Source organism: Echiichthys vipera (assembly GCF_963691815.1).
Source record: "Echiichthys vipera genome assembly, chromosome: 5".
NCBI lineage: Eukaryota > Metazoa > Chordata > Actinopteri > Perciformes > Trachinidae > Echiichthys > Echiichthys vipera.
The window spans coordinates 9197684-9486041 of NC_139830.1; the positions used below are offsets into that span (position 1 = coordinate 9197684).

Sequence of the window (288358 nt, forward strand, 5' to 3'; positions counted from 1 at the left end):
AGGGAGAGAGAGAGAGAGAGAGAGAGAGAGAGAGAGAGAGAGAGAGAGAGAGAGAGAGAGAGAGAGAGAGAGAGAGAGAGAGAGAGAGAGAGAGAGAGAGAGAGAGAGAGAGAGAGAGAGAGAGAGAGAGAGAGAGAGAGAGAGAGAGAGAAAAAAGGGAGGAGTCTAGTCTGTGGAGCTTATTCCCTGACCGTGTCTGCTCTGTGAGTGGTGGAGCGAGAGAGAGAGAGACAGAGAGCAGGAGATAGAACGAGAAGGAGGGGGGCAAGTGAGGGCTAAAGAGACTGAGAATGGATGAGCAACGAGAAACCGTGCGAGCAAGAGAGAAAGAGTGAGCATGTTTATCCTCAGTCAGCAGCGAAGACACAGAAAGTCTACAAGCTCACATCAACAAGAGAGCATGCGAGGCAGAGCGGACCACTGGCAACTCTGAAGAGTGACACAGACGGGGAAAAGAGACGCACAGAGAAGAGGAAGAATCAGCAAAAGAAGAGAAGGACTGAAGAAGTACCAGCCTTCCACTGGTAAAAGGAGACACCACTGAGGGACTGTAGCATCCGTCCCCGTACCCCCCTCTCAGCAGCACAGAGGAGCACTGTCTCTTCTTGTGCATGTGTTTGTGCTTGCCAACTTCAATTTCACACTCGCCCACTGTTTTCCGTAGGTTTTGCCCGCTCCGCTCGACAGTCATGATCCCTTTGGTCCTTCTGCTCCTTTGGATCTCCGGACATGGTAAGTTTTCCAGTTGAAGTTGCTTATTCATCACATTGTGTGTGCTTGTGACTGCTGTGTGACTTGCTGGCTGGGAACGATGTCTCTGAATTCATCTTGCTGTAATATTTGAGCTTGTCCGACCATCTGTGTATTTAAATGCTAATAACGAAACACTTCCATGTGAACTGTTATGTCCGATGCAAAAAGAGAAAAAGAGGAAATTGGAGAAAAACATATACGTGGCTGTCCTGAAGTTAAAGAGCCATTGACAGTTGTACCCTGCACTTTTCTTCATCAGTAGTTTGTGGTAGCCTTCGGAGACAAGACAAGTTAAATACTTCCTTTGCAGGCTTGATATTCCTGTCACAAACATAGACGCACGAGTAAAGCCCCCTAACCCCAGTCCAGTTCAGTCAAGCGTTCACTCCGGAGTCACATTGTTTTGAACTGACAGCCCTTCCCCATTGACTTCAACTATGGGGGGTCTGGACAAAAGAAAAAAAAGAGAGAAAAAGTTAACGGCAAAGTGCCTTAGAAGGCAGACTCATGAGGAAAGCTTGGCAACTCCAGCCCTTTGGACAGTATTTGCTGTTATTTTTACTCCTAGACAGTCTGTTTGTGGACAGATTTAGGATGGAGAAGTTGTTTCCCCAGCTTGCCACCAGGTGGTTGTCTTTGGAAAACAATAGAGGTGAGTCAAGTACAGCAGAACACTACCTCTGTGGTGTTTGTGTGATATATGGATCCACGCAGGGCTGAATCAGACAGTAGATGTTTGTCAGCTCCTAGCGCCATGGCCGGCCCACAGTGAGCATCCTGGTTAACACTCGGCAGGGTCAGGGTCAATGTCACAGCTGCTTCCTCTTTACAAAGTATGACCCCATCATGTTGGACTACATTTCTAAGGAGGGCACTGTTTGAATGAATGTGTCTGTGTGGGTATATTTATGCATGCGTGCGTCCGTGCATCCATGCGTGTGTGTGTGTAGTTGTTTCCCAGAGGAAGTTGTAACATTTTGTACAAAACCGTCAAAATCTCCACTGTGAGATCTCAATTTGTTGACACCTTGTGTTAAAATTGACAGCTTCAAGTCGTTAACACAACAACAAAAGAAACTTGGTGAACAAGAACATTTTCTACAGCACTGACTCCAGCTGTTTCACATGTTGATTTGTAGCTTACACAAAAATAAAGAAAAACAAAAAAAAATGCTGCTCATCACATGAAACAATTTTATGTTATTAGACTTTTCTGCTTGTTCATTTTGCATGTAGAAATTGGGAATTAATAATAATAATATCAGGAGAGGTCAAATTGAACCTGGCTTATGTGATGAAGCTTCTAAAACCGTGTCTCCATCTCCCATGCACACTTTACCGGGTGTAGAGCCCTTTCCGGAGTGGGTGTCAGCTGGGCTTTTCTTTATGACTGTATGTGACCTGGGACAGCATCAGGAGTTGTGTAAGACGACCCAGAGATTGGACAGAGTCAAGGCAATGGGAGCTTTCTCTCTAGGTCGCGGCCTTCATTAAGGAGCAGTTATAGTGCAACAGACACAGCACTGTAGATAGTGTAACCGTTCCCGGAGCTTGTTGTTGCTCTATGCTCTCCCCTTGATTTTCATTGTCAAGTCGTTCTCTACCATCTGTGCTTAATGCGATGCAGAAATACATTATCAGTCATTCCTCTCCTTCACTCTGTTAAGCATCTGCTAAGAACTTACTTCTGCTGTATCTTTACTGCCCTTTTTTTCATTACTTGCAAGTTCATAGCATGAATAACGCCCTAGTTATATTAGACACTAAAACTGCAGAGGGGGTTTGATTTATTGGCAGACTGTGTTTTGTACTTCTGTGGCCATCACATTTTCCTTCACATACCATCACAGGCTTAGCCCTAGTTCTAGGAATAACTAACACCCTATCTGAGATAGTACCAGCTGGAATGAGGCGATTGCTACAACTGGAATGAGATGGGATTGCTGTGTATTTCAGCGCTGTTGGTTATAACCATAGTATAAAATACTTATTTCCCTGCCAGGTAAGCAGGGGATAACAACTTAACTTCTGTATGCATGTCTCTGGGAAGAAAAAAAGTGCTTCCCCGTAGCTTACTGTTGTTGTACAAATTACGGCTCTGTTTATGTGCCGAGCCGGTGTCAGCAGAAAGCTGCAGAAAACAATCTTGTTTTTATGAACAGGGGGACAGAGGGGAGTTGTGGCCATAGCAGTCATATACTTAGACGCAGCTATCCTGCGAGAGAGCGAGAAAGAAAGAGAGCATGAAAATGAGCAAGACAGAAGAGTCGGTCCAAATGCAGAGGCACTGAGCACTTTTTTTTCTCTCAACTTTGAGAAATAAATGGTCCGGGGCATAATAGAAAGAGAGCATTAGGAGAAGGAAAGCTGCCGCACAATGCTCCTGACTATCTCGTTGCCACATCTAGTACCTTTTCTTTCACTGTCACCTCTCCTGCCATTGACAGATGACACAGCACCAGTCGGAAGGGTCTGGGAGATAGTCTCCAGGAACTCATTCACTTCAGGCCAAACTGGTCCAGGACCTTGTCCATCTCCTCGCACCACCTCTTCCCCATTCCTCCCCCCATCCAATCTATACAGTGTTCATCTCTCACATTTTTCACTTGGCTCTTGATTTCGCTCCTCACCTCACAGTGGCATCTCTCTCTCTCTTTCTCTCTCTCTCTCTCTGACTCTCTCCCTCCCTCTCTCTCTCCCTCTCGTTCTCTTCCATTCAATAACCGTCCCTTTCTCTTTATATGCATTATTTTGCTGCTAGATGCAGTGCGATTGAGAACCCTTGCCTCTGTCTGGGAAAGGGTGAAATATAAGAGCATGATGTCCCTGTGGAGGAGGGGCAGTTTAAGAATATTCTTGTACTGGATGTGCCAGGATCTGAAGAAAATTCACTAGAGAATAATCACACATTGTCCATGTCAAGTCTCACACCTTGTGAAATGTCCACTGGGTTTTGGGTCCACTTTCTCAGGGGAAATTAAATCTCGACGGGCTATCCTAGACTCAATGTTTGCCCACTAGGGGCAGTGCTGCTGCACCAGAATGAAATCCCAATCTTCTTAAAAATCTCCTGTCCTTTTCCTCCCCCCAATGGTCATTATCTCCAACCCCCTCATATATCGTGTCAGAACTCCCGATTTTACCACCCAGCCAGACTAAGCTGTTTCTTAGTCCTGGAAAGCATGTCTTAGCACCCCCCGACAGCCCCTGTTTCATTTACTGCTGTCTATTAACTGCTGACTGACGACTCTAAATCCGCTTTCCATGGGCGGCAGGCTTTGATACATATTTCTCAACCAAAGTATAATTAAATGTCTTCCCAATGTCATGTCTAGATGTGTGGGCTTCTTTATAGAGAGAGAGAAAGCATTCTCACTTGTCCAAAGGGAAAGAGAAATAAATACATCCCATTACGTTGCACACTACTCAAACATAAATACCAATTTTCGAACACATTATTATGACTAGTTTGTGAGCCAGACACACTGCTGTCTTATGCATGGATTATGACCATTATGACTCAGAGGTACTTAACTGATTCATCCCGTTCCTATCAGAATGCTAAAATCAATAAACATTTTTCTTACATGCTGTCATATACCTTGCTAAATAACCACAGACTAATGGGAGTCTGGTACAGGAAATTAAAATGCCTGGTAAGACACACAAAAGTGTCCTTGTCCTGTTCGTATGATTTACCCTCACCATACATGACAGTCGGTTTGACTAATGCTACCCCTGTCTGGATTATGCTATCCAAACTAAGTGAGTGACAGATGACGCCATCTTAATGGGGCCCAGTGGAATGCAGTTTGTTTTCTTGTTTGTGCTGCATGTTCCATCAAGGCTAGCCAGCTTAAGTCACCTCAGCTGCTGTGACCCCTGCTCATTTCTGTGCCACGATAGATTAAGGCCCCTGTAATCCCTCTGAGCCGAGTGCCCTGTTGGATATTTATGGTAATAAGTAAACATATGAATAAATAATCTAAGAGGCTGCCACTGGACAGCTGGAATGTGTAAGTCCTAGTGTTTGGCAGTGGTTGTGGAATTAACCAGAGATGCTGTTTCCAAGAAAAATCTGTTTTGGCAAGTATTTATTTGATTGATGAAACAAATATGGAATTAATACACATATCAAAATGAATCAATAAACATAGAGATAGAGATTGGCACGTGTTCATGTAAGAACACAACCTTCAAAATGTGTGGGCAGTACCCAGATAAAAAAGCAGAGTGTAAGTATAGTATATCCGGTAACTGCAGTTTGGATGAAAGCCTCATTTCGAGTCTGTCAGGATTCAGGTCAGCCAGGGAGGGGAATATGATTAGTTTGGAGTGTTCTTGGAAAACCAGGCAATGATCTGCTTCCTCTCATGCAGTCAGTCAGCCAGTCAACAAAATCAAGCTGTTTACTGTTGGGCTTCATTATCCATCGAGAAGACTCTCTTCTCAGCCCCAACAGTTTTCTTTAGTACCAACCAATCAACCCCAAGCCCCTCATCTCCTTTCTCTCCCTGAGACTCTGCTGCTGGATCTCATTCCTCAGGGATGAATTTATCCAGATTGGAGCACTCCGCAAAAGGGCATTATCCCGGATTACATGTCTGTTGGGTGGCGATGTTAAGTAATTCAAACAGATGCTGTTGTGATCACTGGGTCACCTTTGAAGGCAGGGTTAGCAGCTGCACTTCTTCATTCTTTACTGTCCCATCTCCATCCATCTGAGACTTTATCCTTTGATGACAGTAATAGTGATAGTTGGAGATTTTTAAAAAGAGCTGCATGTACTGATGCTAAATGTAGGAGAGTTATGTGGAAGCCCTGTGTTGCCCTAGTCAGGATTTTATTTGGTGACAGATTATGGGATGGATTAATGGCTTCTAAATTGCATTTTAATGCACATGAAACAACAAGTAAAGCAACTAAAGTCGACTCTGCAGGGCTGTGTGTGTTCAGGGGTGGGGGTGCTGCTGTGAGGTGGATAATACTGTGTTTCTCCCTGGAGAGGACAAAGCATTGACACAGCAAGGCCAAAAGAAAAAAAAATCGGTGGTGTTTTTAGCCAGACTGTCTTTTCTCGGATAATCCTGTCTATACCAAGCCGAGGTTTTGATAGATAGACATTTTAAAGTTGCTATCGGGATCTGTGATTGCTTGTAGAACACGTGATCTACTAGGTGGGTTCAAACAGCGTTACAATACAAACCATTTTTATTCACCCTGAGAAAATGTACGACTTAAATGTTAATTCCGTCTAACATTTAGCCTTCATATATCATCCCCGTCCCGAGCCCTTTTTTAACTGAATAAAAGTTCTCACCACAGGGATATTTTTTTTCAAATTTAGTAGTTCCAGGAGTTATACTGTATCTAAGAATAGAGCTGAGAAAAAGGCTCTCATACCCCGTATTAGAAACAGGAAAAAAGATCCATAAACACTCAGTTCTGCTATTGTTAGATGTGTTTTTGCGAAATACAGAGCAGCTTGTTTACCATGTATGGGTGAAACCACTGAGCTTGAGTCAACATATGTCATGGTAACAGGTGAGCCAAACAAGAACACAAAGCTATGCAGGTGAAAATGTAAAATGTGTGAACAGAAGGTGAAAAAAGAAATCAAACAAAATAGAAAAAAAATGATGTGTTGCTGTTATGCAAATAACATGTTATTGTTATTCCTTGAAATATGTTCTATTTATTTTTAGAAATACATTATATCGATGCAGTCAATTGAGTAAAACCAAGTTTAGCTCAGGCTAAAATATGAAATAAAGCTAAGATTATTAATGTTTGCCATAACTATAACTATATATGTTAGCTTGTTAATGCCAACTGGACAGGTTAGGATTAGATTCATTGTCATTCACTAAATTGCTTGGTCATTTTTACTGCATAGCACTTACAGGCTGCACCATCTCTGCCGTGTGTGCAGAATGTTTCAGATTGCAACTTAAAGTGGATGAAATATACAGTTTTGACAATAATTACAATATTTTGTTGAATTATTCAGTGTGTTATTCACACAACATATATTGAAAAGATGCTTCATATTTAAACTCAACAATATACTTAATACTTAAACTTGACACCTGAGTTGACACCTGAGTTGACACCTGTGCGTAATTGGTGTTGTTGCTTTAGCGGAATAGTATGGTGAGTACATGTGGGGTACATCTGTCTTATTTTGAAATGCAGACATTTATGTATGTTGTTATATCTCCTAAGAGGCTAATGCATGTTCAGAAATGTGCATGTAACCGATGCAGTTCTGCAACCTGTGCCATGTTATGTGCCCCGCAATTGCTCAAAACATTTGTGAGTAAACCAGCCAGACAATGCACCGACATAATTGTGAAAGACTGTTAGGAAGGAGCCCAGAAGATGCATGTGGTCTTTCAACACAGGAGGCACTTGAAGAATTGGGTTGCTGATCTGATAACAACTTCCCAGTGTTTGGCGGGAAGCTTTTGGGACGGCTCAATATTACACCTGGATGAACTCACCCCTCTCTCCTCAACCCATTTTCTCCCCATCTCTTCCTCTGCTTCTTACTGCCCGAATGTTCTCATGTCAAAGCTTCATTACAATGGACTCATGGGAAAGGTTTTCCTACTTTCCTACTACATTTCATGTGCATCTCTGTGTGCATGCATGTGAGTATATGTGCATTTGCTTCTGTGCCATTACAATTACAGCTGCAAGCCTTGAATGGCAATATAAATGCAAATTAGCCTTTTAACTTGTACAAGCTGAATCTGGGAAGGGAGAAGCTTCTCACCTGTGGATGATTACGGATGTGTCTCTTTCTGACTTTAGATTTTGTCGCTCATGTTATTAGAGCTACACTGGTTATAGCAACTGCCGTACTTCGTTTGGTTTGTTAGCAAACCTTGGGGCTGTTGCTTGTGTCTGAACTCCAAACTAATAAAGTTCACTCTTGGGAACAGTTGTAAAACACCATGGTGTGGGACAGTCAAATGTATTGATGCGCCTCTGGCAATACCTCCCTACTTGTGTGCTTCCATTTCAGTAGATACATCTAAATTGTGCTCAGCAGTGCTAAATGGAAGGCTCGGTAGCTAACGGATAGGAAAACAGTTCTCTCTATGGTACCCGACACCAATGGTGAGAGGCATGGGTTTTTGAAAGGCTATTTGATCTGGCACTGATATCAAACAATGTTTTATTCAGGGAAGCACATCAGACACAATAGCAGCACAAACTTGCTCTTGATCCAAGCCAAGACTTTTGAAATCTGCCAAGGGGGGATGTGTAGCTTTGAGAATGAAACATTTATAATGCTGTCACCCTCCCCCAACACTCCCATACCCTACACTATGTAGATGTGCATGTTTTCTTTTTTTCACCAGATGCCAAATGAGGCTTTGAGCCACCTGCCTGTCCCACTAAGACAATTAAGCAATTGGGAAGAAAGGGCCTTTCACTAGTGAGAATTGCAATGTTAGCATAGGAGCCATTAACTGCCCTGCATACCACCCTGCCCCCCTAAAACGCTCTTTCAGCACCACAAACGTAGGCACTTTGCCAACTCCATTCCTATTTGTGTATTTGTTGAGGGAAAGAAGTTTCACAGGTCTTAGGAAATCTGTGACACAGGGTACTTGGTTTGCATATTGATAGAAAAGCCCTCTATTGGTCTCCAGATGAATTCAGTGTGAGGCCTGTGGCTTTGTGTCATTATAGTTGTTTACGAGGTAAAGCTTCATCTGGCACACACTTCACGCAGAAAGACATGTATTGAAAGACATACACACACATACATTCCATACCCTCAGTCGCTTGCATTACCAAAGAGCACTGCCGGAATAAAATATAAAATGATGAACCCTGCATGTATGTATTGAACCTCAATAGCTGTATTGATTATAAGCCCATGTGTTTATTTAATATGGTACTGCTTGGATTGACACTGCCCACTGTAATACACAGCCTATTTTATACGCAATAATACTGTGGTATCACAAGCAGGATCAACTAAAGGCAAGCCCTAGATATTCATGATTTCACTACTCTGTGTCTCTGCCACACAACACCTTTCAATGTCTTCTATCTTAAATCCTTTCTCTATCACCTGACTCCTCGAAAGAATGACAGGATGAGACGGATAGAGTAAACAAAGTGGATTGAAGTATAATTATTTTTATAGGACCCTCCAATATTCACTTTGCTGATTTGGAGGTTGAAGAGCACTTGTCACACTCTCTGATTTTTATTTTATTTTATCAAGTGCAATTTAATATTGTGGAGGCTGTCTGAGGTACTGAAAAATGCTAATGCACATTGGGGAGTTTAAATGATTTGCTATCCTTTCAAAGCTGTTTGCAGTGGTTTCAATCTGGCTGGCATCCTGGGGGAATACACAGTGGTCATTGCTCAATCCCTGTGGGACATTAGTGGAGCACACAAAGGAGCACAGAAGTCATTCCAGTTTTCCACTTTCCTTTGGCCACTACCCAATGCTAAATGGCACAGGACCTGCTTGTAATACTGGGCAGGACTACCCCCTTGCCTCCTTCCTTCTCTAACCTTTTAAACCTGATTTAATCAAATTAAAATTCTACAGTGCAGACCCATTTGTGACAACCTGAAGACAAACAGTTGAGGAACCAGAAGGCCTTGGGGTGAACCAAGGGCGAGGCCATCCATTACTTCCTGTGCAACCAAGAGCACAGGGACACAGAAAATGCCTGCGGTGCGCGATGATGGACACACTCCACATCAGAGATTGGATTAGAGTGGCGAGAGAGAGCCCTAAAAGCCATGCTCAGTTTATTGAAGCCTTTTCTAAAGCGATAATGTTACTAGAGAATGTGTGCCCATGTAATGACCGATGAGTGGACAGCACCCTGAAAATAACTAACATCAGGCGAAATGATGTATAGGCAGGTCCACCATGGTCAACTCATATAATTTTGAAAGCAGGAAGTAGGACCAGTTGATAATTACAACAAATATTCTGTCAATCGCCAGCACCCTGGTCACTGTGGTGTATCCAGTACCAGGTATATCTAGTTTAGAGAGACTCAGTGCTCAGGTTCACTGCAATTTATGTCCCATTTCATTTACAGTAGCCATGAGGCATTTTGGGGAAAATGGTAGCAGTGTTATTGCCGAGATTTGTAGTCTCCCTGAAAGCACTGATCTGTGCTGGGGTTGGGTTTGTGATTTGAAATCTATGTCTGGCCATGCACTGTCTATTATATGTCACATTATTTTTCCAAGGGGAATATGATGGTCACTACTGATGCACAGAAAATAGAGTGAGTATTAAGATTCAATTAGAAATAGCATTTTAGGAATTCCATTAGGGTGGTAAGCAAAGTAGCATTTAGGTAGAAGTCTTCATCTCATTTTTTCCGGGTGACTGGATAATTGTCTTCCTCATGAAAGGCAATGTTATCTTATGGTAGACGGATAGTGGTAATATCAACACAATGCCTTCCACGGTATACAAATATATCTAGCGCTTGGGCAAAAAAGTGAGAGGAAAAGAAAGAACAACAAAGAAAGAACAAAAAATATCAAAAGGAAGAGCATTCTTGTCACAAATTAAAACATATCTGCGTCTTGCAGCCCTAATCCTTAAAGCCAGTGTATTTGTTGTCTGAGTAGAGTATTTGTGTGTATGTGCAAACAAGCAAAAATGTGATTATTCCTCACTTTCGTGGTATGCTAATTTTATTACTTCACATTGTTTGCCTATCTTACTCTAAACAGCTTTGGTTCAAACTACTTCTCATTGGTTTTTCTAAGGATGTCATTATGTTTGTTTTCAGCAGAGTAATAGAGTAACAGGAGATTTATATTATTTTTATTTAAAATACCCTTGTGTGACTTTTAGCCTACATTTCTCTGTGATCTTGTTGAGAAAAGTCAACACCGCTGTCCCATTGCTGTGTGACACAGGCACAACGGGACATTAAAAATGCAGAAGGGCATCTAAAGATGATTGTGGCAGCACACAGTGGGATGTTCAAGGGAGTCACCAACCCCCCGCCATCACCTCCAGTGCATGGCCCCTAAACATTCCCCATGTTATGAGAGTGAATTATTAGCAAGGCTTTCATTATAAAAAATACAATTTACTCAGACCGAGCAGAAACTCCCAACACAGTCCTGATCTCATCATGGAAATCTCATAAATTAAAGGTGGATCTCCTGCAGCCCGAAGAGTCCCCTCCAGATGGTTGCGTTCCACATCGAGTCGAGAGTTAATGGCTTGGAGTCTACTGTCAGTCTTCATCTGCAGGTTCTCTGTAAAGACTTGACATTTCTTCCGTTTTTGCCCTTTTAGATGTGTAGAATATGTTTATCAGATTAATTAAACACAGTGCATGATACATTGAACACCAAAACTGTCCACAGTAATTTAAAACATAGCAAAGAATACAGCTAAAAGTAATATGTGGAGAGACCCTTTAGATTCATCAACACCAAAGACATTTTTCAAATACAAAAATAGTGATCGTCCACTTCCTGGCATTAGGTGAAGGAGGATCCTTAAAAGAGAGCCTTGTGTGGATCTGGGGATTGGTATTGTTGTTTTTTACTCCAAAGCAGACATCTTTTAGCTTCTCCCTCAGCTCTGATCTGTTTGATCGTCACTTCCATATTGGATATAAAATGGAGAATGAACAGCTCTACAATACAAGTGACTTTCCGAGTTCTGTGACTCTTTGAAGGCTGCCAAACAAGTGTCTTTCATCTTAAAAAACGGCAGTTGTCTTGTACAAAAAGAGAACAGGACAAAATGAGAGAGAAAGGCAGTATCCAGGGCTTGGAGAGGAATTAGTGAAGATTGTGAGGTCTCTTTGTGATCGCTTTTTCCTCTAAGGCCTCCACTGAGGGAAATTACATGTGCTTCATGGAGCATTGATGGGTGGGCATCTGCCAAACATCCTGCACCTGAAGACGGTTGAGGACAAACAAAAAAGGGCAATTTAGCAATCTAATCTGACTGTTTGCTTTCTGAAAAGTAATGCTAATTCCTTCCATTGTTAATGAGGTGACAAACCAAAAATGTGTTGCCTGAATGGGCCTCAACAGGTAATCTCTAATTTGATCGATCTCCCTTTTTAGCTTTGACAATTCTGGTATTATTGGGTTACTAAAGCATGACATGCATCAGGTTGATTTGATCACTAAAGCTCCTGACCATTTTGCAGGTATGGAGAGAGTGGGGCTGGGAGTGAATTTAAAAGAAACAACTCTCAACAATAGGGCGAAAATAAGAGGCTCATACTCCCAGAATCTGTTATCCTTGAAATAATGATAGAACAGGAGCAATCGCATTCCCCCACAGAGACATGAACCAGATTTCAACCCAGAGCTCCCTGGAGGTGAGGGCCGGCATCTCTCTTACAGGACATCTGGTCCCTGAGCATGGCCACCAGGGGGTCGATGTTGCCACCTTAATTGTAATGTCTCCCTCTTCCTCCCTGTAAAAAACTAGGCCAGCTTTCCATATAAGGAAAAGGGGAAGGAGGGGAGCCACTATTTGCTGGGCCGTGTCGGCATGCCACATCATTTAAGCTGACAGCTCTAATAAATTACAGCAACAGATCGCTGTGAACAAACAAAGCTTAATGGAAATAAAGTGAGAATTATCAACCAAGAAATAAAAGGAAAAAAGAATTAGATTAGTGCAAAGAGGTCGGATGAAAGGCTTGCATAACACAAGCATTAAATGGGCAAATTGCCACTTTGAGAGATAGGAAATGTTTCGTTCTCATCATTGCTTCTGTTGAAAATGGAGAATAATGAGAGAATCTTTGAACAGACGGAACACATGTCCCTTATCTGAGTCCTTAAAACTAACCCCCTCTGTTGCTTTTTTTTCTCCCTCTCTTCTTGTTTGCCTTCCAAAATAAAGAATATTTAGCTCTGTAGGACCCTTGCTCCATCAATTCCAAATTCCAAAGCCAGACCATGGAAAGCCTGGAAGCCTATGTCGTTAAAATGTTTAGGCATGTGGAAAAGGACGACAAGAGATGGGAAAAGGGGGCAATGGTATGTCGGGGAAGCGTTTGTCAGGTGCTATCAGTATGAAAGCCGTCCACTGTCTGAAATAAAAGCAGCTCAGAGAGAGCCCAAATGGACCACTCCAACTTGGTGACTTTGTCTTTTGGGGGGGAGGGGGCAGAAAGAAGTACAATATGTACATATATAGTACAGCCAATATGTAAAAGACCTCCAAAATGCATCAACCCCATCAGAAAATGAGCTGCCAGGTGCTTAGTAAGTGTTGGACTTAAATGGAAAAAATTAAAGTTCCCAGCTTGGCAAAGACAACACATTGCCTCTGAGGAAAGACAGGGATCAGAGTCTGAGTCATATGTATCAAATAGAATACAGCTAAAGCACAGGTTAAGCTCTCGCTGTGGTATTTGATAACTTGGCACAATGGGAGTAAAGGTGAATCAAGGAGGTTTTGCTTTATCTGGTGCAACTTTCTTTTTTCATCTGCCATGTATGTCATTCAATCCCTGATGTTAGATTCAGTTGTGACATGAAATACAGGCTACCTAAATCCAGTCTCATTTCACTTGTATATATTATTTTATAAAGAAATAGTTGTAAATGCACTACTTGCATTTAAATTGGTTCATAGTTTTTATTAAAAGCTCTCCTCAGCTTTGTTAGCACTGATAGCTGGCCTTTTAAAAAAGGCTTTCTGTCCAGGTTTAATCAGGTCCCAAAAGAAAAGAGGCCAAGGTAGTGGGATTGCCATTTGGTTTTCCAGAAAATAAAAATGTTTTTTAGTTATCCGATTAACTGGACTGGTTGAAGATGCCACAGGGGTGCTGTTGTGTTGCAGAATTAAATAGTGAAGCATCTGAGCCTTGAGGGGTGGTCCTCATCCATGGGCTGAAGTTTTCTGCAGCCCACTTTGTTAGCCAGAATCTATTGGGCCGGAGCCAAGGTTTGCCAGCAACACAGACGTAGAATCCCATTATTTTTATAATGAGCTCTCAAAAAGAACTCAAGAGGTCAGACACCACGAGACTCTGATGAAAACTAATTGAGAATGTCACTCAATAACAATAAACCAATAACTAGACCTATGTTTTTGTTATGCATGGGAACTGTTTGAGTAAGCACTTAGTGGAACAAGGGTATGTAAGGGAGAAGGGTGTGAGCCATAATGTGTCTGGCCCGGGGATCACTGTACACCCTGCTTTGTAGCCACATTTTGTGTGTATTTATATATATACATATACTTGTGTTTGTGTGTGTGTCCATGCATGCACCTGTGTGTCTACATGCCTTGTGTGTGGCATGTATTCTATAGAGTTTGTGCACTTAGTCTTTGTGTGAATGCATGTGTGTGAGTGTGAATAGACCACAGAGGGCCGTCCAACAGAGAGTACTGCATTTGGAAAGGTGCCACAATGAGTTTGTCACAGAGAGCGTAAACTTGAGGAGAAAGGGACTGCGGAGATAGAGAGATTTTCCCCAGGCACCCAGAGTCTGTCAGACTGATTAAGTCATATGACTGGAGTGAGGGTTGGGAAACGGAACCAGAGCATGCTAGGGGAGCATGGTATGACAGCAAGGAAATAAAGAAATACATAGCAACATGTAAGTATTAACATGAATGCATGTCACATGTGCACTTTCTTATACCTGACCCTAGAGACTGATGCTGGGACGCTGCACACCAGCCTGCATCCCATCATTCAACCCCGCAGCTTCCTCACCCTCCGGCGACATAAAGCAGGTCAGGGGCATCTTAAAGTTCATGAAATGCAACATGACAGGACAACTCTAACATATGCCTGTGTGACAGTGAAGCAAAAAAGATGACTGATGGCGGAGCACCGTGTTTAAAGGGAAAGAGAGAATATGCAGTGTAACTAAGGCTGATTGCATATTTTTCTCCCTTACCTTACTTTTGCTTTAAGTTTATTCCCAGACACAAAAAATTGGTCAAAGCTTCAACTTAAAATGTATGGATATATACAGATTTCAGAAATTTAAACACATACAAAACACCAGCCCACATGCAGGCCTGTCACTGCTGCAGTATGTGTCAGAAATGCCAAAGACCTTGGAGCCCTCTAGAAAGAATGGTAGACTATCATGCCATGTGGTCACATCATCCAACAGACTAAAAGATGAACCCTTATTCTTTGTTCAGGGTACCCTGGCTGCTCTGAGAAGCTATACTTGATTTCAATCGCTATCTCTCTCTCTGCCATGCTAAGGACGGCTGCAGACTTGTTGGTATGTAGCAGAAGGGCAGAATCATTAACGATACTGACGGCTACCCATATATAAAAGTTTTGGCATAAAGTGCAAATGAGACAAGAGATAGAGAATTGCTTCTGGTAATGCCTTTAGTAAAGCCAGGTACATGGTTTATATTGCTCACTAGCTGGAAATGTAAAAAAAAGTCTGCCATCTCTACTTTGTCCTCCCACGACTGGCCACCCCCATACTGAAATTAACATCACTCGTCCTCTCCTCCACAGTCTCTACAGTCCCACTGCTATGCCAAAGCACAATCTATAGCACCTCTAGCATCAAATGCTAATTGCTCAGTATTCAGAGAGAGAAGGGGCTCCCTGAATTAAGAGTCATTTAGGAAGACACTGAGTTCAGAACAGCACTGTGATGCCTACAAGCCAATTTCTCTGCTTTCTTGCATAAAGCTCTAAAAGTGTAGTGCAGAGTAAAAACATGGTCTCTCCACATAATAGAAATTTAAACTGGTGCTTAGCTCTGCGAGTAGTTGTTATATTTATTGCAGAACAAAACAGCACAGTTAATAGGTTCAAAGTACTCCGTCAAACAAGAAACAAGAAACTACCTTTGTGAGAAAAATATGGCTTTTGTCTGTGTTCAGGGCCCTAAATCAATGTGTACTAAACAGCGCTTTGGTCTTTGCACATAATATAATTTGTCAGACAAGAACTTGATTCAGCTGTGTTACTTTCAAAGGGAATTGAAACAAACTGATTCCTCAGTATTCAGGAGCAACACATGAAGTACCCCCAACCCCATCACCACCTTACACTGGTACGAACAATGGGGGCAGTTTGTACTTTTCATCAAGGGCATGTCTATGTTGATGACAATAAGAAATCTGCAGGCTGTCCCAAGAGTGTTGTAACCCTACCTTCAAAGTGCATTTGTTTGTCTTCCCAACATCCTCTTTCTCTGCCCCTTCCTTCACTCTGTTGACTGAAGCTTGTATTTGTAAAAATCTGTCAGCAACACCAACAAAGCACCACAGAACTGAAACCGCTGATTATTCATTTTGTTGACATTTTAGTCCAACATGAAATACAAATAGTAAAAAATAAGCAAGTGAATGAATTATGTATTAAAATGTGTAAATGCTCTTTACAGAGTCAATTATGTATCCCAAATATTGTACTTTAACTTCATTGCTAAGATATGGCCGCTCCGTCTACTTAGTGCCATTTTGAATATTTCACAGTGATTGCATGTGTACATGCGTGGGTGTGTTTTTGGAGGAAATGTGATCAGTTGAAGAGGCCATTTTCTCTTTTTGGTCTAGCTCCAGTTTTCTTAAGGCCATCTACTGACACTTCATTGTGCCCTCTGTCTGAGCTGTATCAGCAAGATGGGTGTAAAGAGCAATCCTCTATGACTGGGACCGACCCCAGTGCTGTGGCTGGGTCAAGGTCTAGGCCAGTGACACCAGCTGGGTCCCTCTGCCACTTGCAATACATACTTGGATAGCGTCATACAACTGCAGACAGCATGTGGGGGTAAGAGTGACAGATACTTGAAAACCACTGTGATGGTTTCACAGAATTCTATGATCTGTCCATCTATCTCTTTCTCTCTGACTTCATTTTAATGTGAAATCACCTCTAACTGACGATAGCCTGATCACACTAATGAGGCAGTTAATGTGTATCAGGGCGCACTCACACTGTCCTTCCGCACCGGGCCAAAACCGTTTTTTCGGCTAAAGCCTAGTGCGTTTGACCAGTGTGAGTGCACCCGCTCCGCGCATAACTGCGGCCAGCGGGCCGTCCACGGCCCGCCTGAGAGAGGTGGGCTTTTGTAGAGCGTGTTTGCACATGTACGAGCACGGGCGCGTGCACGTGTACAAGCACTAGCACGATGCCTACGGCAGTTCTGACGACATTAATGTGTGCCTGTTCGGACATAGTAAATAGAAGAACAGACCATGCGCGGACATTTACAACAACAAAATGGCGGCGAAAGGTTTGCGTTGGTGTGATGCAGAAGTGGAGTGTTTACTGCAGATTTGGTCGGATGAAAATATTCAAAAACTGTTGGACAAGACGCACAAAAACTCAGAGGTCTATGGAAAGATTTGTAAACAAAGAGACGAATTGTGATGACGTCAATCATTGCGTGTGACGTGTTACAGCGTGATGACGTATGGACAGCAAGAAGCATTTGCGCGAGGCCCAGGCAGTGTGAGTACAAACGGGCCTGGGGCGCGGGGGGAGAGGGAGGGGGGACAAGTACCCTAAAGCCCGGGGCGCGGTGCGGAAGGACAGTGTGAGTGCGCCCTCAGTGTCTTAGCAGAGCATTGTGCAGTGTTTTTAACATATAGAGGCTTAATAAGCAACCTTTCCAATGTGCCTGCCTCAAATAAGGCTTCAATGTAATTAAGACTAATCTCATTAGACTCTTAAAAACGTGCAAATTAGTAGATCCTCAAATATAAAGACATATGTATTTGGACACTCAACCTTGGTTATGTGGGGCAAATATCAACTAATGTAAGTTGTTTATCGCACTGCAGATTCTTACCAAGAGAGCCACAAAAAACTTGAACACACTTGACACCTAAATTTCCCACAGACACATAATTGAAAGGGTCTGATCATTAAAAGCTCTAATTTGTTTACTATACAGTTAGTCTTAGCCTGCAGAAGCTGCAATGTACCTTGTTAGACTGATTGGGATCTGAAGTATTTCTAATGAAACGAGTCTAAATGTTTTTTATGGCCATTACTCATTGCATACATTTTGTATTTTTATATTTAAATCACAATTATGTTACTTGGCAATTTATTGTAGCGTGTTAAAATATGTTTTTTGAAACCTTTGATAGGCACTGTATTGTATATTTACATGTTAAGTCTCACTGTCAGCTGGTCAATAAAACAATAAAACACAGCGGTGTAATGAAAAGAATATACTCACTGAGCCAGACACAGAGCCACAGAGCCAGCTCGACTCCTTAATCCAGGCACCCTTTTTTCTTTCGCTTCTCCTTGCAGAGTGCTCTGAACCTGCTGCGAAATTGAATTTTCCACCCCTGTGTGTACGTGAACCAGCCAAGCACTGCATTGTCAGAGTACTCAATTAGCTCCCAAGGCAGAAGCCAAAATGTTTTCCAACAGCAAATGTATTCTTCACAGGGCAAGCTCTCATTAGCATAATGCTTCTATTCCTATAGCACAGAGATAGAGTGTCTTCCCAAGGTTGAAAACAAAACCGTCAAAAACAGCCTGAAGCTTTAATATCCGTGTCCCTCCATGCCATATCATATCACACTTAGGGTTAGTGTAGCCTCCAATGAAGAGAAATGTTAACCTTGGCTTAAAACATCTCATTAGCATTAGTAAATACTCTTCTTGTTGTGTTTAGCACCTAGGTGAAATATTCTTTAAGGGCCTGCATCCCTTCCTGTTCTTCACATCTGAATTCACATAATACAGAGAGCACTCATCAGAGTCTCAAGTAACTCATGAAAACATGTTGAAACACTTTTGTCCTATGTTATCATAGCTCCCCCGGTCCGCATGTCGATGTGTCCTTGAGCAAGACACTGAACCCTGAATTGCTCCCTGTGCTGCACATGTGTGTGTTAATGTGGTGTGAATGGTTAGATTAGATGGTATGTAGATGTCCACCGCCATCTGTGTGAATGTCAGTGTGAATGGGTGAATGTGACAAGTAGTGTGAAAGCGCCTTGAGTAGTCAGAAGACTAGAAAGGCGCTATATCAGTACAAATCCATTTACCATTGGAAAAACTGAACATACAGAATACAGGAATCCTGTAGTAAATCTAGAAAACAACAGAGACGCCAGCTTTTAAGAATTTATAATGCTTTCTGAAAGTTGTTGTAAGTTTACAGAAAATGAATCATGTTTGCTGAATGTGCTGGCATTGAAACAGTTGGCTGAAGCATTAGAAATAATCAGCACTGACAAGTAGCTAAACAGTTCTCTGACAAAGTGACATTGAATCAAACAGCTAGAAAAACTTTTTCTTCTTTTTTTCAGCTGAATGGCTGAAAGGAGACACTAGCAAAGAGAAAGACAAAAGCAAGCATCAACAACTGCAGACACTCAGTAGCAACGGCAACTACTCTTACTTGTAACCCACACACTTACTTTTGTTTCACCAAAGTGGCACTGTGGCAGCAATACAGTGGATGTAGCACAGGCAGCCTTATAGTCAGGGGGTTGTAATCTTGCCTGCCAGAGCCCTATAGTGCCCGCTCATTCTCATTATTAAGGTGCCACCGACTCCAAATTTAGAGCTCCTCTGTTTGTCACCTGCCCAGGGCGTATATCAGCCCCAACACACATACACACACGGCCATGACAGCTCCCATCACACAGACAGGGCATGGATATGAAATGGGATGGGGGGGTTTGTTAATGGTTTGTGTTGGTAGGAGTCTCACTCACACCACACACTGGTGTAAATTTGGCCGACAGCCTTTTCTCGCGGAGGTTTCTGTCACAAAGATTGGGCACAGATCAAAAGTAAGACTGTCACTCTGCCAAAGCATCTCAATGTAAGTGGGACTACAGGCAAGACAAGGTGCATGGATAATGAAGTTTTGTGTGATTTCCCCAACCTAATTTTCCTCTTTTTAATTGAACTTTATCTTTCACTGACAATTTTCTCATAATTATTATTTCTTTCGCTGAGTGAATTATCTGATGTGCTTACCATGAAGTGGGAAAAATGACGAGTGAAAAAACATAGTTTATGAGTTAAATTAATTTACTCCATACTCCTATAGCTATTTAGTTCGAAGCTTAAGTAATTAAAGGGAAGAAAGGGTGGAAATTAATGGAACTGGCTTCTTTTTTTCTCAGTGGAAATCAGAATTGCAAGAACATACCTCAGCTCTGAGATGCGGAACATAGAGAATGCCATTTGAAAAAATATTCCCATTGTCCAATCTTTGTTTGTATCCCTGAAGGGGGGACATGTCTTTCAAAGTGGGCATTTGTGTCTGCTGTACAGCTTCTGAGTTAACCTTTCTGAGGCTTTTAATGGAGCACTCAGATTAGTGCGCCCTTTATAAATTAGAGACAGTGCCAGGATTAACCTTGTTTTAATGTGCCGTTTGAGAAAGATTGGTTGACCTTACTGTGACCTAGGCTTTGGACAAACCATCACACTTGATAGAAACTGGCTGTTAATGGACTTCACAGTGCCAAGAAACACCCTGGCGGCATATGCTTATGTTTGAGATTAATATTGTTTGCCTTCAACAACGCTACTTGCTATAGCTTCAAATTAATTCCCTTCTTTGGCCAGTCATTTTGGCCCCTGTCCCTTGGCAGACCTTCTCTGAAGCTGTTTTTTTTCTTCTCAGAATTACTATGATCTAATTTTGTAATTTGCTCTGATCTCACCTGCACTAGCCAGGAACAGTCATAATGCCTATAGCCGGGAGTCAATACTTCCCTAACCACTTGTGTCAAGGCTTTTACATTCTATTTAAAAAAGTGATAAATGGAGGTCAATCCAACAAAAAGAATTAGTTCAATCAAGAGGCTCGTACAATAAATGCTTCATAACTTTGGCCTTAATAATGACGTTTGGACCTAAGACGATCCTCATAAGTTTAAGAGAGAAACAGAGGCACTGCAGAAACAGCGGAAGAGGTACCCATTATTAATACTCCCCATTAACAGAGTCCATTGCCTGGGATTGGGGCAGTTGGATTCTTTGCTGAGATGAGCTGTACTTCCTGAGAAAATGAAACAGGATGATGGGGATCAGTGACAATACCGGCTGGATAATCATGCCCAAATCACAGCAATCTGCTCTCAATCTCCACCCTGATATACACGCACTATCGTCAATCCCTCCTCACCAAATCCCTAAATCCTGACAATCTGTAGCACTCAGCTTAGTTCCTCTGTTAATCCACCTAGCAAGCCCACATTACTGGACAGGAAGGTGCAAGATCCCTTGGGCCCTCCGTCCCTCTTGAAACCAAATTTGGTCTTTTATGTCCTATTTTTATACTCTGCTAAACTACTCCTGATGTTTGATGGCCTCCTCCTAAAGCAAGTAGGTGTGAAGTCACTTGTTTTTTGTTTTATACATAATATGCAGGAAGAAAATATGAAATGTAGAGTTAGTTTTAGTCTTCAGCATCTATGTTATTTAACAACAACTGGAATATAAATATAAATACCAGCACTGCAGCGTGGAAATGCAAAATGAGAGGATTTACTGATTAAGAGGAGATGCCTTGACAGCAAGCCGGATGTGGGTGGAATATGTTGGGGTGGGGGGGGGGGGTTAAATACATACTGCCACCAGAGGGAAGGAATGCACTGTATTGCTACAACATGATCTATTTTTTTTTTTATCAGTAAGTACCACCAAAAAGTATTACACCAAAAGAGCGAATGTGTTGCTTATGCCCTTATACTAAACAAAGGGTCCCAGCCTTGTAGCTTAAGGGCAATTTCAGGGAACTGAAATACCAATTGTCCCCCTGTTGAGTTTGATAGGATGAGAATTTTGATAAACAAAATGTACCTTGACTCTTCCTGATGAATTCACTGCTGAAAACCTCAAACCCAGCACCAATTATTGTCTGGAATCCCGTTGTGCGATAGGTGTGACCATCAGAGAGGTCAGCAAGCAATTTTTTTTTTCTCTTGAGCATTGATACAGAAAGTGTTCAAAAGCAAACAACGTACTCAAAACCCCTAAAAATAGGAAGAATGAAGAAGTGTATCCTTGATACCCAGTCAGCATTCTCATGTATGAGCATCTTGATTTTCCTAAGAATAGCCTTTTGCACATCATCTATCAAGAAAATAATTCTTAAGTATTCTGTAAGTATAATATTAATCTCTGCAATTTGACTGATTTGCCAACCTTTCTTATGATTCTTTTTGTTAATGATTCTACTGCTATCTGTTAAGGTTGTAAATCTGTGCAGCGTTCTGTAGCTTTATCTTTACTCCTGGGGCCATGTGAAGGTCTTTCTGGCCGTATACATGCCATGGCAAGGGAGGGATTTCTTACCCCTCTCTCAATATATATTCCTTCAGAGGAACATCAAGCAACATGGAGAAGGAACACTTTAATACTCTCACTTTCAGAATGGTAGCACTAATCTTTGCGCTATGCCATAAACGCTTAAAGTCAGTATTTTTGTGTACAGTACCTAGATCATCTTTTTTGCTCTCCGTTGTGTAGCGATTGTTGTATTCTAGATATCTAGTTATTTTGAAAATGAACAGGTTGTCATATGACTAGTTATGAATTTTTCTTTCTGTCTCCAAATGATCTTGCCTCAGTCATTAAAAAATCATCACAGTTGGTTAAAAGTAGCACTACTAGATATACTGGGGAAAAAAAAAAAAAAAAAAAAGTGGACTGTGATAGCCTCCACACAGATCTCACAGACTGCTCCCTAAAACGTAGAATACCAATTTTTTTTTCTTTTACGGCAACATGCACTTGCTATCAAAATAATCAACAGAGAAACTCAGATTACAGCACACACAGAGGGAGAGTGGCTTCCTTCTTTGATCATGACGCCATTACTCCACTATGGCTTCACATAGAAAATAATTGTTGCTACTGCATTAATGTTAAGATGTTTGAGTACAGCTCCTTTAAATAGTATTTCATTTTTTTTTTAATTCCCTTTAAAAAGTGTTGATTTTAAGGATTTAAAATGGATGCATGGTCATCCACAAGAAAATAATTAGTAACCTCTTAAAAAAAAGTTTTTAATCTGCATCCACAACTTCCTTCTCTCTTTTTGGGGTTCTGTATTTTATTTACACAGATAAACAGTTGTGCACAGCATCATTTATTGCCTTGTTTAGTCAGCTTAACTTCAAATACACATGGCTAAGCTTAAGTGCCTATAGATAGACAAGCTCCCGTCCTTGCCTAACAAAGGGACTGACCGTCTCATTGAGGGGAGCTTATATTCTTCACATCTTCTTTTGAAGCAGTGGAGTCTCAAGGTAACTGGCAAGTACCTCTGGTTTCCATTCCAACAAAAGTAGCCCAAGAGCATTGAACTTAAGTAGGATTAGACTGCAGAACAGTCACATTTGTTTACACAAGTCCTGGAGAAAGCACACTTTCTAGAGTCAAGGAAAGAGCTCCAAGGTCCCTTTTGTTGACTTGTCGTTGAAGTTATGTATTACCCACCTCATTGCTCATTTGTTAAAATTCATCAAATGAGCAAAAATATTACTACAATAATACAACAACATTATGTGAAACGTTTGATTTGTCATATATTTTGCAAAATCTGAATTAAGACTACTTTAAAATAACTGATTAATGTTAAGTCGACTAGCCGTCATATTAATGCTTTCTTTAATTGAGTAGTTGATTTATTAGAAGCATTTTTAAAATTGTTCCTTCTGTATGAGTCCTGCAACAAAGGAACACCGTCTTCCAGAGTGACTCCTCGAAATCTAGAGATTTTTCAGTTATGATAAATGCATTATCTAGTATTACATAAAAACAAAAAAAAACAGACATATGTTTTTTTGTCATTGAAGAAGGGCCCTGATCAAGAAAAACTGGGCAACCCTAGAAGTGACACTCACGGAAAAGATTCTGAGGGTTGATATTTATACATTCATAAGTAGGCTGTAAAGAGCATCAATGGTGGCAGGAATGAATCAGTGATAGCTCAGGCAAAATTACATTTAATGTGTCTGCCCTAAGACAAGGCTTTTTCACAATGCTTATAACCAGTCTCTGTCTTGTCTAGTTGCAGTGTGTTACTTAATTAGAAATCTGGAAAGCTGCCATTTAACAAGAACAAAAACACCACCCACATCACCCTTTTGGATTCGCCCAACTTTATCTTGTTTACTCTACAGCTGTGAGTTTGGCAGTGCTGACCCGAGATGACAACCAAAGTTTGTCCCAGTTCTTCTTCTTCAATGTGCATATTTTAGTTGACATGTAGCCAAAAAAAAAAATCCATCTGAAACATCAGCTCCTCATGTAAACAAACAACCGGCAGACTAACCCTTGAAACAAATAAATGCCTAAATGCTTTTTCATAATTGTTTTCAGAAAAATGGCAGCACATGGAGTATTTGATCTAACTCTGTGACGTGAATGAGCAAATATTTTCTTCAACATTAAGTTATGAAACATTTTGTAGTTGCGAGCGTCAGTTTTATGTGGTTTGATTTTTGTCATGCAGCTTGAGGCTTGACTTCTTCGTATCTTCATCTGCAGTATATTGTCATATGCTTGTAGAGAGGATATGGAGCAAAAAAGCATGGACTTGGACTTAACTGTGTAGACACCAAATCTTCACTGTGAGTTGAGAGTACTTAGTGTAAGTTGCTATGGCAATAAGCGAAGCAGGCGTGTTCGGGGAATTCAATGTGGGGCATGATATGGATGAATAATATGTGCTGTGCTCAACTAGCTTTGTAGATGCAGAGATGATATCTTTATGCAAGATTGTGCCTCCCTTCATAAGCTTCAGCTGTATTATAGGGGTGCATATACTGTACATAGCCCTCTTCATTTAATGGTACTCAGGGGATGTTGCGCAGAACACACTTGAAACCCTATGCAGAACTATCTAATTTTGTTGTTAATAGTTAGGGTTATTTGTTTCACTGCAATTAAAAAAAAACAAACATAAAAAAACCACAAGACTGAAAGCTTGTTTTCCTTCGTCAGCAAATAACCACATCTGCTGACACTCAAACAAATATTGATTATTTCCACCATTTTTAAACAAGCCACATTTGTAGTTAGTGGACGTACTGTTCTAATCCTTGCTTACAACTGCAGCTAAGGTAAAAGCTGCATTTGATCACATTTCCATCTCAATGAAACATACAAACATGTCATTGTCTTATCATGTTCTTCACCAGACAAGCCGAAGTATTTCTAATCTATGCTCAGAGATGCAGAGTACAATAAAGCACTTGTTTAATTAAATGTCGTTCATGCTTACTTTTCTGAGCAATATGCTTTACAGGATAGTTACTAAGTCAAGGTGAGCATTTGAAGTAGTGGAACACCTATGACTATTCTTCGGTGAAGATTATCTACAGCCAGCCCAAGAGCCATCCATTTAAGTGACTCTGTCGTTACCAGGCACAGAGTATGGATCCACAGAGCGAAATGTAATAGCTGGGAAACTAATGGCACTTGACAGATACTGGCGTGAGATAGCATGCTTATCTTTGTATTATGTGAAAAGAAGGCCTTTTCCCTGATCGCAGTGTGTGTGGTGGAAAGTGAGGGAGGTGGGTGATTGCAGGGTGGTAAGGAGAAAGATGTACCATAACAGAGCAACCCACTTCATCACTTTCAAAACAGTAATTTGTAATGGTTGGTAAAATTTTACATTGTATCCATTGCTATCCAAGGGAACATGAAATGTACCAAAAATGTGAGGTTTTGCTTCAGAAAATTGCAATAAATAATCTATGTTACATTACTGATTCTTTTTTTCCACCTCTTTACTTGAAAGCAATCGAAGCACCACTGCGGAACTCTCCAGAGCAATGGATTTGTCTTTACAGTGTTGTGAACATGGCAGACTAGCTTTCAAAAATGGACAAAAAATATTGGAGGTAGATTCCAGTTTGAAGGAAAAGCAGACACTGCACTGTCTTACAAATGGGCTTCTACAGTAACATATTGCAGTTGATTTAGTGAGATGTGTCTTTGTTCAGAGAGCAATATGTTACTGTATGCCTTATTAATTCTGCTATATGCATATAGTGATTGATTCATATTGTATCTGAGACTGGGTGTCTCGATTGGCAAGCAGTAAAAGTGACAGCAGGGTTGTACGCCTCCGGTAGACATACTGCTCTCTACAAGGTGGGTGGTTCCACCCTCTGAGTGCTAATTACAATTAGTTGCGATTAAATTACACAAGGTCAGTGACTAAATCAATCTTTGACAGACACACTACTGTGTCAGGCTATTGACAGAGGGATACCTCTCATCATGCACAGAGATATAATTGTAATATTTCTATAGCATCTGAATCACCATATGAAAAAAAATGCATTCAACCCTCATAAATAGAAGTAGGAAGAAGGCTGTAATATATAGGCTCTCAACATCACATCGTGGGGTAGCCACTTTGCCATGAGTGATGGACTCGGGGACTGGGGGATAACCCCCCCCCCCCCCCCCCCCTCTCTCTCTCTCTCTCACTGATCTGAGACTTGAGTGAGCAGCACCGGAGATTGCATTACCTCCCCATTGGCTGTTTACAAAGCCTAAGTGATAAGAGAAATGACTTAGTAAATAACTGTGACGTTCCTGCAAGCTATCTTCCTGAGTTTGGGTGTGCGTTTGATACACTCATCTACTAAACTGCTCTCAATTAACTGGGTGATTGTTTTCACCAGATTGGCCCCTGTGATTAGACAGTGTGTCCCGAGCTTGAGTGTATCTGTTTGTTTGTTTGTTTGTGTGTGTGTGTGTGTGTGTGTGTGTGTATGTGTGTGTGTGTGTGTGTGTGTATGTGTGTGTGTGTGTGTGTGTGTGTGTGTGTGTGTGTGTGTGTGTGTGTGTGTGTGTGTGTGTGTGTGTGTGTGTGTGTGTGTGTGTGTGTGTGTGTGTGTGTGTGTGTGTGTGTGTGTGTGTGTGTGTGTGTGTGTGTGTGTGTGTGTGTGTAATAGTTTGAAGGCTGCTCTGATCAAGGTCGTGCTGAAGGAGAGCTCGATTAGACTTGTATAAGACGATATGTAACATATCCGTATCTCTCCCACTGATGCTCTCACTGTTGCCTACTGAACACTGTCATTATGGAGAAACCTGCTTGTTTTTATTCAATAAACTGTTTACTGAGGCATGCTGATCTAACTTGGATATTGCTGATTATACACTGAAAAAGCTCATAAATCTTACATCGGTCTAGGAGATGAGGTCATTTAAATGCATGGTGGGACCTCCTGCTAAACATGCCTATAGAAAATGATTTCCAGGCTCTCACTGTGTGCAGTGCATAATGCAATTTCCACAACTACTTCAACCACGTTGTTAGTTCTCTAATTCAAAGCTACCAAGACTAGCCTTGGGTTTGAACCCGATATGCTCCTTTTCCTCTGCAGTAACCGGCATCGACTGATTTTCAATATTATAACTTCTATAGCCATATGGTTGAAGCTTTGTTTATACCTGGATGGGAAAGAGTCCTGTCCATCATTTTCCAGTTCCACTACCTCTGTGCCTTTTGCATTTGACAAGCAGTGTGGTAACACAGCCCAAAATCAAAGTTCCCCCACTGCTCTTTGCTGCGCAGATTAATCTGAGGCACTCAGCATGAAATTAAGAATTGATTATTGTAAGACGATTCTGCTTGGTTAACTCGATTCAGTGGCATTCGCTCATACAGACTGACGCACCATCCTATCCCCTGGGCCTTGGCATTAATTCTCTTAAATCTGTGCAGGTGACCTGACTGTTTAAAGATTTACACTGATGAGACTTTGCTCCCAGTGTCCTTGCCAATGAGAGCCTCGGAGCTCATGTGTGACAGCCGCAGCTAGTTGTAACATACTGTATGAAACTAAAGGAATCAGCCATGCATTCTCTCATATGCCTCTTCTGCAATTGTGTATGCTGAGATGCACTGCAGTGTTGTGGCAGACCGCCAGTCAGTGACAGGTATGACAGCATTGTGCTCACAAGTAAAAATTTCAGGACAAAGCTGTTGTATCTTTGATGAGTTGTGGTTCCTCCTCCACTGTTGTAGCTTGAGCTCAGAGTTTCTCAATATAGCAGATGCCTCTGCTGTGATGAATGACTGCAATCACTCCAATTTTTTTTTTCCCCCAGAAGTACAGGGAAACTTTGCCCAGCTAAAGTATGCATGTCAGTGTGTGTCTGCATTGGAACATCTCTGACACTGCTGCCCAAAAGTTCCTAAACAGAAATACATAAAAAAATGTCTCATGGATAAGCCACTCAGGCATGACTGTGTATGTGTGAGACTCCAAATCTGTCTAACTGCCTGCCTGTATCCCTCACTTTATATGTCTATTGGCAACAGATCATCCTCACACCTTTGCCGTAATCCTACACAACATGTGGTCCAGACAGGGGCTAAAGTCTTGAGATAAATCTTTGGGTTTTACGGACACACACAGAGATCCAGACGGGGAGCCTAACTGGTATCCCTCTCCTGCCTTGTCCCCGTTTCCTTATCGAACAGCCTTCCCTTAAATAGCTGTCTTTGAACTAATCTGAAGAAAATCTTTCCCGTAGATTATAATAATCACGTTCAACTCTTTAATAAGGCAAAGCTGATAAACACTGTCATGTTGCTAAGCATTGGCATAAGAGCCAAGAGGGAAGAGGGTGCAAAGGGAAAAAGACTACACTCACAGCTAACTTTGTTTGTTTCTTAATTGTGCTTCATTTCAGTTCCATCTTCCATCCTTGTTTATATTGTTTTTAACATTCTGATTGAATACTATGCTAGAAAACAAACAGGTTTCATAACAAAGAGTCATATCTAGTGAGGGATAGAACAGACTAACACTGATGAGGTGATTTTACCTCAAAGCACTTAAAGTTTGCTGTAGGTACACTTACTTTGCACACTTTCCACACCTACATGCTGTCAAACAATTGGATTTATTTTCTAACATAAAGGATTTCTTGCATGGTCTAAGAAGAATTCATCCCACATTCTTTTTGTGTGTGTCTTTTGTTTCTTGTGTTTTTTTTGTAAGGTGCATAGTGGGTGAGGGGTTTAGGCGGTATCCCAGAGGATTCAGAGATAATCAATAGCAGCTACAAGTGGGTAACTCATTGATGCATTGTCTGCTCTTTAACTCTCTCCTGCACCACATGATGGAAATATGTGCTGATGCTTTTTTATTTCTATTCTGACTGCCTTTTGCTCTATCCATCCTTGTGTCTCAGTATTCCTGACATGTTGCTGCTGGTTTGCTTGTGTCCACATGGCCGCCTGCTCCATATTCTTCCTGATACAATAATTCCACCCCATATACTGGCCTGATATTTGTCAGCTTAAGGGCTATGAAGGGGGCTCTGTCTGTCATTTAGCAAGCCAGCAGTGCATAGCTATTCACCATTCTATTTTAAGGCTTGATTGACGGGTCGACAGCGTCGACATTCTTGCAAGCGTTGTGGAGCCTGTTATTATACATACATTAACATTCTGATAAACACATGGTCTACCATTGAGGAAATAATTACATGCCATCCTTTTACTGTCGGGAAAGAGTGTGCTTTGTTGTGCGTGTATGCATGCACACACATTCATCTGCGTGTTTCATTCCATAACTATGATCTCTGTCCTTTTTGTTCCTCCCCATCCATTAATGATTTCAACAGCAGCACCTCTCTTCTGGAAAGCACTCTGATGATCACCGTCTACTTCAACTTCAGAACCCACGCAGAAACTTTAATCTTTTTTTTTTTTCTTTTGTTGCATGGTAAACATACTTTGCAGCAAAATTTAAGATTTTAGCTTTGCGAATCACTCACTCCCTTGTGTCTGATGCCCTTTGTATCTTGAACAGAACTGTGGGAAAAATTGCAGGCAAGCTTGTTTATGACATTTTATGTCTCCAAAAAATGGGTGAAAATAAAAAAACATCCCCATTGAAGATTATTAAAATATTGCTTCTAGAGTAACAGTTGCCATAACAGTTTATGAATCCAGTCCTTATAAGTTAAGCCAATTATGTTTTTTTTTTCATGGCTTAGAAAATGCAACATTTTCAAAAGAAATGTGTTGTAACAATAACAATGACTATAACAGCTGTGCCACATGATGTAATATTTTATATTGTCACCAAGTAGAATATGTTCTCATCTGTAACATATAATACGCTGCGACACCATCAAACCATCACTTTTCAAAACTGACATTCATATTAAAGTTGACAATTGGCTCACAATGTTACCTTGCCCCAGCACAAAGGACCCACTGGGCTAATTATAGTTTGGCAAGCAACATATTGACTAACTTCCCAGAGGCTCTCAGTCACCACCTAAATCGAATTCTGTTCACAGCACAATGACACACAGTATCAATCAAGCAGCCTGTATCTCTCGACATCTCAAATCTGATTGATGGATCATGGCAGTGAATGATCATCGGAGTGTCAGTGGGTTGTCCTGCCTAATCTGCAGGACTTTGACATTAACTTCTTAAAATGATTATGTTAACTAATTTCATATACTGTAAATAAGCAAAGCACTGCAGTTTTTTTTGCAGTGCATTAGTCATAAGAATAATATTTGGTGTTGCGGTTATTACAAATCCCCTCCTCCACTCCTCTCACACCTTGATCTGCAGCCCTGACACTTTGTGAAATATACATTTGTCAGCAAATGCAGTATATGCATCCCGGAGCACTCCTAAAATACCTTTTATAAAACCATGAAGCAAACAATAAAAAAAAAGACTAAGAGTTGCAAGTCTGGCAGAAGGTGTCAGTTTATGCTATAGTCAGCCAAGTTAATTTAATGGTAACTCCTGAATTTTTTTATGCACTTGCACCTGGTTACATGCATGTGTGTGTACATGTGGGTGTTTACACAGATAGGGACGTGAGTTGTGTGTGCAGTTAGTGTGTTTAAGAGTTGGGGTAAGTTGACCCTTTGGTCCAGCAATTGTACTCCCATGAAACCTGCAACACTCATGATTTCTTACTCCATCATGCTTCAGTCTAAGACGAGAGCCCTCTAGAGGCTCCACAGGGAGGAAAAAAACCCTTGGTAAAAGTGCAAATGGCAACATGAAGTATGTCAAGCTGACAAGTAGGACCTGCAGGTCCGGAGGGAGCCTTGTCTGTAACTGCTGTCTACTAAGCCCAGTATTTGGTGCAGTTTGACTCTCAAGCTCCTTTTATCTTATGGGGCCCCCATCGGTAAATCAAAGACCGCAAACACTATCTCCCCTTTGTATCTTGAATAGAGCTCAGGCCCTCATGGGAGGAACAGAGCTTACGTGAAAGAATACCTAATGCCTGTGTGCCAACGGGGGCTGCCCAGCACTAGAGCGGAAACCAAGTGGAAAAGTGAAAGCAATGCGATGTGAACGTCAGGCTCTCTTAACACGTAGTCCTAGCGAGAATGGGGCTTTCAATTATTTAACCATTTTTCTTTGCCCTTGAAGTGTACATTAGTCTTGTTTTATTCTCCGTGTGTTAACAAGCAATGTCTGGTCTTCTCCGGCAAGGATGTGCCTGTCACCACCATTTCACTTCATTGCTTTTCTTAAGGGATGGGTGGATAAAAGGCTGGAGTAGAACATTGTTGTCAGACATTAGCTAATACAGTAACCATCACAATCAAAATTATGTTTATAAAGGCTAAAGTGTAGAGCTTGCTGACAAGACAGTACTTGAACTTGATATCTTCACCACAAGCTTGTAGAGCTAATTTCGGCTCATCAAATCAGAAGAATGTGGTCAAAACACTGCTAGCGTTTTCATGATTTCATTCAAGAAACATGCTGGTCACCTTGAAAAGTAATGCTATGCAACTTGCTAGGGAAAAATCTACATCTGTGTTTATTTAGCATACATTTTTATGCACACATCAAATACCATACAGCAGTAGCATACAATGTTAACTAGTACTACAAACATTTTAATAGATTACAGTACAGCAAAGCTATCTCCTCCTGACCTGGATTTCAACATTGTCTCAGGACTGGGTCTTCAACATGTGCCAGCCAGCACAGCTTGAACACTTATATTTAGACAAGACTGCCGTCTGCCCCAAAATTACTCATGCTGTGGCTCCCCTGGGATTCCTGTGAGCTCATCCACTGCTCTTTTCTTCAAAAAGCCAAAGAGGCTGTGACCTTTCCTCACTGCCTGTGGTGTTTGTCCTTTGCATGGTGCCATACCTTGACCTTTTCAGTCCTTTTCGATTCCAGCAGGTAATCAATTAGCTGGTACTTAGATTATCACAGTCAAAGATGAATAATACTGAGGTTGGATGAATTGTATGAAATATATATTTTTTTTATAGATTTCTCAGCTCTCCTAGTCCTTTGGGTATGTGAGGTGTATTGAGGTATGATGTGTTATTCTGTAACTTTATGGCTGTGTGCGGGGAATGGGTACGGTGTTGTGATGGGATGGGATTTGTCCTTGAAGACAATGGAAGGACAGGATAATGCCCAGGGTAGTTTTATTTTTGTCAATGCACAAACTTCTGTCTGTCTTTGGTAAGGGTTGAGGGAATGCAGAAAACAGGCAAAAGGGTCGGGACAATTATGAACATTTCTTAATATCTGCTGTGTTAATTGACTAACTACACTATCAAAGTCTGATAATTCGGTGTGTCAAGCCTTAACCAATGGGCCCAGTTTTCCGACTTGTGTATAAACTCTTGATTTGGTCTTTTTTTTTAAAAACCCTTGATTTGGGTTGTTTTTTGTTTATTTGTTTTCTCGCCCTGACAGTCTCTCTCTTAATGAGTGTGTGGTGCATCTCTAAAAAGATTTTAGAGTAAGAACTTCAGCTTTTCTGCAGGATTAAAGCATGCCCTCTGATAGAGGAAGTGGGCCTCCCAGGTGACCACAAAGCCTGTTTGGTGGAGCATCGACCTTCAGCCCAGTACTCTGTTGGGATGATAAAGCAGATGCTCATGGCTGCCTCCTCTTGAGTGGGTGGGCTAGCTTAAGGATTTGCCAGTGTTTATAGTCAGGTATGAAAGTTAGTTGGCATGAATAATAGTGCATGTGCACTTGATACAAAGCTTAGAGGAGGAGGAAACTCAGTGTGAGTCATAAAGATTCAGGTTTGGCAGGAGGTAAAACAAAAGCCCTGCTGGAGTCGATCTGAGATGACAGGGAGGTGGAGACTTCAAGAGGGAACCAGCCTGTTGCTGTCTGAAATCATACAGATAAAGTGGTGAGCCTGTTCAGCTGGAGCCTGTTGAGAGGTGTAAGAACAGCAGGGGTGATGGGGTAATGGCATGGACCATTCAGTCCGGTTTTTCACAAATTGACCTTGTGGCCAAAAACAAACAAATTGTTTAAACATTGAAATGTGTAGTTTAAAGTATGAGTGAGATTTTCCTAAAATGAATATACAGTATACTGTATATGTAAAAATAAATATGTCTCACTCATTGTTTATGGCCACACAGGTATTTTTTGATGTCTTTAACTGCAGACACCCTGCCATATAGTTGTTATAATAGTTCATTTGTTTTTAGCCCCACTAGTAGCAGTGATGATAATGTGTGGTGATATGTTTGACATTTTATACAGACACCAATGGTTCCCAAAGAATGAACCCTACTGTACCACCAGTAGGTTAAAGTTTTTATGCATCCATTGAAATATGTTATTCAGGGAAATGTCCCAAAGAACATTGGTTGGACTGCCACAAAGTCATGTCCCTGTCAGAAGGATTTCTTCTGATTCTGGTGATCCCCTGACTTATCTAACTATTTTGTTTATGACCAACCTAAAAAAATGTAAGACATTCCCATCAAACTTAGCTTTACCTTCTACCATGGAACATGGTAAACCTTACCTGCATAACATGAGCCTATTAGCATTTAGCTCAAGGCACCACTGCACCTTGGTTGCATGGTTGTGCATGCTTAGTTTTGTTTTTGTACACATTTTATGCATTAGGTATTAAAACTTGAACACAGGAGGTCACATGAAACCGGCCCAGTGTATCAAACAGAATGTAGTTGCATTTTTTTTTCAATGAATGAAATCAATGTGACAATGTATTACTTGTTTTTGTGTTTTTTGCACGAAGCACAAGGCTGAGTTTACACTAACACTCTCTAACACAACTGCACACCATTAATGATAGGATACTCCCTGTAAGCACAAGCTTTAATTTTCAAGGTTTCAATACAAACAAGAACACACTCCCTCACATGCATTCACCACTAGAGATGTGTGCTCTTTCCCTCCCATTTCAGTTTTTTTGTCTGTCTCACTCCTTCTGTCTCTGACTATATTCTTCCACTCTCCTTTCCAAGGCTTCCTTTAAGGAGTACACACACCGCTTTATCACACTGATGAATCTGGTGGGCTTCTCAAGGAGAGGCTGTCCGCTTGTAATGCAAAGACAAATGCCCCCTGTCCCCCGTCAGCCGCTTCTTATGTTTAAGGTGATGCAGAGGGACAGTTTGATTAAAAGAAGGTTAAGAGATGCGCTGGGGCCGTCACTCAGCCTTCATGACGGATTGGTGACAAGCGGGTCAAGGGTGTTGCAGCTCAGAGGTGGTGCGAGAAGAATGAAAATGGTCCCCCAAGAACACCCCCTCACCTACACACACACACAAGCCTCCCTCTCCTCCTCCTTTACCTCTTCCTCTCACCACACCGGGCCACCACAGTTCAAGTGGATTTACGAGCCTACAGGTGTTAACAGAGAGACATGTTTTAATTAAGCCAGACATTTACTCAGGAACAGTAGTAAAGTCACATAGAGGGGAATGAGACCTGAGGGGAAGAGGATGTTGACCTTTTCTCAGTTTGTCTTACTTAATGATTCAAATTTACTGCGCTCCATAATTTCCTGCTAAATAATGTAGTATTTTGCGCAGCCTTTTCTTGTGAGTCAAGGATTAATGTATACATGTTTTACCAGAATTTATTTTAGCCTAACAAAGTTGTTTTTGTTTGTACAAGGTTTAGGATTTGGAGCACAGATATTAAGAATATAGTAAAGGAAAATAAAAAAAATACTATCGAATTGTAAATAGATTTGATGCTATATTGTAGGAATCAATGACTTCTTTCTCAGGTAGTTTGTTTGACCTTGTATATGCCATAGCTGTGAAAAATAGCCTTGAGAAAGGGAGGGGGAATAATTCCCCCTGCAGCCATTCAACCATATCTGGACTAGAGATCCACAGTGTCACTGCAGTATGCGAAGAGTCACACATGTGCTCACAAACTTGGGAATATACTGTATAAGCATTCACATTCATACACATTACAGATCAGCTGCAGTGACAAAATTTAGAGGGTGACTGTATGCTGAAGTGCCATATTTCATATAGGCATATTCTAAAAGTTTGAGGAAAGTATGCAATTATTTTAGGGCAAGTCATTCAATAGCAGGTTCATTAATGCTCAACTTAAGTAAAACCAGACAATGTAAAGCCATAGCCCAAATTTATTTTATCCCCCCAAACAGCTTCATAAATCCCTTTGCATATTAAACAGCTTAACTTTACCTAACTATTGAAGAGCATAGGGATAACTGTAAGACTAGTACATCAAGACATTCTCATGGTAAATGGCGCCTTTCTAGTCTTCTGATTACTCAAGGCGCTTTCACACTACTTGTCACATTCACCCATTCACTCATACTGATGGTAGTGGATATCTACATACCATCTAATCTAACCATTCACACCACATTTACACAACCATGCGTAGCACGGGGAGCGATTTGGGGTTCAGTGTCTTACCCAAGGACACTTCGACATGCGAACCAGAGGGACTGGGGATCGAACCGCCGATTTCTCAAATGGAGGACGACCCATTCTGACACTGAGCCAGGGGTCTGTCATCCTGGCCTTTAATCAAACAATGCGTATGACGTAGTACTGCCTCACTTACATACAGATGTAACTGGCTGAGATGTGGTGGGCTGATGCTGATTTTTCTTGCAGGGGCAAATATTGTTGCTTATGTTCTGCAGCTGTATCTTTCCTGTCTTCATAATGCATGAGCTAGACAGTGGGCTTGTTATTATTTTGGAAGTGTTGGCCTTGCAACATCAAACAGAGCAACTTAAGGGAGGAAGCAGGCAGCAGATCCAACTAGTATAATCTCAGAAGCCATCTGTCTGTCACACGGCCTAGGGAGGGAAGAATCAAACATGGATTGTTACTTCTCTGGATTCCAGATCTGTGCGAGTATGCACACTCGCATCCGTGTTTAGCACCTGAGAGATAAACTTTGTTGACTGAGGAGAGTTTCTTGAATGTCAATTTTTTCCCAGTCTAATTTTATTTGCTAGCGAGATTTGCTCAGGGATGACTTTTTTTTTTATACAAACACACACACAAACTCACACACATACTGTACATACCTACATTCAGCGCTAGCCACTTTCTACAAAACACTTCAAAAACTGCTGGTAATTACTTCACCTGTGGATGGCATGTTACCTGCACATCTTTTTATATTCTATTTGCACTATCAATTGTCTTTGCACTACACTTGTTGATTATTGCCGTTTGTTGTTGTTATTCTTATTCTGTCCATTGCCATTACTCCCCCTGACCCCTATCTTTACCTAAAATGTTTTGAGTATTTGGTTTTTATTCTGGGATTTTTAAGACAATGTTGTTTTTTCTATACATGTTTAACACTGTGGTCTGAGAGAAACATCATTGTTGACCCTCTATATCAGAATCAGAATCAGAATCAGAATACTTTATTGATCCCCGGGGGGAAATTCTTTCGTTCCAATGCTCCGTGCACAGTAGAAACAAGCCATAAAGATGAATAAAGTAGAAATAAAATAAAGTAAAGACTCAAATAAAATACAATTAAAATAAATCTAAGTAGCTAATAAATAGCCAATAAAATACAGTACAAATAAATAATAAACAATCAAGTAAACAATCTGAAGTGGGTGTGAAAATACAATCTGAGATATATACACTGTACAATTAGGTTGTTATGGCAAATGAAATGAAATGAGAACAGATATTTATATTTTGTTTTGTTTTGTTTTGTTTTTAAGTAGTCAAGAGTGTAGTATATGTCCTGAACATATGGTAGAATTGACAATAAAGTCGATTGACAGATTTGATTTTGATGTTGACTTTGACTTGATAATTAGTGGGGTTAAAGAAGCTTCAGTCTTGCTCTCTCCGCCCTGTCTCAAACAACCACAACATCATGCCCTCCATGTGCCTGGCTCTAGCACCCGTAACATGGAACAGACTGTCTGTGGATTTCCATGTCTTACTCTGGGAGAAATGCTCTCTTCATTTCATTCTGAAATAGGGAAAGATGAGAAGATCCCCCCGCCGCCCCTACCTTTCCCAGTGGCATCTTATCTGAAACAGCAGATGCACAGAGCTCATGGGACCTCATCAGAAAGGCTCTACGAAGGCATACCTGCTGCCGGTGAACCGTTACTTCCGTTGCTTCTCCATCCTTTTGAGCCCCCTAACCCCTAGCCTTCAGGGCTGAGGGACAGGCACACCAATTACTTAAACCAGGAAGAAGCTAATGCCATATGTAGTGGAGTGACAACTTACCTCGCATGGGAAAGGTCCCATCTAGCCTCAATAAGTTTTTCCTCAGGAGCAAATGCATAGCAAGTGGTGTCTTGAGAGCAGGGAGGGAATACTGGGTAGAGGAAGCAATGGAGATATTCAATGGTGCTGTGGAGCACTGCTTCAGGAAGTGATTGCTCATATGCCACCCACTTGTATACAACCCAAAACTACAAATTAGCAGGAGTCTATTTTGGGGGTTTGAGGCTGGTAATTACTTTGTCCTTTGAGTCTACTAATCCTATGTCTTTTTGTCTCGCAATGCAAACCACTTGGATCAGGGTTTGCGTCAGGGGGTGACACCTGCGTTGCCAAAGTACTCATTGTACCCATGCAGTTCATCAAAAATGTGAAGGGGAATTTCTAATGCATTAAGAACCACAATTATTTTAAAATGCATATTTGTCCGTCATATCGTATTAGGCTTAAACTAAATCCCAAATATGGGTTAAAATGGTCTGGTAGGCATGTTTCTGTATCCTTACGGGTTCCCCTGCTAGGGAGGTCATGACCATATTAGAGCACCAGTCTGCTCAAAAAACCCAGCTATTAGGGGAATACTCAGACTTTAGAGCATTCATCAAATACAATATATGCACTATAGCCCGAGATTCATTATGTGCATTTTTATACTAATGGCCTCGAAATGCTATTAACAATGTACCCTTCTTATCAGGGTTAAGAGAAAGAGAAATTTTGATTTTTAAAAACTCCTTTATTTAAACTGGCTTAACAAATACTTTCCATAAATTTCCATTGAAAGCCATCAATAATAATAATCTTTTTAAAACAAACACTATAAAATTTCCCACAAAGACAGGACTGAAACATTATATATCATCCATTACTGAACAAATTATTTTATCTTAACACCACATTGGACTAAATCATTTGAACAGTTCATGGCCATGTGAAAACTGAAATCCATCCATGCTATATTAAAGATGTCCAAAAGCTCTCCACAGACATATAGTTTCACTTCACTTCACCTGCCTTTGCCATCGGTACCCTCCTGTCTATTGTTCTTATTTGAGGTTGCACTTATAATTATCAAATCAAACCAGATTTCCAGATTATGACGCAGCTTATATCATTCCCAGCCTTTGTTGTGATAGGTAAACAGTAGCATTTTCCTCTTAACTACCATTATCTCTCTGGGGCCTGTTGTGTTTGGTACATTTCTGATATCTCTCTGCCCTTTATCAGGAAACTGCAGGTATACAGCTCATGCTGTATGTCAAAACAGGATAGAGTCTATAAAGGCTCAGGGGTGAAAATAATGTGTTTTCTGCAATTATGCAGTGTTTCTTCAGGACTTGTTCACTCTCAACCCACATCTACTATAGGCACAGTGTGATAGCTATTGTTTAAAGGCAACTAGCCTTCCCATTACTTTGAACAAAAGTGTTTTATAACAAAATCTGCCACATGTGACCAGAGATAATGTATCTGAAAAGCAATGATTAAAGAATAAGCTGCAAGATCATACATTTTTTTATGATGATCATGTCACATAAAGTTACCATCGTCAACTACTTAACCACTGCACATAACAGTGTTCCAATACTTACATTTATAATGCAAAATTAGGTTAAAGGTTTTTTGTTTGTACTGCTCTGGCTTTTGGCTTGTTTTGATTGACAAAGTTGTAATCATTTTTTTACACAGTAAGTTCAGTGTTTTCTAAGTATCGCTGTTTCACATTCACTGCCCAGTTTTCCCCATTGTTCCACTTATAGAATCTGAACCAGTGATCTTTACAAAATCAAAACCAGATCGCCTTATCTTTTAGGCTACCGCTGAACCAAAATGAAAATTCAATGCACATGCAGAGTGAGAGTTTGTGTGTGTGTGTGTGTGTGTGTGTGTGTGTGTGTGTGTGTGTGTGTGTGTGTGTGTGTGTGTGTGTGTGTGTGTGTGTGTGTGTGTGTGTGTGTGTGTGTGTGTGTGTGTGTGTGTGTGTGTGTGTGTGTGTGTGTGTGTGTGTGTGTGTGTGTGTGTGTGTGTGTGTGTGTGTGTGTGTGTGTGTGTGTGTTAAAAAGCTAACAAAGACTGTTTTATTGGAACCAGAAGATGAAGTGAAAACAAGGGAATGCCAATGCTGATTTTCAATCTTTACACTCTTGATTAGAATTGATCCCAGCAAGGTCTACAGTGGAAACGTCTGCACTAGTAATTGTTTCCCTCCTTTGTGTATGTGTTTGTGTAACCGTTCCCTGAAGAGCCCTCTCCACTTAGTACAACCAAGACTCTTAATTGCTGAAAATGTTGTACTGCACTGCACAGGACTTGTTTAGACATTCTGTTTTTCTGGCAGGTAATAATTGATCACTCTTTGAAAGATTTTGGACTTGATAAAAAAAAGAAAGAAAGAAAAACCTTTTACTGTTGGAAGCACAAACTTCTTTTAATTAAAATGTAACTTTTCTGGAGCTCTGCCTTCATTAAAAAACAAATGGTGCTGAATTACAATTGTTCAATAATGGCATCCGATCCATTTGTTGAGCTGACGCATCAGTGGCTTTAAACTTACTCTGAAACCGGCAATTTGACTTGCATACATTGACCCCTTTTGGAGTAAAGGCAGGGGGACATAAGAATAGAAAGTCAAGCCATAGAAATTCTTAGACTCACTCCTTAATGCAATTCCATGGTGCTGTAATATGTCAATTAGGGGAAAAAGTGGACTAAATTCATTGTCACATACTTCCCTGTCATTATGGTAAATGACATCCATTGGGTAAAATGTAGAAACCCTCACATATATTGCATTCTACCTTGGGTAATAAAAGACAAGCTTCGAAATACCATTTTGCCACTTGGCTGCCCAGCATCCAAATGGGAGAAGTCCACTTTGCAGTGATTTGCCCAACCTTACAGGTCAAATGATTAAACAACATTTTTGACCCAAACTTTTTAACCCTCTGACTGTCACTCCCACTGTTTAATTGGATACATATTTTTGGAAACAATCAGGGGAATAACAACACCAGTGCTTGTAAACAATGGAAACAGTGACACACAGAAACACAATGAAACTACCTTGGAAGGTGGGCAGTGGTGAAGCTGGTATCCACAGAAGGTGAAGCTTAATGGAAGCTGGGGAAGGGGAAGTAGGAAAGCTGTACTTGAGATAGGGCCAAGGAGGAGTTGTCAGCTTTGATTTATTAAGTGCAGCTCCTGCTCTGACTGCTGGTAACTTGTCAGTCCCCATATAATGGATGGGGCTCACAGCCCACTGCTCCATGATTGGCTTTTTTTCCCTGGACCCTGTCCGCCGGGCCTCTCATCCATCGCTATCTTACTCCCATTTCTAATTAATTTGTTATTCACAACCTCCGCTACTTTTCCTGTTTGCCTGAGTACAGAGGACCCAGCTTGCTGCTCTTTTTCTCACTTTCTCTCTCCACTACACATCCCTCATTCAGTATTCTTACCCGTGTTTAACAATGCTTCCCTGTGGTGTCAAAGTTGGCAAATGACTACTTCCCTCCCAATCCCATTCTTCTAACACAGTGTCGGTCCACAGCAATACAAACTTGCTCATCATTCACTCACCGGAGATGCTTGGAAGCTTTTGTCCCTATCCTTCATCAGGGAGTCAGTAACATCACAGGCTTAGAGCCACGCAGAGAACTCTTACCAACTTTATCCTGTATAGGTATGTTATTCCAAATAAATGTGACAAGTTTCTGTAGCTCTTTTCTGTGCTAAATAGGCTGGGAGTGAATCAAATCCTTTACCATTATCCCAAGAGCCCCCTATAATTTCAAACATGAAATGAGAAATGAAAAGCATATTGATATTGAAGTACAAGAGAAGCATGGTGGCGGAAAAAAGCAGATGAAAAAGACATGATTGCTTTAAAATAGCATGGGTCATTTCCAATTTCAGAGCCCTGCAATTCAGACAAGCCTCATTGGAAGCTCGAGTTTAGCCTCCCATACCAAATACAGTGTGTGATGAACTAGTCATTGGTATGCTCATGCCAACAACTCTTGCCCATCATGTAACGAAAAGCAATGTAAACTAATACAAGTTGTATTAAAAAGATGGGACAATGCTGGCCACTTAATTCAGAATAGCATTAAATTTGAGTGCAACTGTCAAGAATGACAAAGGCTGTTTGTCTTATAAACAGCCAGGCACAGGAAATGGGCAAAAGTATAGTACTGCAAACACAAACGCATGCTTCCACATACATAACAACAGGGGGAAAAAAGGCCACACATACAAGATGCAGTTTGAGGTAAGAGTCTGTGATGTTTGTGCTATGACCCCCGCACTGAGCTCATGATTGAAACTGCACGCACACACATTCAAACATCACACCCAGCGTGAGCATAGCTACCCTGCGGTGGGCCTATCCACCGCAATCCCTCACATAGCCGTCCTTCGCGATTAGCTTTGTCTTTGGCCAGATGCAGTGCAACGGGCCTGGAGGATCTAACACAGTGTGTGGAGCTATTACTCAAAAACAATCAGTCACAACCCACTCTGATTTTTGTTCTCTAGTCTTTGTAGTTCAACTGCTTCGCCAGATCTGAGCACAGTAGGATGGCTCTCTTTGGACAAATGTGTTATTCTAAATATCATGCTTTTGCCCACATAGCAACTCCTCCAAAACAATTAAGTTAAGATAACAAGGCTATTGCAATGGTCAGCATCTTTGCCACTTTTGCATTCAGCGATTTCTTGGTATTTTTCATTGAGATAACCAGATTAACACTGCAATGACTGGTCACAAATTACATATTAAGATCACAATTCAAGTGTTCAGCCTCAATGTTAGGCATCTACTGCATCAGCTTTACCTTATGCTACACTACAACCATAACTTGACATCTGTAACTCATTTAAGTAGTATTGTCTTATTAAATAAGGGCTGAAATATGAAAGGTCAGAAAATAATCAACAATTGCGTACAGCAGTCAATATATGAAAAGAGAAACAAAGTGGCAAATGCTCATGACTTAAAACCAGAGAATGTTTTGCTTTTTCCTGAGTAAATTGCTTAAATGCGTAATAGATTTTTGTTTAATTGTTGTTCAAATTATGTCAGTCAACTAAATGAATTACTTCAGCAAAAATACCAAGGCTGATTAAGGAAAATGAATATAGAACTAATGAAATGCTTTATACTTCAGCATTTGGTGGTGCTTTCAAAGACAAAACAGCAGCCTCAAAGGGTCACACACTTGAAGTCACTTACTGTATAGCGCTGTGCAGTCAAGGGTTCATTACAAACATATGGAAAACATGGAAAAGTGTGATTAGAAAGTGACATGGTAAACAAATAGAGGTGTCATTAGCTGACAGGTCTGGACCTCAAGGGAAGGAGGTGGATTCTTTTTACAAGACAGAGTTATTGATTTGAATAACTCTACCCTACACCTAATGGGGTGCGTTGTTTGGCGCTACCCCTGCGGCATCCATAATCCATCTCTTATCTGTCAAGTGTGGCATAGAGTTGCACACGGTTGTTTGTGTGATTTATGAAGAATTCCATTGAAGGGGCAGTTTGTCATTCATAAGCGTCCAGGCTTTGGTACGTTAATGGACCCATGGTAGCCTAAGTGAAGGAGGATGGGAGACAAAAGAGAGAATAGGAATGAGGGTTGTTGGTAGAAAAAAATAAATCTGTATTGCCAACAAGGAAGCGAAAATCAATACTTTTTAATTCTGTCGGAGATGGACAAGTGAAAATGTACTGATTTAAGTAAGCCCAATAATGACCCAATCCACATCACTGTTTTATCACTCAGCTCAAAAATAAACACTCTCCCTTATTGAAATGGCAAAAACAGTTGTATTTCCTGCCCTCGCTCTTCGATCAGACTCTGTTTTTGTCAGCAAATATTTAATAGTCAATGACAGCTGCAACCTAAGAAAAATAAACAATAGCACACCATAAATTGTGTCTTTCTCTCACAAACACACACACACACACACACACACATACACACACACACACACACACACACACACACACACACACACACACACACACACACACACACACACACACACACACACACACACACACACACACACACACACACACACACACACACACACACACACACACAAACACACACACACAGGAAGACCGGTGGAATGTTATTCTCTCTGATGTTGGCCTATTTGACATGTGAAGGTCAACACACGAATTGCAAATCACATTTTGGTTAGCAGCTTTTGTGTGCTGCCAGTAACTTTTTTCTTTGCTTTCTTTTATCCTCTGCAAAAACTTATTGTGAGCAAACACAGAAACACACATTCCAGCGTGACAAAAATATTGTTGTGTTTGTAGGCGTCACATGAAACAGGTTGAACCGAAGTTTTTATCCTCTCTCACACCATTTATACCATTCAACTTGACATAATTATAGTCACTGGGGTTAGGTTTGCTTTTGACACCATTAAGCCCCTTATATTCATGCTTCTTGCATCTTGGATTTGGCATTTCACCGCAGTTTACTAATAACCCCCATGTGTAGATAATGTACAGAATGCATGTTGGATATGCTGGACACAGCACTTGTTATACTCCAAATAATTAAGCATGTCAGTTTGCATTCTATAGTACTATGTAATATGTCTCCGTGGTGATGTGTTGTGTTTAAATCTGCAACTGTGCAACCATTTCACAATGTTTAATAAGAACAGTCATTTATGCCGATTTAGTATTTGGTGGCATACGACATACTCTTTTGTTTAGGTATGAGGACATGCTGTCCAAAGCAAACAAGAAAGACTCAATATGGCATGAAAGTGGACTTGAATGATCCCTTAAGTAATCATTGAAATCCCCTGACATACATTTATTTTTATTTATTTTTTAATCTTTATTTAATCAAGCAGTTTCATTGAGACTAACATCTCTTTTTTGAAAAGAGACCTGAGAACCAGAAACATACAAAATGATAATAATAACAACAACAACAACAATAATAATAATAATAATGATAATAATAATAATAAAAATAAGCAAAGCACTCATATAGCAACAAGGAATTATATACAGTTACAAGAATCATAAAAAAAAACATCGCTATATAAAATAGCGAGCCTCTACAGAGGCTGTAGAGAGCCATTATACAAATCAGATGTTTTTACCAGTTAATTTATCATCAAGTATGACCAGGTGATATTGAGGGGCTAGCATGACTCATTGTAAGTTTTGGGGGGATATTGCCAATTAGGCAAATATAGTAGGCTAACTGATGTTGCACCATGCCTTAATGCATTTTTGAGAGACAGTTTGAAAATCCTAAGTAACGATTTCCTCAAAATGCAGTGCTTGGCCATCTCTTGGGGTTATTTGTAAGTGATGACTTTCCTGTTTAAGATGAAGATCTGATGAAATAGTTGGGTCCAAGTGAAAGTTTGTGTGATTAAAAATAGAAAATATTGACATATCGTGAGCAGTACCTGCTGATCATTGGGCAAAACTTGAGTACTTCAGACATATGAGTAATTGCTTTGGGTCTTATACGCACACAGGTGCCAAGCTTCGTAATGCAACATGATGCCATTTAGATCTAAATTTTTTTTTTCCATGGTGTTATAAATATCTTCTGCCTTAAAACGCCTCTTCATTTGCTCAGGGGCCCTGTGATTTGATCAACACATGCCACACAAATTATTTCATAGCATTGAATAAAGCGTCCACTGACCATCTATGTGACACTGCTTCATTAGGGGACCAGCTGAAGTACGTTCTCAGTTCTGTTTCACTCACTTTTACATTAAAGAATAACATAGCTTACCAAAACTAGCTCTATACCTGTTAATGCACAATCCAAGGATTGCGGAGTGCCATATATGCAATATGTTCAGCAGAATGAAGGATGAAAAACAGTAAACAAATGCCTTCGATGGCCAATTGTTTAATCTCTTTGCACTTCAATGGCTCTCTAGAGGCCAGATAACTGCAACCCTGGTGAAAGTCCTATTAACATAGAGGTTGATGATGACACTGTATGCAGTGTACAGCAAACAGGACCTGGAATTAATCAGAGGGGGATAAAAGATTGTTCCATGTGTTATCACTCACCACTTGTCCTTGACAAGACTTTCTGTTCTCTGTGATTGCCTTGTGTTTTCATCAGGCCACTTTTTTATCACAGTAATTCAGCTGCATTTCCCCTTGTACAACAGTCAGCAACTATCAGCACCTTAGTGGTGCACAGCAAATTATGCCCAAGTCCTTAACCCGAGTTAAGGTTTTGTCATGTGTTGTTGTTATCTCCCATATTTTTATCCTAGTCTTTGGAATTTATGCTGAAATGCTAGGAACAAATATGTGCCTTGTAAACCATCTCTAACATTAGTAAGATGGTTTTAGAAGCAAACATTTTGGAAAACATTTTTGTCTTTTTTACAAATCTATAATTAGAAGTTAACAGAAAACTTCAGAATTATAGAAAGTATAGACATGTTTTGAGGAGTCAAAGTCACACTATTGATGTAGAGGTGGTAGTAAATTGAATCAATTTGCCCACAGTCAACACAAAAATGGGTTAACAAGCTCAACAATTATTACTTATTTTGTCATGACCAGGGAGCTAGATTTAGGTAAAATGTGAGAATCTGAGAAGGAACTGTTACGGCTATTTCTGCAGCATTTTCTTCTTTCATACATGCTTCATCCTTGAACCCCTTCTCATCTCTCTCCTTCTCTTACTCACTTATTTTCCCGTCCTCGTTTATCTTGACAATCCAATAATTTATACTTAGAAGCGACTGGGCCAAGGGAAGCAGCAGCGGGTGAGCCAAAAGAGCTAGCGATAGTGGCTAATTAGCTACAGCTGCTGATGGGACTGCTCCTCGCCGGCTGCCAGAGAAGCCCTGACAAAATTGTTATCAAATGCAATCAGAAAAGACGAGCCATTTTTCACGGCATTAAGATCCAGGCAAATTGGAGATAGTGGGTGGAAGAGGGATAGGATGACAAAAGGGTGTTCTGTGAGAACAAATTTGTGTATAGGTATGTGTGAGTGAGTGCCTGCTAAGGAAACAAGCTCATGAAATGAAGCATTGAGACATGGGGAGACACATGGGACCTATCAGTGTGTGAGCATGTATATATGTTACTTGTTTCACTGAGCAGGTGAGCCATTTCTCACTAAATGAGGCTACATAGTAGGGCAGCAAAAAGCTCCCAGGAGAACACTTTTCATCTTAGCTTCCTCACACTTTGGTTGCTTTTACATTCACCAGTGTTCCCAGCCATGCTTGCATCATGTCTCCGTGTTACCATAGCAGACTAGTACATGGTATTTGTGTACAGTTGCAGAGAAATATTTTTGTCACAGCATTATGATGCTTTGTGCTTAACACTGTGTCCTAACTGAACGCATTAATTGCATTGTTTTGTATTTGTATGTCCTACAAGTGAAGTGGCATAGTTGATTCTCAAAGTTGAAATGAAGAGTTATCTATACGATACCTCCTCACTTTACTATAGAAACCTAAATAAGGTGGCAGCAGGTCAGAGAGAGATTGTCAGGGAGCTGAACGTTTCTTGTAAACAAGGGAAATGAACATAACCAATAACCTTCTTGCTGTTTGCTATATTGGATGTAATTTTCAGTACAAATCTAGGAAGGGATCAAGTAGGCTACTTATCCATCTTTTAAGTGGTTATGCCTCCAGTCTGGTCCGAGTGCACAGCTGATAGGTAGATTACATGTGGTTTGTTTAAAAAATTTTAAATCAAAAAACTAGGACAAAGATTCAGGGCTTAATGTGAAAATCTCACTATAGGCTCTGAATGTAAAAATGTGCCATTCTGTATGTCTGCATCAGGGAGACATCAGGAGCTCAGTCCATTTTGTCCTGTGATTTGGCTTTAATGATGCCTTGTTGTGGAAGAGGACCACGAACCTGTCGGCTGCAATGACAGCAAGGTTGATTCCTCCTCAGACCTGGCTATAAATATACTCTTTGCATACAGAGACACAGACAGTGAAGTGAAACACAGCAAGATATTATTGATAGTGGCACAAACAGCATGTCGCTACAGTATGTTGTGTTCTGAGGTATAACGAGGTAACATTGCAAGTGACAAAATGTATTGAGTAATTTATGCAACCACAGACAGTAGGCGTATCGCCACTCATTTGTTTTTTGTGGTTTCATTTTATGTTAACTGTGGTCAAATGGATTCAGTTAACTCCCGCCTCCGCATCAGTCTCTTACGACCTCTGCTATTCTAATTTCAAACGCAGACTTTTTGGTAGAGCAGAGATCATATTCAAATGGCTATTTTCAGGAATATGTGCATGTGTGTGTGTGTGTGTGTGTGTGTGTGTGTGTGTGTGTGTGTGTGTGTGTGTGTGTGTGTGTGTGTGTGTGTGTGTGTGTGTGTGTGTGTGTGTGTGTGTGTGTGTGTGTGTGTGTGTGTGTGTGTGTGTGTGTGTGTGTGTGTGTGTGTGTGTGTGGTCTCTTTCCCAGGTGTTTACCCTGGCGTTGGGTCTTGGTCTAGGGAGGCCTGCGAAGGCCAGCCTGTTGGCAGCAGCTGGAGAGTGTCAGCAGATGTGAATTGTCAAGCGTTGTGTTTGGTTCATTAGCTGCTCTTCCACTTGTACCAAACACAGCTGTTGCCTGGCCCACAGAGCAAAGGGGAATGTGTCTGTGTTTTTGGGTGGGTGAGTGAGTGAGTGAGTGAATTCCATACATATTCTTGTGTGTTGTGGTACATGCAAATGTGGTTCCCAAGTCCGTCTGAATAGATGAACAAGTTCAGGGCAGTGACATGACTGTCATTCCTTCTTTTTATTGCTTCCACGTTCCCCTGCCAACTGTCCAGTGAAGTAAAGTAAAGATTCTTAGAGTTAGATCCTATGGAGTTGTTTTTTTTTGTTTTGTTTTATTATTATTGCTTTGATTTATATAGCGCCTTTCTCAGTGCTCACGGCGCTTTACAGAGTCCAGACATACATACAGCAGTCATACACATTCACACGAGGTAAGGTGGGTGAAGTGTCTTGCCCAAGGACACAGCAACCATGACACAAGTAGGGCAGGGCAGTGATCAAACCGCCGACCCTTCGGACATTGGCCGACTTGCTCTACCAACTGAGCCACAGTTGCCCCAGTTTTGTTTTTTCATATGCCAAAAAAAACCCTGTATCTTGTCTGTGTGACGGCCATGGGCGATAAAAGAGGTAATATACACATATTTTCCCCCAATGTGTTATTTTCATATAATTATCACATTTGTCCACATTATCACATTTTCGTTTCAAGTTGAAGGAGTATATGCCAATTTACCTTATACTATTGTATATGTGTAAGTGTTATTGCTTCCATTTTTAGCATGTGTGGCAAAACACTGCACTGCTCTACCCACACATCTTTGTCTACAAAACTATCATTACTTTTGTTATTTTTTATTGATGTTGTTTACTCGCAGCATACACATCCAACCATTGTTCTGGCTGTCCAGGGCTTGCTTGTGTACAATATGCATGCAGATTGCTGTACCCTCTGAATAAATATTTATTCAGAGCCAAGGTCTGTAGTAATTAACAGGGAGGCGGCTGGAGAAATTCTATTATCCTTCTCCCTGGAGTCACCAGCAGCTCTGCAAGTCTCAGGTCAGCTGGTCCGGTTATGGAGATGTCTCGTTCACACATGTCTACACAGCGTGTATAAGGCGTGCTCATGGATATGTGCGTATCTGCATGTGTATGTGTGGAAATGTTGGCAGAAACCAGATACAGAGCAAGTCATTTAACAAATGTTTTAACTGCATCAGGCTAGTATTTTCTCTGCCAGGAGTCTAATTGGATGGTAAATTGTTGTTGCATTTAGAAGATGATGCTTGAGATATGAAATCAATTATTAACATGAAGACTGGCAATGTTTGTATGTATAAGGGAAACATAGAATAGAATACGATGTACACAGTAAACACGGTAAATCTCAGTAAATGTCACTGCTATGTTTGGTTTTCATGGCACTGATGAAAGCCAATCATATGTAATTCACAAAAGATTGCAAAGATTGTTTTGAAAGATACACAGTTTTAGCACATTGGCCCCCAAGGACCTCTAACCACAAACACTTACCGTAACTTTGAAATGTTACAATCCATGCATCTGACATAAAAATAAATAAATAAAAGTAAAGACGTGACAGTACACTGAGAAAAAAAAAAAAAAAAAAAGGGGGGGGGGGGTACTGGGGTATGGCCTTGGTGGAATTTCTAGCAGTAGGTTCCTCAATACTGACGATGCAAGTAGAAAGCCCTGCTTGCCTATGTTTTAAATTAAATCCCTCCAGTCTAATTAGGTGAAAAAGCACAAGATGTTTATGAAGCATTCTAGGCAGCCAATGACAGCCACTAAAGAGCCATTCACTACAAAAGTGGTGACAGCGTGGATCGACGTGCCCACAGAAGAATATGCCACGAGGGTATTTACCCTAAACCTGCAGAGCTTGCACAGATGACATCTTAATAAGCTGAGCACTATGATACATTTTTAACGGAGCCAGTCGGTCTCTCTGGAGGACTGTGCACCAGTGCCCACATGTAATTGGGTTTTCCCTTCCTCCAGCATCATTGTAGCGTTACATTGTTGTTGTATAAAGTTATATCCCTATTCCCAAGTACTTTACTGAGGATTGTCCAGCTGTGACACCTTTTTTTGTTTCTCTCTCTACCTTATATATTTATTTTGCATTACTTTTCTGTCAAGTTTGGATGACATCACCTACCAACTGTACCATATGCACACAGGTTTTGTAAAGTGTTAAATACCAAAGATATTGATGTAATGTATAATAATAACCTCTTATTTCGGAAAACTCTTAGATCTTAGACCTATTGAAATTACATTACAATCAGAGATATTTGAGATACTATTTTTAATGCACTAGACTGCCATGTAACTCTAGTGATGAATGTGCTCCGAGAATGCAGGCTTGCTGCATTTCCCGAGCAAACAAAAAATGTTGTGATAAATGTTGAAGGGCTGCTATTTACAAAATCTTGTCCTGCCTTCAAATACCAATTCAGTGTGACTTTGACTAAAAGTATTTAGCAGCAAATGAGGATCTGGTCAGTATGTGGGAACGGATAAATAACTGTTTCTTGCTGTAGACATGAAATACATATTTACATGTTTGGAAGACATCAGCTGGGATTCAGTCCATTTCACTTGTGAGAAATATTTGTGTTGAGGTGGACTTTCAGAGAGTAAGCCTCGGTACCACTAGGCACTATTCAAGTGTTTCAGACATGTGCCAGACCTGACGCTGCTGCCACTGCCTCTCACCAAGTGAACCACAATGAGGAAGAACACAGTTTTGATGTTTTTATTCACATGACTTTTGTTTACATGTTTTACTGTTTCTGGGCATGCACATCATGTCAAAAGCCACTTCTGCAACAGTCGGCAACAAACGCAGCCTAAGTCAGGTAGTGCAGTCAACCAATAAAACAGTTATTATAGTTATTCTATATCTTCTATGAGGCTGAGCAGCATAATGGTATTTTCCCAGCCTTCCCACAAATTGCCCACCTTTCAAGTCAGTGGCGTGGGAGCTGGATCTCCAGAGGTTTTAGCAGAGGGGGGGTATGTTCAGCTTGCATGAGCTGCCAGAAAATCTGTTAATTAAGCATGCTAATTGTTGTAATTGTAGCCGGTGGTGAACCCAGCTGCTGAGGTAAACGCTGGTTTTGCCCACTCGTTGTCAAGGTTTAACTGTGTGTGTGTGTGTGTGTGTGTGTGTGTGTGTGTGTGTGTGTGTGTGTGTGTGTGTGTGTGTGTGTGTGTGTGTGTGTGTGTGTGTGTGTGTGTGTGTGTGTGTGTGTGTGTGTGTGTGTGTGTGTGTGTGTGTGTGTGTGTGTGCGCGTGTGTGTGTATTAAGTGCAAGCACACATATTTTTATGCATGAGCAAAGGAGAAAGCAGGCAGAGGGCCAGAACCTGGCTTCAGAGTGGTAAAGAGGTAAGAGGTGAGCAAAAGGCAGGAAGGGGTATGATAGAAAGTCGAAGGAGAAAGATAGGATTTTTAACCTCATGACTTTTACTCTTCTTCCCTGCATCAAGCATAATTTCTGCAGCTGCTCCCACCAAAATACCCAATTGTTGTTTGCCCTCTGCCCAGGGATTAGGGCGCGGAGGCTGGGCTAATGTCAGGCTAATGCTGATCCCACCCAAGTTGGCAGCAGGTGTGTTAAGGCAACGTCACAGAGGAGTGTGACCCTCAGCTTGTCAATGTCATTTTTTTTCTAATAATCCAGCTTTCGTGGTGTTTTATTTTCATTGATTGAAGTTTCTTACTTAGTATGCTCAAGTACGACGGCCGGATGTCACTACAGTTTTTCTGAAGAAATCACAATATGAATTCTACTGATGCTAAAAAGGATTGTTGGCTTTAAAAGTTGAATAATACCAATAATGTGTTAAAATATGTGGAATATTTTGAAGTTTGTTGAAAAGCTAAACTGTATTTCTGGTTTTAAATATGAATAATGTATGAAAAATGTGGAATATTGTTAGGTATAAATTGAGTTTATAGCTGAAAGAATGAATAAGTAGAGAAGACATGACAAATACTTAATAAAGTGTGAAAATGTCCAGTGTGTGTGTGTGTGTGTGTGTGTGTGTGTGTGTGTGTGTGTGTGTGTGTGTGTGTGTGTGTGTGTGTGTGTGTGTGTGTGTGTGTGTGTGTGTGTGTGTGTGTGTGTGTGTGTGTGTGTGTGTGTGTGTGTGTGTGTGTGTGTGTGTGTGTGTGTGTGTGCGTGCGTGCGTGCGTGCGTGCGTGCGTGCGTGCGTCAAACTACATCCATTAGCTCATCTCAATCATCTGTGTGTTTCCAGCGGCAATCAAAGGTTGCCATGGTGATGATAACTGCAAAGTGACTCCAGGGTCAGACAGTTAATTGCATAGAAATTAAGATGAGGCGCACCTCTCAAACCCCTGCTTCTTAGTCAGAAACCAATGGCCAAAATATTAGCTTAGTTAGAAAACTGGCACTGTCTTCTTTCCTCCAGAAATTGGCACTCCATAGCTTGCAGGCTCTCAGGGCTGTGAAAGTATGTTTGCTTCCATAGCATTGTATAAAAGAGCTAAAATTGTGGGAATAAGAGCAAATTTAAGAAATTATTTTTAAGATATTCAAGCTCTATCCCACACAAACTAAGGCAAAATCTAAGGTCAGAAACATTCAATGAACTTTGAATAAGCTATTTATTTTTTAAGTTGAATACCCAGAATGTATTAAAAATGTGGAACATTTTACAGTTTGAACTGAGTTTCTAGCCAAAAGTATAAATGAAAAAATTGAAGTTCAAAATGCATGCAAATTAGTGTGATTGTTTCAATTCTGAACATTCAGTCCAGTCATTTGAATGCAGAAAACATGGAACATTTTTGAAGGTATGAAAGGTATGAATGATAAAAAGCATCAGTGAACATGTGGTTACTATGCATGTTCAATGTTCTCTATATCTTTGACATTTTATAAAATGTCAGGAGACTTTATGTGTCTGTTGGAGTATACATTCAATAAAAAGAGAGATAATAGGGGAACCAAGTTCAGACACTCGTCTCTTGACAGAGGAGTCCTCTTTCATAAAATAAGGGTACAACAGGGCCGTTTGATGGGGCAGAGAGTGCAATGCTCACAGTATAATCAGACTTGGAAAACAGTTGCATTTCATCATTCTGGACTGGATGCAAGCCTTGGTACTTCTACATTCTATTTGAGTGTGTTAACAGCAATTATGTTCATGTTCTAGGGGATTTGATCCTACAATTTGTATTTAGTTAACACAACATTTTAGATTTTTAGGGCACCTGGTCAAGTTTTGTTGGACGCACATTTATCATGGTGGTATTTGTTGCCAATCAAGTCTTTCTGCTTTTGCTACCTTTCTAGCCACAGCTACAATAAACTTTGAAATCAAAAACATATCTTCAGCTATCAATTAAGACCACTTAACAGAAGTAGCAATGATGTATTAAAGTCATAGGAGAGCCATTGCTCATTTCAGACTGCGGCATGACATTTTCACACCCAGCGCCCACGTTGCATAAGTTGTGCCCATCTGTGCACCCATGGATGTGTTGGTCTTAAAATGAGGTGTGTTCAGGTGCAATTTTGGCGCATTGCTATCTTGAGGCAGGAGAAAGTAATTGTGTCATTGACCAACAAATGCATTATTCAGATTGTTAGATCAGTGGTTTACTCACTCTTATATCCACAGCCCCACTGTTAATACCTGCATCGGGACGGCCGGGTCCTGAAAAATAGCATTCTGCATACTATTTAATAATAATCATTTAAAATAATAATTCTTAACTTATTTTACTTACGTTGGATGCATGCATAGTTTAAATGCTTTACAAATGAAAATGTAAATGCACCCTGTTGCATGTAATAAAAATGCATGCTCTTATTGGCACACTATTGTGAACAGCACACTTTGCATATCCTACATATGAAATAATAAAAACCAGGCATGGGGTGGAAAATGCTTTCTTTTGTTGCTAAAACATGTGCACCAGCTGAAGCAAAACCTGTCACCAAGATGTAGCATGTGGAGGCCTGAGGGGAATTAGACATTGATGTAAAAATAACCTGTGTTCAAGTCAATAAGCAATTTTACGTTACTCGTCTGTTAATCACAGAGAAGTGATCGAGGAAGGGGAGGAGGCAAAAGCTGTGTGTTCAGCAGGGAGATAGGGGACTGTGTGTGTCGTGCAGGTTTGTGTACATAAGACAGACATAATCTAGCACACAGATAGATAGAGAGACAGAGAGAGGAAGAGAAAGAGAGAGATGTGTAGTTCACTAATACACTCACACACAGAGCATGTCCTCCCTCTGTCCTGTTGTCTACTGGCCTGTTAGACCCTAATCCTTTTAATCTGTCTGAACTGTGTTTGCCAGTCTTTGTGTTTGTTCAGGCATTTGTGTGTGTCTGTACGTGTGCGACCACGTGTGTTTGCGTATGCTGTTTGTGATGAAGATGTCAGACGGAGCTGATTAGCCGCCTGCTACCTTCCCTCCCAGGAGATGGGGTCTTGCCATGGGCAGAGAATGACAGATGCACACCCATATCATTATTGTAGGAGAGAACACTGGGTGGAATGTCTTTATCGAAAGATTTTTTTTTTAAGGATAAATTCTTAAAATACTAACCAAAATACTTTTCTAAAATGTTTTTGGTATATTAACTATATGTATGTCTTTATGTATAAGATAATATCTGTTTTTGTGTATGTATGTGATTTGTAATCCAGGGACTATTGTACGATTCACAAATATTTAGAGGGCAAGTGTGTAGAATGAGATGTGCAAAATATCCTTGTGAACTTGTGACCTTGACAGTGCTATAAACCGAAGGTGGTTTATGCGCTGGAGACTCTCAAAGGTGCTTAGACCGCTGCAGAGAGCCGGAGGACACAGCAGCAGTATGAGATTAGAATCTGTTTTCTTGGCTTTGGGATAGTTTCTGATATTGAGCTTGGAATTACTTTCATGTAATCCATTCATTCTCATAACTGATTCCTGGAGGAACCACATTCTGATGATTACTCTGGTAATCTCTTCCGAAGGCTTTGGTCTTCAGATCAGTCAGTAGTGTATAGTAGTTCGGACATTTCTTAGAGGTGTTGAGGAGATAGATGATAACACCTGTGTCATCCTTTCATCAGCTCTTTCTGTACGTACAGTATGCTGCTTATAGTTCATTATTTGTTTCAGGCTATTCCAGAATGCCATTATATTGACATTATGTTACTGTATTATATTGTTCTGGTGAGGAAATAGATTTCATGACAAAATCTTTCCAATTTAACTGAGCTCTAAATGAGATGCAATCGACATCCTGTGTTTGAAGAGGGCCATGGCTACAGATTGCCTGAAACCTAGCCACAGCCAAACCTACATGTTCTTGATGTATCTTCTGCCTGGAGGTCGTGAGACGGGCACATTAAAACAAGGAGAATGTTTTTGCATGTCACCCCACTGACCCCTCAGTACTCCTCACCATCGCCAGCTCGCAAAGCCAACAATTACCTTTCTGTGTTTTTCGATTCGGTGGGAAAGAAAAAAAAGTGGGAGAAAAAACGTCCCCGTCGCTATTGCATCCTTTGACATTGATCCGTGCTATGACTCCTTTTGACACCTGGTTCCTTGTGACTAGATGGCCTACAGGCTGAACAGCTAAGACAAGGAACAAGCACAACAGATACAAATGACCTCCCTCAGGCCATTCCTTTCATCCTGTAGACGAGGGTTGGTGGGGGGGGGGGGCATTTTTGTACATGCACACCATATGGAGGCACTCTAGCAGAGGTGGAGATGTGCTGAGCTCTCTGCCTCATAATGATGGACATGAGTAGTCAAGAATGGTGGTTAAACTAAGAGCTCTACCTACATAGGAATGCAATGATTATAGGATACATCTGGCAGTAGATTCTTTGTTTGGTATTCTTTGCAGCTAGTTCACTTCTCTTAGTCCACCAAATCACTAACAGCGTTAGCAGATTGCTCGCAGTGCATTTCTCCATGCGAGAAGACCAAATGTCGGTGCAAAATTTTGCCTTCATTCTTTTGAATCTACCATGTAGAAGAAAACAGCAAGGCATCAGGTTGTGTGTGGGCCCATTAGTGGAAAAAGCTTTGCTTCGGATATTTTGTTTGTTTGTTTATTTGTTTGTTTGTTTTGTCTTTTTTAATGTTAATTACAGTGCCATGCTATAGTGGGCAAGAGGCATTATTGATAAGGTTGAAATACCTAGGGTCTTTCATCGAGGGCTGTTTTGTTTCCCTGCAAGCCTATAGTGAACATCATTAGCAAGCTGCAGAGGGAAAACAACCAGCACTGAAAACCTGAGTGCAGACAAACCTGTGCAACAAGCACAGGTGGTAGCATTAAGAGTAGAGGGCTTTCAAGTACTAGCAATGGCTGGGCTATCATCTTGTCGCCTCTGTCTGTACCTTAAAAAAAACGGAATGGCCAATCTGTTTTTTCACTCCACCCACGGCAGGTCATTTGCAGAGGGATAGTGCTTTCAAACTAAATGTGGCAGGCTTTTCTCTTAGGAAACCTTGGTTGAAGTACAGATGCTTCCTCATAGGTCAAATATTTATCTTGCAATTTATATTCTCCGGTTGGTTTTTTATTTCCATGAAGAAAAATTCTAGCCAGCTTGTATAACACTTTAAACATAACATCATTGGGACGTCATGTGTATGTATTGTCAGGTATTCTTGTGCTGAAAACACTTCATCCAGCTCTACAGTCCAGCAAGGGAGGGTGAGGGGTTTGTGGGAGTGAGGAGAATTTTGTTTTGGTCTTCGCTATCCTGAATGGGATGATTCTGCAAGGATAACCTGGAAATGAATAAACAAAAATGTCAACTTCATGCAGCACAACAGGAGGTATAATTCCACTAACTAAATTATAGTCATTCTAATTTATATCTCCTTTCTCATTATTTTTTGGTTCACAAAATGTACTGTCCCACCTGCACCGTATTCATATCTGACCTCCAAATGATGATAGAAAAAACTTCAGACAGTGTGTTATCGCAGATCAAAGTTGATTGAGGTGAGACAAAAGCTTTCATTGTACTGAGTACTGGGCTCACTCTTTACAGTATAATGCCTATGATGAGGCTTTATGATGACCATTAGTTGATTTGTCAATTAAGTATTCATTAGAGCACTCTGATCTCTTCTAAGACAGCCCCTCTATCTATATGTGAGAAACCTGATTTTACTTTGTTTCACACTGTTAGCCTATCAGAGAAAGTATGTGATAGGTACAGTATTATAATTCTGATCACTGTTGTGCCATCCATTAGAGAGGCACAAACGTAACACATAACTGTGTTGGGATGACTACTATAATCACTGCCCTTTATGTTGTCCATTTATATGAGCAACTTGCGTCATGCTATCCTAGGGCTCTTCTGGTGTTACTCTGCTGTGTGTGCATGAGTGAAATAAGCGGATGCAAATGACTGAATGTCTGTTAAACACATATTTAGTGGTGAACTGCAGCATAGACATATTTCATGGGTCCAAGTCTTAAAAAATACACAAGAATAAGGAGAGAAGAGGATTTTTGTGGATAGCAGGGATGAGTGATTCAGAGAAAGATGGGGGCGTTTTTAATCCGGTATGTCGCTACTTAAATTCCGTCACTTAATTTAACCTTCTTTTGTTTAATTAACCTCAGATTTCAGAGCTAATTAGGTTCAGGTATTAGAGACAGATTATTATTTCTCACTCTAGCTGCTGGCAAAAGTGTGGATGTGGTCTCGTATTGCGTCAGATGAGATCTGATCTGGCGTTGGATTGAGCCTTCAGGGAAGATGGAATCCAGTGATGAGGAACGTGTGTGTGTGTGTGTGTGTGTGTGTGTGTGTGTGTGTGTGTGTGTGTGTGTGTGTGTGTGTGTGTGTGTGTGTGTGTGTGTGTGTGTGTGTGTGTGTGTGTGTGTGTGTGTGTGTGTGTGTGTGTGTGTGTGTGTCTGTGTGTGTCTGTGTGTGTCTGTGTGTGAATGAGTACGATTGTGAGGGGGTTCAAGTGTTGTGACGATTCATCATGTTGAAATGAAAGTTTTTGTGTGCATGCAGCAACATTTATTATATCTTGAGATCTGCTAAACAATGGACACTATCACAGTTCAGAACAATGGTGAGTCAAACAGTACAAAGGCTTATTTTTCACGTGCAGAAAAACTAATTAAGAACAGTAAAAAGGATCAAGGCTTTCTATCCTGTTTACTTTCAGTTCTTTTCTTCCTGGCATTGTGCCCGTAGATTCTTGAAAAGGCAGTTTCCAATTGAATCTGACAGAATGCATTTCCATTCATGTGACCACCCCCCCCCCCCCCCCCAATACACACACACACACACACACACACACACACACACACACGCACACACACAAAGTCAGTTCTTTGGTCTCAAGGGCCTGATCTCATAATTGGGGTCCACAAACATCATACCCCGCTGTGAATGAAGGCCTCTGCTCTTTACTGGAACACAAACATTGAAATGTTAATCAGAACAGGTTTTTGATTGACCCCTGTTTTTAATAAGACCCTGGACAGCACTGCTCTGAGGGGAAATTGCAGCATCCCCTGTTGACCCAATAACCAAAGCTGTCACATCGTGTCTCATTAGCATGATGGGAGATCCATGGCAAGCGGACCCCACACTAACCTCTCTGTGGCCCACAAATCATTTTGCTCAGAGCAGGGTGTGGAAGGGAGGGGCAACAAGACCATACATCCTATCTTATGGTCCACAATACTTTGGGTTAATTATTGAAGCGGTGATTGCAAATGGCTTGGCCACTTATGCGAATGGAGCATAAACAAAAGCAAATTGGAAACAGGTATTACACAGCTTCCATATTAGGCCTCCCAGAGGGCTTTGTCTGATTACAACAATCACTGCATGTGCTTCTGGGCAAGAGAAGTGAGGCACATGAAGTGGTTTTTAAGCACAGGCATGCACATCTATCCCTTCAACCATGTATTCATCCTTGATCCTCTACTGCCACTTATCCATATTTGAAATTACAAAAGCCTCTCTTACGGGTGGCTTATCGCCCATGAAACGACAAAGTTCAAATGTGAATCCATCCACACAGCTCAGAAAGCCATTGAAATCCTCTCTAAAATGCGCTGGTGTCCACAGCACCTACTACAAAGTACCTGGCGTCTAAAAACCAGATTGAAATTTTGTGGCTGTAGATCGAAAATGAGTTTAACACTCTTGCGAACATGAGAGCTAAATCCATTGTATAACATGCATTTTTGAGAGGACAGACTGATATTGTCACTTTTTTAATAACAGCACATTGAGGTCTAGCATGCTCAGTTAGCACAACAGTCTGTGAAGGTGTCCTTGTGAGGCTACTACAGGTGGGAATCTCTAGGCACCTCACGGATCTTGATGCATCTTTTTTTTCCATATGGAATTTATTTTTGCACACGGTGACTACTTAGTGCTTTTTTATGAAAATTAATTAACATCCATTATATTTTTATATAAAAACAAATCGAAGTGATGTGACAATTCAACTGGAAGGTTACAAGATGTATTGATTCCCATGATTCTCATTTGCACAGCATATCCATCTGGGAACTCTGGTTTGTAGATCTTTTGGGAAGAGGCTGAGTCGCTAATTGGATAAACCATCCATCTATCTACCACAATAATAGAAAATAGTTCTGCAGAGGTAATTAAAGTTCAATATGGGAAACACTTAAACACCTAGAACTATTCATATAAAGGGGATGTGTTACAGAAACATGCCATGTGAGTATCAATGCACTATGTGTTTAGGCTGCATTAATCTATACTCAAACATTTAAACATTCAAAAGAAACTAAAGGTACTTTCGCAATATCGACAAATCTCATTTTCAGCTTCTTTGGTTCCTGTTTGAAAAGGGTCAGGATCACAAGTCTGTGTACATCAATACTAAGACCTGAGTGAAAATACCAAAGCCTGTGAATCATTTAGTTTGTAGCTCAGCACATGTGACTTTTTCTTGAAAGCAACTCTTTTGATTTCTCCGACTTTGCCTCCTCTCATCACAGCAGTACCTTGCATTTCCCACATGCACATAAGGGCCCCAAACATTCCCTTAAACCCAAGAAGAAAAGAGATTGGTGCATATTTTTGATCGAAGGTGTTTATAGTTTCATGTAGTTTACTTTCATGCCCTGCTGCAAACAGAAAAGTGCATCCACACGCACCCACAGGTACCTTCATCTCTCTCACAGCCTGAAACCTTGAATAAATAAATCATTGGAATTGTCAAAGCTTTGCAGTTATCTTACCAGCTGAATAATATTTAGCATTTGGTGATTCTCACTGTAGGATACCGCTGTGATATTGATGTTTCTTTTCTGAGTCAAAACCACCAGGCAAACCAGGCACACACATAAACTTAACACAGCACAACAACAACAACAACAACAACAACAGAAACACAATGAAGGGCTTCTCATCCAGTGCCTTAGTATAATTAACTGGAGAGGCTGAGTTTAGGGATTACTCCAGGAGGGGTGGTGAATTAAAGCTCAGCTAATGAGTTGAAGTTTCTTAATTTGTTCTCCCCCGTAATTCCAGAATGGATTAGCAGTAGCTTTAGTCGCCTCTTCCCACCGATTAGCATGGCTCGCTTGGTTTAGCATTTAACGGCAGGGAGGAGAGAGAGGAGAGGGGAGCAGTAGGGATGGTTACACAGCTTATGAGTCAACTTGTTCAGTGGTAAATGCGCAGCAGTGTTTAACAGACAAAGGCGTTCACCCACTTGAGAGTCAGACAATGAAAAAGAGTTCATTGTTCCAATTAAATCAGCGTGATAAGGAGAAAAAAAGGAATATTTAACCTTGCTTGGCTAAGGTGTTGCATTTTTCATAGAATGTGGTTATTCGCTGAACTGAGATTTGTGATGTTGTTAACTTATTGCAAAAATGCTGGAACGTATTAGTCAGGAGAAAGTCTTGAATTTCATGGGGTTACACATTCTCATGTCTATTAGTATCTCTATTTTTATTCTCCCTTAGTCTCCCCCTTTCCTTCCCCTCCCGTCCTGTCTGTTCCTCAGCAGCACCAGGATAGTGGACTTAAGACTGTCAATTAGGGTTAAAAGGCTCAGAGGGTGGTGGAGAGCAGCCAAGCATGACTGCTGGACCTGGCACAGCACCTGATGCCTAATAATGAAAATTGACAGGGCTTGTTTTTAATTCTCCTGCTACTCTGGGCCATATTGCTCAGGAGCACAATACAGCCGGAGGGTGGAAAGCCACACCTTCAGGCAGGTTTCTTCATTAGCCTTCTGCTCCTTTTCACTTGCATGCTGGAGTGCAAGTGTGTCAATAATATACCTAGAGTGCCAGTTGAAGCAAATTAATGGAAAATACCCCATTCTGTGTTGGATAAGCAGCACCAACACATTGTGTTGTAATTCATTTTCCTTAAAAATAGATGAATGAGATGTTATCTCCTATCTTATATGACCTTACTGTAAGAAATCAATTTTAAAAATGCAGTCCCCTTCAGTTCATTGGTTTTTATATTATAATTATGATATAATATATATATATTTATTTATTTTATCTATAGTAGAGTCGCTGATGATATACTCAGCAGATAATTTATTATCAGTCTTCCATGATCATAGTCCTCGGTCAGTATCACTTACTGTTAGTAAACACACAGCATCAAGAGTCGACCCCTCCTCTCCTCCCTCAACTCAACAGCCAAAGACAAAGAGAGAGAGAGATAGCGTGCAGGTAGCGATGGCAAAGCAAGCTAGACAGTGAGTGAACAGAGTGATTGCCATGCAGTGAGAACAAAGCAGTAAATCAGTGGGATTGCAACATAAAGATTTTTTTTGCACCATTTTAGAACAAAATGGGGCTCAATGATAAATCTGGCAGTATTTTGGCTCCAACACTGTCAACACATCCAACCAAGTAGGTGAAAAGGTCCTGTAGCCAATTCCAGAATAGTAAAAGATTGACGCTCAGGAGAGCTTTTATTGTGAAATAGCTTCACTGCAACATGAGCAGAGTATTTGTAGCCTCTACTTTGGGGCAGAGGCCTGTGAAAGGTGTGTGAATATGCCTGGGAAATGTCACACCCGCACCGCAACATAAAGTGTTGAATTCAGTCCTAGCTTAAGGTATAAAGTCAAAACCCCTCTCGGTCTAGAGCTGAACATGTGCACTCTCATTAGGATCTCTTGTACGTGTAGTGGAGAGAAAAAAAGAAAGGAAATGTGCAGATTCTAAAGCCTACGGCTGACAAATTAGTGGGTAGATGCGCCGCTGTAAGCATGAACAGGCTGTCTGACCGATTAGAGTGACGTCGGTATCTCATTGGTGGATTGCTTTCATCAGGAAACTCTATTGCCATGGCGACAGCCGCATGACTCAGGATGGGAGCAGTGGGCGGGCTTGTGACATACAGTGTCATATTTGCAGGCACTTATTTTGCTATGCAGGCACTTGATTTATAAATATGCTTAAAAATCATATTGGTTTTGTTTATCATAGTTGCTGTTGTTTCACCATGGATGGATACTTTGCCTAACTGAGAGGTAGTGAAGTGGAGAGTGTTCATTTAGTAAAATGCAAGGGCCTTTGGATGTCAGTGCTTCACTAATTAACAAAAACTAATTCACTAGTGTTTGTTAACTTAGAGGTTTCATCACATTCATTATGAGACTAAAACATCTACTGAACTGTGAATTGTGTGATAATTAGTTGTTTTTTTAATCAATTGTGTATGTCTAGGTTTGCATAGGGGTTATAGGGAATGTGTGTGTGTGTGTGTGTGTGTGTGTGTGTGTGTGTGTGTGTGTGTGTGTGTGTGTGTGTGTGTGTGTGTGTGTGTGTGTGTGTGTGTGTGTGTGTGTGTGTGTGTGTGTGTGTGTGTGTGTGTGTGTGTGTGTGTGTGTGTGTGTGTGTGTGTGTGTGTGTGACCGTGAACAGACAGAACTGGTATTAAATGAAGGGATCCATACTTTAGCCAGAGGGTCAAAGTACCACTGACCTCTGCTGTGACCACAGTCGTTTTGACAGCAGCTGCACTTCACACACACTTCCCCAGGCCCGATGTATCCACTGTCCCTCAGAAATGAGATCAGACTATAGAAAAACATATAGTGCATGGTCTGTATCATTCATTACGAAGACCCAAACTGGCCGAGTCTCCCTTTCACGGACACAGTTTCATCTCTGCTGGTTAACCCACCTCTAAAACCCAAGCAAACGAAGAAAAAAAAGGAAAATTTCCATACGTACCGTGTTAAGCCATCTAGACAGAGATGGTATTTGCCCTTCTTTCATGTTGGTTCTGGATATTGTGTCATATTTTTGTGGGTTTTAAGTGGGTAGGAAAACAGCATGGGCTCATTTTTGATACACAGCTGATTTATGTATTCAATACTTACTGCCAAAGTGACATAATTATATTGCCAATGTGTTGCTATAATTCTGGCTTGTGAATATTGTACTCATAGCTAGTCAGCCAACAAGCAGGCCTGACTCAAGCAATGTCTGTTTTTATAATTTTTTTTAAATTAGTAGGTTTTCTTTTCAATTAAAGACAATAACACTTACCAAGATCATGTAGGGATCTTTGATATAAGCCTAATTGGTATATAGATTCCAAATGAGCAAACATATACTATAAACAAATGAATGATGAGTGTCATTTTTCTCACATGTTGGCTGGATGTATAGGATTATATCATATGTGATAATGAAGCCTTGGGTAATCATATTGTATTCTAAGTATTCCTCATGGTCCAGAGAAAAGGCTCCCTTCTACTCATTTTATGTACATCTTATTATGTAATGAATCCGGCAGTTAATTTTATGGTAATCAAAGTCCCATTTTTCCAAGGTTACTTACAAAGTCAGGTCTTTATACTTTTTTTGGCACTAAACTGAGTTGAAGTTGCTGTCAGGGGATCCGGCGTAATTGCCATTGTTCAGTATAGTAAAACTGACCACAGGTGAGCCCATAATAGAAACAAAAGGTTCATTGTTTTCAAGTCAGCTCTTTTATGGAGGGGTTGCACTCATTTGACCATGAGTCTCTATGAGAAGATAGGTCCTCCAAAATTTACATAATGCCATTTCATAATTCATCAAAATCACTGAATTTTTCAAGAGGGATCTGTCATCAGCAAGATTTTTATGAACAATAGACTGCCATGTTGTTCACCAATTGGCTTCCAGACAGGCTGAGCAGCAGATGAGATATGAACATGAAAAGATGCGTGAGGGTACCCATCAAATCTGTCAGTTTTCCAAACCTTGTGCACATGGCACTCCGTATGATGAATTAGTGATTATTCAGGATTTTGGTCTCCATGAATGACAGATGAATAATGAGACTGTCTTTGATCATTTTACATTAGCTCATGTCAGTAATTTGTGGTATATCTGAATTCAGCAATTGAAATTCACTGTAAGCTGCAAGCTCATTAAGTGTTCCTCGAAATCAAACCCACCAGTGAATCCCTGATATCCAGGAAGATTTGAGTTACAGCTCTCCTGCTCTGCAGCGGTCTCTCAGGCCGGCTCAGACATCCGATCCTCACTGTGGACAAACCATTATTATGTCTATGATTGGACTCCTTGTGTGGGAATGCCCACCGCTCTCCTCTCTGACTCTGTGAGCCTAATGCTGTGTGGCAGGTCCGGCACTCCACTGCCTAAACACATCTGTCATGTTTTGTCATAGTGACACAGCTACCAGCTGACTCCCACCTCTGTGACAGGGTATACTCTATCACTGCAGATCTATGTGCATGAAAACATGTGCGAGAGAGATAGAAAGAGACAGTAGTGGTAATGTCACTTTAATATTGAGCACTACCAAAGCAATACATGCATAAAGAGCAAATTGGGAAAGAGGCAGGGAGAAGCAGAAATTACATGAGCATGTATACAAGCCAGAAAAAAAATACACTTGCATAAATACACCCCCATATTACATCATTTACATTTCAAATTCTGCACATGTACTGACAGCCTTAAAAGGCAAAATGTTTTCATTAGGTCTGTGCCCTATCTCACATTTGCTTCCATAAGACAAACGTGCCACAGTAATATCTAAGAATCTATGAAAATATGAAAGTATGGTCTACTAACTTGCAGGCAACTGCTCTTATTTAACAACTTCTGCAAGACTTTTCTTTTTGATTCACTTTTATCTAAAGTTGCTCAGCCAGTATTTAATACAACAAGAATTGATTAGATCTAACCCAGAAAAGTAAAACAAATCGGTATGATGTCTGCTGGCTAACACACCATGGTACTGTATATCCATCTGGGTGCTTTGTTTACCCTTTAGCATCCAAAGTCCAACATTGACTAGAGGCATACAGCAATAAACGGTGTCCAAGGAAAGGTTTAAAGTTTTTAGAGAGTTGTTTCTCTAAGATTTTCCAAAGGAAGGGCATACATTACCGAAGACTCATATTAGAACAATTTCTGAAATTGAAATGCACAATCAATAACTTATGTAAAGTAAATAATGTGGGAAATAACGCCTTAGCTTTTCTGGCCCTCTGAGCTTTAAAAATCTAAATCTGACTATATTTCTTTCTCTCTCAGTCTTTCACTTACAAGAGTATAAGTTTGGAAGCTGTAAATATGTATTGAATGAAACAAGTGGGAATCGGTATGATGTCAAGATTATTAATAAGAAGCCGTGCTGATATGCAACTTCTTCTTTGTGGTCGAGATTCCCTGCAGGGTGTTCAGCTGGATTTTTTTCAGCCCCATGGATTATTTTAGCATGGCTAAAGTTTGTATTGTATCTCTCTAGAGTGGTAAAAATGTTATTAGTGCCTCTTGACAAGAGCATCACACATGCACATCTTTGAGGAATGTGTGTGCCAACATGCTCCTCAAGCTATGCTAATCAAGCCATGCCAGTGTGAAGAACAGAAATGTTAATAGATGAAGATGTGCAGGGGTCACACTGGAAATCCCAGAGCTATAATCTGAACAAGGTCTGAAGCTGGCATTGACACCAGACAGAGCATTTACTAGTTGTGATATTTGGTTAGGTTTTTTAATGATACTTTGGTCAGCCACTTTTTTAGTATTATTTAATGGATTTAAAAATGTTTTTATTTATAATGCTTTATTTTTAGATAGATAGTTTTAGATCTGATGATTTGAGTAAAAATTGTCCTTGTCCGTACGTGAGACTGGTCTAAAACAAAAATAAATATAATATCTTTATTTGGAAATAAATGTAAAAAGAAAAAACAGGAATATATATTAAATATGTCTGCAACACTCTCATTGCTGCAAGCAACAGATCTGCATTTTGGAGAGACCAAGCTATTGTTTGTGCAGCAACACATTTAAAGCCCGAAGGCACTGTGGCCCCCGTGTTTTGATAGTGGACTTCAAATAACCTATTTTAAGAGAGGAAGTAGTGATTTTAGTGACACTGTTCAAACTGCGGGAAACAATATGCCTGAGGCCGAATGAAACCTGCTAGCAGAGGCTCTTTTGATCATTGGAACACGCAGGAGGTCATTTACTTATTGCACAGTAGCTTGTGTTTTAAATGCCAACATCAACCACAGGGTTTCTGAGAAATATGCATGGGTATAATTCTTAACTGTCAATTCTAAGCACTTACAGTGCAAAGACAACAAGCTAAGTTGAAATACTTGATCCCAGTGACCAGGCAGTGTGAGTGACAGGGATGAAGGAATGAAAGCCACTGTCACTCAAGATTGTCTTGCCTGTCATCAGAAATGTGGCGCTTGTCATCACACCAAACTGATGACGGGTCACAGGTGAAGCTAAAAGTGGGAACAGCTATGAAGAGAGTTAACTGTGACAGACGAGACGACCAGAGCAATTACAGTACCTGCCAACTTCACAGTTTGAGTTCACTAGGGCTGAGGATAATTGAGGAGGAAAATATATCTGTTACTTCAAAATTTTCCATTTCAAACTTAGCAAATTTTTTGTCAAATATTTACTAGCCACATATTTTCTCTACCGCTCTACATCGTAAATGCAAAAAAAGGTTAAACTGTGCTTAGAAATTAAAACAGTCTAAACACTTAGTCTTCACTCAGGTGCCCCTTACTACGAACATTGCCAATATAAATCACCCACACAAAATCACCATACAGCATAGAACTCATAGAAATATAATTCTACCTTTGTTTTTCTCAGTGGAGTTTTCCTTCAAAAACATCCATCCATCCATCCATCCATCTCCAACCACTTGTCCCTATCGGGGTCGCGGGGGTGCTGGAACCGATCCCAGCTGACATTGGGCATAAGTCGGGGTACACCCTGGACAGGACACCAGTCTATCACAGAGACAAACAGAGACAGAAAACCATTCACACTCACATCTACGAGCAATTTAGAGTCATCAATTAACCCAACATGTGCATATCTTTGGACTGTGGGAGGAAGCTGGAGAACACAGAGAGAACTCACGCAGCCACAGGGAGAACATGCAAACCCCACACAGAAGGGCCCCAGCCGGGATTCGAACCAGGAAACATCTTGCTGTGAGGCTACAGTGCCGACCAACACACCACCATGCCGCCCCCCTCAATAAACTGTAGAATAATTATACCACGCCAGAAAGGGTACTTTTACAAAGTGGTATGCCTGTGTTATGTGGGCTTCTTATAAACCCTATGCTTTATATGTAAAATATTGAATGGTGTGGTACTCACCTACTGCTTTTTGTTAATCAAAGGATCATGTTCAGAGCAACGGCATCTCCAAGTGTACTGGCTCTCTAAACAGCAGGAGACAAACATGGCCCCTCTCCAGAAACACAAGATGGCAGAGGCAGATGGCCAATTACATCTCATAATGCCTAATTGTAAATGATGAGGCAGGTGTCAAATTAGACCTACCTACAAATGAGGGGGAATTCAGAACACAGCACATGAGTGGAAAGTATTTTCCGATTTGTAAGAGAAGTTGTGGGACTTAAATTTAATTTTAAAAAGAAAGACATACTGAAGATCAAAATTAGAGAAGGAGCTGTGAATATTTGATTTATACTGAAATACTATTATTTATTTATTGTTCAGAATTTGATAGAATAGCAGCTGTTGCTATACCACTACTGTACGAGCATGTTTTTTTGTTTTTTTTTACCAAATAACTACATATACTTTCAGATACGTCCCAGTTATTGGTGTTAATCTGGCATCTGGTGAGAATTTACTTAATTGTTGGAAACAGCCTATTTATCTGGCAGCTTCTGGTTACTTTGCAAGATTGCAAGCTGCTTTAAGGTGACTTAAACCCTGAGACAGCAGGTTGTCCAGATGAGGGCCAAAGGGATGACCCTCTCAGCCATTGAAAGAGAGTTTGGCGTTCCAAGTCTGATTAATTTATGTCCCTCAAAACAAGTAAAGCAAGTGGACGAGAGGACAGGATTATTAAGACTCAATGGGGAATCGATTCAATACTGCAGTGCTGAACGGGACAAGGATCTGTTTTGGCATGCAGTGTCTTGCCATTTAAGACTTTTTGGACTGAAAGCCAACTCTGCAATGACCAAACCTCTCTCAGCAGAAAGAAGACTTGCCTTTGCTGAGGAGCATGTTGTGTGTGTAATTGTCTCCCAATCAGCCTGTAGTTTTCATGCAAGACAATGCCCCCTGTTAAACTGCAAAAGGGCTCAAGCAGTTTCTTGAAGCTAAGGATAATGAACAAATGGCCAGCCCTGAGTCCAGAATTTAACCCCATAGAGAATCTCTGGAAAATCTTCAGTGACAAAGTAATGGCTCAGTAACCCACTACAGTTATTGAACTGTGGAAGAGACTGCAAGAAGAATGGACCAAGATCAAACCAGAGCAGTGTGAGAAACTATTGATGTCCTGTGGGCGCAGGTGTGCTGAAGCCATTCAAAGCACTTCCTATTCATTTTTTTAATCATATAGCCCTTAGAAAACATAATTTTAATCTTCTCTTCTGACACAATGGTTTCTGTTCTCATATTTTGCTCTCTGTTTTTTTCACAAAATAAAGATTTTTGTTTAAGTACCTTGGTTATTTAAAATGGCATGCTAGTACAGCAGTGGTATAGTCACAGCGGATATTCTATAACAATAACACTTTTTTATAACAATAAAAAGAACAGTATTTCATAATGAATCATATATTTATAACTCATTCTCTAATTTTAATCTCCATGTATGTAGACCATTTCATGAAATAACCTTTAAGAGAAGTAATATTTAAAATTCCCAGTGTATAACATTGGCCCCTGGTGAATACAATTATAGACAGCTTGAAAGGTGATGGTTAGTGCACATGCATGGTACAGCAAGCTTCACTTCACTCAGACACAAGATGTTGGGACAGTAATGTTAATTTCACAGAGTTTTGCAGAGTAATCTTCAGAAAGTATTAACCCCTGTACAGATGCAAAATGGAAAATGCTAAGAAAGAAAACTACTGACAAATGCTTTCAATGGATGGTGATTTTGGTGAATTAAAAAAAAAAAAAAATAATAATAATAATATATATATATACTGCATCAAATTTACAAAGTGTGTGCTAAAGTTTGCTTGGTCTTTGTGTGAAACAAAAGTATTGTGGAAGCTTAACTAATACGATTTCTTAACCACTTTTGCTTTAAGTCTATCTTTACTGTCCCTTGTGCATACCCTCATTATTTATAGACAATATTTCGTCACTGGAGTAGCATATTTTAAATGGACTTCTTTTTAGAGAACGTAGAAATATGTACACAACTCTTGTTCTAAAGTCATGTAAAAGCTATCAATATGAGTACAATATGGCTCTGCAGTGAAGGTGTTTGGACATCAATGAGTCACTCAAGGTTGTTGCTACAGGGCCTTAGGAGGGCACCTTGATTGTCTCAGTCAGTTAACCAAGAGTGCATTGCTTTTTCCTGATCTCTCTATTTGCCCTCTGCTCTCCTTTTGCAGGTCACTTCAACCCCATTCTCCTTCTCGTCCTCACAAACCTGATTATTGCCTCTCCATCTAGACACAGTCACTTCTGTTAATTAGTACAAACCTTTTGAAAAGATGTATGTTTTCTTGGGCCAAGGCCGGAGCCGACTCACCACAGACCATCATTAATTTGAAGTGTCTACCCCTTTCTGTCTTTTCCCAACCCCTGCCACCTCTTAGTGGTGGCAGCACAGCTCCTGTCCAGAAGCATTGAGCTGCTAAATGGCCACAACCGACCGTCCGGAACGACCCGGCGGTGAATATTAAAAATCCATCAGGCAGCAAATCAACAAGCTACTACATGGCAAACACTATTATTTTCATACGGTGTTACTGTCACCCTTGGCCCTCCATTAACGCTGCAATGTTATAAAGAAAGTGAATCAGCACCATTATTGCATCTGAGCACCAACAGCCTATTAGGGACTTTTGACCTGCTGGTTCAACATTCTGTCACAGCTGTGTTACGACAACCATGTTGAGAGAGAGGGAAAGATTGTGCGTGCGTGCGTGCGTGTATGCAGGAAAGAGAGAGTTAACGACAGAGAGAACAAATCAACAATCTCCAGATGGACACCCACAGCTCAGGGGGAAAAATAAGGATTCCCAGAGCCTTGGACAAAGAAAAGATGTTGATTGCTTGGACTCATAGCCAAAGGTTGTCCCTATAAAAGCTTGCCCTTTCCTGAGCAGCCTGGCCCCTCGTTCTCATGAGCTTGCTCATATGCTTTTAACGATGCTCTCTACCATTTCTGCGCTCAGCCTTCGCCCCCAGGAAGACACTATTCCATTACCCCCCCCCCCCCCAACCCACCTCTCTCTCTCTCTCTCAGAGGAACACACAAACCCATTTGATGGAGCTGTGTAGCGTGTAGAGATCTGCTCGGGCTAACTTTGTTCAGCCAGGTCTTAGGTGCTAGGCGGGGTCACACAGGTGGAACGGTGGGAAATCAGGTTGTACTGTACAAATACACAAAGGCCAAAGCAAGAAACAGAAGTAGAACCCAAACTCTGGCTGTTTGATGACCTCAATATCAGAAAGCACTGCTGGAAGAGACTGTAGAAAGAGAGAATTAATAAATAATAAACATTGTTTCTATTTTTTAATTTTTATTATTATAGGACTCCTCTCTGCGATACGGCACTGTATATTGTTGACCAAGAGGAAGAGAATGTTGGAGGTTATGGTGGTGTTAGCGGGAAAGGGGAGTACGGTGTGAGGAAGGCAAGTAGCTTCTCTCCAAATGGTAAACATGTGGAAAACAGTATTGTTTATTTTAATGAGATGATTCAATCAGTGAGTGTCAAACTAGTCCCTATTAATCTGAGTCATTTATCATAATTTTTAAAGTAACACATCTTTGAATATTGTTTGCATGGCAAGGACATTTTCTACGGGGTTCACTTGAATCACCACACCAGCTTTAACAAAAACTAAATATTCAAATGAAATCGAAATGAACTGGGCTTGTTCTTGAATGAAGATGGAAAAAAGGTCCTCTTTTACATATTCACTTCATGTATTCATATAAAGGTATTGTGAGACAGCTTTTACAACTACTACCACCATCTGTGTTCCTGTTAACCTCTAAGTTGGTGATGTATTGTGCCTCTCCAGCATGTCTTCCCACTGTTTGGTGTATATGCTTTAGTAAGTTGCCAGCGTACTCTCGATGCCATGCACAACAAGGAAAGAGCAAATCCCCGGACAGCTAGCCTTAGGCAAAGGACTCTGTCCATCTGACCCACTCTGTGCGGCCAGCTGAGCATCCCACATTGCCTTCCCACTCCACAGCATATGGAAGAGAAGTGCTGCCAATGGCTCAAATGGTGGTGCCGATCCAACTGCGCCCAACAGTCACATGGTGGCACCTGGGGCATGATTCTTCTCCCCAAACTCTGCTACAATCAGGCCATGGGTATTTTTGAAGAAAAACTGCAATATAAGCTTTCTCCTCCCTCCAGCCAAGTTCATAAGTATTTCATTCCTCCGATCTCCAAAACAATTTGCATAGACATCTATAAAAAAGTGAAATGATAACCCTGAATTATGTGTGCATTCTGGTGTTGTTGATATATACTTCCAAGTCTCATAAGGGGACTAAATTGGATTTTGAAATCATTACTTTACATGTTTTTGACACAGCATTCTCTTTTTTCCTTTTGTAAATAAATGAACAGCGGCCGCTCTCTCTGATGCTCCTTCTCTCCCTGCCACAGGGCAGACATTAGTGTCACACTCTCACCAATAGGGGCACGTCATAAAAGACACATCAATAACCCAAGACGTCTCCATGTTCTCCATTATTTTTATTCTTTAATGCTAGCAGAGGCATGATTTAATGTCTTGTGCATTTTTCTCCTGCCTGCTGTTGCTTATCTGTGGAGTTTCATTAGCATACAAAGCCCTGTTTTAGTGGTTGAGGGTTTGTGGTAGATAGCAGCCAGCCAGTTAGCTCATCTTACTATAACCCCCTTTGTATGCTTTTCCTGCTGCCAGGGCTAAAGATGATGGTTTTGTAGCACGTTTGGTAAGCTCTGTCACAATAATCCTTCCCACACCGCTCTAAACTCAGCAGCACCTAATTCTACTGTGGTGGCTCAGATTGCCCTCAAAACCATAAGCAAGAGGGTCGAAGACAAACAGCATCTGGCTAGGTAAAAAATAAGCTGTGCAAATATAAAAAGCCATTTAGGCATCTGTCCTAACCAAGCAGAGAGAGAGAGAGAGAGAAATATGCAGCAAGAATTATAAAACTCTTTAGATGGGTGTTTTTATTTTGGGGAAATCACTCCATGCCTTTTATAACAGGACTTTCCTCCTATTCTATCTGGGAGACGGTGCTGGCTTTTTTTTATATGCCACGCCTGTCATGCGTTTGGGGGCTGCAGCGTAAATTTCCTGCCAGGCTTATCCTGAAAAACACATCTCTATGCAGGGAGCTGTTGCCTTCAGCATCATGGTGGTTGTCTGCCCTCATCCTCCTAGGTATCTCCAGCATCTTCAAGCCCTTCCGGCTTCCTCCTTACCTAAATGTGAAGCATCTGCAATGTCAGGGGGAGACAGGAGCTGGAGACACCCAGCCAACAAGCTATTCATTTTCCCTCAGACTTGCCTCTCTAACCATGACGTGTTATTTCACACGAACAGAAACAAGAGAGCACACACACACACACACACACAGATACAACACAATATTATGGAGGGCCAAAAAAGTATGGCAGAATATCTTAAATTCAAACTGGAGGCCCTCCAAAGTGCAAGGGAAATGAAACGTCTAACTTAATTCATTTTTTCTCGTTAACTGCATCAGCACCTCATGTCAATTGGTCAACTCAAGCAAATGCAGCACCTTCCTTTCAAATATACTGTCGAACATAACCACAAGTAAAACTTTCCAGTGCCAGACAGCTGCTCCTGTGACCTACTATTACCATAAGTGTAAATTGGTGTTACTTTAATTTGCCCATATAGCACCTAGTGTGATACTACCATAAACTTAAAATGTCAGCTCACACCAGACGCTGTAATGGCAAGAGGAGGTACGTGTTATGTGTGTAAATGTGGGTATTGTAGATGTTTAAGGGGGCACTAGGAATAAAAAGGCATTCATTATAATGTGTTACCTAGCTCAAAGGGAGAAGCTATATGAGGTGTTTAATGACATTTAACACTAGCGCAAAACTCTGGGAATATATCTAATTACCAGACAAATCATCAAGGATGCTGTAGGCTGCTTCAAAAAGCATTTGCAAATGCTGCAAAAGACATCAGTCACAGAAAAAGCCAGAATATTCAGTTGCATGCAATATCTGCCTACATCAACACTGAGTGTTTGTGTTACCACTTTACATTTCTACACTACCCATGCCCAAACATGTGAAGCATACACTCACACAAAAGGTCCCCTATGGCTAATGCAGCTGTTTATTTTAATAACTTGCATCAGAGTAAGCACATCCCTGGAGGGTAGTGCTCCAAGATGAAGTCTAACATTTCCATCTCCCTAGGTCACAGCACTCTATACTTCACACTGGCAAGCCAAAAGTTGGACGTGGAGTAAATCTAGGGCACTGCGTGCTCATGTTCGATCTTATCACACTTGTGTAAATTTCCTTCAGTGTTGTAAAGTTATGCCTTAGCTGGCTTAGGGCACGAGGTGACTGCGCAGAAGAAGTTGCTGCTTTAAGTGTGTGTTCTTGATCTTCGCAGGAAATATGACAGGCCAGTGTGCCTGCGGATTAGAGGCCCCTCTGTTTGGGTGGCTGCATAATTAGGACAAGTCTGTTGACTGTGCTGCAAAGTGGCTTGCTTTTACAACGCCGCACATTTCCCCCTTCTCTGCTCGGCCCCTCCACTCTATGGGTCTCCCCACATTAAACCCAGCCTTGAAACCAAATAGGTTCAAATAAATGCGTGCAGGTTGCTGGGAAAAATTCAGCCCTTTACATTGGGTGTTATAGAGGCTATGTGGTTAAAGAGTGATTCAGTAAATTCTGGCTCAATATTGTTTCCTTCATGTGTGTGGAAGCTTTCTTCCAACAGTACACACAAGTGAGATCAGATCACCGGTAAACTTTGAAAAGTCTGTAGTTGTATCTGTTTGTTTATGTTGCTATAGACTGACAAGCTATCCAGAGTGCTTCAGTATCTTTCACTTAATGCATGCTGTGATGGAACTCTGGAACTCTCAGGTAGAAAACAGTTCCATTGATTCACGGCCACAGGATTAAAATCATTACCTCTTTAGACTGAAATAGAATTGAACAGTTGAATGAAGATGGGGTATTGAGATCTCATCTTTCTTTACCTTTCGAAGCAGAAAACATATATAATTAAATAAATATCATCCCCCCCACCCTGCAAGGAGCCCAACATTTTCATTTTACCTATCTTTGTCAGTCATTTGCTACCAAACATTTTGATCTAGGCACAAAGCAAAACATATCTCTTCAATCTCACATTTTGCCTTTACATGGCAGGTATGTGTAGCTTCCTTTTATCTTTCCCAGCTTCCACTTATCCCCTTTTGCTTTTTACTTCTTCTGTTTGGGATTTTTGAGGCCCTCAGAAGAGAGAAGTATGACAGTTCCAGAGAGAAAAGTTGTCACATGAGGATCTTGCTTATTTTGCCCCTAAATGTCCCATCTATACATTATAAAGTAGATTATTGCAGTGGTTATATTATTATTTTTATTTGGTCTAATGGTTTGCGGTAATATGATGCTATGATGATCTTGTTGTACTGTATATTGTATCATGTTACAGCATATTGTAGCGTGACAACCAGCGGCTCAGTTGTACAGCCCTCCAAGAAGCTCTCGTTTTAAAGGAGCTCTACTCAAAACACTGGGGGGGGGGGGGGGTGGTCTGGGATACCTGCCTCTGCATGGCTCTCACCCCAATGCTTGAAATAACAATAATTTTCAAGGCCGTACCATCTATCATAACAAGCGAACAACAGAAACACACACAGCTGCTATATTAATGTTCTGAATATTGAGTATGCTGCCTTTTAAGCATGCACTGTATGTACCAAGGGGCCAAGGTAAATCACATTTGGGTGCCCTAGTGTTCAACTCTCACTGTAAGCACTACTGTTGTTCAGTAATGTTTTACTAGTAACACATTACAGTAATAAAATCACTTTCCCCAGTACAAGTAGTGCAACAGATAACTAATAAAATCCCATTGACAATAGTAAAATCATCAGTTTGAATTCGGTGAGCGTTTCATCTATCCTGTAACTTTAATGGATTCATAGGCTGCAGATAAAATAAAACTCCCAGGAGCCCGAGGACCCTGATACTGTTAGTGTTGAAGGCCAGCTCACATTTTAAACCCCAGTGGGTCTGGGGGCCCTCAAATTGTAAGCGCTGAGGGGTCTTGTAGTTAGCTCATGCTACACCAAGGGGCCTAGAGGTCAGCTTGTGCTGTGTCCACAGAGGGGCCTGACTTTTCACCTTCCTTTGGAAGTCTTGGGTCACGCGCAGTGCATGGCCTGAAGCTTTGAGGCCCCCTTGGCAGTCAGAGGTGTTTGACTGGCTGTAAGATGAGGGATCCTGGCTGCACTGGAATGCTCTGTGGCAAGGTCTTTCAGCCTGTTGTGCTCCAGGTAATAGCTGACATTTCTTCATTTGTGCACCTAATTGCTGATTTACACTGCTTCTAATGGCATGTGAAGTCAGATCCAGACTCTGTAATGGGCAAGGGAATCTAGCCAGAAGTGTCCAAATGGCTCACTCCCCTTTTCTGTCTCTCATCCCTTCTCTCAACCTCTCTGCCTCTTCCACTCTTCTGTAGCTGGCTGACATCTTCTCTGCATCCTTTATTTATGCACTCTTTAATCAGTATGGCGTTCTCCTGGCAAAATGCCAAGTCAAATTGTCACTTAAGATCAGAGATGAGTTTATCTCTCTCTCTCTCTCTCTCTCTCTCTCTCTCTCTCTCTCTCTCTCTCTCCCCCCCCTTTTTTTTTTTCTTCACATCTTTCCAATCCCTTCATGGGATGACTTGCCTGTGCATGCAGAAGCTAACAAACGGTTTAGAGATCAGTTGACTGGAAAGAATGAAAAGCAGGCGGCTGGTAAGCGAGTCAGTGGCTGGGCTTGAACTGATACTAAGTAGAATCACATTGTACACCCTTTTTCCCTTGCATTTAGTGAGGATTATGAATTTAAGAAATAGGACACAATACAGTATGTTTTGTTTATGATTATGGAAGCGAAGGAATACAAAATGAATATTTTCCATATGAAATGCACCCCAACCAATAACATAATGATATTACAACATTACTGCCTGGTACCGTCTTCCTATATTTTAAATAAATAAATGAACACACACTGGGATGTGATATATGGCATCCCCTCTTCCATGTAACGGCAATCTAAGTGTCCTTTATGATTTCATTCAAAATCCCTCGTCCTTGTGCGGTGCAACTAAACACATTAAGGCAAAATGACGGATGGTCCCTGTGAGTGTAAGGAAAGCGGGTGGAGGATACAATATGTATTCGGGATGGGATACTTCCTATTAATTATAGTGAAAGGAATTTACCATCCTGAACATTGTTCAGGTCCATTTGATGAGCGCAGTCATGGTTGCATGCATATGCATGTGATTGTGATGGCTCAAGTTTCCCACTGTGTCATGCAAGTAATACACTAAACAAAGCTGACTTTAATGGCTGCCTTAATGAAATGCCTGGGCCCTAATTAAGCCCTCTCCACATTGGTGGGAATACGCTCTCTCCCTCTTACTCCTAGTTCCCTAAAGGCCTGTTCCATCTCTGCTTCTAGGATGTGTTGCCTTGACATCTAAAAAGCCTTCTCTAATGGCTGAATTGTGTCTGCCGTGTATGTTTGTCTGTGCCAACATATGCTCGAACAACGGACCTTTGATAACACAAAATTTACTGTCAGATTTTTTCTTCTGGCAGCGCATAGGCACTGAAACAGTACACGTGTCAGATGTGTTTGATCATCAGGGACCTTTCTCAATGGAGAATACCATTGTTTGGAGTAAAATTAGGCATGGTATTTTTTAATTGTCTTTGCTGCACTTGAGATGACTACTTTTTAAACAGCAGGCTGAGAAATGTGTTTGAGAGGTTATAATTCACAACAGGTCCATCTTGCTACTCATATTTTCAACCTTCTGACAGGGGAATGACTTTCATAAACATAACATCATGAATATTATGTTGAGTGAGCTGACCTTCTTGCTGTTCTTTAGCAATGTGACATCCAGACAAGGTGACTCTTTGAGATATTAACGGTTTTGGACATACACACAGCAGTGATTGATGGTCCCACAGGCATAGCTAAGCCATCTTTTCATCTTTCTCATAGAGATACAGGAATGCAATCATTCTCCATCCTCTTCATGCACACATTACACTTACAATATAAGGGCATAATCAATACCAAGTATACAAGCAAGAATACCTTAATAATTGTTATGCTGTTGTATTGGCAAGTCTTCTGTAATATGAAATAGTTCATTTTTTTCTATTTAATTGGCAGCTATGAGCTTCAGCTATGTTGTTGAAGTGTAAAGCAAACATCTGATTAAAAAAACAGTCTGCACACCTCAACAGCACTGTTTCTCCTTTCTCTTTTCCCCTCTATTTCAGTTGGCTCGCTTAAATCATGTTTCCCTGCTCGCTGTCACAAGTAAATAATGAGTAGACTCAAGATGTCTTTGATTTGCAAGGCCTTAGCCAGGTCACAGCTCAATTGGCACAGACAAGAAAAAAATCAGCCCGTTTGCTGGGGGCTCATTAGGAGCCTTGCGGCGTGAAGGCAGGGTCACTGGATGATATGGAGTCTTTTTATTGAAAACCCTTGATCCTGGAGATCACGAAAAATATGCTCCACCATGATGGCAAGAGAGAGGGGAACAATTTCTCCAGATGACAAATTATATGCTTTGGGCTTGGAGAAAAAAGAGAAGCAAAGGGTGAATACTGACAGACAAAAGAACCAAAGAGGACATAATCTATACCTAGTGACTCCAAAGCCTGCAGATAAAAAAGTCACACCATGTCAGACGCAGTTTTGATGCATGCTGCCCACAGATGAGGCAGCTAGAAGATATACTGTGTGCAAGAAGGCTATTCGATCAACATTTCTGGAGGGATATCAACATCAATGTTTGATAGTGTCCCATATAGATGAAAAATGCATATAAATCATTTTGAGATCTCCCAGGCAACTGTGAGGTGAATACAAACAGTCATTAGCTAGGCAGAAACACAGTATCTTTCCTTTTTGTGCAGGATAACATTTGTAAATCTGCCCTTTCTGTTCATATATGTTCTTACTGTTTATAGATTTTGTGTTGTAGATGGAAGTGTGTGTGTGCATGCGTGCTTGCGTTCGTGTGTGTGTGTGTGTATGCGTGCATGTTTGTATAGTTAGCATCTGAAGGCCTCATTTTGTGTTGCCCCAAAAGAATCACATCTTTCCCTTTTACTGAGCTTACATGTGCCTAGTAGTCAAGGGATTCTCACGGGCACACATGTTTTCTAGACTCTTTCGTTTTGATTTCTATTATTTTAAATTAAATTGGAACTCAGATGATTGACTTCTATAATTATCACTTCTTTTTAAGAATTATAGAAAGTGTCATTTCTCAGGTTTTCACCCTCTCTACGGAGTGGTTTTCCATTGGCCTTAGCCTCTATTATTCTGGGACCTTCTGTGCCTCTCATTTCTCTCCCTTCCCGTTCTCTACATGATGACTTCATTACCTTGGAGATACAGGGATAACAGAAATAAGTATTCATAAAAATATGCAGCCTGCTCAATTCTGGCTATGTATATGAAAGTATTTTTTAACACAGGGTAACACCGGCACGCAGGTTAGGACCTGCAACCTATTACTCATATTCAGCACTATTTCAGCCAAGGTTAAATGCGGGTATGAACGGACAAAGTGGTAATAATGGTGTCACTACAAAGGATATATGTTAATGCACACTGCTCATTCATGTCAGAATCCCCACTTAGATACAGCATTCAATAATGTCCCTGGTAGGCTCAGCCTTTGGTTTTTACATTATTTTTTGGCGGAAGCAATTTGCAGTTCAGTAGCAAACTGTCCAGTGTAAACATCAATGGTTTCGGACAATTTTATCATATGTATGTGAGCAACTGTATCTGTAGCTAGGTATATGTTGTTTTGTATTGTGTACACTACCAAATGAAAGATGTGTTGATGTATAGGCTGTGGTTGACCACAGGTCAGTTATTGTAATTAGGAACGTTTATGACTCCTGCTGTCAACCCCCGTTGCAGTGGGAGAAAAGACTGGGGTAGAGAGACAGACTGAAAGAAATTGAGACACAGGGAGTCAGCAAGAGTGAGAGGAAGCCCAGGAGAGCAGATTCAGGTTGTGACATATTAATTGCTCCTCTGCAGCCAGGTGCAAGAGAGTTGTCATCATGTAGGGTCTAAAGCTGCCTGGAAGTCATGGTTTTACTCTTCTTCATTCACAGCTGAAGAGTAGCACTGATACAAACAAACACATACATCTACACACACGAGCGTAAGCACTGTCTGCGGTTGCATATCAGAATCTGATGTTTATCATCCCAAAGGGCATCACGTCAATTTACCAGTCCAACTCACTCCAACTGATTGCAACAAACTCTCTAACTGAGATGTACTTGCAGCCTCACCTTCCCATGCCACTCTCCATTTATGGCCATTATTCGAACAGCAGGTGAGGTACCTGTGTACCTTGACAGGTTTCTGTGTAGGTCAAATTTTACAGCCTATAATTCCTGCCCACCAAAATGTCCCTCCTCTCATAATGTCACTTTCTAATTCTCAGGATGGAGATTCTTGTACTGAATGCTGCTGACTTTTTAAAGCCTTGAGACTGGCTATGAGGTCAAATTCCAAATGATAATGATTGCATACATAGAGTTAAAGCCTGTGGGCTGTGTAAGGCATTACCACAGACAGCATGCAAGGCAGCAAGAGGGAAGCCAAACTGTGAGTACTAGCTTACTAAAGGTTATACTGTCAGTGCAGGGCAGCCACTCTAATCTCCCCTGACCTGACCTTCAGTAGGGCAACATTATCTCCATTAGTGTACACAAAAACAGCACTCAATTTCTATATGCAGGCACGTCCACATTTGTATGCGTCTATGTTTGTGTGTACATGGCCGTTCATATGTTGCCTGTGTCTGTGTGAGAGGCTGGCAGACTTTGTTTTCAACTGGCATCATGCCCAGCAATGGGACAAAGGCTCTGACAACCAAGGCAATGGCAGCCAAAGGTAATAGCCAAGGGTAACTCCATGAGCGCTGGAGTCACAGAGCCAGTGCAGTGACCAGGCAAAAAGCAAGCGCAAAGGAGCCTGTTAAGTGCCCAGTAAAAACTGCAGAGGACCATGACTGCCTCTTGTTAAGAGGGCCTTTAATTGGTTCAGAATCCATGTCATCACCACCAGAGTGGCTTAAGATATGCCTTGAGAGCCCGAGAGCATCACACACTGAGTGGAGAGGTGGTGGAAGATTGTTTATATAATGATATTTAGCTGGTCTCCAGAGAGAACTCTACAGTAGAAGATCCCAGAGATCTCAGTAAAATAGTAATTCCAGGATGCTTCCCCACTCTAAAACCATAGTGCTCATTCCGTCTTCTCTCTCTCTCTCTCTCTCTCTCTCTCTCTCTCTCTCTGTCTCTCTGTCTCTCTCTCTCTCTCTCTCTCTCTCTAATTCAAATTTAAATTTAAATTTAATTCAATTCAAATTCACTCTCTCTTTCTCTCTCTATCTCTGTCTCTCTCATTCTCTCTCTCTCTCGCTCTCAAATTCAAATTCAATTCAAATTCTCTCTCTCTCTCTCTCTCTCTCTCTCTCTCTCTCTCTCTCTCCTATTTGTATGTCACGCTTTAGGAGAGCTACAGTGTAAGAGGCATTGGCAGTTACCTAACTTTTCCCTCTAATGTTAATGAGATACAAAGTGTAAAGGGAACTATTGAAGTGTTATTTATTTTTTTTATGTGACCTAATAATGTCTGACCTCCACTCTTTAAACGCCCAGCTTCCATGGTGAAGCACCCGCCTGTAAAACCTTGTAGGAGTCAACACCCGGCTGAATTAAAAGTATGGAGGAGGCAAAGTTGAGGAGTAAGGGCACCTTGTTGATTTTATTTTATTTTATTATTTTTCAACACAAAAGGTTCAACGGCATCTCTCAAAGTGTTTTACCTGCACAGAAAATGAAAACTGGTAGGAGCAATAGCTGATATCAAATCAGAAAAAGTAAAAGGTAGAAACAATGTTGGGTGTTGGTTTAGAGGTAGCGATGGGAGGAGTGTGGGAGTTCAAAGCTCTTTCCCTATCGGGAGCTGAATTATGGCCCCAGGTAATGCTGGCGGCAAAAGAAAGTTCAAGAGGTGTTGAAAAAAAGAGAGAAGTAGTCTTGGAAAAAAAGGCTTTCCTTAGGCTTCACAGTCTAGTAACCAGGATGCTGAGTTGGATGTGGCAAAGTGCCCCGGGGGAGGCCAGGAGCACCGAGATAATAGTAACCTAAGATGAGAGGTACCTGAGCTTCAGCACCATACCACTGCTGTGATCCACTGAAGACTATGGCTTCTGTGTTCGCTCACTGAACCTCAACAATGGCCAACAGGAGTGATCCTCACATTTCAGTCAGGCTGGTCTTGGCGGTTCTTTATAGACGCCAGTCAAGCAGAGTTAATTTAGGTCCTTTTAGTCCTCACTGCCTTTGAAAATGTGTTATTTTTTGGTTTATGGATTAGAAATGTCCATATAATGAAGGCAGAACATTTCGTGAAAATATGTTTTACTAAGGTGAAGGGCACTCCAAGTAAAAACCTTCTCTAGGGTAAGGTGTATTTATTTTTATTCAAGCAAAGTAGTTTGATAAACAGCTTTTCAAATAAATGGATCCGCTTAGAATATCACGTGATTCCAAAGACGGAATGTTAAAAGTAAGAGGCAGCCTTTTCAATTAGTTTTTAGGCTTTTTGCCCACAACCTAACCCCCCTCCCAAAACCCCCCATTTATATTACTGCCTTAAGTCCCCTAAATCCTACGACTACTGCATCTCGCACAGCTGTGCACTTTTATGGCATTTGCTAATGTACTGTAAATGACATAAAATATGACAAGCTTAGTCTTCTGCCAGCTCTTGCTTTATATCATTTTTTACACCATTTTGAATTCCCATTTATTTATTTGAAGGCAGGTGTGATTTTATGTCCTCTCCATGGCTGTAAAGTGCTACTTTGAAATGCAAATGAAGCTTTGATTGAGAGATTTTCATGAAAAAGGGTGTTGTGTACGAGGTGGCAGTGTGGAAGCTAGTCCAAGGGGAGATGTTTTGTGGCCCCTTTTGGGGCTAGGTGATGTATTGCTGAAGAACCACACAGACTGGTAAAGGACGCTCTAGGACACACTGTTGAGCTCCTAATTCAAGTGCCATCCATGACGTACAGACTTTGCAGACAATCATCTCTTCTGGTGTTCTCACCATAAACCCTACCACTCTTAAAGTCTGGGTTCCATTACACTACACCTTTCTACAATTTCTCTTCCACTTTAAAGACATTGCTTACAGCTTTGTAAATATAATATTTTTGTCCATTTTAGGGCAGGTTTCAAAGAAAGGCTTTGAGAATCCAAATGAAATTACAGGATAAAGTGTCTCCTTATTGCCTTATATGCACTTAAAGGTAGAGTGTATACTTGACGGGTAATGACTTTTTGCAGTCAAGTATTATGGTGGCTCTCACACTGAAATGGATCTTTACTCCTGTCTTGACAGAGACCTCTTAGTGTAGGTGTGGCATAATGTAGTTCCGACTCAGGACTCTTATCTCATGCCAGTGGTATCCTGCACACCTTGATAAAGCCTGCTTCTCCTCCCTTGTCTTGTAACAACATTCCACTCAGTCTGACAGGCACTGTAGCTAGCAGGAGCCTGCCTCTGATCTCTCTCTCTCTCTCTGTTCCTCTCTCTCTCTCACACACACACACACACACACACACACACACACACACACAGCTTTCTCCACTTTTCTAAAAAGCTTTTTTTTCACTAATGTAGCAGAAATCGCTTGCAGCAACATTTGGTTATATCCAAAGTGTTTTACACTCATCCTCATCACCATCACCTGTGTTAATGTGTAGAGCTGCTGACACCTTAGAACATGCTAAAGCAGACAGGTTAAAGAGTAATTTTGCTGATTTAAATCCAGTTCTGTGTCAGTGCAAGGCGGGCAGAGTAGGCAGATAAATGGTGTTCGGATTCCATGCATGGCAGAAATCCTCATGGATTCGGGCATTGCACGTCTGCCAAAATGCACTGGATGATGTGAAAGGCTAGTAAGCAGTAGCAACTGTATTTGCCTGAGCAAAATGTGAGGGAAAGCTGTAATCTTGGCGGCAATATTGTTGTTTTTCCCTAATTCCTGATTCCTGCTGGAAGATGTCTGGTTGTGGAGAGTTTTATTTGCTTTTGCCCCTAAATGGAACAATGTAGTAGTTATTATTAGTAGTAGTATTAGTATTAGTAGTAGTTATTATGAGCAGGTGGTGACAGTGATCTATTGGAAAATCAAACCTCAGATAAGTTACTGAGTTATTGAGTGCAAACATCTGAGCACTTTGTTTGAAACATCACCCTTTGAAAATGACCCAAAAGACCAGTAGCTTTCTCCTTAGCTGTTAACCTGTTTTATGTGGTGAGGTTGGCATTTCTGACGCAGGCAGCCTATTTTTTTTCTACTTTTAGCTAGTTAGTTTAATTAGGCAGATGTGATGCATGCATGTGAGCTTTGAGTTAAATGATTGGCTTAAAGTCTGAAGTGTACTAAAGTTTTACACCACCAAATAAATGGTATTACTCCATCTGCTTTCACTGTCTGCAGATAAAGGTAAATATCTTGGAACTCCACATGTATCCTATTTTAATGAACACAAAATAAATGGAGGGATCAGATGACTCTCATCCACATTGACATGGCACAAGCAAAAAAAGAAAGGTTTACTTTTCATTCCTAATGCAATTCAACATTTTAATAACAGTGACAAAAAAGAAGGCTGTGATCTTTATTGCAACATTTATTAGCATTTGTGGTAAAGGCAGGATCTCTGAGTTGCCTGTAATGGCCATGGCTGAGCCACTGACGTTGTGATTTAACCTGGCACTTTGGCAGTGGTGAGCCGCTCCTCCAAATCAAGGCTAAGTGGCGGATTCATCAGTGCCCTGTCGAGATAAAACACTCGCCCGGCGGTGACACGGAGATGAGGCCCTGATTGGGACAAATACATCTCCCTCTGGTGTCAGCTCTCATTCACCGGTCTGAGCGCAGGCTGAAAGAAAGACAAATGTTTTGATTAGGGGGCTCTTTCAATGTCACAGCAGCCCCCAAAGAAGAATGAGATGAGGCTGTCTCCAAGGGAAGCAAATAGTTGAAGACGATGAGAGGAAAATGGATGTCTCCACTGTCTGGAGGGTGGCGAATGGGGATTTTATGACTCAGAGAAAGCTCAGGGAGAACATCATCTTGTTTAATGAGAATACATTCCTTTTTCTGTAAGACCATTTCAATTTCTGCTCGGTGGTTGTTAAAATTCAGGATGTAATAAATAATATCTTTCAGAAAAGTAACAGCCACATTGGTTTTGTTAGTTATTCTTCTTAGCATGGTGGGGGGAGGGGTTACGGCAACATTGCTGTTAGAAGAATATTTTCAAGCCAAGATTACATTTGTGAAAATATTAAGTTTTGCTTATCACCTCATCTTTACAGTGTTAATATTATTGTGGAATATGATTGTGAGTAAAGCCTGTAAAGACTGCGGTGATATATTTCATCGCAGATAATTATAAGATCATTAATCACTGAAAGTGGATAATTATAAATCCATCTCAACTGAAGAATTGTGAGCATTAACTGCTGTGTCCCTTGAGAAATGGTAGGAGCAGGGCTCTCATCTTTCTTTCTTTTTCATTTATGTCAACTCTAATCCATTGAAGCCAACAGGAAATTGGACGTGTTGAATTGACTCATCTCAGAGAGGGACTTACACTGAAAAAAAAATGATTTGACAATTTCTTCCCTATCTATCTACCAGTCTGTCTGGTCTCTTGCACTTACATGTGAATCAGTGGAAGAAAACTTGCTGAGCCTATATTTCTCCCCACATCTCACACACTCCTGCGGTACCTTTGTACATCCTGCCAGCAACAATGCAGACATGCACCATCTTTTGTTGCCGAATGTTTCCTCATAAAAAACGAAATGTTGTTGCGTGTGTTACATAGCTAGAATGCCAGATAAATGAAAATACAATGTAGCTTTGGAGGAGAAACCTTGACAGATATGACATGCATTTCAGTGGTTTGCTGAAAACAGTAAACACACTCAAAATGCTGTCACTGTTGTGCTTTGAGAACCTTTTCTTGGACAAAATACTTCTGAGAAGATGGCTTATTCATGGACCCTCTTACCCCCCATTTCACCTTTGCTACTTTTTTTGTACAAAGAAATGTAGTCAAGATATAGTTACTACAAAATGTTATGTGCAAAGTGTTCTCATCATCAGGTCCAGAAATTTGTACGAAGAAACGCGCTGACGGGCCGCAGGACCGGACGGAAGGTCAAAATACACTAAACTGGAAGTGCAACAATGCACAAAAAACAACGTTACATGACTGATTTAGCTAACAAAAGGTGACGGTTATGGTTAGACATGAAAAACGCTTGGGCAGGATTAGAATAATAGCTGTAACGGACTGTAAAATGGCCGCTGAAGTGCAACAACGCACAGAAAACAACGATTTTAGCCTACAAAAGGGGACGGTTAGGGTTAAGCATGAAAACCACTTGGTTAGGATTAGAAAATAAAATAAATACATGTAATACACACAAATTACTGCGCATTGCTGTTTGTTGTTGTATGTATGAACGTTGCAATATACAATAAAATTGTGGCAATAATTGCAACCCGAAATATTTCTTTTAATCATGAAGAAAACTTCTTTGACTTTGAAAAGAATTAGACACCTTTCCTTAACCTTCCCAACACAAATATGGATCCCTTTTGGCTTTATTTTCCAAAGGATTTGATCTATCTCGTGATTTAATCTCCCTCAAAGAGAGACTGCTTCAAGTCTTGAAAGTCAATGTACACTTTTATCTTGTCGACCCTACAAAATATGAGTTATGACTGGACAAAAGGCAGCTTAATGTGGCTTTCTGTACCTGTGACATATCATGTAATAGAAAAATGGGACTCTCCCTCAAACTATATGATATGCCCTATTGGACTAAGGCCCTCTCCTCAGCGCATCCATCAAATCAGCCATCTGAGTCTCTTTGAAATGCTCATCATTCCTTAATGAACATGATCAATCCCAATGCAAGCTCACTTTGAACACCCTTCAAGGCCCCTCCCCTTCACAAACAAATTCCCCTTGCAAACTATCAAGTGTCTTGACATCATACACTCGGTAAACACAAGTGTCCATGTGTCAGAGAACAGACAATAGCAATGCTGACCTTGAGCTCTGTGAACAAAACATTCAAACAAATACCCCAGTGACAAAGAGCTCTGAAGAGGCAGGAGGCGATGAAGTGGAGCAAGTTGACAAAGAACAATATAATAACGGAGTGGGGAAACAGAAGGGTCCCTTCCGATTCAATCAGGCCCCATCTGAAGTCCCAAACTTCTCCTCTTCTCCATCTCCCTCACTCATTTGCATCTCTTTTATGTTCTTGTTTCCCATTATGCAAAAGTGCAAGCCAAAAAAAGTAGTCCAGTTTGCAAAGCGAGTCGTTCCATTTCCCCCCTCACTTTTTTAATCAATACCAGCCAGGGGAGGAGGGTTATATGGCGTTCAGTCACATTCATGCTAACTAGAATATTTGAACTGTTCTCTTTGAACTGTAGTTACCTTAGAAACCAGCCCACAGGAGTTGCTGCTTTATAAAAGTAATTACAATCAGTGGTCAGACAAGGTCTTGTGTTTCCAGAACAAAGCTCACATACCTCTAGTAAGTCTACTTTTTGTGTTTGCTTTACACTACTATGACTGCTTAGAGGCTGACGACCTTGAATACCATATTTCATTAAAGCACTCTCTCTTTTTATCCCTCATAACATAAATTAAAACAGATTTGATTATTTACTGCTCTGTATTATGTGAGAGGGTGAAAATCCATTCCATGGCTCACGGTGCCTTGATGACCTTTGGACCCCTGAAATTTGAACTGTTGAAATGATGCAGCCTAGGGTGATTTAATTAACCATTTGTGGCTTCTCATACTTCAGTTTCTGATGTCCATGGAATCTCACTTCTTCTGGCCGCATAGCTGATGATAAAGCGAGTGCCTTCAAGGCCTGCCCACTGTTGCCATTTGTAAATTTTAGAAGTCATCATCGGAGGCAATCCGTCTTGATTATGCCTTGGCAAATCTCATGCTCCACTAATGCACAGTATGAGAGAGGGCATAAATACAATGTCTTCCTGCAGTACTGATGTTTATCTTCCCTGCTTCATGAATTTGCATCCCAACAGAAAGATCTTACTAATAATGGCAGCCATTCGCTGCATAGATAGACTGGGTGTATTATCAGTCTGCATATAATAGTGTTTGTTTTAGTGGACAGGCAGAGAAAAGGATTTGAACATTCTGAAGAGAATGACAGGTTGATAGTAATACATGCCTCCTCTAATGGTCTTTATGAAATATTAATTTTTGGTAACTATTTTGATAACATTTCCAGCTTACATTTTTATATTAATAAAGTAGCGAAACTTAAGGCGTTGGAACTGTGGTGAAAGTAGGTTTGAAAATTTAAAAAATCCAGTATTTGACAGGAAAATAATTCCCATTATTACAGTGAATACTAATTTTTAAATATTGGAGACTTCATGTGAGTGAACAGTTATTTATTGACACGTGCACAGTAGAGAAGATAAATGAGAAAAGTCTTTGGCGATTAGACCCCATTGTTACGTCATCATATTTTAAAGGGGTTAGAGAAGCAATGAGAAGTGTAGGATACCCCTCGATGGACTCTAGACACTGGTGGTAATGTTGATTAATGAAGAGGATGCTGAGAACTTGGTGGATGGGAAGAGGAGCGGGCTTCATGTGAGTTGAGACCTGAGTGGTGGGATTGATGAACTGGAGGTGAATGGGATGGTGGAGGGAATCAACGATTTGCACTGAAACGACAGCTGCCAGCAACAGAGAAAACAAGCTTAAATGTTGACAGCAAAAATGTTATTGGATGAATTTTTCTTTCTGAAAGTTGACCTTTTTTGGGGGTCTCATGTTATTTCATCTTTTCAGAACACACTTATTCCTTTCTTTGTAACTACGTGTGTGTGTGTGTGTGTGTGTGTGTGTGTGTGTGTGTGTGTGTGTGTGTGTGTGTGTGTGTGTGTGTGTGTGTGTGTGTGTGTGTGTGTGTGTGTGTGTGTGTGTGTGTGTGTGTGTGTTTGTGTGTGTGTGTGTGGACTGCACTGACTCTGTGTCATGCTTTTCTTCATGTATGTATTTTGTACCTAACTATATGTAAGGTTTTGGTTTTAATGAGTTAAAAATGCCAAAAATCAAGAAAATGGCACTCTAATTGCCTTATTAAACGCTTACAGGCAGTACATCAATCACAGCTAATCAGAATTATTGGGTGGACCCATTGCTTCTGAATTTATGTTGCGGACAAATTAGATTTTGAAACATAGCTGATCGAAGCGTGACTTTAGGTGGCAATGTCTGGTAATTAGTTGGCTGTTGCCAAGTTTCTGTCATACTGTTTGTAGTGTATTGTTTTAATCTCTCAGAAATTGGGCCTCCTGTTTCAGATTTGTCAAAAATGCATTTTGAGACATTTTACAGAAGACACCGTCTTATCGCCCGTCGGAAACTGACTTTCCCCAGTATGGATGGAAGTCCTATAACCACAGGCAAGATAGAAGTCATTCTATTGTGGTGGCCATAGTTTGAAGAATCTCACAGCGGCAAGCTTCACTGACAGTGTCAAATGAATAATAATGCTGCCGATTATTAAAGTGCACAAATCATGGCCATTAAACCTAGGTGAGAAAGAGAGAATGCATGCTGGAGCTTATGATTAACCAGTCTCTGGTGAAGAAGAACAAAAATATGTATCACTGCTTCAGAGTACTAAGTACTGTAGGAGGTCTGAGGGATGGATATATAGATAGTTGATGTTTAGAGTTATCCATATTCCTGAGGATTTTTGTTTATGTTAACCTACAGGCAAAATACACACTGATGGAGTTCTTTTATGAATGATATAAGTAATAATTTGCAAAAAAAAAAAAGTCTGCTCATGCGTTTGGGATATGTACTTTTTTGATCCTGTGGGGTTCATCTCTTTTTTGGGGTTTGAACAACTGATCCAGTAAGTTGCCCATGCAGGGTGAGTGGATGATATTTTTCATTTGACTTAGGTCCTGGTGGTCATTGAAATATGATCCAAGAAAACCATGATTTATCCTCTAAATGTAGGCCTTTATGAAAGTTGAAAGCGTCACCTATGGCGACGCTACCAGTGGTTTAGAGGGACATGGAAATAAACTTCTTCCCGTCACTTCCCTCCACCTGTTTCTCTCTCCAGTACTTATACTTAAACACCACGGAAAACTACCAAAAGCAGTATCCTAAAAGGTAAATGTGGCCATTGGCTACCAAACTACAATACATATAAATAACTCACCCACTCCTTCGTATTCTGAAGCCCTCCTGTGCTTCTACATTGCTGGTATAAAATGCACAGGCCAGAGGGGTAATAGTTTTTGATAATGATCCTGGGCTAAGCTTTGGTGCTGTGTGGCCACATGCCGCACAGACAGCATGCTGATTATTTCTGTGAAGTGGCCTGGATGCGTGTCTGTAACGGTAATTTCCAGACCTGATTGGCAAAGAGCGATGAAATTGGGGGCAGTTAGCACTGAGGGGAAAATAGGGCTGGAGTGTCTGGAAATGCAGCAGCCGTCCAATGGTAAACAAATTATCTGAAGTGAAATGACAACATTAAGGATGCAGAGTGCAGATCCACATTATGGCTCCATGCACAGTCTTTAGATACCTGCTTTTTTCCACCTATTGAAACAACTGGGCAGTGCTTATCAAGGATCTCTGGCCTCACCTTTCTAAATACATTCAATCAAACCCAGGATAAATCAGAATCTATGATTTGATGCACACAAATAAACAGAGTAAGGGGTAATGCATAAAGGTTTGCAAGGAGTTTCAACACTGTAATTTACTTACTTGAATTATAATAGAAATGTAGAAAACATGTCTCATATTTTCCATGCTGTTGACAGTGGATAATTATAGACGCGCTTTTTCTCTGTAAAAACCTTAGCTTGGTTGACACATTTAATTTTTGGCAATTATGCACAGACAGAGGTTGTCTGTTATGTCAGGAGTGTGTGCATTATAAAGCAGACAAATGTAGTATTTGTCATATGTTATGTTATGTTCTTGACCTTGAATACAATGATCACTGTTTAAATGTTGTTGCTCCTCATATCGTAACTGGACATTATGCTTATGCTATGCTACAGTAACATGCTGACAGTCATTGTTGAGTGTGTGATTACATTGTCAAAATCTGCAATATGTCTTTAAGGAAAGGTGCATTTTGTAAAATGGGTGGATTAGCCTTACAGAGCAAATAACAACGCTCCATTTAGTAAATCCAACATGCTGAAGCAATTTCTCCATTATTGGCACTAATCTTCCCACACATACAAAACTAAATAGTGCCATTTTTTTAAATTTGAAGTTTATTCTATTCACAGTTCAGGTTGGCTGTTGCTGTCTGTGATAACTTGCTGTTGTCTCTAGCAAACAACAAAAATGTGTCCGCTTCTGCTCTGTGTGCCCACAGATTACAAAACCTAACCTCTGAAGTCAAGGCCTATTTGTCATACAGCAAACAGCTGAGAACAATCACCTTCCTCCCCTCATATTTTATTACTGTCAGTGATAAAGGGTAAAGCAAGGTAGCCTACTTTTTTCTTAATTGGGCATTTCTTTAAATGAAGAAGTAAGGGGACAGGGGCTGCCTTCACTCTGTTTCTTGTCCTGTCTGGCAGATAATAATGAAGAGGTAGATTGGGGATGGCCACTTTTTTTCCAACACTGTGATGCCCAGTGAAGGATAAATGTGGCAGATGTGACAGAGATTTATTGGATGCAGAGGGGATGGATGAGCGAATGTAGCCACCTTGATGTAAGCCCCAGCCTCCTAAAACACATCACCTCATTCCTTTACTGCTGTGCCCCTATGAAGACTCAGCCAGGCTTTAAATTGAATGAAGGAAGTCACTTTTTAACTGCTTGAGTGACAAGTACAAGCTGGTGTCACTTAAGCCTTTGATTCTTTCTATTACCGGTGGTGTTTTAATAGCCCTTCTAGGACATCACTCTTGGAATGGCAACAGTACAAACTGTTAGGGAAATGTGCCTAAAGGATACTTTTTCTCATACAGGGTTAGGGTGGTACAAAGTTTCAAGTCCCAATTGAAGACGAGCATGTGTGACTTGACTTGCCTAAAGGTCCTAAACTTTTGATTTTGAGCATTAAACATGTTCTTAACTGGCAGCTCCCTCTCTTAAGAATGGTCATTTGATGTGCTCCATCTGAATTCTGATGGTTATTGTTATTGAAAACTTCTACATGTTCTGCTATGTATGATGTAGCATCCTTGGTCTTTAGTCTTTAGCCATTTAGTATTGCACTTCCATAATGTCAGGGGCTAATTGTTAGTCTCCAGTATGGTATAATGCAACTTACTTGTGTCATATCTTAGACTGACTTCTTGTGTCTTTCAAACCCCATACCTCCAACTTAAAAACACAGGCTTTCTGTTAAGAAGGCTTTAAAGCTCAAACCGAGATAACCCACAATGCATTATCAGGGTTATTTTTTAGACTTTGGAAAGCTCCCTTCAGAGCCACAGAAGACATTAGACAACTGTTACAGGCTGAGTAGTACTCCCTGATGACGAGTAAACTGATATCGGTGTGTAAATTCAGCACAGGGCCCATTTAAGTCATGCTACTCAAGCTCAAGTGAAGCTACAAGTAATGGCTCACATGAAATGTGTGATTCAGTTGAGTGCAGTTAATTAATATTTTTGAGGGGGCTGTTTGAGAAGTCAGACATTTGTTTACAACAGTTTCAGTGCAAAGTATGACACGCAGTTAGCATGAATTTCTACTGCAAATTATGTGCTAAAATGTGCCTCTTATCTAATGTATATAACACCTAAGAATGTTCAATCTGATACCGAGCTGCTCGGTGTGGAGAGAATGTGAAGCAGCATGACAGGTAGCCGGAAAAATAATCTCCAATTTATTTTTTTTCTCTTGATAACACATGATTTAAAAGGGAGACATTAGTGAGGATAGAGGTGGGTTGTATGCATGTGTGCTGCCAACTGAGACTTCCCTCCAATGTCAAATCAATTTCAGCACAGGCTGATCTGTTTGATAAGGGGGTAACCCTACCCCTAACCCATGAATGAGCAGATACAAGATTCCCTGGCATTTACATTGTTTTTCCAGAACATGCCAAAATATCTTGAGTAGCTGTCTATGTGTTAGTGTGATTCATCTGCGTGCTGACTGTGTAGCAGAGTACAGATGAGATAAGCTCCTCACTTGGGTACACAGTCAGGACTGAACAAAGCTGTCTAGGTTTGAAGGGCAATACATATGGTGAGATAAAGTCTCACCTAGCCAGCATTACCCACAATATACATCCATACTTATGAAGGGCCTGGTTAGCCAGTGAGAAGCTGTTAAGTCTCAAGATGATGAAAAGCCTATTATATGCTTTGAGGTACAGCACATAATTGTTTTTTCCTGATGTTGGTTAAGTAATAGATATATATTAAAATGAGGCAGGATTGTGTATTTCTGTCTTTGTTTGTGTGTAGTGTGTAGGTGTTACAGTGCACACAAAAAAGAGAGCACATGAATCAATATGAAAACTTCTGCTTACATCTCTAACAAGCTATCCATCACATGGAATTCAGATCAAGGCTGAAATATGATTTGTGGAGGTTCTAATGGCATTTTCCAACTGAATTAAAATCAGTTTCTTGTATGACAACGAGCTGTGCTCTGATGTGGTTTGAAATTGTAGAACAAAGCTAATCAATTTCCTTGTCTGCAATAGATAAGTAATTTCCTTTGAATATAAAACTTAGCATATGTAGAACTGCAACGTGATACAAAGATGTTGTGAGATGAAAACACATTTCCACACTCTCCGCTGTCTTTGCTTTGCATATTATTGTAATGCACCACATGTTATTCTTCTATCAGCTTTTTATTTGCCTATGATTGAGTAAAAAAAAAAAATCTGTGTGAGCCCGTTTCAGCGTAATGGCAGTACATGCTCTGGTTTGTATGTGTGCCTATGCTTTTGTTGCTGCACATATCAAGGAGTCAGAACAAGTTGTTCAAGGAAAAAGGCAGACATTCTGATCCAAGCAATAGAACTTAGAAGCTTAAAAATGAGAAATAGCTGCAAACAAAACTGTCTCAGTAGAGTGCACAAGAGAAAGTGACACTTTTAAACCTTTGCTGCAGTTCGTACTCTCAAATCAGACTGTGCATGTCAGTCTGTATGCGTGTGTGTAGGCTTTAGTTGATAGGCAGCCTGCCAGTGATTCTAACTACACATCAGTAGCACTCTGTACCCTCCACTCTGATCCACAACACCCCCCCCCACACACACACACACACACACACACACACCCCAACCATACTCCTCCCGATTTACACACCCTCTGCCTCTAATGGAGTTCACGGCACACCGCTTTCCGCCTGAACACGCAGCAGAGAAGTGCAGCTAATAGCAGCTACACAGTTGGAATACATGGGTGTGAGCTCAAGTTAATGTATGCCACTAGAGCAGTGTTGGCAGACAAGATCGTGTTATCTGCTGTGGTGTATAAGACCCGAGCCCATCTGTACAGTGACATCCTTTATAAATGAACCAAACTGAGCTGTGATGGCTGTCTCTTAGTCTGTGCCGTAGTCCTGGTGCTGCACTGACACCTCTGAAGCATGTACAGTATCTTGTCTCTGTATCATGAATAGTAAAAGAATTGTGCCACGTTTGTATATCACCCTTTATGGTTCTTCAACATGAGTTTGACAAGAGGTTTGAGTGAAATCGGTGGAAATGGGCATATGGTGCACTTCCCTTTATTTCCCTTTCATTCAGCACTTGAAACGTTGAAGGCAGGTGTTTGTAAAGCTACACTTATTCCTCTCTTTGATCTTGAATATTCTATACCCTCTTCCTATGATTATATTAAAATGATGTAATGTTTTAAATGGGTCAGACTCTAAACTTTTTCCTTCTTCTTTTGTTCCAAAGGGGGAGAGGCCATGTTTTCCCAGCAGCCACAAGACCTGGTCGTAGTGGCAGGCCAGCCTGTGACATTACCATGCACTATCCCTGGTTACCATGGCGTTGTCCTATGGATCAAAGATGGACTGGCGCTGGGAGTTGGCAGAGACCTTGCTGGTAAGTTACAGCATTTATCCCCTTGAACGTGTCTCCCTGCATTTTTCCACCAACCTCAGTTTCCTCTATTAGTTACACTCTCTAATATAACTGTCATATTCAAATGGCTGCTTTTTGTCATCTAAAGCCCCCAAATGTCAGCAGCCTACCCTCTGCCAAATACATCACTCCACAGAAGTGTTACATTAAAAGTGTTATCTGAAACATCAATAATTTGATCACTCAATATGACCAAACAGAATCAAAAATTAATTTATGTCTCTGTGTTAGATGTACTGTATACCCAAATCCTGTATACTTTACGTTTGGCAGACAAGTACAAAATGAAATGTGAAATCAATAGTGGCACTGGTCTTTCTCTAGTGCTTCAGGCTGCTAAATGCCTTTTGAAGAGTAGCTGGCATCCTCTAATTACACTGCACCTCATGTATAATTGCCTTAATTGTTTAATTTGGAGTAAAAGTGACTACTGCACTGTCATTTAGTAGCCTGTTGTTCCAGCAGTCAGGGCTTTATGTATATTCATGACCTTGATGAATTTCAAGGAAGCACATCACTCCTCTAAATAAACATTTACAACCTTTGAAGCACTGAGATACTGAATGAGAAAATCCATAAAAGCGTAGTATGCATGCATCATTTACTGAAATGATGATTGAATTCTTCCAAAACAGAGATCCATTTAAATCTGTGCACAGCACACTATACAAAGTGGGATGCATAACTCTATAAGGGCACACTCTTTTTTTAGAGCTTTCTAATTTGCATCAAACACCACCCCAGTGTGACCACTGAGGAACCTAGAGTAATTGCACTACAAGGCACAGAAAAATCCAGCTGCAGCCATTTTTAAAACCCAAGTCAATTTTCGTCAGGTACGATTAAATCAGTATCTCAAGTGAGATTGGGGGTCTTCTACCCTCTGACCTTTAACAAACGAAGGCTTTCCCTCTCGCCGATATGGTCTGTAATTAAACCTCAGTGGCTTACAGAGCCCCAGTAAAGCCATCCTATTCCTTTCTTGGGTTCTTATCAGGCCCAGGGGAGACCGAGAGGTTGCAGTAAACAATGGTCCTGCAGTCTTTGAGTCTCCTTTGAAGGAAGAAGAGGCAAACAGGGAGAGTACTTATGATTGATAGATATAGAAAAAGAGAGAAAGAGGAAGTAAGAGAGTGCGCAATTTTATTTCGGGTCAAAGTGAGGTAGAAAGGTAGAGTGTGGTTTATCCTCTTCTATATGTATTGATTTAACAAGGCAAGGCAATCGAGATGTAATCTCATTTCAACAATGACCAAAGACAGAGGAAGGATCAGAGCAGAGAAAACAGAGAAAATGTTGAATCTGTGAAGAGATGGTTAATGGACAAGATGCGGTAATCTTGACCTCTTACACAACTTTTGTCTTCTTCTTCCCTAGCTAAATAATCAGGGCCAAGATGTAGAGTTGGAGGGATCTTCCTTGCTTAAACCTTTTAAAAAAAGCGGTGTTATAGATGTGGAGGTATAGCTTCCGAAGAAGATAGATCACTAAAATCAACGGTATGATATGGACAGGGGGCTGAGTGCCCTTCTCTTGAGACGGATGACACTTTTTCTAAATAAAGAGCTCCACAGCTGTCTTTTTTTTTATCACACTGCCTACTTAAACACAGAATGCATGTAGCAGTAAAAGAGTGATGGTACATCTACTGCAAGATGTACACTATGAAAGGAAAGTGGCAGCTGTATACATAAAAAGCGCAACAAATCAAATGTTGCATGGAGCATTTCAATAATATACCGTAGATCTGCTCAGCTATTCATAGAAAGAAGCTACGTCGGCAACGGTGTTCTTCGCCTGGGACCTGTTTCCATTCACAGGAGCAGTGATTAAAACCGAGAGAACTCTTTCTCCATTCAGTGCAAGAAATCAAGGCACAAAACCAAAATGATTCCTATCTGTCCCTGAATTTCCTATTCATTCTCTTTTGTGTCACACGTCTCCACTCTAATTAAAGAAAAGCAAAGTGCCCCACAAGCGCTCAGAACATACCAATCGATGTCATGAATATGCATGACAGAGAATGCATCTGCTACGCATGATGATGGTGACAACAAACAAAGCAGCTATACATGAATTCTCCTGCGCACACAGTAAAGACGGAGAAGGAAGACTTTGTATTCATTATCCCATGCCCTAGGGATATAGTAGGTGAATCCCTTGGATTTATCTGCATTTTTGAATAATTTCGTCTGAAAATGTGGTCTGATATTCTTCAAATTCACAATGACGGACACGCTGCTTTTGCCGGAAATAGTGACAAAAAACAGGTCATGTTTTGATGTATTTATTTTATTTTGCTTGCTTGAACATGTATAGAGAGGTTGGAAAAAGAACGTGAACCCTTGGTTTAAGTAACTAGTTCAACCCTATTTTATAGCAGTTACCTCATTCAAACATTTCCTGCGTTTGCTGATCACATCTCCACATCGGCCAGGAGCTATTTTAGACAATTTGCCTGTACAAAACTGTTTAATTGTATTTATATTTTATGAAAGTATTGATTCTGCATGGTTCTCTTCTGTTTATGTCACATAATTTCAATTTATTTGAGAACAAGATTGACCACAACTATTCTGAAACATTACTTTTCTAATGTCTAATGTCTAAGCCAATTTGTAGTTAATGTTTCACTGTGTTTATGGGGTATTTTCATGTTAAATCTCACAACTTCCATTCAGCCTCAGCTTACTGACAGGTACAATGAAACTTGAACTTGTAAATGTGTTTGGGTACTTTGTTTTCTCAATCAGTTATGGTTGTTCAGGCCCAAGGGAAGCAAAACGACTACAGATCATAGTGATCCCTACTTCATGCTTGACTTTAAGGATTATGTTAAGGCTATTGGTCAGTTTTATTACTCTGAATAAAGTGTAAGAAAATATAGTCTTTTGTTTCAAGTTTTTCGTAACATAATAGAACATTCAGGTTGCCAATTTTGAGATATACAATGTCATCAATTTATTTTTAAGGGATAGCTGTGCTTTCCTCCATGGCACCTTTCCATGAGCACCATTGTCACCCTATATTTTTCTTTTATTGCTGAGGCATAAATGTCTCAGTGACTTCGAGTTATTTAGAAAGGTCTTTTACTGTAACCCCAGGGTTCTCTTCCACCTTTTTTTAAATCTTTCTTTTCTTGCTATCTTGCCATCTTGCTTTATCTAAAGTCCTCTGAGAGCATGTGATGGATGCTTCACATCAGCTTGGCACAACTACGCAATAAATACACTTTTAACTTATTAATGGGAAAATCTGACTAATAGTAGCTTTTTAGAGATTATTTTAGAAACAAACTCACATACTATTTTCTATTTCAATAATGTTGAGATTATTAAATAAATATACTAATTCAGAAAATGACTATTCAATTGGTATAGAGACTGATTCAAATCAGACCACATTTTATGGATAAATTGTGCGTAAATGTAGGTTATTCCAAAGGGTTTGCTTTCTTTTTCTTAGCACTGGAGGCAAATAAGCCCATGAGAAGAGAAGCTGACAGTTTGCAGACCTTCAGCTGCAAGCATGTGTCACTCTTTCCTCTCATGGGAGCAAACTGAACACCAGTCACCTGTTCACAGCTGCAGCTGCAGCTAACCTGTTTCCATCCCCTGGTGGTTGCACCATGTGAAAACTGTTCTAGGTGAATGCTGTAAATCATTAGGCCACGCCTCAAGTGCCTGTATACTGCGCACACACATGCACGTGCACCATTGATCCAGCCTTAAGACAAATCCATTCCCTTCTGATGGATTCATTACTCCTTAATGAGCCTATTTTACATTGTTTGCTTTGGGTAACACATTGTGTCTTTGAAATTCGCTGAGCTCCAAGATCAATGGCTCTTTAGGTACACATCACATGTGCAGAGGTGATCAGTCTTCATGTGTGCCAGCATCATTTTAGTCATTGCAAAAGTGTGTGATCAAGGTTATAAGGTGACAAAACACATTACAGTATGTTTCCGTTGTATGAAAATGAGATTATAATATTGTTTTCATTGCTATTCACCACAAATGCAAATTACTTTTCCCTTTAGATCCAGCTAATACACAGATATGAAACTGGAGCAGAGCCATATCCTCACACAGCAAAATTATTCTTAGTTTGCCAGAGGCATAGATGAGGTAATTGGCCAGATCAGCTGTTTGTGTAACAGAAGTTGACAAGGCTTATACCTTGCAAAAATTAAAACAAGAAAAACAAAAGTGAATATGAAGGGTTTTTTTCTTGAGTAGGTACAATGGCCACTTGCTATGTGGACCAGAGTCAACTCAAGGCCACATCATTTAAATCTTTCAATAATCGTTACCCTCTTGATCTTCAATGGCATTATTGCTTCGGAACTCATCAATGAACATAAAATTGAAGCAAAATGATTCTCTGGGTGACCTTGTGCACATAATTGTGTGTCCTCTATTTTTGGCATTATTCTGAGCATGAAAAAGCCAAAAGCTTTTTCCAGTCAATGGTTATTAATGCTATTAATGGAGGCTTTTAGTAGTGCCCAGGTCTCTATTAACCCTGTTACATTTACAACCTATGTTACTGAAGCCCTGCTATCACTCAATGTAGGATACCGTAGCAAGTACTGTGAAATTCAAAGAAAGGAGATTTTTTATCACCGGTGTGACCCGTTCTTTAGTCAATGGTTCTCAGTGTCTGATAGCAACACACAAGGCACCGTTTTGCATCTGTATGAAAGATGCAAAACGGTGAGAAATGGTGAGATTAGATAGTATTAAGAATACCACAGTCCACAGGGAACAAACAGTGTGTGGTTAGTCTGTGTAGGTAACCGGCCATGGTGGGTAAATGGGTCAAACATACATAAGACTTTTACTCAGGAGACCACTGTTAGTGTCCCGGGTGGGATCAAAACTCAATGTAAACTTACTTACCTTACCTACCCAACTAATCCATTTGTACCTTAGCCACAATCTTTTCTTGAATCGACCCAAGTAGTTTTTTGTTGCCTCAACACAACCATAACCTGCGCATAGAAAAAAATAAGACCAACAGGGCACCCGCCGCGTTAAAAATGTGACACCAAGGTGTCTGACCAAGTGTTGTGAGTGAGAAGCGGGGGTTTATACAGATGTGCTGGACTAGTTTCCACTGGTGCAGCGTTCATGTTTGCTGATGTTTTTGTTAGCTTGCACTCATTTTGCCTTCCTCTGTTTATCTTCTCCCCAGCTTTAATGTTTATGTTTAGGTGTTCTTTTGCCCTTTTTCCTCCCACTGTATAGACCCTTAAGATTAAAGGCTACACGTAGGAGGATAAAATGCAGAGAGTGGCTTAATCAGCTGTAACTCACCCCACCAGCATAAAATGAGGCCCACTTCATGCTCTATTAAAGGCAACTGGATTCAATGAAGCAACAGTCAGTAATTGGACTTTGAGTACATGATGGTTTTTTTTTGCAGTAGACACATTTGAGGACTTTACAGCTATTAAAAGACTGCCCAGTCTGTTATGTTTCTTTTGGGCGCTAAAACGTATAAGCAGCCTGTAAAACCTTTACTATAGAGTGAAAGACTGCAGTGTTTGGGGAGCTCTGAAGTGAACATGAGTCATTGGCTAGCTGTTACTGGGAAATCAATATTTTTCTCCCCAACATTTGTTGGCAGTGACCCAACAGTTGGATGGGTACTGACAGACTTTCTGGAAAGGAAATGACAAGTGTGAAGTTTTCTTTTACAAAGCACACAGTTGATCCTTTGTGAAAAATCTAGCCTTGGTCTGCTGAAAAGACTACAATCCTATCCACTAGTTTCATCATTGATCAATTACTTAAGGACTGGAGGAAAAATGCAATTCTTCACAAATTCGTTACAGTTTTTGGAGTACATTTTTTATGAACAGACATTCTCATTTCATTCCACATACTGTATCACCAATAATTAGAAAGATGGAATGAGAGAAACAGCAAGAGATCTTCAGAGACTAGCAATTCTAAAAGCATGAGAAATGCCCCATAAAACTCTCCAGTCTAACACATTCTTCTTCCTGCTTATTTGCCCCGGTGGAGGAATGCACTCCACAACACACTCTCAATGCATATTTCGATAATAGTTAGGGGGATATCTTTAAAATCATCTTGCTTGACTTGTGTAAAATGTCCAGGTCTCTTGGATATTACTCTGCTTTCTTGGATTATTAAACTATAAATCTTTTCACAGAGCAATGCTAAGACAACTCAAACTCTAGCTGTGCCCGTTTACGGCTGCAGTAAAACATCATTCTGCAGAATGCAGCAACTTCCACAACAACTCATTGACATTGCCAGGAGTGCTATAAAAGATGTATTACTATTCATGTTTTAATTTTGTATGGGAATGCATTGAGAGTAAATTAGCAAATGAACAATACAAAATTATATTCAGCTATAAAGTAATCTATAAAGTTCACCAGCTCACTCTGTATTTTCTGGGTATGCAGCTCAATTACAGTTAATCTGCATAAGCCAATATTGTATATTTAAAAAAAAGAATATTTGATTAAACAATACATGTTAACATAATGCTTAATGTATATATATTTAACTTATATGTGTTTTTGTTGTTGCTATAAGTGTGCAGAGATTTACTGCCAAATGAGCAGTATTATTTTGAAGGTGTTTAAAATGAACAAATGTGTTTGCACTGCAGGCTATCCTCGCTACACAGTAACTGGCGACCACGGTTCAGGGGAGCATCATTTGCGAATTCAGCGTGTTGAGCTGATGGATGATGCTGTGTTTGAGTGCCAGGCTGTCCAAGCTGCCATGAGGTCCCGTCCTGCCCGTCTCACTGTGCTGGGTGAGTCCGAATTCAACACACACACAGTTTAAACAATACCACTGCACTAGAGCCAGGTGCAAAGCATCTCATGGAAAAGGCTTCACTGACATCACAGGTTTCTCTCTCTCCCATACGTTTTTAAGTGTTACATGCTAGTTTAAAGTGTTTCTAAGGGGTTTAAGGGGTTTGTTGACAAAATGAACATCACAGAATATCCAGATGTTATGAAGAAAAACATGATAATGGCTCTTCCCCAATCTGCAATCCAAATCTACACTCTTAAGCCTAAGAACTGGGCAGAAGTACTAGCAGAGCTCAAGGGGCCCTAACGGAAGAGGTACTTCACAACAATAAAAGTACACAAGCACAAGAGTCCTTGATCCCTTTCTAATTACACAATATGAATAAAGGTACATGCTCAAACACAGGTGTTCACATGCAGTCTTACTGGAGACAGAGGAAATCAGGAGCACAAAATATATATTTTATAGTAAAACCATCAGGAAGGAACTAATGCTAATGTTTCCCATTTGGCATACAAAGTCAATATGTCTAAACCTTTACAGAACCTTACATTTCGACTTTAATTCCACTACTCAACATGCAGTCTCCATTTTCATTATTACTACAAGCTTTAGAGGTTACTGGTTCTTAATTACTCCATTGGGTTATCATTCAGTGTAGCCATTTCTGTCTTATTCAGTAGCATCAGTGAAATCACTGGCTAACATTTCTTTCTTGGGTGCGTGAAGCCTTCTGCTGCTTCCTGCCTTGTGTCGCCTCTCACAACCTCCCTCATTGGAGGATTTCTGTTAAGATAGCTAAAGTCAATGACAATGAGCAAAAGAGAACAAGGGAGAATGAATAACAAGAAGAAAGAGTAGAAAGAGAGAGGAGAGAGGCGTCTGCCATGCAGTATCCTCGCCACGAGCGACTGATCCGCCTTATTGATCCAGCCTAATGAAAAGTGAAACTAACGATTTGTAGGGGAGAAGGCAGCAGGAGTAAAAAGAGAAAGGGGAAGACAAATTGCGGCATAATGTTTCTCTGGCTGCCAAGCCCCCCGCAAATGGATATGAGTGAATAATTATGGATACTTCTACAGAGAGCTGAAAATGCTAATGCACTTTCCTCCCTTCAACGACTGTCTTTTCTCCACTCGTTCAAATCTGTCAAAGTTTAGCTGCTCTGACAGAGCTTTTCACAGGAACTTTGCCATTCGATCATGGTGTCAAGGACAGAAGTGAAACCAGAAGAATTCAGTATTTGCATCTGTGCTTTTCAGCAAAGCCATTGTCATTGTATTTGATTAATACTGCTGTATACAACTAACTTATACTCAGGACATTATTGTTTTTTTATCAATTATAACTAAACATCACATTTAGATATATATAGATTTTTTTCAGCCTTGTTTAATCCTGTTGAACTGAACCCTGAAACATTTACTTTCATTTACCTTTGGGCAGTTTATTTAAGTTGGTATGGACGCCAGACCTGAACTCTGGTGCTGACAAAACAACCACTCTGTAGTCAACCTCGAAAGGGTGGTCTGTCAAATGAATTCAGGGGTGGTTCATTTCTGGTGTGAATATAATTCAAACCATTACAGGAACTGTAAAATGTTGTGTTTCAGGAGCTAGGAGACACATTATCTCCGTCTGCTCTGTCATTTTGGACAATGACATTACTTCATATAGCCTGTTCTTTATTTTGCAAGGAAATACGAAAGAGAGAAATAGGTATTTGGTACAATTGGTACCGTATGCCCAACTGCACACCGCTACTTCCAACGTCTCCAAGTCTGCTGAAATGCGCTTCAGATCAAGATCCACATGAACATACACTGACCTTGAAATTGCAAGGGGTTTGTTATCTTTTTACCTGCCAACTGTATGGCCAATATGTGAACATCATTTCCAACCACATGGCTTTTCTTAAAAATGTCTTGACCGTTTGATCAGTATAATATATAGCCATGAAATTGAAAATCATTTAGATATGTTTTCTGTATTCCAACTCAAAATCTTTCCAGCACTACTCTCTTCAACTCTCACTTGTTCATACCATTGAATTATGGCAACAAGTAACCTCTCTCAAGATTTCAGAATTAGACTTCTCCTTGAGTAAGACTTGATTAAACATTAGACATTTAAAATAACAGTCTGAAAAACAAGCACTTTTAATGGTTGTACAACGATGGTGCGATATTGCCCCAAAGGATTATATTGCAGCTGCAGGCTTCAATACTCAACCAATTAAAAAAATCCTTGTCCCCATTCATCACTGAGACACGAAAACTTAGGAAAAAAAGGTCCATTTTGAAGAATATACAGAAGTTCTGTTGTATTTACAGCCATTTTTTCTTGCCTTCGTAGTATCTTCTGGTGTTTTCTTATACATTGCAACTCCCCTTTAATTTCATTCATGTAGGAGTGAACGCAGATGCAAATAATTCTTCTCTTTGCTGTAATCCCCTTCACATTGTGTTTTCCTGATTTGGCAAACCCGACACCGGCTACTCAAAGTGATTAAAACAAAGAAACAGATGATTTGCAACTGCTTGACTTGGACCGCAAGCTAGTACAGCAGCAGAAGGTGCAGTAGTTTGCCGTGCTGTATTTAAATAACCAATCAGCAATGAGAAAGGAAAAACCTTTATTACCAATTTGGCTGATTGAGGGCGTAAGAGTTTATCATTCCTCCATGTAAGCCCAAATAGAAGGTGTTTGTTTAATCCCCTGCAGAGCTAGCTGACTCCGGAATACACTGGCAGAGAGAACTGCAGGCTGACACACACAGGGTAATGTAGGAAATATATGCAAGGCCTGTGTCACTGCAAACTCCAAGCTGTCAATTACTTGCCAGTGGTGACAAAGTGTGTCTATCGACTTGGAAGACAGCTATGGCCCCACACACCTATGCGCACACCCACACCCACATACATAATATGCAGGATATACACAATATGCTTACACACACACACACACACACACACACACACACATACATACACACACACAAACACACACCCACACACACACACACCGGTGCAGACACACTCATGCAGCCTCCCTTCTTCAACCTGACAGCAGAATAAATCTAAAACTCTGCCCTCCATCTTTCATAACTCAATATCAGCCCAAACTCCTCCATGTGCCATATCAGAGGAACTTCTCTCCTCTTGACTTTGATAGGCCCGGAAGTAACATAAATATTTACCAACACATAGAGGAAGAACTTTATCACTGCAGGAAAATTGACACTCACCTTCAGTGTTCCTCCATCAAAGACAGCAGTGACCTATGACCTGCCCATTTAGAAGAAAATGTGTACTGGGCCTCTGTTTTACTTTCATTCATTTCAGCCAATTCAGGTGCAAAAGTGTCGTAATTAGAGAGGCAAACATTGAAAACATCAACATCCAAAAAACAATAATGAAGTCCCTTAATTAAAAAGCTCTGAGAGCAAAATGGATGTTGAACTTAACCCTTCCGAGCATTTGCATGGCTTACCCTCAAATGTCAAAGGAGAATCAAGGTCTTGTGAATTAATCATGAAGGAAGGGAACGGAGGATTTCAGGTCCAAAAAAGACCCCTGAGGCTAATTATATCCCTTGCAGCAAGTTGGCACTCCTCCAGACCTTTGCTCTAATCTTTCTACCTAAGGTTGGGGACCACTGGAACAAAGGAAAAGGAGATCACTTTTGTTTGATTAAGGTCTTTAGCTGAAAAACTTCTTTGAGCTGTCTTCTTTTTTCTGCAAACCACAGATACGTTGATATGAGATGTATATGGCACCCTTTAGCATCTGTATGTGACGCACTGGGCTTTCAACCAACTAATTTCAAAGTAAACCCATCTGCGCCAATATAAGGTGATCAGTGCTTCAGATGTGCTGAAGAAGTGTCAAGCTCTGTATTGGTAGAAGGTGGGTCAAACAAACGAACCCAGGACTTTGACTCACTACCTAGTGGGTTCTGACAAAGCAGCATGTGACAAGTAGGGAGAATGGGTTGCAGCTGTCCAGAAACATTGAGATTCATCGTATCTGTTCTTTCCAGAAATGTACATTGCCAACATTTTATTCTGTTGACTCTTTGTGTTCCACAAAGAAAAATGTCACAATGAAATATGGTGCCATTTCTTGATTCATTCCTCAAAAACTGCTTCCATCTAAAATGTTTTTGTTTCTGCCTCTATCAGCCATTCTCCCACATTCTCTTTTATCTTTTGTATGACTCAATGAATTGCTCCTAGTTAGTGCAGAGCCATGGATTTCTTTGATTATTGAACACTAATTTTTAACTAATTTAAAAGACTGTGTTAAAAGGATACCCAATTACTGCAGAGATGCTTTATACATCCATGTAATCTCAGTTAATTGAAGTTTTAAAATTGCTCATCAGGTATTTACTTTACCAGAGATTAGGTCCAAAGATAGCCGAGTGGCCGCGATGACTCCTCATCATCACACTCATTCTCAAGTCATTAATTAGAATTGAAGGGCTGTCACTGTAGTTTTCATGCAGGTGTTCCCATGTAAACTCATTGACAGTGTTTTCAACTTTCTAACCTTTGCTAATTACAAAACTGAAGGAAAAGAAAACAAGAAATCAACAAAGGTTGTGATTAAGTGTTGTTTTTCAGTGTACTGTGGTAAGGGCAAGCAGGGTGAAAAGCTTGGTTATCTTTCAGATGCATATTTCATAAACATTGCAGAATTATTTACCTCTCTGTTCCAGCTTTGCCCAGCGTAAGGTCATGAAGATCATATTACAGACCACGCTACTGAGATCACAGAGAAGCTGGGAAATGCTTTAAGAGGTTAACCTTACTTGAGACAAATATCATATAATATATTTGTATCATATCGTATAATATAATCTTTTTTAGTTCCTTTCAAACTAGCGTGACATGGTTGGCACATTACCTGGTTTAATATGATACCAATAGCTTTAAAACTTTGCCTGCTCCAGCCTCTGTAAGACAGTAATGTCTGCTGAGGACACATGCCCCCTCTGTGGAGTTTGAGAGGTTAACAAAGTAAATGTATTTTTTTAAATGTCAATCAGTAAACATGCCAAGGGTTTTTCAATTATGTCTAAAGACATTCTAAATGGGTGTTTAATTCCACTATGTAAAGGGTTAAATATTACAATACTTATAATGTTCATGGTACATAGGCACACTCATAAATCCAAAAGAAAATATGTGTAGTAAAATAATTTCCATTTCTTCTTCATGTATGGTGCTGCTGTTGGATGACAGGTTTGCCAGCATGCTATTTTGTTAGCTGTACATTGGAACCAATATCTGGTTCATTCCATTATTACAACGAGATGTATGTGCAGTTGTTGCAGAGGGTGAAACTTCAAAGACCCTCCCCAAAATCTTTTAAAATAACTTTTATAATCACAGTGTGATGCTAGTCTTCCAACAAACATAATTGATAGCATGCGATTTGAATGAGCCATTGTGTACAAGGCATTTGTTTTTCCTTTCCTGCATTGTTAATGTTTTAATGTTTTTGCTCCAGCAACAATTGTCATGCACACAAAAGCCCAAGGGTATCTTTTGTTTTTGTTGTTTCCAGTTGACAAAGCTGAATCAGCCATTTCTGTGGATAATTCTAAATTCATTATTTCTCAAGGATCACAGTAGAAATATGTTAGTAATGGCATTGAACTTTGAGGGCAGGCCAATCTGTATTTTGTCCGACCACAGTCCGTTTTGCTAGCCATGTTCTCCCCTGAGCAGCAAGATCTTCATAAAAGCAGCCATATTAAATGTGTACAGTTTCATTGCAAAGAACTAGCAGGCTACTTCAATACAAACCAATTTGTGCCAAGTTGAGGTGACAAAATGCTATCTTATCGTAGTGGCAAACCAAACATTTATACTGCTTCCTTTAAAGTTTAATTTAAAATGCATTGTGTTTGTCAGTGAGCTTGACACTGTCCGCGATCATTCATCAAAAATGTGTTTACAAAACAAGACAAAGCGGTAATTTTTTGGAGAGTGGATTAGCCAGTCAGATGTAGCCACAGTGAGCTGCAGGTAACGCGCAGCACACTTCCAGCTTCTCAGCCAGGTAACCAACTACATTTGTTGTGTGCAGCAATAAAATGAGATTTCAGTCGCTTATAAAATTATGAAAAAGGATCAAGTATTTGCCTGACTTAATTATTGAAAGGACAATTGTTTGTTTTGCTTCCCCCGCTATTCTGAGCGCTGTATTATTAAACCGCATTTGCTTCTTCACACTTTACGGCCCCCACTGACCTGTGTTGCCACCATGATAACTTAAAACAATCTGCTTTTTGTTTGCTACTAGTCAAATAACCATTAGCAATAGCTCAGTGTCCATTTTATGAAATTATTTTTTATGGTGTGAGCTGTTTTACTGTGAAGCCATGGCACTTTTCACAGCAAGTGGGAACTACTGACCAATGATGGGTCTGTAATAGAGACATTATTTACAACTGTTTGCCTGACTGCTATCATTACGTGCTATTTGGCTGTTGTTGTTGTGGATCCAAAGAAGTCAATTATTGTGTATTCTGTTCACCTGTGCTATTATTATTATTATTCTCAGTGTCATGGTAGCCTCTGTAGAGGGGTGTGACAACTCAAAGAGCTTTACACTTTACTCACTCTGCTGTCTCAGGAGTAGTGTTGTTCTATTACTTCTTTGTTACTTAACAGTAACAAGGAACAAGCTTTGTATGCCTATGTGTTTAGATGCACATGCCTGTGTCTTTTGTTTCATTTAAAGTATTTAAATATACTAATTTTCAGGTTCATACTTATTTTTCTCATACTGTATGCTATCTGAATTTGTTTGGATTCCCTTTCTCTCCCTTTCGCTCCATTTTGGCGCCTGTCTTTTTAAGCCCCCCTTTGGAGAAAGCCCAGTTTGCTCTGACTTAGGGCGCACTCACACTGTCCATCCGTACCGTGCCCCGTGCTTTAGGGTACTTGCCCCCCCCCCCCCCCCCCCCGATAATAAAATAGACGTATCCATATCTCTCAAATTGCACGCATATGTGTGTGAGGCAAATCTCATAAAATAGCTTTAGACCCTCCCTTTTAAGTAACCTATTTGTCTCTTATAAAAGTGAATTTAGGTCTAGCAAGCATCCCAGTAGATGTATACTGAGAGATAAAGTGTCCTAAATTGGAGAAAATATAACTAAAGTTTATTTTATACTGCCTTTACTGCCATTTTGTCTGAAACATGAGATGGAACGATAACTACATCTATGATATCAGACAGGTTGTGAACAGGTGCATGATTATGGGAGACAGACTGTATGTAGGATTTTTTTTTCTTCATCTTAGCATTTCAACAGAAGGAGGAGAAATGACACAAACACATCTGTGCTCTGCAAAACAACGACACCAACTGTGTACAGGTGCTGAGCTGATTTGAATTCACACTAGTAAATAGGCTTTCTTCAGCTAACTACATTCGTTGTACACAACTAATGATTGGCAGTAGTAAAAATCCAGAGCCACAGGGGCTAAAATTTGGCAGAACCTTGAAATAAGCATGTTTTTATTTTTAACCGTCCTCATGGAACCTGATCTCGAATTTGCTGCCTCCCACCCTCAAACACACACACACACACACACACACACACACACACACACATAGCTATATAGTGCAACATAGCCGGGTGGTGAGCAGTGATGTCAGCACCCACCCAATCTGTGGAGAGCTGCTTCTGGGGCTGGACACGGCTGTGCTGTGAAGGAGCAGGCGCTGCACGTTTCTGGCAGCTCTGGCATCTCCCCACTCCTCATCTCATCTTCATTCCTCCATTTTATTTGGCACTCTTTTTTTAAAGGTCATGACACCAACACTACCAAAAGATTACTAAGCATTTGTGTACTGCACTCTGTGTATACCCCAGCCTATGAATCTTCCCTAGTTTGTATTTTATTCCCTTCATTTCCATTCTTCCTCTACCTCCCTTTTCCCACTACTTTAATCACATATTTTCCCTCCTAGTTTATTATTGTTTCACACACTTTCCTGCAAATCAGCCCACCGCTGCTTCTTTTTTTGTACAGTCTGCCATACTGTTTATGATTGCCATCTGTGATCCTATTTGAGCGAGTAAAATGGTTTTGTGTATTTCACTCACTGTCTTTCTTTTTCATTTATTCACTTTTATCTGTGTGTGTGTGTGTGTGTGTGCGTGTGCGTGTGCGTGTGCGTGTGCGTGTGCGTGTGCGTGTGAGTGTGAGTGCAAGCTCACACATGACTCTGGATCTTCTGGCTTTCAAACAGATGTACAATGACAGCACTTGAAGAGGGCTGGTGATTTGGGCCAGTGAGCCACACATGTCCCTTGTATCCACCTGCGCTGGGTATTCCTCTCATTTTTTTGTGTTCTTTTTTTCCTGATCTATCTTTCAAAAAGTTTGCAAGCTGTCGCAGTGGGGTGACAGGTGGCCCGTGCAAGCATTCCTCTGAAATAGATAGACAGGCAAGTCAGGAAGCGCATTGTTGTTCAGGACACGTCTGCTGAAGCACAGAGCTACAGCAGCTACACACACAAACACATACACACAAACACACACACCATCCAGCCTCCTTGTAAGGAGCCCCCTCTCATTCATTCGCCTCCAAATTGCTTTTTCTCCCTTGCTCATGCTCCTGGAAAGCCAGGGTGCTAGCAGGATTTCATTGGCTGCTTTTGAGAAGTTCACCCCAATATTGGTTTGGCCTGGAAAACCCAGGTTCACCATCAGCAACATCAGACGTTACCAGACTGAAGAGGACTTGTCAGCCAACTCCAGCGCATATACTATAAATAAATTACATAAATTATAGTTTTATGATTTGTATTTGGGGGGACAAAAGACAGCTTAATGACGCCCAGGGTTTAATCAGGCCTCTCTTGGAGATGACGGACTTACTGCCTTGCACTGTTAAGTTTATTACACATTAGGATATATCGGTTTCATTTATGGAATCTTTGATCATGCAATAAAAAGTAAATCATCTCATTGATATCCAGGCTTTCTGACACCACTGTCTTTTTTTTTCTTTTTGACTGAGGTAACCAAGGTGGGATCAGCTATGTCTAGCATTGGCAGATTTGCAGAACTATATAAATTAAGTCTTATTTCAGACTGGGTGAGGGGATGTACCTCCATAAAATGTTGGAATAGCCCATCTATGGAACTTAGATAGGTTAATGTTGTGACCGACTAAAAGGATTTCTCCCTTAAACAGAAAAATGACAGCTTGAAGCTTAAAACTCATCATTATGATCATGACTGATCTGATATCAGTTATCCTTGATTAATATAAAATCTGTAAACATGGAAATATGTGTTACTGTCAGTGTCTGTGGTGCGTGTGCATGTTGACGGTGTCCCTGTCTAAAAAATTTGGTAAAAGTGTTGAAAGAGATTACATTATTATGCCCAAGAAGAAAGCAGAGAGTGGAGCAGGGTTTGCAGTGAGTCAGCCCTGTAATTAAAGAGGAGCGATCAATCTGTACCACTGACCACACTACTTATGCCAAGTCCATCGAATGGCTGCAGTAAAGAGCTAATTTAGAACCATTAGGGACTGCCGAGTTTGCAAACAGCCCTGTAATGATGATGGCCGATTCAAGTTCAAGGCTTGGCCTCTGTATAACTGTTATAAGGCAGGTTAGGTGGAAGATCTCCGATGAAGCGAACAAGCGAAATATATACAGTATATATTGTAATAGTGCTTTCCAAGTCATCCATTTGTATTCAATGGTTGTTGGGTTATTGTATAATTATCCTGTATCTTCAGCAGATATAAAAGCTTTAACCTGCCAAAAACAAGAGCGCAAATAATTTCCTGTGATCAAATCTTTTTCCATGCTATTTTAGTGGTGATAACAAAAACATGCCAAAGGAGCACAAACTGAGATCGTTACAAGGAAAATAATTTCAGTCTTGGCTTTCACAAACTGTCTCCGCATTGGCACCCTCCCTCCACATACAGTAAGACCTCAAAAACAGTGAAGGACAGAGAGATACAAAGGTATGGATGCAGGATGGAGGCAGCCAGGCATGTCCATCTTATTCCTTGTCTGTTCACAATTCACCCTCAGTGTCTTGCTGGCAGGCAGCCCTCCAGGGAGACATGACCTGAAAGTGTAGCAGTGCTTTGTTTGGTCTGCCTATGACCTCCTCTTTTCCATGTGGCTCCACTATGCACAGAATCATGAACTCCTCTAGCTCTGACATCCTTCAATAGAAAATGTACAGGTGGAATAAAAGTACACAACTGAGACTATGAAAGTTACATGACTCAAAGCTATGGTATAACCTTTCATCCACATTAATTAGTGGTGTCACCTTCTGACCCTGTAGCACCTACTGTATTTATAGACACTGATGTGTCTATAGGAGGAATATTTCCTTTGAGAGAGAGCAAAGACGCTTCCAATCTCGCCTTCTCTAAGCGTTCCAAGCACTTTTAAGCAACGAGAGGAAAATCACCTCACTTTACGTCAGAGTCCTATCAGTCACATACTGTCAGACCTTCCTTTCTAATCTCCCCCTCTCCATAAAAAGCCTTTTGTGGCCACCGTATATGCTTGGCATTTAATTAATGTTTCAGTCGTGTGTTCAAGAGAGCACTGACAGCAAGCCAATGACACTGGATCTTTGTAATCAACTGTCACAGCGCTATCACGAGCCTTACATTTTGTTCATTTTATTTAACGACAAGTGGGAGAGCTGTTTGAGATTCCCTGCTCATAGTGCTTTTCACATGCTCCCTGTCTTATTTGCATACCATGCAGCAGCTCTATTCTTAGCGTAAGAATAAACTGTGATCTCCTTGACCTTGTTTCCAATTGCTGATAAAGGACCAGAAGGTGACCACATTCTCACAAAGATTCTTTCTTACTTGCCTAGATCAGCACACCCAGTTGTCTGATCTGCAAGTGCTGACCTGAGATTCCTTTCCCTCTCCCAACCCCCTGCATATTAATGAAGACCAGATGAAAGGGAACCTGCCAGATTTAACACTGCATTTCAAACTCAAACACACAATAGGAACTAGTTAGTGGGAATTGTCTTTGAAGTTGCAGATTCCCTGGTCCAGTTGGTCAGTTATTTATCTGGTCTAGTCAGAGTACAGACTTTATTGTTCCCACACTGGTCTGATTCTGTCCTTATTCACTGGAAATGTGTCGTACTGATGGGCATGCTATCTGATCAATTGGACAAATACATATTTTCCATGCTTTTTGGCATGAGCCATAAGAGCAAAATACCAAAATGCCACCTCCATGGACTAATTAACCACACCACTTGCCACAGGATCGAAAACGATCGAAAAGTTTTTCCGTTCACACGGACCCGGCTCAAGAAATATCTGCCTCCACACGAAACCAGTTAAACCAGCTGAAAACGCTGTAATACACATGCCGGGCCTGGATGTGGTGCTGTAACTGCCACTAAAATACACCAACACAGAGAAGAAGAGAAGGGGAAACGCGGTTGTGTAAAATCATAATACAAACACTGGAGAGTCTGTCCCCAAATCTGGCGACTTTCCAAATCCTCATCCATCCTAGAGAGAAATCTGTTGACTGTTTCTGGTGTTATTGGAGACTTTTTTGGTATTTTGGACTCTGATGCACGAATCACTCTGTAGTAACTGATCTCAACAAAGAGCGGGAGAGCTGCTGTGAGCCCCTTCCCCGTCCCAAAGCACTCACGGGCAGGCACTGTCTCACTACTTTTTGCGACCTTCTGGGCAACTTTATTTATAAAAAGCTACTAGCGACCAATTTAGAGTCTTATTCAGAGCCTCAGGGAAAAGGGAGAAATATATGGTCGGCCTAATTTATACACATGCATGTGGCTCAGAGTCCAGTTCAGTCCGTTGGTCTGTGTCTCTCTCCACAAAGCAGCACTGTTGTTGTAATGTGACGCCGCGGGGGTCAGAGTCGTGGAGATGACTGCATCGTTACCAAAGTATGCGTTTTCGCCATCCAGATGACAACTCCACAGGGGCCTTCTCAAATATTCCCACTCTGGGACCTGGTTACAGAAAAGACCATTTTCATGACACTACAAAGTAGTTGTGACCAGTTGTACATTAGACATTTTAGAGGGAAATAGTAGCCCCATGTACCCAAAGACTTAATATTGTATGATAATAAAATGTAATAAATACAATGAATAAATAGACTTTTTCCTAATTGTGATTTTTATGTGATCTTAAAATGTCAAAGTTCAAAAACAAGGTTTGATTTGCTAAATAATTATACAAAAGTGTATTACTTTTAATCAAATGCAGTTATCCAAGTCTGAGATCAGACAAGAGGTGTTGTTTGCTAATTTAAAAAACACATTTTCAGCAACTTACAACTAACACTGAGTTCTGTAAAGTCATAAAAACATTTTATTTTAGTTATTTAATTAAGAGTATGCAACAGACAACACGGTATGCACACTTATCTGTCACAATATTCTCATGTATGCCTGCCATAAAAGAGCCCTTTTATACATATTGTCATTAATACTACAAAACAGTATCCCAATTACATGTTCTCTCTTTTCATTCATCTCAGTACTGTTTGATAGCGTAAATCTAACCCGTAATAACCTTCCTTCCAATCATGATGCTTTTGCAGAAGAATATGGCAGCTGCCTGAAGCCTTTGATTTAATATTGCCCCAGATCAGCATTGTAATGAGCACTCAGGTCAATCAATAATTCACTGGAGTTTCAGTTATAAAAAACAAGAAAAAGAGAAAAATAAGCAGATCAGCTCATGGGTAAAGCAGGAAAAGGACTTTGATCAGTACCACTGAGAGGCACATATAGCGCTGTTGAAATGCCTTGTTCTCTCTGTTGTATTTGTCAAAGTTTAGAGAGAAAGGAATAGGTAGCTGAGTGGGGTTATACAGAGACAGAGTCATGTTTAATGCTTACATTTCTCTGTGTAGTGTATGTACAGTATAGTGGGTGAATCTCATCCACTTTGACTGAAGTCATGCTGATATTTGTGTAAAGCTTTTCGGGCCTCAGACTGCACCATCTAATGCTGGTTTTCGATTAAGTACAGGGTAAATCTGTTTCTTACTGTGAAGTCATTACCTTCCTTGAATGACTCACCGTAGATGTGGCTTTTATTTTCAAAAGCATAATATTTTTTTTATACAATAAAGTAAAATGTTGTCACTTGTTAAGCATTCTCATTATATGGGGATTGGCTGTGTGATGAGTTTAGGTATCATGCAGGCAAATCCTTGCAGGTATTGTTTGTAATTATATTTCCATATGTGGTCCACATTCTTAGTACCACAATGTTGTTGGAAAGCAATATATCAGACTAATAGATAGATAATTTCATGTTAAAACAATATCAAAGTCGTTACATGATATTATGCCATTATAATATGGCTAATGCGGCTAATGCCCTGTCTTTCTCTGTGTCTGTATCAATAGTGCCCCCAGAGGACCCAGTCATCAGTGGAGGGCCAGTGGTGAGTCTAAGGGCTGGTGACCCACTCAATCTGACCTGCCATGCTGACAACGCCAAGCCAGCAGCCTCAATCATCTGGATCCGCAATGGAGAGGTCCTTAATGGGGCCATGTACTCCAAGGTAAGCATAGAGGTGTGTGTCATACCATGTTTAAAGATGAACTGGGGACAGGGTGGTGGTGGAATGAAGGCCGAGGTTTGCATGGTGGCTGTGCTTTCATTCTCTTGACTATATATAAGCAATCTGAGATAGTGAATGAACACACCTGCTACTTTACATTTTTTTGCATGTCTTGCTTTACTGTAAATAACTACTGTAAAAGTGCTAAACACCCATGGTAGATGACTGTGAGTCATCAGTGGGTGTTTGCCTCAGCGTCCAGAATGCTTTTTTAAACAAAATCCCTTGAATATCCAGGTTGTGTTTTGATTCCAAAAATTATGGCTGCCCTTTTTTTTTTTTACCAGTGAACAAATCAACTCAGACAAGCAGATGGTGAGATTGGGGAACTCAGTGACTTTGCATTTCTTGCTGGTGTGTTGATATAATCCCTCAGTGGTATTTGTCTCGCTTCATCTTCCCAACCTTTATGCTATCTACTTTGTCACTTTCCGTGCTGGAATCTGCCTGAACATGTTCATGGTAAAGTATGATTCTCCCTGACAGACTGTGTTCCCACTTTTGATGCCATAGCCCACAATAGCAACTGTTCACACCAGCCTGGTGGCCTGATTACCTGACCCCATAGACTCTTTACTGACATTCACCCTTTAGGCTAATCATGCAATCAACACTGTCTTGTTTTATTTCCATTTAAACAAAGAATATAAAGAGAACAGGCGCTTTAGAGCACTAACACTTCTCCTGTCTTCCCTCTCTCCCTGCCCTGCCTCATCCCATTATCGGCTTTTTTCAAAGAGCAGATAAATGCCATTGATTGGACTGGGGTACGGCACCAGGCCGATTTGAATAAAGTGATTGTTTGAGGTGACGCTTGCTGATGGTGGGCGGAGAGTGCATTTCCTGCCTTCACTTCCTCTCAGAGTGAAGGCAGTTATAAGGGACATTCTGTGCTGGCAGCTGATGGATGCTCACATGTCTGCTCTGAACCCAAGTATGTCCCTCTTCCCTCTTATCTCTATTGCCTACCATTAAAAAGCAATGGGTTCAATTAAAAGAGGATGAGTCTTCTTTGGATCTGAAAAGCAGTAAGGGGGCATTTTGTAAGCATAATCATCTGCTCTGATGGTCTTGTCATATCCCCCAGATCAAGAGGACTAATGTGACCAGATGTGGTGGAGGATTCACAGAAATGGCTTCCCTGATGGTGTCATATCTAATGATAGTTCTGACCCAATGATAATTTCCCATTAAGGCCTCCAAAGGCTCCTCTCTATGACCTCTTAGAAAACTATTTATTGGGCCAGTGGTTAAAGATAAAGTGTGTGATTGAAGCTATCACTTGGCAAAAAGTGTGTGTTGGTTGTACCATACAAGTGAGTCACTGAATTGATGCACTGCGTATCATTAGTGAGGGTAGCTTGAAAAAAACGCAAAACTTTAGGATATTATGGAACAGGCTCACCAAATAAATGAATGGCAGAATCTTGTCACAGTAAGGTGAATGGTTCAAATATCAAGACGAGCTGTGAAAATGTGGGCAGAAGAAATACATGAATAATGTTCTCTCTTCCCTCTAACACTCTTCTCCCATCTGCTCTAGTGTAGCTGCTCAGTGGCAAAAAAAAGCAAAGTACCATTTGCAATTTGCAGCCTCTAGGTCTGAGATGTGGTTTGGGGGTGTGCGCACTTGCTCTGTGATACCTTTACACAAATCATTTGAAAAACCTGATGCACCCCCTCCCCAATCTGTTACATATTTTTCTGAATGTTCTGGTAAGAGAGGTAAGCAGGAGACCCGGGAGTTATCTCAGTAGTATGAGGTTTAAAAAAGAAAAAGTAATGACATTTTTATGAGCTGTTCCTGCTGGCAAAAGCAGGATCATGTTTTTTTTTTTTATTGTGTATGTTCTCAGCTTTGCAGTGCAATTGAGTTGCTGTTTAATATCAGGTAAAATTGCTAAAGTTTACATGAAGCTGGTACTGTTCATTGGATATAATTTTCAATAAAAAATAAATTATCCCTTTTTCATTCCCAGATTTTCTCTTTCTTCCCCATCTTCCTTTCCTACAAGTATTCCCTCCCAGTTTCATAATTTTTCTCCTATCGTTCATGAGAGTTTTTTTGTATTTGGGGCACTTTATTTCATTTGAATTGTCACACCCATTGAGTAATGGAGGGGTAACCTTTTAAAATCTGAGTGTGCATAAACATATAAACCTTTGTTCATAGTGAAACAGGTATAGTTTTCTCAGCAGTGGAGGAGAATATTAAATCAACATTAAATAAGGCATTGTGTCTGTTATTATTATTATTCTGGCAAGCTAATTGACCTAATCCATTCATTGAAATTAAAAGAGTGATCTGAAATGTAGATAGCTTTAATTAATTTCTTTCAGGAACTTTTATGTGTTTTTTTTAAGGTGAGTAGTGAGTTAAATTAAACAAAAGAAACCAATTTCACCTCAGTGACCATTGTATAAAGGTATATCTTCTCTTAAGCATTAACTTATATTAGAATGTTAACGCATCCAGCTGTTTTATTAAAAGAACCCTGTTATGGTCTAGAATTTAAAGTAGCTAATAGATACCCAGAGATACATCTGATCTCAAATCAAATGTGTATTGCATGTGTTAGCAGAATATTAATGATGTATGAATTATGAGCTTTTGCTTACCTGGTAAATTTAACACCAACCCCGAGGAAGGCTTAAGTCCTCTGCATGCCCTTAAAAAGGTGGTCAGAATTCATATTCATATAAATACGTATGTGCTTTATCGTATGCTAATATCTCAAACCCATACATCAATACATTATATTCCTTGAAGTGGTTTATTTGGACTGAAGACATTACAGCCACATTCAGCTAATGTATATGTATAGGCCAATGTATTTAAAGGCAGAGTAGTAGTACATTTATAACGTAGCCTGATACTATACAATCTACTTACTATATATAAGTAGCCTATATTACCTTCTATTAAATATACTTGACATATTTACAAGAGGATACAGGATATGGTAAATATATGGTGCAAGGTTGCTACCCTGTTTTGTCAGTGGTAAAGCCTACTCACCCCATTAACAACTGTCTGCAACAGCCATTGAAGCGCCTTGAGTTTTCAATGGCTTGACTTCTCAGCTACACCATACCACTAGCAGGCAATTCACCAAAACCAACAAAACAACTGCCACCAAACATAATGTCTAGAAAAGAATAAAATCCATTTTCTTTTATGGTTAATCTACTGGCCAACATCTGAAAACATTAACATAGATATCCTTTGAATTAAAGGGTTTAGTGTTGTGGTGAATTTGGTATGTACATTACGTTTAAAATACATTTTACACTTACTTTCATGGATTAACAGCACCGTTTAAATACATCTGTGAGTAGAATAGAGGTTCAAAGTCAGTGCTCGTTTAACGCTTACAGTTACTTACCTTGGCTGGTAGCACAGCAGGTTTTATCAATTTAGATGATAATCCATTTGGTTTAGCTGTTTCTTTAATTAGTAGATAATCCACAAGCATAGACTTTTTGAAGCCACTGTCTGGTATTTTACTTACAGGTCACCTTCTTGGTAAATTAACATTTGGTTTGGCAGTTGCAGTTGTACAGTAGCTTTAAGTTAAGCTGGGATCACTATTGTTAGATTGTCTAATTAGCTAAAGAAGTATCCCCCACATCACAATGCATGCAGTAGATGGCAGAGATGATGTAAACAAGCACAACCTAAACCAAAGACTTAAAGCCAGCAAATATTAGACTTGAATTTGAAAGGTTGTCAAAATAATAGTTGCATGCCCCTGCCCCCACAGTTTCTGCTTATGTTTGCATTAATCAACTTGACAAGCAAAGGCATGTCTTATTGCTGTGTGTTTCTTTACCCTCTAGTGTTCAGAAATTACCTGATGCAGCTTTAAATATACCTGGGAAAAAAGCAACCCTTTCACTCTCAATCTTGTTGCTTTTGCCATTCCTATCCCAGTATTCTTCACGTAGGCTCCCGGCAGTAATATGAAAATGTATCAATTTGTAATGTGGCATGATGTTAGATTCAATGCAGTAGCCAGCTAACCCCCTTCTTAAGATTAATGACTTTAGACAGGTCCAGAGTGATGAGGGAAACAATCTTGCTTTTGAAGTGACACACACACAGCTATGAGTTTCATCCTTGCATGGTTCTTCACTTACAGATGAAGTACACAGGAACATGGATGGTATCTGTAATACCCTTATAATTTTGCTTATTAAATGAGTTATACACGAGAGAGCAGATAATGAAGTCACTCTCCCTCTGTGTGTGTTATTATCTGAGTTTCTGTGTTTGTTTGTTTGACAGCTGATCTGGCTGCACGTGTATGTTGGTGCATCTGACTGCCTTGTGCATCTATATCAGATGCATAGCAACTCCCAAAACATCAGTATTTGATGAGTTTGGGAACAGTCAGTGAAAACGATATGGAGCCATCTTTTTTAAGTGTTTTGAAACCAGCAATTTCAATATGCAGAAAGAAGTTTATTCTCATGCCACTGCTACAGATTTTCTGTGACTTAAGAGGTATTTGAACTATAAAGTGGTTGGATAAAAACATTTCTTCTGAAAATACTTTTCGTCTGATTTTACCAGTTCAGTGACATTTTAATTAGTCAGAATACGGTAGTCCCGGGCTTAAAACAGAGGCACATAGTTACATTATAGTTGCTTTCAAAAGAAAGCCTTGCTTCACAGAAGAGAAATGAGAAGATAAGTATAACTGGTGTATACATTTAACACAGCACAACACATTGTTAATATAGTACCAGTCAAAAGTTTCTCCTTAACTTGAATGGGAAAATGTCTCCAAACTTTTTACTGGTACTGTAAGTCAGGTGTCAGTGTATGCTTAAGTTACAAACTTCCCATTTTATGGCTAAACGTGATATTTCACTGCCATGGCAACAGTGTGTTATCAAAATGCTATTTTTTCGAGCATGCCTAACCTCTCAAAAATTAATTCAAAGTCTGCAAATAATAATCCTTACAATTTCAATAGGGTCTTCTCCGACTGAACGCTGTTCTGTGCTCTGGCCCTAAATATCCATAAAGCAATCCATACATTTGTGAGGCTAATCCAAATGCAACAGTGCTGAGAGCAAGTCCACTGTGAGCTCCCCATGGTCAACCCAGCAGTTCTTTTTCTATATCGAAAATGTTTGGTGTTCTTAGCAGAGATTTCTTTTCTTCAAAAAGCACAAAGCAAGAGTAAGCCCTCCTTTTAAAGAGATGGCAGGAAAATGCATCTCGACTTTGTGGTTGACCACACTGTGCCCCGTTACCCACGCAATTTGTTCAAGTCACTGACTTTGTTCTGCCCCGCACTGGTTAACATAGTCTCCGGGAGCCCTCCCCTGAGCGTTTTGGGGAGAGTGAAAGCTACTGAGCGCTACCAACCGATTCCAGATGGCTTCCACAATGTAGGGCTCAGAGGATGAGCACTGAAAAGAAGATTGATTTCCTTTGTGGAGTATGACAAGCCATGCACTAGACCGCAGCTCTCCAGACACACAAAAGAGGCTCAAAAAACATATTTCAACTTTTTTATTTTTTTATATCAATCCGCTTTGCAGTAAAACTACTGGCTAGAATGATCTGAGGGTTTGCCTGTGGTCCCCCTAGGGACAGTATGTGTTTTCATGACTTTGCTGCTGTTTTGTTGTTGATTTTCAGTTTTACACCTTTTTCATCAAAGCATATCTGGTGAACCATGCCATCTCTCTGTAAATCATTTAAACAGTTTAGAATCCCAACTTGAATTTCAGCTATTGAAGATACAATCCAATATTTGACTCTAAATTTTGTTGCTTTGTCCACCCAAAATCGAAATAGTTGGAGATTATGTCTATTGATTATGAAAATTTACATCCAAGGTTCAAACATGGTAATCCATCAGACCAATCATATGGTATGGATTTAGAGTCCTAAAAGATTTTATCCACATAATTGCCTGCCCCGTTACTTTCATCTGTACTCAATTGTGCTACTCTCTTTGCAGACCTTGCTCCGGGATGGCAGGAGAGAAAGCACTGTTAGCACGCTCTACCTATCTCCTTCCAACATCGAGACAGGACAGCAGATCATCTGTAAGGCCTCCAACAAGGCAGTCCCCAACGGCAAGGAGACCAGTGTCACAATTGACATCCAGCGTAAGCATACCACCTCTCCAACTCTCTCTTTATTGTTTTCAGTGTCTCCCCTCTTACCATTCAGTTTTTTGTATCCATGGATAGTGATCAGGGCAGATGGGGGAAAGAAGTCTACGTATGACATGCATAGCTTAGTCTTGAGATATTTCTTACACATAGAGGCATGAAACTGACAGGCATACGTGACTAACACTCTGTAAACATCTAGGATTCACTTTAGGCTCTGATGGATATTAATAATTGGTTTCCATTTTGCTTTTACACCATGTAGATGGGTGGATGGATTGATGATGCATCTCCTTTTTTTGATAAAATATCAAAGGAGCTGTCCATCTAAAATGAATGGGATTGTCTTTTTTGGTCCAACTACCTGCCTGCTGTGGTGCTATGCACACTGTCTCCACCTTTTTTATTTCCTTGCTCTTTCCATCAATCTTTTTGATGAGAGCATGCACAATTCCCCTCTAAAATAGGAAAAGTAAGCCCAGCGTGTAAAACACATTCAGCCTCAATTGTCAGGGAATCTTATTTCGATCAAGAATCGTTCACAGTAAGAGAGGGGCTTTGAACAAAGCGATTTTGCATCACTCACGGCCCCTTCAACACCATTAAGTATGACTAATAAAGCAGAAAATGCTATTTAGAGAGGCAATATGACTGACGGCTCCATTCTTTTCATTATGTGCACCACAAGAGGCAAGAATGGCAAGTGCGGGCACGTCATGATCAGGCCAACTCAGGCGCGGGAGTAAAAGTGATTAACAGTTGTTAGTGTTTGCAACCCTTGCAGTTTGTCCTCGTCATTTTTTGTCATGCAGTCAGAGAGGGAAGTCTGCCCACATGAAAACTGATTTGTCACCATGTATAATGATGTGTCTGTGATAAATGCTCACCATCATAGCATCGTCTTTGCTTCTGAATGTGTGATTTAACCCTGAAAAATGAGTGCAGCAGATTTCTAATTAGCATTCCAAAATGTGCTCTTTACACAATTAAAGCTCCCGACAGCATTTTTCACAGTGCAAGATCAAACTGAGCGACAGCAGAGACTAATTGTCGAGATTCAAATTGTCTCCCACAAGGCTTAGCCTCTTGTTTCCCTCCCTCCTTCTCACTCCCCCACCCCTTTCCTCTGACTTGACAGGTAAAGTGTTCAGCACAGTACAGCAATGCCTCCGGAGTTTGTGCTAAGAACCACTTTCAAATTAAGCTTCTTCTGAAATGAAACGTGCTGTAATTGCACTTTGATTCAGCCATGTTGGGCATGTATTTGCTTGATTCCAGTGCTGCCTAATTCGATTAAAAGGTTGTTGGCAAGAAAACAGCATCAGAAAAGACACAAGTGAAAATTCAAAACATACAGGTATCAGTTCGCTGACAACCCCCTTGACCTTTTGAAGGGGTATACTGACCACTGTATCGGTTAACAAAAAATAGTGCCAAATTGCCTTTTCTAAATATGAAAATAAGATTTTCATTATCTTTTCCAAATACATAACAAGTGCAGATGTACACAACACGCTTTGAGCAAAACACTGAACTGTAAAGCTAGCACTAAATGCACGTCTACTGAGACATCCTTATGTATTCAGATTTCAATTGCATTTTAAGAGTTGTGTGCCTTAAAGGTTTTCAGAGCTGAGTTTCCTGTGATTATTTACATGTATGTCCAATTTAGTTCTAGAGTGAGTTTACTATATTAATACTGTGAGAACGGGATATTGGTGAGTTGGAAATCTGGAAGCACTTAAATATTAATGCACTGTGAATTGCAAAAAAGAAAACTAGTGAGACGCACACAGTCTTTTTTTGACAATAAAAACAGGTGATGGATGAATAAATGATGCTACACTGGCAGACGGAAGAGTAGCAGATGAAACTTGACCTTGTTCTCTTTAAGGACCAAACACCACATACGTCTAGATGGGTCTGGCCTATGATTGCTCTTCCACAGAAGGCGGTGTGGTAGGACAACAGAGTGGTAAATATTGATGGGAAGCTGCTGTTGTCAGACAGACGAGGCAGCACACAAAAGCTGTGTCCTAATTCAGAGGACAAATCCTTCAAAGGATGCAGCCACCAAAGTGAGTTCTTAAAAGTTCTTAAGGCCAGACTGAACCAAATTAGACGATTCAATAATTTCCGAGTGTATCTCCAGGAAATTGTCCACAAATGTCCTCCAAATTTAGACATCGTAAGGGTTGGACATAAATTTTCAAAATGGATCAGACTCTGTCGGCCTGTTATGTTATGGTCAGAACCCCTAGGCATTACTTTTTAATACTCCAGGTACCCTTTGGCATCATTGTTAAACATGCAGGGTAGAACTGGGTTTTAGAGTCAAAACTACTTGGTTAGTTTTGGGTTGAAATAAGTACTTTCTAATTACTTTGTTAGGCGTAGGCAACAAAACTACTTGGTTAGGTTAAGGAAAGGATCATGATTTAAGTTAAAGTAAGTATGTTTGTGATGTTACTTATGTAGCCTACATGCATTAGAATAAGTCGACAGAGTTTTGCTTTCACACAGCACAGATATCATCGGAGCGTACACTGAAAGAACAACACACAACATGATGAGCCAGGATCAGATGAGAGAAACGACTGGACACATGCATGCCAAACACACCAAAATATGCTTTCCCTCAAATCTTCACCCAACCAAATATTCCATTGCCCTGATAACGCCAAAGCCAAAATATTGGCATGGTGATCCTGTTTTATGTTTTATATGTCTCCTTGGAAGATTTGATTTTATTATAGTCATACTTTCATACTATTTAAAACTTTATTTAAAAAAAAAACAAGACATCCAGAATACAAAAAGACATGACCCTGTACTGCCATAGAGAGTACAATAGGTTCATAAATTCCACAAAATTAAATGTTGCAACATAACTGGTGCTCAAAAACCTACATGTTAATCTATTTGTTACTTATTCATTTGTAATAATACAATCATGAAGACATATCATATTCACATATAATTGTGCAGGTAGATTTAGACACAACTGTCAGATGGAAAAAAGGCCAAACAGGAGAGGTCACATAAAGCCCTGCGGGTTGCAATGCATGTTTGAAAAGGGCTTTAGACTTAATTTTCACATAAGGCAACATCCCAAGCTTCCGTATGTGGATAGTTTAGTCATAATGCTTGCAAATAAGAAAATACATGGTTGCCAATTAAAAAGGGGAATTTCCGTTGTTGAGACAAGAATGAAAAAGTAATAATAAAAGTTTTCTCATTATCTTTGACAGAGATTGTAGCCAGAACTATATGATTAAGTTGTCGACACATGTAAAAATAATCATAATTGCTTGCCATGTTTAGTTCAGATAATAAACTCCCTTTCATGTTCCTTTGCATATCATGAACTCATGTGTTTGACATGTGGTGCTGCAACGTGCACCAGTCATGTAGCCTTCACAAAGATGGAGGGATCAGTGTCTCTGGTGAATAGTTGCTATTTGTCTAAGTGGGACCCTGGGGAGGTCTGGGTACAGTCAGTCACTGAGGCTAGAGTGCACACTACAACCACTTCTGTCCTTCCAAGATCTCATTGAGTTATAATTTGTCGGCCTGAAAGTCCCTTTGATCTTTGGGTCCCATTCCGGTCAGAGCCATGAGGGAAAAAGTGGAAAGTACACTTAGGTTCACTTGTCTAAATTCAGTTTTTCTTCCTAAAACTTGGAAAAGATTTCAAAGCATTTTGTCTTGAGAGCAACATTTGTGTTGATTGCAATGGACAATCATACAAACTTTGCCTTCAAACTATTTTATTTCCCTTTTTGTAATTTGGTAAAATTGACTTGTACTCATATAGCGCTTTCTAGTCTTCTGACTACTCAAGTTCACTACTACACTATTCGTCACGTTCACCCCTTCACACAGACATTCACCCTGATGGCAGTGGACATCTGCATACCATCTAACCATTCACACCACATTCACAGCATGGGGAGCAATTGGGGGTTCAGTGTCTTGCCAAAGGACATGCAGATTGGAACTGCCCATCTCGCGAATGGGCCACAGCTGCCCCATATTTGCAATTAATACAGGAAATTATTAGTTGACAGCTATCAAATAAAGGGTCAATGCCTTGCTGGCATTATATGAGATTCTGTGACACTGTATTGAATATTGAGATTAACTTAATATTGGTGCTCTACTTTATCTCTCTAAGACAGCAAATAAATAAATGTTCCAAAATGATTGTGTATTCCCCGCAACTATGGATACTGAGTATTCAGTATCCGACTGGAAGTCTCTTATGTGTACGTCTCAATACTTAGAATTAATAGTCTCATCTATGTACTTGAGTTTTCTCATTGATTGTATTAGAGAGATAGTATTAATGGCAACAAAGGTAATTAAATTGTTCTCAGTCTGTCTGCCCTTCTCAACATTTCCAATTTCACTCACTTCTAAGCCTAGATGTTCTTTTTTCCCCTCTCTGCTTCATGCTTATAGCAATCCCAATGTGAGTAATCTAAACACAAAATCCAATGCATTTTACAGTGGTATTTTATTTTATCATCCCTTTAATGCTCGTGATTTACATCCACATCAGCATTTTCATTCCCTCAGAAGTTCATACAGAGTTATCTGACCAAGGGTTAGACAAATTAGCATCTAAATACAGTATGTATAGGAGATGTGGCCAAACTGAGAGAGATTTAGAGCCAACAGAGGTGATTCCGAACCCCGGGTAGACTGCTGACTTCAGTTGTCCGTACCAGTCCATTAGCAGACTGTAATTATTTGATAGCAGAGGGGTGGCTACCCCCTGATGCTGTTTTCTCAAGCAGCATGTCTTAAGTTGCATTATGCCCTTTGACTTTAATCACTACACACTGCTACCCCCGGACATCAAACCACCGCAGTGAAATAAGATTCCGGTGCCACAGTTTCATCCCACTCATCACACACAACTTAAATTATTCCTCAAATATTTTCAAGTCCAGCTGCAAATCTGCAGAGCATTGCCCCACATAGAAACATACTTTCAAACGCCTAGTGGGAAATTAATGCACTAGAGACGAGCAAAGCCAAGGTTCTCCATGTGTTTGCATTGCAAACAAGCTGAGCCATGTGGGGGGAAAATGAATGCCATTTGTTGAGACTAATTAATAAAGAACATGCAGATGTGCAATTGGAAGGATTTGTTTTTGGTAGCAACTACATGCTCTCCCTGCTTAATCAAGTAGATAATGGCAAATTCAACCAAAGGCAGAGGACAGAATTGGAAAATGAGAGGAAAAGAGTGCAAGGATAAGCAGGCAAAAATGTTTCAAATGTTCTGCACATTAGATTAAGCTCTAATTGTCTTGCAATACTGATATCACACTTACAATGCCCTGAAGATCTATCTGATGCTCGTAACAAAGCTTACTATATTTTCATTGGATCAGTAACAGAATTATTACAGTTGTGCTACAAGGAATGCAGCACTCCTCATTTGAACTGCTGTATGAATAGCAGAACATCTGCCTTCATTAAACTGAGCAAATTCTTTGCTGTTCCACAGTGGAATATCCCATAATCAATATGCTGGACCTCAGATTCATCGTTCGTCTTCTCCCCTAATGTATTCCAATCAGCCAGCCATATGACAGTGTGCCCATATTGCTAAGACTATACGCCACAAGCAGCTGGCCCACTAACAGCCTCCACATCCTTCAGAGGCAGCAGACATTCCTGGAGTTTGAGGCTAGTCCTACTGGAGAACAGCTGCCTACAGTGACCCGGAGAGATTGGAAATTGAGCTTTAAGAAAAGGAAAAACAATTTATGTTGGCACTATCTCCACGAAACAGAGAGAGGTTGGATGATTGTTCCAAAAACACCATCTGGTCTTCACTTTGAACTAACCGATCAAAAGCTGTCGGCCAACTATAACACTACCACCCCCCCATTCATCCTGTTGTTTTCACTGGAGCTCCGATCAGTCCTACTTTCTTCATTTCCCTCTATTCATCCATCCCTCCTTCACTCTATCTCTTGCTACTACTCTCTTGATGAATCAGAGGCATTAACAATATTGCATATTGATGTGCCGTTGCATGATGCCTCAAATGCACTTGCTCAGAAACTTATATATTTTACATCAAAGTGGCAAATGTACTTCTTTATTAAGTATATGCCTGTCATATCTAAAGGGTCAAAGATTAGAGAAGTGACAGTCCCTAATTTACACCCAAGGCCTTTCCTGGCAGACTTTGGACTGCTGTTGCTCCCATGCCTGTCTTTGTTGATGGTTCTTTAGGGAGACAAATCAAAAACAAACAAATTGCTCATCTGGCTTAGAAATGTAAAGTCATCATGACATTACCCCTTGCTGAGTGGGACTGAGGTCTTTTTGGGAGAATTGATAAGAATATTAATTAGAAACTGGACTAGCAGCGTGAAGACCAGAGAAAATGGTTAGTATGATTGAAAGTGAAAACTACAGTATAGGAACACTTTAACTGAGAACGGCTTGTGAATTAGCTTCCGCAATTAGCTTCAACCCATATGCTGTGTCTATTACCCCAGACACCACCTCCCTATCTCCCTTGCTCTCTTGCTTCTCTCTGTACTCTCCAGCTTTCTGTTGGATTTTATTACCACTTCCACTACTTCCACATCTGTCATATTGCCCCTGAGGTTCCCTCTACCCACATTTTTGTCCACACAATTAACTGCTTGCGATGCTGTAAACACCTACTGGGCAGCCAGCGCTGCTGCTCAAGGCATTGATAGGTTGTCTGTTTTATTGTGACACCTACATGCCCTTTCATATGCACACATACACCTCTTAAACACATGCCTACACATGCAAATACAAAGAGACACACAGATGGCTTCTCAGTACCTGGAGAGAGTATCTGGTTCATTGTGGCCATCAGTCCTCCAGGATTTACAGTGTTGTTGTTTTCTTCACTGGCCTGGGGAAACTGGCACAGGTGGAGCTCATGGTTTTGGAAGTGGTAGGATGGTTGGTGGGGGTGGGGGGCAACTGTCTCAGAGGGAAATAAGTCTCCTGATGGGGAATTTGGTGTGTGAGTAGGGAGGAATACAGCACCTGGACCACCCCCCTCTCTGGGGCTTTGTGGCAGCTGAGCCAGCCCAGAGCATCTGCACAGCCACAGGGTAAAAAAGCAGTTTCCTACACTTCATGCCCACACACACAAACACAGAATCACTCTCCATAACTATAAACTGTTGTTTGGCGTCATTACAGTGGTGTTTGAGTGCTTCTTTAATTCTGTGTGGATCTCTGTGCCACCGCTGCTATTCATCCACTTCCAAACAGTCCCTAGTTAGTACATTAGTCTTATTGAAGACAGAGCACATAGATGTAGATCACCTTTGAAACAGATGGCTGTACCAGGATCAAACACAGAACAAGCTCTTTCCCTATGTGACTAAAGCTGCCCATGATGCCACTGTTACTGGTTATGGTTGAGTCTGTAAAAGTAACAGTTATCTATATTTTTTCAGTTCAATTTATGCATGGTTGTGGTGTGGTGGTTAGCACTGTCGCCTCACAGCAAGAGGCTTCCTGGTTTGAATCCCAGCTGGGGCTGGGGAGTTTGCATGTTCCCCCCATGTCCGCATGGTTTTCTCTGGGTTCTCCGGCTTCCTCCCACAGTCCAAAAACTTGCACGTGTTAAGGTTAATTGATTACTCTAAATTGGCCGTAAGTGTGAATGGTTGTCCGTCTCTGTTTGTCTCTATGTGCCCTGCAATTGACTGGCATCCTGTCCAGGGTGTACCCTGCCTTACCTTCGATGTCAGCTGGGATCGGCTCCAGCCCCCCCGCAACCCTGATAGGGACAAGCAGTTGAAGATGGATGGATGGAGAATCATTAATGCAGTTTAGGAAGAGTCAAATATGAATGGAAATTCCCGATTCACACAGTTTCAGATTAGATTGTACAAATTATTTATCTGTTTAGTGTGTTAAATATGTTATTTGACATTGAAACAAAAAGTTAAAATTAGAAAGAAAAATATGATGCCATGCTGTTTGGTTTTCTTAACAATTTATGACAATAATTGTTTATAATTGGGAAGCACCATTGATCTGCACACGACACCCACACTGCCATGACACTGAGCTGGATTAGAATCAGCAACAATGTTTCTTTGAACAAGTGGTTAGGTGCATTTGATCAATTTCCCCTTGCTACATTTGTAAGCTCTTCACAAAATAAACCCAGCCTCCTTTTAGAAACCCTGACAAATAGCTTTAACTGTTTAAAATTCATTCTCTGAGTCTGGGAGTAAATAGCTGTTTGTTTCACACGGGGATAGGATTGATATGGAAATTAGCATGTATCTTCAAAAAGAAACCCACCTTTTGCAGTTAGGATGAATTATGTTTATTAAATTTGCATAATCTGTACCTTTGTTATTCTAAGAACTGTTTTAATTGTACTGTATCACAGGTTGCTCATTGTTTTAATTGCATTGGATTGCACTCTGGATTATTCATTGTTTTCAAATTGCCATTTACTGAAACTAATTATCAAGTCAAGTTTGCCTTTGATTCGCTACTTAAAATATTTCTAATGAATGTATGAGAATAAAAATAGCATGTTCTCTCCAACACCTGAAATAAAGTACAGTGCTATTTAGCAGCTGGGTCTAGACATCCTAGGTAAATGGCAGAAAGATAACAAATAGGGCTTCAAATTATTCAGGAGTAATTGCCTATTATTTGGGTGAAAATACTGCCACAAACTGTGATAAGTTGTCACAACTGGTCCTAATGCTGCCACAGGGTAGTGTAAGATACTACTAATAAGAAATACTTTTTCCTTGTGCTTTTGTGTGGTATGGCTACATGAAGGCTGCCAAATCAGCTTTGGGTGAAAGAAAAAACATTTGGAAAATCTCCCTGAATAACATACTTTAGATAAATAAATGTTGCATTTCAGTGTGTTTGGCTGTTTTCCTTTGAGGTAGCATGTTTTAGAAACTATTTATGTGGTGTCTTTTGTCTGATACATATTTCTTTCTGAGTGTTATTTAGATACATGTGTCTGTCTCTTGCATGCAGTTTAATACATGATGTGTGAGGAGGCTGGCAGTTCTATAATTGATTGTCTTTGTGTCTTTTTTAGATCTCCCGCTTGTCAATCTCTCAGTGGAGCCTCAGCCTGTTCTGGAGGGCAACCATGTTAAATTCCACTGCTCTGCAAAGGCCAACCCTCCTGTCACACTCTACAGGTGAAATAAGTGTTTCAAGAGCACACACACACACAAGTCCTTACGGCAAAAAGTATGCACAATCCTCTAATGTAAAATAGGAAGAATGTACAATTAACTTTAAATGAAGTGTTCTCTAATCAATGTTGCTGGTGGATAATACATGTTCATATTATGGTCAAATTTAACAATTCATTTTTCAAAGCATTAATCATTCCCAGACATCTTCTCACGATGCCATGACACCATTATATTTGCCCACAGTTTGGAATGAAGAGTTGAAAAACACTGTCATTCTGATACAATCTAATGAAATTATACCAAGGAAAATCATTTGGGAAATCTTGTCATGTTCCACCGGGCTGCAGCAAAGCAATACATGGCTTTGTTGCATAGCTGCTTGCTTTGTGGTCATATCATCTCCCTTGAACATTAAATGTCCATCAGCATGTTGGAGGAAAGCTGGAAAAATAATGTGCATGACATCTGATGAAGCTGTCAAGATTACAGCTTTTGTGAGATTGGGTTGTGCTCCACGGTACACAGTCAGAAGGCAGGTTTTTCCACAGGGGTCTGCTAGTGTTTTTTCATGTGTGTTGTACAGAAGTTGTTGAATATGGCGACAGTGCATACTGTAAGTTTGAATTCAAGCTCATGCAGTCATTACTCTTTTATTGTATTTTTTTTACTTTTTTTAAGGTCACAAAAATGGGATTTCAAAAGAAAATATATCCATTCTTTATCCATATATCCATTATGAGAAAGGATGGAAACTCAGATCTTCACTCTCATAAGATGTGGTCAAGATGCCAAGGCTAACTCTGAGGAAGAATAAAATGCGCTCAAAGAGACTGTTGTCTGATGAAAGAAAACTAATTACACTGAAGATGCTAAAAAGTGTTCTTTGACCTGGCCAAGCTTATCACACATAATTCCTACTGTGAAGTGGTGTGAGAGATGTTTGTGAGTGAGGATAGAGATAGAAGTGTGATTACAATCATCACTGCCTTTTCTAAAGGGCACAATCTGTGGTATAAAGACTACTAGAGACATTGAATATTTGGCAAATCACCACCGAGATATAGTAGTTTTGGAACAAAAAGGTTCTCCAGTGGCTTCAATGGCTTAGAGATTGCTCATAATCAGTGTTAAGGGTAACGCATTACAAAGTACTCAGATTACTTTTCTGTTGCAATGTAATGCGTTGCAATTCAAGTCATCTGTTATTGTCATTTTTATTGCCTTTTCACATCATGACCAGAGGACTACAGATGAAAACTAGCCTTCTGGCTAATTCTGGCTTTTTTAACCATGTGTAATCATGTGTTTTATGAAATTGCACTGTCCCCTTTTAAATAAACTAATACCTAATTTACTTATATTTTCATTACTTTAGACCTTTAGCCTTTAGTATTTTCCTGCAAGAACCACTGAACTACCATTGCCTGCAACAGTCACCAGATGAGAGAGGGTGACTTCTATGCATTTGATACAGAGGACAGTTGCCTAACACTGCTCTTCATAACCTAGATGGGCCTCATCCAGTCTTTATTTCATTTTCAATATGTTTTTACGTATGTTTTCAAACTGTTTTCTAACATGTTTTCAGGTTAGCTGTTAACAGGAAGTTATTGACAAAATACAAACATGTGTTTGCTTTTAACTTCAAAATGCAACAGCAAACAGTGAACGTCAAGGGATTGCAATGCTCTCTGAAGCTACAAAGATAACACAGTAGCACTTTTCTATCATCTCACTGAAACAGCAGAGAAATGAACCCCAATGCATGACTCAGGACACAGAGGAAAAGTTCAACGTTTGTACTTGCTACTGTCAGGTTAAATAGACAAAAGGCAGTACAGAGATCTGGGCAAAAGAAAAAATATCATAAGACAAGAACAGAAAACACAAGAAACACAAAACGTCTAAAGATATAGTTAAACGCAGATGTCTGACCTTTCTGACATTACTGCTGTGCATGTTTTATGTACTGTTGTTTTGATAACGTCTTTGATGAACCAGATCTTGCTTTCAATTATTTGCATTAAAATACATTGAATACAACTTATTAAATCATGATTAATTGAAATACCCAAAGCCGTTACATTTCCTGATTTCATTTGAATCCAAACCATTTGCCGATGGCCAAACAACCCATCTGAAAATACACTGGTAGATGAAATATAAGCTGGCACATATCAAATCAAGTTAGACCGAACAAAGAAAAAGAAAAAAGCAGCAGAATCTTTGTTCTCGTGAAAGGTTTTGCTGACCTTAATGCACCACTATTCAAAGTGTATTGATAGGCACATTCTTAGCTGCACTTGTTGGAATAAATATAGTTTTTTTTTCTTGCTATAATCCTTATGAAACAACAAAATGGTCACTAATTATTATCAGAAAGTCTTGCATCTGCCTCTCAAAGTGTAATATTCAAGTGATTTGTCAAAAGATGGTTTTCTGTGTGGGATGTTTTAAAAACCTTTTGAAAAATAAATGAAATAAAATCAATAGCAAAGGGAATTGGCCAGCTCTGAAACTTGTAATGGTACTGGGAAATGAAATGGATGTACAAAACACTCACAGGTGGCAAAACAGAGATGTTGCCTTTTTCATGGATTCTGCCCTTTTTATAAAGAAAAGGAGGAGGGAGGGCAGTGATATTGTGGAAAACAAGGTTTGTATTTGATTGTGAATGTGCACAACATATACAGGACGTCTGTTGCACCTGCAAAGGGATTTCACCTCGATTATTATGAGAATGGATCAATACTACAATCAGACTTTTCCCTGGGGTATCAAGAGCTAAGATTCAATGGCAGTTGAGGTGACTTTTTCTTTTAGTTTGACAAACTACAGAGTGAAAAATGGTGGGAGGTTGAAGCTAAAAGAGAGTAAAACTGCCACTTTCCCACTCTCTAATTTATTTCTTCCAGTCTTCTTTCTCCTGCTTTCTGGCTCTCTGTCATTGACACAGTCCACTGTAGGATTAATAAGATCCACACAGACTACTAACTTTTGATACTTCAAAGTTTTACTCTTCACCAGTTCCCCAGTTTCATCTCTCCCATTTAGATTTATCTGCAATTTTTACAAGTGCTTCAGGACTCTCGTGCACCATTGGAGTTTAGGGCATGGTAGACGGGGGATTTTTGGGCCTCGTAATGCTTGCCTGAGAGGCTTCGACTATGGAGAGCTCCACACAAATCCCCCCTCTATACAGTAATATCATAGAGGAGAGTGGGGAGCTGGTCAAGCAGTGTGGGGCCATTTTTCAGAGCTAATACACTCTGTCTACCCTAGATCAGATATGGCACAAGGACAGAGTAGCTCCTAGATGGATGGCCTCTTTTCCAACCCAGAGAGAGCCATCCATTCCCTATGTGCACTGCACCACTTTGCCATCCTCGAATTCAATGGACAGCCCCAAGATAGTGGAGGCACTAGCCAAAGACATGGTGCTTTCTGCTGCCTACAACCCCTTGTGATCGAAACACTGGTTCAATAACTCCAATGGAAATAAGATATATTTCTGCGGATACCTGAACCTTTGCTGGAACACAGCTCAAGGAGAGGGTAAAGAGGGAGGAAGTCAGGTGATCAGAGAGGACTTGGTGTCGAGGCGGGGGTTGAAAGAAACGATGAAAGTATTACTGAAAGCGTGAATGAAGTAAGAGTAATGGGCATGCATTTCAGTAGGCACTTAGGGAATCAACACTCTCTGAGAGGGAAAGAAAAGTGGGTCGGAACATCTTCATTACTGTGTAAAAATGTAGGAGGGCTAACTGGCATACATCACAATCACTCAACCACCCTCTGATGAAGACACAGAGGGAGTTCTCAGATCCAAACAAGAACCACCAGAGAGAAGAGAAAGAATAACAAACAGAGCAAATCAGGTCCCTCGTCTGCACATACAACCATGCACAGAGCGACAAACAGAACCCCATCCTTTGCATAGCACTGCAGCAAACAACATTCCAATCCTCCCCACACTTATTTTCTCAGTGTTGTTGTTGCTACTGCTGGATTGTTTGTTTGCTTCCGACACTACAATCACCATAGCTTCCTTCTTTGCAAACCTTGGAGGTAGCTAAATGATACATGCCACTGCCTGGCTTTGGATAACACTAAAGAAGTCAGACATACTTAAAATGTGTGAAGGAAAAAGTGTCACTATATAAACACCTACAATTGTAGTTAAGTTCACTGTTCCTGAAGACAGACAAAACAATAGGTGGCAAACTGGGAAGTTGGAACTGAACAGGTATTTTATAAGTTAAGAAAAATGCTAGGGTAGTCTGAAAAAAAGTACTCTGAATACCCACGAAAAGTTATTTTGGATTTGTTTAGGTCAATACCAACCTCCTGGGGTTATAGCTACTTTTTTTTACACATGACACTTGTCTTTATTATTATTATTATTATTATTATTATTATTATTATTATTATTATTATTATTGTTATTATTGTTGTTGTTGTCATTATTATTATTATTTCAACCCCTTGGTAGAACATGAAATAGCTCTGTAATTTATGTTCATGTCATTATGACAGCATGCTGTTAATAAACCTGCATAAAGTATTAATTGTATATTCCTCTGAGAATAAAGTAGTCATCACTCTTAATATGCATGTGGAGGAATGGAACGGTGCTATGCTGTGCTTTGCTGTGCTCTGCTGTGCTGTGCTGTGCTGTGCTCAACCATGCTGATAATAACTGTGGGGCCTGATTTACTGTGGGTCCTGATACTGATGGCACAGATACCTGCCTAATTTAATTGTTACTTTTTTATTGCCTTAATCACATTCAGCAAATACAAAACTCACCCCCTCCTCCACATCTCCTTCATCCTTTGCTGCCATTACCGGCGGACCTGTTTGTCTGCATAACAGTGTTAGCTTACAGACTCATGCACATGTGGAAACATACACCTTGTAGACACGCATTTGCACACATAGATACACACACGCACACACTCACGCGTACAGGATTCACACCCTTTATCTGAATCAAATCCCTGAATAGGACACAGCAGTGTAAAGTGAGTTAGTTATTGAGTAAGCTTGCACTGGCCCTTTTAACCTCCCAAAGGGAATGCAGGTGTTTGTGTTACCCAGGGCCAGTTATGTTAAGACAAGAGTCTTGGACAAGGCTCAGCACACCAACAGAGCTCCCGTGCTCCCTGCGGATGACGGTATTCTGTCTCTGCTCCCTCTAACACAGTCAAGGGCTCACAAACCTGGCAGCCGCCTCCTCCGCTCTGTAGTGAACATCTGTCCCTATCCCCTTACAACTCCTACAGTATGAGCTGGTGAGGTGTAAGTGGAAAGAGTATCATACTGACATAAATGGATCATTGTTGTACTCATCATAACTGTCATAATTATCGGAACCATTATCTGTGTATGACAGAGCAAACTCTGCTAAGGCTGGAGATTTGCTTGTTTTCTAACCGTGCATTCAGATAGACAACCAGCTGCCTTGTGAATGGAAGTGTTCATGTACTTGTACTACGCATGTTACTGGAGGATGCCACTGGACAGTACACCAGAGCACTCAGACCAAATAGATCTTCTGGATTTGCGTGATATAGACAATAAACATGGCGACACTCAAAAAGGTTACTATATTGATTATCCTGCGATCACACCAGAGAGCACAAACAGCAAGCTGTGAAAATGGGGATTATTTTTCACTCATCCGCCAGTGCAAGAAAGTGATGATGACAAACACAACCAGTAATTTTGAGTATCTGTCAAGACATTTGATGATTTGCTCCATCTGATTGGCCCACTGATTATACACCACAACACCACGCATTGAGTCAGTCAGTTCAGCAGAGCAGCTTTTCGTAATCCTCCCCTTTATAGCAAAAGGCAGCAGCTACCAAGCCTTGTCAGCGAGCTACAAACTTTAATCACCATACTGCCCCTACCGTTGATGTGCCTTGCGGACGTATAGCGTTAATTTCTGATGATGTGCACAACCAACACTGCAAACAGAGGAAACAGAAGATAAGCAAGGCAACCAGCATTTGCAGGCGTTGTCTCTGTTGTCTCTGGTTTAAAGGTTCCTTTAGTAGCTGTTCTGGAAGCTTTTGATCATATCACATGATCTTCATCTGCAGATGGAGTTTGTCTAGTTGTTTTTCAAGTTGTAGAAATGCATATTTTATTTTATTTTTTTACTACCATTTGTGATTTGTCCTCGTGAGCAAAAGCTCCAGAACATCCGCTAAAAGCACCTTGAGGTGAGATTGTTTTGTCAACTGCTGTCCCCAAAAGTAAGACTTTGAACTTTGAAACTCATTACCAGCGTAATTTGTACAATCTCCATCTTCGTTATTGTCATCAGCGCCATCAACATCATCATTCTCATCATCGTCCTCATCATCGTTGTCATCATCCTAATTATCGCGTTATTATCTTCATCGTTATTACCACAAACCGTTCCAAGTGTAACTAATACCATCATCATCATCATCTGTCACAAAAAAACAGTAGCGGAAGCATTCACAGTGAAATTCATATTCAGAGACACACTGCTATGAACATCAGTAGCAATCATTATTAACACCATGCTTTTTCGCAATATGTTAATCTTTTAATTTGTAGCATACATTATACAGGATTTCCTTACCGGGGATATGATGTTGAGGCTCTGTGGATAAAAAAGTGTGTTTACACTACTCTGTCCCAAGGCTAGGGTATGCATCTGTTCATGCTCGCTAACACACATACACACGTACGAGTACTACTACTAGTAATGTAAAAACACAGGCCAAAAACACCAGTCACTTTTGGAAACACAGGTGTCGCAGAGCTCTCAGCTGTATCTTTCTCACACAAGAACACAACTCTGGAAAGATCTACTGCTGGAAAGAAAGCACAAAACAATCCCACAAAGCCCAATTAGAATTCTGCTTCACTTCACGTACTGATTGAATGAGGTAATCTGTTTCCATTTAAATTATGGCACTTCAGTCAAGCATGGGGCCAGCTTAGTCATGGAAAACAAATGAGTTCCCTATCCTGTGAAAACTGCTCTCACTACTGTCAGAAAAAAAATGGAGACAGGCATCAGTTCCGTTGTCAATGTTTTCATTTGCCACATCAGTATGCAGTCACATCTCTATTGTGGAAGATGGCAGCATTTAGATCAGTGATGCACTGTAAGTCCCACAGCACTGTCTACATTTTCAAAAGAGACCCAAGACATCCACAGATGCCTTTGCTTCACTTTTATAAATGGGCCTTGTCTGTTGTAACAGCAGAGAGCCATCCACAGCATGCAGAGCGAGACACCAATGCCTGTGACATCATAAGTCTACCTAAACATGTAGGGAGTGTATGTGTCCCCTGTCACAGAAGCTATCACTCACAACACAAACAGATGTTTTTTATGTGATCCGGTGTCAATTTATTAACATCAGCTGTTGTGTAATACAGTACGTGTCAACCTCCGTCTTCATAGGTGGGGGGACTACCCATTTGTCATTCTGTGATTTGTTTTTCTTAGCTGGCACTCTGTGCTACTCTCTGTGCCTCTCGTAATGAGGAACGTGCTGTCTGCTCCGAGTCACCGGGGAGCTTGTCACAGCATGGAGGGCTGCCACAAAAATATGCTGAAGCCAGCACAGAAAAACCTTACCCAGAATGATGATTTATTCACACAAAAGAATGCTATTGACATAAGGAGGTGTGAGAACCTGTCTTAATGCCCTTCTCCTTAATTTTTTTTATTTCTGACCGTCACTTCTTTCTCCGCCTACGAATCCTCTCACCAGGTGGGCCAAAGGAGGAAGCGTAATCAAGGAGGTCTCCGGAGACACATATGAGGTTATTGTGGACCACTCCTTCTTTACGGAACCCGTTTCCTGTGAGGTCACCAACCCTCTTGGCAGCACCAACATCAGCCGCAATGTTGATGTCTACTGTGAGTGGTTCCTTAAGCAATACTGCATGCCTTTCAATAATGCCAGCAACTTGATAATGTGTGGTTATGGATTTTACTGTCTTGTATATTTTGACACTGAGCTCCACAGCCAGCACAGCTGCTTAACTATGGATGTATCGTAGACAGTTAATGATGTTTATTTCAACAGTTGGTCCTCGCATGGCTGCGGAGCCTCAGTCGTTGCAGGTGGACCTTGGATCTGAGGCGGTTTTCAACTGTGCCTGGACAGGAAATCCCTCTCTTACTATAGTGTGGATGAAGAGGGGATCTGGAGTGGTGAGTTTATTGATTTCCAAGGATGTTTTACATCCAGTCACAAACTGTGGCTTACTATAGATTTAAAGCTGCTTTTCTCCAGCCTGTTCTCATTCAGTGAGCGATAAATACCAATGCATTGTCTTGACCCTCAGCGTTTGATACCAATGCATAAGGCACCCTTAAGCATCTGTATTAGCACACCGGGCTTTCAACTGTAAACCCATCCACATTAGTCAAACAACAAACACATGATGTTCAACCAGGAGACAAAGGTTCATGTTCCGTACAGATATACTTATTTATAGTACATAGTATATATACTTAAAGCATCCTTATGGTATGTGACATGTTGGGATGAGAGCTACTTGTTTTCTCTGCTAAAGTCTGTGTTTGAGACTTTCTATGATGCCAGCACCTGCTATATGAAGTACTTTAGGTAGTTACAGCCATGTGTTTTGAAATGTCCATTAAAACTAAAGAGTCCCAGCCTCTTGGCGACCTGTTCTCACGTGAGATCTGTTGATTTCATGAACAAATTCAGACTCATTCCACCTTCCCTCTTGTCAACATCAAAGGCCAAAGCCAACCCCTTTACTCCACTGAGCTCAAACCCTAAATTGGATTTTAATAATTGAGGAGAGGTGCCCTTTGAGGTATTAAATGATACCGATCTTTCTGCCTTGTTGCTATTTCAAAATTGAAGGTGCCTTTGCTGTCACTGCATTTGATCATCTTTGACTTTTTTGCTGCAGGTTCTTAGCAACGAGAACCTCCTGACATTGAAATCCGTGAGACAGGAGGATGCTGGGAAATATGTTTGCCGGGCTGTGGTCCCGCGTGTAGGAGCTGGGGAGAAGGAGGTTTCTCTCACTGTCAATGGTAAGCTGTATTGTTATTGTGTTTTTCCCACATAAAGGATCAGATGCTCACCCACAAAGTTGTCAAATGCATACACATACAAGTGTCAGTCTTGATGTCTTGGGTCAACGGCGGTAAAAAGAAAGCAATTTGTCACAGGAGTCAGTCTTCTGCTTCCTCAGTGATATACGAAAGCCTTCCATGTACAAACCTTCCAACTGAATATGCAGCTGTATGTCTCACTTTTTTATTATTCCAGTGTTTTTGAAGACAGTTCATTTGACAGACACAGTAAAAGACATCACACACACAGCAGCATATAGTCACCAGGCAATTTTCCTGTCAAAGGTAATGTAAATAATGAATCAGAATGGTTTCATCAACTGTCATTATTGTAAAGCCTTTAAGTAGAAAAGGCAATACCTAAAGACTTAGTCTTTTCAAGACATGGTCACACATTTCATGAACAGGTGAAATGTTCTTAAATGCTAATTATATTCTGTATAAGTCACAGGGAAGCTGCCTTTTCTGAGGCACTGACTGACTAATGAATACCAGCCTTAGTGGGAGACCTGGCAACTCTCAAACAAATGACTTCATTATCAGCGCTTGATATTCAGGGAGCATCCTTCGATGTGGCAGAGGTTCTTAGTTGTGGGATTTGCGTGTCTCATTTTCCCAGAGTCCATCTGAAAGTAACCTGAGCCATCAAGAAAACAAAAAACCGCAGATGGTTTTAAGTAGCTGTGAGATGATGTTGAGTTAATGCTGAGGGTGTATCACTTGTACTTTGTACATTTTGAAAGCTAACAAAAGAGTTTGCCTGTAAGCAACACTGGTGATGATTTGGCGAAGAACATACATCAAGTAACAAAGAGTCAAGATTTTCTTTTCAAAACCCAGACGTTAGCTTTGCATATCAGAGAGAATGGGATACCAGTACTCCCTCTAGCAAAAGATCAGAACCATGACTCTCTATGAATTACAGTGAGGCCCCTCTTCACAGCCAGGAATTCAGTTGAACTCAAGGCAGAAGAGGCGTAAGGAGACATCATAACAAATTGTATTATCTCCCATTCTGTTGATAACCCATACTGGCATCCTTTCCGCAGCTTTAATATGTAAACATAATACATAACATCCGATGTACCAGTTTATTTTGATGCATCTCTTTTCTGTTCTTGTAACTATGGAGAATGTGTTGTTTTCAAATCGATGCTATCTAAGAGAAAGAAGACGGATTGTTTTAATAAAGACTATAACACAACACAACACCAAGCACACTGGGAAACATACAACAAAAGCTGAAATGGCATGTTTATTTAGTCTCTGCTGACTTAATTCGAGCATGTTCTGGATATCTTCTCTTCTTTTTGTTTGCTTATATTCCTCCTCTCTCATTTTGCATCTTGCACCGCTGAATTGGTATTTGACATTCAAAAGCCTCCTCCCTTTTTACCCTTCTGAATAATTGAAATACCCCCCCAACCATATGTAAGAGCTTTGGTTAATTCTCATCCGGTCCTTGAGGCAAATCAGATTGTCAAACTTGTGTTAATTCAACGACTGCCGTTGAAGAGGTTATGTGTTGGGAGAGGGGCTCTCACCCGAGGTTCATTGATTGTCCCATGCCACTGCCTCAACTGCAGATGAATGTGAGCGCTCCTCTCATCAGCCGTTAAGCCCTACATCACTGAGAGTCAGCAGGACTCAATGGAGTGAATAACTAAAATAACAAATAAGCAAGCTTTTGGGGAGGATGACCATGATACAGTAGTTATCGGACTGTGCTGTGCATAATTCGAGCATCCAAGATTCAACGCTGTCTGCTGCACATTTAAATGTTTATTTGCTGTTTGTTTTCCCTGCAGTTATCCCTGATTTCTTAAAGCCATCATTTAAAATTACATGTGTTTCTAATTTGTCATTCCCTCTCTCTTCTCTGTGGTTGTGTGTCACTGGCTCCCACTGTGGCATACCACATAGACATGAGGATTCCTGCTTCCCTGGGGAAGAATGTAATTTAATTATAATCAAACAGCTAGCAGGGGAGGCTGTTTGTGTTTAAGTCACTAATGGATACATATTGCTTACTCCAGTCAAACATTTTCAGAATGGAAAAGCTCTTCAGCATTTCATGTTCAGTCATCACATGGTTACATGTATGAAAGAGGGCCGTGAACGCCCATGCATGTGATTACTTATATAGCATACAATATATATGCATGGCTTATACCACGGTCCTGCAGAAGTTGGAATTGAGAGAAGTTATCTGACATGGTTGAAAGGATTTGGTGTGTGTACTCTTAGGGACCATATATTCCTGCAGTACATATTAATTAATATATCCACATGCAGGAGTAGATCTGTATGACTATTTGTGTTGGCCAAAGCAGTATGTATAATGACACACATAGAAGCTATGTAGCCTAGGGAGAGAAAGCCCATTACCACAGTCATGTAGAGGGAGGGCCAGTGAATCTTTCAATATCCCACTGAGCACTGGGTTGTTATAGATCTTCTTTTTCTGCTATTTCTCTTTCTAGACAGCCTTTATGTGCCTGGTTAATTAGCATCCCAGCATTCTTTAAACTGGCTCATCACCATATAAGAAAGAAAAGTGCAAATTAATGAAGGAGAAAACTGCATTTAAAATGTGAGACAGTTGATCTGACCAGCTTCATTTTCAGCATAGCAAGATATGGTCTGCAAGACTTCCTGGAAGACTTTGAACTCACTTTTCCCATTTGCATGTACCTGTCACATGCTCTCTCTAAGCAGCTCAGACGCCTTTTTCTGTGAAAAATATCTTTAATGTCTTCCCCACCATGTTTTAAACAGGATGTTTCATAGTGACTTTTAGGCTTGTTCACACAGGCTTATAAGATTTTTGGAGCACAACAGCTTTGAGGTCAATAGCTCCAAGGTGTCCTCTGGTTGTCCAGGGAGGACATAATGGTTGAGAAATCCTCCTTGGTACATTCAGTGAGGTGGAAAGGAAGTCTAGAAATAAACAACCGCCACATTAGAGGTCAGTTCCAACAATAACCAGTGGGTTTTAACTTGGATCTTCATCTGGTCAAATAATTAGGAACTCACATCACAGATGTAATGTCAATAAAAACTAATTAAAAAAAATTAATATAGCTGTTCACTGAATCGGATTTGTCTGTGTGTCTTTTGGTTGTTGGAATTTCATTCCACAAAAGGATATTAAAAAACAAAAAAATAGTGGTTATTTGAGTTTCGTTTTAAAATACAAACATTTTAATTTACAAGGCATTATCCTTTATCAAGGCAAGAAAGGGTTGGACTATATTTAAAAAAAGGATTTGTTTTTCATTGTTGGGAGGTTAAAGCAATTCTTACCTTTCTGGCATTTTTACACATTTCTTTTGTAATCATAAAATGCTCCTTAAAAGCGTTTGGCACACTAAAATGTCATATAAATTCATCAGGTGTTGAAACTCATATTTCTGATAAAAGTCATTTCCAGTCATTTCATTCAGCCCAAAGCAAGTCAGGCAGGGGAAAGAGGGTGGGACTTTGGAGAGAGGTGAAGTTGTTCATGTTAAATTTTTTTGCAAAGTGCTGTGCAACATGCCAGAAATGCCTGTCTTCTAGTGATTTCGTTTTTATTTTAACTAAAAAAAATGAAAAACAAACCATTTTTAAAATGTATCCCATCCCTTTCTGACCTTGATAAAGAAAAAAACGCCTTCAAAAATCAAACAACCACTCAGTTTTTTTTTTTTTAGTGTCCTTTTGTGAAATGAAAAGCAAATGACCAAAAGATACATGGACCGGGATTGCACCTAAATATAAAAACCTTGAGCCTGCTTTAATGATGTGTCTTTGCATGCTTGTATCAATATTGTGTGGCTATAATCACTTCAAGACTATGGATAGTTGGAAGCATAATGTAATAATCTTGTACATGTACAGTGTAATGTTTTTAAGGCAACTGTTTTCTGTTAATGTGACAGCCCCACAACACCCTTTGTTTGCAAATACTGGTTGGTTGAAACCATGGTTTCACCCGTCAAAAGTTGCAAATTTGGCGTAAGCTCTAATAGCGGCTAGAAAATAAAATGATAGGTTTTTCTGGCCTTTGTCATCTGTACTGAGTTATTATTTAGGATAATATTTATAATAAGTACAGATTGTATTTGTACAGTGTGAAGCAATGACAATATGGCTCACACTGCATGTAAGAAAAGAATGGGTAGAAAATACACTCTGGTCTCTGTTGTAAAGATGTATTGAGCCAAAGCGAGGCAGATGTGGTGAGGCTATCAGAGCCTTCGGGGTAGGAATGTGCGTATTTCTGCTCAAGTTAAACATGATGGCTGCCTCAGTTGACCAATTACGGATGAAGATTAATTTATTAGTGACTTGGGCTTTGCATTCACTTCAACTTACCACTGTTAATGTATATATTATACTGTATATATAGTATATAATGTATATAGCATAGTTGAACTAAAACACAATCACCCTAATATAAACAGTAATGATTATCCCCCTTTATCTAAGTAACACACAGTATATATAGACAAGAAATGTAGATAAAAGGCACTTGATAGCAATAGACTCACTCTCACTAACGGTATGTGGGCAAATTACAGTGTGACTGGAGTGAGCGAAATAACTAAAATACTCAAAGTATGGAGGTTAATATTCAAAATCAGTGCAATTATGTGATGTAAATTCCTTTTTTAATGTTTGTGGAATGTACATTATAAACCCAAGTTAGATTTCATTTCATACTTTGTTAAAAATATTTAATCTAAAATCTGACTGACCTGCTTTCTTCAACATAGGAAATTGTGGCAACCAGTGACAATACCAGACATTTTTCTTCTGTTTCAGTTGCCCTGTAACTGCTCTGTGCATTATTTTATCACAAAAATACCCCAGAGAAATCAAAAGCGCGAGGAAATGTCAAGGTTTTGTTCGAAGCGGATGTCTCTGTTTTGGAAGGAAATGTAAGCAATGGCCTTTTGACACCCACGCTGCTATTGTGTAATCAGATTGCAATGTCCACTCCAGAATTAACTCCTCTTCAAATGAGTGAGTCCAGCATTTTGATTACCTCCCCTGCTGCTAACATTGATGTTGTAGTGCCACCCACCTCCTCGCTACCAACGTGTTTGTGCTCTGATCACATAGCGAGTAGCAAACACATACTCAAACACACAAAAGCATACACACATACTTAAAACTCAGGCTGAGCCAGTGAGATAAAGCTATCTAATTATATTCCTCATTTGCAGCTCTGATCCATAGAATAGATTCCCCGCAGCTACTTTAGCAAGCCTTTAGCAGCCTGCAAGCCGTTGATCTTGCTGTGTGTTGTAGTCGTAGCTCATACAAACCAAACACTTATATTTAATACCCAATCACAGGTTAATACATAGACACCACACACAAAAATGTCCTTGTAAGAACTATAGCACATGCATGTTGTACTAATACTGCCTGTTGACAAACAGTGAAGGGGAACAGCTTTTAATACATTTTCTTAAATTGGCTACAGCATTGATTCTGCAGCAACGAGCAGCCTTGCAGCATCCTCCAGTAGCATACCAAGACGCCATCTGGCAAAGTCTCATTAAAATGCTAATTCATTTTAATAAGAGACAGGTAATAAACTGCAATTATGTATCGTCAGAAAGATGGCAGAGAGCGGGAGTTTGAGGGAAGTTGGCAGAGAAGCGAGTTGTCTCACTAATCAAGAAGCTGCCTCACTTGCCACCCCCACAAACCCATAATCTTAACCTTAACCATCACAAGAGACATGCTTACTGTTGTATTTTAAAAGCTTACTTTTAATGGTCTTCTAACCATGAACAAAGGATGAAATGAAAACATCTCCTTGTGTAATTTTTTGGGAACATCTCTTTAGAAACATGACCTTTAAATCGAAAGAAATATAGGTGGATTAGAGTGATTATGTCAATTTCCTTGCGTATTGTTTTTAATTTGACTATTTCCGCAATCTGTCTAGGGAGCTCAACATTAATTTCTCTAAAAGAAACCCTAAATCTTACAGGATGCGATGAGCTTGTAATGTGAACAAACACAAGGCTACTGATTAAAGCATGTCTGTCTTGTGAAGAGGTCATAAGTTGAGTGACGATGATAAGAGCTAATTAAGAGTAGAGAGAAGCAAAATAAAAATAAATTAATTGGGAAAGTTTGTCAAACAACAACACTATTAGTGTAGATGTTCATGTAGTTTAAATCAGCAATATTACTAGTTTTCTTCATAACACTCGTGGCAAACTGCTATCTAATTTCACTTTAAATTACTGTATATGAAATAATTATAAAATACAATATGCTTGGATCAAATACATAATTCCTCCATGGTGTTATTCTTGAACTCTATCTGCATCTTTTTAAATATAAAACTAATGTAAATGTAAACCATTGTCTCTGTACTTTGCTTTTCTGGAATTGTATTGACAGGGAGCTCTTCAGGACCAAAGGGAAAATACACTTGAAAGACAGAATTGGGTCATGTGTGACATCTTGTCTTCATATTAGTGCTGTCACCTGGTGTGAACAGCCTCCAGACCAGATGGCAAGCAGACCAGTCATTTAGACTAAGCTGCCCTTGTCAGGCAAGATCTTGTAGCCTGACCAAGGTTTTAACACACACTGGCTCGAAGTCCATACCTGCAGGTTTTAATCAAACTTATTATGAGAGAAACCTCACATTTCCAAAATTGTTTCGTGGTGGTTAGAAGTATATTTACATTACAATTTGTAACAACATACAGTATTTTCTCGTACAGTGTGAGGGATGTTTTAACATTTTTGGAAAATGTATTTATAGAGAGCCCAGGCTTATTGTTTCGCTGTTTTCTTTTTGTGTGTTTGTTTTTGACAACTTATTGGTTTATCTAGATGAGAGAAATCAAGCCAGCCATAAATCAACAATTTCTTGATCCGGAATTAGGTCTAGGCCCCCACTTATGCCCTTTGTTCAGTCCCACCTTTTCCTTGGGTAGATTTTACAGAGGCATGTGGCATGCTTCCTGGGGAAGAGTGTATGGTAGCAAATTGCTGAACACTTCAGGTGTTGCTGCATGAAACAGGAGGGAAATTAGAATATAAGGTAAAAACTCTCGATAGAGCTTTATTGTCATATGATCTAAAACTGATAATGAATTGTATTATCCATGTTTCAATGTATGTAACTCATACTCAGATTATTCTGTTTCAGGGCCACCTACTATCTCCAGTACACAGACTCAGCAAGCTTTACATGGAGAAAAAGGACAAATCAAATGTTTCATTAGAAGTACGCCTCCTCCAGACCGCATTGTAAGTACACTGGAATATCTAATTTCTTCTGACCTCACCTTTTCTCACTGAACTTTGCCTGGCTTTATTGCAAGGATACATTTCTGGATCTATTGTACCTAAATGCTTCAAATTATGTGAATAACCACTCTTTTCATATCTGTGTGTGAATTATGATGCCTGACTGAACTATGAATATAATGCTTGACTGCACTATTCATCTGTTAAAGCGAATGCTTCTACATTCTGAAAATCAGTTGAGACCCTGAGACAGATTTGAAATAAGCATCCTGCCCCACCCCAAACAAACTCCTCCCCTCAGTGTTCCATGATTCCTCCCCCCAAGCTCATATCCGTCCCTAGCCTCCTAACGACACGCAGAGCCAGAAGCCGCCTGGCTAAAAATACAAAGCTAACGTATGCTAACGTGTTGACATAGCCGTTAATCAGACCGGGACGTTCACAGTCATAAGCCAGTATTGGCACAGACTTATGGGGCCTATATCTGTAACATCTACCACAATAAAATGCAAAATTACCTGTTCAACAAAAAGTCTGCTATCTCAGCATCTGATTTCAGTCATTGGTTCCTATGTAGGTCATATTTCTGCCTTTTCCTTGGTCGACTTATTTTTTCTCTAACCTTCGCCGTTGGAGCAAGCAGAGGCTGCTTGTTGGTATCTGTCTTTTCCTTCTCCATGGTAATATTAGCTCCGATAGCTGAGCTGCTAAGCTAATCATTAACCGCTCAGAGTTTACAGAGAGGGAGGGGGAGTGATAGGGGGTGAGGCGGCGATGACGCAAAGCAGGTGAGACGACCGGTTGGCTCTCTTTGGTTAATTTCTATGCAGGCCTACGGCAGATAGACTGATTGGATTTTTTTGGTTCTTTTTGCTATTCATATTGTGTATGAATAGGACCACAGGACCATAATCAGGATGTTAATTAGAATTACCAATATTCCAAATTATAGACTATAGCTTTAACTACACATAGGCAGCAGCACATGAGTAAAGAAAAGTTGAAGAAGTTTATAGTATATAGTAAAGATTGGCATCAAAATATAGTTTAAATCTTCAATTTCCCATTTGATTCATGCTTGTGCTCTGTTAGCACTGATCCCATTAAGATTTATGGACCTTATATAAACAGCCTTCTCTCAGAGCTCACGTTGTGCTTATTATTAATTTGTATGTGTGTGGGTGTGTTCATATGCACGTGGTTAATTGCCATACTTTGTCATCTAATGTGTGTTTTTATTATATTGATATCCAGCATTAACCAGCAACATAATTAATATCAGGTTTATTTGAGAGGGGTGCCTCCAGAGGCTGTGCTGCTGGGTCTTAAAGGGGACATTTTAGTCTAATTTTCAGGTTCATACAAACGTATGTTGGGTCTTTACAAGAACATGTTTACATGCTTTTAATGTTAAAAATATTTCTCATACTGTCAATACTGTCAATTTATATGAGCACACATTTTTTTTCCAATGGGCTGTACAGTCTTACAACATCCATATATTCATATAAAAGCTCCACTCATTGGAAGAATAAGACCAAGGAAACCTCACCTCGGTCATTTTGTACCCTAGAAGTCAACAGCATTCTACCACTTGAACCTGGGAACCATATGTAACACAGCATTTCATAACTCCATATAGTCACCTTTCCATTACTTGCAAGATTGAAGTTGAATATGCATGATAATCCTCTGAGTGCCAATTTGGCTTTCTCTTTATTTATAATGAATTGCCTCATTTGCCAGTTAAAAATCAACAAAAACGAATCATCTAATTCTCATCATAGTCACCCAAAACAAATGGTCTGAACAAAAGCAGCCACTAAATGATATGTGTTACATTATTACAACACTGTATTAATAACTCCAATATATGCAAATATCTATTGTTTTCCTACATTATGCCACATCGCATTAGTCGATCATATGTCAGACCCATCACTTCCTTATGCCTATTATACACTGCAAAAATTACAAGCGCTCTCAGTTTTCTGGCATTTTGTCTTTTGTTACATTACACATTACATTTATTCAAGATGTTCTAATGAGCTACTGTCTATCAGAGAAGCAATAAATGTTTATTCATTTAAAATAAATTTGAATGTATGAATTACATAATCATAATTTGGAAGCAAAAAATTGTCTTACTCTAACAAATAAGACATCTATTTGCCAAAATGCAGTGCTTTCCAAAATACCTTCACATATATACCGTATATATTTATATTGTTGTAATATATACATAACACATGTACCAATGTGACATGACAGTTTACAGTAAGTTTTGAAGAAATTTGTTGTTGAGAAAAGTCCTAAGAAAAGTCTATCAGATTCATGACGCAAACTGCAGAACTGTTCGCGCCTGTGTTCTTATAATAATGAATCCCATTGTCCTTGTAAATTCAAAGGTCATTTCCGTCGATCCTAATTAACATGGGTCTGCCACCCTGCCAACCTCCATAAAAGGCCATGAGACTTAAAGGCTGTGCACACAGATATTGCAAAGAAAAGTTGAGAGGTCAAGATTTTGTTCTTACTGGAGAACTGGTGAATGTCTGAATCTCTGTAAAAACTGTGGTTGTCGGTTTTAAGACGATATTTCTTCCAGAGAAAGGAAAAAAACAGTTAGTGAATGAAGCCCAGTGTTCGGGAATGCTTTTACCATTTACAATAGAATTTAACATCTCTAATATATGCCAACTGATTCATTTCTCTCTGATATGTTCCTCTAACTCAACTACTCACCAAAAAAAAAAAATGAGCTAACATCCTTGCACTAACTCATACCCTATTATACCAGAATGAAATATAACTATCCCTTTATACCTTTAATCTACTCATGGATATAATTTGCTTCCATAGGGATGTATATTGCAAGATAAATCTACCCAAGAGAGTGCAGGGATCATCCAAGGGCATGTAGGTGAAATCATATAATGGTTGCAGGTTAGCAGCATCATTTAAGGAAACATAGGAAAAAGAACTACACTTTAAGCATCTGAAATACTCAAAGACGTTACTGTTTCTTGTGTGTAAATGCGCTTGCGTGCTGCAGCAGTTTCAACAAGGTGGTCTCCGCAAACTGCTCATGCAAGATGTGTGGCTAGGGGGCTTAGGGGGGCATGAATGTCTACCAAATTTCATGACATTCCATCCAATAGCTCACTCAAAAGCAGAAATGTCAACATCATGGTGGCCACAGAGGAAAGGTCAGGGGGTTATCAATGCTTATGCATTTCCCTCTGTCTTTTCTCAGGCCTGGTCATGGAAAGAAACCGTCTTGGAGTCTGGAACATCAGGCCGCTACACTGTGGAGACCGTCACCACAGAGGAAGGAGTAATCTCCACACTGACTATGAGTAACATTGTCCCAGCTGACTTCCAGACCATCTACAACTGCACCGCATGGAACAGCTTTGGCTCGGACACTGAGATCATACGCCTTAAGGAACAAGGTGGGAGCCAAGGTTCGACAGGTTCCACCTTCCTCTTCTTCAAATCACTTGACTGTGGTTTTCTACATAGCGATAGATGGTAGATGGTGACAAAGCTGTCATGCGCCACTGTGTCTGTGAGCCTGTGATTGTACACGTTAATATTAGCGGTTTAGTGTGTACGTTTGTGAATGTGCTTTTGTATACGTATACGAGGCAGGATTTCAAAAACAAATTGGTCATCTATAAATAATGTAAATGCACAAAAACGAATACAAACAACACATTTTAGTTGTGACGACTATGAACACAGATACACACACAGATTAAGTAAATTGTAAAGTGCATTTTTACAGTGATACAGCAGCTATATGTACATAAACACAATTTTAGATTTTTTTATCAGAATTAATTTGCCCCAAATTGATATTTTACTAAATTTGAACTGCAAGATAGTTGTAAAAAAAAAAACTACAGTGCATGGCCTTAATTCTGAAACGTTTGATCTACAGTGATGGTAAATTCCTGACAAATTAGTTTTCTGGGTTACCATAATGTCCATTCCCTGAACTGGTGACCCAGCATACAATGGGCACTGAATATAAAACACATTGTGCTTTCTGCTTTCTTTATTAATAGACGCTTAAACCCTTTTCCTTCTGTTGCTTAAAAAATTAATACTTTATATCTGTCGACCTTTCCACCTCTACCGTAGGGGGAAGCTGTGTTTTCTATCCACTTATCGCAAATGATAAATTATGAGCTGCTTATGTGAAAGCGACATTGATCAATGGAGACATTAAACAGGCTTTAATGGTGTAGGAAGAGTACTTGGTTGTTTTGCATTTGTTTAAAATGCGAGAAGGTCATGAATGTGGGCTGGTAACTCGGGTCATTAAAGTGTGCTTTAATGAGAACCTCTAATGTTGGAGCAGCATATAGATGCAGGTTTAATCTCTTCATAGTCACAAATGCACTATAACATCCTCGCAGAAACACACAAACATGATTATGCTTAAACTAATGCACAAAGTCTTGCAAAATAAAAGCCCTCGGTGAGAGGCTTATTTAACCTAATGAGTGTAGATTAAAAGTTATTAGACAGTAGGATAATGAGACAATATTAGTAGGAACATGTTTACCTGCACTTGCAGTAAAGCAAAATGTTAAGTAATTTGTTTTCTTTTAAATTTCGACACAGGACTTTTTTTGTGACGCTGCACCTGTGTATTTTTATTTCATAGCCTTATGCTTCAGGGGTAATGTCAAAAGCACTTAGAGGGATGAAATATAGCATATCTTACAATAGTTCCTGTTTGTTGCAAAGAAAGAACAAAGGGGAGAATTGAAGAGAATTAGCCCATGTGTGTCTGCCCTGCAGGGAAAAGTGGCCTCAACATTACGCCTCTACACTGTTCTGTACTCTCTTTCATGCACCCTATATTGAATTTAATGTACATTTGAGATGTTTGTCGTCTGTTATCATAAAAGGACATTTCTCTTTGTTGCTCTCTTCAGAATCTCTCCCAGTGGCGGTGATCATCGGCATAGCTGTGGGAGCTTTCGTGGCCCTCATTGTCCTCATGGGCACCATTGGAGCATTCTGTTGCACCCGCTCTCAGCGAAGTATGTCTCTCCTTCCTCTGTTACATCCACTGAAGCATGCATGCCAAAGTACATGTGCCCCCCCCCCAGCACAATAGAAAACAAATGTCCACCTATTCAAATGTAGATATTATTTTCATTCATCTGTTCATCTGATTGCAAGATTTATTTTTTTGTATTTGACTCTTAAATGTGCGGCATCTTTTTTAAAAAAAATATCATTGCCAGCTGCTTCAAGACATTTCTGATAAATTACTGAAACAGACTTGTCGAGATGGACATCTTTTTGTGGTGCAGAGATAGCCAGGTTTTAATAAGGGCTCATTTCATGCAATCTCAGTCTGGCTGCATTCGCTTTTTATGCTATTTACATCCTGCGCTATGTTCACTGCCACCTACCCATGTACCAAGTGACTCAGGTTAGAGACAGTCAGCCACTGTCTCTATCCAAGAACCAATTTGTGCTACTGGTCCCTTCAGCATGTCTATTGTCTGTATACTACAGAGGAAGCGCACCTGGTTATGCCCTCACTGCCCGTCTCCATCTGTGCTCACCAGAGAGAACTTGCAAGCAAAATTAAGACAGAAAGTAAGACTTTGTTATATGACAGTATCATCACCATTGTCCCAAAAAGAATGAGCCACCATGGACGGCTATGTGAGATTGCATGTATGTAGAAATATCATCTTATGTTGGGCAGGAAAGAAATTATTAATATTGCTTTGTATTGTTTTGCGGGAAAGGGGTGGTGGTGGTGGTGGTGGGGGGGTGTCTTTCGCAAATCAAAATCCAGGGATCTTTGCTAAATTCAGTCATACTGCAAACTACACTGAAGGGAAAATATAATGTCAACACATAGAGAATGGTGTTTATCCATCTGATTGAGATGTATGTGTCATCTGTTTCTGCTAGATCTGAAGGGAGTCGTGTCGGCGAAAAACGACATCCGGGTGGAGATTGTACACAAAGACCATAATGCAGCACGTGAAAATGAAGAACACACCTCCATGAAACAACTGATGGTGAGTGTGAGTGTCACAACATACTACTTTCCGCTTCTTATTCATGTTATCAGAAATGCATTCTTAGCTTTTTATATATATACCTGTATATATATGTAGATTTTCTTTTGTTTGTTTTTTTGTCCTTCTAAAAGGGGAACTATGCCCATTTTCAAAATGAATAAATGAATACGTTATATATATGATCTAAGACGGAAAATATGAGTTAACATGAACAACCCTCTCCCAAATCTGTGAACTAGAGTGCTTAAACTCAAATTTGTGATGTCATTGAGTATAATGTCTCAAACTGCTCCAGGAGATTGGAAAATATGTCATATAACACACTGAGATAACCCAGAGGATAGTACATGGGTATAGTTCCTGTTTCAGAACTGAGAACACTACAGTAGAATAAAGCTTCTTTGGGTATAGAAAAGAAAACAAACATTCTGCGGGGCCACAAAATCCATCTCTCATTAATTGTCTGTGAAGCAGCTCCAGACTTTGTACTGACATCACAAGTTTGAGAATTACTTCTCTAGTTTCTATGTTCACAAATAGTACTGATTGAACTTTCATAGGCTATGGAAATAACATTGAAATTCTTGATTTAGGTGGCGTTTCCCTTCAAGATGCCAGGAATATAGTTAATGAATGTTACTATTGTCATGGTTATTTCATGTGTAATACATTATTTATGTTTGTTTATATGACTAATGAAAGAACAGAAAGCCATTTAGGTTTTATATGTGCTGTAGTCAAGGCATAGGGTCTATATTTATCATTATTATGCCACAAATCCTAGGAGCAGAACAGACCCCAATACACTGTAACTATGCAGATGCTAATACATACTGGGTAATCCTACAGTGGGTGTACTTCCATATCTACATGCCTTCTAGACACACAAATAACTGTTTCTTCTTTGGAACGGTACCAGTGTTTTGGTTATCATGCAGCTTGCTCCAGGGCTGGGCTATTCGCAGTGTGTTCCCTTTTTCCCTCAAAAATTGTTAATACAGTCAGTACTTGATGTAAGTGTGGGTAAATGAGCTTAGCTACGTTACAAATCTGTGTTCTGTTAAGATAAATAAAAGATATCCAGCAATATATTATTAATGCTCCCAGACAGCAATGAGTTAAGGTGAAACGTGTCTGACTAGAAGTGATGAAAGTGAAACCCATCCGTCTCAGAATGTCTTTTCACTCTGAGTGGAAGAGTTTCAGAAACTGCACAGACCCTTTATATATACTTTTTTTATTGTATTCCTCTGCAGGTTGAACGGGGAGAGTTCCAGCAGGAGTCTGTTCTGAAGCAGCTGGAGGTATTACAAGAGGAAGAGAAGGAGTATCAGCACATTAAGGTACGTAGGACTTGTGAACATCAACAGTATGAGGGTGGTGAGAGGGAGACAGCCTTTGGAGTAGAGGGTGGTCTTTCCTCTGGGACTAAAATAACAGAAAAGCCTAATCCCTCTCCTGCTACATATTATTTTCCAAGGATAAATCCAGAGGCAAAATTACTCCTGTTAGAGGTCTAATTTTTATTGTCTGGTCTTTCATCAAAGGCGGTTCAAGAAATTAGAAGCTGGTTTGCCCTTAAACTGTTATTTAAGTTAAGTATAGATATTTTAATGGAATTCCATTGCTAGGCAACAGCCTTGGTCCTTGTTAACTTCCTGTAGGCTGATTGTTATTCACATTCACTGCAAGAGGAATCAATCTTGAACACATGTTGGAATGACATATAGGACTGGGAGAAGTGCTGGGTATTCATTAGGTACACTGATTTTTTTCTAAAACCTTTAAATCATTGAGTGTACTATTCAATACTCAATTTGGAATACACCTATCTTTTCCAACACGTTTTTTAAAGCAACATTATGTTCCCGTTGATGTGCTATCTGTCAAATCAAAATCACTTGGACCTGCAGATTAACTTGTGAGCTTCTCCAGTCTATTAGGCACAGTCTGCATATATTGCCCAAGAAATTACAGTTGGTTTCAACTTGAATAATGATGCTATGACTTTTTCTAAAGTTTTAGATAGTCACAAAACATTATAACAAAATCACACCATTGTAGTTCATTTGAGGTCGAAACTCTCTGATGTGCATCATATAATTTACTTTCCTGAAGAAATTCATAGGCTCTTCATGGTCTTATATGCTTTCCTGATGATCTCGGGGAGATCTCAGAAAAGAACAGTCGAGGTGGAGATGGGTGCACCTCGGCGGATCTGCCTCAAGTTCCTACCCCTCCAGGAGGGGGAGGGGGACGCGAGGTGACCCACATGGAATTTCGAAATTTGTCTAAATCTGGCCCCTCAACATGAAAAATGTCACTGTTTGTCTGCCTGAGAGAGGCAAGCGCAGTAGGGACACACTGCCTGAGTTGTCATTGGCAGGTCAGTGTGCTGGCGGGCCCAAGCATGACTCACAGCAGGCATGAAGCTCTTTGGAAATGATGTAGCCCGTCTGGCAGGCTGGGCAGATAGCACTGGAGGAAGACATTTTCTCTTTGTAAGTCACCAACGTCATTTCAGTTCTGCTAAAGAAAAGTGAGAGCCAATCCAATCTCATTTGTCCGATCTATTTATACTCAGGATTATCACAAGGTGAGGCCTACACAGAAATGTGGGCGTGGATGAAAAAAAATTTCGGTGCTGCAAATGTGCGCATCGGATAAACCCACAAGCGACAGCTTAAAGGGCCAGTATATGCTAAATAGAAAAGAAGTGGACGTAGCCACTGTGGCATCCCCTATTTGTTTTGTGGACTACTTTTTTCCCCATCGCGACCTTGTTTCTTTGGAGCCAGAAGTGACCATATTTGGACATGAAGGCTCAGTACTGAGTTTCCAGCTAACACTAGCTAGCTAGCTTGATTATCAAGGTATGGTTGTACATCTCTAACTTGATTAACATTAACAGCGCTCCAGAATATCTTTCAATACAACCTGTTGTGGAATAGGATCACCATTGTTCTGTGGTTTGAATCCAATCATTCTACTGGATTGATCCTATAGTGAGTTTATTGTGCTAGCAGTTACGGACACTTAGAGAAAAAAGAGACATAAAGCCAAGTTCAATTCAACAATATTCTGAAGGTTTAATCACAAAGTTCACACAGTTCATTCGTATGACGTGAGAATAGATAGATAAGTATGGCGCATAAGGAAGGGAGTATTGTGTCAAGGTTATTTCACAGAGATAATGGGAGAGGGAGTGGAACGGGGAAGCAGATTATGATACATAGTGTGATGAGAAAACAGTTATGAGACAGACTGGAATGCAGATAAAGCATAAAGCATCCCCTGCTTTTATGTCTATTTTACATTAAATGGGACCATGATTTACTAAATGGACGTATTGAATGAAACTTGAAACTAGCAATTGCGATCATAATTTCAAAAAGTTTAGTAGGGTAATTTTCTCATAGAGTTATCGACAATCTGACTTCTTTTTGTAACCAGTGGAGTTGTACCCGGCTGTCCATTAAAAGATGCAGGTTTTAGGTACTTATGTATTGGCTTCACTTTTCAGGCCAAGAGGTTGGTCACAGCTCAGTTTTGACCCCTCTGTTGGCAGGTAACAAAAGGCCATAATGCTATATTTAGAAACTTGATAGATGAGTCTGACCCCGTGCACTGTAGCCACTTTTTGATCAATGACATCCACTCCATGTGAACATCCTTATGATATCAATAATCCTGCTCACTAGATCTTTTGTAGTCTGTAGGCAGGCTGTGGTGAGAGAGAATGTGTAAAAAAATAACTAAATGTTGCTGTTGCTTCAATCATATTGAAATCTAAGAAATGTTGTTGTTGTTTTTTTATAAGTATTTGTAAAAATAAAGTACTCCATATAATAGTCACAGTGGCATATTCGTGACCAAAAGTTAAATTAAATTTGATCAGAAATACACTGTTCTGTCCTTAAACCTCCCTGCATTTGTTTCCACATCCTCTTCTTATGCAAGGGGAATTCACAATATTTATTCCTAAGTTGTTGTTAAAGTTATTCAAATATGTGGTGAAATTGTTTACTATCCCTTAAGAAGAACCCCCTTGGTGCTGTTCATGTAAATGCATCGGTAAATCAAGCACAGCGGATTATCTCAGCAGGTGTTTACTCCACCTACAACCTGCTTTTTTGTCTGCTAGACTGTAGATGAATTCTCATACTGCAGTTTATATTTAACAAAGATGATATCGCCATTCTGACGCTATATAAGGTGTCATAGGTGACATATGTCCGTTCAGACTCTGCAGCATACCGCAGCTTATCAACACCACAAAAACACATCATGACCTGTTCATTAGTCCCTTTGTCCAAACGAATGTTGGTGTTGGCTCCCTGGAGTGTGCTTCTGTTGTGTTTGCCTGCTTACCTGTTCCCTCTGGGGCCACAGTCTTTTGATCCCAGTTAATGACAGCATGTATGAGGCAAGAGCACAGAGGGGACTGAGTCAGAGACAAAGGCCAGACAGAAACAATCTCCCTGTCTGCTGTCTGATAATGACAAGCGTAACGAGAATCTTCTCAGGTTGTCTCTCACATTTCCCCATTGTGAGCATTCTTCCTTTGGGATCTGCCGCCATGCTCTGTGCTTGACATTCACATACATTCATAAGAGATTATGGAAACAAACTCAGACACACACACAGACACACACACACACATACACAAACTCATGCCCTAACAGAACCCTTAGCAACAGCACGGTGCCTGCAGCCTATCAGACAAACAAGTGGCACAGCTGTAGCCTCAGAAGACTTTTCAGTGCAAATATGAAATCACAGACACAATCCGTTTAGGCCTAATTAAAGTGGGTATGTTAGTGAACTTTGCAGTGACACTTTGGGTGCCAAAATATGAATCATCAAGGCCTGCTTAATTAGTGTGAATCCTGATTTTAAGGTTAGTGTGGGGTCTGACTAAATCCCTGCACTAAGCTTTGCCACTGTTTTTCTTTTTCTTTCCATGATGTACACAGCAGGCCGTTTCATTATTTATTCAGAAATCTGAAAGGTAATTACTGCCAGTTTGACCTTCGGTCCTGTTGAGCTTTGAGACGATTACATGTGAATGCATGAAAACAAAGGGATTTTTTTCTTTTTCCCTATTTTTCCTATATTATCTTGCTATTATGTATAGCCTAGAATAAAACACAGATTTACAACAATACATAGGATATTACTAATAATCTTTCTTTCATGTGTTTTATATAGGACCCTACAAATGGCTACTACAGTGTCAATACCTTTAAGGAACACCACACGCCTACCATGGCTGGGAATCAGTCCACTGAGGTTAGAAACCCCTCCAACACAGGTACTTTGGGCAAGCAGCGGGTACCAACGGGCATGTCCTTCACCAACATCTACTCCACTCTGGGAGCAGGTCCCAACCGACTTTATGACTACAGCCAACGCTTCGTGCTGGGCATGGGCAGCAGTTCCATTGAGCTGTGCGAGCGGGAGTTCCAGCGTGGCTCGCTCAGCGACTCCAGCTCTTTTATCGACACGCAGTGTGACAGCAGCATCAGCAGCTACAGTAAGCCAGACGGCTACGTGCAGTTCGACAAAGACAGCAAGGCATCAGCCTCCTCCTCCTCCCACTATTCCCAGTCCTCCTCGCAAAACTCAGACCTCACCCGGCCACTCCAGAAGCGCATGCAGACCCATGTCTGACCACCAGGGAGTTTGAACAGGATGTAACATGCAGCCGGGATTGTAAAACTGTGACAGGAGCCCCTAAAATAACAATGTTGTTGTTACTGTTTCCTCTGGACACAGGTGCTGTTGTGACTTGTACAGACTTCTCAATGTCCCCAAAAGTGGATCAAGAAGCCTTATATTTCCGTCATGCTTAATTCCTCAACCACCTCCTTTTGAGCCCATAATCAAAATTGTCCCACAGAGAGTTTTTTTTTTTTTTTTGCCAGCACAGAGAACACAAGTTTGGAATTTAAACATTCAATAATCATACCCATTTCTGCAGTGGAATTGTTAGCAGAGGGCAGGAATCCTACAAAGGATTTGTGTGACAATAAGCTCCGCTGGCAAAGACCACTTTTGCCTTTCGAAGATTGTCATTCAGGATAACAGAAATTGTTGTTTCAAGTGTTGAAGCACTCAGCACGAATGTCACAATAACGAGTGCAGGCCAATTCCTGCTGCTCTCTGCTCCGTTTGAAGCACAAAAAAATGAATGTGCATGTGGTTTTTAGTTGTCAAAGCGATAAATCACTCCCCACCTTTAGTTAAAAAAAAACTGTATGTTAAGCCTGGCTCGTTGAAACTCTTCTGTGTAGGTGGAAGAAAACTTTCTGTGCCCACAGACGTCTCAGAAATTTAGAAGAATGACTATTTTTTTCTCTCTGCAGCAGTATCTGGGCCACGGAGCTGGACATATAAAGAGGGGCTGAGATCTCATTTTAAATCCCCGAATCATTATTTTACTGTGACCCAAAAAGAATATCAGTGTACATACGTGACTGTAATTTCTTTTCTAGCATCTAATTTCCCTCATTGTGAACTTTAAATGAGACATGAGCGCCTCTTCTTGTCCATATCTACTTTGCCTTGAGGGTCTGTTTGATCTGTGTCAATACAAACTTTGACTGAGGGAGATATACACTACCAGCGCTTCTGTTGAAATGGAGCTGCATCCTCCATGGCGTTAACGCACCAAATCCAGCTCGCCGAGGCACGTGGCAGTTAAGCCCACAAACTGCAACATGTGTTGTACTTGTGAGCTTCTCCTTCTAATGCCACAGATCATCAGCCATATACTTGAGGGTACCTGTTGAATGAAATGTAAACATATTTTAGCTGAGCTTCTTATTGTGTGGTTATCCCATTGCTATTGTCAATATCACTGTTGACACTGGAGCTTAGTGCACCCAGATTGTATCCCTACCTGTGATCGTGCCGGTCATCAAGGGACATGAAGAGCAATCTCTACTATTCATTTTTGGATACTGTGGAGCTGACAGTGTTGCATTAACTCCTTTCAAGTTCATCATTTTATTTTGTTCTGTTCTGCACTGTTTGTGACATATATGAAATTGGATTTATTATTTAATAACTGACACTATTTGTTTTAGTTGTGAGTAGAGACAGTAGTGGTTTAACTTGCAGCTACACAGAGGCTCATACTTTACATTTCAAAGTGTTGTCAGAAGTGTCGTAGTCATGCATCTTGCATGTTTTGTGGCTTAACAAAGTAATGACTGGAGAGTGTTTTGGGTTTTTTTTGCAATGCTGAACACATGCAATCCTAGTGCATGTGTGTTTACAGTGCAGATCCTGTAAAGCAGCTGAGCAAAAATATTTTATCTTTATTTTGACCTGGATACCACCCCATATCACACAGTCAAATCAAATTTGGACCTCTAAATAAGATGTTAACCAAACTAAGGTTGTGATCAGATATCATTGTTGTCTCCTTAACCTTATTAAAGCAGTCTTTTGATACGCACAATCATTTACCCTAAACAGATCTTTTCTGTAACAGCCACATTTGTCTCAAACAATTCAACACATTTGATTTTAGCTACCAAAATCCTCATATGCCTTTCAAAGTTCAGTTCCAGCCCTACCAGAAAGAATCAGTTTGTTGGTTATTTGATCAGTGCTTTGAAGGGGAAAATAATAGCATTACTAAAAAAAGTGGCTCACAATGTCACTTCTGTTTTGTCAAAACAACCTAAAATGTGACAGAAAGTTTACTAGATTCCAATATAACTTATCTAATTGGGTATTTTTACCCAGTCTATTCAATAGTTGAGCAGTCATTTGAAATTAAGTGAGCCTGAAACAATCCTTAAGAAAAAGAAAAAGAAAAAAAAATGAGCACGGCATTTCTAACAATAGCAAGTTGTTGTTGTTGTAAGCACTTTATGTTTGATTCAGGGCATTTGAATGGGGTTTTCCACTTGAGTGGCAGTGGTTTGGACTCTAATTTTATAAATGGATTGCTGCCCATTGTACAGCTTAAGACAAAAAGCTCTGTTTCAATGCTGATAATCCAGCTTGGCACTTAACAGACTGTATATAAATCTCTAATGCTGTCTTTCTCTGTATATAATTTTTCTTTTCTTTCTCACATTTCACAATATCGGAGCTCCGCATTTCCATGTGGCATCGAAACATTACAACAGACAATCATTTTCTCTTTGTTTCCTTTCCAAAAATGTCATCAACCTTACTTGTTTGGCACAAATTCCATAAAAATCTTGTGTGAGCACTTCCTCTCCCCCTAGATCTCACAACGGGAAAACTCACACTCAGTACACAGAGCACACAGAAGGCTATAGGATGAGAAGGTGAGCTTAGCTGGGACAGCTTTGAAGTGAGATGCAGTGAGAGGTTATTACACCTTCAGCCCTTCCTGGAGATGCCCAGATGCCCAGCAATATATTGGATTTGGCACCATGATGACTGTCAAGTACACCTGTGCCATTTTTTTATTTATATTTTAAGCTCTCATTCTCTTATGAGTGCAGGATCATATTCTTACCTTAGTATTGGCAGGAGTCAATTACATTGTGATCTATTTTGCATGGAACAGGTTTACATTTTTTTATTATTATTTGTATTTGTTATGCACTATTTTACATCCACAGCTTCAGAATTCAAACATATTCACCAATCAAAATGTATCAGAATGCACACCTTCAGTACGTCTGTCTCCCTCAAAGCAAAACAAATTGGCTTGTCCCTCCAAAGGGTCCAGTTTTACGTATCTGATGCACTGATCCAAACATAATGCATTTTCCCAGTCCAGAGAATCAGCCCACTGCACAGCAAACAGATAAATATTTGATAGGCCAGCCTTCTGTCCCCATACAGTGGACATGAGAGTACCACAGGACGTGAGTGCCATGTCAGTCTTTGGGAATCCAAGTCCATGTGGGGACAAAGTCTGCCCTGCTCACCTGTTGACGCCTCTCCGGCTGGTGCTGGTGGCGCCTGTTTGCCTGGCTACAAGCAATACACAGATGCCAGGGTATAACAGATGAATAAACACAAAGACTCTGAACAATTACAAGAGGTTGCTGCCCTTTCCTGATAAAACAAAGCAACCCTTTTTCAGAACGGAGGATGTAGGGTAGTCTATTATTCAGAGATGCTAACAACTAGCCTGTAGTGCACTGGATAAGGACTTTCCAAAGATGAGAGACAGAGGTTATGAGCAGTCAAAAGTGAAGTCATTGGTAAGTGTTTGTAAAGGCTTTTCTGCCCTCTCGTTATATTATGTTTACTGCTTGGTCTGAATAAACTGCAAAAAAAAAAAAGGGTAAAGATATGCTGAACATTAGTACTGCCAATATCTCACATGCCTGTGAAGGGGATTTGAAATCTCCCTCACTCTATGATACTGTTACCGTCCATGGTGGAACACATTTGGGAAGATGCTATTTGAAACATTGAATTGGTCATAAAAAACCCTTTTCTTTACTGTGTAAATGCTTTCTATCACTGTTTCTATCTTTCTATCGCACTTCTTTTCTTTTCTACCAATCAATACCTTGTTGGTAATAACATACAACTGTAATGGGAAAGGGCCTGGACTAAATAGTATTTGCAGACAATCCTCAGAGTTTGCTTCAGCCTGCAAGGCACACCGGGGAAGTGGTTTGGTTTGCAGCATACAGTGTATGATAAGTCACAGAAGAACAGGGAAAGAATCACAGAAAAGCATTTGAAAGTCAAATGAGTACGCTTCTCTGTGATTGGTTGAATGGTTCCATACTCCAAATTAACGCAAACTAGTTTGCAAATATTACATGACCCAGGTCTGAAAAAGTCATTAACTTAGATGGTTATTTGGAGAATTTGTATAAATAGTGAACCATAAGCATAATTGTAATGAAAAGAAAACATGTAAATTCTACTCGGTAAACCACTATTTTCAGGCAGTGGCCCTCTGTATCTAGGAAAAAAAGAAAAATGGTTGTATTTTAACTGTACTGGTCTGTGAATCTATGATGCTTTTGCTCTGTATATTTGGAGAATAAAAATAATGTTTGAGTTTGTGTTTATGTTGCACTAATGTCTGTCATTGAGAATAAAGAAGCAGATTGGAGAGATTCCGCAGAGGATGAATTACTACTACATGAGCACATAATTTGCTCAGAAGCTCAGTTGTATATTTGTTGAGAGGAACTGTGCAATAAGTTTTGATAGGTGGTCTCACAGAGACAGAGATACTTCTTTTGTTGATTCTTTTGTAAAGTTTTGATTTTACTCTACTGTACACTCTCTGTAATGACCGGCCTATGACAAAAAAAACATTAACAAACATTTAATGAAATTCTCAATTACAACTAAATATATAATTCAGTAGAAAAATATAAATACTCAATAGCCAAGGGGAGATATTCTACAACACCCTAAGCCAAAAGCATAACAAATAAACCATGAACCAAGTTTACTAATATAACCATAATCAGTGTTGGAAGTCACAAGTTGCACTGACTCGTGTTACAGTAACAAACTCCGCTTATTTGTGTTTTGGCCTATTGTTGTAGTGTTTTTAAAAATCAGTAAATTTACTTTAACTGAAGTACTTAATCCCAAGTCACACGAATCCGTCATGATAAACTGGGAAAAGAAAGGAGATAAATCCACAGCTGCAGTACAGGAGAGGAGGAAAGAGATCCAGAGAGGATACTCGTTAAGCTGACACTCCTGAAGAGATACATGTTGTAAGTTCACCGGCCAAGGGTCAGGAGGTGGGAGGGGTGCTGAGTGGCAGCGGCTGGCAATTAATGAACAGTAAAAAAAACACTGCACAGCAATGCAATAAAATAAATGATGCCCGTTGGTTATGATTAGCAGTGATGTGAAAAGGATTCCTTTCTCCCTTTTCAGTAGCATTAGTACCCCACCATTAAGTGTTTTTGTGCCTGCTTAATTATTAATTTCAGTTTGTTTGGTGCATTAACAATTAAGGTGTATAAATGACACAAGCTTCTTTAATTGGTTTGTGTTCATAAACTTTTTGTTGTTGTTCTGCCTGGGATTTTGGATGAGATCATCTACGAAGTACGCTGAACATACCCAAGGTTTCTTTGGATAACCTGGATCGACAAATATGAAGCTCTTAATCAGAGTTAAACAGTACCATGAGTTCATTTAGAAGTTCATTTTTCAAGCCAGAGTTTTCGGTTTAGTTTCAGTGCGTGTTCTCATAAAACTCCCCCTTTGGATCAAGGACCGCATATTTCACTAAAGAGCAGAATATGATGAACTCCTGTGAGCAGTTCAAGAGTGTAAAAACAGCAAGGGGCAACACAGTTGCAGAGCATGTAAACCTGTAAGTGAAAAGATTCTGCATATTGTCTAAAAATAACTATGTCAAATGCAGAATTTGTTTGCCATTAATCCCAATAGAGTGATGATTATTTAAAAATGAAAAAGCAACATCCAATCTTAAATATTTCAGAGAATGCAAAGGTGCAATACACCACACTGGCCATGATTGCACAAACCTTAGTGAATATGTTTTCCATGTGATGCAAGAAAAGGAATTATTTAAATTACACATGAATGCACATCACAGGGGAGACAAACCCTGCACACAGAATTACAAGACTGACCGCTACCTCCACTCTACCACTGTCTCACAGAGCTCATGGTTTTCTTTTATCTCAAACACTTTAAAATCCTTCCTTGACAGTTTGAGTGGGCAAAAAGCTCTGAAACTTTACAAACATATTGAGCAATCAATTAAGTGCAACCCTGCGGATAGCACAGCACACAGTATTTTTGCTCAAATGTTCAGCATCACCAACTGCATGCATGCAAATATGTAGCCGTGGCAAAGAATCGCAGTGAAACAGACACACTGCATAACACTAAGTGCACAGCTTCTTTGTATAGCATTGCCAACATAAGTTCCAACAAGGACGATCAAATAGGGAATACCCTCTGATGAGAACCTTCAAAAGAAAGTCTAGGAAGCTGCGCTTAGCTTTAAGTAGACGATCTAACACGACGTCTTTGTCACTTAGCTCTATGTCTTAGCTGAAAACCTCCTCCCGACCAGGTTTTGTTGAAAGCATAAGTTACCATGGTGATAGAGCGACGGTAAAAGAGAGTGCCTTTTAATGTCACAGCTAACCTAGGCTTTGAGAGCAACATATCTTGCTAACCCACTAATCAAGCTCCGTAGTACACCCCACAGCTGCTCAGCAGCTCAGTAGCTCAATCAGGAAAGTGCAAACAGGTTTCCCTTATTATGTTGTCTTAGTAAAGAGGGGTCAGGCACTGTTCATATGTAGGAAGAGAGTTAGATAGATAGATAGTAAGATATGTCTGCAGTAAATTACATAATATTTGGGGTGCTCATTTTGGATTGTGCCCATAGATAGATTGTGATGTCAGCATTAACTTAGAGATGTTGTATTAATGGTATGTTCATTATTCTGTGTGTTTGGTGTGCTTGCCAGTGTTAGCTTACCCTATACTTACAGGTGGTAGGTTCCAATTAAGTGAAGCTGAAAAGGTAAAAAAAAAAAAAAAAAAAAAAGCCACTCACTGGATTGGGGGAGGGGCTTGCTGTGAAGCTGCAGCGTTTTTTTTTGTTTGGTGTTGTGTTTTTTATTTGCTTCAATTACACTGAAGTTCCTGGATTTCATTTGTTTGCCCTTTTTTTCAGTAAACCTGTTAACAAAGGCTTTTATTTTTTGCACTATTCTTTCTCAGTGACCTGGTTTTTCAACATCCCATAAAGTTACCCAGTGCCAAACCACCTCATCTGCCCTTTATATGGGGTGGCGGCACTACACTTGGCATACTTAAAAAAGGTTGCATCTACCTTAATTAATCACTCATTTGATGCACCACCCAACGAGAACACTAGGTGACCCAAATCAAACACCTACAATGCTTCACATGGGTCTAGCTGACATGCTAAAATGCTCATGTGGGATCCTCCAGCGTGGCTTTCACTGGAAAACTTCTACTTTTAGTGAGATGTGTGAGGACTTTCTGTTGTTTGTGATCTTGTTTGAGAAGTTAGAGGAATGCTGTTGGACAGAGAGGCTGAGTGGACTGGTTATACTGGGACTGAGATGCCGAGTGGAGTGGTTATACTGGGACTGAGATGCATGGAGTGGTTACATTATGCTTTGAGAATAAAAAGGGGAGTTGAACCTGGAGCAGATTGGGGAGGATGTTGCCCTAGGCTCAAAGAGTGACGTTCAGACAGGTGAGTACAAAAACAGGCTGTCCAGTTGAGAATGCCACTGCGTTGCCTTGTAGTGTTGCCTGTGTCTGCTATGTGGTGTGTAAAAAATGTCTAGCTCTCTTTTTGCTTTAATATGTGTTTGTTGGCTGCAGATACTGGGAAGTTTGCATTCTTCTGACAGTGTTATGTTGTCTGCCTTTGTGATGTTCTATTCTGCTATTGATTTCATGAGAAGTGTCAGGTTATTTCATTTATGTAGCTAGATAATGATTTTGTACCTGCCATACCGAAATTATGAATCATGAATTTGTGCTGCATCGACATTGTAGATTTCAGGGGGCAGAGTGTAGACTTTGAAACCCCACGTCCTCCACAACAGAAAGTCTGGTCATCTTATGCGATGAACTCCATTACCTTGTTTGTAATCCCTTTACCTATGTCGCTGTCCATGATAAATGCTCTACCTTTCAAAAATGCTATGTTTCAGGCTGTTTGTACATATAACTATGAAATCCACATAGGAAGGTGGGTCGGGAACTTAACCGTCAACTTTTGTTGCCCAAACCTAACCATCATGTAACAAAACGGTCACAATTTCACAGCTTTAGATAGCAGCAGGAGATGTCATATGAATTGTTGTGCTTAACTTTTCGTACGAAATCATAAAATCCTGTTAAGAATATGTGCTGTAATTAAGAAGGACTGATCTTTCTCCGACACAACATAATACTCCCACGCGGCCAACATTTTCTTTCACTGTAAACAAATATAAACAAACAACACGTGCGTACTATACCCTTTGACCTCTTACATCATGCATATTGCCAGCATTGTTACCAGCCAGTTGCCTCTTCTCCAGAGATGCATAAGCAGCATATGCTAGCAGACTGTTTCCGAGTCAGACCACAAAAAAATATCACGGAAACATCGGCCATTGCCATCAGTGATAACCATTTTAGTTTCCGGTAGGCAAATATCAGCCGATACCAATATTCTGCCAATAAATGAATGCTCCCTATAAATAAGGGGCTTAGAGATAACAGCACAATTTACAGTAACAGCCTGGTGTAGCAGTCTGACTAACTCATCACTTCCTCACTGTAATACAGAGTATTTTGTGCCTGGCTCAAGCATACTTTTACAGTATTTGTTAAAAGTGGTATTTTTATTCACTCCCCTCTCTGATCTTTTCTTATGTAGTCAGCAGATTCATACAATTACATTTACACGCAGTCCTTTAATCCATTAATGGAACCATTTCAGTCTTACTCCAAATTAAATGAACTCACATAAACACCTTAGCTTGTCTCATGCACAGGCTCCAATCCTACACAACTGAAACTTTCAAGTGATTTGAATTCCCTCATGCATAGAGTCAATACAATGCAAGGGCAATTACTCTTTAGCTGGATTAATCCACTTGCAGCCTGCATGCGAATGTAGCATTCCTGAAGTCTTGCATCGGAAACAATTCTCTGATTTGTGAACGCTGTTTGGCTTAGAAGAAAAAAAAGTAAGCATTTCACTGCTACAGTACACATCAAACTACAACAGAGAGAAAGGACTCACCATGCCTACATTAGGTAACCTCAAAGTGAATGCTATAACCAGTCTGGTCTTGATATTGAGACTCCATCTGCCAGCATCATGATTTCCCTGGAAAAGCATCCCATGTTGAATTAAAGAGAATGCTTGTTTTTACAAACATTATACAAATAGATTTGACTAATCATGAAGATCCAGCTCATTACTAAACAGATCTAGGCCAGACATTTGCTTACAGTACTGCATTAAACACTCTCCTTGGAACTAGTTATTGGAAGGCACTAATCATTCATTCCTGCCTCTCCTGACAAAGTAGAGAGCTTTCCAAGACACCCATGGGCCTCACCTCTTCCAAGAGATACAATATTGTTCCAAAATGACACATAAATGACTCTGCATCCTTTCAAATAAGCAGTTACAGCAGGCTACACCGTCATGAATTACCTTGGCAAGTAATTGCATTTGGAATCCAATTTAACAAAGGTACAAATTTGTAGCAAATGGCAGACTTAGCGTTTGGCGCACTCTATTAGAAAATCATCTACAGGTAGGTATTTACATGGTGTGTGTGTGTGTGTGTGTGTGTGTGTGTGAGAGAGAGAGAGAGCAGATACAAAGAGAACAGGCTGAACCTTTATTGAGGTCATCATACTGTTGTGTGCTGGCCAACATTCATTGAGACTAAAACTGTATTGCTCTCTCTTTGCTTTGACAGTTTGTTGTCAGTCAAACTTGTTTATGGTCTCCAAACTATAAACCATATGGTCGAATGGCACGCTGGAAAGTGAGTTGAGTGACATGTTGAAGCAAAACTCCACACTGCTGCTTTCTTGACGCAATTGCCTATGAAATGTCTCCTTTACAGTCATTTGTTTATTGAGGACAGCTGTTTCAGAGGGAAACTCACTCAACTAGCATCTGTCTCTTTTGGAGAAATGTGGAATCTTAAGTGGATCCCTAAAGTAGGAGTAGAACATTTCATCCGCTAACTTCTGATCAGGTCAGAGGAGTAGCAAGTGTGAAAAAGTACTCAAAATTGGTTGTAAGCATCCTTTCTTCAAAGTATTATATTTTTGGGAGATCTGGTTTTAAACCTTGACATGGGTTTGACTGGAGACTTGGTAAATCTTTCAGACCAGGAAGGTTTGTAGCATTTGAGCCGACACAAAGCCTCTGGATGCTTGCACCCAATGTATGTAGTTTGAAAAAGATTTTGACAAGTTTTTATCTTGCTGTGTGAATTATATTAAACATTACTGTAAATCCACTTCTATCCTTGGATCCGTCCTTTCATCCTTTCATTTTCTTTCCTTTCACAAAGTTACCTGAATAGATCCTTAGTCCACCGTAGAAGTATTATTAAAGAGCCGCTTCTTACCAGCTCCTGGGGGGTAAATAAAACAGAAAATCTCATGTCCTTGTGAAGGCACTGAAAATCGACCAAGGTTACGCAATGTTTTTACTACCGTAGGAATGTGGATTTAAAGTTGGTTAAGATAAATAAATCTCCCCCCTGATTACAAGGCGACTGCAGAGTCAATCCCAGGGAGAATCTTAAATGAATTATTGATCCCGTGACCTTTCCCTGTGTTAAGGTTTGCTCTTGTTTGTTCCAATGCTGTTGACTGGACTCACACTGTGGGCAGTTTGGGTTGATCAAATATTTACTTCCTTTATTATTATTATTGTCAATTATTCTGGCTGTATTTACATAGTATTATAACAGGTGAAGTGGTCTTGTATGTGTGTGTCTGTGTGTTTCTTGATTTATGGTCAAATTGACTGAATGGACGTTTCAGCAACATTATTGCACTGTGTCCTTGACATTTGAGCACAAACAAAAGTCAACATACAATCTTTGAGAGTTCTTTGGGGGAAAAAATCTGATGCGTGACAGATATTTGACTTAATTATATTCTCCATCATGCACTGTGTGTTTGACGGGGCTTGTTGACAGAGAAGCGTCTGAAATTGGGTCCTATTGTGCTGGTTTTGAGGAGAGAAATGTCAGCCAGTTAATCTTCTGCCAGTAATGATGTGATAGATGTGTCTTCTTTACAGAGACCTGCTTTAATTTAATCTCTGGCATGTTGACATTTTGCAAATGTAGACAGGCTGAAGTATATAGATTGTCAGAGGGTGGTGTTTAAAAAAGAAGCTTGTCCAGTTGTAAAGCAAATTGTACCCGTGCGCAGAACAATCATCATTTTCTTGATTAAGGTTTGGTTTGCACTTAAGTGGTGAATACTCTTTTAATGGTTGGAGCTCTTGAATTGTTTTTCATTTGGAGTGCATTCAAAACAAATGGAACAGCCCGCAGACGTGACATTTGGAGTGCAAGCCTCCCTTCTATTGCAAGTCCATTTGTTTGACTTGTCTTTTGGACTTGATAGTATTCAAGAAAATGTTTGAGTGTATGAACAGTGGACCCAGATATATTTTCTCAGAGAATAACAGTAGCCATTATTATTTGAAACCCAAGCTTATCAAGTTAATTCCTGTAAATCATGATGAAACATTGTTTATTGCAGTTTGATGAAAGACAGTGATGACCTTTATTTCAGTTAATCCACTGAAAAAAAATATTTCCCAAAGCTAGAATACAGAAAAACAAGACCTTGGTCTGTGTTGTTATCAAGAGAGAGGGGCTGGAGTAGCATCAATGATAAAGAATAAAATTATGAGGTTTTTGTTTCACTGTTGATCAGCTTGGGAGGGAACTGTTTGCACAAATATTGACTCAACGCCCATGGGTTTATTACATAGATAAGCTATTTTGGAGAGTTGATGCACACATTTCATAACGAACACATAACACCTTGGAAAGATGCTCTGGCAGATGACGTTGAAAGAAACTATCAGTTAAAGTTTATTCAAAGCCTCTTATTCTTTGGTGGCTGACATTGCCAAGATTCTCTTTTGTGTGCGAAAAGAAAAACTTTGGTATGGCAATGCCAAAACCAAACAACAACACAGTACAAGAGCATGTCTAAGGTGAAGAGAATTAGGATAATAACTGTAAGGTTATCAGCTTATCAGATCGTTCTCCTTCAGAGAACTTGATGAATACACCCTCGGCGTCTGATACCAATGCACAAGGTATCCTTTAGACAAACCAGCAATATTAGATGTTCAGACACAGGACTTTCACCTAGGAGACTGCAGTTCGTGTCCCCTGCATTCCCTGCATCACCTTAGTTACATTAAAAAACTTACTTAGTTTAACCCACCCATGATCTTTTCTAAACAATAACCAATTTGTTATCTTGCCTAAACCAAGATAAGTAGTGTGTTTGAATGCACAACATTATGCCCCCTCGTTTAAACAGCGGCCAAAGTGGATCGCAGTTTGATGCGCAGGGTTGAGCAGGGTTACCTTGTGCATTGCAAGTATCACCAAGGGGTCCTGACAGAGTCTCTATATGTGACAAGTTGGTATGACAATGGGTTGATGTCATTGATGGAAATAAAGTAAGTTAGAGCTGTCAGAGAAGTGAAAAAGCCAAAGATGGTAGGCAGTAGATCTCAGCATGGTTTCATCCTGTGTGTTATGGAAGAGGTGGGTGGGTGAAGCTCGCACAAGTGTCACAGACGTACAGCCTTAGATGACTGGCAGTAGGCAGATGGCTCCCTTCATGCAGAGTCATGAGAGGAGAAGGGTAAAAGAAAGAGACAGAGCAGAGGTGGACACACACACACACACACACACACACACACACACACACACACACCCTTCAACCCCGCCCCCCACCCAATGTTTGGCCAAACGAGCGTCCCACATGACGCCCGTTGCACAGCTGCTGGCACTGGCAATGTCGTGACTCAAAATGGCATGTTTCTTCCTGCTAGATGGAGACAACGAAGGGGGGCACAAGTGTGTGCGTGCATGCTGAGAGGGTGTTAGTAAGGCTGTTTGTGTGTCTGCGTTGAAGTGGGGCACACATGGGGAGTGTAAAAATGGGTCAGGATAAGAGTAGCCTAGGCTTCACATTTGGCCTGTGATGGAAATGGGGGGTCGGGCCAGGCCCCTTCTGCCCCCTCGATTCACCCTGGAGCGGAGGGAAGTCCAGCGGAGGGTGTAATAATGCCTTAATTGTGCCATGGATGGGAGTTATTGAGTTATTCACACAAGTGCAGAAGGAGGGGGTTTGGCCGAGGGGTTGTGACCAAGCCTGTAGTAAAGGATGGAATGGAGAAAGGACAGAAAACAATGATTCATTTCTCTAATGAGCTGAACATTCCCTCTAAGTGTCTCTTGGTCAGTCAAATGAAAACCATTCACATTACAAAACAACCTCTCTGATGACATTATGTGAGCTCAGACTTGCTCATTAAGCACACAGAGCATAAAACAAGACTTCCTAATGCAACATGCCATTCGGTGTGAATGCCGATTCGGATTTTTTGAATTTCATACATCATCTATCTTCATTTATTGTTCTTCTTTCCTTTTTGTTCTTTCTTTTTTGAAAATGATATCAGTGTTTGTTGAAAAAACAGTCTACAGATTAAAAACATATCAGGTAAGAGAAAATGGCATGATTGGAGTATCAGGCAGAGATCAAACATTTATGATCATATATCAAAGACTTGCAGATATTCGTTTTAAAAAGCCTGAACTCTCCTCATTTACGTGAGAATGTCACTCAGGGATTATGATTCCATACTGCCCCCCTGTGTTCACAACCTATGACAACATTGTTGTGTGAACTGAACGTCAGTGTGCGGTCTATTTTCTGTACATTGATTTAAGCAGCAAGTAATAGTCTCCGGACAAAACTGACAACAATACTGTGACATAAATACTGTTACTTTAACTGACATGTCAATCACTTTCTAAAAAAAATCACGTTGTACAATCACAATCATTGCACATGTGTCTTTATTAAATAGACTGAGTCGTCTGGCATATGTTTGTCCATGAGTCTAGCAACCAATTTGCATAATGAAGGCCTTTTTAACTGATTTGCACATAGAACATTTTAGGACATTCAGGATTAAAATGTCAAGCTTAATCAGGGTGCAGAATTAGGTGATTGGAGAACACCTCCATCTGTGATAATAATTAGAAGTCTAAGGATGCAAGATAACTAATGTGGAAGTCATCCAAATACATTTCAGGTGTCTTAACTACTCCATCCACAAGGAGCAATATTCACCCGAGAAGCCACTTATTTAATTATCTCTCATTTAATTAACCTTTGATGTGGTGAGTGTGTCATTTATCCCACACATCAATCTTATTCATCAAGTCAAATAAACTTCTCGTTTAGGATGGTATATCACAGTGCCCCACAACTTACTTATCTGGGCGGGGTTTCATGAAGGGTTCTAGACAACACTTAACCTTAATTTACTTTTAATGTTAAAAATCCTAATTATCTCAAACTCCCCTTAGAGAACAGGTAGGGTGCAATGTAGTGGTAAACCCTTTTGAAAGCTGAGTGGAAGAGAAAGAGAAAAAGAGAGAATATCCTGCCTAAAAAGAGAGAGGAAAAGGTGAAGAGTGTGTGCACATATTCAAATGAGTATTCATTTAAATGTCATTGATAGATCATTAGGAGACCTGAGGTAAACAGCACAGAATAGGTCTTTAGTTATGTAAATCTGGTTTAAAATATTCTGTGCTAGATGAATCAATGACAAAAACTGCCAGGTTTCAAGCAGAAAAAATATTGCTATGCAAATTGACAATAAAGTCTGACACTAAAACGATACATTTTCACCCTGACATCACATATATACTATACACTGGAGATCAAAATTAAAGCACAAAGTATTAGTACTTGATTTATTCTGAAATATTGTTATTTTTTATTGTTCAGAATTATCATCTGTGGCTATACCTCGCTGTATTAGCATTTTTTTTTAAATAATCAAGGCACATCAACAAAAACCTTTACTTTGCGGAAAAAAAACAGAGACCATCGTGTCAGAACAGAATATTTAAAAACCACCTACTGTAGAGCCTTGATCCCCCCAAGCTGCCCCCCTAACTTTTGTGTTCTTCAAACTGTACTTGTAAAAACAAACCGCCACTATGTCCACAAGCTTTTCAAAGCATTGAAACAAAAAACTAATTGGCCAAAAGTGAATAGTTGTAAATAGAATCTTAGGCCCCTGACCCACTCAGCTACGGCCCTGCATCAAAGGTGCAGAGCGGCGTGAAGAGTGGAGCGACTGAGTTGCCCCCGAGCATCTGAAGGTGATGTTAGTTTCCCCTGCTGCAGTTTCAACACACCAGTTTGACCTAAAGTCACATTTGTAATGAATGTCATGTTTGCTAAAGGTGATTCAGCATCAGCACTCAGTGTGTGTACAGTGTGCGCGTTATTCAACCAAACGTGAAATCGCTCGCTGGTGATTTGTAAGAGCATGTTTCCCTCTGATTAGTTTTGGTTTTAGTAAAGATAAGAACAGCTTCATACGAAATATTAAAACCTGTCTGTTTCAATACATAACGTCTACAGAGGTTCCCCGTTTCGCCGGCGTTATGTTACAACACACTACATAGTGCTAGCTAGGAGATTAATCATTTTGATTTGATGAGCTAATCAGTAGCCTACAATAAAACCACTCACTATCACATATCACAACAATGACGCTGCACAAAGGAAACCAGGTGACATCCTTTACTGTCAAACTGGGAAAATAACCAATACAATAGCATTAATTAGTCTAAATATAACTGTGTGCGTGTAAGAAATATTTTCTGATTTTATATTTGTTATAAGCTACATGGCCCTATAGTGTAACGTAATTTGAGGATAACCAGAGCTTTGCAAATCTTGACTACTGCAGGCAAGAGTAGCTGGAGAGAGAAGAACAATCAAAAGGAAAGCAAAAGTGTGGATATTGAGAGTTTTTTAGTAAAAAAAAAAGTGCACTGCAGGAAGAGAAGGAGGGAAAGGGAGGAGAAGGTCGTCAACTGGAGAGACCAGGAGGGTCAGAGCAGAAGAAGGTCACAGAAGGAGATGAAGACATAAGTGAAGGAGAAGAGGGTGTGAGGGATGAAGAGGAGGCTGCTGCAGATTCAGAAAGTGGGACGGGTGACCACAAGGCAAATGAAGATGACAGGGAGGAAGAGGGTCCTAGGCCTACTACAATTCCCCCTGGACCCCACGGTAGTTTTTTATCCTCTTTCCATGTAAATCACAGTACAGTAGCATCACATATCATGTCACTCAGTACATGTCACTCATGTCACCCATTTACATTTGTGGATTCTTGCGTTCCGCCCTCCCATGCCACCCTGCCAAGACCTCTTGCACCCCTTTGCCACCCCATGTAGAATTTTCTGGATCCGCCACTGGTTGGTCTACAAATTTATGGCATCCTTGCAGCACTCTATTCTATTCCATTGAGTTGAAATTAGATCTGACATTAGCAAGCTAGACTACCTGGACTAAAGCTAATTAGCCTACTTAACTACCATGTGGCACAAGCAACACTTTGCTAAGTCACAAATCTATTGAAATCAGGGCATGTGTGTGTGTGTTTATGTTTCCATTGGATGTACAACACTGACATGCTCCAGTCAATATCACATTAGGCTGGCTAACCAGATGTACAGAGCCTGGATGAAGCCGTGCCACAGTCTTCTCCTAATCTTCTGCTATCTCTGCTATTAGGGTTTGTGACGCCCAAGATGTTTGTGATTGGTTCAAAGAAATACTAAAAAGCCCAATTATTTTTTCCCCTATCCCTTAGCTGGTGAAGCTACACTAGACCATACTCCAGCTTTGACACAGTGCTTTGCTTATAGGTTCAGCTTTGCAAACAACTTGCACACCGAAGATATGGACGTAAGCTGTGTTTGGAATCGTTCCCTCATTCACTCACTCACTATTCCCTAAATAGTGTTTATTAAATAGTGCTTTATATAGGGAATGACCAAGCGAGATTTCGGACACTACACTGGAATTTTCTAATAGCCAATAGATGTGCTGGATAGATGTGTGATGGAAGCTTGCACGACCAGCATCACATAAACAAACAGAGCTGTAAACCCTTTGTAGAGTCTGTTTATAATACCAACCAGGCACTCCGGAGAAAGGTAAAAGGTTCTATTGCTGTTGCATGGCAATTTTAATATTAAATCTCAAAAAGGTTGTTGAAATTTTGATGGTGTGAAAGTGTGGTTTTGTTGTCTGCTGGTTGCGAGCTGTAATGGCCCACAGTTCATTTATTTTTACGAGCAAGTAACAGTAGTAAGCTTACAAGGACTAAGCTGTATTGGGAATGGAATTAACCACAGAGAATTCAAACACCACTACAAAATGGCGTACACACTATATAGTGCACTGCTTCTATGATAGGGAACAATTTGGAACACAGATGTAGTGTTATCTAGCAACACTGACTCTCAGACATCTTTCAACTACTGTCATGGCACCGGCCCTCCATTGTTTCCACCATATCAAAACATTTCCATATCTTTGAGATAAAATTTCAGTTCGACATTAAAGCTTTAATATTTTTAAATAAAATTTTAATATGAAAGATTTTCTCTGTTCTATTCTACCATTGCTGAGGAAGGCTCATCTACTGGCAGTGAATAAAAAAACATTGTTGCAATTCTATTAACCAGTTTGTATTATAGGAGTTACATATCATAAATGTCTAAAGTGTCATTTAGTATTTGCCTATGCAAAGAGGAATGATTGATTGAAGGGATGTTTTGTTTTGCAGTTATTCTGTATGCTTTCAATGATCAGGTGCCAGTCATTTCATTAATCTCAGAGGAGCTTTACATACTTGTGAGTTGCACAAACACATTGCAGGCATTGTCCATTATTGGATCATTGAGACAGGCAGACATGTAACTGAGTAGATGACAAAGGTCTTGTTAGTATGTGAACTATTAGGATATAGCAAACAAACAAAACACACCGGTGATATGGAAACGTTTACCTACCACTCAGCATCAATACCAGGACCAGCAAATATAAATAATGTGCTTGAGAAATAAGCTTGTCGATGACAGCATTCAGACCCTGTGTGGGAACACACCAGGTCACAATATCCTGTCATATGCAATATGGGAGAAACCAGAAAAACACATTTTCAAAATAACAATGTGTAAACATCCATTCAGATCCATAAAGATGTGTATTTCTCCTCACTTGGGTCGCATAGGTCGATAAAGAAAAAATGGAAGTATTTTTTCATTAAACAGTTTTTGTCCGTAAAGTTTTCTGAGGTGTTTAGTGTTGAATATTTAGTCACAAATTGCCTTTGCCTTGCCATCGCTTTGACCTTTCAGAAATTATTTTGTGTTGTAGCCTCATCGACAAGCAGTTTTGTAGGCCTGCAAGAAAGCACAGAAGACTTATGTCACTAGAAGCAAGGCTGCATTCCTTATTTTACCCCCCCCCCCCCCCCCCCCACACACACACACACACACACACACACACACACACACAAACAACAAGTAAAGCAAGAATCAGTAAACTCAAAAGATGTGGTATTTACTGTTAGGTAAGTGCAGCAGGCATATTGGAACATGATCAAGCACATCATTATTGATTGGATTTCTGCGTGGGCCAAGATCCTGACTTTATTTGCACATTGACATGGTGAGAAAAATCATGGCGAGCATTTCATTACGCAAACAAACACATGTACACACACATGCTGCCCTGAGGCAATTTACTGTTATATTTCAGATGTAAGATGTGGAATTTGAGGGAGAAAATCCAATATCTACAGTAAGAGGGGACAGTATAATTCAAACCAGAGTGCAGTGGGTGGGTGCGAGGTGAAGGCAAGCAGTCTGAGAACGAAGCCCAAAGTTCTAAAACTCAATACTGCAAGAGGAGTCCTTGCAATCCCATAGAAAAGAATTAGAAGCTGTTGGAGCGCTAGAGAAAGATACAGAAAATGGAACATGGCTGTATCAAAACGTCTGCAGCACTACTTCACAGTAAATAGAAATTCATTGGAGAAAGAAGTCAGTGGAGACTGACAGAAAGAGACTGAGGGAGATTGAACAAGTTTGTTTTTTTCAACTGGCATTTTCATTCTCCCCCTGGTACCTGTACAAGAAAAGTACCTGTTCTTACAGAGAAAAAGGTATATTACTTTTTTTCTTTGTATTAGCACCTACAGTAGTACTAAAGGCACTCTATTTGCTCTTTTCATCCTCTGGCAACCACCATATAATTTGGAAAATGAAGAAAAATAATACTGCTTCATCACTTTAACTAAGTCTAGCATCTTAACATATACCTTATATATATCAGTCTAGTGTGAGAGCTCCTTGGTTAATGTATGTCTAACTTTACTGCACATTTTCTTTGGATTGCCATATATAAATCCTTTAAAAAAAAAAAATGAAAGCCCATTAGAATTGGAGTTAGAGATGGAACCATCAACCAAATTTCCTGGGGCAATGTTATTTCATGGGTCCAGACCTTTGAAGCCACCCACTCCACTGAGGGGAATGATTTGCCTAGCATCACTACATGAAACAGTGGTTTCTTGGTTGAAAAAACAATCGATCCACATGTGCCGTTGGGGGGTAACGATTAACCAATTAGTGCCACAGGCAGGACTAATGCTGTTGTCAAACATTGTCAAGCTGTGTGTATGTAGAAGGCTTGTCTTTTCAAGATCGCCATCATCATAGTTTGTTTTTACTTCACTTTGCTCCATTCTTAAAACCCTGGCAAAACCAGTATGTTGGCTACACATCATTGTCGGCATTAAAGGACGTGAGATTCAAGCTAATACGTTGATCTCTAGACATTAGTTAGGGAAAATCAAATATCCTCCCCTGTGGAAATCGTGATCGGATAGAGTGGAGAAAAAGTCAGACTGAATTAATGACTGAATGTGGTAACAGATTGTAATCAGGCAAACAATGCTTGAAGCTCATGGTAGTGAGGTGGGTGGACTGTGCAATACTCTTAAAGACAGAAGGATGCAATGACATGTTTATGTTTCATAAAGGCATAATATATGATCAAAATGTAAACAAAATGTCAAATATTAGCTTGGATTTATTGGGTAAATGCACGTCCATGGAGATTTATGAATGAAGATTGATAATAGAGAAAGTAAGAAAACAATGCTAAAAGTCCAAATGCCAGAGAAATGATCTTCCTCGTAAAATATTTGAATGACACTCCACTTAGAGTCGTAATTTTTCTCCCACATAATTGGAAAAAAATTAATTAATGAGAACCAATGATCAATGTTAACCCATGATTATCAATGAGATGGTGACTTGAATACAAAACCCATTCTCATAATTGACCAGTGTATTCACCATCACCGTTGATTAACTTGAAATGAAGCCTGACATGTCAAATGATCGGCCCTCATGCAAACTTCTCCTCGTGAACTGGGGATGAGCTTCCTTTACTGCAACTCTCTTGGTTTGTTAATTACAAAGCAGTATGATTTAATATGTCCTGCAAAAAGAGACATTTCTCTGGCAACGGTAGCATTCTTTTGTGATGCTATATTGGTCATAAGACTGTTTGCTTGCAGCATGGAATCTTGTTCAATTAGCTGTAGCTGCTGTCGCTGATGAAAAGCTTTCTCCTGTGTCTAGACAGCCAGATAGGGAGCAAAGAAAAAACAGAAAATAAAAATAAAACTCATTAAGCTGTTCAAAATGTGCAACTGCACCAGATAAATTTGATCTCCTACTGAGTTCATCTTCAGTGGATTCCATGGGGTGTTTGTGTTGTAATCCAAAGGGCCATATGAAGCATAACAAAATAAATTCCTCTCTTAAGGTGAACATTTCCATGACATATACTCATTTCTTATACACTCTGCACATGTCTATTCTTAGCTAGATTTATAGCTGCATTTGCACTCCCAAAAGCAAGGGAACTCAAAGAAAGTACTGAAAAGAAAACTCTTCATTCAAGCCTGAATCTACGCTAATTAGATACATGATGCATCAGCATGATATCTAAAATTGTTTCATCTGTAGCTGAAAACTTTTCTGATATAGCGCTTATGTAACTTTTGCTTGTGAATAAGATTAAAGTCAAAGTCAATCCGGACAGTTGATTCAGGTTGCACAACAAAATGTCGAAAAATATCATAATATGTAGATGTACACTTGAGATCACAAGAAAAAAATTGCTCACTGCTTTTTTCACAAAATAAAGGATTTGTTGAAGTGCCTTGGTTATTTTTTATTATTATGTATTCTATCAAATTCTGAACATTAAAAAAAGTTAATATTTCAGAATAAATCAAGTTTTACTACTTTGTTCTCTAGTTCTAAAGTCTAGTGTATACCTACAATTTGAAGGCTACAAGACACCACATGTTTTATTATGTGTGGTATCATTAAATAACCTATAACATATGGAAGGTTTGCTCCAGTATAATAATATATAACAGCATCACACAAGCATGGCAATGACATGAAATGAGGGTAGATCACAGGATACACTGTGATACCGGCAGCCTGTTTTATTTGGTCAAAAGAAACCAGAAGCATGTGAGATGCAGAGTTTGCGAGATATTTATCAGTATAATTGGATAACAATTTCAATCAAATATAAGGTGTGGAAAGTAGTTAAACTCAAAGTGTGGAAAATGTACACAGACATTCAAATATTTCCTGTATGAACATACTGACATATAAATGACCACTTTCTTGACATCATTCCAGTATGATGAGAACAGCAAACCGATCTATTTGCTTCCCTCTCTGAACCAGAAGAGGGCTTCCAAAAATGAAAGTTCCAATCCTGGCTCATTTCTGAGTGCCAGACATTAATGTAAAGATAACGGAAAATACTTTCTGAGGGTGGAATGACCTCATTTCAAGTAAAAATAACATGAAAGGAGCAGTTTGCCTCTCTCAGCCATGGCCTGATGGTGGTGACATTAAACCAATGGACTGAAACATGTGAAACTGATATTATCTTAAGCAGACAGGCTGAGAAGGGAGGTAAATAAAACGTATGTGCAGGTGAAGAAAACTGAGCACACTCCCTTGGTGCTTGTAATTAAAAGCCAGGGAGTCATGTAGACTGGCTGATATTGTCCCCCTATATTTGCAAGTGCCTCGTGTGGTGCTGTCCAGCTCCAAGGTTAATTAAAAGAGCCACCGTCTCCTGGCCGACTCTGCCAGGCTCAAACGAGAGGACACATAATTAAAGTGACACCTGTTCATTCCCATTTGTGGGCCTTTCACAGCGCGCCCTGGACTGCGGCACAGAGGTTAGGCAGCTGTAGAGCAAGAGTTGGATCATTTCTAATGTTCAGTGGCATCTTCAGGATGCATCCATGTGGAACGTTGGCAGAGGTGCTATGGGCAGTCCAATGTACCGGTTGGACAGCATGACTCACCTGTGCTCACCTAGAGTTTGAGCTCTTTTTTTTATGAATTATGGGAACCAGAAAATTGCTACATCACAAACTAATTTAGAAAAATATTGCCACAATTGATGCCTGTGGCAATTGAAACGTGATGAATCAAACATGTCTGAGGGTACCATTTGACAAACTCAGCTTTGTCAGATTTAATATCCATGGTATCATCTGGCAGTCTTCACTTCAGTGTGTGCTCCCAATCTCACTCTCCCCACAACCTTTGAAAGCTGTCTTTCTGTAACACCATCTCTTGACCTTTTCTTTAACTCTTTAACCTTTTCCTGACTCAACAGTTTCTGCTCTGGAAGACAGCTTACTATTGTTTACAACTTGTCAAGCTGCTGCCTAAAATAACAGAAGTTAAGAGACCATTTTTTCCACATCTATTACTATATTATGGCCCTCACACACTACCAGGGATTGTCTGGTGCTAGTAATGGAAAGCTAGGACTCCTGCTGTGCTGTCATGTCTCACCAGTCCCCAGTGTAAGATACTCTACTGTACTGTGTACAGATTCTGTGACCCAGGCATGACAAAGAGAGGCCCAGTGGGAGCCTGTGCCCTATTCACTGCACAACAGGTAATTATCACCACCATCACCCAGTAAGTGGTGTATTCAAATGAGGAAAATTGATATGTAGATTAGGTGCTGTGCTTGTCGCTACCCCAAGCATGCACATGTGCATAAATGGCATGTATGAATGTTTGTGCACACAACACACACGCACACACACACACACACACACACACACACACACACACACACACACACAGCTCATCGCTGATAAAATCGTCAAGTGGCTGCAGCACAAAGATGGAGAATCACACACACACGCACACACTCAAACACACTCAAAATTCATTTTGACACCAGCAGATTTGGATGCAGAGGACTTCCTGTAGTGCTTTTTTATTAACATATGCCATCACACCGGGGGGTGAGCATTGCTTTGCAGAGCATCACCAACACTGCAAAAAGTATTTATCAAATCAACACTGCTTTTTTCAGCTCCCATAACACCCTGTTCTGCCAGTCTGCCAGATCCTACTCAACACAACGGGGCTGCCAATTTAGCAGTGGATGTCTTAGTCAAGAGAACCATCTAACTGCTTTGTCAGACGTTATAGGGCAATACAACTTCAACGCTGCAACAGCACAGTTCACCGATACTGCTCAGTTCAGATAGTTCTTACTCTTTGCATAGCATAATGAAGCTAAATCAAAGCCATAATAATTGTTTTTCTAATAATGTATCAGTAGAAAGGGGTCGATTTAAGCAACTAACTTTCAGAGAATCACCGACATAATGGCCGCATTGGTTGACAGCATTGCTATGTTTACATTAGCCTTAGAAGCAATATTTTATCATTGAGAATTGTTACTCTGTAAGTTTGGCACAAAGCTTACCACTGCATTTATACCCTACAACTTAATGAAGAGTGCTTCATCCAGCTGAGTCACACTCGTCACAGAGTGGAAGGGAGTGGGGGCTGGGTCAGAATTGGGCCCATGTCACGCTGTCCCTTTACTCCAGCAACATTCCCTATTCCCCAGGCCCCTTCTTTGCCATTTTCCATCCACTCATCAGGCTGTTGCTTGAAGGCAGAATTAAGACATTTGGAATAAAAGAAAAAGCCAGCCTTGAACTAGTCTGGTCTGGTCATCCTGGCTTAATCGGTTGCACGTACGCCAAACCAGGATGAGAAGCGGCGGCTATGTCAAGCCAGGTGTAAGTAATTCTGTTGAGTGCGTGTTCCAATGGAAGACCGCGAGGTCAAGCACAGATTCACCGATGCAGACACGGAAAAGACGTGTCCAGCGTTCTTCTCTGCGTCCAAGTAGCTGCATGTCATTAGTAAAAAGGAAATTCGGCCAACGAGAAAAGGGGTGACGGGCAATATCAGACCGTCTAAATGCATGTGTTCAAAAATATACACCTCAATTGTGTCACGTAATTTTCATAAATGAATAGGTGAACACGTTACCCTTAAAAATGAGCAGTGGAATTTAATGTTACTCTGGAAAAACACGCTAATTGCAACCACTGATCCACAATGTATCTCTCTCTCTGTCTATCTCTCTCTCTCTCTCTCTATATATATATATATATATATATATATATATATATATAGAGAGAGAGAGAGAGAGAGAGAGAGGGGCTATTAATTATAGCCATTATATATATATATATATATATATATATATATATATATATATATATATATATATATATATATATATATATATATATATATATAATGAGGGAAGAGCCTATAAAAAAAATCTTGTGCTAGGACCAGTCATCATTTTCTGCCACTGAGGGTTGGATTAGTATGAAAACATTATCAGTAGGTGGGGGAGGGGCTGACATCAGTCATGATCCAGAATTAAGTGAATCCATGGCTTGAAAAAGTGTGGCACTGAATGTGCAAGTAGCCTAAAATATATTTATTAAGCACCATTCAGAAAGTGTACTGCAACTGTTAATGTGTACAAGTAACCCCTTGAATGATATACAGTAGTTTTGACTGTTTCAGCTAAGATTCAGTTGCTCCGCCATTGTCTGCTGTGCTTTTTCTTGTGTATCCTTTTTTATACATATACTATACTGTATGCTTTACTTATGTTTAAGCTTACTTCAAAACACAGTGTCACTGTTTCTATGCACAAACCCTCTCTTTATTAGCTAATTTAGATCCCTTATGTTTGCATAGCCCTGAGCACAACATGCATATATGTTGCATACCAGCTTTCAAATTTGTAACTCATTATAGCCAGCAGCTACTTATGCCCAATAGGAAAATATCTAAAGTTTCTAATTAATTTAGAGCTCATCTTATCTTCACACCTTCACGTAATGACAAAGTTTTGCTGTAGTTGTTTTTATCTCGTTATAGATTTCTAGCCTAATTTGTCTTGTCTTGCTCATTTACACCAACAAGTTTACTTCCAAGATTCATTGACTTTGATTAATGAGCCAAGCTAAATCTTGCTGCCTCAAGGATATAGAGTATAATGAATTGAAGATGAACATGTCTTTTATTTCATTGTATATCAGAATATTTTGAGGATTTACCTGTAGACTTTATTTCATTGTTTCAAAAAAGGGCCTTGTTCATATGCTCCCACATCAATTCTTAACTTTACGATCGTAGTTTCTGTATAGATTTCAGCATATAGAGTTTATGAGGTTAAACTCTTTACGTCATGAACTCCATAAATTTCCTGCACCATCAAAAACAATTCATAGTCTTCATAATATAATCAACCTTCATTGCTGGTCCATTCTTTTTTTCCTCCAGAAAACTCTGTACCGCATGTCTGTTAGCAAGCCACAAATCCTGGGACTGTGATCAGTCCACAACACAATAATGACCAAGAGGAGAAAAAAAAGTCTCTTTGGTAGTTTGTTTCATTTCCCATGTTTCACTTCCACCACATTTACTATATATCCATCTGTTTGGAGGATGTAGTGAATTCTTGAGGAACAGTCAGTCTTTAATTGTGGATGTGTTTAGATGTTGAGTTGGAAATGTAATATACACATGAGACTCTGAGGATGGGAAAATGGATGATGGTGTCCAGCTAATACGAATCTAATAAGGGCTGCAGAGACTTGTTAGTCAGACACAAGGCCTTAGGGGTGGTTCAGCTGAGGGGCTGAGGCTCATGGTCCATGCCAAAGCTTCCCAGTAAGAGGCACAATACGATTTGACTCATGTTTCTAGAATCAATTGGTTGTCAGAGCTAATGTCACACTGGGATTTCTGAGACTAACATTATTACATTATTATGATTATGTTGACGATAAGTATTCAATAACTAGTTTACTCAAAGCAATGACTGTAAATATTTTCTGAAACTGAAAATAATTAAATATGCCAAAGTAAAGTGAACTCAGGACAGCCACCTCTAACTGGATTGAAGATGTCACCATGGAGACCAAATTGACCATGTTCCCTCTTCTCTCCTTGTCACTGGCAGGCAAGAAATTAATTAAAGTAGTGGGGAGCATATTCTCTAATAAGTAGCTCATTGCCCCTGCTGACATTTGAGAATGTGGGTGTGCATTTGTTCATGTTTGTGTGGATGTGTGTCACACATATTTTATAAATAACCCCATACAGAGTGGGTTTTCTTTTTTTTGTGTGGCCTGGATCAAAAGAGTATAAACAAGCTTCATTACAAACTTTAGGATAATATACATGTAGTTGACATCCATTCATCAAATACACCACACAAGAACACTGGTGTCTAGAATTTTGTGGATTTAAAAAATGAAAAGCAATATTGTTTGAGATGTAGTATCTAAATGGTAAAAGCATTAGATTTAAGTTGAGTACATTTCTTCACAATAATGAGAACTTTGACAGAAACAGAACTTTAGGCATGAAGTCGGTGTCAGAGCAGCTCCTAACAACAGCTTTTAAATCTGAACACAATGGAAGAAAAATATTTTTTAGACATTTGGTTAACTTTAACGTATATAAAACGCAACATGCCAATTCCCAACCCTGTATTTCACCTACACAATAAAGCACTGACATGCATGGATGGATTCAGCAAGGCCTTGGTTCCTATACAGTAGTCACACACGCATCATTAGCAGCAGGCCAGATACTGGTGGGTGGTAGCTGACAGTGGAGTGTAGCTGTTGTCTTCACTTAGATCCATCAGCAGAAAGCAAGGAAAATATCCAGACACTGTCTGTAGGGTCCAGTTCTCAGATCACTAAAATGCTTCCCCAAGAGAAAAAGACAACCAGTGTCAAATAGGACTAAATTGTTTTTGCCTTGACAAGATATTCTTTTTTCTTTTCATGAACAGTTCAGAATCGGAACAAAAAAGTATAGTAAAGCAGATTTTTTTCCAAAGAGCTTTAAATGACTTAAACTGATACATGACTGAAAATGAAAGTATAAAGAAAGAAAAATAATTTTGATAATGATGAAATGAGCCTGTATGAGATATAATGAAAATGTAACCCTAGTTCTACCAGCACAGGCGGACCCTCTAACTAGGGACCCTGTAGCTCCAATGCTGCTCAATGAAGAGAGTGTAGGAGAGAAAACAGCGGTGTGTACGAAACAACGCGTATTAAGGTATGCACATCCTTATCGGCCAGCTGCATTTATGCAAATTTCAGTGGGTAATTGCGTGTTGCTGCTGTTACTGGAGAAGAGTATTACCAGTAGAGTGCAGGGCTCTGACTGTGCTAATAGAACTAGGGTTTAAATATCGTAAACATTGTTATTTACAGTTTCTTTGTAGTACATCCCACCACATAGCAGCATTTAGGCTCACACAGTTCAAAGTCAACAGAGCAGTGAAATGGTCCTTGTACGGTGTGGATGTTTGTTCTGTCACTTTGGCCCAAGTGCATCATCAAGCCATTATTTCAGGCCTGCCCATAAAATCCTGAACCCCAAAAATGTGAAAAAACTGTCCAATGCTCTAAACTCCATAATTCAATATTGCATGAATTACAATCATTTTCCAACATTTATAATGTGTTTTGAAACAAATCTCTGAATTTCCTCTTACACATACTTTAATATTGACCTGTAATTAAATGAACTCTATTGAAATAACATATTTATGATGTGAAATTCAATCAGAGACTCTTTGAATGCTTTTGTCAACCACCTCTTCCAGCTATGTCTCAGTTACACAAAGGTGATGTCAATCACCTTAAGCTGTCAAAATATCAGGTATAACAAGCTGATCTGGTTGATGGCTCATCCCTGTGCTCTTGCTCATGCCCCTCCAGCGGTGTCCCCACAGGAGTTACCAGAGACTTTACAGTTCAGTGGTCAGGGTTTGTGCAGTGACTCGTGTCCTCTGCCATGCTGACACAAACTAGAGGCACAGAAGATATCAAAAGATGTCATGGGGAGCAGTGATCGTCTCTATTGCACCAGAGTGGTAAAATAGCAGTTTGAGGATGTGAAAGTTATGAGAAATGGCAGAGGATAAAAATAAATGGCATGGATAAAAAATAAAAACATATAGGATGAACCTGCACAGAGTTCACATTTATGGATGGATGAATCACCCCTCTTTAAAATGTTGCTTTCCTGACCTACTCTGTGTGCAAAACATGAAAAATTCATGCCTGACCACTGCTGTAACCCTTGGCAACTGACATCAAGCGAGACTGACGACGCAGAGAAGAAAGGGTGCAGGTAATCCAAGACACTCACCTTGTTGCCAGGAGTAACCGGTAAAGCCAAGCAATCAAATCAAAACAACCACTGAATGGAAGTTGTATATATCTCTACCAGGGAAAAGCACTGATCCCATGTTGGATTTCTTTCTTTACCAAAATACTTTGTAAATTGATGTGCCCTTAAGCGAGGAGTTGAAATCCAGACAGTGTCCTTTGAATCTTATAATGGAGAACGAGGACTAGTAATTAAATTATTAACAGATAATGTAACTTTATTATAATATGTATAAGGTCTTTACGGAATATCTCGCAGCTTAAAGTGACCAATTTTGACGTTTGTTGATAGGAAGCGCCCTTTAGTGGCCATAGCAGTTATTTTGGGAGCAAACAAGGAAGAAGGGTGGTGTAGTTTAAGAGTCCCAAGCTCCCTGTAGCAAAGAAGATTAGGGTGTTAGATGGGTCAAACCAGAGATGGTCACTTTTTGCAGGTCCAAGTCAAGTCAAGTCTCTGAGGGAAGCAGCAAGTCCTAATCAAGTCTCTTATGGAGTGCAACCGTAATTTAAAATTACACAAGGTCCAGACTAATGACAGTTTATAATCTACTGTAAATAAACAGTTTTCTGCTCTCTTTACCTGAACAAATTACAGACACACCTGAAACTTCAGGTCCTGCTCTTATTGGATTATTTTAAAGAAGTTTAAAAGGCTGTAGATATTTTGCATGCTATATTCATGATTATGGTCAATTTTGATATACATTTGCTGTTTTCACTTGTTATTTAATATATTTCTATTGTATTATAGTCATGTATTTTGTACTGGCAGATCATAATATTAGTCAGAAACATTAATTGTGCTGCTGCCTGTCTTGGCCAGGGCACTCTGAAAAAGAGATTTTTAACGTCGGCGAGCTCTTTCTTTTAAATAAATAAAAATTCCTCCATCCTCTCAAATACAGTGTAATGGTAAGCTTAGAACACAGTGACATTAACAATAAACCTGTAACGTAAACTTGCCTTTAGCTGACATTAATAATGACCGTGTATTGCTCCCGGTTTTACGTTGTTAGCCAGCTGATGGTGGCAGCACCGGCAAGCAAATACAAATCAAACATATGTAATTCAACGAACGGCAATCTAAAAATTATCCTCTCACAAAGATAACATTAGTAATAAGCTAACGTTGATAGTTTATGCAGCTGTGCTTAAAACAGACATCACATTCGGCGATTCTTTTGTTTCGGCTGTGCCTGAAGTTTTTAAAGCCAAACAATATGAGAAACGGTAATGAAACTGCACCAGCACACCGGGAGGAAGTGAGCTTGAGGTGAGAATTAACTTCACCCCGGTCATCAGCAGCAGCATGTGTGGCTGTTCGCGCATCTCTGCGGGAGAGAATGACTTTCTTTGAGTCCGAGTCTCAAACTCAAGTCCTCATCTCTGGGTCAAACAACCATGACTTTCTGCCTGGAGGCCGGTGTTACTAAATTGTTTTGTTTCCTAAACTTAAGTAGTTCAATTTCACAACATTAACATGTTTAAAACTGCGACCCTTTCTCAACGCCATATCATTTTGGGAGTCATTGGATGATCAGATTGGAGGAGTGTTAAAATATCCTAATGGCAAATAGGCTTAAATGTGAATGACACAGGTACATAAAATCACACATTAATACATAGAAACATAGAAAGATACCAAGGTACCATCATATGATGATAACATTTTCTGAAGGCACATTGTTAGATTTTGTAATGTGTGGAGATTTGTGAAGGGTATTTTGTGTATCTGTTGTTCCTATCTTAAGAGTTTTCAGAGAAGTACTGCATGTATAATTAAAGTAAATATGTATAAACAATTCAGGAAACAACAACAACAATTGAGGAGTAGGAGGGTTGCAAGTAAGTCATGTTAATTTGAATGTGGTACACAGTGAGACAGGTTTTTTTCCCTCTCTAAAACAGAATCTTGCCTGACAGATACATTATTTTGTACTGTATTAGCTAATGAGCAAATAACTTCACTGGAGAAGTTGATGTGGAAGCTGTAAAAGAAGACTCATGAATAAAGGGAGGATGAAGAGCACCACACTGACAAAGAGGAAAAACAGAAATTGGAAAATCGCCACAAAGAATCCCCACATGCCACAAACTAACTCATTAGGAGGGTTTTTAGACGGAAGCTACAATGCGCCATGGAAATTGTCAGTTCACCGTACTTCTTTGGATCACTGCTGTGAGCCAGTTGGGACTTCCGGCACCTTTCACCACCTTCACACCTTTTGAACTCCATCTGCCACCTTCCTCAAACCTCTGCCCATCCATCCGTGTGACTAACCAGCTCTGGTTCAGACCACGTCTCTTGTTACGGTATCTGAGCTCAGGATGGAAAAGTATCCATGTGAAGAGGATGTTCTTATCCACATTCACCTCTACCAATTCCTGCTGTCTTGAGACAGTTTTAATGAAAACCCATTACACCGTCAAAATAGAAACACAAGATACATGGTTGTATGATGAACTGTTAAGAAAAAATATTAATTGTTGCTGTAAGAAATGTATTTTTTCTATTTAATATAATCAGGGCTGGGACTTTAATGCGTTAAGTACGATTAATTACAGAAAATAAAGAAAATAACAAAATTAATCGCAATTTATTTTTGCACTCAGTGCGGAACATTGCAAGGTGAAGAGTTGTTGCTGGGTTCAGTGGGTAGACATTTGAGTTCTAAAAAATGACCAAGTGGAAACATTGACAAGAGCATGACTGTGCAAATTGTGCAAGAAAGAATTTGCAGACCATCCGCGCTCTTGAGCCTCCGCTCCCACCCCAATGCCGAACATAATGCAGCTAATGTTAGCACAGACAACGCTCCTAGGAGGTTGTGTCATTTTTTTTCTGGGTTATTGAAAACATGGCGGAAAAACTATAAACCATCTTGTGATAGGATCACACCAGTTGCCCAATCAGGTTAGGGCCCTAATGTGGTAGGGCAGTGGCCCCTTCCCTACTTTCTATCCCTCTCAAGCCCCCCCCACCCCCCCCCCCCCATGCTCGGATCGAACCCCGCACCCATTTCTGAATTTGACCTTCATTTTGACACCTGAAATGTGTTTTATAATTTTGCATTCTCTTACCTCTAAACTTGCAGTGTTTTTATTTACCAGTTACCTCAGCCTCAGGCTTCATGCCATTTCAACTTAGACAGCTCATCAGGATGAGTGACAAGTGTTGGGAGCTGAACTTTAACAACTGAAGGGGAGTAGAGCAAGGACTATGCTTCCTGCCCCAAGGTGAAAAGTTGTGCACTGCTGCCTAAATGTATATTACAATAAATTTTAGGTTTGAAACCATGAGCATGTCAAAAATGTTCTTTCACCCGCTCAGACCAACAAACACCAGGCTTTTTTTGCACAAAATGATAAAATGTCTGTGTTAACATCGATCAAATGGAAGATCACATTTTTACCTGCTGGGGGTCAGACTGCTTTAAGTTTAATCATGTTTTGGCGTTCACCTTGAGTTGTTCTGCAGTTAATCATCTGTTGTAAGAGCAGGACCCGTCGATCATTCATGAGCCTGTTTCATGGGATGACTTTCTGTCTTTCTGTGTCTTTTTATCTGCTGTATCAGTTGTTTACTGCTCCAGTGTTTGTTTAGAAAGTCAAAATGGGCTGTATATGTTTGGCATGAAGGAGAGGAAGAAAAGGGAGAATAGATGAACAGATATATGAGATTAGGGTGATACAAGTGAAAAGAGTGCGTTGTGGCCTGTGTTGCAGCTAATTACCTTGCATGCCTCATTAAGTACAAGCTTCTCACATAACGGAGGGTGTTAGTGTTGGGACTTCAGCATGGGAAACGGGAGTGGAAACCACTCTAGCTCTTGCTCTCAGTTGAGTCATGAGCAAGAAATAGCATCCTTCTTGACACTTGTTCCTCGGGTCAGGGCAGGCCCCAGCCTCCCAGCCTAGCTTCCCCATCTGCACACTTCTCTTAAGAAGGAACTCCAGTCCATTAAGCTCATTCTGCCCATCAGGTCCATTGCTAAAAGCTTACCTTGGTGACCCACACTGACCATTAAACTGCAGACTATTCTAACTCCCATGGATATTTACTGCCAAGGCACAGCATTAAAATTAAATGGTGTGATATACAAATGCTATATTATCACCTCTCGCCTAGATCACATACATAAAGGCAGCCATATCGCTTAAGCATTTGGCTTGTAGCTGGAGGATTGAGCTGCTGACCTCAGCCCATAGAATATGATGTGCCAACCCTTTCCCAAGAATAATTGAAGTGCTAAAGTCTTTATACTATTGTAGCGGAAACCATGGAGGCAACCATGTCTTAGATATATTTTACCAGTGTGACTGTGTTTGAGGTTATCACATGGACACATTCCCATTTCATTGATCGGCTGTATTAGTCATCACAGATTAAAAGAGCATTCTAATGGCTACTATGACCATTTTTAATTTGGAAATGTATCCAGTTTTGTCTTTAAACTTCTGGTCACTATTGCCGGCTACAATAAATCAAGTCAGACTCATTGCTTCTGATTCATGCACCCTACCAGAACTTTTTGAGAGCTGGGACTACTTTACATATGCACATATATGAGGAATGCATATTACTGGACACTACCATTAGCTCCTGGCATAGCAATCATAAATGATGAGTTTGGATTAGTTATCAATAAACCTGAGGATTTTTGATTTGACATTCTGGAAGCTGATTTGCAAATTTCACCCAACTAATAGGTAATTTGTAATGTATTGACATAATACACATAATAAATTAACCACCTTTATTAGGCCAATGCTTTTTTCTTTGTTAAAAGGGCACCACACCAATATCTAAAGGATTTTTATTATACTTTGGCGAGGGTTTAATACCTGTTAAAGAAGTATGGTTCTATCAATTCTTCTTATCAATTATTTTGTCAATCTCAATATGAAAATGCTTTTTCTAATAAAACAGTGACTTCAAGACTCTTTACAAAACAGAATGAAAGAACAAAGACAACAACTTGGGTTCTGGGGTTTTACTACAAGAATATGAATATGCCACATTTTTGTCATCACTTTAGACTTTGTGAGGTTGGCCATGATTTTCATGATAAAGGGTTTATAAAGGGGTGATAAAGCGTCCCCTCTCAAGAGACTGTCCAGTGTCGCCCGGTGGACCGCTGCACTGCTGCTTTGGCCCTGCTACCCATTAGCCCTGACGACTGGCCTTGACCAGCCTCTGCCAGACCTGGCCCCAGAAAAGCCTGGTGCTTTCCACGACTGGCCGGAAGCTGTCCTGGAGCTGAGACGTCTCCTTTCCTCTTGGACTTCCCTCTTCACGGCTTAGTTTGGTGAGATGAGCAGATCTGATCCAGATCTGAACTTTCCATAAAGGCATGATTAGAAATTACATTTCCATATCATAGCTTTTACCATGCCCATCCATTTTCTGTGTTATTCTCATGTGTGTCATTTCATGTTATAATCTATCATGTATATAATGTATATATTCCAATTTTTGTAGTAAAACCTCAGCTGTTGTCTGTGAGCCTTCATTCTGTTTTGCAAAGTTTTGAGGTCACTGTTTTACGAGAACAAACATTTTCATATTGAGAGTGATATTAATTTATACAATTAATTGATAAGAGAAACTGATAGAAAAGTATTCTTTTAATTCTTGCAGGTGACTACGTTTCCATCGGGCTGTGCCCCTTTTTAACGAGGAATAATAAATTTGCCTTATTAATAACGTTATTAATGAATTTATTATGATACGTGTAGTTCTCTCTTCATCTCCTACACAAGTCACCCTTTAGCATATGTATATAAACATACTGGCCTACCAACTAATTCAAGTGTAAACCCATCCACAGCAAAGACACTCTGTGTCCCATGTTATAAAGAGAAATAGTCCACATTGGAAAGAGGTTGGGGTGGATGGAATGGGTAAAACAAACACACTTTCATCCAGTAGACCACTATTCTATCCTGTGTCAACATGTTGTCATGAACACGTTTGTAGCAAATCCTTTGTAAAGTAATGCACGGAAATTCCTATGAAAAAAACAAGCTGGCGGACCGCAGGATGGATAGGAAGTCAAAATACGCTAAAGCGGAAGTGCAACAACACACAAAAACGTTACGTGACTGTGACTGATTTTACAAAATGTGACGGTTAGGGTTAGGCATGAAAAAACACTTGGTTAGGATTAGAAAAAAAGCTGTAAAGGACTGATGGTCCGCTGTGGAAAATAGCTGACCCGGAAGTGCAACTTCACACGCGCTTAAAGTACTGTGTTTTATGAGCCAGCCATCCCCCCCGACCTGCCTCCCTACATGGTGCCTCGCTGTCTTATACTAATTCACATACTTTCACTGTGGGGATTACACACAATAAATATGTGGAATACACAATATGACTGCGCATTACTTTTCATTGTTTTATGTACGAAAATGCATGAGAACACCCTGCCATGTGTTGAAGTCTATAGGACTACCCTGCATGTTGAAAAATTACTCCAAAGGGGTACCCTGAGTGTTAAAAAGTGACGGGTCCTGACCAAACGTATGTGACGAGTTATATAGATTCAGTTTGGCATATAGTTAGTTGAGCAATTCAGTTAATCAGTTTTATTTAGCGAATGGAATCGTAGTATGGAAGTATGGCCATGAGATCAGCACACAGATAAAGAGTCACCTGGTTGAATGGGTCTGTCCATCTCTCAAGGATCTAGCAAAGTCTCTAGCAAAAGGACACCAAAGCTCCCGACATCCCACTGGAAACCAATAAAGGCCCAGAGGCTGCCCAGCTCACCGTCCAATGCCTGCACACTGGCCAACAGATCCGTGAATCAAAGCAGGTGTTTAATTCCTCCACGCTTTCCTAGGTGCCCCCTCTGATGTAGAGATGTAGATGTACCTGAAATCTAGTGGAGCTGATGGAGAGGCAGCTGAAGTTTTGTCTGGCTTAAGCCGAGTTGAGGTAAACAAAAAGGCAGGCAGCATAATTCGACAAGGCTCTGTTGTGACTCCATGCCATCAGCTAAATTTGTCTTTTTAAAACATTTCCCCAAGCTTTTGACTGGCTCAAATGTCAGACAACTCCACTGTAAGCTAAGTGTCATACTATTGTACTGCATTGCAGTGTTACTTTACAAGCCAAAAGTCTGTGAATAGGTAACCTCCCTATCAAACTAATACCACAGATATGTTTGCTTATTTGAAGCCCGCAAGATAAGTGTGAAAGGATCATTCTAGCACAGGTAGAGGCAAACACTAGTATGCTGGAGTTTTTTTTAATTGTTTTTTTTAATCACCATGTCAGCAGCATTTTCTTTGGCAGCCTGTGAACTCTGCTACTGTAGATCAACTGCACACTGACAGGCAAAATCACACTAGGATTTTGTGGCTTTTGCAGGTGCTAAACCTGCACAAATAAGACAAAGAAACCATGTTATTCTCTAAGGACCTGCAGAGAGTGCAATGTAGCTCTAACTGCACGATCAAGCAAATAGCATGTTGGTGCTCCTGGGCTATTTGCAATTAATTATAACATAAAATTCATGCATTTGGTACAAAATCCCCCCCTTTCAATGGAAATAAGCCTCATTGCAAAAACAGTCCAATTCACAAACATCACCTCTAATAGCCACATGCAGTAACAGTGAAATGATTAGTATCTTCCCAGAGTTGGTGGTAGCTTAAGTGCACAAACAGCATTGAAAGACTGGGATATTACATTACAAATATGACTTCTCTCTCATTTAAATTCCTTGCTTGATGTTGTGAGGAATGCCTCTGCACCTCATGGGTCAGGACCTGTAGCTAGTTTTTTTTTCTTTTTATCTCTGACATTGTTCTGACTACTTTGTTCTTTGTGCAAAGGCAACATTTACACTCTGCCACATAATTGGGATCAGATGAAAAAAAGGGCAAATTGCACTAAGCTGCAAAACTTTACGGGCATGTTTGCGCTGTAATATCATTAGCGCAATGTCACTTGTGAATCAGATCTCCAGTTCGCTGTTGGAATTGATTTATAGTGCTCTCAGCAGCTGTAATTCATTCTTTGTGCATAAATGCATTACTTACTTTGCCCCACTTAGATTTTGTCACCACAGATGTCTTATCTTCGCCAATAGATTGTGACATTATATTTATCTGAAAAGTATTACTGTGAATTAAATCAATGATATCCTCCCTGCCAGCGTGTTTAAAGCAGTGGACTGCAAAAGGAGTTGAAGAGCGGTGTAATGTGTGATGACAAGAACAGTTGCATGTGGAGAGAAAGAGGGATTGTCTGTCACTATCACCCAGCTAGTATGGATAAATACTGATGGATGTCAGGGCACTTCCAGTCATTTGAGGTGGGAGACTTAGGCAATTAGGCTTTCAAGTTTGATATAGGATATTTATTAACACTATTATACAGATTTACAGTCCCATCCCATAGAAGATGATGCAGTTCTTTTCTAACTAATAATTAGCAATATAAACAATATGAATGCTAAAGAAGCATGTGAAATACTCAACATCACAACCAAACCCTGACCCTAAAACCTATTTTCCCTCAGGCTGAGGAAAAAACCCTCAGAAATTACACCATTTCATCACTTAAATGCTTCATCTGAATGCTTATCAGGGCAAGTGTAAGCCTATGACTCTCCCTTACACCTCTCTTACTCTCAAACACTGAGAGGGGCATTGAATGATGCAAAGAGAACCCTGCTAAAGGGTAAGCATTAGTGACAGGGGAATAGAAAGCAAGTGAGAGAAAAGGGAGCGAGAGGGAGAGAGAGAACTCGTCATTGAGGTTATTAAGAGAAAAGAGCAATTCAGTCTGACAGAGGGCAGCGTGGCGCTAGCGCTGGAAAGAAAGAAGCAGGGGCTGAGTAGCACTTCAAAGCATATTTGGTAACTGATTCCCTTGACTTCTCCCCTGCAAATGAAGTATAATGTAACCATTTCTGCAAGCCCCACTGAAAAAGAATCTGTGCTGCCCACTCGAAGGAGCTTAGCCTGAGAGGACGAACAATTTGCTGCAAACTAAACAAAGTCATGCATTATTTCCACTGTGACATTTTAAGAGAATTGTGTACCAGAGCACTGCTTAGTTTGACAAACAGGACAGAAGCATTGGTGTGTAAAAGCAGCATCTTTTCCTCTCTCTAAGTGTTCATTGATAGTGGACTGTTGCCACTGTTGCTGCTCTACAGCCCTTTAGGCTGAATATAATTTGAATCAGCTGTCTGATTAGTACGACCTTGGGATCTGTCTCCATTCTACAGGGTAACTGACGGCAGCTGAAGATTGGTGTGAAGTTCCGTCGACACTCCTCGGAGCGAGTCTAGAATATGTTAATTAACTCATTGATTGAGGTGGGCGGTTCATTTTAAAAGCAGAAGTTGAGGTCTCTGGAGTAAGAAGAGAAAATAGAAAAAAAAACACTGCTGTGCATATCAATGGCTACATCAGTAGCTTCTGCAATCCATATTCTTTCACACCAAGGACACATTTAGTATCTGTTTCTCATTGGGGCCGTACATGCAAAATAGATCAACCAAGAGTGTTTTGCCTCTGATACTCTTGCATTAATTACTGAATATATGGTATTAGTAAGTGGGGGAAATACAACAGGGATTTTTTCCTTTTTGAACTCATTAAAAAACTAGGTTAAACTTTTAGTGCCATTGTTTACTTATGCAAACATAAGGACAACAGCCACTTAGGAAAGCCAGTCAGCCTTCATTAAAGATTTTTTGAACAGTCAACATATGTTTTAACTAAATTTTACTCAAAGGCCTTGACATTAACTTTGATTGTCTCAGGAATGTCATGAATGTACGAGGAACTCCATCTAATTTTGTGTCACCAGGATGCTTTTTTTTTTTATCCATCTCCACTGTCGCTCTTTTTCTCATCATTCTTGGATTGGCAGACTGTGTGGGAGATGGGCTTCTACGTTAAGCAAGAGGTAATTGAAAAGTGCAGAAAACAAATCTTTTCAGTCAGATTCTGAAGGCTTTTTCCTCTCACTGAGCAAACAAATGTGCCAATTGCAAAACAAAGCACGTAACATTTTTGCATCAGATAACAGCGCTAATGTTCTACGGAAAATCACCAAAGCCAGTCTTTGTGGGATTGTCACAAGGCTTCTTCGGCTTGTTTGTTTGTTCATACAAAATATGCTTAGCGTGAGCAAATCAAATTCAGCCTTCATACTGTAGTTCTTCATTCTGCAGAGGATGTTGTTCATTATCACAATTAAAAGACTAAACAGCAATCATTATGTGCGCGGCTGTAATGAAGGATTCTCAAATTGCTCAAGGTCACCATAACACCGTCATGCACAGTTACATTTTTAGCTGTGATTTCTACAAATTTCATGGACACTCCTTTAAATTTCATTTGGATGTTACCTGTTTCTATTTATTTATTAGATATTTTACGGGTTTTATTTTACAACATTTCGTCTGACAGTTTATTTTTCTCTGTATGAAAATGTAATTAAACTAAACAAAATGTTGAGCAGTTGCTTGATGCTCAAGATTTCTGTGGTGTCTACTATTCTGACTACCTATCGCTGAACCGTCAGAATATGAGATAATCAGATATTCAATCAAGTGCATCCAGTATGTGCATGGGATGTACAAGAATTTTTACACAATTGCACAAGTGCAATAAACTGTATATAGAGACAGACAAGTCGGTAGACAAAAAAGCAGTACTCCTGTCTGTATGTCTGTCTGTCTGTACATCTTTTCAGAGGGAGCCAGGTGAAAGCAGCTAATTCGCCATTATTTCCATTAAAATACACTCTATCCAGCATAGACTCTGTAACGCTTTTATCATCAGTGTATGAGCTATAAATGTTGTAGTTTACCACCATTTAAAACATACAGCTACATCGTTTTTCAGCTTCAGACTAAAGATTAACACATTTGTATGCAGTAATATCTCTCTTTTCACACTAATGAGCTTAAAGCTGGCAACAAGGCAGTGCTATGCTTTGATGCATATGGTTGCTATGCTTTGATGCATATGGTTACAGGATGGCAATGTAGATTAAAAGGAATGGGAAGGTATTACATTCCAAAAATACACACAAGCTTTTGTGTTCTCTTTGACCATCTGGGAAGAAGCTGCCTGACAGCCGGGCTATGCAGTGCAGCACTAGCTCCATCTGTTGGAGGAGCAGAGGAAGGCCTCATCGTCTCAGACCAGGGCTTATGGTGATGCATGATAGAGAAAAGGAAGAATGGTCTGTTATGGTCTGAAGTAAGGGGCTGACTAAAAAACATGCAAGGGGCACAGGTTTTCTACCAATTTCTTCCGGTATCTTGCCCTTTACCATTAATTGCTTGATGTCCACAGCCAATGTTATTTTGAGAAAATATTGTCTTATCATTGATTAAAGTCAGCATTAGACATTTAGTTATTGGCATAATTTCATTGTAAATTTACAACCTGATATCATTGTTTACATGTTCCTATATTTTTTTCACATGTGGCCTTTCTTAAGAAAGTTCTTACATGAATAGGGCAGTGACAACACTCGTTTCCAGCCGCTGGAGGTGGCTTAAATACTTTAAATGGACCTCATTTCATATTAAGGGTTTTACTATATCATCATTCAGTACCTTTCAGTTTTAATGGAAGGAGGGAGCAGGGTAAATCATCGCTTGCATTTGATTTTCTCTCTATCTGAGCTTCTGGGGAGATGATCAAGGTCAGGCTTTTTATTACGTTATAGCTGCAGAAACCTTCTTGACTGTGCAGAGACGTAATAGGTAGGGCAAGTGTTCTCATGTGCTTTAAATAGCTGATGATTTCATCTAGAGGTTCCCATAAACCCAATGTGGCTGGAGCTCCGTTTAACATGCACTGTAGAAAGGGTAATTATCAAGACAAGATGCAGAATAATGTGTCATTCTTTGGGGACCAGAAGTCAAGCTGCTCACTGTCACTTGTATGTTAGCAGTGTCTAATCTGCATACATTGCAACATTGACTCCTAAAGCTCCTTGTTGCATCTTTAAATCTATCATAACTGTTCTTTTAGGGGGTCTGGGGATGAAGGGGAATGAATGAGAGACTGTTTGAGTTTGATAATATGTCCAGACAATTGCATATGCTTTTATTCATTACATAATCATTGTCTCAGCACAACTGGGTAAAGTCACATTGTTCAGGGATTTCTCCTGTAAACGACATGGGAAAGTTAAGATTTGACTGTTTATGTCTTTGTAAATAAATTACAAATGTTTATTACAACTTAATTTCCAGTGCATGCAGTACTGTTTGTTTAGATGACCACCTGGCAGCTAAGGTGAGTGATCCCATTCCCAATTGTTCCCAGCACTGCTTGTTGGCCTATATTGAGAAAGTTTAGACAACTTGCTCAAATCCAGTGATGCCTGTCTTCATCTTTCTGCACATTGCTTTGCTTCACCCCGGTGCTGATGTTGTTAAGCAGAAAACAACTGTTAGCAGATGTACTGCATCTGTTATGATTGTATAATTCCTTGGAGGAGGACTGCTTTTGCTTTTTGTGCAGCTCGCACAGGATACACTTCTCTAAATGCAGGGAACTGAAATGTGTTTTTCCTATTCACTCATCTCAAGTTGTGGTTAAAAGACAGAGAGGAATGTAACCATGTTTTTATTTAGTCTGTTGTGTGGTTTATATATTTTTGACATCACATTTTTTCTTGTACCTGTGCACGGACTACAAAATAAGCCACACTGGCTTAACTGGAACAGTCTCCATTAAATTAAATTAAACACTGTAGATAAAGATGGTTGGAGGAACTCTCTTCAGATGATAAAAAAAAACATTTTAGTAACACAAATGTTTATGTTCTATATACTGAGAGAAATGAGAAATGCATATGGAGCTTTATACTGCATTAGGGTGGTCTAAATGATTCCTAGTTTATGGGGATTGCAGCCTTTGTTCAGGGGATTACAACACTAGTTTATTCTACTGTACATGAACACAATGTGCAAATGAACATCCCACCTCAAAATAGATAAATAACAGAATTAGCCTGTAGGGAGGTGTGCATTTCTAATTAAATGGCGCAGGTGTAAAAACAAGGCTGAGCATCTGTTTACACAAATTACAAATGTTCACTCAATGGAACCCAGATAATGTTGTGTACTCGGCACTGTCTTTTTCACTAATGATTATTCCAGAATGAAGAGCTGAATTCATTGCCTTCTTTGAGGCAACACTGTATCTGGTAATTCACAGCAATGGTGTGCACACAGATGTGTAAACACTAACGCTGATTTAAATTTGAATGTATGTATGTATGTATGTGTATGTTTTTTAAGCCCCTCCAGTTAGGGATACATGCAGCCAGTGTTTGAAGATTTGATGGCAGAATATGAAAGAAGAATAAGGGCTTGGCATATTTTTTAATTACAGGTATTGACAAAGAGATGGTAGAAATGGCGTGCGACTTTTAACTGCGTTGGATAAAAAGCTGATTAATTTTGGGCACAGTGTGAATCCTTATGAAAAGAGTAACTATGGTTAATTTTCTACACAACCAAAAAGATGTGTGGAATGACTCTTCTTCCTGCCATAGCTGTTTCAACATTAATTATAGAGATTATAGAGAGAGCAATTTTATAGAAGGATCTGTGCAAACAAACATGTATGTCTTTCATATGTAAATGCTGTCAATGAACACATTAACATGCTTTCTGCAAATGAAGCTACCCAGCAAAGTGTTAATAGTGCTTTAGTGGCAGCTGAGGGCATAATATTGCAGCTACTTTAAGGTTTCAGTGAGTATGTGCTGCTTTAGTTGGGTTAAATTTTTTGAAGGTCTTGATGCTTTGAATTAGAATGCATTGGTTTTATTAACAGGTCATTAACAGGCTATTTGGTTGCATATAAAACTGGACACTGTCATCCTCAAAGATTTTTATTGGACCAAACACGACAATAGGCTCTGGTTACAATATCTTCTGACTTGAGGCAGACAGATATGCAGTATACTGCAAGGCTTGTGGTTTTAGAGGATTGAACACTGAAAACCACAAGACAGCTGGTGTTTCAAAATGTTTTTTTTCCAATATCTCTGAACAGCTGAGAGTAGCAAGGGACTGTTTGTTCTCTTCAATGGCCACTAGATGACAGAGCCACTTTGTGGGCCGTGTGCAGCCTAATTAGTCCTTGTCATCCTCTCCAGACGGGACCAAGCTCCATTAAAGTGAAGATAAACGACTGAAAGTACACTGAAAGTCTCCAAAGTGTAAGATGATGCCTTTGCTGGTGAACAGGTGAATCTTAATCAGGCATAGAAATGACCATAAAGACAGATTTCTGTTTCCCAACAGAGTGAAACAATGTGTAGCCAGTAGATGGCATTACTGAATCACTCCTAACTGGCAGTCACAGAAACATGTACAAATGTTTGTTTCATGTCATGTTGACAACTCTGTTCAAGATGGCTCAGGTACGATCTTATAGCTCGGGCTGGCTGTAAAAGCAACCAAAAATAGTTTTTTGTTTTATCTAAATAAAATCTCAAATACAAATTCCTCAGGAACAAGAACAACTAAGACATAAAGCAAAAATAAGCCTGCCTGAGCTGATGTGTAAAATGAGGCTGTACTTTTTTACAACAAAGTTCGTGATACTGTACATGATTACTGTATCATTACAGTGATAGGTGCTGATACTCACTGTACTATATGCTACGAGCCCTGATAAAGAGGATACTTCAACCTTCGAGTTCACCCCCCTGACTCACTGTTGTAGAGCTGTTGTGTCAGACACATTGCTGCCTTGTGAACCCCAACAACCCAAACCTAATTTCATCATATTCCTTAAGTTAATAAGTAACAATTCTTTAGAAGTGTTTGTATTTATAGTTTTCCCTACATCCTTTTCAAGCACTCTATCGCTGCAAACACATTGCCCTTGAAAAGATTAAGTGACCACATTATCCCAGGACAGTATTTCAGTACTTCTAAGAGACTTAAACAACCACAAAACTAAATCCTACATAGCACAGAAGCATTATAAACCGTGGTCTAGGGTGTTTTAAAAAGGAGAATAACTTTTTTTTTAATTTTATAACTTTAACCAGTCTTTTTTCTTTCAGCAAATTTTTTAAAGGTGAACAAAAAAATACGATCATCATGTTGTCGATAATTATTTCTGTTTGGCAATATAAAGAAAAACAGTTTAGCTCATCCCAGACTAGGAAACAGAATGGCCTGTCCGAGAGTTGGCACAGCGGGCCCGTGCTACAGTACCCTCAGCATTTGGCGATGCTATCACACCCAGCCCTCCCCTTGTTGATCAGAGGCAAAGTTGCCGACGCCACTGTGTCGCATTCTGGGGATAGCTGCACATAGGGACACTGTGATGTGCCACCTGGCCCTCTGCCCCGCTGGTGAGGAACTCTCCCTGACCTCTCCATTAAAACTCGTTTGCCATTGAGATCCACGTCAGGGAGAGTCTCTGAGGACCACTTGCGTGCATTCTCCCCGTGATGAAGACAGACCAGAGAGAGATTGCCGACACCTATTGGTGAAGCTTCGCCTGCCTCTTTCTCTCATAGGCTCATGAAGCCGCCTGGCCAAGAAAACTGCACAGTTGCAGATCAAAGATTGTCCATTTGGTCCACAGCCAACAGAGCACTCTGTGCCTCCTCACCCCATTACTAACTGTAAGCTCTAAAACAGCATGGTGCCTGATAGATGCAAAGCCAGAAAGATTTTAAAAGGAATAATTGTTAAAACCGATAAAGAATAACTGGTATGTACATTAAAGAATGTTGTTTCTTCTTATTTCGAATGGTCTTTGAGCAAGAACATTTTTGGGCATTAGAATATAACCGCAACATTTTGATAATGTATATAGAAAAGCCAGCAAATGTTATTAAATTACTTCAATGGTAATTTCAGTTGTCCATATAATATTATTTCAGTGTAGTCATGCCTACCCTTTGACTACACTACACTAAGTCATGCCTACCCTTTGACTACACTACACTAAAATGACTTGCATGACATCATATCTACATGCTTCAGCTGACAAAGTTATAATAAATTCTCACCCTCACATCTCATCAGATTCCCAGTGTTGTGTAGAGTTGTAAGTGTAAAACAGGTGTTTGGTTTGTTATCCACATTCGGACACCTAGCCTAGACCCCTTCTAGTCCCAGACACAGCATTTACAACAGCAATAACATGTGCTATTAGACCTCACATGTGGTCTACACCATGTTTGTCTGAGTGGTCCTCAGCAAAATGATAATATTTGTCCAAAGAGCTGAGAGTAGATGCTAGAAAGCCCCTGACACTTGGTCCAACTGGCTAGAAAGACACTGTCTCCACCTGTTGCAGGTCAGGGGCTAATGCTTTAAGGTCAAAGGTTGTTTCCACAAGGCTGGTTTGGAGCTCTTGCTTTCTCTGGCTGTAACAGTTCCCACCCTAGGTGCTGAATGTTTGAATCAACAGTTAAGACCAATTGTGAGATGTACTGAGTTAGTTACTTGATGGGCAGCTGTATACTGTCTGAAGAATGATTCTGCATGCTGAACATGTTATTGTCAAATTACCACATTAATATTGTAATATTTGTAATTGTAATTAATATTGTTGGAAGGATTATGTTGCTATATTGTTGCAGTAATAACTGATAATGTATATTTAGAAGAATTAATATCTGAGGCTTAAATGCTTTTAAATATGACATGATGAATAGTTTTCCAAGATAAAGTGTTGGAAAAGTTAAATGTCATCAATGTTGTTGATACCACCCAGTTTGCCATATAATCTCTTGGATTTAGTTGCATTGTCATTTGTGCACTATGTGAGTTGGAAGCACAACACATAAATGGACCACATTAGAGCAAAAACAACTGTTGTGTGGATAGCAGGCACCCAAAGCACTGGGCTATGAACAACAGAGCAATGTAATGAGCAGATAACTAGGCCATCATATAGCACATCCCCAAATACCATTGACTTGTAAGGCTCGTTTTAATGGTACCAGGGATGTACGCCACTTTTAGCCACATTTAACTCCTTATGCCCCTGAGGATTCAGAGGTATGGCCAGAGGCTAATTAGCTTGAAAAACAATAGCTCCCTGATCACCATTCCATTGTGCTCCCCTGCATTGTGCAGCAGATCTGATTACCAACTTGTGATAAACAAGGAGCTAAATTAGATGTGCAGTTGCTGCCATTGTCCCCGATTTCTGATACCCCCGTGTCCTTTGTACGCGGTATGTACGAGCCAAAGCGGACAAGCTTGAAAGAGTCACTAGTCCCTGATGGAGTATAAATGTATGGTAACTGACAGGGGGAGAGACGATACAGTTGCTTTGGTCTCTGCGGTCACCTTCTTCTAGCAGGGCCTTAGGTAATTAAGACCATTATGCAGTCCAAGAAGTGGGCTGCTTAAGACAGAATATTAATGTAGCTTTGATGGATGGAGTCAAAAGTGATTTCTTGCAGCAGAGCGTGGGTTGAGAGCCAGCTGGTCTTGGGTCAGAGAGCTGGATTGTGGGCAGATGCTTACAGGCCCTCTTAGCCTCTGCTGATGGAGCACAATTGATTAATGCCCCCCAATTAGGGAAACATTAAAAGCCACGTTTTCCAAAGCACAATTCAGTGTCACATAATGCATGTGGGGCATTTTGTGTATTCCCAGGCCAATAGAGGACAGGGCAGCTCAGTTTGCATGGAATCCACACTTGGCAAATTTCCACCACATTAACTGCCCGGTATGTGGAGTGTTGATTCTTAATGGTTCAGCTTTTAGAGACAGCAATGCAGTGGGCATTTAGATATAAAGACATTCATGTCAACAATACAGATTAATGGTATTCTTTTTGTAATGGCTATGGAAAATGTTTGTTTTCAGGCATGTGGCATACTTAAACGTCAAGTCCTTGACCTCAACTGCTCCTAAACAAACAGCTGTTAATTTGCCATGTATGTGACTTTTATCCAATTTTTTTTTTCACCAGCAATTGTAAACTTTAGATTTTTACTGGTGTTTTTAGATCTCCTAATTTCACCATTTATCTTGAAAAGCATTTTATGATTATTTTGGCAACTCATAAAACTAAGGTAATAAAAACATTAGCATAGCACGTCTCTTCCTCTTTTCACTATAAATGTGGAAATATTTATAAGACCGTAGGCCTGTCAGGCCCCGGCCTGAGTCAGTTTTATAGCTCCTTTAAACATTTTAAAATAAAAACAGCCTGACTGAAAACGAGACTGTGTTATACATGCGCACAGTGCAAGTTAACAGCTAGCTTTGTTTGAAATACAGCTTCAAGGGAGCACTTTCCATCTACCTGGTGCATCTTTGCATTTTGCAGGATTGTGCTGAACATGACCTTTTATAATACAGCCTGAGATAAGGACTTGACAATCACCCATTTTCTTGCTTCTGACCTCCTACCCTGCCTGTGCCCTATATTACTGATTCTCCTACGTGATCCACAGCCTCTCACTGGACAAACAAGGAGCTAGAGAGTGTGTCCTTGTTACTCACCAAGCAAAGTCTGTTATGGTCTTGTAACTGGAAGCCCTGGGCTGAGACATCTACTGGCCTGCCTGTCAGAAATCCACAGGACTTTATCAAGTATGTGGAGGCAGCAGAAAAAGGGCAGAATCAACAGGGACAGTGTCAATAGGCGTATATTTGTTTTATTGTTGTATATTTTCATATAAAAAAATACATTTGCACAATCTTCACACACTCATCAAACAACAAAATCCAATGCCAAGTTGAAAGAGAACCCATGTCCCTGCATCATGAGCTCACAGTGCAATCACTGTTGTCAGAAACTGACCAGATTTATGTTTCTTGTATATAATGTATTGCTTCTAACCAGTTCAGTACATCATAATTGACTTTTAAAACAATTTAAGTAACTGCTGATTCAGTCTGCATCCCAATTATTGGTGGCAAATGTGTACAATTGTAGCTTTCTATGCGTCAAAACTTCCCTCCACAGTATGTAATGGAAAAAAACATATTCTCATTGAAGATATTCTTATAATATGACAGAGTGTAATTGATCATGTCCCTAAGGCTCTCTCTTGTCTAAGCTCCATGTGTCTTAAGACGAGACAAGGTCAAGGCCAGGGACAACTGCAAGGCGCTTGTTAAGTGTCAGAGGCTCGTGCCGCTGGGACCCCTGAGCCATTCCTGGCATCCTGCTCGAGCAGGCCCCCTGCAGCACGCCTGGGAGGTCCTGTCCCATGCTGTCCCTCTTATCCGTTACCGCCGTCATATTATGTCTAGGCCTCTCCACACTCCGAGCTCAAGAGGCTCTTGATTGTATAGAAACCAAAAATAAACAAATCAACAAAACAAAAGGGGAAAGGTGGACAAAGAGAGCTGGCTGGATGGGATGGGGGCTTTTCCATCTGTTTGGAGCTGTCAGCCTTTGAGCTTTGGAATGATTCCACTCACCACACACCCTGTGTATAGCGACAGTGCTGACTCTGATTGAGCATGTTGTGTTTTTACAATATAACCCAAGATTTTTGAGGGTGCATTAAAACTGTTCAAATAAAAACAAATACTAAATGTCTGACGTGTAAATTAAACGGGGGGTTTCTGTATAATGTTTTCGTGAGACGTTATCTACTATGATGTTCCATTGTTTTAGACTTTTGTCACTGGTCTTCAAAGGGATTTTGTAAGCCAATGTTTGTGCAAAAATGGTGCAACAGGAGATAAATCATCATTCATGGAAATCTAGGACAGGTTTATACCACACACATGAAAACAAATACTGAATCTACAGATAGGATCTAGTGATAAATCTGAGTATTAATAAGACAGGATTTATTGTAAACACAGCTGAATGTGTCATTTTGACTTGCAATTTTCATTGTAGCGCCCTTCCTTCATCTCTCTTAACAAAATAATTCTATCCCACAAGATGATTTATAAATGTCCTGATGTCATAATGTGAATTGTTACCTAGACATTACAGTGTTGTGTCTGTAGCTATGGAAATGGAGAAAAAAATTACTGTAATCTTGATGACGTATTATTTCGTTTTTATTCCAGAGAAAATGTCAGATTTGCATTTAACGGTTTTTCTAGGGTCAAATGTGGTCAGGAAGAGTTCAATTATAAGAGACATAATTCATGTGGTTTAAGCACAAGCATTCACAGCATACAATTTGCCTCTTTAATCTCCTGATGATGGATGATGGATGACTTGACATTCAATACTCCATTAAAAAAGCTTTGTCGAGCACAACTCAGCTCTACAGACCCGCAGAGGATAAAGTATTTCTGACAGTTGTGCATTTGTAATGGCATGAGTCTAAAGTTTGTGAATAAAATGACGGTACAATATACTGTCATCAAACTCACCCTGTACACAACTGTGTAATCAACAATATGTTATCTACAGCCTGTTTATTTGACACAAAGTGTCATAGAAGATTTACTGCCTGTATAATGGAGCCATAAATTCAACGTTAGCTTTAGAGAATGTCAGTTTTCAAAACACCCAACCATCTGTAGGGCAATATAAAGCCCCTATTAAACCAATGAGTTATTGTGAGGATTGATTACTATGTAGAGATAGATAGTTTCAGGTCAAAATCCTGCTTCAGCTGGATGCCATACAGAGTGTGGAATCTTTAATGAAGGGTTATCATGCTCCATGTTTGTTACCAACGCAGCACACCTGGTATAGACCCCTCCCACTGATGTTGCAGGCCTGCCATTATTGGACACCTGCTGTTATTTTTTTGTTTTGGAGTGACTCAAGTGCATTACATCAATAAAGGGCATGAGGAATTAATGAGAAAAGGAAAGGAGGGCATCCTGGCTGTTGGCACATTAACATCTGGATAGATTTTTAGAATTACTGAAGCATGAGAGTATTGTTCTTCTGATGATTGTTATCAATACAGATAACTCAAGTGTTTTTTTACAATCCTGTTTACAATCTATATGTACACAATAGATCCAGCTGTGAAACGTGGAATTGTTGAGCGATGAGGATACAGTCCAAATAAAGTTGTCCTTTAGTTGTCGTAGTGACTTACCTAACTACGAATCAACAGGCTTTTGAGGTGAGAAAAAATACCAGTAAAGCTTCTGAGGGAAGGCATCAACCAATGCATTTAGTCTCATTGAGTAAGGGAGCAGCTCTGACATTTCACGCACTGATACAGGCTATACCCCCTAAACCTTGGGGGTTGGCGAGTCAGGAGCATAGCGTCAATTGTTGAGTGCCCTCCACAGGTCTATGGGGAAAAAGACACCATGGTCTTATAGTTATAACCCAAAGTTATCATATCAGAATTGTTTTACTAAAGTTGGTTGTGACCTTGTATACAGTTTATGGACAGTGCCTTCTTTCCTTCCTCAGGCTCAAATTCTGGATTCACATAGAAAGCACACTTGAAAGATCTTGTGGAGTGGATGTGAAGTAATTTAGTTTAATACTGAGTGCAGAAATCAATACATTTTATTTATTTCACTATATCATATAAAATACAATTCCAGTGAAACAAAATCCTGTTAGTTCCATCAATTTGTGCATTAAAATAGTGTAATGAGAAATGTATGTTTATAGTGGGGGTAGTCTGGCCTGGTGTATCTGACACCTCCCTTCAGACCCAACAGGGGGAAAAGGCAAATGTTTGAAATCTGTAATGATTCTGCTCACCTATTCTTGCAGTGCCTGGTGTAAATATCTAGGCAGGGTAGGGAACCACCTGTTGTAAGTTAAGCCAAACAAACTACTCTTTGCAGGGTATTACAGTCCTGTTTGATGCTGTTTCCATACCACATAGTGATCTTTCTCATCAATAAACTCTTGATGGTATATGAATAGAAATTCCTCAGTATTTAAAGGGATACCTGGAATTTCCTCATGAGTCTGAGGTGAAACAGTCTCTGCCTTGCCTTTCTCATGACTGAGTCAGTATGCAGCACCATACTGTACCTGGCTCTCAGTGCCGTGAACACCATGTGAAGCTGACCAGCATTTTAACCAAGGACCTGTTGACATTCAAGGAGGTTTCATCCCTGCTCCTTTCCAGAGTCCACTATCATCTCCTTAGTCATCATCCCCAGCGTGCCAAGTCCTTTACTTCTTTTAGGTAGGCCTTGTCATTGTTATCTGTGATCAGGCCCACCACAGCTGTGTCATCATCAAAGTTGATGATGGTGTAAGAGTTGAAAGTGGCTGCACAGTTGTGTGTGTGTTGTGTACAGGGAGTACAGCAGGAGGCTCAAAACACAGCCATGGGGTGCTCGAGTGTAGGGTGGAAGAGGTGCGTTCACCCACCCTCACCACCTGGGGTCTGCTTGTCAAGAAGTTAAAAGAATCCACATTATTACTACTGGCAGTGATAGCGATGCTAGTATTGTTTTCACCTTGTGTGTGTGGCATATCTGACCCTGGAGACAGCTACTGTAGCAGGAACTACCACAGAAGCAGTTTTGAGTATTTTGCTTGGCGTCATTTTGCAGCCAGATTTTGTCACCATGATAGAATCCCAACCATGCAAGATACAGTCACAGATCTTTACAGGTGTATTGCCAAGTTTGAAAATGGGTGTGGTCCGAGCAAGGGACCATGTACCCGCCACTTTACACCCCTGACCTGATAACCATACAAGAAGAGTCATGAAACTTTACAGGTGTGTAGATCCAACTAATGGTCGGGTTAAAAGATTGGTGTGGGCTGCGGCTGGTATGATCTGAACACACGATGGTCTGTAGTTGAAGTTTTTTCAACATAACACAATGTTGTTGATGTTTTTAGCGGTATGCTTGACCCCAGCAAAGAATTGTCACCAGCCCCTGCTGCATCATTTGCACCGATACAAGTGCCTTACAGTTCGAAAAGGTCCAAGAAAGATGGCTCTTGCTGAAACCACCAATGCCTCAACTCGACAGCATTAAACAATGCCTCCGCCACATCCCTTTCAGTCCACTCAACTGATGGGTAACTGGAGTCGCCTTGAGAGGAACCCCGTGCAGCGTTATCAGGGGTGGGAAGGGGGTGTGAACAGCGGCAGAGATGCCTCCGAGGTCAAGCCTTTAATAATGATTACAAACTGGAGCTGGCTGCTGGAGCGACAGGCTGCAGCTGTGGGCCGGCCGGCCTTTGAAGTGCCCCCCGCCTGTTGCAGGGTCCCAGGCCCCCTCGCATGAGGAGACGCTGGAACTATGTGGCTGCCTGTGGGAAAGAATGTCATGCGACGCCAGGGTGACGGAGCGCAGGATGGCTGAAGGGTGGACGGCTCGGCTGGTGCTGCTGGTGGGCTTGTGGGTTGAACGTCGGGGACCACTGGGGATGGCACAGTGGGATGAGGGAGAGAGAATAAGACTGTGTGCATGTGCTGCTCTGGCCAAAGACTGTGTTCTTTGGTTACACACACAGAGTGGGGGGGTTCCATAAAGTTTGTGCCAAAAAAACACACAGACGTTGACAGTGACAGACACTGTGGCTGCACTATAGTGATATTATAGTCTTTTCTTCTTATCTTTTAAAAACATGTTTAATATTGAAAATGTATAGATTTTTTTTCCATGCGCAGAACATCAGCTTTCTGTAATTTCTCATTAAATATAAACCCTTCACTGTCGATTTTCAAATAGAGTGTGACTTGGATGAATTCAGAGTCCTGACATTAAGCACAGACATTGAGCAAAGGTTGAAAGGTTGTGTTACAACACCCCCTCAACAATTTTACTGTTATAACATTTAATGCCGAAATGAGACAACTGCCTAAAAAATATTTTTTTAAATACTTAAAATTTGTCTCGAAGTCCTCTGTTTAGAAGTGCATAATAAATGCCAGTATACTTCATCTGGGATCCTAACACAAAGCATCACAATACATACTTCTCAGATGTAATTTACAGCATTCAACAGGGAAAGAAAGTGGAAACCTTTTAACCTCTGTTGCAAGATGCTTCGAACATGAAGTTCATAGGAAAGATTTATGGCTGATCTATTTAATTACTACCTGCCCAATGATGCCACGGGTGAATTATTATACACACATAGTTCCTAGCCATATCAGAGCAACATATCAAATTATTACCTAGCCTGCAAAATGAGCACTGACAAGAAGACTACCATGATTTGCTGTAGTGATGATGCTGATGGGGAAGTATGCAATTATCTAATTGTTCTTATGCATCTGGGAAGCTGTCTTTAAATGCAGGATTGCAGTGTGGCGCCTGCTTCAGGCTTGGTTCATATTGTTATACCTTAAAGTTTTAGATATTTTGGCATAAGATGGAACAACATGCAGTACATTAGCTTACACTGAGCGTAAAAGCTCATACTTGGATGCAGTAGTTTGTCAAGACGGGAAAAAAATCTACTTTTTAGCTTTTTCTGGTGCTTTCATGAAAGCATATTGTATTTTTAAATGTCAGTCATTGTAATATTATAATGTGTATTTGTTTAGTCTGATTATACCAAAGTACAGTTTTATTTTTTCTTAAAATTTACAAGCGTATTGGTATGTTATAGATGGAAAATTAACAATCTGTGTTCCTTACAGTTTACTCAAATGTTTAAACAATACAAAATCAGATAACTTAAATAAGGGCTGTATTAAAATATAGAGAACGTGTTGACAGGTTTCAATGTTGTGTTTTAAATTTAGTAACAGGTTTTTAAGTCTTTTATGTCTTTAAATAAACATTGCAATATTGCATTTCAGTATACATAGTTTTGTAATAGCACACTGGAAAAAGGTAATTTGTGAATATTTCATTAAATATGACTTTTACACATTAAACTCAATAGCACATTTGGATCCGTGTATTCATAATCATTGCTTCTATCTAATCTCTTCAACAGTCACAGATTTGTGTAAAGTTTTAATGAATGACCTCATGAAAGATACATACAGATATAATAATAATTGTTCTCTTTAAAACAAATGGAGAAAATGAAGAGGAGCAGCACTGAGCACAGCACAGTAATGACATCATCCATTCCATAACAATGATCCATTGTGTTGTATAGGCTGCTGCTCTCTGGCAATGGCTGTCCGTAAGTTTTATTTGGCATTTTATAGCTGTTAGATCACAGAAGCTCAGTGTAATGTTCAGAGGTGGCCACTTGCTGATAGACCACTGAGAGGGCTGATAGAGCCAGGAGATGGAGGGCCCAGGGACGTGGGGGTGGGGGGTGGCGATTCACTTTGGGCAAACATTGTTGAGGAAAGTGAGAGTGTGACAGGGAGGGATGAGAGAAAATGAGTGAGAAGAAAACCGATCACCAATGCTAAAGCAAGTCCCTGGGCTTAAGCTCAGTCCCTCTAATGCAGAGCTGACCTTTCATCTCCTTCACAAGGATTTCTGTTCTATTTCCCTTCAACAGACATGTAACTGATAAATGACAGTGAAGCAAAATGGCTTAATATGCTCCAAACTCTCTCTGCTCTGTAAAAGAAAGAAACATTAATATTAGAATAGAGGTATATCTATGAATGTTCATTTGAAATACAATATGGGCTTTCAGGAAAGGGGTAAAGGATGTCTTGAGGTCATTGAGGATTTGAAAATACTGTCGTAATGTGTATTGTCAACATTTTGTCCTTGAATGTCCACTTGTGACAGCCGGTAAGAGGCTCCTATATTATTTCCTTTATTGAGCGTCTGATAAGTTGATTGAATCAGCCACTTTTAAACAAACACTTACTCAAACTGAAGTTCATCTTCAATAAGCCCTTTATTTTATTGAGCATAGTGGCCATGGCTTAGTTTTTGAGATCATAAATACTTGTAGTTAAGTTCTGTCCAACTGAAATATGAATGCAAGCAGGGGACGTTTTGACTGTCTCTGTTGTTGTTGGAGAGAGCAAAAATCTGTCTCAGATTTGTATGTAATAGTGACCAGTTGGGCCCGTTGGAGGGAAGTTGTAAAGCCGCACCATCACCAGGAAAAATAGACCCAAATATATACTCCTAATACTGAAGCCAAGCAAACTGTTCAAATGTCATGAAAGAAATATGATGGACTGTCATTTCACTTTTTAGTCTCTTTTTACTCATTCAGTCTTTTTTTTCTTTCTTTCCCTCCCACCCTTTTTACAGGTCCATATATTTATTAATCTGAAATAATCCAAGACTCAGTACTGTATGTTTTAAATATCCAACTGTGATCTATTGAATCTTATTACTTCAACATAATTGGAAAGTAAACATACTTCAGTCCAGATTAAAGGGCTAACTTAATGCTATTACAGCAATGACATGTCCCCCTGTTCAGATATTTTTAAGTACCCTGCCGCACCACCCCCAAACCCAACTTTTTACGACCTGCTTCATAAATGCAACCATTCTCCGCAAATGTGCCTATGTCCTCTCCTGTGACCAATAATAGCCCTCGGTCTGATTGAGTGTGCCATAATATAATTTGGATATTAGACTGGGTTAGCTTCATATGTATTGGCAGACCTTTGGTCTCTGTGCTCAATTCAACCACAAGACTTAAGGATAACATTTCCCTCTACCACCATTAATATCAGTGGTTTTAAATACTGCCGAGACTCCGACCAACAAGTAATATTGGGCTACCTGGCACCTCCGTCTGTTGACATTAAAATCCTATTTCTTATTCAATCTTGTATGCCGTCATTTTAAATGTTTCCGTAGTAACACTGACTGTTTGGTAACACACCGACTAGAACTGTCTTTGAGTCAGAAGGAGAGTGACTTTACAGAGTTGGTATTTGACAGAGCAGTCATTCGCTCGAGGGCCTTTTGGTAGGTGTGGGATTCAAAACAATCACTTATTGTGAATTGCATTGATTTATACAGTAACTGAAACACCAAACCTGTTGACCACTAAATAAACATTTCATTCACTTAGACCCACACCCAAAACAATGAATTAATTGTCATATTTTATAAACATTTATTCTGTTTTTCTAAGTCTAAATTGCAGAACATTTAACATTACTTGATGAAGGTTCAATTAAATTCTAGTAACTAAGTAGCTTATTCAATTCAGTATCCGCTGCGAAAGTCAATTCCTAGTAGAAAAGCAAATTTAAGCAAATAATCAAACCACTCTCTCATGACTCATAAATGCCTTCTTTTCTAAGATGTTTAAATTATGAATTTATTTTGTGTGTTATCAGTTTTTTCTTTTTTGGTATGAAACATGCATCACACAGCATAGTCACTTAACATCCCAAGTTTTTGGTTCTTTCTTCACAATCACAAAGTTATAAAGGAGCATTGTGAGTTTCCTGTCTTGATCGGACCCTACAATCAGACAACATGTTCTGGGTTGTTGTATAAACAGATCCTTCTGCAGTGTGACTCATTTGATGTGTACCGTGTAATTCAGGTTTGGTGTAAGTATACCCTGTTTAAACCGATGCTGACCGGCTTTCATGACAGAGCCGGATGCATTATCTAATCATTGTAACTCCAACGTAAAATTACAAGGACAAAAACATGCGGTGAATGTGTTTTCTCTCTTGTAATTCCCACATTAAATGAAATTAAAAAGGCTACCTTTTCATTTCCTCAATAGGTTACCTCTGCATGCACCTGCAATAACTGTTGTCCTTAAAGGTCATATATAATAGGCGATGGATGTGTCACTCATATGTATTGTTACCTGTGGGGAATGATTTGTTGGTTAGATGATGGATGGATGGATTGAATGAATTAATGCTTGCTCAGTTGATTGATTTATAGGCAAAACAAGCCATCATTATACAGGATGTTTTCGTTTTGCATTCTTTTAGAAAAGGTTCACTAATGTACGCAATGCAGTGCCCCTGTGTTGTAACACAGGGTATGGCAATGTTAGTACTGTATGAGCAAATTCAAGACAACACAGCAAAGTTCTGACAACTTCGCAATGAGACAGGGGAGAAAAAGATAGAAGAAACTGGGGAGGAAAAGAGCGTTCTATCTTTCTGTCTCAAGGCTCTGTCCCCCCTTTTTGGGGGGTAAATGGGAAATGAATTCAGCGATTGTTATGTTTCACCTGCTGCAAAGTCACCCCAAAAATTACAAAGCTTCTTTCCAACTGCTTTAGCTCACTGAACTACTTAACCCACTATTACATCATTCCAACTGGATGTGTACCAGACAGCACTTGGCTGCCTGCCAACTTTCTTTCTGTCTTTCTTTCTTCCTTTTTTTTGCGTTGCAAACAAATGCAAACATTTCTTACCCTTTTTCTTGCAACCTTTGTGCATTTCATTGCCTAATGGCCACCGCGTTTGCCCCCTGATGCTGACAGTTTGTCAGTCCTCCTTGCAAGGTTGACAGGTTATCTTTTATTTATGCCACTGCTCGCCTCATGTATGCCACTTGAGAGACAGATGGACGCGTGTAACACCAGATTCTCTCCTGAATGGTGAATTGTGAGTTTCTCTAAGTAAGCCCCGCAGGAGAATGCATGCTGAAAGATGCCCTCCTCCTTATCAGTCAATGGGCGTAAGTCTATCAGCGGCTAAGGCCTGGAGGAAGGGTTCTGTTTTTTAACAGTTATGAATAGGTGCTTTTCTTGCTTCCTTTTCCTCGAACCCTTTGCCTGGAGGCAGAATACTGTAGATGTCTTTCTTGAACTTAACAGAACTCTTGACGGTAGGACTAAGGGAAATAAACATGCTATCTTGTAAATTGTTACTTAAAATGAGAGAAACTTGCAATCAAATCATTTTGTGTTTCAAGGTTGACACTGACTTTGATTTGGCATGTTCAACTACTTGCTATTTTCTAATCCAGTTTTTTCTTGTTACTCTCAGCCAAAAACATGACAAAGGATTAAATAATGAAAAGTTCACTGTGTGTATTCACAATTCTCTTTCAAAATTAAAAGAATTATAGTTGCTAGTGCTAGCTAGCCACCTTGGTTAACAAGTTTCAAGAATGAACAGCCAACTTCTTTGTGTCTTTCTGGGCGACCAAAAAGCTAACTGTTAACTGTTAAATGTTAACTTTCTTGAACTGAGAACACTGAAAGAGTTGCAATTCAAAGATGAAAACATGGACAATACCCAAACTTGACAACACTGTGGGAGTGACATTACAAGGTAGCCAGGCCCTAAACCATACCCTGCTTTATCGTCTATTTTACTCTAAATGAGACCGTATTTTACCAAAGAGTAAAAGTCATAATGTACTGAAAACAACACAAGATTCATTAGGAAAAACGTTTACCGATATAGGAAATGTATTTATTGAGGTAAGATAACGAATGAGAAGTAGGGTAATTTTGTCATAGAAATAATTTTGTAATAGGTGGTCACAATGGAGCTATTTTTAACTACCTTATGTACTGTTGGGTAGCATATAAAGTACAATGCATTATATTTCCTTAATGTTTCTTAGAGAATGCCTAATCTTAATCTGATAACTGGTGGCTGTAGCTGTTAGGTATAGGGGAGTAAAAAGTACTATATTTCCCCCTAAATGTAGTAAAGTATAAGTGTAAAGTAGCACAAAATGCAAGTACTTACTTAGTAAATTACATCACAATAGTTAAGTACGGTACTTGAGTAAAGATATTTTCAGACATATCCCTGTAATAAATCCCTGAAAAACTTGTGACTTTCCATGGACCCTTTCTTCCAAATATAATAAACACATGACTGAAAAAACTTGATTGCTCTTTCAAATTGAATAATATTATGTCTTTAATTCTAACATTTTGCTTTACACATTACAATTAACTGTTTGTTTGATTTGGCAAATGATGTCATGACTGAGCGCTCAACTCTGAACATTGTGAATTCCTCCGTCTCCAACAACTTAACCACCATCCTATGATAAATGTGCATGATGATTAATGTATCTGCTGACTGAGGCTAAGTCTTTACTGTTTGATTGCACAGTGAGATGTCCTAGCATCAACCTGTCTACAATAGGTTTATCAAACTTACTCCATTAAGCATTATCCTTTAATACTGTATGCACTGCTGTCAGGAGGTTAATCACAACTATGCACAATCGACTAAGGCAAATAAAATTCATTGTTTGGACAGGAATGATTTTTTTAAATTTTTTTTTTCAACAGAGCATATTTTACTGTTCATATTTGTGAGCGCTCTTAACTTGTCAAGAGAGACCTTGGATGGTGCCTCAAGGTGAAAAAGGGTTGAATTTAACTCCCAGGGTCTTCTCTGTTATGATTCTCCTGCATTGCTCCTAAGCAACAACTCCAAACATATTTGCGCCTATTTGTCAGTTTTCAGGGGATATGAAAAATGACTGACGTGTATTGATGGGTAAGGATCTGATCCTGTGAATTCAGTGGAAAAAAAATAGGCATCACGGTGACAGGGGAAAATAACATTCAGCAGTGGAAAAAAACAACATACCCCTCTTTTAAAATGAAGACAACCTTTAATTCACCTGGCGAGAGAGGAGCCGAGCGTGTCCAGTCCTGAGGATCAGTGCCAATGCAGTGATCTCACCTGTTTGATTGAGTATTTGAAAAACACTTTATACTTCATAATAGATTGCCTTAAGGCATTGCATCCAAAATCAAGACTGCATAGTTTCCTTGTTACTCTTTGATCATCCTAACAGATATTTGAAGAATTAATAACAGCAAGTGACTACCGTTAAATTTAGACATGCAAAGAAGAAGAAAAAATGCTGCTGAAGCTTTTTACCCCCCCCCACACACACACACACACACACACACACACACACCCCGCCCCCACCCAAGAAAGGATGATTTACAAACCACTGCTTACACCCAACCACGGCCTTGCCTTATGTGTTGACAGCCCTGCCAAAATGTCAAGTACAAACTTTGTCAACCAGTTGTGTAATTGTTATCTAATTTATAGACGTAGAATGCCTCGCAGGCAAAACGCAAGCTGCAAAAGCTTGCTGCGAGGAGTTTGCAGGATGGAGTGACGAGGGATTTTATGCATGGGCCATATGACATATCACATACAGCATGTATCTCCCCAACAAGGGATGATTGATGCTCCTGTTCTGGTAGAAAAAAATAGATATCACATTACACCCAGACAGGTGTCTCAATCCCCCACGGATCCTTACATTCATTTTGCCATTTCTCTATGGTGTATGGTGCTTGAATAATTTGTCCCAGGTCCTCAGACACATGTCTCTTTGTGTAGAACTGTGGGGGGCACACCTGTAGGCAAAAAAGGGAGTACCACTTAACAATTTCACTGCAATGCAGTTTTTTGCTCAGCTCTCAGCTTTTAGATTCGCATTGTACCACAATAGGCTGTCATTTTCCAACGTCTACTTTTGCCTTTTTTAATTTGTAAGCAAAACAACTTCATGCATTCAGATGGTTAAAGCCAACACATCATGCAGTGTTTGGGTTTTCATATCCAATTCTGATGAAAAACAATGCAACTTTTGCAAATGTGAAAAAAAAGTATTTTCTAACAGCAGTTAATTTGACAAGTTGGAAACAAAAAATCTTCACTTGAAGTCTCTGTGCTCTGTAATCTATTGCCTCTGTAAAAGTCACGTTAAGGGCCTTGTAGAGTATCTAACAAGCAGCGGAGGAGGGAAAGTTCCATTGTGAAGGATACACCTGGGCCTTTAGGAAAGACTTGTCAACGATTCACAAGTAGAGCCATGAAATCTCCAGGGACGCTCTCTCTTCTGAATGGCTTTATTAGTGCCTCTGCAGTCATTCCGGCTTCTCTTAAATGGAGCAACACTTAGAAGTGCGATGAAGTAACGCGGGGCCCATTAGCTCACTTCGCAGCACGACACCACGCTGCTGGTGCCGAGTGATATTGCCAGCAGCTGGGTTGACAACATCCAGCCCGTATGAGGTTTGGAGCTATAAGGTGACAAAAAACAACCACCAGAACTCACTTTCTGTGCATGTGCAAATCCGTAAAATGAAACATCTGGCATTTACAACATAAAGAATAAATTAATTAATAAATGAACATTTAGTGATGTGCAAATATCTTGAAAATGCTTTTTTTTTAAGCCTTCTGCATGTTAGCATTAAGCAATTCTATTTCTTCCCTGTCTATAAATAGCACATGCTATTTGTGTGGATATTTTTATGATGACTGCAATCATACTTTCCCTTTGTAATCTGATACTTAACTTCCTTGACTTGTGAATGTGTGTCATACACTGCAAACATATCCGAATAGCTGTTGTTTTTTCCCCTCTTAAAATGCACTTGTGAAATCAATCCATTCAAGTAATTCAGTATGTCCTTTTGTCTAAACTGTTCTTATGCTGCTGCTCAGGGTGAACTAGTGAACATGTTGTGCAAAAAGAGTTGTGTGCTCATTAATGTATGCCTGTCACAGTGAGATGATCCAGAGGTGCTGAAAAACAGGCCACTAAGCCTTGCGGAGACCTTTGCCGTCTTTTCACGCACATTCTTCAGCTTAACATGTCAAGATGAGAAACACATTATGATATGCTGCTGTCCCTGTGGGTATGAATTAAGCATGTGACAGGGGTGTGTGCAACGTGTGTTTAAGTGTGCCCTGTTCATTTGAGGAATGTCCCCAGTCTGCCCGGTCGAGCGAAGCAGCATCGAAACCGGAGAGCAAGTATCACCTCAGCCAGCCCAGAGCGCGGTGATACTGAGAGGCCACGGTTAAGAGCAGATACCTACATCTCGCATTCACTTCACTTTACCCTTTTAACTTGTCTGTCATCTCCCGGAGCAACTTAAGCGGAAAGAAAATTGCATACTGAGAGCTGACGCATCACGCAAAGTTCATGGCTGCTGCGTGGTTGTAATTTGAAAAGAATATCTTTGGCTTCAAGACATCAAATGAAGTAGTTAACCTCCAGCGTGCCAAAGGGAAATGCTTTTTCTTTTAAACGACTTTGAACAGGGTAATAGAGCAATAATTAAAAGTTATGGATATAATGTGATAGGCTAATTTGAAACTTCCACATTTTTTTTAAAGGGCAATAAACTAATTATGGATTACTTTGACTAAAAAAGTATTGCAAGTAATTAATGTGGTCTTTTGGAGGAACTTTTGATATTGATAGGGGTACAAATAATTACGTTTTGCACCATATCTCTGTAACAAATAGTATAAACCCAAAACTTGTTCCAACAACTTATGAGACATTAAAATGGATTAGGAAATTGCCATCATTTACATTCCATCATAACATTCTCAGCTGCTTTACAATGGAAATTTAGATCAGACCAGAACTCAGTGTGGTTTTATTTTTTCCATTTTATATTTTTACTATGACTAGATTTATGACTGGGAAAAAGATCTTCCATTTCAAATTAAGCTTCAGGTTCCCAGCTTTCAGATGATGTATAGCACTTCTATGTGGCATATTCGATTGACCTGCTACCTCCAAAATCCAGGTCTATGGAGGGTCTCTAAGGGTTAAGCAATAAATGTAAGTCAATTTATTTATACAGCACATTTAAAAGCAGAGAGCTGAGAGCTTTAACAGACAAATAAAAGGACTTTTTTTAACTAATCTGCTGGTGATGCCCTGTTTAATAGGAAGAAAGAGAGAGATGGATGGATGGATAACAAGAAAGAGACAAAGAAGGAAAAAGGTAAACGATTAGTTGCTGGTATTTCACGCTGGATGATACTTGGCTTGGCCTCCCTTGTGAAACTGGCTCTCTGTGCTTCAGTGACTGGGCCCTTGTCCCTTCAGGCTGATTTATACCCAACTACCTCTTTTCTCCACTCTGTTTGTTTTCCAGTTACTTAGCAACTGCAGGTTGTTGTCCTCATGTACTGTTACCTGTTTGTCTCCTGACAAGCATAGTAAATTGTCTCATCTTATTTATTGCACAATAGCATTGTTGAATTTGGGGACAGGTTACACATTTGTTTCTGGTGAAGAACAAGCATTTGTCTGTCTGCAGTCAGACTATCCCTTGCAGACAGTTTAAAAGACGAATCCCTTGTACTGTGCATTACAAATGCACATTACAGCAGCTGTTTGTTTTCGGGTAATTGCAGTATTTGAGTCAACAAAGGCCTTGTAATTTTTTTTTTATAAGAGCTTTAACACTGAAGTAACTGTCTAGTATTATTTTATTTCTTCCTATCAAAACTGAGTAAAAAGCGCAGTACTGCTCTGACTGACATTCTGGGGCTCGCTGATTCAACCGCAATGAATTCATGCTAAACCATTACATGCTTGCTCAATCAATCTCAGCACGACTAAAGGGATGTCATTGTCCGTGTCATTTCATTATTGCAAGAGTTAGGTGCGGCCACTCTAAGGTTGAGTAACCTGCATTGTGGACCCGGGGTGTGATGATCTGCTTTTTCCCCTTTTGGATCCTTTAATGCTGATATTTGTTTTATGAATTCATTTCAAATCTTAATCTCTCATTCCTGTTACTTTTCTGTCTCTGCAAGTTTTGCTGAGTGGAATACTATCTATATAAAAATAATGTGAGTCCTCTGGGCTGTATTTTGTTTTAAACAGCATTATGTCAACCGCATAAAAACGCTCCATTTGTGTCATAACATGTTATAAGATCAAGTAATTCAAGCAAACTGTGACTTCTCATATTTTATTTCCACAAGATGCACACATTAATAAGGCTTTGCATGTTCCACCTGCGAGTTGGCAGCACTTTTAAGAGAGGTAGTTAATTGTGAGCACTCACTCCCACCTCCCCTCCATTACCACAGCATTAACCGTCATTTGCACAGTTATCCATGTAAATAACTCCCATTTTTATTAACTTTTCTTGACACTGTTTTCTTTAAATTGCCTTTTTTTATGGTCCTCTTTTTCAGGATAATTGCATTTTAGTGAATTACTGCACACACGGCTGGTTGTAAAGTGCTTGCAGGGACAATAAAGAACCTCCTGGGCCATACACACATTCATGTACTCTTGGAGACATCTTTTGCCAGGCTATGAAGTAATGTTATAAAATTCTAAACACATTTCACATATGGTGCTTTGAAATTGCTCCTTTGGAGAATAAATAAGAGGTTAAAACAACATTGAGTTTCATTTTAAATTCTCTTAATTTTTGCTTTGTTCTTTTAAAATGTCCTAAATTGAGCCTGAACTGTCCCCTTCCAGGCTGCTGTGTGGCAACAGGTGTGGCCCACTGTCTCCTCTGATGGATATAATAGCTGCTCTCTGGCTGAGATTCTCAGAGGCAGCGTAATCCAGCCCTAATCTCCCTGTAATTCAGGGAGGATTGGGTTCTTCAGATGAGCAAGTGGAAACCTTTGCTGGTGTGTGAGAGCTGAATACGTCTATATTGGCCCTACATGAAAACCAGGCACGGGTTTGTTTTTTCATCCCTTTTTTTCAGTCATCCAAAATCCATATTCAGGGATTTGGTTGTAAGAAGAACTGTTTGTAGTGTTGCTACTGTCAGAGCGGACATTTTTTTATTCATTAACAAGCTCTTATATTTAAATCCCAAAAAATCATCTTTGATCCCCCCACTCCCCCACCTCCCTCATCCCTTCTACCAAGCGAATTTGTTTACTTTGTGTGACAGCTGGTAGTTTTCAGAACTCTGTTAAAGTTGTAGTGCGTAAGATTTGAGACATGTTGTTGATAGCGGCCACTTTGGCTGAAAGATGTAACTGCAGGTGAGCCTCTGGAACGTCATCTCCCAGAACAGTGTTGAATTAATGACTTCAGTAGATTGGCAGCTCTCACCTGCATGACGCCTTCACATGCCCCACCGTGTGTCCCGGCATCACTTCCACTATAGTCAGAGGACTTCCGTCACTTCTTTGAATACGTCCACAACTGTAACTGACATGACCAAAATAAAAATATGACTGCCTGCCTTTTAGAAAATCTCTCGAACGGCCCGATGTAAAGAACATCACTATTGCCGCATTTGAATTTTGACAGACACTCAGATCGTATTTCTTAGCAAAGAGGCAAATACAAGTGCTTTTATTAGTGAGCCATGTGTCTAATCACCATTGTTTTAACTCACTCTTTGATAGATAGTAACTGAAAATCTTACAGACTACAACTTTAAAAGATGCAAGAGTGAACACTCTTCTCGACCCTCACCAGTCTGGATTCAAGGCAGGTCACTCAAAAGAGACTGCCCACCTTTGACAGTGTACCACCTGATCCTCCTCTACACCCTTCAAAAACTGTGAGTCTCAGGCTCGGCACTCTCCCTGTTCACATACAGTAGTGTAGTGGCGGGTATAAGCAGGTATACGGAGTATACTCACCTCTTAATAAAGAAATGTAAGTTTACCCACTCCCTTCATGTTTACATTATCATCTTGCTAGCAGTACCCTCCCCTCTTCAACTACCACTACGCCACTGTTCACATCCTACCTTAAAGGTCGCCCTTACAGAGTAACTTGGAGAGGATCTGTGTCTGAGCCTTGTAACCGCACTACTGGGGTCCCTTAGAGCTCAGTTCTTCTTCTCTCTGTACACCAAGTCACTGGTCTGTGGGTTTTCTAATTCTATCCTTTCCATGGTCTGAAACCTAGGTGGCAGCACAAATCTCTGCATGCCTTGCAGACATCTCTCAGTGTGAGTCTCCCATCCTCAATAAAATCCCATCTGTTTGTTGCCCGAGCGGCTCCACAATGGTGGAACAAGCTTCCCGCTGACATCAAGACAGCAGAAACCCTATATATCTTTTGGCACGGACTGATGAATACATGAAGCAGTTTTTTCTCATTTGATCATGTACTTGCATGATTCTTGCACTTTTTGGGTGGTATCTTCATTGTTGAGTGCACGTATTGTCAGTCGGATAATATAATAATATTTACAATGTCATGTACATTCCACATTTTTCATTCTTTAATACAGTACCAACTTTGATGGGAGGATTACCCCCATTGTGTTTTGTTTATTTAATTAAATGATCTACTGCTTTGGATACACTTAGCAAGATACAAGATACTGTCTGGCATGTGTGTCATTTTCTGAGTTGCTGAACTCTTAGGTATGTAAATGTCCCTTAATAGAATGTGAGTGCAAGTTCTGACAAAAGTTTCTACTGGCAGCTGTAATATGACAAAGCATACAGGCGGTTGGTCAGTCATTATCATTCAAAGGGCAGCGGCATTAGACCAGCCGCCAGTTTCTGGAAAGTCTATCTTTAACACAACACTGATCCACTTATTTCCACATACAGTTGAAAAAAGTGAGCTTCAGCCTTATTTCAGAAGACCCACATTTTTCCAGATTTCACTCTTTTCATGAAGTGTTATGATTGCCCAGACTGTAATGTCAATCACTACTGCAATAAATGGATTCTTATTCTTTATCTATCTTCCCCAAACACATGGCATAAAGAAGTCTTTCCTCTGATTTCGGCCTATACGGCTTTGAATCACAGCTGGATTTCCAACCATGGAATAAAATGCTTCACTGAGTGAATATGTTCTCTCAGAACTGTCACAGTTGCCATAACTGTGCAGTTCATTTCATTGATCTCTAGAACGATTGACTAACCAATAAAACAGAATAAATCATCAGTAAGAACACTGCTGAATACAGAATGATTGTGATTAGGCTTACTGTTATGCATTTGTTAAGTTTTTCAGGCCCCTTTATATAATAATGTATAGCTATGCCATTTCTGTAAGCTAAAAGTTAATTTCCAGTTTTCTTGCGTTAACCTATACTTAGGTTATTATTTTGAACACGCTCTTCCTTCTCGTCAAAAGAGAAACGAATAAATACTCAACTGTATGTTTGACTGTCTGAGTGTATGTCAATAAATAGTTACAAATGACTGTTGACTGAACAGGATGCTTTCTGCTGACATGTGTCACAGTGTCATCAGTTCAACTCACTCTGAGCGCTAAGCTCACCCAGCAGGTTGCTGTCAACACATGAATGCCCAAACCAAACTCGTGCAAACAAACACACACATACAGCAAATGCACACACCTATGTAACCACACATACACACAGATCAGCCAGGATTACTGTCAGGGAGGTTAGTACATCATGACTGACTGAGCAATCCACGTACATGTGCCAACAATTTCCTTTCACCTGGGGACAAAGAAGAGGGGAGGAGGAGAAAGGAAAAAAAGGACGGAAGATGATGAGGAAGATACCAATTGTTTATTTATATGGAACATCTCTTCCGAGGGAAAGAGGGCCAAAGAAAATAAAGTTTTTTTATTTCCTTCTGTTTTGTAGAGATGATAGATTTATTGTCTCAATAAAAAAAGAATTTGTAATAGTGATCCTTGTCTAAGCTATAGAGAAAACGAAGACCATATGAGATGGAAATCTACAATGATCAAGCTTGTCTTTTCCATTGTCTGAATGTGGGAGGTCTCCAAGATCCCTTTGAGGTTTTAATCCAATTAAGGACAATCATTTATGGGTACACTGTGCCAGAGGAGTCTGCAAGACCTTTGTTCTCAATAACTCAGGCCTCATGCTCCTTTTTATAAATGAGCAGTGTTATATAGTCTTCAGGTCTTCACTGATTTAACTGCTAGGGGAAAAACACTTAAGTGACCCAACATAGTACTGTTATTTAATGTTTAAATCATCATGCTTATATATTTATGTGTTTTACTGTGAAAGGCCTTTGTGCAGGAATATAGAATCAAAGCAAAGCCAGACACAAAAATGACTTTATGCCACTTATATGTATTTAAATCTGGACAGAAACTTATTGTGAAGACATTTTGCTCAATGTGTGGAAAGAGTTGAATGTCATTGATGACAGTTAATGGAAAATACAGAAGTATCAGGTGTTATTCGCTGTATCTCTTGGCTGCTGCTCTGTTTGGATAACCCTGCACACTGACAACAACATACAATGAAGTGTGCACATGCGCCACAAAGCCGTAATACCCTGTATGAGTAATGCATGAGTATTTTCAAAGGCGTGATTGTGTGTATGCATGTGCTGTATGCAACAGTAAGCAAAGGTCTGCTGCATACAGATGAATGTGCAGTGCATGCATCAGAGTCTACACACATGTATATTGAATGCATGAATGTGTAGGTGGATATCCACAGGTTATTATTCTTTCTCTGGTGTCATCCAGCCTAATGCTGCACTTGCACAATGCCCTGCCCTAGTATTAAAGGCTGAGTAAATCATTTATGTCTCAGAGATTGTGTCAGTCAGCACAGAACACTGGCTGCCTTTGTGCATGGCCACTCAACCTAACAGAAATTTACCAGATGTGTTTTGAGCTTGTGTTGATAAAGATAGCAACCATTAGTTTTTATTTCAGTGAGTTCCATGAACAATAGCCTCATTGTGTCTTGTCTTCAAGACTCACCCTGAATAACAGCTAAAAGGATGCATCACTAATGACATCATTTCATGCAAAATTTGCTTTAACATATTGCAACACTGCAACTGAAAAACATTACCTAATGTTTTCCAAAGTAAAATTCCGACTTTTAGGCAATATTTGCATTCATCGTGAGGAACATGACTCCGATTGCACAATGGAACACATTTATATAGAGCTATGGTTATGAAATATATGAGATCTATAACAGCCACTTTTACGATCTGTAAACTTGAATGTTGTACAGAAGGGAGAGAGCCTTGTGTACACAAACTCTATTTACATGTCTTTGTTACAAACTTAATATTCTAGAAAAAAAAATGAATCTTATATAATCCAATTTAATAAATAAAACAAATCACAGCTACGAAATCAGCTCACAATGGTTAATAGTTATTTGGGCTCATCTTAATATTTTGAAGTCACCATTAGCGTATTTCCCTGATATTTAAGTGTCCCTGCACTGTGGACACTCTGCCTATGGGGATGAGTGGATTTGAGCCCCAGAATGCATGGTGCTGACAGCACCAGAGTGATTTAACAGCAGGGAGTGGAAAGAGAAGGGATTCAAATACCAGGGTCGGTCAGAAAGAAAGAAGGGTGGAAATTGAAGAAAAGAAGATTAGCTATGAAGATGAAAAAACCCAGTAAGACAAAGGTCCATTTGTGCTATCTCCGATAATATATCAAAGGATGATATCATGTGAGATATTTATTTTGCATTGCAGAAATGCATTTCCCCAAAACATTCTCATAATAATTAATATGTGTCAATTTAGCTTCTATCTGACTAAAAGCATTTCCTTTCAAACTCACTGAAATCCAACCTTGATAAAGGTGAGGAAGGGTCACAGCAACGTTTAGATAACTTCGTCTGACAAGCTGACCTTCGACACAAGCGCCCTGCCACTCCAACTGCTGGATGATAAGTAAAACTAAGAAAACACTCTCCTCTACACCTTTATGTTGTTTTTGATCTCATTCTTCTGTCCACCATGAAATCAGTTTGTCCCACAGCCAAGAGTCCCAAATGCCTCGTGTGTGTGTCTGTCTGTGTGTATATGTGGGTATACGTTTGAGGGCCGAAAGGGTCATCGGCCTCTTCTATTCTCTTTCTTCTCTCTCCGACATCCCAGAATGCCACAGCACATGAGAGGACTGAGGATTAGAGAAAGTGTCCTCTCAGATGACTCGTCCATCTGTCCCCAGGATCGAGTTATAAGGAGTTGTGATATTGGGCCGATTCATTTCAATCAACAGCAGATCCAATTCAAATAAGCCCCTCAACTGTGAGGAAAATCCCCCCTGAGGCTCTGTTACCGTGTTCCTTTGGTGGAAGAAAAATACTGTAGCGCAGTGAAATTATTTCAGTCTTTCTTCTTGCTTTCGGTTATCAACAAGCTCGGCTGTTCCTCTGCTTCATCATTCCCAAACCTAATAGAGGGGCCATTCTCATCATTTCTTCATCTCTTCTCCCCCTTTTTATCACTTCCAGTTTGGTCACTAATCAGGAAGCACCTAGTCCCTATTTATCATGGAAATCGAATCATTACCACCCACACCACAGGAAAGAAAAACATCATCATCGCCTAATGCATTTTGTGACTGCATTTATAGTGATTGCCATTATGCATTTTAACAGATGTGAGGGGTTAATGATAATGCTTTGATCTTCTTTTAAACGAGTTGGCTTGTGATGTGACCTTTGCAGATTTCCACGTTTTAGCTCAGTTATAACTGTCCTACAGGAAAATGTTCCAATATATAACCGATTATTTTCCCCAATCTATTAGAGTATAATCTATATATTTCAACTTTGCCAGTAGTGGTTACTTTTAGCTAATTTACAAACTATCGTTTAAAAAGATCTTTACTTGTGTTTACCGAAAACTCATGAATGTGAATGTGCATGTTTATATATGCGAAATAAAGGCTCATTACATTTTAAATATGAATTTAAACTATTTTTCTTGCCAATTAAGTGAGGATTTAAGGCCAATTATAAAAATGTTCTTCATGATGATTCACTCAAGGAGGAATAGCCTGGATCATGTGGAAAAATAGATGAGCCAACATTTACTAGGGGTATCTTTAGAAATCATCATCTCCTCTGGGAGCCCAGATTATAAACTGCCCGTATAAGACCAATCTTGGACCTGTGACATTCTGGCTGTGGTCAAATACTCCATTTTAGTTCGGAAGATTCCTAACTGAGTAAAATGATAAGAACTGGTTAAATTATCTAAGTGATGAGGAAAGGTGCTTGAATGCTTCTTTTTTATTCAATAATCCCACCCCACAATTCCTTGTATCACAATTCAGCTGTTTGTGTGTGTCTCTACAGCGGAGCAGTTAATTAATTCAAAGTTTAAACATGTTGAATTAAAAACATCATCTAGCTAAAAGTGTCTTATATGCCCTTTTCTTGTTAAACAGATTTCACTCCCTTCTACCAGTCGTAGGCTATGTAGCTTTTTTATGTATTCTATTAAGTGTTTTATTTAACTTGTATTTTAATTAGAGAGACGGCTTTTCTTTAACTATAAACCTTTCAATGTACACGCTGCAAATGTCCTGGGATATTTAAGCAAAAAACTGTAGTTAGAAACTTGACAAAGGAAACAGAGCTTAATGTTTAGTTTCTGCACTGCTATTATTGGTAAGTAAATGCGCAGAGCAGCTTGTTTTCAAGATTCAAGATTTAATATGTTTGTTGTCACTACGTTTATACAACTACAAACGTGTGATTAATGCTAAAGAAAAATACAATTAAGAGGTAAACTTAACAGTAAGTGGCAGATGTAAGGGAAAATAATACGATAAACGATATAAATAAATATATTCACACTTACATATTTTCCAGCCAACCCACATTTACTTGTATTTGGGATTGGACAGGGGGATGAGCATTAAGCTTTAAACTTTATTTATATATTAATTTATAATTAACTTTACCATAAGGAAATAACATGCACTGAGTACTTCACATGAATAGGCATAAACGCTTTCCCCGACCCCCGACCTCAACATTTCCATCAGGGTCAAGTGAAAGGGGTTAGGAAAAGACATAGGAGTTATTCTGTTGTTGTTTTTTTAAATAGGCTACTATTTGACCGCACCCGCAGTTTACGTGTCCAGAGTATTTCTTTCTTTCTGCCCAGTGCAAGCTGGGGATATGCCCCAGTCTCTAAAAAAATATGGACTTAGTGGACTGACAAAAAAAAATCAATGAATAGGATTAAGCATTCAGAAAAATTGAATAAATATTTTATGAACAGTGGCAGATCATGAGTACGCTGCTGAGTCTGTAATCTAAACATGTGGACTGAGCTGCAACAGTAAACACTTTTAGTGCAGAGAAATTCAACGTAAAAATACTCAGAAATTATGATAACAGTACTGTCTCGGGTGTGTCATTCATTCTCAAAGAATGTATTTCTTTCAATGGCCTCCTTTTGGCACCTGCTGATACTGTGATAAAATATGTCTTACTTTTGTCAGTTAACACACATACACACACACACACACACACACACACACACACACACACACACACCTTCTAGGACATAAAACACAATGTATCTCTCTTCCATCTGCCATGCCCTTATGTTTCATCACCCTTAAGTGCTTATGAAATGATCTATATTAACTGATGGCTCAGAGCCTTTTCCTTATGCTTCATCAGCCAGCAATGTTGTTTGTGCAGTCAGTCCTCGGGGCAGAGAGCTCACCTTGTCAGGGCCAGGACAGAGATACCACCTTCTCATCCTTGCTGCGCTCGACTCTGCATTTTCCTCTATTCTTTTTCTTTTTCTCCACCATCTCTTTTAATTTTCCAACTTGTGAATCTGTGTGTGTGTGTGTGTGTGTGTGTGTGTGTGTGTGTGTGTGTGTGTGTGTGTGTGTGTGTGTGTGTGTGTGTGTGTGTGTGTGTGTGTGTGTGTGTGTGTACCTTTGTGAGGGACTCAGTGTGTATGTGTGTGTGTGTGTCTTTGTGAGTGACTAAGTGTGTATGTGTTTCGGCCTGTGCATACACCCTGAGTGCATGGCACGTAGCCAGATGCAGGCAGATAACATCTTGAAGGAAACATTACAGTACCGCATACTCAATTCAAATTACTCAAATGTTTATAGCAACCAGTGCCACAACAGGTGGAGAGGGATGAACCTTTGGCAGGCTGGCAGGTCTTGCTCTTCATGGAGCTGTGGTTTCTGATGCCTTATGACAGCAAGTCAAGAGGAACTGACTCACTTGAGCATGTCCCATATAAAGAAGGTTTTGTCTGCAGCAGAGAAAGGATTGAAAGTGCAACAGAATTGGCTGAAATGCACACTCTCATACTACTGAAATGTAATGTTAGATGTGCTTTGATCCACTATATATTTTGTGGCAACAGGCTTGTATTTATGTTTGATACTACACCTTGTAAAACAAATTGTATGTTAACATTGTTATTATGGCATTTCCTTCTCGCTTGCCACTTGTCAGACATAGTGCATGCACTGTAGCCCGTTAAATTCTCTTACTATGGGACTTCTGCAAACATCTAGGTGTGAGTAATTTTACTGAAGTTGCCCACAAAAACTAATCATATCAACCTCTGTCTATGGTTTGTAATCCACACTTGTTATTTATGACAATCATGAGTAATGTGTGGTATATTTTCCTTTTGAATAGCCCACAGATGAGTCACGCATGCATCTGCCTCACGTGTAGCAGCTTGTATGTGTCTTGGCCATAAGCACAGCTGTTTCAGCACATCTCTTACTAATGACAGCAGCATGATGGTCTTGTTTAAAATAACTAATAATCATAATTTAGCATTATTTTAATCGTGTCATAACATCTGAGTTTATTTCATGAAGCCACATAGCTCGCAACGCATGTCTTTCTGTTGGCTCCACCCCCCTCACTTTCTTAAATCCACCCCTCGAGCTGACGGCTGACCCCCGGCTGCTCCCTGACATCAGCCAAGGCAGAAAAGCTCAGAACTCCTTTACAGGATCACTGACATGCTCTGCTGTCAAAGCAGTTGACAGAGGAGAGGCTAAACATGTTGAGAAAATATAAGCTCCTCACAGCTTGCCAATCAACATACCCATCCACTGTTTTTTTTCACCTTTTTTTCCCCAAGTGGAAATATTTGAGGAGAGGACGGATCGCTACAACACAATATAAGTGACATTAAGTCACTTCTCTACACACACACACACACACACACACACACACACACACACACACACACACACACACACACACACACACACACACACACACTCCTTTCTCTTTGCAGGAAGAGGGTTAAGTGTCCACCTGTAGAGAAAAGGAAAATCAACTGTCAGCACAGGAATGAGTCCTGGCACGGATATGTGTCAAATAGAAGTCTTATTCAAATAAATGTTGACAAGGAGGAAGTTTTCTTTGCTCTCTTGGAGAAGAGAAAACATCAGTTGATAAAATGTGTCTGGTTGTGTATACAGAACCAAGAAAATCTCTGGGAGAAGGTAAAACAACACAAAAATACAGTTAAACACACACACACACACACACACACACACACACACACACACACACAGACATAGAGCCGGTCCAACCATTAAGTGACAAGACAATAGCTTAATAAAAATTAAACTTTCTAAACAAAAACTGACATCATTTTGTGGTATTTTTGCCAACAAATAGTGACAAAATGACTTAATGAACGTAATGAAATTGACAATTCAGATAGTGAGTGCATGCTTGTGTGTTGCAAGCAGTAATACTGGAGGCCAAGCAGTGGGCCCACCCTAAACAGGCACCGCACTAGTAATGCTAAAATATGTGTCAAACTTTAACCACATCACCCGAAATGCCCCAAGAAGGACTATTCATATGGTTAGGGTTTAATAGATTTTATAGACCAATACTGTGTTTACTGTAGTCTATTCAAAGATAGTGTTGTTGCTAAAAGGTCTACTTTAGTCTACACGCTTATTTGTACATTATGTGTGCGGAAACTAATAATTACAATACACAAGTTAAGTTTAGGTTTAGGTTAGTGCCATGTTACAAAAGTGTGTGGGACCCCAAAAGTCTAGGGCCGGCCCCGCACGCACACGTTTCCATGGTTCGCTTCATTTTATTTCAGTTAGGCACAGACCTATGAAATGAGCTTTCAACAAATACGTAATTGCTCAGTCATTCTGCCACTTGGTTGATCCCACATAACACAGCCAGCCCTATTGCACTTTTTCTCCGACTCCCTTTGACATTTTCTTGGCTTTTAGAGTGGCTTCCTTTATAAACTCAAGACTCTGTGTAAAATGTGGATTACAAGCCTATTGAGTTTACTTTTTCATGTAGGCTAAATTAAGTGCATTAGGAGCTGCTCTCGACCATTAGGGAAAACCCTGAATGAAAGCCGAGAGGAGAGAGGGAGGGCGGTGAAAAATAAAAGAGAGAGATATCATGAGGAGAGGTTAAGAAGTTACAATTGTGGGGAAGAATCCCTCTGTGAAATGAACGGCTTTAGAGTCTGTAAAATCGAGTTAAAATGCTGTTTTCTGAAAATACAGCTTTGCCTGCAAGATATTTAACAAGTAAAAGTTCCTATATTTAGTTATGGAAGATCTTTCTAGATATACAGTATCTTTTCAGCAATCAATTTGCTGGTGTAAACATTGGCCCCTGAACATTCTTTACATCTGAAAAGTTTAATTTGTTACTGTCAACCAAAGTAAGGGAGAGTACAAAAAGAATCCTTGTCTAAAATGGCAAATGAGCGCACATCTTTCAAAGGCCAGAGCAGGTCATGGCAGAAAAAGAAAAAAAAAATCAGAGCAGCAGGCTTTGCTGGATTTTGTATGGATGACTCCCTTGTACTCAGCTGTCCCTGAGAATGAGTTATGGGCACAGTGAGAAACTCTGACAGTACCCACCACCCACATGGCTCTTGTCTCACTTTGGATTTTTCTATCCAGTTGTCGCTGTTTGTACGCATTTTGTCATGAATATAATATTTTTTTCTGGAAGTATAGGTATAGTGTTTTTAAAAATGAAAAACATTTGTGCATTAGATTTGTTTCTCAGGTTAAGTTGCAATTTTGATTGTCTATCATGAAACACTTAGTAAACCTGTGATGAGCCATATACATTTAATTTTAAAGCTTGGATTTGTTTTTGTAATTTTGACTATCATTTCATTTAAAATGTTTATAGTTGATATAAGGAGAGCCATCAACTGTATTTGAACCATGAGTGGGACTAAGTTGAAAGTATGTCTGCAAGGTCTAATGAATTTATAAAATGTGCAATTTGGCAAATTATTTTAACCATCATATTTGTTCGAACCTTCAAAATTGTTGTGATGGCTTGTGGGGTTGCCCCGTCCGTTATGAAGCAAGTTGACAATCATGCAAGTGATTTTTGATGTAGCATGATGTGCTTTAGATTGCATTTATTTTGCTTGTGTTCTCGGATGATTAAATTAACTTATTAGATTGTTGTAGTTTTTTTCAACATTTTACACATATTAAGAATAAAACCCATTGATGAGCAATGAAAAGACACTTGAGGCTTAATGTAAGTTATTATGTGATTGTAGTTTATGGCTTCAATAGCTAAGGGCGAAAGGCTTCGCACATAAAACTCTAAGTTACAAGACATATTATGGAAACTTCATTATAAAATGTTGTATTGTTTATTTATTGTTTTAGATTGTTTCAGAGTATTCAGATTTACAGAGCATTTTTGTTCAGGGGATATGGCACATTTTCGGATATCCCAGGAGTGCATTTCCCCTTTAACATGTTCTTTTTCCTAATGTTAGTCTTTATCAGAAGGGGATATTTATTAGTTTATCAACTTCACTAACAATCTGCATGTTTTGATTATGCCTTTCCAGTGGTTACCATTTAACTCTAATGAGTGAAGATTGATACCACCTGGGTCAAAGAAGCACTAATTCCAGAGATCCTCCCTGATTGGCCACAAACAGCAAGTGACAGGGCATTAAAGGTTTTGGAAGACAGCAAACTGGTTGGTCTGTTTTTACACTCTCCAGGAAAATAGAGGAAGTTTTTTTTCTTCACTATTAGTCTGCAGAGAACCCTGACTGATAAACCTAATGAAACTGTTTCTCTATATGTTTCTTTTTAATCTGGTGAAGTATCGTATGCTTGTCCCCTCACACTACCAACCACCCTGAGCAGGGTTAAGTTATTACTGACAGGGATCTTTGTGGAGGTCTTTGGGGTTTGGGGGAGTCTGCAGTCAATCGGACATAGCAGCACACGGTAGCTCCTGGGTAAAACTCAACTGACAGGTCTATTACCGCCCATCTCCTCAGCAGGCGGATATACACCCTTGAGCCAGTAATCATGACTTCCATAACAAGCCCTTTAATATCCCTGCAGCAAAACATGCACGCAGACACACACAGAACACATGCGCGCACACACGCGCTTACTGGTTGATTTATGAGCTTGAGAGCCTGGAGGTGGGAGGCAGTGTCGTCGTCTCCCAGACATGTTGACCAGAGCATGAGCTATCCAAAGACGACGGGGAGGCGGGCAGCACTGTAATTAACTCACTAAATACATTAGGCTGAAAGATCCCACAGTACATCAACAGGGAATGCCCTGAGAAATGATTTGGGCACTTAGTACCAAAGCATCTGTGTTAAGGATGATTGTGTAAATGACGGAAGTGATTCAAAGAAAATCAGATTCATAAGGTCCTGGCAACCCATGCATGCTTTTTTGGGTTGTTTCCCTGTTGTGAATTTAAATTCTCAGGCTACTCTCATGCATTTTTGTACATATAACAACAAAAAGCAATGCACAGTAATTTATGTCTTCCACATATTTATTTTGTGTATTTCACGTTTTTGTTACTGAATTCAATTCAATTTTATTTACAGTGCCAAATCATAACAGAAGTTATCTCAGGAAACTTTGAAAAGTAGGTAAAGACCACACTCTGTGACTTATTTATGATTTACATAGACCCAACAATTCCCCCTTTGAGCACACAGTGGCAACGAAAACCTTCCCTATAACAGGCAGGAACGCCGAACAGACCCAGCTCTTTGGAGGACGGCCATCTGTCTGCACCGGTTGGGAAAGAAGAAAGGGAGAGAGAAAAGACAGACAGATGGACAGAGAGACAAAGACAGACAGAGAGATAGTTCCAGAGATGCAAGCAAGCACAAAAGTAACTATAATAATATCAATAGTAATGTGAGTAGTTAGTTAGTGAGTGTTATGGTAGTCAGTATAGTAGAATATTAAAAACAGGCCCAGCTAAGGTTATAGAATATGACAATGATTGTAATTATGGTGGTAAATATGATCAATGATGAGTAGTGGTAATAACAGCTGTGATACAATGAGATAGAAAACTGGTGATGTTTTTACGGCTACAAATTTTATAATTTGTAAAACTAATGATAGTATATATGAGTAATAGTAATAATAGCAGCAGGAAGCATCATGCACCACCACGACCAGCAGAGACCTGCAAGACGACAAAACACAAACAACTCCGGGGAAGAAGTTGAATTAGTAACATGTCTTGATGAGACATGAATGTTACAGATGGAGATGATAGAAGCTCAGAGTATCAGGAAAAGTATTATCCCCGGCAGACGCCTATAGCAGCATGATTAAAGGCTAGTCAACCCCAACTATAAGCTTTATCAAAGAGTAACGTTTTAAGTTTAATTTTAAATATAGGGATGGTGTCTGCCTCCCGAACTACACTTGGGAGTTGGTTCCACAGGAGAGGAGCTTGGTAACTGAAGGCTCTGCCTCCCATTCTACTTTTGGAGACTCTAGGAACGACAAATAGCCCTGTGATTTGCTGTCTATTCCATGTATGAAAAGCAAGGGGAATAGTATGTAGTAAGACAGGACTTTCACACGGGTGAGTGGGGTTTGTTTCCCCTTTGCCTTTCATGTCCCAGACGTACCAAGCTAAACCACAACCTTTATTTCAATCCTAACCTAGTTGTTTTTAAGCCTAACCCTAACTGCCACCTTTCGTAGGCTAAAACCGGTCATGTAACTGGTTTGTAACTGTGGTTTTGGTGCCTAAACCTAACCAACACCAAAAGCAACTGTTGTGGTCCACTTCAGGCCCGTTGTCATCACGCGGTCATGTTCAGTTCACTGCTTCATAAGATATCATACGATACGATATAATCCGTTGAAATTCTAGATACTTACTACAAAAAAATCTAGTAACTTTCTTAAAGAGATAGTTGGGCTTTTTTGAAGTGGGGTTGTATGAGGTTCTTATAGTCAGTCTACCTACAGTAGATGAGTGTTTGCATGCCGCCAGTTTGAAGAACTCAAAAGAGAGGGATCGGAAAAAAAAAGCAGACCCTCCTCACCCAAAATAATGACCATTAATGCGATGGTGCACGTAGCCTATAACGACCCGCATTTACCTTTGTTGTTAGGCGGCTACCTCTAGTGGCCGTAATAGTCATCACGGAAACAAAACAAGAGCCCTTACCTTCATATAAGGAGGAATTTTGGTTTGGTGCGTGAGTGGGTCATAAAAACACACAAGACTTACCCCCTGGACACAGGTATTTGTGTCCTGGGGGTAAAATACCTGGACACAGGTATTTGTGTCCTGTGTGAGAACTAAACAAATGGTGACATGTTTTAAGTTAACAAATTCACATTTGTGCCGTCGTTTCATCCGTGACTCATTTTAAGCCAATCCATGATCATGATCTAAGGCTGTCTACACAAACACATGACCGAAGTTGTGGGCTCCTGAAACCGGAGTTTTTTTGTCGAGGGTGAACATTTTCGAAAAGTCCTCTTTCAGCCGTCATGTGTGGACAGGAAAACTGAGGAAAACCGCAATTTCCTGTCAACATTGTTTGACGTCACACTGTGCGACGGTAAACGGTAAGTTGTATCCATGGAGACTTGTGGAGCACAGCTAACTGAGGCAGATTTCACGGCTATGTGAATGGAGATATTTTTTATCACACCGGTGGTGTGGACGGGAATTTCTTTTTTAACCGGGGGCCATAAAAGTTTGGTTTCAAAAATAACCGTGTTTGTGTGGACTAGGCCTTAAGCAGTTTAATTTCACTCGTTTTTTTAAAACTACAACCATTTAACAATCTTAAATAGAATGGTCATACTGTATTTGTCATTCTGGGAGTCACTGGCAAATGACGTTTGTCATTTAGGTTTAAGGACTTGAGTAGTTCAGCAAAAAAGTTGAACCTGACCTGCAATACAATGCAGTGTCATCAAGTACAGTGAGTGTAAGCACACATTCATGGAAACTATATTTCTACTATTTATCTTGCAGTTGCCGTGCCAACTTTCCAGAGTTGTAAAATTCTATCACATGGTATTATAAAGCGTTGAGTAGTGTTTTGGTGTCTGAAAAGCCTTCAAACCTATGGATCTGTTACTCAAACCGGCCTTCCTTGAATCATATTTTATTACCTGAAACAACTTGCGACCTTGCACAAGGTCAAACTGTGTTTTCAATTGTCAGCTTCACAGACAAGCCTTCAAAGACTGCCAGCTTGAACTCACATAGTCTTGGCTACTTTTCTACTGTAACAAGAAACGACCAAACTCAAAACAAAGGACGTGTAGAATACCAGATGCAGATGTCCTCTTCATCTGGTTGTCTTTTAAAGTAGCAACTTTTGATAAGGCTTCATAAGTCAAAGATACGTTATTAAAACATAGACATTGCACTTAAAAAGTTTTCACATAACCCTGACATGCAATTTTCTCCACTTTTTCAAAGCAATGTAACATTGTTGAATAATCACCATTTAGCATTAATATCACATATTTCTATTTTTGGTAAAGATTTGTCTAGTTTCCATATTTGCCATTAGAATGAATCAAAGTAACATGCAAACATTTGTGAGCCTTAACACAGTTATACACTTCATTATGAAGGCTGACGTCTGCTTGATTTTTATCTTTTTAAATAATTCGTGACATGAATGCAAATATACCACCAACCAGGAATTGCATCTTGCTCAACAGATTCTTAGTAACACCCACAGTCAGCCGCGTGTCTTACGCATGCTTCTCAGAGAGGAGGTGATCCTCGTGCCATTTCCGATGATTACAGCTTCTCTTCCCCTGTTTTTGAAGACAATGGAGAGCATTGTGCATGTCCTAGAAAGCATCCGCCTTTATTGACTTAGGTAAGCCCTGCTGTTTCTCCTGCACTCAACATTTAGAGATAACTTCCTCTGTCATGACACAAATGAGGGTGACAGATCGCGCGCTACGCCCACTCCCCCACTCACATCAGCCCCTGCTAACTACCTGAGCGTACACTAAGCTGACAGGTGAAGGTGTGCAATGGAGCAGTGGATGGAGGGGAGGGGTTGGAGGGGGGGTGTCATACTCCTGTGACCTACAGCTGAACTTGGACCTGTGAGAAAATAACAGGTTCTCCAATTAGGCAGCCAGTGTCTCACCTCGCCACACAACAATTAGCCTGGAGGAGCTCAGCAGCCTGTCGAGACTTGAAAAGTGCAGTTCCTTGCAGACCCGCCTCCCTGCCTGCCAGTCAGAACCTGTGTTTTTACAAGGATATTTAATAAAAAAAATGTTTGCGCTCGTTCTCTGCAATTAAGGCATATACACTGAAGCCTGTTTCAAAAAGGCTTTTGTTATGTTAGTCTTAATGTAACCAGGTGGTGAGGCTGAGTCTCAGCTTATTCTGTACAGCCTTGTTAGCAGCAAGGCCAATTCTGAATAATCAAAGTTTAATATATTTCCAATACATAGCTACTGTATATGCCAACAGTTGTTAGCATAAATTGTCATAGTTGTAATACCTTTTGCCTTTAACCAGGCAGTTCTTCAGTATAGTTTAAAGAAATGGGGACATTTAAAGGGTATGACGACACTGAAAGCTCTGTAATGTTTGGATGAAACCATGCACACACCTTTTATTGCTTACTATATATCATCATCATCATCATTGCATATACATACAATTTGTACATATTTGTGTCAGAGTAATAGAACTTTCGTAGTAAGGTTGATTAACATAATAGCAAATGCTCCCAGTAACCGTTCCAAAAATATTAACATACATTATATTAATGTAATTTAATACATATATATGTCATTTTTTACATTTGTTCCTTTTTCATCTTTACTGTTGAACACCGTAAAGATATTGAAGATCATTGTGGATTGTTCCTGACAAGTACACTAAATATAAACCAAATCCCATTCATGTACATATTCACATTTGTTGTCATCACACTCAACAATTATGCTGAAGTTCTAAATGTGCTCCTAATTAGGCTGACACAGGAATAATGAAGTGCTACCCTGATGAATATGTATTGCACAGGCAAAACAAAGAAAAAAAACTTAAAAAGTGACCATTAAAGAGAGAAATCCAATGTTCCATGTTTTTACTCGACCAACATACTGAAGAAAAAGAATAATGATGTAGAAAAGCACATTTTGACAACCTCTACTTTATTCTGGTGATAAAAGACCGAGACTGAAAAATGAAAATGTTCAATCATACTTCCAAGAAGTGCGGGGCTTCTGCTGTTGATTGCACACACATATAAAGCATGCCTAGAATGTTTACACAAGGCGTTACAGCACAGTACACACTACTCAATGTGAAACATGTGCTGTTTGCTTTACAAACCATCCATGTCCGGTATCAGGCACTAATAATACACTTCAGACTCGCTCAGGGTCACAAAGGAGCCCTTAGGTGCACTACAGGCCATCTTGTTTGCCGTACAGATGAAGCTGATAAATGTCATAACACATAGTGCTTAAATGCTTTGTTCTCTTGAATGTGATTTATGACGAACTTTGACTACAACTAATGCATCTTTGAAAGCTTCCTCAGTAATGGATCTGCCTGAACTTCAACCTTTCAGGCCCACTGTAAATGTTTCATATACACACACTTAGCATGATGTGACAGTACATCTGACCTATAGGCGACTTTAATTTGTTGTTGAACTGTTTTCAATAGAGACACACCAAAACAAATAAGCTGTTTGGTAAATGTATGGTTCAATAAACAAAGGAAAGCATGCATTACCAGTATCAGTGTGATGCATTTAACATTTAGAATGTAGGGTCAAAAAACAGGAATGTATCGAACAAAACTCAAAGCAATTGCATCAAATAATACCAAGTGGAATTTTGAATGATTTCTATTTTATTAAGTGTATTTAAATACATAAACACACACTTGTATATAGTAAAAATGATTGTACACAAACCTAAAAAAACAAACTGCAAACAAGCTTACCAAATGAGCATTATATACATCAGAAAAATACTGCACTTTTCATATGAAACTATAACAAATAACAAATAAATTTGTATAATTCAAAAAGTGAAACTCTTTAATTACAATTCTTTGCAAGGGAAGAAAGTCGAGTTGGAAGTCAAGTACCAAAAAGTCAGTGACAGTTGAAGACAGTGCTACGTCAACACAAGTCTAACATACAGATTAGGCTACTCATGCAAAGCCTGCAGGCTGAAAAAGTCTCTGAGATTTTAAATGTTCAGCATTTGCCGTTCATCTCTGGCACAGGCTATGATATATTTCCTCTGAGAATCTCTGGCAGCTTAAGAGTCTTAGAGGCCTCGTGGCAGAAAGCAGGAGGAACAAGAGAAAAAAGATAAGGGACAGCAATAACATTATACATACAAACTATTTTAATCCAATTTAAAACAGCAGTTAAAAATACTGTTTTACATATATATTGGAAAGACCATATATTTTATACTTTATACACATTTCTACAGTATGATACAGTGTATGGCTTGGCAGAAATATTGATTTTTCTGATTGAAAAAATAAAAAATGCAAGCTTAACTGACCAAATAATGAACACATTGGCACCTTAAAGCTGTGCAGAAGAATTCGGACGTAAACATAGAAGTGCTCTTCAAAACTTTACAACTCTGTCTCCAAAAAACGGCACTTGTAATGAAAAAACACTGTAAAAAATATACTTGCATTTGATAGTTATTTTATCAACACTTTAAAGCTTTCCTCTGAGACCGACAAGGCACTGTAGCCAGTTAATATCATTTGTTTTGGCAGTGAAGTGATTTATAATACATAGAGACATAGAGACAATACAGTAAGGCAAATCTTGACATTTTGGCACATGCGCTATGTGAGGCAGCTTGGAGGATCAGTGGTGTGTTTGATCTTTCGTGGTTGTAATGCACGATAAGGTGATGTGGTGATATGTGTTTTGCTTTGACAGACCTGCTTGAATTTGACAGATTTACACTCCTTATAATAGGGACCTGCTCTGCTTTAAAGGCCACATTTGTATCAGTGCAATCAGTGTCTATGCATTTTAGCTCTTTTTACAGTACGCTTTCTAATACACAAACAAAAAGATAAAGATTGGATTCCAGCAATATGTTTCCAGTCAAATCCCTAAAGCAAATGGCTCTACACACCACACAGGCTTTTTACAGTGATCCTGAGGCACTATTTTTTTTCAGGTTGGCATCAGTCTTTGTTTTTTGTTCTTGCTTAGCTGACTGTGTGAGTCTCTGACTGCATCGGGAGTGTCGGCTCTCGCTCGGGTCCCTCGATCGCTGCGGCTGGATTGTGTGTTTCTGAACTGAGATTTTGAGGTTCAAGCTGAGACGCCTCTCCTCCGTGAGCTAACGCTGCTTCCTTGGTTGCCCTCTTCATCCTATCCTCTTCCTCCACCTTAATTCTTCGCTCTTCTGCCTCTATTTCCTCCGTTGTGGGAATGGAGTTCTTCTTGGGTCTTCCCTTGGGCTTAGTCGGGGCCTCATGACCTCCTTTGAGCACCTAGAATAACACACAGACAATGTTAGTGGATTGGTAATAAATAGCAGCAGCAGTTGACGGCAACTCTTGCTATTATAGTAATTAAGAGAAGACATATTGCTGCTGGCTGCCCCTTTGCACTCATTTATCTTTAATGATTTCAGGTCCTTTTTTTGTCCTCTGAGTTGTTGACCTTTCTACAAAAGTGTTTGCTCTCCCTGCCGTCATCATCAGTCACAACTCACACCACACCCTCTCTTCCTGTCATACTGCTACCTTCCATTCCATTCTCTCGCTGTTACAGTTCAAATCAGAGTTACATGAAACAGTAGGTTAGCAGTTAAATAAAAGGCATGCTTTTGGATGAAAAAACAATGCTCATAAGGATAACAGAAAAGATAAATAAAGAACAATCATTGTTCTCAGACCTGCCTGGTTTTACTGTGTCCCTTACCATTTTCTTCCACTTCATGCGTCTGTTCTGGTACCATGTCTTCACCTGCAGCTGTGTGAGACCAAGTGACTGTGCCAGGTCTAACCTGCAAAATCACAAACAAAACAAACGATTTAACCATCACTGCCCACATACTTGCCTACGTCCTTTTCTCGGCATAGATGTTAAGCAATACATCCAGTAAAGGGCAGCTCAGACTCAGTTTCTGACAACAAACACTGCGACGTGGTGGAAAAGGTAGTAATAATGTACCTCTTAAGAAAGAGGCAAAAGCGGAGGAAGCATTGCAGCCAGTGATGGTGGCCAATAAATACATGATAGATATATAAAAAGTTTCTCAGAAATACATTGCGAACTCCTATATGTCTTTGTCGTGTCTTTTGGTCGCATCTCACTTGAAGTATTGGCTACACTGCCCCCGCAGTTTCTGGTGATATAAAATACTGTTTTGTCTGTATCCATAAGCTTTCAGAAAATGTTCACAAATACAGATGAAATGAACGCAGGGGACAAACTGAAGACTCTGTCTGTATACATATCTATTAGTGAGCATGATTGAGCCTTTAGGGTCCTCTTTATACTTAACAGGCTTTAAAAAATCAGCATCATCCATTTCCGAAAAAAGCAGCTAGATTTATCTGTCTTTTTTTTCCCACGGACAGCAACGTTTAGAAATGATAGGAATCTTGACACTAATTGTAGTTTCTACCTTTCCAAAAAAGTATATAATTCGGCTTCATGCCTGGAAGTTGCCAGTATTGCAGACTTAAGTACAGTATAAGACCTCTCTTATGTCCTGTCTTTGAATCTAACATCAAAGCTGATTTGCTACTAGCTTGAGTCTGACACTGTACACCTGCAGCACTGCTTGAAACATCTGTACCAAGGTTAGTAATCCAATCACAGCACTTGTAGCTGGACGATTGGGGCTGTTGGAAAATTCTGAATGCATCCACCACATGTGTTGATCCATGACTAATAGGGCTATTGGATGGTGTAATGTGATCCATCAGGAAGGGACAGATAAAGTGAACAAGGCATCCATTTGTAAAGGAAAAGAGCGGTTATCTGTTTTTTTGTGTTTTTTTTTTTTAAATGAGATTTCCTCTTCCCTGTTCTTCTCAACGTCTTTAACAGTGAGATGAAGGAATTCATACCCCGGCCACCAGTCAAAGGAACTGACTTCTATTTAATGGTGAAAGGGGAAGCAGAGACTGAAAAAAGGCGTGAACAGAATCTAAAAAGCAGAGCAGCAACAACCCCCTGAGATTTGTGGGATCCTCTACATAATCTTATACCTTACATAAAGAGCTGTGTGTGGTTTCTGTGAGTCCGTATGTGTCTGCGCTTCAAAACACACCAGACATACAGGCAATCAAGCTGTCATGCGTGCCCCAGTCTGTAGCAGTTCAACAACTGGAGGCAAGGAAAAGTAATTGCAGAAAAGGAAAACAGCCCTCTTATTTATGGTCATTAGTTTTCAATGGAGAGAAACCACACACACACAGCAATAGAAACAGTATTTGAGTTTCTCCCTCCAGGCAAGACTGCCTTTTTGTTCCATTCTCACACCTTATAGAAGTGAATCTTGGGTGTAACTGTAAGGTTCTTTTCATAATGATGATTATGACAGTGAGGATTATTAAGAGACTAATTATTAGCATTGGAAGCTGCACAAAATCATTATTGCTCTATGATATAAATAATTCAGTCATTTTTCAGGGATATTTTTGGTTTTGGTTCTTCTTGCCTCCACACGTATAGTCTCAGTTCAAAACCGCCGATATTCCGAGCCAAGAAAAGTGAGAGAAAAGAAGAGTTATCTTTGGATCATAACAAACATAAGTGGGGAGCATGCCACACCTTTGATGTGGGGCTTTAAAAGGGGATTTTCTCTGTTGATGTTTTTCCTCCAGCTGGGTATTTAATTAATTTTCAACACAGTGTCAGAATCGGATATTTTGACAGGACACTGTATTTTGGCACGTCCATTTGTATGGGTGGTTGGTTTTGATCAATCAGTTGTGCTCAGCCTAGGGGCTTCTGCTTAAAGATGAGGCATGGCGCCTTTCCAATGGCTCTTGGCAAGTCAAGATGCGATATATTTAATAATGCATCGTGGGAGTTTTCTCCACGGATGAAATGCAAATGCAATGACAAATAAATCTGGTTTACTCCAAATATGCTAATGTCTTTTCAGATTAGATGTGGTAGGCAAATACGTTGGAAGAGGATACAATGTTTGCATGTCTAAATGCAAGAACACACTGTACATGAGGCCAGTTATTAGTGTTTTAAATCATGATTTACTCTCAGTATCTATATGTGGAAAAAACACAGATGAGTAATAGGAGGGTGGAGTGCACAGACATCCAATCACTGCTTGATGCAAAGGTTCACAAGCAGTTTGAAATTCCGACTGCGCATGTGAAGAAAAGCTTTTTACAACATGTACGTTTCAGTACTATTCTGGGTTATAATGGAAAATCAGCCTGCAGGCCAAATGTAAAAGTGAAGCGTATAATAAAACTGGAAAATATAGTCTAACCTCATGTCAGGTCCCAAAAATGACCTACAGAATGGAACTTGAGACAGATATTAACATGCAGATTATTTCATCTTATTGTAGAAATGTTCTTTTTATACACCTGCACATGTGTGAAATGATTGGTAGTAAATCAGTGTAATACATTTGTGTTTGCTTGTGTTGGCCTCCATCCCTGCTTTCTTGAATAAGGCAGTGTTTCTTTGTCGGGCCTTTGTGCTGTTGGAGAGCTCAGGGTTAAAACGGTTTCTTCTCAACTAGAATGCTGAGGTAATGCTCTGGCTTGGACATATTCACATTACACGAGACATTCCCCACAGGATAAATCAAAAATTATGATGTTAGCTTAACCACTGCTTGATAATTGCAGTTGCGGCTTTGTGAATGTGCGTGTGTGCATGTTCTGTACTTTCAAAAAGTGCTCTATGCCAAGTATGCAGGTTATTAAAATGTCACAGTTGAGTGACACATTACTTTTTTTCTTTTTACATCTGGTTGAAATTTAACTGTGGTTTTATTTACCTTTAACATATCAGTGGTTTGCTCTCTTTTATTTAACTTAGTCACAAAATCGTTTTAGGTAGCTATGAGGTTAACAGGAATGATTTACCCTTTTCTTTATTTTAAGGGGAAATACTGTATAAGGCTCATTTTCAGGTGCATACTTGTATTTTGGGTTGGATTTAATGTTCAAAAGACATTAATTTTCTCATTCTGTCTGTCTGAATATACCTGTATTTACCCTCTGTCTGAAAGGCTCCATATAGCGTCTGTCTCTTTAACTCCCCTTCCTGACAAAACCTAGTCTTCTCTGATAAGTCAGCATTTCTGGGTCCTCTGCTTTTGCACCATCATTGCAGCTACGAAATTAAGCGGCACTGCCCTTGCTACCTAGATATTGTATAGTAGTGGCATAACAAACGTACAGTAGTCCAGACAGCTCATTTAAAGGAAAAGTTCCTGAACATGGGCTGTGTGCATTTCTCTGTGGAGTGACTGTTTTGATACTGTCACAGTAATAATATACAACCTGGTTCATAACCAAAAAAGACAGGCATCTTTTTACAATGCAGGACAATTAATTAGATTTTATGTGCTGTTGTGTGACTTACTACTATTCTAATCTACCTTAGATGTGAGTTTATCAACTGTACTGACCTATCAGGTGTGGACAGGTACTTCTGCTTCTGGAACTTCTTCTCCAGGCCCATCAGTTGCAGCTCAGTAAAGATGGTGCGGCTGCGGCGTGGCTTCTTCAGGCGGGGCGTGCTGCGCTCGGTATCCGACTCGCTGCTGATGCTGAGGGGCGTTTGGCTGGGTGAGGGCTCGGAGCCTCGCGGGTGCTGTAGGTGCGAGTGGACCCCACCCGGAGATGACTGCTGGGGAAGGTGGAGGGGCAGGTTGGGGGGCTGCCGTGTGATCACAGAGAGGAGAGGGTAGGCACGTAGTGATGAGGAACCTGGAAGAGCAGAAACAGTGCGTCAGATGACAGAAACAGAAATGCGGTGTGAAAAAAAAGAGATATCCTTTTGAATCACTATGAGTTTTTAGTGTGCTCTCATGCGCCACTCAGTAACCTCAGTTGTACCATTATCGATCGCCTATAATTACTTAGACAGGTTCATTTTTAATTGTCCTGTGTTTTCTGTGAAAAGTGTTTTGCTTTTGACCTCCCCCACATACAGGGCTGTGATCCCAATGACGTAGACTGTGTTTTACACTGCTCCTCTGAACCCTCCAAATGACTGATTATTTTTCAGAGGTTGTTAAATGATAACGGGCTTCCCAACACAAAACCCACATGCACACACTGAGCCTGGCAGCATGATGTGTGCAGACACACATGCAGACACAGAATGAGCTGCAATAAAATCCCCCCAAAATAAATCAAACAGTTCAGATAATAAACTTTTCTCTCTCGCTCTTACACATTGATGCAGTCATACAAACACACACACACACATTTTTGCTCTTTATCAGTGCAGACGGAAGCAGCACGACGCCAGAATCAATAAAAAGTAACACTTGTCTGGAGCCAAGATAGGAGGGAAGGAAACCAGGAGGTTGGTCGAGAGGATGCGAGCGGGTCAACCAAAGTGAATATAATAACTGCCAAAAATCCTTATGGCTTCAAATATAAAATCAATCTGAAATTTACAAGCCAACTGAACACAGAGCAGGTTGTAACAAATGGGCTGAAAGGGAGAAGCAGAAAGGACACAGGGAGGGCTTATGGGAGTATAGGTGGATGATGGAGAGAGAGATAAGAGGCTGCAATGGAGCAAAGAAAATAGGAGTTTGTCACACACCGACACACAATATATGTGTGTTCCTAGTTGCCTGTGGTGGATTTGTGTCCGTAATCTCCTCATAGGTCCCAACAGAAAACCTAGACATATGCACACTTACATACACATACGTACACAGACACCAATGCCTACAGGTGACATGAAGTCAGGAGTGGATTTGTTTATTACTGTTCCTTGATTGCTTTCTGTTTTTTTTTTTCCTAAAGAAAGAAGGATTTCAGTACAAATGTGAAGAAGTCAGACACTTTAAAAGAAGGTTGCACATGTCTACTTTTCTAATCTAACAGTATAGTAGAACATGATTTTCATTGTACATATATAAACCGTGCACAAAGTCATGATAAACCCCACTATTAAATTTAAATCAAGCATAAGAAGCAGAAGCTCTGCACACAAGTACACAAGAAGGTAGGTAAGGTTTCTCTCCACACACACACACACACACACACACACACACACACACACACACACACACACACACACACACACACACACACACACACCAGACACTGCCTTGGGCTCATCATGACATCATGGTGAGGCGCTGAGGTCATTACTAATCTTCCAATGTGAGATTGCAGCTATTGCAACAAGTCTAGACAAGAAGACCTCTTTTCTCTCATTGTGCGCTCTTGCTCTCCATTTATACCTTTCCATTTATATCGCTCTCTTTTTCTGTGAATCATCTGATTTAATGTTCAAGCTCCTTTTTATAGGAAGGATGTCACATGAGCATGTATCAAATGTGGTACAAAAGTGAAGGGAAAGTGTAATTCTGAATGGGAATTTCTCTGTTTGTCTTCATGATCGTCAGGAAATCTCTTGTCAACAGAGAGCTTGACGTTGTCTCCGGACAGTCCCTCAGAGAGAGCACCAGAGAAAAGGAAAGAGAGAGCAAAGAGGGAGGTGTCAGCCATTGCGGTGACTTTCCACTGACAGCGAAGCCATCTCTTTGACATGTTGTTGAAAAGCGCCAATGTCCTGTCAATAGTCTACAAATAAACTGTTTGAGTAGCTGCAAGAGCACAACTCAGCCCCATGCAAAAGCACACTGATACTCTTGATAATCACAGTTGGAATGTAAGGACCAGCACAAGTGCTTCAGGTCACCATTACAGAAGACATACCTGCTAAGAATAGATTGAGAAGAGTTGTTTGTTAAGCATTCCTTTTAATACCAACAATTTTCTCTATTGGTTGTGTATTTATTATGACATTATTCTTTTTAAATTAACCATATTTAACTAGGCATCAGCCTGCTGCTCTCTATGATAACATCTACACTCTTTTTTTGTCAATGGGATGCTGAAATGGATGATTCATTGCTTAGCTATGATAAGTGTACGTGAACGTTGTTTTGTGTATAAACTAAGTGGTGACAGCTTGGGAGCTGCTCAATTAAACAGGTTTTAGTTTTTCTGGCCTTGCCCTTTGAGCACAAATCAAACACTATCTGGGCGGGAAGGGCAACAGGACGTAAAGCCTCTTTATCTGTTCTAACTCATTGCTTTAATTAAGTAATTCACCTTCAGGACATGACAGATAGGAGCACTTTAATGTCAGCTCTCAACAAACGAGAGAAAGGTGTCAGGAGCATCTTGTTGAGTTTTATTGCTGTGATATTTTAGCAGGCACATTGGCAAACTTCTCCAGCTAAAGCTGTGTGCCAATCATTGCATTAAACATAAGCATTAACTATTTAATCTGAAACCTGACCCATGCAGGTCTTTCTGTGGCAGCTGGAATCAGCCTGTGCTACTATTACTACTTTTAGAACTGATTTATTACTGATCCATTGTTGAGATATAAAAAAAATGTGGTGTCAGTGGTTGTGCAGGAATGGCGGGGAGGTGACAGGTTGTCAAACATTATCCTTAACTGAAGTTGGAAGATTTGCACACGTGCATTTTCTCTTTGTGTGTGTGCCTACTTGCCCGTATGTGTTGACATGGGTGTATTCAATCTTCTCAAGCTGACTTTATGCTTAATGGGAGACTTTATTGTCTGCAGTGGATTAGGGCTTAAGATGGGATGAAAACCCTTTTGCTCACTTGGTTTTCTTATATAAGCCCTCAACTAGTACCAAACCAGTATGCAGCAGTCCTCAGGCTGCACACACTTTTTTTTGTTTGTATTTTTCATCATGCTGTCAGGTGAGATTACACCACAGTTGAGCTTAATCTCTCTCACCTCTTCTAGAAAACACCACTAAAAGCCCTGTCCTGGGTCCTGCTGAGAGATGGGACTCCAAATGAAATATTTGAACCTGCCATTACGTTGTTCACTGTTCAGCACCGGGTCAGGGCTCATTGTCTCTGATCCGGCTCTCACTGACAGTTAATTCCTTCATGAGTATAAGCCACTTTTACTGTACAGAATTACAATCTGAATTTGATTACAGATAAATCAAAATGGACTGAGATTCACAGTTTCAGTGCCACAGGTCAAGATGAGGAAGACAATTCTGGTTGTATGTTGGAGTGGCATACCAGTAATAAACAATACAGCACCAACAATTCATTTGTTGTCAACTCCTTCATGCAACAGCATTGGCATCACTGTCTTTCAGCGGCCTCCGCTGGCAGCAGGAGGTTATAGCATCTCCTCCAGAGCGAAGAAGTCAATTTACAGGAGCCACTCGCCTCTCTTTAGCCCAGGACCTGCAAGCCTGCCAGCTTCTATATCCAGCACTAAAAGCCATTGATGTTAGGGAATATACTGTGTCTCACACCCCTGCAGCTACAAATAAGTGGTGGGCACAGTGTTCTGATATGTAGGGCGGGTTACTCTATCCATCCAAACAGAGGGGTGCCAAAGCCCAGTCATAGTGCCCTCTCGCATACACCAATCCATATCAGAGAGATGAGGGAATCGCTCCCCTATTTTTATCCACCCACCGCTGTCATCATCAAATTGCAGTGGCTATTATTTCAGACTTTGGAGCAATTATCCTAATGGTTACTAGAGAGTGCAGTAGCCTTTCAGTTGTTAGGACTCATATGGAATGGCAATTAAAAATCAGTCAATGTGTTTTGTTTTGACAAGATAATATGGGCTGTGCCAACTGAGCTTTGTCAGGGTTTTGTTTTGTAATTTTCAGCAAGTAGAAGACACAGCTAAAGGGCTGTAAAAACAGTCTATCAATCATTCATGTAGACATCTAGATACTTCTAACCATCTAAGTGAAAGGGAAAGCACTTCATGGGGTAGTAAAGATTGGGAGGAGAGTGATTATCATTCGAAGGAATCAGCTAATGTGTTGATTGGATCAGGAGTTTGTACGTTTTCATTCTATGTTTCCTTCCGTATCAGTCACGATAAATCATTGTGCAGTACACTAAAAATGTTATAGGGAGGTATGACCAACCACAGTGTAAATTAAAGAATTTCTTTGTGTGTGCACAACTTTACCTTGTTCTAGGTCACACACACACATCTCTGTGTTATAGTAGTGCATAAGATACAATCTTCCAATTTGCAAATGTCCAGCAGTAGCAAAACTCATTATAGGTAAGACATTTGGTTAAATGTAATAAAAGTATTAATCAAACGAAATTAAACCAAATACACTACAGTTGGACACTGGCTCTTTTCTTTATTTTAATCTATAGTTTTATCTGTCTCGCTGCCACTTGATTGACCTTTATGGTTAACAACTTATCAATCAAGTCATTCATCAGCTCAACAAAAGCCCTGAAGCATCACTGACATTCACTGTCTACCATATGTCTTTGATTTTCAACACTTAGCTGCAGTGATTTATAATGTGAAGCGCAGAGGAAGGTGGAAGAAGCATGCATTCATTAATTTGGATTCATTCATTTTAAACTACTTCTTTAAAAAGAACATCTAATGCACACCTATACAATTAAGAAGAAGAAGAAGATGATAAATAAATGATGCTGTAATTGCCACAAATACGAATTATTCCACATGCAAACTTGCAAGGATTCTATTTTCTTTTTAAAACTAATTACAACTTTATGGCAAATGTTGTTATTACCAGCACAACTGACCACAAAGTACATTTCACCCGTCTGATGTATGCAAACTTCTGCACTGTAAATCCACTGTTAACCACATGCATGCACCATTAAAATGTATCAGCTGTTTTTCAAATTTAAATTGAACATATAGGCTGTAAATAAATACATTCATTTATTAATAAGTAAAATGATCTCGTGCGTAATGTAAAAATATCTATGTAACCTCGTGTCGTTTCCCACAAATCTGCAAATGCTATAATTATAAAGGCCTTTTTCTCATTTCTTTCTTTCTTAATAAGTCCAAGACAGACAAACAGAAAAGAGTTCACTTACCAGAGCACGAATGAAGAGGCTTCGGCCGTACAATGAGCGATGGGCACACCGAGTAGAGAGAAAGTTTCTCAAAATAATCACAAGTCTCTTTGGAGAGGATTTCGTCAATCATGAAAGTCTTGTAGCGCCGCCTGGCCGCTTTCAGCTGCCCGGGGGAGGAGAGCCTCAACTCGGCTTGACAGTGCATGATGTGTCCCTGTGCGCCGCGCGCTATCTTCGCTTCACAATATGCTTTATTCACTAATATCTAACGCTATGCAGATTTAACCGTGTGGCGGATGCGAATACTGAAGCTCATGCGTTTGAATCATGCATTGTTTGTCTTTCAAAATGCAGTTAAGTTTTCCCTGAAGTGTCGTGGTGAAGATCTGCAGCCTTGAGCCAACTTGAGCTGCGCAGAGCGCCACAGTGGTAATGATCTGACTGCGATCTGCGCGCACACCCACTGCTATATAAACCATCCCTGAACACATCTCCACTGCTCCATGTAACCTCTCTCTCTCTCTCTCTCTCTCTCTCTCTCTCTCTCTCTCTCTCTCTCGTCTCTCTCTCTCTCTCTCTCTCTCTCTCTCTCTCTCTCTCTCTCTCTCTCTCTCTCTCTCTCTCTCTCTCTCTCTCTCTCTCTCTCTCTCTCTCCCCCCTCTCTCTCTCTCTCTCTCTCTCTCTCTCTCTCTCTCTCTCTCTGTCTGTGTGTGTGTTCATGCACATGACCACCTCCCAAACGCTGCCCCCACCACCAAACCGTTTGATTTCTTCAGCAGATTAGTTGTAAAACTTGTTAATTCGACTCCTGAAGTTATGTTTTCCGTCCGAATTAAGTCAAATGTTAAGAAAAAAATATATAGGCTACTATTTCCATATTCAATAGACATAGTCTGATAAAAGCACCGCGTTTGACAAAGTTTCAGATCACATGAAAAGACTTCTGTGGAAATAATTTATTTGAGGTGAACTGGTGCCGTCTCTTAGTTTCACACGCCTTAAGATATTTATGTGTCTCAATCAGTTTATTAATTTAACAGTTGATTACCCCGTGTAAAACCTATTTTCTTATTCATTTATTATTATTATATTTCGCTTCCGACGTCGGCTACAGACCACAATCGTCTATTCTTTAACTCACCCTGTGAAACTTTAAGTGTCGTATCCAAAGGCGATTTAAAAGGGTTAGAAAGGGCAAATCATATTCTCCTCTTTTCTTTTTCGATTCTTAAACCCTGAACATATAAAGGGTGGTCTTGTGGTGTATCGGTTCAGTTGCATGCCTAATACAAATGATAGATTACACTGTCTCTGGTTTTGTTATCATTATTTGTATTAACTATCATTAGAGAGAGTTAAATATAATAGTTATATTTGTAAAATAGGGAATTTCTTGTTGAAAAAAGAAGAACACCAAATTAGAGTTAAGGGAGCAAAAAGTCAGAACTGCGATTAAAGGGCCGAGTGACAGTTATTTTCTTTATTGACTTGCCAATTACATTAAATAATAATTCATATAAATCAACAATTGCGTGCGCGCGCATGGCATGAAAGCACGTCGAATAAAAGATACAACTGTCTTTTAACAATATCTCAGATAAAATACCGCGATGTGAGCTAGGGCACATGCGGTCCTTTTTCCAAGTCATGGGTGGGCACGAGTTTGATTCAACGATCAAATCTTTCTTTTATGAAAATACGTGTGTTAGTCATATCAAACAGGCTTTAGGGAAATGTAGACGGCCTATCAGTGTCAGCTACGGGTCTGACATTAACGTGAGGAAATATTCTATACATTTCCCTCATGGTGTTTAGAATAGTTTATAATATAATATTTGTCTGTGAGAACTCTTACAGGCCTATATTGCATTTACTTTATAAATAGCCATTACTTGTTTGAAAGACTAAGTAGAGGGTGTATTAAAAAAGAGTTTGTAATTGAACTTAAATATAAAAACGAATAAACCAAGTGCAGGAAGGGTTTCGAGTAATGGCGGTGTCCTAAGGGGGGGTCCGACTATCATCTAAAGAATTGGAAATGAATTTAACTGGAGGCTTGTGCCCCCGAAGCCGCCGTGTTCAAAGTGTAGGAGGATTATGGAGGAGGAAATATGGGAGCTCCGCACAGGAAAGCTCGGCTACTTTTCAGAGGTTTGATGGCCTGATCAAAGAGGGGAGGGGGGGGATGAGAACAACTGCTGTGGAGCACATATTACTTTTTTTGGTGTGGAGGCAAGCCACTGGAAAAAAAAAATAAAAAAAAGATGAGGAAAAGAAAAACCCGGTGCTAAAGATTTGACCTTAACGTTTTGAACCATCATCTTTGAACTTGAAAATCAGAAACTTTACTGATTCCAATAATTTTATTGTAAATCATCCTTTCATTACGGAGTCATTTTCTGGTCGGTTTCAATTAGAAAATGTATGTGAACAATTTAACTGCATTTATTGTTTTAAGAAAACTCACTTCTAACTCACTTCTATTCTAAATGATCCCCTTTTTTACGGAAACCACCACTGCATCAGAAGACAAAGAGTGACCAGATGAATAAGGCCTGGCCCGTACCTCGGGCTACTGTGGCACCAATGAACCCAACAACCTGAGGTGGTGGCAAGATCCGGGATTCACGGCTGCAGGCATCTTGTCACTTGTGGATTGTGTTGCGGGATAAGCTAACGAAGAGAGGGAGGGTCTCTAGATGTTTGGAAGCGAATCAGTGCAGCAGACACGCTTCTATATAAGTCCACACAGCAGCGGCTACCGAGCGGCCTCTCTAATCCGCGCGCCTCAGGGCTGGAGACGCCAGGCAGATCAAGCAATTAAAAGAGTTATGCCACGGCCAGGAGCGTAATAAGGGCCTTCCGAGTACTCACACCTAACAGAGGATACTCTCTATTAGAGCGAGTTGGGAGCATCGGGATGCAATCTGACACGAGGCAGATTACAGACAAGACACAGAGCTTAGTGCAAATAGTGCAAATGCACCTCCGCTTTCGGACACTGGGAGATTTATTAGATGATATAGTTGTCGATATAGCGCAGGAGCCGCCGTCGGTGGCATAAGCACTTTCGGAAGGGTAGATTATGACATCAACACGGACATTAAGGGATTTGAACATCACTGTGTAGTAAGCAAATCCGAAAAGAGACACTGAGGCATAAATGCTGATCGCAACCTGAGATGTTAAGGATCAAAGTGCTGCTAATTCTAGGATGGGACAATTCTTGTACATCTGTAAATTGACGAAAACATGTGCCGTTTACAAAGTGGTGTTAAGACTCGTCTGATATAAGGAGAACAAGATACCGCCGTGTACAACTCTGTTGAACAAGAAATAAACCTCGACATAATTGCATGCTGTAAAGTGAACACAGGGTGGGTGTCAAATTCACGTAAAGACTTGAAAGCATCCTAAATAGAAAGGTCAAATGTAGGAGCTGATCATGTGGCTCAGTTATATTTAACATCTTAATTGATTCAATATAAGGATGCCTGTGGCGCCACCTGTAGATTACTTCATAACCCACTACACAAGCGTATTAGTTACACGTAGGCCATTTATAGGTGCAGATAAGGCCATGTGTGCATGCATTACAGCATGTAGCATCAACATACAATAGCTCACTCAGTTAACTTGGTCGCATACACAAAGAGCTGTAAATAGCATTCATGATGTACAGCCAAGACCCAGGCATTTGTGTTGAGACCAGATGAAAGACAATGCAACAATGATGATCAAAGGAGCTTTATAATAATGAAAATGTTCCATTTTAAAAGTGTGTCTTAGACTCAGGATAAAAAAATAAAATAAAGTCCATTTTTTTTGAAAGAGCAAGGTGAACAATTCCAACATTAGGAAAGGATGGTGCCCTATTGGCATAAAAAAGTGGTGCTGGTGGAATCTTAAACTGAATTTTTTTTATCTCTTTTGCAAAGTACCTGAAGAATTTTTGAAGCACCATTTAAATACTTTCTGCATAAGAGTCTGCCAAAATTCTAAATCTTTTTTTAAATACAAGTTCTTCCCCCTTTTTTGTCTTCCAAAATGACTGCAAGTCATGTCTGTTTTTTCCCACTTGCTCTTATCAATGCAGCTCAAACATTTGCAACATCTGTGAGGAAAAGCTCACATGAAAGAAGTGTACAAATTTAAAAACGCCTTAAAAGTAAACAAAAATGCCTCTAAGGCTTAAAATATCGAATCTCCAAACTGGTAGGATCATGTACAAACAACCTGAGTAAACATGTGAATCTTTCAACATAACTCATGATTTTTTTTTTTTTAGTAAGCTGTCCACAAATTTGTCTTTACAGAAATCCTTAACGTAGCTCAGTACCGCCGCCATCGGTTATCTTGGTAACCACGGTTGCTACCCTTGTCATCATGTCTGTTGCCACCTCTGCTGTCATGGTGACGGTTGCCACTTCTGTCGTTCTGATGGTGATAGCTGTCCCGGCTGTGTTGCTGATGACGACCGGGAGCTTGTTCATCTGTGTAGCGCTGATTTCTACCGCCGCTGCTCATTTGAGACGGATGCCGATAGGGGGCGTTATCGTAATGCCTTGAGCCACCTCCGCCAGAATTTCCACTTTGAGGCGGCTGCCTCTGCAGAGGCTTTGAGACGCCGCCATTCAACAGCTCAAGCTGCTGCATGTGAAGCTGCCACATCATGTTGTTCATCTACGGGTAAAGGAAAAGACCGGTAACATGACTTATTTCATATGGTTCATTGAGGCTAAAACATTGTTTCGATTTCTGTCCAGTGATACAGTGTAAAAGTGTCTTCATTTATTGTTAAAGAGGCACAGTTTAACTAAAAAGAAGCGAGGAGTAGGTCTCGTTTATAAAAATTCAAACTGTCATACGGTGCTGTCATTTTAAAGTAGGAAAAGGTTACCATGACGTTCTTCTGCAGATTATCGGGAGATGAAAGGGACCTCTGCATTTGGGGCGGAGGAGTATATGGGGGAGAATTTAACTGGATCGGGGTCCTGTAAAAGTTAAGCAAACAATGTCATATTTTCTCATAAAACAAAACAAGGACAAGTCTACATAGTGTCAGGGACACATTCCACATACTGACTGTCACCCACGTCTACAAAATCCATGTTTCACTTGTCTGAACATTTTTGATAATGTTTTTTATTTTAATTTTTGAACATTTCAAATTCATACATTGACCTTATTTCACCTCATTGGCATTAACGGAAAGGTCATGCATTTAAACATTTTGTTGGATGGCTTCATGAAAAAATATCTGGGAGTGAAGTTCACATACATATTCAGCTAGATTTTCACAAGGGATGAAAATAAGCCATTGGAATATTACTGAAAAGGCAACAAGCTGATACTTGATAATGTGAGATTCAACCACACTCTTCATCTCAATCATCATAAAGTCGCATTGTAAAATGTTGACAAAACATCAGTGAATACAGGCCATGCAAACATGTCTTGGTGTTTCAAGCACAGTACTTTGCTCTACCAAACATCATTTAAACATGATTCTGCAAATGCAAACTCACACTTTAAGCCAAGTGCAATAAGTACCTAGTCCGACAACATAAATTAACAGTTTCTCCATCCAGCCACATCAGCCAGATATTACCAATGCTGCATGAACTGGGAAAGTACTCATTATAATCTTTGCATTGAATGCACCCTGCTGTTGTTGAAAGAATGAAACATTACCACATCAGTGGTAAGAGTAGTGTCAGGATGTGTGATGGAATATCTGATGAACAAGTCCATCAGCACTGAAAGGAAGCCAAGTCTGATATCTCATTCGAAAGATCTGGGTTGACCTGCAACCAATGTTGCAGTCAGTGATTGTTGTTGGCCTCAAATTGTGCTTCCTGGTGCAGGTGTTGTGCTCTGTTGCCAACACTCACAACTTCTCATTGACTTTGAATGCATTAATGCCCCTTTATGCTTAAAATTAACTGTTATCTTTAGGAAATGTCCCAGAATTTTTTTTTCCCATTCTCCTCCTAGGGTGAACAGGGTTTACTTCTGTGGAGGTACAGATATAGTAAAGCAACTGGGTTTTTTTGGAGTGTAATATATTTAGATTAAAAAAAAGATATAAAAATATATTGAACCGTCAATATAGTATTGTAAAGAAGCTTGAGCTGACTGGATCGATACACCTCTCACATGTAGAAAAGGATGCCATGGTGAGCTACCCTAGTTAAAGTGAGAAAGTTAACTGGCAATACCAAATTCCGATTCTAATTTGGTCAAGATGGACATGTGTAGACATTGTACTGTATGTGAAACAAGAATCGAATTACTAAATCCCATCTCAAGAAATGTTAAGAGGCCTTTTTTCTGCATTCTAGTTGAACAAATTCACAAAATTGTAGCACCACTGCATGCCAGACTTGCAGATAAAACATATATAAGCATTATGCTGGTTTAATACCGACAAGTTTTCCAGGAAATGCCCTTAAGAAGCACTGCTACATGAATTTTGGCAAGAAACCTGGAAAGGATTGCACACCAAGTCTTCTATATGAGTAAATACAGACGAGTCCAATCCCATTCCACGCCACATCTTTTGCCAGAGCTACAATTTTTGTATGCAGGTGCCAAGAGCATGAACACTTTGCAAGTTAAAGTAGTATTCAGTAAGGAGGAAGCATCTTTGGGAACTAATTCAACATACACACTGAAAACTGGTACCAATTACAAACCTACAGTAGTGCCAGTCCTCCAAATTATTAACTGCTGACAACCTAGGCTGGCGATAGGCTCAATTCAGCCTAAATAAATAAGTGTGCATTTGCCATTATTATAGTACCATATTCTAGTATATGTGAAATATAAAATCTATGACTTGCCCGCAAGACATCTTTAAAAAAGTTTCTACTAGGCTTGCTTATGGAGAAACATTTGAAAGAAATGATACAACTTTATGATTCAGCTTTCAGCTGCTACAGCTGTTTGTCCTATCACCTCAGATAGCTTGCTACAGTGCTGTTTTGATGCAGTTACCGTAACAGCCCAACTTACATTGTGTTGTGTTTAACTCCATGTAAGAAACTAAAAATGGTAGCCTAAAGTTGAGATCAAATACATCACATGGGCTTTCTTTTTGGAAAATGTGATGACAAAGCAACAGGCCTCTTTGCTTGACTTGAAATCAGAGCTACAGCCACATTATTTAAATGCGGCTGGGATCCAACAAGATGAGAGTTGTATCTGCAACACTAGAGGGACACAGAGATCTATTTGTTGAGACAGAGGCAGGGAAGAGCCAGTAGCGGCTGTTATGCCACTGAGTCTGATGGTAACCAGATATCGCTTCTGGACAAACTGTCCATGAGACACTCACCTCTGTCCATGCGGATTTGGGGTGCTTGCAGGACTTGTATTCTGTGGGTTCCCTGGACTGCTGCTGTGACTGCTTCCTATGATGGGGGAAATGGAACAAAACAACGTTTATTTGTAAAGGAAGTTCAAATATAACTACCACACATGCTATGCAAGTATGATAATCTTTTACTTTTATCACGAGTCACACTCGTATCTCTATTGTTCACTAACCAGTTAATGCAGTAGTATATATAATCTTAGTGCCAGCCACACAACAAGAATATTTACTGTATGGTCTAATATGAAATAGATCACAAATGAACCATTTTTACTCAAAGTATGTTTAGAAGTCCCATTACAATTTCTTTCATATAGCTTAAAAACATGATGCGATTCATCACATTTTGTGCATATGCAAAGGGGGCAGTTTTCCAGGCAAAGTTAATGGGGTTATGTAAAAATCAGGCTACAGAAACTGTTTCTCAGACACACTGAGTTGATTTTATCATCCGTGATAGACTTAAAAGGGCATTTTATTAATTGATACTCCTAAAAACATGATCTATTCCAAGATTCTACGTTAAAAGTCAAAGGCAATCTTAACATTTAAGTGACTAATTTGCTACGACTACTCATTGATATTTTAAAGATAAAAAGTCGTCGTCTAAACTAGCCCCACTTGTGCCCTCCATCTGACGTCTCAGGTGTAGTGGATATTTTTGAAAAAGCCAGAAGGATATAATAATCTAGAATAAGCAAAGACTCTTCTAACTGTCTTGTTGAAAGCATAATGTTACTTGTGCCACTGACTTATGAAAAAGACTTTAACTCTTTACTCAAGTTGCACTTTTTGGTTTCCAAATCAAAGATGACAGTCTGCAGACCATTTGGAGTCGCCACTCGAAGACCCTTTTTTCAGTCTTTAAACAGGACCTTTTGGCCAATCATCCCGGTGCTTTGAAACTAATGAAACACACTGCTTGATGCTTACAAGGAGTTGAAGGTGTTTGAGGTCCCCTAGCAACTACAAAATCATGAGATTCACTAGTATTTATTTAGACCTATTAATTTCCATCTGCTTTTATTTGTTGCATTTTCTTTTTGAGTACAATTTATGTAATCACTTTCATGTAGGGTGCCTTGTATGTTGAGTGGTATTATTGTCATGTTACAAAATTAAAAAAACTCGAAAACTTCTCTAAAAAAAGAAAAAAGTTTATCGTGTAGCGGAAGATATAGTTTTTCATCCAAGAGCCTTCGTGTATTCTGAAAAGTGTTTCTAAATGACCTTCTGGGTTTCCGGTTAATTGACGTTATTGTTGGTTTTTTTTAGGAGAAACGAAACCGATGTTTAACTTTGTGCCACAGGTGTGTGCGAATACACGAGGGACACCAACTGTGGCTACTTTTAAACACGTGTATGAGTTCAATGAAATGTTCCCGGTAACGATTGTCGTCAACAGTTCACCGGTCATACACTCACCTGATCTGAACTGCACATGAATAGTTCTCCCGTGCAGCGACACCCCGTTGAGTAGTTGCATAGCATATGGCACGGACTCTTCATGTTTGTAAACGGCGAAACCAAATGTTTTCTGTTTGCCATCCGCGTCTTTGGGGATTTTAGTTTTGATGAGAGGTCCTGCCTGCGAAAAAAAAACATACACAAAAAACAAGCAGTAAGTGTCAATGAGGTTCCCAAACAACATCCGCTAACAAAAGCTAACGCTACCTGTCGTGAGTGAATCAAGAAACATCTCAACAGCGTGCGCACGACAAACAGTAACACATATATACAAATAAATATATATATATACAAAGGAACCACGCGTATTGTTAAAGAGCGTACCACCTTATAATCATATCTCGTTTGAGCATTTTAACTCTGACACGGTTTCGGTGTGTTAGCTTTATGCGTGTTGTGCTAACCCTAGACGTGACATTAGCGACAGCACCTGCACAAACAGCTCGAACAAAAGCTCCTCCGTCACTCTTGAATCCAAATTTCTTATGAATAGCGTCCGGTCCGTTTCCTCCTCTATTCCCATTGTGTTTGAGTAGAAAACACCACTCTTAGGCGATAAAAATGCTAGCGTGAAAAAAAGCTCTCTGCCTAATATAACCGACCGGAAGGCCTATCGTAAAGTGAAATGCCGTAACGCGTGAGCTTCTGTCGCAGTGAACAACGAAAACTTCACGACACAGATATACGGTATGTTGATCAATGCTGGTGCTATTCTACCTTTGCTTTGAGAATTAATTGAACACATTTGGTTAAATTGTAACAAAAACGGATGAATACCAAGATGTTTTCGATGATGCTCTAATGCGCGGCATATTTACATGATATTTGCAATATAAGTCATTTCAAAAGAAAATGTGTTTTCACTGCAGGCTACCTGTAGCCTACAATTACTTAATTGGCTTGTATGCAACTGATTATTTAAAGGTAGATGTCTATGGGATCACGATTAGCTATTGATGTTATTTGATCCCACAGACACTGAACAGTTGAGCCAAGAAAGCCTAAAACTGCTGTTTGACATAACCTAACCTAAGCGTTTATTAGTTTTTGACTTTTGGGGAAGCGGGGAAACATGTATAACTATCTCTTTAACCAAATCACACATTTAGACTATTTTATGTCATAATCCTTTCGATAATTAATATAATAACTAGCCTAATGTTTTTAAAAAAATCTCACATTTGAGAAGCTGGCATGTGCCTCAAAGGATTAGGCCTAATCGTTCATCAGACTTGTGGCAGAATAATTTTATGCAGATTGACTAGCCTAATTGATTCATCAATGAATCCCTTCACTCTCTGACTCTGTATGCTTTCTCATTGTCATTCTGTGTTTCTTGAAGAGAAGCAAACCCATTTTTTGTTACATGTGTGCAAGTAGGCCTAGTTTTTTTGCTGAAGTGAGGGCGGTGGATATGTGGAAGGGTTTTTAAGGCATACCTACACGCAGATTAATTTTTTTGGCTGATTTTAAAGCTTTAGGCCAAATTGTTCGAATTGCTTGACTTACAAATCTGCAGTAGCAGGACTTGCCAAACGACACCCAATCCTCATTAAAGAACAGTGATTTTCTGAGCTATCTGAAACACAAAAGGCCTTTTTCACAGAAGGCATTTTGATTTGTCATAGTATGAAAAAAGCACAGGTGTAACTAATAACATTAGCAGTGGCCCAGCGCTATTCATGTGTCTCAGTAAGCTGTGACAGTAAGCCAGCATTAACAATACAGGGACCCTGAAACCGAAACAGCTAAATGGAATTCATCCATTCATTCATTCATACATAACCCGTATGCATTGACACCTGCCTTTTGTAAGACCAGATGTAATTTTCTACCTTCATCTATAAAGCTTCTCTTCTCTTCTCTTCTCTTCTCTTCTCTTCTCTTCTCTTCTCTTCTCTTCTCTTCTCTTCTGTGGTGTATTCAGGTTATTTGACTGCCCGGCTGTTGCACACAGATAAGGTTTTATCATTATTATTTTTTTCATACTCTGTGGCTCACTGTGAAGGGGTCAGTGACTCAAACACCTGAAAGCAAGTGCCTCTGGTGGTTGTTACATCATTGAGTGTGGAGGTCAAGCGAGAGGCGTGAAAGGCTTGACTTCCGCCATAATCAGATGGGCCGCAGCGTCTGTCCTCCATATTAATTAGATCAATTTAAACTAATGATTTTCTCCTTCATGCCTGGGAAATATCCTCAGATTATGGCATGCTCAAGTAAGAGAAATGGGGATGGCACCTCAGCCACAATCTGAAGACATCCCATATTTAATTTTTCTTGCTGTTTAATTTATGAAAGATTGAAGTGGACTGCATGCTATAGTCATTCTAGAAGAATCTACACCTAAATATGACTTATTTATTCCATGCAAGGTGCTGTTACATAACTTATATTTCTCACGTGGCAATAAACACTGCAATTTAACACCAAAATCTTGGCTGTCATCATGTCTTGTGACTTTTGCTGCCGTGCATAGTTGTTAACACTTGACGTATTGAATGTATTGGATGTATTAGGTGTATTGGCGCTTTCCCACAAAATGATTATGATTTAAAATACTGCAAAGTTGCAGTGGAAGCAGTAAAAACTCGTGAACCATAAAACCACACCTGTGCACTACTTGATGACTAAAGCCCTTGAATCTATTTTAGGTCCCTACATTGCCATTACCCCATACATCTCCCTGATGTATTCTCTCCTCCCCTTTTATAACTATTGGAAGGAATTCAGGAGAGCACTATTAAAGTGCTGTTCCACAGGACAAGGTATACAGTGTATAAATGGGGGAGAAACCTGCTGAATCTGTAAAAACACTCATGACTGCCTAGAGGAAGTGACTAAATACAACACCATGTATTTTTCCTTTGCCAAGTAATAAGGACATTTTACTATTGATTTCTAAACTGAACTAGATTCAAGTATTAATACAGTCTCAACAATATGTTTAAAATGTTTTGTTATTTACTAACACCGTGTATGAGAGTGAAGAATTTGAAAAGTAGCAGTAGATGGCAGCATTGAGCCAATGATACCGGTAATGCCAGTGTTGCATTAGTGGGGCTTCTTCTCTGTGGGGTCAGACGGTTGCTATGCACTGTGGAAGAAAAAGAAGCTAGATGCAAGAAGAGTTTTTTTATCCGGATTGGATTTGATTGTCATAGGAAAATCCTCCTTACATGTTTCTCGTTTAGCCTGTGGCCCACTTTCAGGTTTCTCGTACCATTAAAGGGTTTTAAACAGCTTGTTAGGTGCATGTGCCTTTTTCACTTTAAGCAAAGTTCCCAAAGTGAAGCTCAGTGGTCCACAGAACAGATTTACATTTACAGTACATGTACTTATATTGGAAATCATCTTGAAAATGTTATTAGTTGAATATGATAAGGCCTCTGTCGCTGTTTATGGGCGTGTCAGGACATTAAATATCTTGTTTTCCAGTTTGCATACAATGTGACATAATGTATGGGTGACTGAATGATCCCAGGTTAAATTCTAATTGATCAGTGGTTCGCATCATATGTCACTAAAATAACTATTTTTGAATACTCATCGTTTTACATAGCACATGTGCATTCAGCTGTTCAAGTTTAATGTACTGTAGAAACTCAGAGAATTGCCTTGCATTCACTTTATGATCTAAGACACTGACAAGCAGAGCACTGTTATGCCTTTTAATCGGTCTGGAAACAAGTAGTGCTCAAGCAGAAAACCATTGTGCTAATTTATAGCAATTACAGAAACCCTTTCGGAGCTAAATATGAAACGGCGGTATGCACTTTAGCTCGAAAACTCATCACATCTTACGCTCAGCGTCATTAATGTGAGAGCTTCAGTTTCTGTTTTTATTAGGGTTTTTTTTAGCATGCCTGCACATGAGACTTAGCTGCATTTTTTTAATCAATAGAGGAAGAGAAAAAGCATGAGCAAAATGGGAGTAATGCTTCAGGGCTAGATGATAGCCAGTGAGCCTTCTTTGAGGGGAGAAGTGACAGGACCGGACCCCAGAAATAGGCCACCACCCTGCTCTTATGGCGGTTTAGTGCTTTCACACAAGGCTACTGTAATGAGGCTATACATACACACACTGTATGCTCACTTCCAATTATGACCTCTGGCCTGGAGGGTTTGGTGGGGCTGTAAAGCGATTGGTGGCGAGACACATCCTTTTCCTTCACCAATGTCCACCCTTGCTTTTGGCTCCAGACTATTCACAACACACCCCTCAGCTGCCCTTCCTTCTTGTTCATTAATATTCATAATTCATGTGGAATGAAGTGATTCAGGATCATTAAACGCACATGAATATTTGTCGGATGAAAGTTTAATTAAGCCATCCCTCTTTGGCAGCGTAATGTCACAGAGTGGCTTCCCATTCAGTGCATCCAGTGCACGGATTAATGGCCTGTACCTTTCTATAAGTGATACTCAGTGCTAATCCAGCAACAACCTCCACCATACATAGTCTTATTTTACACCTCCTGCGCTGCAATTGGATAGACTCAATTGATGGGGATGGTGTTTGGTGAGTGGTTACTATAGTTCCAGTAGAATATGTGGATCAATCATACTTAATTTAACAGAGCAGGAGAGCCACTTTTGTGGTAGATGTCATTTATTATTCAGCACTGCAGACTATACATATAGGCTCGCTTTTAGATTGTTGAGGAGGTGGCATATACATACTGCAATAACTGCATAAAATATGTATTTACAACAAAAGTAATGTGTTGCACTTAATGTATGCATGTCCGTATACAATATGCATATGATCTATTATGTCTATAATCCAGGATGCAACTATGTGAGTCAGAACGATTCTTCGATTACAGCACAGGTCTGCGTATATTGCAGTAGAAGAAAAGCTACAGTGTGCACATTCGTGAACACAATAAAGTTAAGCATTACTCATCCTTTCGCCCAGCAGAATAATAATAATAATTCCAAATCAACTTCCCAAGTTTGCTTCAAATTTTAAGTTTTGGACTTCAGAAGAATGTTCTGTCCTCACATCTGATGGAGTGACGCTCTGTCTCACTCTTTCTCTCTTTCTCTCTCTCTCTATCTCTCTCTCTCTCACACACACACACGCAGTCAAGAGCTCATCACTGGCAGCATGCCACTGCATTTCAACACCCTCCTAAACAAAAACGGATGCAAAAAATTTCTGAGTGGTGTCCGAGCCAATTGTTTCTTCATTTTTCTCGCCCGTTTCAACATCCCAATATTGGCACTGCATGTTGCTGCCTCTCTGACATGCTGTGATTTCATTTTATATCTGCGACTTCCCTCTTGCATTTTGTCTCCCTCTCCCAAACACACACACATTAAGGGAGAGATCCATCCTGTTGCTACACTGCTGCAGTGCTGAGTAGCAGTATCAGAGAGGGAGGGGGGTGGGGGAGTGTCTGGCATCAGAACCACACCACAAAACGGACTGCGGCAGGGCATCCAAAACCCTTTTTTACTTTTCTATCACCTCTACTCAAACAGCAACCCCCTTCTTCCCCAGTTCCCCCTAGAGAGGGTGTCCAAAGACTAATATTAACATACAGTATATGATTAAGAACATGCAAGCAGCATCTGTTGCGATAAAAAGAATAAGGGACGTTTCTTTTGCATACATTAATGCTTCTACCTCACTTCTCCCCTACCCTGTTAAGTGTTCCAAAAAGTGAGGTGTCAGCACATTTCAGATGGCCTCGCTCACCCCTAATGCCTGCCCGTTGAGGAGCAGAATCATGCCCTTTGCCAAAGGTGCCATATGGAGGGGGTTTTATAGCAGAGGAGTGGAAGAGAAATGTCTGTCCTAGAGGAATTATTAAGAAATGGATCCCAACAGTATAAAGCTCATCACATCACGAATCTCCAGCCTCTCTGGTTATTCCGTATTCCATCTCCAAACCCTCTCCTCTCTACTCCTCTCTCTGCTGCTGCTTTTTAAACCTTCTAAAACCTTCAGAGAAGATAATGAGTTCTGTCTAAAAGAGGCTGCTTCTCCTTTTTTTTCTCTTCCAAAAGTAAGCTTATGCCTTTTCACCCGCTTCATTATAATCAACAGAGGAGCGTCCCATATTTCTGCTGCTGAGCAGAGCATGCCCTCAGAGACAGTCAATATTGCAGCTTCTAACCTATAACTTTGAGCTCAACCCCCGAAAGAAGAAAGTTTTCCCTTTGAAGATTCTCATCACTATGGTAATCAGCTGATCAGAGGATGTTATGCCAACTCCTTGTGATGCAAATATTTGCCTTACATGCAAAACCTCCAGATTAGAACTATTTCTCTAATTCGCACTTGTGTTCAGGCTAGCACTCTGACTGCCATCAATTATGTAATTGCACTGAGGAAATGACACTCACTGGATAAAGAACTCTGCAGTCAGTCAGACGAATATCTCTGATGTCAGTTTATTGAAGAAATAACCAAGTAACTGGAATGGGTTTATATTTTTAGTTTTATAGTCGATAAGGAAATTCCTCCATTGAGACGAGATAACACAGCTGTTCTCTAATAGGCGTTCCTATCGATCAAATGGCACTTGAGAAGCTGAAATTTTTTTATTCCAATAAAGATGTACTGTATTATCCTTGTATGTTTATTGTGTTTTTTTTTTTTTAAAACCTCATATATATGCAAGGTTGGCACGTACTTACAATGTTTTTTCGCAGGCCGGACCCTAAGGTATATCAGCAACCTCTTAAGAAGTCATTGGTCCAAATGAAATAATGCATTTAGCCTTGTCATTTAATGGAGAAAATAAGAAAGTCAAAAATATTACCGTGTGATGATCATTGTGTATATTATTTGATTGCAGTAGCTTTCTGGGATACTTGAATCAAATATTGGCATAAAACTGCAGAGCTAACCTTCAAATTCACAGTATGCTTTCTGGAGACTTCAGAGTTGCTGTTTTTCACCCCCCACCCTTAGCCTCGGCCCTTTATCTTCACTGTCAGGGTAAAGCACATTACTTCAGACCGATGCAGGAGCTGCTCCAGGCTCAACTATGTTCTTTACCGCAAAATAATAGAAAGAAAAGTTCAAGAGGAGTTTGACAGATCTGGCATGATGGGACCATGTCAAATGCATGGGATTTAGATCTGTCATTGTCACATCTAATATTCGGTGGTCCCTCCATCCTTGGCTTGTGGGTTTTTGTACAAGCGTTCCGCATTTGCCTTGACATTCAACTAATTTATTTATGATGTCAGAGAGTTGTGAGGCGAGCTATGAAACTACCACAAAATGAGCTGAGAGACAGATGTTGTGTAGATAGTACATTAATCACTATTCCATTGCCAAAGGCACATTGGTTTTGTAATAACACCCAAATTGTGGACTTGTACACAATAACTGATGAATCACAAACGATTCTTTTCTGGTTCACAGGTCAGCTTAAATTCTGAAAATGAACCATACTGTATAGGAACATCTTGTTCCAGTAACTGTGAGAAGCACTTTATGCATAGGCTTTATATTCCAAACCAGGTGCAGAAAAAAGTACTTTATAACCGAACACTGAAAACAAATTTTCTTTCACTCTAAAAGCAATATTTTCCTGTCATTAATTAAAATTACACTGTATTAAAGATCATGCCATGAGTCACAGTGCTGGCCCTAGAATTATAGACAATCAGGCTTTTAGATCTTTACTTTTTCCCTAATGCCATTTTGAAAATCCATTCAGATTTCATGGATGGTTGTGACCCTCCAGGCAACCCTCTAGGCACATGCCCCGAGACCTGGAGTTGGAAGACAGATGTCAGAAGCAAAGAGAGAACATTTTAACTGTCTACTGGATGATGATGATGATTACTGGATGCCTGGTTTCAGGATTGCGTTGCACCAGCTTTTCGTGAATCCATTGTTAAGTTTGTGTGTAAAGTATTTCATAATTATTTGTAACTACTAGATGTTTTTTTTTTAACTACATTAGGTTGTATTATAAAAAATGTAAGAATTGACTTAGCAAGTAAAATACTCAAGTCGCTTGGAAACACCTGTGCTGTCCTATCAAAACCAGTCAGCTTTAAACAGGAAGTCATTGTCACATCACAAGATGGACTACAGTCTATGGATGTAACATAACTGCTAAAAATAACAGATTTAGGTGACCAATTGATATGTTAAACTTAACTGCCAATTCTCTGTAAATGTAGTTATGACTATGGTTTATATATTTGCACATAAAGAAATCAGTGTAAGTAGTATTCATGCAGACCAGGCACCAACCACAGTGATTTTCTGGTTGATCCAATAAGGATACTAGGCTAGTTTTTGTTTTATTGGAGGTCAAAGTTTATGAATAATCAGGGGTGCAGCCTCTTGAGTGAAAGCTCGCTGCTGGCCCTCACTTCGACTTGGAGGTATACGTCAGCCAGATGGACGTATCTCCCGCCCCCAACGTTACATCAGTGCCCTTTTTTGGTAAGAGGAAATGAGGAAAAAGGCGGGAAAATAGAAAGCCTGACAAGATGGCAACTACCATAAGCTCCCATAGTACGACTGGATCAAGTTGAGAGAACGGACCTCTATGTAGAGGCTACGTCTGTTTTTATAGAGTCTATGATGCAGACTAGAATTAATGAAATGTCCATATTGCAGCAGCAAAGTGGATAAGCAAACATAAAAGAAGCCTCAATGAGAAACAATAAATTCTCAATGATTTATGCCTACATAAACAGCATTAAGTTTTTTCTCATTTGAATCTTTTAGTTTACATCAGCATTTTATTTAGGTGTCAGATATTTTCACTCATCAATCAAACATCACGATAGCAAGCTAATGCATATTTGGTTCAGTTACAGTAGCTACGCGATGCTTACACGTGGCAGTTAGTCGGACATGGTGTAAATATTTAACAGAAAAATAATCTATGAAAGAACTAGTGTGTGTGGTGCAACCAGCTTTTAATGTAGTTCGGCATAAATATCCACTTTGTGGACACTTACTTTATAACTGGGCTCAGTTTAAATTTACGAAGAGCTTAAAGAAAAGAAGAAGTTTAAAGAAGGAAATGTTTCAGAATCTGCATTGTCACATTGCCAATTGAAATTAGGTCTCTTTAGGGCCTTTGAAGCTACATTTGCAAACTACTGTATTTCCAGTCAGTCAGATATTTCTGTCAACATAAATTTAACACGTCCAGTATGAGGAGGGACTTAACATACACTGTGAGGGTCCGGAGATGGGACAATCCTGTGACATGTCCGGCTTTACATTTCCCCGTACCACACTGACTCATGCAACAATGCATCAGTTGGCTGCCCCACTAGATTAAAAGAAAGAACCAGGGATCTTCCAAAAATAGCTCTTGTATCAACACTGCCACCAGCTGCTTCATGCTCCACCCAGGGACATCATAGTCCATCAATCTTTCAGCCATTTATTGACGGAATGTCCACATAAATTTGTCTGACGGGCGTTGGAGCACTATGAAATATTAATTTAATATTTTCTATCTGGTGTTCCTAGATGATGGTGCAAGTCCTGTCCCTCTGGCAATAGAAAGCAGCGGATCATACATTAACTAGCAGATAATGTTGATGGAACACTGGACAGTAGGAAATATATTGATGGCACTGACTCATATCTCATATATGCGCAGTGTAGAGTGGGGAGCACATTACAAGAAAGTCATATTTTGATATGGGCAACAGGGTTACCTGGTTATAATAGAGATGACTGAATTATACAGTCATACATTCAATCGCCACAATAAAATGTGCATTCATACTTTGAGCACACGTTCAGCCTGTTTCTGAAGCCCCCTACCTTACTGGACCTACAGTGTATAATCAGAATAGTTTCAATGAGCTTGATAGCCGTTTGTTGCATTTTCATATTGGTGTTAATAAAAACAACAGAGGGAGTCATTGCTGTCTGTGGCCCTAATAGGAAATACATTTGCATATTCACACTTTATTTTCTTCAAAGTCATGGCGATGTATCTGCACTTGGATGAGGAGCCAAGGTTACTCCATGTGGTTTGATGCTTTGTATTTAAATCTGTCAGAAAGTAAATAAATTATGCACATCAATCCATTCAGCAAGTGCAAGAGAAATGCTGTTGAGTGTAATTATAGCAGCGGATATAGATGGGAATCGGAGGGGTGATGGCGGTCTTCCATAAATCATATCTGTATATTGTATAGCCTTACATGTGGCTCTAATAGCAACACATGCATTCATTTTATGGCAGTGCATTCCAGTTTTGCAACCAGGACATTGCAAGCATGTCACCGTGCAGGAGAATATGTAAAGTGTAGATTTATTGTTTTCTTTATTGTATTGTACAGAGAGTCTGGACAAAGTCATAAACTGCAGCATAAACGTATATCAACGGACTGTCAGGCTGTGGAGATGAAAAATATCAATGACTGGAACTGACTGAAATTCAAATTCAACAGATGCAGAGATATGGTGAAGGGACTGAGCAGATTTTAATGATAAGGGGCTAATCAGGAACCAATTATTCATTCATCTGTGGGAGTCAGAAAATTGCCAGGCGTGTTTAAGGCAACTACAGTGCAGTTCAAATTGACATAAGCAGAATAAGCAGTTCTCACAATGATGTATGACGTTATTAATGAGTGAGGCATGAGAGGTGAAAAGGTTGGGACCATCACCACTATGGTAGCAACTCTTCCCCCTGCGATCCCAACCTCTGCTCCCAATGTTCTAATTCCATTATGATGCAGGGAGGAGATAAGTGAGCTGCTTGGTGGGTCAAAAACCATCAACACTGAGATCAATATAGCTATCAGCTGCCCAGCGACTGAAATAATAGCAAGAGGACCTGAGCATGGTTTAGCTGAGTAAATATTGTTTTAAATTGAAATTACCAGCAATATGACATTAGAATAGAGAAATCTAGTCAGTAAAATATATCAATCTGTTTGTGTATCTTCTCAAATTGTTTTTCTTTTACTTGTGAGATAAACAGTATTTTCCTTCCTGAATATTATTTGTTAATATTCATCTCTGGTAAATAACAACAAACAATATCTTTAACTTTTCAACCCTGCACAGCCTTGCACTGGGGGAGGTCCTCTTCTTATTATCTTATTTTGATAATTTCCATCTGGCTAATGAGGGCTTATTTTTGTAGGTACTTTGGGTTTAATTGGATCAATAGTGACTATCAAATTAAATATTTGATAAGGAAAATTAATAAAGAAAAATTACTAAAAATGAATAACTTCAATTTATTAAAAACGTCACACGGAGAACCAATCAAATATAGTGCCTTGACTCACGTTCAGATTATGAGATTGAGTATTCTCAATAAACTTACCGTTAATCAAGGAAATATTAGTTATCACCAATAATTATCAAAGATAATAATAAAAATGACTCTAGTCAAACCAGAGTTCCTCGGGGCACCACCGTCATAGACGGAGTGATAACTAATATTAAAGTCTCATAAAATATATTAAACTACTAATTAAGGGTTAAACACCGATAAATGTAATAGTTTAATTAGTTGAAGGATTTAAGAAGTTCTTTTCTTAGTAGAAGCTGGCTCATTCATCTTTGTGTAATATTAAATAATCAGACATATGGTAAACACAAACATTTATTAACAAATTAATAAATGCAACAAACAAAACACAATAAACTAACTAAAGCTAACAGCAAACGTATGTTTGTGTGTATGTGTGTGTGTGTGCGTGTGTGTGTGTGTGAGAGAGAGAGAGAGACAAAGAGAAGAGGTGGGGGCTCGAAGAAGGTGTGAACATTCTCTTTGTTACACAAAGGCCGGAAGCCTGATCTCTCAGTTCTTACAAAGTTACAATGGTATCTAGCCGTTCATAAAGTCCTATAACATGTAGTAATGCCCAGTTGGTGATTAGTTACCAGTCCATGAGATAGGAGATGTTGCGCATTGCTTGATGCCAGCAGCTGGGTGAAGAAAGGAAGCTCCGTGGTGAAGAGGTTCTTGTCTTATTTGTGGCTCTTAGGCAAAAGAGGATTCGGATCGCTCTGTGCTGTGCTCAGTTGAGGATAACCGGTTGGTTAACCTTTGTGGTGATCCCACGCCATAGGCCAGGTCCAGGGCCGAGGGGACAGCGGGCAGCTGGTCTCCTGGATCCGCAGGGACGCGTAGAGTTGGAGAAGAGCAGGAGGATCCGGTCGAAAGATCCAGTAGAAAAGATTCAGTAGAAAGAGAGCGAGAGATTGTGTGCTTCACTTTATATAGGCCCGGATGATGTCATCACCTGGGGGTCAATTCAGCCAATGAACAGTTTGGGTGCCTTAGAGGATTCACACCTGGGTGTGACCTGTTGTGGGGGTGAAGGCATTTTGAGGTCTTCTTTCCAACAGGCTGTGGGCCTACTGTAATCAAACTGACAGTTTGAGTTAATCCAGAAAATGAACAATCATCTTTGGGCGCCGGTTGCACCTACATATCCCCCCGATGTCCTTGAGACTGCACCCGATGTGCGGTTTTAAGGGCATCTTTCACAGTCCATAGATGTACAGAGTTCATTTGTCAGTTCATTTAGTGTTTGCAACGTTTTGGGCAGTTATTTCACCAACTGGGAATTGGCTAAACACTACTAATATCTCGACTAGGCAAGAACAAAAGCTACAAAACAAAATCTAAACATGACAATGGCACTATACGAAATACATAATAAACATTGTTTCTCAGCTACTCTTCAGGTTAGTGAGAACAGAAGTGTTAGTTATGTAAATGACTTGGGGTGAGATACAGATGAGATGCGGCTGTCAGTTGCATGAGGACAGTTGTATGATTGGTGTGTCAATCCAAGATGTGTCCTAAACTAGTGTTTACCAGTGAGCTTATTACAAAATACAAGGAGTTGATCCAAAAGTATTTGCAAAGTTTGTACAAGGTGTTAAGTCCATTACAATTTGGGTCTTATTGAGTTTGCTGCGGCTGCTAACAAATCAAAGTTTACCAATTTGACTGTAAGAAAAGTAAGGCTGCTGAGATTGCATTAATCTTACTATCAGTGCAGAAGGACTGTTACCTACAAAACCGAGAGGAGCGGACTCTGGAGCTCTGTTGTTTGAAGTTCTTCTTAACTCGTGGCTCAGGGCTGTAACGCTGCCTGTAGCCGTGTACAGAAAGACACTCAGAGGCGCTGTCACTGTCGGGTTCTGAACTGCGGTCAGAGATGCTGTGGTCATCATCTGAGCAGTGGTTTGGCAGGTCATTATGCTGGGCCAGGATCTCAGAGTATGGCCTTCTACAGCTCCTGCTCTGGGCATGACTATCCCGTGGCAGCTGGCGGACATGGCGTTTACGCTCTGCGTCCCTATGCCGTGTTTTGTCCCCCCCTTTCGATCTGTTCTGAGGATGGGGTTCTGAGACAGAAGGTCTGTGTGACCTCACGGTGTTTGAGCTGCTGGAAGCAGATGTTGTTTCCCTTGCTTTGCAATTGACAACAGTTTCCCAAGCCACCTGTGCTATTTTCCTAACCTCGTTAAGAGAGAGGTTATCTTTTCTTGTCTCAAGAATAACGTGTGTACGTATACAAGGATGAAGATTCTGCAAGTACAGGGACTTAAAGGTTGGGTTCTCTTCTAAGCCTGGTGCATTCCTTCCTTGGAAGTATACGTGTCTCAAACGTCTGTAATAGTCTCTGGGACTCTCTTGACGGGAATGTTTTATTTGACTAGCTGCAACCAAAGAAGCGATTTCGTCTGCAGTAGAAGCAAATTCTTCTGTCAGTGCATGACGGAGCTCATTGTAGTCATTTCTGACTCTGGCAGGTTGAGACTGTATAACTTTGCGGACAGCTTTTGAGCTGGTTTTCCACACAAGTTTAACTTTCTCTCTCTGTGTTGCATTGGGCAGGTCAATTAGATTTTGATCTAATTCCCTTAAATGGTCCTCAATGTTATGATCGCAGTTGTCTGGATCAAACACGTCCATATCTTTAGCTAGAAGCTCAAGCTCTTCAAGGCGGGGACATTGTGAAGTCACCGTTTGTGAAGGCAAGACTATGCTAGCTCTGTCATCACTCTCAAAGTGATGCAGTGAGGAGGTAGAGCAGGACTGAACTTCCTTGGTCTGCTCTGGAGAGGGCGTTAATCTCTCATTGAGGGAGGAATTTGAATTTGAAAGGCCAGAATCAGCAAGGCTGAACGACTTTGGTGGGGCAAGAGTTTCTGATCTAAGCCCTAACAATTCCTTTTTGTGGGAGAAGAGTTGTGACTCTGCTGAGTGCAAATCTTCTAAATAACGCAGGACTTTGTGATTTGCTATCTGAACTTCACTAATGAGATTAGCATTTTGAGCTTTAAGGGATTCTATCTCCTTTTCTAATGCTGTTTTGCTCTGACAGACAATGTTAATTTGCCGGTGGAAGTTCAGGAGCAAACATCTCACCACAGACCCTTTTGATGTGTCGCTGAGAAGGGAGTCTATTTCTTTCCTGCACTCACTTAAGTTCAATGTGTTAATGAACTCAGGGTAGCCAGGTTTAAGGCTCTGTGCTAGGGAAGAAATGAAATTCTCTACACTTGGGTTCTCCATTGTGTTAAAATGGAAGGTGAGATTAAACTTGTTGTCTAGTACAACAATGCAATTGTTTTGGCTCTGGTGTTGCTTGGCAGACACCTTGTGATGTAAATTGGGTAGTACACTAGCCTAAAACAACAGTTCCTCTGATTTACACTTTGTGGGTAGCTTGCTTCCTGCGCGGGGAGGGGCAACTACAGCACCATGTGGTTCTGGGACCAGAATTTACACTAACTGAGATGCAGGGCAGTCAGTCAGGGAATAATATCTATAAAGTACTACTCAAGCTGAGACACATGGAAGAAACAGCTGGGTATGTAACTTTATTTCACAGGGCTGGTAGCACACTGTGGCTCTATCTATCTCCACTCAGGTTGAAATGCAAGGCAGTTCCAACAGTTCACGCTCTCGGGTTCATAGGGCCGGGGGCACGCTATGAGTTAAGGGGAAGGAGCACTTAATTTAGAAACAATTTCTGACAAGACTCATTGGATTGCATTGAATATGTGATATTCCAATGCTAAACCAAACTTCAATAGCTAGCAGCAATAGCAAAATCTTAAGGGTAACTATCAGGCTTACAGAGGTTATCAATATTCTCAAATCGCTTTAGCTAAATTTGGAATTAATCAAATAACACCACTTTGTGCTTGTTTGTAAGTACAGCTGGATGTCTACTCCTGTGGAAGACAAGTGGGGTTAAATGGAACGACTTTTGAAAATTTTGGATGAAAAATCCAAAAATTGTAAAATGTCCAAAAATATGACGAATATTAATATCACACAATTATGAATTATTGCCAAGCCAACATAACTAACCCTCTCACGGGGCACCAATGTAGGTACTTTGGGTTTAATTGGATCAATAGTGACTATCAAATGAAATATTTGATAAGGAAAATTAATAAAGAAAAATTACTAAAAATGAATAACTTCAATTTATTAAAAACGTCACACGGAGAACCAATCAAATATAGTGCCTTGACTCACGTTCAGATTATGAGATTGAGTATTCTCAATAAACTTACCGTTAATCAAGGAAATATTAGTTATCACCAATAATTATCAAAGATAATAATAAAAATGACTCTAGTCAAACCAGAGTTCCTCGGGGCACCACCGTCATAGACGGAGTGATAACTAATATTAAAGTCTCATAAAATATATTAAACTACTAATTAAGGGTTAAACACCGATAAATGTAATAGTTTAATTAGTTGAAGGATTTAAGAAGTTCTTTTCTTAGTAGAAGCTGGCTCATTCATCTTTGTGTAATATTAAATAATCAGACATATGGTAAACACAAACATTTATTAACAAATTAATAAATGCAACAAACAAAACACAATAAACTAACTAAAGCTAACAGCAAACGTATGTTTGTGTGTATGTGTGTGTGTGTGCGTGTGTGTGTGTGTGAGAGAGAGAGAGAGACAAAGAGAAGAGGTGGGGGCTCGAAGAAGGTGTGAACATTCTCTTTGTTACACAAAGGCCGGAAGCCTGATCTCTCAGTTCTTACAAAGTTACAATGGTATCTAGCCGTTCATAAAGTCCTATAACATGTAGTAATGCCCAGTTGGTGATTAGTTACCAGTCCATGAGATAGGAGATGTTGCGCATTGCTTGATGCCAGCAGCTGGGTGAAGAAAGGAAGCTCCGTGGTGAAGAGGTTCTTGTCTTATTTGTGGCTCTTAGGCAAAAGAGGATTCGGATCGCTCTGTGCTGTGCTCAGTTGAGGATAACCGGTTGGTTAACCTTTGTGGTGATCCCACGCCATAGGCCAGGTCCAGGGCCGAGGGGACAGCGGGCAGCTGGTCTCCTGGATCCGCAGGGACGCGTAGAGTTGGAGAAGAGCAGGAGGATCCGGTCGAAAGATCCAGTAGAAAAGATTCAGTAGAAAGAGAGCGAGAGATTGTGTGCTTCACTTTATATAGGCCCGGATGATGTCATCACCTGGGGGTCAATTCAGCCAATGAACAGTTTGGGTGCCTTAGAGGATTCACACCTGGGTGTGACCTGTTGTGGGGGTGAAGGCATTTTGAGGTCTTCTTTCCAACAGGCTGTGGGCCTACTGTAATCAAACTGACAGTTTGAGTTAATCCAGAAAATGAACAATCATCTTTGGGCGCCGGTTGCACCTACATTTTCAATGTGCCCAGAGGCGCACTTGTTTGTATTGTTGTATTTCATCACTTGGTTAAATGTTAATTGAGCTTTTCATATCATTTGTGCTGAGTTAATGGCTTACTCAAAGGATTTCTCCCAAATTAGCTTTAAGGGTCTCTGCAGGTGTTGCAATTCCATTCACAGTGCTAGGTTCTGTGCATAATTGTTTGTTGTTAAACCATGTTTCTTCGCTTAACGAGCCGTCTGTTGGGTTTGGAACAGTAAACGGGATTGACCTCCAGACTATAATGCAAGTGCTACCGCAAATGTTGTCCAAGCACATGATCATTTTCATCCCACAGTGTAATTTTTCGCAATACATGATCTCTCAAACATCTGTGATTTTACAACTGCATTCTGCTGCCTACACACACACACCAGACACACACACACACACACATTAGATCGGTACTATTTAACATAATCAATTGCAATTTCAAAACCCCTCCGTCTCATGACACTGCAATAAAAGTATTTCACCTATAGCCATATTAGCATATAATCATACTCATAAACTAGTGAGATGTGTTTGCCACACAGCTAATGGAGAGTACAGACATAGTACAAGTCGTAACAGCATTTGACAGGGGTCTGCAAGTGTTGAACACCCAGTCCATATGTTATACTGTACAATACAAAGCGGTTTTGGAGTCTGGAGAAGTATGCTTTCTGACCTAAATGCATGAGATTAAGGGTGTGATATGTGCAAATAGATTCCAGCATCCTATTGTAGCATGCGGATAGCAAGATCTCCATTTCACTTTTACAAACACATGTTCAGTATATTGATCACAGATATTGATAGGTCCCTGTGCATGGGATACACAAATTTGCAACGGCTTGGGTTAGAGCGCTTGGCAGTTTTATGACAACGAGAGCCCCAAATGGATTACATGTTTGATTCTAATGAGAGTTTTTACTTTAGGGGCAACAATAAATGAGTCCAAAGATTCACACGTTAAATTAAACATGTGCATCAGCAAGTTTTTATTCATGCACTTCATGATTAGATTTATGAATATTTACTTGGCTCACAATCAATTATGCAACTTTATAATTCTACTCCTCTACATCTCAGAGGGAAATATTGTACTTTTTACTCTGCTGCATTTATCTGACAGCTTTAGTTACTCTGAGAATTCTGATTATTAATACAAAATAATAATCAACCATTTCTTTCTGATGTGTTATTATACTAAATTAATCTAGAGTAATTAAAATAGGCTCTATCTTTACCAGCTTCAACATTAGTGTGCTGAATACATTAATGCATCAATGATTATAATAATATAAATAATTAAGTATCTTATGCTGAAATTGGCCATTCTGCTTAATAAGCACTTACTTTTGATACTTTAAATATATATTGATGCTGATACTTTTGTATTTTTAATTACAAATATTTTTAATGCAGGGATTTTACTTGTAACAGAGTATTTTTACACTGTACTATTTTACTTAAGTAAAATATCTTAATACTTCACCACTGGACATACGTGAATAGAGACATTCTGCATTTGAGAATAGCATAATGGTAAAGAAATACTTGAGATTTGAAGTTATCAGGAGCTTAGGCTAAGGCAGAAGGTTTGGCTGTATGGACGATGCATATTAGCAATATTTGTATTCTTATGAGCTTGGTTGATAATAATATAAATATACATACACTACCTGTTTAAGAAGTATCATTTACAGGTTGTCATAATTTGCATTTGTGTCTGAAATTATGACCCATATGAGATAACACATTTTCTTACACATGCAGTTAGAAGAAACCTATTAACTGCCCTGTTAGTTGGCACAGGAATAGAAGTCTGTGCAAAGAAAGATAAGGCCGCAGAGAACTAAAGTACAGGTAGGCAGAGGCAGAGATCGACAGGAGCAAAGACGAGCAGGGGAGAGGAGTAATGAGAGAAAATTTGCTCTGAGCATTGCCTAAGTCATGCTCAGGGTAAGCACGTGACTGAGGGAGTGTAGGTACTGCAGTCGCAGCAGTTGGTAATTACCACTGTATCAGCAGCATGTCGTCTATGTCGTCCATTTCATTAGCTACACATCCGCTCCCAATATATGGTGGGGGAAGCATTATTACCACCTCCCCGCCCTTTCCTTTCATTATACAGTATGATCTCTGATAAGAGTTAACAAGCTGTAGATAAAGAATGTGGTGATTATCAGAGTTAGTAGGTTTACATATGCAGATATATTGTTTAAAGTACTGTGTATAATATATTACTAAGTATGTACTAATCTTTTTTTTTTTGACAATGGGGTTGTTACATAAATTGAGACCTTCACCGACTTTCCTGGTTGTCTATGACAGCCTGTGGACTGACTTCTGTGTGAAGGTTCCGGGCCTCAACACTCTTCAGCTCACCTACAGCCAACAGTCATAGCTAAATGCAGTCCTCTAACATCAACAAATGAACCGACTCTGCTGGTAACAGCATTGTATGCTGTTCTTCTGTTTTGCATCTTGAGTGGCGGCCCAGAGATGGACCTAAGGTTGGCGGCTGTCCTGTGGACTCTGGGCCTTCTAGGATCATACCCTGCTTGGGCTTAGGCTGGCTGAGGGTCCGCTGGCTCCTGGCCACTGCTGAGTGTGTGTGTGTAACGGAGGAACAGCTTGTGTGGACTCTCTTGTGGTGGTACAAAAACAACTTTTTTTCCCTGGTGCTAATAAAAATCCTAGAGGACATGTGTGGTCATTGTGTGGACAAATTGTGGTTTTAGGTGGTTAATGTTAGCTTGCTTTCTAATGTGCTACTGCGGCCAAATTGCCAGATCCATGCAGAATAGCAAGTTACACCTAGTTGGCTAACATTAGCTAACTTGGTAATGTTGAAATGAAACCTAATCTGGCTGTGGCTCTGCCATCGATTGCTTCTTGGCATTGGCTGATGGAGTAATTTGCAAACTACAAGCTAGCGTTTTTCTAAATATTATTTTACTTTTACATCGTTGTACCAACAAAATGCCGGTCAATTATGTCTCACTGTTTTGACCTGTACTTCCTCCCACCATTGAGTGTGCGAGAATGCAGGCACGGGCAACAGGATGCTGACTGCAGTTTACTAACGGTCACCCTAATAACAAGGGTGTTCTGAAAGTTACACAGAGAACCTTTGAAGCTGCCCTGCTCTCCCTTGCTGTCTCTTCCACTCCCGTATGCATATGCACCAATGTGCAAGCAGCCGCCTTTACTTTTTACAGTAAGACATGGTAAAATGTTTTGTTCAAACAAGACCTCCCTAAGGACCTTCCTCTGGGGTAAAGAGTGCAGCTACCTGAAATTTTGAGCAGGTTGGATAGCCACAAGCAAAATTCCACAGCAACAGCAGAGGAAAATAGTGCAAACTACTATCACATGAATAAAAACATAAATACAAATGCAAATGCGCATACTTTCCCATGCACCTGTACACCCCAAAACACACACAAAAATTATGGTTGCATCTAAATTTAGATGTTCAAGGGCAGTGATAAGGGTATTCAGCTGCTACACAGCAAAACATGGGCACATGAGACGATTACTCAAACCCGAGTCAGACTCAATTTGAATAGAAAGAGGTTTCAGACTTTACTCTAAATGTGTGTTTTAAGGACACCAGACTTGATCCAGACTCATTGATGATGATTATTTATAGGCTATAAAATTCAGCCATAGATTACTAAGCACTCCAAAATAAACCAATCCACTGAATTGAGGGGACCATGAGTTCAGCGTGCTGTGAATGGGACGTCAACTCTACACATCAACACAAAGGCATTTGTAATAGTCACAGCATGGGTTACCTTTGGACTTTCAATGACTTTAAAAACCTTAGATATGCTGCACATAAATATGTAAGTATGTAAATAAAATAATAATGGTGTATTCTTTCACAGAGTATAGCGAATGTTATTTGGAAGTGCCGTCGTCGCATTTACACTTCAGAATTGGCTTCTGAGCTCAAGTGCAAATTAATCCCACTGAAATTACACAAACATGTCAAAACAGTGATGACAACTCTCCCAAGTGAGATGAAAATGTCAATCAAGATAATTGAGAACCTCCTCAGTATGTTAGGTGCTGTAAGTGTATTATGACATAATTTTATGCTGACTGTGAGAAAAAGTGTAAGTGTGTAAGGGGAGAAAGGAGAGAGGAGGAGGGCTTGGGTGAAGTGCTGGAGTAGGTTTTCCCTTCATCATTTCTCTTTACCTGGCATAAATCATCCTCATCCAATTATGATAAAGTCTGTAGCCTAGATTACGTGGTTATACCATGGGGCAGGGGAAAGATCATTCTCACAGACGTCTTCTACAGTGAATAAGAGTGAGATTTCATTTGGGCTTCAACGGGGCATGTCTTTTTTAATTAATGGGGCTCGGCTGAGTTGGAGATGGTGCAGCTATTTAAAATGCTAAATGGTTTTTTGGATTTTCTCTTTCTCACTCAACAAACCCTCGTTCTCACTAGCACACACGTGCACACACAAACACACACACACACACACACACACACACACACACACACACACACACACACACACACACATACATACATACACAAACACACTTCTCAATGCTGTCAGACTCACTCTTGGCATCTGTGATTAATGTTCCCTGTGCTGAGGGGATGGTTCCGTTGTTGTGGTTCGATATGAAGCATGTGTGTGTGGCTGAGATGGAAGGGGGTACAGAGAGCAGTGATGGATTGATTGATTGAAGCCTAACGTTATCTGCAATCTGGTATTACCCCACTGTTTTTAACTGGTCCAGGGACATACAGTATAATTGTATTGCTGAGGGAGGCTTCGAAGCCAAATCACAACAATAATTAGCATCCACACTCACCTGACATCAGGTTAATTTTGTCCTGAAGGAAGGAAAGGGCCGACATAAAGGACAGCGTCAGATGTAAAGTTAGAGAAGTGGGCCGGTGACAGGGCAGTTGGATGTTGGAGAATGTTGTCACAAAAAGACATGTCATCATATGTATTAACCAGTATAATGTACATTGTCCTGTTGTTAGAGTAACGCATGGAAGAAGCCATTAGACACACGTGCTCAGTGGGATTCCCTGTGGATAAACTGAAAACCGGTCTGAATCATCGGGATGACAAATCGAGAGATGTTATGATTTTCTTTTTGTGAATCAGGATGTTCTAATTTCTAAATTCCTGTTTCACGTGATTGCAAATTAATCTATTTATCTGTCCGTCTGTCTGTCTGTCTCAGTCTACAGTCCATTCTTTTTAAAGTAATAGTTTGACATTTGCAGTAAATATACTTACTTATTACACATGTATTACAGCGAATCACATTTCATTGGTCACCTGTCTTAAAAAAGACGAGATCATGCAAAACAGACGTCGCATAAGGTCTTAAAGGTAGAAACGTGTGCACTTCTATTCAGGTCTTAAAGATATATACACGCAAAAACTGCATCTGGTCTAAATGGGTTAAGCTTCCATAGCTTGAAGGGACCACATGCATTGACCTTGTTGTTGACCTTAAATGTTATCTTGTGCTATGAAGGCTTCACAACTATCAACATGTCTGTTAAGTGTTTTCCTGGGCTGTGACTCATCATAGAATTGGAACTAATAAATGGTGACTTGATGTTCCATCAGAGTTTTTATTTGGGCATCACAACAAAGGGCAGAGAGGTTGATGAAGAATCCTGGCTGCACTGCAGATAGTTTACCCTCGCCAGCCCTCGATAAACCCTCGACCCTCCCTCCCCAGCATGCACCGATACCCTCTCACCCCTGTCCACTCCCCTCCTCCCCCCGGTCCCTAGGGCTAACATTTGTGAATTCATCTCTGCCCTCACAGCCCTGCTCAGCTGTCACATCGTATCTTGCACGCGCAGACAGCCAACGATAACAGTGTTTGGGCTTTTCATATTCCATACAGCCAGTTTCCACCATACTATACCAACATGCAATGTTACCCACAGTCTCTCTCTACTATTACCCCAGTCTCTCTGCATATTCACCCACCCACTACAGCTCTGGTTGGAAGGCAAGGGCTCCTACCTTTCCTTTGCTTTCTCTTTTGGGTTCTCTATTTCTCTCTCTGAAAAGTCTTGGATATTTCTTTAGGGAGGTCTGAGGAACTCTACATTACACAAACTCTGTATTAGATTACACGCAAAGCTGTTTTTCATTTGCACTGCTTTCAGTGCTAATATAAAATAATTACGTGAAATGTTGAATCAATCATCTTAAAATTGCAAATCTAAGAGGTTTAATTCAAACTAGAAAGCTGTAACACCATGGCAACTACAAATCGAGTAGGCTCACTACAAATCATACTCACAAGTTGTTATGAGACAGTGTCAGAGGTTGAAATCTCATTTTTACATAATGTATGAAAATGTTTTCATTACTGTGTTATAAGTGGCTACTGCCTCCATCTTTAAATGGAGGTTTAACAAGCTGATACTTACATTTCATTAATTCATAAGTATAATGTTTGTGCAATGCTCAACTTCACTATAGTTTTCAAGCACAGTGTAATTCTTACACCAGTCTGTGCCTCTTCTTGAAACCATTATTTTTATATTTAAAGATTACCTATTATGCTATTTTTCAGGGTCATATTTGTATTTTTTTCAGATCAACTACAATAGTAGTAGCAGTAGTAGCAGTAGTAGTAGTAGTAGTAGTAGTAGTAGTAGTAGTAGTAGTAGTAGTAGTAGTAGTAGTAGTTTACATGCTTTGATCATTAAAAAAAACACATTATATTTCTCATATTGTCCATCGCTGCAACACCCATTCAGCACCTCTCACTTACCCTATTTTTAAGGCCTTTTCATAATTCATAATTCTTAACTCTTATATCCTGCTTTTACAGAAATGTTGACTTAACTGACATCCTATCTCCATTCTTGGACCCAAACATAGCTTGACAGCCAGAAATTATAGCTACCCATCCAGCTGCTTTCTTGGTTCGGGTCCAGGAATAAAGACAAAATTGAGGACCCACTTACTTAACTCAATGCCAAACGAGTTCCAGAAAAGAGTCCTAACACTGGCAGAATCTCGTCACCACCATTTTAGAAGAAGATGGGCCCCACACATCATCAAACATGGTTGATATTAGACTTGCTGACTTTGTCACTCTTGCCAATCCGTAGTGTGTCCACTAGTTGAGATAAGTGAGATCTAAGCAATGTCTGCTACATGCACACATGCAAACTGGCCCGATTGGGGCCCTTGTGTCTGGAGTTTGCATGTTCTCTCCATGTCTGCATGGGTTTTCTTCAGGTTCTCCAGCTTCCTCCCACAGTCCAAAGACATGCACGTGTTGAGGTCAATTGATTACTTTTAATTGTCCATAGGTGTGAGTGTGAATGGATGTTTTGAATGCATGAACTTGGATGGAAATTGCACCCAGCTTCTTTTAAATGTGTTGGCCCTGCAAACTGGATCTTGTACCCTTTGTTACTGACTTATCTTCCAGTGTGTCCACTGTTCCAACATCAGGACATAACAGCAAATAATATCATAAAAATATAATATTGAAATAATTCATACACTCTCTTCTGTATTACTACATAGTTTGTACCAGTTAGTCATAAATGGAATATAAAGTGCGAGAACATCAAAAACATCTAATCATAAACCTTGGGGATCTGTGTTTTAATGGATGGTAGAATTGAGGGCAGGATACAGAAGAATGGGCTTAGCTAGAGGAAAGAAAATGTCTTTAAAGCTAGTCAAATGCATTGTAGAGAGTGCAATGTAGGGTCAGGAGGCCTAGTGGGATATGCCAAAGTGGAAGGAGATATATAGTTAGAAAACAGAGAGAGAGGAAGATGAAACAAAATAAGAAATGTCTGTGAGATATGTGGTAGGATATAGTTAAAAAGCAATTGAAAACAAACAATTGGAAATGGAACCATGGCCAAAACTATATCTATAATATGTATACTTCACAGTATCAACTCACTCTGAAATACTCTTTAACGAGAGATATGAGGAGGGCATTTGGAACTGAGGATGTCGATCACTTTCAACACAGTTAATACTGTCAGTAGAACACCAAACTGCCCAGGCAGAAAAGACAGGCTGTCAGTCTTTTACTCCAAATGAAGAATTTATTTGGTCAGAAAATCCCCTATTACAGTTCAGTATCGAGAGACTTACAAATACTTGCTTTAGACTGGAGTCTGTCAAATCAATAACACCTCCATGTGTACTCCAATGACCACATGAAAGGCCAGTTACAGACAGCACAGCAAACCTTTCAACCAATTATGTGAACAAAGTATTTCAGTAGCATCGAGTCTTTGAACTAAATACTCACTTAGTGGGGCAAAACACTGCAGTAATTTAATGTAATTTAATACAGAAAACCTTTTGCAGACCATAAGACCAATGGTCCTAGAGCCCTGCACTTTTTCTACCAATTCTTGGTCCGAATTGGGCAATCAGTATGTTTAATAGCTACATAACTGCCTTGTTTTACATTTGGAGTGAAAATGAGGAATACTAGAGGAAATCACTTTTAGAGACAACCAAATTTACATGACAACCAGAATAACATTTTTGACACAAGCCCGGAATTGCCTACATAACCCAGGTAGACTCTGTTGGTTCAGACGAATGCATCGTTTCAGAGATAAAAGTCACGCACAGCTGTGAAAAGTTGTCATTGTGAATAACTGCCAGGATGTGGTGAACCACTGAACCGTTGCCTGTGTTGTGTCCTCTCGTGCTGATATTCATTTTTGCTGACATCCCTTTCCCAAAAACCCCTTTATCACCCATTCTCCTGGACACATTTTTGTAACATGTCAAAGGAAGGGCTCTCTCCCTCAATCACAGGGATTCAGCCTTCTAGATGCAGACACACAAGCTTTCAGGTGTTACGAAAGTATGCCGCCTCAATCGGATGCCCCGTTCAGTGCGACGATAAGGAAAAAGTTGAGCATAGGAATAAGAGGAAAACAATAACACAGCATCACTCGACTTGAGTGAGTGAGTGACTCACATTGTTGTTGAACTGCTTAAAGCTGACAAATAAAAAAGGAGATGAAAACACAGTATGTCAGTTCTTCAATTTCATGCAAGACTGCCTTGCATCATTGCAGTGAATCGCTATAATAAAGAGCCTTTGCGTTCTGAATAGTGATTACCTTTCCTCCTTCAGTGTGCCAAGCAGCTGCTGATAGCTAGGATTCTTCACACACAACTGCGCCTCTCACCTGCCCTAAAGCCAGTCATATGAGGACAACTTGGTGTTTGTTTGCGTATGCGTCTGATGTTTGTTTATGTGCTAGCTAGACCATTTGTCAGGCACAAGCGTGACTTTGCATGCAGGTCACTGAAGATATATTAAAGAGATAGCCACAAAAGCAGGTGTCTTTCTAGTTCACCTTTGTATTAGTCTGTGCCTTACGTATTGACTGGGACACCTGTTACATGAACAGCCCCCTGGGGTACTGCGCCCCAGAGAGGAAAAGAGAAGAAGGAGAGACAAAGCGGTACAAGAAGAATTAGGCCGACAAGGACACCTGTCAAACTAGCAGGCAGGTTGCCCAACATGGTCTTGCAACTGTGAATGTGATCGATATTGGGCTGACGTTGTAGACGGCACACACAAGCACACACATACCAGGATCCGCTACTATCTCTACTCCCTGATTACCCTAACTCACTTATTTACGTGTCCACTTATGCCAGCAAGAAAAATGTCCTGCATCAGCATTGTGCCGCTGGGTCGTGTTTGCCATTAGGCTTTTGATTTCATTATGGGACATAAGCATGATTGATGCAAGTGGGGAAAGTGGTGATGCTGCAGAGAGAGGACAGTGTGCATACTCGGTTAACTCAATGCATTTTCAGGTTGATCATTTTGATTATTGTATTGAGACTATACAATACACACACTAGATTCTGTCGCAAGCTATGTTTGTTATTTATTTCATATTGATGCCAATGTGAGTTTGTAAATTGAGAAGGTTAAAATTAGATGAATTATACTGTTTTTGACAGGTGTCATCACCAGAAATGTGCAGCTATTTTTAAATTTATTTTATCCGTCATTTAATGATTGTTAGTTTAATTCTAAAATTAGTTAATCTCTTTAAACTGATTTCTGAAAAGGAATGTAGAATCTATATTTGGGTATTGGAAGCGCTCTGGTTTCAGTTTGCAGTGGTTGTAGAGTAGTATTTACCACTCACGTTTATTGTGTTTACCTGCATGCTTTGGTTGCATGCAGTTAAACAGTTTGTTTGAAGAGCAAAAGAGGCAGAACGCATTAGCTGTCGTGCAATCTCGAAACCCACTTGCTATCCTCTAATGATAATTTAACTCTTCGTATCTACTATCCGGAAGCTACCTTTGAAACCCTGAGTCGTTGGCCCCAGAGTATAAATTGTCATGAAACAGCTAGCCAGTGGATTTTGAGATTGAACTTTAGTCCCCCAAAACTATGGAGGACATTTTGGTCTAGTATCTACTTTAATTGTGCACTCATTCCTACTATTAGCTTGTAAAAATGAGGTACCTACTGAAAAAAGCATTATCGTTTGTGACATCCAGAGCGCTTGTAACAAATAATTTGTGTTAGAATGACCCTTGAGCGGCTGGAGATTTGCAGTGGACAGAGGAATTGGAGGCAAAGTTCACATGCGGGTGTGTTTATTCATAAACAACAGCAGAATACACAGGAAACAGCATCATCCGAACCCAGCATGAGGATCTGACCAGCAACACCGACAGATGGCTACTGGAGCCTTTTATAGTGGAACACTAAGGACCCCACCTGGAG

The 288358-nt window shown here is 40.0% G+C and overlaps 3 protein-coding genes across 3 annotated transcripts; 1 reads left to right on the forward strand and 2 right to left on the reverse strand.

The window, feature by feature from the left end:
- Window positions 1-669: 669 nt before the first annotated feature.
- Window positions 670-158841, forward strand: kirrel3b (kirre like nephrin family adhesion molecule 3b; the record flags this gene model as incomplete). Its single annotated transcript, XM_083914086.1, has 16 exons — window positions 670-732; window positions 94707-94856; window positions 101550-101699; window positions 115149-115306; window positions 121348-121498; window positions 130608-130713; window positions 138483-138631; window positions 138801-138928; window positions 139663-139789; window positions 147003-147103; window positions 150360-150570; window positions 152029-152163; window positions 152648-152731; window positions 153056-153165; window positions 154425-154511; window positions 158380-158841. The coding sequence occupies exons 1-16, from the start codon at window positions 690-692 to the stop codon at window positions 158839-158841; spliced, it is 2352 nt and encodes a 783-aa protein (XP_083770212.1). The 5' UTR covers window positions 670-689.
- Window positions 158842-240852: 82011 nt separating this feature from the next.
- On the reverse strand, window positions 240853-252495 carry barx2 (BARX homeobox 2). Its single transcript, XM_083913567.1, has 4 exons — window positions 252101-252495; window positions 246631-246931; window positions 242928-243012; window positions 240853-242494 (listed from the first exon to the last, which is right to left on the reverse strand). Exons 1-4 carry the CDS (start codon window positions 252285-252287, stop codon window positions 242207-242209), a joined length of 861 nt encoding a protein of 286 aa, XP_083769693.1. The 5' UTR covers window positions 252288-252495; the 3' UTR covers window positions 240853-242206.
- A 3324-nt stretch (window positions 252496-255819) lies between these two features.
- Window positions 255820-261528, reverse strand: rbm7 (RNA binding motif protein 7). The gene is made up of 5 exons (XM_083913367.1): window positions 261358-261528; window positions 260886-261048; window positions 259422-259497; window positions 256983-257076; window positions 255820-256765 (listed from the first exon to the last, which is right to left on the reverse strand). Exons 1-5 carry the CDS (start codon window positions 261448-261450, stop codon window positions 256415-256417), a joined length of 777 nt encoding a protein of 258 aa, XP_083769493.1. The 5' UTR covers window positions 261451-261528; the 3' UTR covers window positions 255820-256414.
- Window positions 261529-288358: the final 26830 nt, after the last annotated feature.

Bases quoted from the DNA above. Each gene is read 5' to 3' on its own strand.
- barx2 (XM_083913567.1), bottom strand. From the start codon at position 252,287: ATGCACTGTCAAGCCGAGTTGAGGCTCTCCTCCCCCGGGCAGCTGAAA. The intron at 246,932-252,100 runs GTAAGTGAACTC...CTGCTCTTCCAG, and splicing joins GCCTCTTCATTCGTGCTCTG to GTTCCTCATCACTACGTGCC. The intron at 242,495-242,927 runs GTAAGGGACACA...GTGTTATTCTAG, and splicing joins GCATGAAGTGGAAGAAAATG to GTGCTCAAAGGAGGTCATGA.
- rbm7 (XM_083913367.1), bottom strand. From the start codon at position 261,450: ATGGGAATAGAGGAGGAAACGGACCGGACGCTATTCATAAGAAATTTG. The intron at 257,077-259,421 runs GTGAGTGTCTCA...TAACTTTTACAG, and splicing joins CCAAATCCGCATGGACAGAG to GACCCCGATCCAGTTAAATT. The intron at 256,766-256,982 runs GTAACCTTTTCC...CTTTACCCGTAG, and splicing joins ATCTGCAGAAGAACGTCATG to ATGAACAACATGATGTGGCA.